This window comes from Micromys minutus (genome assembly GCF_963924665.1).
Source record: "Micromys minutus genome assembly, chromosome: 23".
NCBI lineage: Eukaryota > Metazoa > Chordata > Mammalia > Rodentia > Muridae > Micromys > Micromys minutus.
Genome location: NC_137958.1, coordinates 2,122,805 through 2,411,162, shown reverse-complemented (window position 1 = coordinate 2,411,162; position 288,358 = coordinate 2,122,805). Strand labels below are relative to the sequence as shown.

The window sequence follows — 288,358 nt, the reverse complement described above, 5'->3', positions numbered from 1 at the left end:
AATGGCTCAGCCGTTAAGAGCTCTTGTTGCTCCAGAACAAAGTGAAGAGACACACATCCAAGCAAAGCACCCATATACACACAGAAGAAAAAATTAAATGCTATTTAAAGCAAATTATAATACCTATCACGGTTACTCGCGTTTCTTAGTTCTCCTGCAACTTTCTGTTTACTCTTTTATCTTGGATATTTAAGTCATGTGATAATCCACAGGGTCAACTTTTTTTTTTAAGTAAATTTACTCCTAGACAACATCACACTTGAATGCTTCCATTTGGATGCAATCAAAGTACTGAAAACTCAACAACCTGAGATGAATTTACACTTCGAATACTGGGAAAGGGAGGTAGATACGATCCCCCTCCAGATGAATGCTGTCCGAGCTCATATTGGTGAAAGAAACGTGTGCCATTAGGTCGAATGCAACCGCCACTGCAGACGTGGGGTGTCAGCGCTACTCATCGAAGTGTAAATTCATCTCTGAAGACCCGGCAGAAGCAGTCTCCCCACTGACTCCGCAGCCTCGGTACTATTCTACACTCAGATGCTGTGGGTTCCGGGGAGCGGTCGGTCAGATGCGCTCCGCCAGGGTCGTCCATTCCGTAAGCACAGAGAGCTTAGGGGAGTCTCCCTTGTAGCCATGCGGACTTGGACAAAACAGATGACAAGTCAGGGCAAAACACGTACTACATAGACGTTAGCAATCACAGAAGCCCGGGCACCAGCGGTGAAGCCGCGGCCTGTAGATGCCCTGGGGCTTTGGGAATACCCGCTGTCCCTTTAAGCGTCCCCGCAAGCCGGAAGTGACCACACGGCGACACGATCCTAACTCCTCAGTGCCGCGCGGCTTCGAGCAGCGCTTACGTCCGCGGCTCCGAGGGTTTCCTGCTCTTGCTGCAGTTCTCCGCCGCCAGTCCCCTCGGCGCTGGCATTTCTGTCACTAAGTCCCAGAGACCCGGCATCCCCGCGCTCCTGGCTGGGCCAGGCCTGGTTCCGGGTCCCGCTGGCGCGCCCGGCCCGCTCTAGTGACGCACTTCCGGAGGCGACCGTGGTTTTCCTCTCGCCTCCGGCGTTGCATCCGGTGAGGCAGTGACGAAAGACGCTGTGGTGGGAGGACAGAGAGGTCCTGCAGCTCTGGGAGGGACAGCTCCACCACGGCTCGGCTTCTGGGGTTCTTTACAGTCTTGGGCGGAAATGGATAGAACACCAGGCCACAGAACCGGGTGCCTAACGCTCCAACCCTGTGGCCGCCTGTTTTCAGCGCTCCAGTGTCTTTGCACTACTCAGAGCCTCTGTCGCTTGGCGCAGGAACTTTCAGAAGTTGAAAGGATTTCCCAGAGTCGTCCCAACCACCCTTTCAAAACCAGCCTAAGAAAGGGCCACATGGTGTCACCCACCTTACGCTATCTCAGGTTTTCCTCTGGTTTCCTCCCGGAATTACTTCGTTTCACACATTGTTTCCTATTCTGCTCATAGATTGTGCCTTTTGGATCTAGAAGTTCAGACAGAAAGCCTTCACTTTCAATTTTTTCTTTATATCTCTGACTATGCTGTATGCCCACGACTGTACCTCACAATCTGGAGTCTGGTTAAGTAATACCTCTGTGTAAAGAATCATTTTACTTCTCACCTCTCCACAGGAATTTTCTGGTTTATTTATTTTGTAATAACATATTACACAGTTTAGAAAGCTAAACAGGAAACACAGCTTGGGCGATTTTGGTGTTTCTTGCTAAAAATTATGAGTATAAAGTTTCATGAGGGTAAAGAAAAGCTAATGAGTGCAGTGCTTTGTCTGAGCTGTGTCCACTTGCTTTGCTTTGTTCCCTTAAACTAGATGGAGAATTGGCACGCTGTCTTTGGGCAAGTCACTTTGCAAATGCCTTCATTAAAGGCATTACTGAATCATTAAAATTTGCTTTAAAACTCAAACTTTTCCCCCCCCCTTGGGTCATAGAAAGTAAGAAAGAGGAGTCTGCAGCTTAAGTAAAGGTTTACTTGGAAACCTTTAGGTGAGATCTGTGGCCATCTTGAATGTTCATGAGTTTATCTTTGGATGGCCAATGTAGTCTTAGTGAGGTGCCTTGATGCCTACCCAGAAATTTTCCTGTCAGTTTAAAATTGCTCTCTCTCATTGACAGTTTACACACCTGAGAACTGTGATAAGGGAAAATTTTTGAAAAATGTAGTTTAAGGATAGGCTATAGCCAGTCAGCTTTAGAGAAGTTTGAGAGTGTGAATCTGAGCCCTCCTACATGAAGTTGTGTGTACATTGGCAACACATTCATTTTTTCTCATGATTTTGCAGTTTATTAGCCCTCAGAAATTTAACGAAAGCAGAAGATCAGGTCACTACAGAATCTACTCCTTTTGTTCCTCAACATCACCAGCATTGGCTTTTGCAGGCCCCTGACTTCCATTCAGGTTTTGTGCTTCTTTTCCTGTTCTCTGGCAGTTTTTCTTGTAAGACCTAAATTGAGGCTTATCTGAGGCTCCCATGAATGAGACAAGAGATCAGGGATCGATGCAAAAGCAAGAGGTTTATTTGTCCAGTGCACTGGGGAGGCCTACATCCACAGGAGAGGTGACCCTGAAAGGCTGTTACAAGCTGTTTTTATACTCTTTAGGGGTACAGGTTACATCAGCAACATTGTGACTTAAATTCATTGGCTAAGCATTTGAATCTATTGGCTAGCAAGCATGTGACAGGGCCATGGGATCCGAGGACCAGGTGACTATGAGTCAGCACATTCTTCGGTTTTTCAAGAATGTTCCTGCTCCTTCAGAGGACTGGGTGGAGAATGGAACTTGGCCTATCCTTGACCTGAGGCGGTGGGAGTAAGTCTGGCGAAAACCCCTAGGGTCCTTCATTCTCTGCTCATAAAGTTCATTTTTGAAAGACTGTTTAAACTCACTCTTTATAATCCAAACAATTATAATATGCTGAAACCCTTGATCTTGGTACCACGAAAATGCTTCTACATCCAAATACAATGATGGTATCTGGTGTAGTTTTGTACGTTTTGACTAGCTCTTCCCAAATGCCTGCCTTTGGGACTGTTGCCTTCCCTGGTGAAGGACACAGATGTGACAGTTTGTTTCCTCTGAAGCACAGGGTTACACATAAAAGCTGCTTCTAGTTAAAAGCTGCTTCATGCTTAGTGGCAGCCATTGACTAGCTAGACATAAATCAAGCTTTCGATGATTTTAAGATCTATTTCAGGGCTGGAGAGATAGCTCAGTGGTTAAGAGCACTGACTACTCTTCCAGAGGTCCTGAGTTCAAATCCCTGAAACCACATGGAGGCTCACAACCATCTGTAATGGGATCTGATGCCCTCTTCTGGTCTGTCTGAGGACAGCTACAGTGTACTTATATATAATGAATGAATACATCTTTTTAAAAAAGGTTTATTTCATTTATATGTATATGAATGTTTTGCCTGCATGTGTACATTTATTTACATTGTGTGCATGCGGTACCTGCAGAAGTCATAAGATATCTGATGGCCTAGAACTAGAGGCACTGGTGGATGTTAGTTACCATGTGGGTGCAGAGAACTGAATCTGAGCACTATGCAAGGCTGATAAGTTACTCTTCTCTGCTGAGTCATCTTTGTAGTACAATGCCTGAACTGTAACAAAATTAACTTTAACATTAATTGAACTTGGGTCCTACTAATTTCAAATAAACACCAAAAATCAAAAAAACTTTAAAAACCAGCAACCTGATTTTTATGTAGCTTTTCTTTGGATGATCATTGTGAACTTCACCAGCAAAAAGAGAGGGAGAGAGGAAAAAACACAAACCTGTTATGTGGGACGGGCACAGTCAGTGACTCCAATCAAACTTGTAACAGGTTGTCATGGAAGCTGGTGGGTAAATAGCTTGTTAGCCCTGTGGAGAGTCTTCCTTCTCCAGGGCAAAGAAAGCACTGTGCTTCTTCCTTGGGTAGTCTTATTTGTGGATGGAGTTTCTCTTCTGTGAATCTGTTTTTATGGTATCAGCTTGTTGGGTCTTACTATGTGATCTTCAGCACAGTTCTTGTTTATGATCACCTTCAGTCTGGCTTTCTATTTCTTACATTTCCTCAAGAAATAAGAGAGATTTTCAAGGAGCTACATCTCTACTAAGTTGATTTTTTTTTTTTTTTTGGCTCAGAACCTTTTGGATTGCAGCTTCAGCAAGCTCTAACTTCTAAGCCAGTCTGAATTGGGGTAGAAGTCTTTAAACATCAATGATCCCCCCCCCCCCAATCTCCAAATATGTTTCTCAAGTTTCCAAGTTTTTACCACCTCCAGATTCCAGGTGAACTACAGTACATCCCTGATAAGCCACTCAACAGAGACTATATTAGGGGGAGTTGGGAGAGTTTTAATAGGTATGGGAGGGGAAAGGTCTGTTCCAGGAACACCCAGAGCACCTACTAAATTGGGTCTCACTGACTTTGCTTCAAGTGGACTTGTTTGGGCAACGGTGTCACAAGAGCTGTAATTATCTCAGTGGCCATTGTAGCTAGTCTTCTAGGCCTAGTTCTCAAGAGTGCAGAAAGCCTCGTCATCAATCATAGACTCTCTGGTCCTATGCCTAGAACTGTAGCTGCCTCTCATGCTCTTGTGGATCTGTCGTGCTCTGGCCCCTGCTGAGCAAGGCTCACTCCCCGGCTGCCCCTGTGAACTCATCAGCCAGAGAGCCTTTATCCTTCCCTGGTACTCAGTGTTCAATAAAGTCTTTGTTCTTAAACCTATCTTCTGGTGGTTGGAGTTTGCACCCAATGTTAGAAAGTTGTAAAAGACTTGTGTCCCTAATAGACAACCAAGTAAAGTTCGGAGGCTCATCAGGAAAAAAAAAAATCACTCGGATAGCTACTTTCACTTGACTGCCTTTGGTTTAGCAGTTAATTCATAACAACTGGCAGCTTTTTATCAGTTAGAGAATGACAGGTAGAGCCAAATAATAATAGATTTTTTTTGGGGGGGGCTGGAGAGATGGCTCAGAGGTTAAGAGCACTGACTGCTCTCCCAGAGGTCCTGAGTTCAATTCCCAGCAACCACATGGTGCCTCGCAACCATCTGTAATGGGATTTAATGCCCTTTTCTGGTGTGTCTGAAAACAGTGACAGTGTACTCATACATAAATAAATCTTTCAAAAAAAAAAAAAAAAAAAGGAAAGCAAGCAGTCTTTTTTTTTTTAAAAAAAGAGTAGATTTTTGTTTTATGGTTTGGTTTGGTCTGGTTTGGTTGCAGGTTATTGAGACTTAACTGTCTTAGCAAAACTAAGACTCACACATCTTTGGTTTTAGATGTCTTAATGTCTTGCCCACTAACTGGAGGTAACATGCTGTCAGAGCAGATGACCAAGAGCTCAAATACAGCAAGATGTGCCTTCCTCACATTGACAGACCTGCTGTTAGTCCTCTCCACCACCATCACCAGGAAAAGCTATGTAAAAGTCTCAAACGCAATCTCCAGCAGTTCAGACTGAAGCATGGGATGGAACTCAAGGCTTTACATCTCTAAGTGTGCAAAATAATAGTTTGTGTTACTAAGAATAGTCTTGGACTCCGCTTCAGGCCTTCAGATTCAGAATCTCTGGTGACAGACTCTTTATGGCTGACTAGGTTATGGGTCTTTAAGATAGAGGGACTGAGAGATTTTCAGTTTGTGGGGGAAAGAAGGATGTAATCATGTTTTGGCAAGACATCTCAGAGTACAAGTACAAGTGCTTGTTGCCAAGTCCTAAGACCTGAGTCTGATCCCTGGGACCTATACAGTAAGGGAGTACCTGAAAGTTGTGAGGGAGTACCTGGAAGTTGTAAGGGAGTACCTGAAAGTTGTCCTCTACCTCCAAGAAACACTATTGTGCAATCCACATGCACATACATTAATTAATGCATGAATAATTAACTATTGGATTAATTATTAATTGACGAATTGATTATTAGTTAAATGATAATTTTAATGAATTTATTTGCACAATATTTATGCATACATATACGTAACAATAATAAAGAAAAGGGGGTTGTGGATTTGAGAAGGCACACCTGAGGGCGCTGGAGAAAGGGGCATGAGAGGGAGGTTAAAGAAAGGAGAATAGTATATATATTTTACATATATAATGCACCACCACACTTGGCTATCTCCTGGCTCTCCTTAGTTGTCTTACTGCTCTGGCTAAGACTTTAGGTATGATATTGAACAGGCATAGAGAAAGCAGACAACCTTGTCTTATGCTTTATTTTAGTAGAATTGATTTAACTTTCTCTCTAGTTAGGTTTATGTTGGCTAAGTGCTTACTTTAAATTTCCTTTATTGTACTGAGGTTTGTCTTCTGTATCCCTCATCTCTCCAAGACTTTTATGATGAAGAGATGTTGTATGATGACAAAACCCCTTTTCTGCATCTAACAAAATGGTCATGTGGTTTTGTCTTTCAAACTGTTTATATAGTGGCATACCTTTATCAATTTATGTATGTTGAACCATCCCTGCTTCTCTAGGATGAGGCCAACTTAATTATGGTAGATGATCTTTTTGATGTTTTCTTGGATTCAGTTTATAAGTATTTTTATTGATTCTTTTGTATCTGTGCTTACAATATTGTTCTATATTTTTTATTGTTTGTGTGTGTGTGTGTGTAGTGCCCTCATAAAAAGAATTAGTTAATGTTCTTTCAGATTCTATTTTGTAGAATAATTTGAAGAGTATTGGTGTTAATTCTTCTATGAAAGTCTGGTAGAATTCTATGCTAAATACATCTGTCTCTGAGCTTGTTTGGTTGGGAGACTTAACGGCTTCTCTTTTACTGGGGTTATGAATATGTTTACATTAATTAATTAATCCATGAAACATACATAATAGGATAGTACCCACTCCTGCAAATTGTCCTCTCAGCTCTAGACAAACACTGTGGCATACATCGCTCAAGCACACACATACTCACATCCATTAATTAATTAACTAATTAATTAATTAATTAGACATCAAAGTTTTTAAAAGAAGGATGCAATCATTTATTTTGGGAAAAGATAATTTGCATTAAGCCTTTAAAAGAAATACAGGCTGGGCACCTTCTATGATTTCATTCCAGCATTTGGAAAACTGAGGAATTAGGATCTGGGATCCAAAGGCAACTTGGGCTACACAGTGAGACTGTCTTAAAACAGGGAAATAAGTGATTCACACAGGGTGAGACAGAGAAGTCAACTTAAAAAATTGATGAACCAAAGGAAAGAAGATGAAAGGACAGAATTTGGTAAAGGACTTAGATAATGAGAGTAGAAGCGATGAAATCAACTACTATGCCTGGACCTAGGGTTATTCTATGGCAAAGCTGAAGTGGGAATTTCTGGCTATGTCATGTGATGCAGACTCACATGGTATTTTGTTGAGGCAAGACCTGTGGAAGAACACGTGATGTTTGGAGAGAGTATTAAAAGGACTCAACGGACAGTGATGGCACACTTGCATTGCTAGCCTTGCAACACTTAGTTGGTCTCATGCCTTTGCTGATTTTCCCTTCATTGAGAGAAGCGCAGCATCCTGGCTGGTTCTGGTAGGTCTTGCTGACTGGTTTTGATTTGGTGGAGGCCTGAGAGTTTCTTCTGGATCATGGCATTGCTGCAGATTTGTGTTTGTTATCTTGACACTACTGAACCAGACTGTTGGTATCCTGACAATCAGAGATTTGAATCACCTAAAGAACAGCTTCTAAACAGGTCTATATCCCCCTGTCCTATTTACCATCCTTTCTACCCTTCCTTTGGATGGTGGTCTAGATGGGTAGTTGAGTGAGAACGCTTATTAAAAGTAGGTTTCAAAAAATTGAAGCCTACACAAGGTAACTTGCCTGGGGCCAAAGGTCAATCTCTAGTACCACAAAGAAGAATACAAACATGAATTTAGAAAAAAAGTTAGTATTATACATTGTGCATGACAGTGCTGTCTTATTGTAATAAAAATCTACTTCTGAAAGACAAACTTAGAAAAGGTATGTAACACCTCTAATCCCAACACAGAGGAAATCAAGACTAAAGGATGATGAGTTTAGAGACAGACTTGGCTCCATAGTGAAATCTTGACTTAACCCAACAAAACTACATATTTAAACCACAAATAGTAACTTTTATAAAGCTGGGCCGAGTGGCACTCACTTTTCACCCTGCCCACTCTGTAAGCTCAAGGTCAGTCTGGTCCACAGAGAGAGTTTCAAGACAGCCAGAGTTACATAGTGAAGCCCTGTCTCAAAAAGCAAAACGGGTATAAGACCAGGAGTGGAATAGCTGGGTTTTCAGGTAGTACTATGTCTAATTTTCTGTGGAATGGCCAGACTGATTTCCAGAGTGGTTGTACCATCTTACAATCCCACAAACAGTGGAGGAGTGTTCCTCTTTCTCCACATCCTCGCCAGCATCTGCTGTCATCTGAGTTTTTGATTTTAGCCATTCTAACTGGTATGAAGTGGAATCTCAGGGTTGTTTTGATTTGTGTTTCCCTGATGACTAGGGATGTTGAGCATTTCTTTGGGTGTTTCTCAGCCATTCGATATTCCTCAGTTGAGAATTTTTTGTTTAGCTCTGTACCTCATTTTTTAAAAGATTTTTATTTATTATATATAAGTACATTGTCACTGTCTTCATACCCACCAGAAGAGGGCATCAGATCTCATTACAGATGTTTGTGAGCCACCATGTGGTTGCTGGGTTTTGAACTCAGAACCTCTGGAAGAGTCATTGCTCTTACCCACTGAGCCATCTCTACAGCCCCCTTTATCCCATTTTTGATAGGATTATTTGATTCTCTAGAGTCTGACTTCTTGAGTTCTTTGTATATATTGGATACTAGCCCTCTATCAGATGTAGGATTGGTAAAGATCTTTTCCCAATCTGTTGGCTGCTGTTTTGTCTTCTTGACAGTGTCCTTAGGCTTACAGAAGCTTTGCAATTTCATGCAGTCCCATTTGTCAATTCTTGATGTTAAAGCATAAGCCATTGGTGTTCTATTCAGGAAAATTTCTTCCATGCCTTTGTGTTCTAAGCTCTTTCCCACTTTCTTTTCTAATAGTTTCAGTGTACCTGGATTTATGTAGAGGTCTTTGATCCACTTGCACTTGAACTTTGTATAAGGAGATAAGAAAAGATCTATTTGCATTCTTCTGCATGCTGAGTGCCAGTTGAACCAACACCACTTGTTGAAGATGCTGTCATTTTTCTATTGAATGTTTTTAGCTCCATAGGTGTATGGGTTCATTTCTGGGTCTTCAATTCTGTTCCATTGATCTGCCTGCCTATCTCCGGTATATTTACACAATGGAGTACTACTCAGCTATTAGAAATAATGACTTCATGAAATTCCTAGGCAAATGGATGGAACTAGAGACTATCATCCTGAGTGAGGTAACCCAGTCACAAAAGAACACACATGGTATGCACTCTCTGTTAAGTGGATACAGGCCCCAGAAAGCTCTGAACACCCAAGAAACAATTCACAGACATTATAAATCTCAAAAAGAAGGAAGGTCAAAATGGGGATGCCTCAGTCCTTATTAGAAGGGAGAACAAAACATGCAGGGAAGGAAATACAAGGTCAAATAGAGTAGCAGGGGTTGAAGAAAAAATATTCAGATCACCCAGGGATCCACCACATATGCAGCCACCAAATCTAAGCACTATTACTGATGCCAAAAAGTACTTACTGGCAGGAAGCAGATGAAGATGCTTCCTCAGGGGCTATGTTAGAGTCATATAGATCCATCTGAGCATGCTTGCAGCTAACCATCGGACTGAACTCAGGGACCCTAATAAAGGTGCTAAAGAAAGGACCTTAGGAGCTGAAAGGGGTTGCAACCTCATGGGAAGAACAACATTATCAACCAACCAAACCTTCCAAAACTACCATGAACACCAACCTTTGAGCACACATTGAGAGACCTATTGATCCAGTAGCATATGTAGCTGAAGATAGCAGTGTCTGGCATCAATGTGAGAAGAGGCCTTTGGTCCAGAGAGGGAACGTTTTCCCAATTTGGGGAATGGCAAGGCAATGGGGTGGAGAGGGTGATCAGGAGGGAGTGCACCTTCCTGAAGGCAAATGGAGGGGGAGGGGGGATGGGAGCAGAGCAGGGGAAAGGGATAAGATTTCAAATGTAAATACAGAGTATACAATAAAAAACAGGTAAACAAAATTAACTCATGAAATTATATTGTATAAAACTGGCTTGGATATCACCTGATGGCACTCTGTTCTGTGTGTGAGTCATGAATGCTCAGAGTGGATTGATTATATTACTTGAATGAAATATTCCTTTCAGCCCACCACTATGCACATGAATATTGCATGTGCTCTGCACAGTGGATGCACTAGTATATACTAGTAAAATACACTTTTAGACTTTGTTTTCATTTTTTAATTTGTGCATGTTTGTGTGAGTATGTACCACATGTGTGTACGTAGGTGTACCTGGAGACCACCTAGAGGGCACCGGCTCCTAGTACAGGAGCTGAAAGCTGTTGTGAGCCACCTGCTATGGTTGATAGGAGTTGAACTCATGTCCTCTGGAAGATCACACTGAACCATCTCTGCAGCCTGTAAGATAACTTTCTATACTCCTGAAAAAAATCAAGTGTTAAAATCCGACTCTATTAACTGAAAATGAAAGGACTTTATTTTACAATACAGTGTCTGTTTTACCTTCCAAACTAAAATAATTCTTTAGAATAGTTTTGGTCTTATTCATATGTGCACCCCCCTCCTCGCTGACCATGACAGAGCTGCATCTGTGATGAAGTTGTTCTCATACTGAAAGGGCAAAGTCCTGCCTCAGGGTCTCTGGCTATTTCAGAATTTTGTACGATAGATTGATATTAGATCAGTTTTGTATATAATTAGTCAGTTCTACAAAACCATACTCAAAGAAATAAAGTTGTGGTGGCAGCGAAGATGCAGAAACCACTAGAACGAAGGCAAGAAAGGCCAGACTAGTTTTCGGGACTCCACAAGGCATGTGAAGGCTGTGATGGCTGCCCTTTCTACAAAGCAAGATTTCAGGTGGCTGGTGTGCAAATCCCTTCCAAAGCCAGTGTCAGAATGTGATGCATAGAGTAAAGGTGTTTCTTCCTGTCTTAGGTTTGGTTTCCATTTTGCTGCTCTGGGATATTTCGCTCAGTTGACACTCATTCTGCACACTATGAAATGTTTCTCTAGGAGCCGAAGAGCACAGTCACTTCTTGCAAATCAATAACCTGGTCTGGCCAACCTCAGAATGAGTCATCACACTCCGAAATTCCACAGAGACGTTTGACCTTACTTTATTTTAGAAATAACACGCTTCCCCAGTGAGAAATCACACGTGCTCACATAGAGCTCTTTAATAGCACCTGTCTGCCTGAGGCTCATGCCCAAGGAACAGCTGGCCCTGAGTAGAAAAATAAATGAACTTATATGCACTGTCCTAGGGTCTTTATTGCTGCCATGACCAAAAAGGAAGTCAGGACAGGAAGCTGGAGGCAGCGCTGATACAGAGGTCATAGAGAGGTGCTGCTTACTGGCTTGCTCACCTGGCTTGCTCAAACTGCCTACTAGTAGAACCCAGGACCACCAGCCCAGGGATGGCACCACCTGCAATAGGCTGGCCCTCCCCCATTGATCGCTAATTGAGAAAATGCCCTATAGCTGGAGTTCACAGAGTCATTTCTTCAACTCAGGCTCCTTCCTGTCTGATGACTCTAGCTTGTGTCAAGTTGACATATAATACACCATAGGCTTCTGTATCTCTAGATCTCTTTTAGATCCTGGCCCCAAGTTACACTTTAAACAATTTAAACAGAGACTGGAGACTGCAAGTCTGGCTGCTTGGACAAATTCGAGGTTTACACAGCAAAAAAAAAAAAAAAAAAAAAATTGCAATATTTCTTAAGTATACATGTGTTGTTCTTTTTGAGTAGTTATTGGCCAGAGTTGTCTTGCTCCTCTGGCGGAATAACTCCTTTCTCAAGAAGGGAAATGGGGGTTCTATAGTAACCCGGGACTTAACATTTGTTGTGACCTTATGCTGCCCGCTTAAGCATGTCAGAGGCATGCTCTTTGGGGATAGACCTAATGATTGGCCAGTCCTGGTGAACAAACATGGCTTGTCTGTAACAGGCGACTTATCTTTGGGGAATTTTGGCGGTGGTGTTCCCTTAGCTAAATTCTACTTTGTGTGTGTGATTTAATGTCACATAAGCAAATTTATTAGAAAACCTTTTATAACGTCAATTCTTTTACTTGGAGTTTCTCCTACAACAATCTGACTACACTGAGGTTAGTCTCCTGACCTTTGGCCCTTTTCCTAGGTCCTGTGCACTTCCTTGTAAAGAACCTTACTAAACCAGTCTCTCAAGCATCCCTAAGCACACTATCTAATCTTCAGCATCACCAAGCCCCAGGGAATGTCCTTCTGCCTGTCCTGGCTAGAGAAAGAATCTACGTTCTGAGTTTAGACAAAATTCCCTGCTTGCTGCCTCACAGAAAATAACAACAAAAATGGAGAACAGGGATTGGTTTTTAAAATCTAATTTTCAGTATTGGCCAGAACTGGGGGACCAGAGAAATTGTCAATCTCTGCCTTGGCCAAAGACATTTTACAATTTATTTTTCAGACATGAAGCAGTCTGGAAATTCTGCAGATTTAGTTGTAATATACATTATCAGAATGGTGAGGGTAGCCTTTGCTGGAAGGCAGCTGCCTCTCTGGTGTTCCCACAGGAGGCTTTCCCTCCCCTTACTATACAAACTCCTGGAGTGATTCTCCTGCCTTGGACACTGTACATTGGGCCAGATGCTTGTTCTAGTATGTTCTGTCCCTGGCCTGTTTCCTGGTCCTATGTAAATTCCCACCTCCCCAAGCAGTGGTTGAGCTGAGTTCTGTCCCTTATCTACTAGGCAGGAAGCTTAGATAAAAATCAGCTTTAACTGCTTTAGATACCGTTCCAGCTCTGGTTTCCCATTTCCTCAACTTCTATTTCCTCAAACTCCCAAAACAGAATGTTCTAGAGTACTCCATGCAGAAACTGGTCCATCTCACTCTGCCCTGAACTGGGGCCAGAGGAGGTCTGGTTCACTGTCTCCCTGCCATGCTTCTAAGACCCACATCAGCCCCGATGTTTACTTTTGTTGATCATGCAGATTAGTTTCCTAGTCAAACTCTTGGCTGAGGTCTTGTCACTGTTCTGAAACAAAGCTTGGTCTGGTCAGACGGCAGAACACTTGTCAGATCCCCAGTCCCGAGGAGGGTGGGCTGCTTTTTCCCACAGGTTCTAAGAAAATCTACTACATGAACATGATAGCATGAATTTGAAAATCACCATCTTCATTTTCCACAAATGAACTGTTAATGCCCTTTTAAAATTGTTATTTAACCCCACCCTCAAAAGGAATGCATAGGTGTCATACTTAGGAGTAAATGTAGATCATATTCGTACGTGTGCACTCATTCTCTTCCTATGGGACTTATGTGGGCCCAGAAATTAAAACAGTAAAAAGGTTGTATAATAAAGATGAATGCTAGCAGTGTAATGACTGAGACTAATTTAAATACTAAACGATTATGACAGGTGTAGTTCGTAGAATTCGGCAGCTATGATTGTACCTCAGACTGTCAGCTGGACCACACCCACAGTTAACTACAGCCCAGGATCCTACGTTCGCCTGTGAGGGGTTTCTCTTGACTCAGTTATTGGAGTGGGAAGAGCCATGCTAAATCCAGATCTTGTGAGTGAGGACAATCTATCTTAAACCTTGCCTACACCTTCTGGTGGCTGTCTGTAGAGAAGAGATGGAAGAAGGACCCTTGGCTCTCTGCCTGCTCACCCTCACTCGGACGGGCAAGTCCGTTTCTTTCACTAGCCTTGGAGCCTCCTTTGGGATCTGGTGTATGCTGAAGACCAGCTGAGACATCCGGCCTTACAAATTGAACTAACTGGATTCTTGGTCAGGGGACAGCCATTGCTGGATTCACCAGACAGAAACCCCATGGATATTATATAGATACAGATTCATTCTGTCATTTCTGTTTCTCTAGAGGACCCTGAATAACGCAAGAGACAACCTTAAGTATTCTTCTTTTTTTCTTTTTTACATTAAAAAATGACATTGTTTTATTTTCACTATCAGGCATGGGTTGCATGTGTGGTAAGTGTGGTGGGCTCAGTGCAGGTGAGGATGGGGGAGGGGTGGAGGAGGTGATGACTTGGTGGCTGGAAGGGAATGGAGGTTAGACATGCTTCTGGGAAGTCCAGAGGAAGGACTCCTGGCATGCTATAGCTAAGCTACCGATAAGGTTGAGAAACTCGGGGGCTGGAGAGATGGCTCAGTGGTTAAGAGCAGTGATTGCTCGCAACCACGTGGTGGCTCACAACCATACATGAAGTAAATAAATAAATGTTAAAAAACAAACAAACAAAAGCCTGTAAAGGTTGAGAAACTCTTGAAAATCTAGCTGCCTGTCACCGTTGAGGATCAGCTTCTGCATCCTGTGGTAAAGGACACCCGGGTCCTTCTGGTCCTTTGTGAAGGCGGCCAGCTCCCTGTTCCTGGAAGAAAAGATCTCAGTTTTGGAGAGCTGACAGCTGTTTCCATCCTTCCCACTGTACTTTGGAAAACAGCAATCAGGGACTCGCTGCATCTCTGTCTCTGTAGGCATTTTTGCCAAGTTGAGGGGCGAGGCCCAGCTGCAACTGCAGCTGACGGTGTCTGGGACAGGAGAACTTAAGGGCACAGGTCACAGACTTTAGTGTCAAGATGCTAAAAGGCTGAAAGTGCAGCTCAGTGGAAGAGAGATGGGCCAGTAGGTGCCGCCTCTCTTCAGCACTGAAAACAAACAGGATGTGGCTTAGGCCAGATTCTGGACTCCCGGGAGCACTAGGGTAGCTCCCAGGAGCTTTGTCAAGTAGGAATTCCAGACAAGTGGGGAGACATGTATCTTGTCTCCCCTACTAGACTTAATTCTTGAGAGCAGGGTCCAACTCCTGTCTGCTGTGCGCCCTCTTTTCTCCTTCGTGCACAGAACTCAGCATTCTGCTCCTTTGTTTCATGGTGGTGTTCATCTGCTTGAGCACAGGAAAAGGGAAGACAGGGACATAAACTTGAATGTGTGTGTTAGAGACGTGGGCGTGTTTTACTCAGTTTCCTTCCGGCCCCGGCATAGTCCGAATGACAGCCTTTCTCTTTCATGCTTCCTTTGGCAGCGCTTGTTGTATTAAAATACTGTAAGACACTCAAGATGGACAGCAGCTAAGGGCTAACAGCAGAAGTGGCGTCCTTCGGTCTTCACATTGCGGAGCGCACACACACACACTCTTCCTTCACACTCCTGTGCACACATCCACCTTGTAGTTTATTCTACTAGTTAATTAAGACAAGGTCTCAAGTTCACAAGTGAGCCCCAAACTTTTGGTCTCTTGGGCTCAGAGTCTCCTGTCTCAGCTTTCCCGGTAGATGAGACAAGCTCAGAGCTCTGCACCGGGTTTTCCTCCAGCTTGTTATTTATGTATTGATTTTGATGGGGTTTTATTTCATAGTCCTGGATGATCTGGAACTCCCGTGCTGAGGCTGAAGGCAGGCATCACTGTGCCTGGCTTTCTTGAAGTTTTAAAGCAAGAAAACTGCACAGGATGCAAATATCAGGAACTCAAATGATTTCAGACTTCTCAGGAGAGTTTTGAAATTTGAAGACAAGCTATACTTTTTGTTTGTTTGTTTTTTTTCTAGAGAGTGTTTCACTAGTAGCCAGAGCCTGGCCTCAGGACTGAGGTCCTAAGCTGGGATTACAGTCTGTCCACCACACCTAGATCACATTATACCAATATCTAATTGAGACACGATTTTATACTGAAAACTAACCCGTAATTACAATTCTAACTGATAGATATACTACAACCTCTGACACCCCTACAACCAGTGCTGTCTAACCTGCCACACAGCAGGGGTCCTGGAATGATTACTCTGAGGTGCCCCACTGTTCCTTCTCTGGACGGACACAAAGAGTCCTCAGCATTAACAAACATTTGAAGTGCTCTAGGACCCTGCTGCTAAGCCTCCCCTTTGAAATTCAAGCGCACCAGGAGATAGGGTTTCAGGTCCTTTCAGAGCCTTGGCTGATCAGTAACCCTTCCAAACCTGTCTGTTTTAACCTCATATCATTAAAACTCCTCAAGAACTCTGTTGTGTAAAGAGAATTGTTCACACCTTGACAGACTTTTTGTTCCTTACAGTTTAGAAGCCAGCCACCATTAATTAGGTGGGAAAGCTGAAGTTAGGCCCCCCCCCTCCATTGGAGGATAGGTTCCATCCAAAGGGAGAAAGACTTAGGAGCCTCACAGGCAAGCACAGCTTGAGAATGGAGTTCTAGAACAGTGCAGAAGCGAGCAGTTTAAATGTGGGTGAACGATTAAAATGTGGGTATCCAAAAGCTGCAGCCTAATGGCAGGAGACCAGGCACCTGTCACACAGTTCTGGGGATGCCCCCAAAGGCAGTTCAACACCTCAGCTAAAATGACAGAATAACCATCAACCCTGGATTCTCACTGGACAAAATCACAACACACAGGTGTCTGTGGTTTTGCTCTAGCCTAAGGAACGTGAGGATTCGGATGACAACAAATTCTCTGGAGTTTTTACAGTTATAGACCAGAAAAGAGCTACAAATCAAGAAACTTTGGGAATGTATTGATAGCATATTACCAGGTATGAGGGTTACCAAACAGCAGAAAAACCTCCTTGGAGGTTTCAGAGAGCTGGTGATCCTGTGATAGGCGCCAAGGTTAGATCAACAAGTCAGGCAACAAGGTAGGTGCAAAGGTTAGACCAACAAGTGGCTACTGAGGAGCTAAGGACAGTCCAAGGTCTCACATGGCCATCATCACAGAATTTTTGATCAACTGACCAGCTTTGTGGAATCTTTAACACAAGCATGTCCCACAACCCTGAGCTCAAGGAGAAACGGGAATGTCATGTCTGACCGGATGGGCAAAGGGAGGCTCTCATAGGAAGGAAAACAACAGTCCATCTGAATAAAACTAAGTAAAGGCTATAGAAGCTTGTTCTTAGGGAGACAGAGATGAACACCGCAGTTAGCAACTAAAGTAGCTGAAATTCAAGAGCTATACTCTATCTAGGCAAAGGAGATGATCTCCAGTTTCTAGTAAATCTCTATTTAGTGTATCATTTCTCCAGTTCACTCTGCAGGACAGCAAGGTAAAACTGAGCCCTGTCCATCTTATTTGGCAAATTAGGACTTGAACTACAATTATGTAAAGCAGGCCAGGAAATTTTCAAGTAGTTTCATTAAAAAGTTCCCAGAGGATAAACAAAATAATAGGAGAAGAATAAGCTTGCAGGAGCAATAACTGAGTTAACCCTAAAGACCGAAGTTTAATCTGTTTCTTCGGGACAAAGGAAACGATCTGAGATGGTGGAGGCTTCTGCACAGCTGGTGCGGTAAGCCATGGACGGTGGTGAGGGTCTGGATCCTTCATAGTTTTACTGACCGACGGAAACAGTGACAAAACTGCGATCTCCCCCACGAGTACAATCTAGTTTCTGTTGCCAATATCAATACCCCCATGGACCAACTTCTAAAGAAAATGAGTTGATTTTGGCTCATGATTCTGGAGTTCCAAAGCATCTGGTGATGTCTTTCTTGCTGAGAAAATTATCACAAGGTCTCATATGGCAAAGGATGGGGAGTATATGCATATGTGAGCATATGTATGCATGTGTCTATGATGCGCCCCCTCCTTTTTAAATAAAGCTGTATGAATCCTATCATGGGGCCTTGCCTGAACCTAATCATGTTTCAAAGCAGATGCTTTTTAGAGAAGTGGGCTGTTTCTATGCCCTTTGTCCCCTAAAGGTTTACAGGTTAATGGGTTTTCACCAAGAGTGCTCTTGGGAATGGTTGAAGCTTCAGGAGCAAGGGTTGGTTTATCATCAGAGCCTTTCCTGGAGGAGGGTACTGGACCCCTGGGCCTGAGTCACCACCATACCTCCGTACTCAGGGGTGCTGTGAGGCCAATAGTTCATGTCCCCAGCTTTGACTATGGGACTACAGGCCCAAAGTAATAGAGACAAGTGGCCACGGCAGAAACTACCAGCCCAAGTACATGCTCCCATTTTTAAATTCTCTAGAGAGCTGCCACAGTAACATCAAATTCAATAGTAGTTCTATTGTCTGGGCCTTGACTCTGCCACTATCTGAGGAAATGTCCAAACCATATCTGGGCCATGGCACCATGTGTTCTTATGTGATTCCTGCATATTATCCCATTTCATCCATTTCATGGGTGAGTTAAATCTGGAAAGTTGCTTCTCCAAAAGTCGCCTGCCCAACACCACTCAGTGGCAGAGCCAGAGCTCAGACCAAGGCTTCCTGAAAGTTCACTTGTCATGGAACAAGGCTGACCCACACACTGAAAGAGTAGATAATCATACACAGCAAACTCAAAAACCAGTCTGAATTGTAGTCATTTGTGCTAGAGTTTTAGAAAGAGCCAAAGCTTTATATAAACCAAACAGATGTATTTCAGGTTGCTTATAATTGACACAAGTAAAAAAGCCCAGGTTCCAGTCTTTTCTCCTCCTCCCCCTTTTCAGGCATGGATGGTAGCCTGGCGTGGTAGCACGTGTCCGTAATTACATCAGGACTGCCAAGCCATTCTCGGCTACACAATGTTTGAGCTAGCCTGGGCTATGTAAAACCCTATCTGAAAACAAAGATTTGTGTATAGTCTCATGATCTAGAGGGAATCCCCCTGTACACCATGACCAAGGCAACTCTTATAAGGACATCATTTAATTGGGACTGGCTTACAGGTTTAGAGGGTCAGTCCATTCAAGGCAGGAACATGGCAGCATCTAGGCAGGCACGATGCAGAAGCTGAGAGTTCTCCATCTTCATCTGAAGGCTGCTAGCAGAAGACTGATTTCCAGGCAGCTAGGATGAGGGTCTTAAAGCCCACGCCCACAGTGACACACCCACTCCAACAAGGCCACACCTCCAAATAGTGCCATTTCCTGGGCCAAACATATTCAAACCATGACACCCCCCCCCCCCCAATAAAACCTACTGAGAATAGTAGCTATCTCTCAGTGAGGACAAATAAGCCAGCCATGGATACCAGGTACATTCATTAACATACAACCTAGTCGAAGCTTACCTATCACCAAAGTTTCAGTTGGGTGCTGGACATTTTTAATGTAGTACCCAAAGAACCCCTGTTATCTCAGAGCTCACATGTTTGGGGAACATGATTAATTATGGGGTGTCCAAAACAAATTGTTTCTTGCTTTTCACTTCTCTTTTCGAAGATCTACATCTTGTTTACTCTAGTGTCTACTGACCCAGAGCACTTCCTGTAGGTGAGAAAAGTATAGCAAGAACAGCATAGCCAAGGGGTTCCTGGGTAGAGAAGTCCTCCTATGCTTTGTTCGGTTATGTGTGACGTCCTAACAGTGAACCGTGATTAGGCTCACCAAACGCTCACTTTCTATCTTTGTCATTCTGCTAAGTCAATGATGGTTTACACCAATGTTTGATTTCAAAGTTCAAGTCCTTTCTATATTTTGAAATAAGAATGATATAAACTGGGCAGGGAATCGAACGTATATTGTTGTTTTAAGACAGGGTTTCTTTGTATAGCCCTGGCTGGCCTCAAACTTGCTCTGTAGAGCAGGCTGGCCTTGAACTCAGAGATTACCCTGCCTCTGCCTATCTCATTCTGAGATTAAAGGCATGCCATCATATCCAACTGCAAATTGGAGTTATAAACACTTGTGAGCTACTGTGTGGTGCTGAGGATGGAACCCATGACCTCCAGAAAAACAGCCAGTGCTCTAAACACTGAGCCATCTCTTGGGCCTCAAAATAGATTTCGACCAAAACCAATTAAGGAACATTCAAGCAGCAACAAGAGTACTAAGGAGGTTGGGAGAGAGTTCACCACGATCTCTAAGCACAGGTGACCAACCTCACAGCTGGTTTTGGCTCCAAACTACATGGACTTTGATATTGTGGGGCTTTTTTGGATCACTGCATTTTGAGACTTGTGAAGAAAGCTAGCCATTGGCTATCTGCTCATGACACTTTGTCAGTGGGCTTCCATGTTTGGGGACAGGTTCTAGAACTAAACAAGATAGGCAAAGTCGGTTTACTATTTGACTCATTGCACAAGGGACATTCTTTGAATTGTTACACTTATTGTGTGCATGTGTTCATGGGAGTGCCTGTAGTATCATGGAGTCCAAGGACGGCTTGTAGACGCTCTACCGTACGAACTCTGGGACTCAGGCTCGGCTCCTCAGTCCTGGTCACCTTGGTGGTTGATTTTCATACCACTGAACTTCATGAGAACAGAGTGAAACCTTTAGTTCCCTTTAGAGGGGAAGTAAGTTCTATGAACTGTGTTAATACACTCCTGAATTAAAAAGCATTTTGCACATGTGTGTGATATACACAAACTTCACAGCTGTAGAATTTTGTGAGGATATAAAGGTGAGGCATTTGTTCCTGGACTGTAGGAACCTGGTCAGTCCGTCTCCTGCTGGGTTCTCAGCACCTAATGCCTGGCACAGTAAACACCAAACATCCAACCAGTATTGTTAATGGACACTGATCCTACTCCACACAAAGTGCCTTCCTGTAAGATTATTGAAAATATCTTCCAAAGAAAGCAAGCAGTAATTCCAGACTAAATCAAAATTCGGGTTCGGTAGTCTTAATCCCTTCGGTGAGGAAACAGCAGATAGTCTTGGAATTTATGTAAAGCAGGACAGATAATCCTGCACATAGTCTGAGAAGCATTCAGTCTGGGAAAGCACTATATAAAATTACTGTTTAAATGGATGACTTCATGCATGTCTCAGAATTGCAACTCTGCCTGTGTTGTCATGTCCAAGTAGGTTTGGAGGCCAACCACATCAGGGTGTACACCTGACTACACACCAATGAGGGTGTACACCTGACTACACACCAATGGCCTACTTAAAAATGGGCAAATGATGTGTGATTGTGAAACCAAAGATTCTAGGATGAGTGTGCTTGCAAAGACAAAGCTTTGCACAGGCAGTTTATAAATGCCAGTCCAACCGAGCTTCTGTGGACTTCTTTTCAGTCATGTACTCTTTAAAGGACATGGAGGCTGCAGTGCAGAGGCAGCAACTATAGAACTGACAGGTACCCCCCCAAAAAAAATCATGTTTCTGTGTCCCCTGACATTGTTGACATGGTGCGGTTTCCTGGCACATGCCTGTAGTTCCAACCCTGAGGATGCAGAAGCAAGCAGGTATGAGTTTGGAGTGAGCCACGTTACAGACGGATGTCTAAAACAAACCAATGGACAGTAACTATTTACGGTGAACCCAGGAAGCAGGATCTTGGGCTCGGTGTTGTGTGACCTTCACGGTAAGCAATGAGGTAAAAATTCACATCTTTACCTTAAAGGTGAAGCAACTCACGCTCAGGGTGCTTACCGTGTGCTTCAATACGCGTCTTACCCTTCAGTGCACAAGCAAGCGCTTTGCTCAAGGTGGTCTTGTCTCAGCCTCCTGAGTAGCTGGGTTGATAGGCCTGCGCCCCGATGCCTAATTCATTGGCTGCTTTTCCAGTGACAGAATTCCTTACAGTTTCTTGCATTTATCATCATAACCAATGCTGCTAATACAGTGGGGTCAACACCATACATGTGGGCAGACTGTACAGAAGAAATCGTACTGTCGGAAAGGCAGCAATGCCTATGTCTAGACTTCCTTTAAACTCACACACTGCAGATGCGGGGCCAGCGCATCTCAGCAGGAACTCCCCATGCCTCTGCAGACCCTTCAGAAACCCAACATGATGGTTTTCCTACCTTGGGGATGACTAGAGCTAGCTAGATGACAGGCTCAGGGCCAAGGAAAGTAGCTTTAAGAGTCTACCATCACTAAAAATCTCTACAGAAAGCACACAGTCCAATAGGAACCCAGCATCCACAGGAGAAGTTGTAACACAAATACAGAATAGTTCAAACACTCAACATATAAAGTATTGAAAATTCTGCTTTGTTTTCTCAGGTTCCAACATGATTACCTGTCCACAGGCTTTTTATGAGGACTAAGTCTCAGCCTTGATGACTACTGTAGCATATAGATCTGGACATGTGCAACGGTGCCATAAAGAATGACCGTGAACAAGAGAAGTGTATCATTATCTTTATATACAAAAACAAAGGCCCAAAGTATGGTTCGTGGAAGTAGCTGCCATCAGGAGACCAGCTGATTCCACATGTGCTTTGGTGAGCACAGCCCGGGATTACTAACAGCACAGGAGAACTGACAGGGCTGCCTTCAAGACAGAACAAACTGCTCAGGAAAAACTAATTTAAGCCAATACATCTCAACAATAAATAAAAAAAATTTAAAGGTAGCCGCCCCCCATCCGACAATCTTGGGCATAACATGTACACCAGTTTTGAAAATAAAAATTTTCTCACAATAGTAGGAACAGATATTAGTACAGCAAGCCATGTAATGAAATTACTTTAATGCATTTTTTAAAAGAAAACCTTAAGAACCAAACATAAAGTTTTAAAGTTGGCACCTTCTACAACTGTACACATCCTAAAACAATCGTCTATACTTCCTTACAGAACATAATTCAAACTCTGTTGGCATTTCAATGTATTCCTAAGGAAACAGTAAAAGAGCATTCAGTACACCCCATCTGAAGCAAAGTTCATAATTCTGATTTATGGCTATGACAAGGCAATTAGCTTCTATTGAAAACTGCAACCAGTGATAAAACATATTTAACATTTGGTCTGATGGTCTTTAATATTGGTTAAAGGGATCTGATATTTGTTGCCAATAAAAGGTACTTTAATCCACTGTTAAAAAAAAAAAGAAAAAAGAAAAAGAAAAAAGAAAAAAAAATGCAGCTGTCCTTTTTCTCGAAATACATAAAACCCACACTATTTACACACTTAAAGGACTTCAGATTCATTTGCGTGAGCGTCTTCTTCATGGGGAACTGAGCACTGCAGAGATGCAGAGACCCCACGCCTGATGATCTGTAAACCACAAAAACACTAGAAGAAACATTCCTGTTTCTTGTCCTAATTTTGATCCGAAACACAAAACCAATTCTGAAATCAGTCACGATTTCAAGACCTAGGAGACCTTAGGGTTTTTAAATCTGTGAAAACCCCATCTCAGACTCTTCTCTGGTCAATACTGGTCCACTGCACAGACAGGCACACACACAGAATGGCCACACTGGACGAAAGAACTCAGTCTGAACACCACCAGCATCCTGGTGGCCTCACTCACCCTGAGGTACATGTGACCTGCAGCATCTGGGGTGGGTACAGGGGCCATTACAACGGATGGAGAAACACTTCAGCAAAGCAACCATTATTTGTCCATAGGAACAGTGAAAAACAATGATTTATATATGTATATATATATATATATATATATATAGATAGAGAAATAAAAAAATCACAAACCAAATATAAAACTAACACCATTCCATTTTTCCAAATTTGGTTTTGTACTTCCGCAGTGTCCTGGGTCAGCACATGCCAACATTGTCTGCATCGATATAAAGTCCTTGTACCCAGTTATGAAAACTGCTGTTTGGACCGTAAGTCACATATACTGGGATGATTAAGAAATCAATTTATTCAGTGACTCTCTGCAGTGCACGCACCAGCTTGGCAAGAGTTGAGGGATTAAGAATGAAACAGAAGCCATTTATTTTAAACTAGACAAAGGAGATTTCAAATGAAAACCTTAAAGAAGGGCAGGGGAGCTTAGTGGGAATATGAATCCTAGACATCACAAAAAACAAAGATAAAAAATAAAAACCAAACAGTTTGGTCAGAACGTAGGAACATAACTGCCTTGAGAAGTCTGAGAAGTTACCTAACCAGAGTGTGCACTGCCGTAGGTAGATTGCCACAGAAGCGTTCAACGAAACCTCAGCATCCACCTCCCAGGCCACGTGTTCCTGACCCATCACCTCTAGCTACAGGCAATTGTCTCCAGCTGCTGCTCCGCCTCGGCGGCCATGGCTGCGGCCTGCAACTGTTCCGTCTCGCTCTGGATGGCACTGGGGGTGACCTGCTTCCTTTCACTGTGCATATTGTTCTCATGCCTCTTCAGATCCGAGGCCTTGGCAAAGGCCTTGGTGCAGGAGCCACACACAAAAGGCTTTTCCCCTCTGTGTCTTCTCTCGTGGTCCTTGAGGTGAGACTTGTGTTTGAAGGCTTTGTCACACATGTGACAGGCAAATGGCCTTTCGTTGCTGTGAACCCTCTCGTGCTTCTTGAGGTCTGGGGCCCGGATAAATGACTTCCCGCACACCTCGCAGCTGTACGGTTTATACCCCGTGTGGATTTTCAGGTGTTCTTTCAGGTGGGCCTGGGTGGTGAAGCCTTTTGTACACATCTCACAGACAAACGGCCTGTCAGCCGTGTGCAGCTTCTCGTGCTTCCTCAACCTGCCCTCGTCGGAAAACGTCTTTCCGCACGCTTGGCAGGCGATCTGCTCCCGGTGGTGACCGTAAAGCAGATACTCAAACTTCATGTCGCTGGTTGCCGTGGTCCAACCTGGGGTCTGTTCGTCTTTTACTTCGCTCATCCCATCATTAAAGGTTAAGGCTTGAGGGGTCTGAGACCCCAGATCTTTGGACTCGGGGGTTTCCATGGATTCTACTTCCTGGCCGTAGCAGTTCACCTTCCGAACTTCCTCGCTCCCCAGCTCTTTCAAAATCGCTTCCTGAACCCTGAGCGTGGTCGTGGGAGACTTGCCGTCCTCCTGACTCGGAGGAGTGCCTTCTACTGTGTCATCAGAAGGGCTGTCATCCTGGTCCCCGATCTCTTCCACGTCATCGTCCTGGGCATCAGTGGTGTCTCCCATGGGGCGGTTTAACTTGAGGCAATACTTACTCTTTGACTGGCCGTTACTTTCATCCGGACTAGACACATCGCGCTTCTGAGAACACAGTTTATCCAAAAACCGGATACCAAGAATCTGGCCAGACGACATCATCAGGTTAACGTCCTCCTTTTTCACAGAGATCTTTGCTGTGTACATGTAGTTCAGCACCTCTTCAAATATGTCGGAGCGGAGGAAATCTATCTCTATGACGGAAGAGCTATCCACTTCCAGCTTCTTAAAAAGCTTTTTAAAGTAAGTGCTGCAGGCGGCGAGGACACACCGGTGAGCTCTGAACTTTACATCTTCAACCACGATGGCGATGTCACAGAACTCTCCTTCCAGGCGCTGTTCGTTCAGCGTTTTCAGAAACAGCGTTTTGTGATCATCGTCATTGTACTTTATGGTTTCAGACATACTGATGAAAAACTCCTGCAAAGGAAAATTTAAAGGGGTTTAGTGTGAACATAGTACACCCCACACAAAAATCCAGTCATAACGTGAACACCTGGAACCTAATAACGTTAGACAGTCAGTGTTAAAGATGGTCCCCAAATGGGTAAAAAAAGAACAACCCTAGACAAGGGGTTTCCATATGGCAATTTTGAATTACTTTTTGTTTACTAACAGTTCCCTAGTTATAAAAACAAGGGCAGCTTCTCACAAAACCCACACCAGGTAGTACTCTGTGTTTTAATCTCACTTAATCTCAAATAATCCTATGGAGTATGTGGTGTCCTCAATTTCTAGAAGAAGTCAGAAAGCTGCCCAACATCCTACTGTAAGACCCAGGAGTCAAATCCAGGATATGTCTAACAACTGAGTGTCAAGACAGATAAACAGTCCAAACAATGTAAACTCAGGCCCATGGTGGCCACCTGTGATTCGGAGGTGTCAAGGTGGCTGGCTCTACCAGCTAAATGGTGAACTCCAGGTTGAACTGAGAGGTCCTGTCTCAACGGCCCATGTAGGCGTCCATCAAGGAAGATCGATGTCCTGTCAGCCTCCGGGTCTCCACAGGAACAGCCACGTGTGCACACACACACACACACACACACACACACACACACACACACACACACCACAAACGCAGAAAGGAAAAATAGGTTCTTCAAGCCCTAACTATGGCACCCAACTGCATGTGTGGAGAACGCAGCAAAATAACACTGGAGCTGGAAACTGTTTCCTCGAGAGAAGACACAAACCACCACTGAAGAACTAGGGCATCAGGCGACAACAGTCTGCCTCAAAGTTCTCCACAGCACTTTGAGCCACTCCAAGAGGGGTACCGAGATTTAATCTGACCCCAAAAGGCATCTGGGAAGACAGTGAAGAGTGGCTTCATGCTCACAGGATGTCACTCTTCCAGCCAGCCAGTTAAAAGTCACACCAACAGATGTACAGGTTGAGTGTCCTTTCTCTGAAATGCTTGGGACTAGAAGTCTTTCAAGTTTTAGATTTCTTTTCCAGGTTTTGCAACACTTGCATATACATAATGAGATAAATTGGGTATGGTAGTCCAAGACTAAATATAAAACTAGCTGATATTTTATATATACCTTGCACACATAGCACGAAGATAATTTATATACTATTTAAAAAAAATGTTTTTTCCAGACAGGGTTTCTCTGTGTAGCTGTGGTTGTCCTAGAACTGGATCTGTAGAGCAGGCTGGCCTTGAACTCAGAGATCTTGCCTTTTGCCTGCCTCAAATAATATTCTTTTTGTTTGTTTTGTTTCTTTCCCAAATGGTACTTTAAACGATGCTTCATAGTATAGAATTTTCACTTATGGTTTCTTACTGCCCTTCAAAAAGTTTCAGATTTCAAACATTCTGGACTTAGGTTCAACCTGTACTCAATAAGGATAGGAGTGTTTTAAAAACTAAGTAATTTCAGAACCACCATGAAAGGCTTTCCATTGTGTGTTCAAGAGCTGATCTAAAAATAGTGCATTTTATGTTTTCTATATTTAAAAAACAACACTGCCGTATTTTTATTCAATAAAGTCTAAGTCTGAGGAAAACAGACGTTTCCTCATGGAAGCAGACTTGTAAATGTGTGACTAGAATGTGTGTGCACACACTGGGGACCAGGGACTTGCTTAATAAACCAAGTTAAGTGTGTTACCCCTCACTGATACCCTAGACCTGAGACACTTATTTTAAGTCAAATGCCAAATGCTATTCTAAGGTATACTTACCATGAACAATTTAGGCTATTTTCTTAATGCCTTAAACACCAAAATCTTCAGATCAGAGTAAGTCTGATCAGGGGCAAGCCAGATCTACAGGAAGAAAGAGACAGATTAAGATTTCCCCCTCTGTATTAAATTCTAAACAAGCATATACCAGAGTAAAAAAAGTCACAAAGCCCAGTTCTGCTTCTTGCACAAGAACGGTTTTCTGGGTAGTGTGAAGCTAGCAGTCACCAGGCGTGGGTCTACATACGGATTAGAGCAGGTATGTGGCAGGTGGTATATATTCTCTATAACATCAGCATGTGTTTCTTACCCACAGCACTTCCTGTTGGGTGCACAGTTTTCTACATTTTCCTTTAGGACCTATAAACGCATGTTTGTCTAAATGTGGGAAGGCTGCAGGAGCACACATATCCAACAACTAGAGAGCGGAGAAACAATAGGCACACCATTTTGTCTACTACACAGTTACAAACCTGTCTTCAAGACTGCTCTGGAGAAATCTTACATTTTCTCCCCTCTATCCCTGCATGCAGGTTCCAAGAATTTTCTTTCATTCTTAACTTCACCTAAAGAACTCCACATCCTGCAGTCCAGTAGGCTGCAGAACAAACATTCCCTCTACTGACCACCAATCCCACAAGTGCAGTAGAAGCAGGTGGCCATGCTACAATACACTTCTACACAGAGACTTTGCCAGAGACTCCACCAAGGGATCGCCGTCCTGAGAACTCCTAACAAGTTCATGCTACAAGAATCCCGGGGCCCTGGGTTAGCAGGCTTTCTCAAGTTCACTGTGAGGTCTGGTACAATGGTTTCTAAGGATGCTCCCTGCAGTCTTGATCTCAGCCCCCCCCCCCCCCCAGGGTTCTAGATGCATCCTGAGCCTGCAGTCAGCCTAAGGGAAGGCACTCCTTGTGGAACCTTCTTGGTGGCACTTCTGAGGTCACTAGCTGTGGAATCAAGGGGCATGGACTTGGTAGAAGAGTGGCCCTACGGTAGCCATGGTAACATATCGGCGTGCGCCTTTTCATTTATGGTGAGTGTGTATTCTTTTTCAAAGGAGGTCACGGGCCAATCAGCTCGGGTCCCCCCCCCCCCCCCCCGTAGAGATGTTCCCATTGCTAAGTTCAAATGAGTCAAACCGGAAGATAGCCATTGCCAGTATGTGTATAAGTAGGTGTGGGACATCACATAGCCCAACACTTACAATACCATAAACCAGCTCCTTCCTAGCAGCTTCCCAAATCGCGGGAGCTCTTAAGGCTCACCGAGCAGAGAGCTAGGCTTTCCCAAAGCAAACTTACATAAGCAGCCGCAGCCGCCTCCTTATTCCGGAGCAGCTGCGACAATGGCGGCCACACCACTTCCCTGTTGCCACCGCACAACTTGGGAGTGGGGAATCCGGGGCCCCGCGCAAGACCTGGGGCGCAGTCCGCGCGTGGGGAGCCCACACTCGCATTTCGCACCCCGTGAGCCGCCGGGTGCAGCGAGCCCTCAGCATTCTTTCCAGAACAAAAGCTCCCCTGAGCGGTGCCCGCCAGCGACAGGCCACTTTCCCTTCCACCAGTCGCCACTTCTCCCGGTCGCGGCGCGGGCGCGAGGCTCTTCCTAGGCCCGCAGCGGCCCCGGCGGCGCGAGGAGCTCGGGAGCGGGCATGCGGCCGGTTCCGCAGCCCCGCGCCGCGCCGCGCCCTGCTCCGCCCGCGAGCCCCGAGCTCGCGCCCCGCGCACTCCGCGGCCTGCGCGTCTGGTCCTCCCGCGCCCTCCCGCGGCCAGGGGCGGGGGCGGCGCGCGGCCGGCTCCCCGGAGCTCCGCGGACGCAGGCGGGGAGCGTGCGCGGGGGTCCCGTCTGCTCCGCGGGGCACGGCTAAGAGGGGCGGCGCCCCGCGGGCCGCGCTCGGGCCCGGCTCGGCCGTCCCCACCCCCACCGCGGTGCACTGCGGCGCGGAGAGCCGGGCGGCCATGAACTCGGCCGCGGAGCGCGCGCGCGGGCCTCCGCCTGGCCTCTCCCCACCCGCTCGCCGGCCTGCGCGGCCCCCGGGGCGCCCGGCCCCCACGCCCAACCGCGGCCCACGCCCGATCTCGCTCGCACCGCGCTGCGCCGCCACATCCTGCAGCTGGCTGCTGCCGAGCTCGGCGGGAACGCGCCTCCTCTCAGCCGCCCCGCCGCGCCCGCCGCCCGCTGCCCCCGCGTCCCCGCGCCCGCCCCGGCCCTTTCCGCTCCCGGCCCGCGCTTACCTGCAGCTTGGCACAGCTACAGAAGCTCACCGTGGGCTCCCGCGGTCGGCAGCGCGCAAAGCCAGGACGGGATGGACGCGGGGGCACGGTGGGTGGTAGTGTTTTGGATTTTTTTTTTTTTTTTTTTTTTTTTTTTAGTTTGGGGAGGGGGTGGGGTGGGGGGGTAATCGTGCACGTCCCTGGTGGTAGCAGCCCTCCTCCTGCACGAGCACAGAATATCCAGCCTGCCGAGAACACCCCCACCACCCCCCTCCCCGTGCATGCGCGGTGCGGGCTCCGGTGGGGAGAAGGCGCGCCGCCGCTTGCGCAGGCACGGAACCGGATCGGGCCTCTTAAGTGAGCGAGCCAGGAAAGGGTTAATCTGGGACCTTACGGGTCGACGCTTTCCCTGGGTCTACGGGGCCGCCCGCGGAGGGCTCTGGCCTGCGCACGCGCGCGCACGCGCGCGATAAGGGGCGCGCGGAGCCCGCGCGCGGGAGAAGTGATGGGCGGGATTAGGGCGGGGCTTCGGCCGCAGGGGAGCGAATGCTCGAGCTCAGTTCTCGAGCACCCGCCCCTCCTGGAGCTCCCGGCTCCAGAGCTCCCGCCGGCGCCCGGCGTCGGCACTGCATCGGGAACGCGGGAGCCTGCGCTCCCGTGCGTGTGCATGTGCGTGGGCCATTTCTGCCCCTGGGCGCGCATGATTTTGGCGCTGAGTTCGTCCTGGCTTTTGGGCAGGTGCCTCGGGCACCGTCTTCCACTGTACTCTCGCCAGGATACCCAAGCAGAATTCCTGGCACAAGACTTGGTTCGTGCCACTGAGGCATTGTTTATGTGGAGCGGGTATTTGCAAAACAAATGAAATGCCCTCTTTGATTTGGAGTGTAAGGACAAAATTCCAGTCACCCGGGACAAGCTGATTGACCCCAGAGCTCTGGATCTGCCAGACTAATTGGTGCCTTTGCGTTTGCCCAGGTGCATCCCTCTCTAGCCATCATGTTCCGGAAGTAGGTTGCACTTGATGCTCCCATGGAGAGATCTGATAGCATGGCAATGTCAGCACATCCATGTAAGTTACAGCTCCGCTGCTTTTGAAGTCCTCTGTGCGGCACTTCCTGAATCCTCTTTACCTGCCCTCAGGCCCACGACCTGGGAAGTCCCTTTAGCTCCCACATTTTCTGTTCGACCTGCAATACTGGCAGCTGGATTGAGCTATCGTGCTTCTAAGTGTCATTTCTGCTGCTTTGTCACACTTCTGAGTCTTGTGTTAAATCATTAGGCCTGAAATTAGGGCAGGCCCGTGGACTTATGGGAAGATGTAAAAGAATGCCTGTGCCAGGCACATAAACAAACATGAAGGAATACTATGATCACCTCTATTTTATAAAGAACATCCTATTCAGCCTCAGCTGTAATATTAACGAATACGGGTTTAATGTCTCCCAAGGTGTTTTAATACACAACTTCTTTATGTTCTATGTTTGAATGTTTGCCTGCATGGATGTGTGTGCAGCACATGTGTGCCTAGTGACAGTGGGGGTCAGAAGAGGTTGTCAGATCCCCCGAGACTGGAGCAGGATGACTCTTACTATATGAGTTCTTGGAACTAAACATGGGTCCCCTGAAAGAGCAGCACGTGCTATTAACTGCTGAGCGGCAGTGTTTGCTCCAACTTTTGTGTTTTGATGCACATTTGTGTTAGTAGGGTTTGGTGAAAGACTTGAGATAGAGCAAACCTGGTCTAGAGTCAGGCCTCCCTTTGAAAAGGATTTTACTTTGTGTGTGGGGGGGTGCATTTGAACATATGGGGACAGTGCATAAGAGCGTTTATGTTCCTGGAAGCCAGAGGCATTGGTCTCCCTGCAGCTGGAGTTCCAGACATTGTGAGCCACCTGACATGGGTAATGGTCCTCTGGAAGACAGCTGCTGGTCTCAGAGCATGGAAAAAAAAACCTGGTTCTGAGAACTGTGAGGCTGGACTGTAGGACATAACCCTGTGGTGTGTGGATGCTTTCATCAAGCTCCAGCTGTCCCTGTTAGCAGGCTCCTCTGAAACCTGGAAATAATTTCCCTTGCTTTTCTCTCTTCCACTTTCAAAGTTTCACCACGTGACCACATAGTGGAGCACTGAGCCACACTTCAGAGTTTCTGTCTTTTTCAGAGGACAGACCCAGAGATTTGAATTTTTGTCATTGGTCAAGGAATATTTCATTCAAGAAAGGGGAATTGTATGCTTACGTCAATACATCAATATCTCACGTGCTATATATTCCCTCTGAGAAGCAGGTTTTGAAGCTGAGTTTAGTTTCTCCTTCATTGCGGGCATTTGAACTATGTGGAGGAATGCTTCACCAGTCTGCTGGGTCTATATACAGCACAGTTACCTTGTGGTCTGGGACACTGTCCGATTGACCACTCACATTGTTTGGACTGTGATACTCTACAGGTTTTCCATGCTGAAAGTGGAATTCAAGATATATCTGTTATAAATGCTAAATTGCAGCACCAACTGAACTCTACCTACATCAAATTAATCTTCTGTGCCCCAAAATGTTTATTATTATTATTGTATGACAGATGTTTAGAAATAGGCCTATCTTATTAAAACCTTTAGGCCTATGATAGAAAACTTCTATTATGTAACTTACAGTACTTAATGAACTGCACATTTTATACTTGAAACTAGTACATCAGTGTGATATAAAGTTTAATATTTTGTCAAAAGTGTCATTCTGCCAAATATTGTTTAACTGATTTTAAAGGGCTGAATACATTAGCATATACTGCAGTGAGTAAACATTATCTTTATCTTCTGTAAATCAAAAAGCCATGCTGGTTTGCCAGCCATAAATACCCCAAATGTCAATATAATTAATAAGTAACTGAGATAAAAATCTTATTAACTGGCATTTGTAGTTGAGTGATGCTCCTCAACTTCATATACAACTGTGTCCTTTTCAACCTTGGGGCACATCGTTGTACCATTGACATTTGAGTTGTGTGTTTCGCATATATTCAGGTTCATATTACCCAAATAAAGTTATCACAGCTGGTACAACGGCCACTGTACTACCCATCAATGTCAAAGTATTTAGTTTCTTATCAACATGGTTCACAAAATTAGTGTATAAATGTTCAAATAAAGACATTGAAGAAGAGCAGCTTACTGTAAGGGGTGGCTCTGTGCCAGGTCTCTAGGTGCTGAACTAGAACCATGTGTCACTGCATATCAGCCAGTATTCCATTATGTGTGGCTCATAATTCAGTTTCCTTATTTCTGCAACCAGAAGAAAGATAGCCCTTCCTAGAAGGCTAATTAATTCAATAAATGAAAATACTTGCTTCTTGATATATGTAGGTTTGTTCTAGACCATGTTGCAGATGTTCTCATATATCCAAAAGATGCCCCACTGAAAGTTGTTGTCTTTATGCAGGTGAAGGCAGGCACCAGATAAAATGAGGCCTGTTGTTGGATGAGAAGTAAGGGTAGGTGGGAACCAAGTTTTAGAAAGAGAGGGAGGAGCCAGAGACGGGGAATGGGAGGAGAAAATGGAGAATGAGGATGATTACCTGGGCCCATGTCTTAATATGAATATTTTATAAGAGATGGATTTATACAGGATGATTTGTCTTCTCTAGATGGGCAAATTATATCATTTAGTTGGCTCAGAGTTTATGGTGTGGATGTTTTGTGAAGTGTAAAATTTACTGAGTAAATCTGAGATAAAGCCATTGATAAATTCTGAGTTTCTGGAGTTTTGAATTTGTCAGGCTGGTTGGAGTGTGGGCAGAGTTCATGGCTAGCAGAGAGGCAGTGGGAGAGATGCTAAGGAGGGCGCAGCGGCAACTGAGATAAATATACCATAGTTCTTCCTTTTTTAAAAGATAACTTCATTAAAAAAAAACAGAGATAAATATGCAGATTTTTAAAAAGTGTTTTGGCATAAAACTATATGAATATATTTTTGTCAGAAGGTTTGATAGTATGCATTGAAATCTTACTACTTACAATGAGCATAAAGTACATGTAAAACAAAATGTAACGTAACATGAAAATAGCCAAAGTTTTCTTGGTGTGTAAAGATTAAACATAATGATTTTTGTCTTAGTTAGGGTTTCTATTCCTGCACAAAATATCATGACCAAGAAGCAAGTTGGGGAGGAGAGGGTTTATTCAGCTTACACTTCCATATCGCTGTTCATCACCAGAGGAAGTCAGGACTGGAACTCAAGCAGGTCAGGAAGCAGGAGCTGATGCAGAGGCCATGGAGGGATGTCACTTACTGGCTTGCTTCTCCTGGCTTGCTCAGCCTGCTTTCTTATAGAACCCAGGTCTACCAGCCCAGGGATGGCACCACCCAAAATGGGCTGTACCCTCCCCCCTTAGATCTCGTGGAGGCATTTCCTCAACTGAGGTTCCTTTCTCTGTGATAACTCCAGCTTGTGTCAAGTTGACACAAAACCAGCCAGTACAATTTTTAAATACCAAAAATTGCCACAAGGCTATATTCTTAGCTCTTGAATTATTAATGATTTAGGTCTAGGTGTACCACACTCTGAGAGGGTGCTGTACACTTTTATTTTTTTCCCTAATAGTATCCCATTATCAGTGACTGCATATTATGTCTGTTCTTTTGTGACTGGGTTACCTCACTCAGGATGATATTCTCTAGATCCATCCATTTGCCTAGGAATTTCGTAAACTCATTGTTTCTAGTAGGTGAGTAGTACTTCATTGTGTAAATATACCAAAATTTTTGTATCCATTCATCTACTGAAGGACATCTGGGTTCTTTCCAGCTTCTGGCTATTATAAATAAGGCCGCTATGATATACCATAGTTCTATGTGACCTGCCGATGCTGGAACTAACACCAGCGAACAGTGTGACGAGGTGCCACGCTGGAACAGCTCGAAAACAGCTCAGGTCAGAGTACCTGGGGGCAGAATAGTGAGGTGACACACCGGAACCCGTCTTTTTAATATTTACCGAAACCCCCATTCATACCACAGGGACATGTGCTCCACTGTGTTCATGGTGGCCTTTAACTTGTAATAGCTAGAAGCTGGAAACAACCAAGATGTCCCTCGAGTGAAGAATGGATACAGAAAATGTGGTTCATTTACAGAATGGGATACTAGCCAGCTGTGAGGACATGATGAAACTAGAAAATGTCACTCTGATAGAGGTAACCCAGACCCAAAAGGACATGCATGGTATATATTCATTAATAAGTGCATATTAGCAAAAAAGTAAAAGAATACATAGGATACTACACAAACAATAATTTTTAATAAAATTTCATCCAATCAGTGGATGCAGTACATACATCTTCATCCTCAGAGGCTCTGCCAGAGCCATACTGATACAGATGTGGGTATTTGCAGCCAACCATTGGACTGAACACGGGGACCCAAACGAAGGAACTAGAGAAAGGACTGAAGGAGCTGAAAGGGTTTGCAACCCCATGGGAAGAACAAAATTATCAGCTAACCAAACCCACCACAGCTCCCAAGGACTAAAACACCAAACAGTTAGTTTGTATGGAGACCCATGGACCCAGGCGCATATGCAGCAGAGGTTAGCGTTGTCAGGCATCAGTGGGAGGAGAGGCCTTTGGTCCAGTGAAGGCTCATTTTCCCAGTGTAGGCCAAGGTGCTGAGGTGGAGAGGATGGTTGGGAGAGGGAGCACCTTCATGGAGGCAATCAGGGGGGAAGGGGATGTGATTGGGGGGAAAGGGGATAACATCTGAAATGTAAATACAGAGAATATCCAATAAAAAAATAAGAAAAATAAGACTTGCCTTAGTCATGATGTCTGTTCACAGCAGTAAAAACCTAAGACAATAACCTTGTGATTATTTTATAGGTATAAAGATAGAAACCTGCAGATGTGAAATCTAGGATTTGTGTCCTTAGCAGTAGAGCATCATCAGAAATAACCTCTGGTCCTCTAGTCTCTCAGGCTCTCTGGTTGGGTCTTTTGGAGAAATCCTGAAGCAAAGGCAAGTGTTGTTTCAGATACCTCATGTGTCTCATGTATGTAAAAATCTTCATTATACATGACAGAACTGAAGCTTAGATGAATTATACTGTGTACCCAATTTCATAACCCTGCTGGGTTAGCCAGCTATCCATTTTATTGGCAAAATACTTGAGGTAGCCCACATTAAAAAAAACAAAAAAACAACAAGTTGAAGGCTGGAGGGATGACTCAGTGGGTAGGAGCACTCTCTGTGCCAGCATAAGAAGCTGAGCTCAGACCCTAGGACCCACAGAACAATTCTGCTGTGGTCTCACACATACCTGTAACCCTGGCCTTAGGTGGGGCAGATGCAGGAGAATATCTGGGGCTTGTTTGCTGCTAACCTAGCTGGAAAATGTGAGCTCCAAGGTCAGAGAGACCCTGACTAGGACAAGGCAGAGAATGGTAGATTACACTCAAAACCCTCAATGGCTTGCACATACATGTACAGATCGAAGCACCACACACGCGAACACACATGCATGCTTGCACATATATGCACACTGTAAAAGAAGAAGAAAAGGTTTTGGGTTTCAGTCCATAGCTTACTGTCCTGGTTGATTTGCAGCATGTGAAGAGGCAGCAAAGTATTCTGGGAGTGTGTGTGTAGAGAAAGATACTCACCTCAGAACAGCAGGAAAGAAAAAAAGGGAGAGGAGCTTAGGTCCCAATATCTACTTCATTGGTATGCCCCCAGAGGCCTAGATTTCTTAGAAGAGGCCTATCTTAGTTACTGTTCTGCTGTTGTGAAGACATATCATGACCAGAGCAACTCTTATTTATTTATTTATTTTTAAAAAAGCCTTTAACTGGGGGCTTGCTTACAGTTTAAGAGAATTAGTTTATGCTCTTCATGATGGGAAGCTGACAGACATGAAACTCAAACAGTATCTGAGGCTTTACATCCTGATCCATGGGCTGTAGGAGGAGAGAATCTGGGCCTGGTCTGTGCTTCTAAAACTTTATGACACTTTCTCCAGCAACGCCTCACCTTCTAATCCTTCCCAAACAGTTCCACTAACTGGGGACCAAGCATTCAAACATATGAGACTATGGGGGAAGGCTGTTCTCATTCAAACTACCACAATGCCCCACTTCCTAAAGGATTCCACACACCCCCAAAGGCACCACAGGCTTCAAAGCATGGAAACTTGGGGGTTAATTATCCAAACCATAGTACCTACTGTGTGTGGCAGGCTAGGGATCTGAGCGCAGATCACCTTGCTCCAGCACCTCAACTACTGAGACAAACACTTGAGCTCAATGTGGAGTCCTGCACTTCTTCATTTTAGCCTCCGACTCAGGAACGGGACACACCCTCCGCGATCACTGTTTCCAGCACTTGAGTGGCCAGGGTAGTCAGTGTACTGATGTTGGAGGTTGCTGGGTCTTGTGGTGAACTTCTCTTCCCACTGGTTCCTCCACTTTGGCCTTTCCAGGGCAAGCTCTGCTTTAATCCAGTCACTTACTCCCCGGATGCATGGTGATTACACACGAGAGACTGGTGCACAGCCATGAATCAGACAGGCATAACCCTCATGCTCAGGTAGACTATCATTTAGGACTGGTGTCAACTAGGGAATTGGGATGGTAAAGAAGATGGTTTTTCACAGGAACATGGGGGTTTTGGAAAAAGATATAGCAAATTGATTTCATATCTGGTACTGAAACCACTCTGGAGACCGTAGGTCCTGGGAGGGAAGCTACGGGTGAGGTTTTACTAAATGGCTGTCAAACCAACTTTGAAATACTTATGTGTGCATCTATAGATTTGTGCTGCTGTCAGTCAGCCTTGGGTCAGAGGATCTTCTCTTTACGGTGCACAGTGGTTAATGCAGAGACCTCTAAGACATCAAAATACTACTAACAAGTGATTGTGAATACGGGCATCTATATCAATGCCCTGCTCCATGCATAGCTCAGGGAGCATCATGGGAGAACATGTACAAAGAGTCTAAGAGCCAGAGAATTGGGAGGAGGCCCCTAAGACTCCACCTCTGTATTGGCTGGTTTTGTATCAACTTGATACAAGTTGTAGTTATCACAGAGAAAGGAGACTCCCTTGAGGAAATGCCTCCATGAGATCCAGCTGTAAGGCATTTTCTCAATTAGTGATCAAGGGGGAGGGCCCTGCCCATTTCGGGTGGAGCCATCCCTGGGCTGGTAGACCTGGGTTATAAGAAAGCAGGCTGAGCAAGCCAGAGGAAGCAAGCCAGTAAGTAACATTCCTCTGTGTCCTCTGCATCAGTTCCTGCTTCCTGACCTGCTTGGGTTCCAGCCCTGACTTTCTTGTCTCCTCCCCCCAGCCCCCAACCCCCCACCCTCAACTTACTTCTTGGTCATGCTGTTTTGTGCAGGAATAGAAACTCTGAGACATCCACTAACATAGAGGCTATTAGCAGGTGATCCTGCTGATGGGCTTATTTTTGATGGAGAGATATGGCCATTGGCAGGTTGCTCATGATCTAAGAAGTGACCGGACATCTTGTACATATGAATAGCACTAGTAGTAAAGAAGACGTGATGTATGGAGGGATAGGAGCTGGGGGTGGGAGTGCTCAGGGAGAGTTTGAGCTGGGTAGTCAGGAGAGTGCACATATCAAATACACTGTGTACAGGAATTTTAAAGAAAAGATTAAAAGATGTAGAGGTTGGGAATGATATAAAGTAGCTTCTGTTCTGTCAGTGAGTGTTAAATGCGAGGTGGGGTCCCAGTGACATGACACCTTAGAGAAGAATTAATGGGAAGACGTTGGAAGTTGCATGTATAGTAGCCATGATTAATACATGACCTAACACACTGTAATTGTTTTCATCTTATGGATTGGTAGTGTTTATGTGCACCATGTGCATTCAGTGCTCACAGAGGCCTGTCGAGGTTGTCAGCCCCGGGAACTGGTTAACAGACAGCTGTGGGCCACCTTGTGGGTGCTGGCTACTGAAACTGGTCGCACTGCAAGAGGACTCAGTGCTCCACTGCTGAGCCATCTGTCCAGCCCCCAGAAACACTTTCAACATCTGTAGTTTCAAAGCAGTGTTTGTTGACCAACGTTCATTTTACATTTCTCGCAGGAAAAGGGCTTCCTCCCGTCTGTTGGATGGGGAGCAAATTGCACTGTTTGAAATGAATAGCAAGGTTCTGTCTTGCCCCTAACAAACTTCTGTTCTCCGGGACAAAATAAATAAATAAATAAATAAATAAATAAAAAATTCAGATGCCCCTCAGCACAAAAATTGAAAACATTTGACATGTACCTTATAGTTTCTTAGCAATATGTGGAAGCTGAAACTATTTAGAGATTTAAGCCAGAAATAATTCTTCTACTTTAATCATGTAGCAAGTGGGAAGCTTGTGTATCCTCTGCAGGCATAGAATCTACAGAGAGAGATCTGCGTTTTATACTTTGTATTTCAAATCCATGTAATTTACATATGAGATTCATACTGTTCATTTTCATTACTTATTTCATTACAGATGTAACTTTGAGAAGCCAGTTAGAAGAGAAAGAGAAACAACTATTTAGTTTTCTGCACAGCATCTTTATACTAAAGCATACATTCTCTGACCTGGTCCCATTAAGCCAACGTGTCTTTATTTCCACACTGAGACCACAGCAGGTAATCTCCATTCCAGCCTTGGTGACTCCACAAAGCACCTATTGATGGCTGGGTTGCCATTTGCACGAATGACAAAGCCTTTATGTCATGAAGCAGAAACATTTGCTTTAGCTAGTCTTTTCTCACCATGCAAATTGCCAAATGCTTCTAGGAAGAGACCTGTTGTTTTCACTTGGAACAACCCATTGAAGGATGCCTGTCAATCTTCTGCTGTCAACTTCAAAAACCTGGGCAGAAACCCTCTTACTTTTGCCACAAGTAAGTAAACCTTCCTGTGAAAGTCCTCATTTTTATTGTGAATGTGTTAAATGTGACCAAGACTCACAGAACAAGTTGAGACTAGACTAGACTAGACAGGTCTAGGAAGGACACTAGCCAAATGTTTTCAAAATCAGGCACAACAGCCACCAGGCAGAACCCAGCTCCAGATTATCACAGATGCTTTCTGCCTCCCCAGACTTCCCGTGGCTCCAGTGTTAGACTTGGAAGAGTAGTGACGCCTCAGTCAGATCACTGCAGACACACCATTTGCATTTTTTTGGCCATGTAATTAAGATGCATGTATGTATCACATAAATTCCCTCCATGAAAAGAGCATCACCAGATCTGACCAGAGCCTGTCCAGCGTGACCAGCAGTGAGTGGCTGTGCAGATTAACCCCTTCTGTCTCATGGGCACTGGAAGACAAATAGAGATACTGTGTTTGAAATGAAGGTCTCATTGTTAGAACAGACCATCTAAAATACCCCAAACCCATGATCCTGGCAGAGAACTAAGCCAGGTGAGGCAGCTTAGCTGTGTAGCCCTGGGTTACCCTACCTCTGCTTTTCCTTCCTTCTCTTTTACTGTGACCACATGTCATTTAACACACACCCACTTCATCTTCTGTCCTTCCTCATTTTAGCTGTCTTTCTCTAGAAGACTGTAGCACCCTAGATTTCTTCTGGCTCTTTAACCAGTTTCATTTGATAAAGATGCCTTTTTGTCTAATGCTGCTCTTTCTCTCAGACAATGAAAATCATGAGCCTCAAAATTTTATTAACCCAAGCTTGAACCTAGGTTACCTTTTCCAACTGTGTGACCTCAGGCATATTGAAAAATGTCTCCCAAGGAAAAAAGTAGATAAATTACAACTCCTGTAAGCTTTCAGTGGCAGGTTTCTGTCTCTGCAGTGTCAGGAATAGTGAAGGCCATTCAGATCCAAGTTCTGCTCCTTTGAACGGATCCATCCTCTGTATACATTTAACTACTTACTCATTTTGTGTTTGCATGGTTCTTCAGTTGTCACCAAGGGGGAGAGTAAGGGAAAGATACTCTAAACAAATTCAGTACCTGTTTTAGTTACTTCTTGGTAGCTGTGCTGAAACACCACCACCAAGGCTTATAAAAGAAAGCAATTATTTTGGGCTAACGGTCCCAGTTCATTCTCCCTTGGCAGCTGTCTTAGTTAGGGTTTACTGTTGTAAACAGACACCATGACCAAGGCAACTCTTATAAGGACAACATTTAATTGGGGCTGGCTTACAGGTTCAGAGGTTCAGTCCAGTATCATCAAGGTGGGAACATGGCAGCATCCAGACAGGCACAGTGCAGGAGGAGCTGAGACTTCTACGTCTTCATCTGAAGGCTGCTAGTGAAAGACTGACTTCCAGGCAGCTAGGGTAAGGGTCTTAAGCCCATGCCCACAGTGACACACCCACTACAACAAGGAGTGACCTACCTCCTAATAGTGCCACTCCCTAGTGAAGTACAGTAAAAGGCAGACAGGGCAGCTGGAGCAGCAGCTGAAAGTTTACATCTTGAGCTGCAATAGGAAGTGGAGAGAAAATTGGGAATATTACCTCCAAGGTCTAAAACCCTCCAGGCCCATCCCCAGTGATTCTCTTCCTCGAGCATGACCCTACCTCTGCAATCTAACCAGGCAGTGCCACCAACTAGGGACCGAAAATTCAAATGCCTGAGACATCTCATTCAAATCACTACATTGCCTAACATCCGGGTCACCACAATAACTTTAAACAGCACATGGAACAGTCTACTGGAGTAAAAATCTCAGCAGCCTATTCATGCAATATGGTATTCCCTCAGAAAATAGGGAATATATTTCAGTCAGCTCAGTGCTTCAAAACTCATGGGATGGGATGTGAAGGACTAAATGTATTAGTTAGTGCACTGGCTGGTTTTGTGTCACCTTGACACAACCTGGAGTTATCACAGAGAAAGGAAACTCCCTTGAGGAAATGCTTCCATGAGATCCAGCTGTAAAGCATTTTCTCAGTTTGTTATCAAGAGTAGAGGGCCCTTTGTGGGTAGTGCCATCCCTGTGCTGGTAGTCTTGGGTTTTATAAGAAAACAAGCTGAGCAAGCCAGGGGAAGAAAGTCAGTAAGTAACATCCCTCCATAGGCTCTGCATCAGCTCCTGCCTCTAGGTTCCTGTCCTGTGTGAGTTCCTGTCCTGACTTCCTTTGGTGATGAACAGCAATGTGGAAGTGTAAGCTGGATAAACCCTTTCCTCCCAACTTTCTTCTTGGTCATGATGTTTGTGCAGGAGTAGAAGCCTTGACTAGGACAAGTAGTGTTTCATCATTCGGGTTCTAAACACACAGCAGTTGAGTTCTTATTGCATGCCGGGTTCTCTAGATCCTGCTTAGTTTTTAGAGGGAACAATTGGAAGTGACCATGGTGATTTTGTATTTTCCTTTCTTCCCAGCTGATGAGAAAAGAGATACAGGACTTCAAATAAAAGACTAGCAATCAGGGCTGGAGAGATGGCTCAGTGCTTAAGAGCACTGACTGCTCTTCCAGAGGTCCTGAGTTCAATTTCCAGCAACCACATGGTGACTCACAACCATCTATTTTTGGAATCCAACATCCTCTTCTGGTGTATGTGAAGACAGTAACAGTGTACTCACACAAATAAGTAAGTAAGTAAGTAAGTAAGTAAATAAATAAATAAATAAATAAATAAATAAATAAATAAATAAAAGAATGCCCAATGGCTTGCCTTAAGAAATAAAAAAAGACTAGGAATCAATAGAATTTTAGTATCAGGAATACCAACACTGTTGAGCATTGGGTGGGGGAAATGATCCCTGTGGCTTAGGGTTATTGGGATTCCCTTCTCTGTCCGTGGCCTCAGCCCAGAAATGTGGGCACTCTTAGGAAGATGAGAAGAGAATGTTCCTGTTATGTAATCATGAGTGTCAAATCTGGAAGGTTTAGCTGGCCTTCCAGTTCCTGCTCCTCTTGTGTAGATGAAGACACTGAGGTCCAAGGAAGCAAGAGGGAGGTAGCCAAGATGGTATATTCAGCTAGAAGCAGAGGCCACTGGTCTGGCTAAGGGCAGAGAAGTCACATGGTAGTCCATCGCTGCCCATTGAGCAGGCTGTTAGGATGCAACTGTTCATCTTCTTAAACAAGACTTGAACCTTCCTCCAAACCCACAATAATTGCAGAGTCATAGAGATGCCTTCATGTACGAGTATTGGTTTTTTCCCCACAAAATTCAGATAAGTAGGTTTCTATATGTGATGGTTTGTATATGCTCTGCCCAGGGAGTAGCTTATTAGGAGGTATGACCTTTTTGGAGTAGGTGTGTCACTGTGGGTGTTGGCTTTATGATCCTCATCCTGACTGCCTGGAAGTCAGTATTCTGCTGGCAGCCTTCAGACCTCTCAGCTCCTCCTGCATCATGTCTGCTTGGATGCTGCCTTGTTCCTGCCTTGATGATAATGGACTGAACCTCTGAACCTGTAAGCCAACCCCAATTAAATGTTGTTCTTAAAAGAGTTGCTTTGGTCACAGTGTCTGTTCACAGTAGTAAAACCCTAACTCAGACACTATACCATTCAAGAAAAATATATTGTATTCTTCCTTCAAAGATGGCAATGATTCACTTAGTGGGAACCTTGGGCTGTAAGTTTATAGATGCATCCATCACTGCTATGGCGGGGGGTTCTTTTATTTTTTTTTTAATGTTGAATAAGAGTCTCAGACAATAAATTTCAATTATGAACCGAAAGAAAACAATCCCAAATATTAACAATAGGTATTTCTAGACTATGGCTGATATTTTCTCTTCAAAACACTTTTTCATATTTGTTAACCTTTATTAAATATGCACTTATTTATAAAAATATATCAGGAGTACAACTGTGTATGCATGTGAATATCTACCTACACACTCTCACATGAACATCTTAGAAAAACTATTGTCCTCTCAGGACTGACTAGTTGTCATATACACAGGGCAGCAGAAGTACTAAAGGATAGAAGTTGGGGGGGGGGAGGAGAATTTAGACAAAAATCTTGACATGTTTGACCTGGGATTCTAGGTGCTCAGAGCAACCATATACTTGCCACACAGGTGGAGAATAACCAAGTAACCCCTGGGCATTGTTTAGATGGAGAGATCCTACAGCAGTCTCCATGGCAGAAAACACCCTCAACTTGATCCCTTACCCCACTACACATGAACATTAAAGAATGCAGAATACTGGCCACCTGGAACAGCAGAGATCCAGGGATGCAGGCCTAGTGAGACTGCGCCGTGAGTGGCCAGAGCACAGAGAGGTCTGGGCCGAGCGCTCAAAAAGCGTGGACCCCTGATTGTTTCAGGGGAGCAGAAACCCTGGAATTGGGACTTGTTATCCGCCCAGAAAGCCATTGCATGCAGACCAAATGCTCAGGCCATTTGCCACTGGGAAGAGCTGAGATCCAGGGACACAGGTCTGGCGAGACTGCAATGTGAGTAGCCCAGGCGAAGAGAGGGCTAGGCCGAGCACAAGGTAGGTGTGGCCCTCTGGTTGGTCCAGGAGAGCAGGCACTCTGCCATATGGACTTGGTGTCTAACCGGAAGGCCCTTGTGTGGAAACCAAACGCTCAAGCCATTTGCCACCTAAAAGAGTGGGGATCCAGGGACACAGGCCAGGTACACAGGAGAGACAGGAACCAATCACTGACAACAAGACCACATATAATCACAGAAAACAAGATGGCAAGAGGAAAGCGAGAGAACTTACACAATGGAAACCAAGACAACCTGGCAACATCAGAACCCAGCTCTCCTATCACAGCAAGCAGCAGAATGCCAAACACTCCAGAGAAAGAAGACTCAGACCTCAAATCATACCTCAAGATGATGATGGAGATCTTTGAGAAGAGCATGAATAACTCACTTAAACAAGAGCGGGAGGAAAAACCATAAAGAAATAGAAGCTTATAAAGAAGAAATATGAAAAACACTCAAAGAAATCAAAGAACTAGAGGAAAACAGAACCAAAGAGATAAAGGAATTGAAGAAGGAATAGAAAACAAAAATGGAAACAACAAAGAAAATACTAAAAGAGGTAACCCTGGAGGTAGAAACCCTAAAAAAGAAATCAGGAGTCACAGATGCAAGCATCTCCAACAGACTACAAGAGATGGAAGAGAGAATTTCAGGGGCGGAAGACAACAATAAAAACATAGACGAAACAGTCAGAGAAGATGCAAAAGCCATAAAGTTCCTAACCCAAAATGTCCAGGAAATCCCACAATGAGAAGACCAAACCTAAGGATAATAGGAATAGAAGAGGGAGAAGAATATCAACTAAGAGGCACAGTAAATATCTTCAACAAAATCATAGAAGAAAACTTCCCTACCCTTAAGAATGAGATGACCATGAGCATAAAAGAAGCCTACAGAACTCCAAATAGAGTGGACCAGAAAAGAAATTCTTCCCGACACATAATAGTCAAAACGCCAAGTGTCCAAAGCAAAGACAGAATACTAAAAGCAGTAAGGGAAAAAGGTCATGTAACATATACAGGCAGACCAAACAGAATCATACACGATTTCTCAACAGAGACTGAAAGCTGGAAGATCCTGGACAGACATCATGCAGACTCTAAGAGAACACAAGTGTCAGCACAAGCTGCTATACCCAGCAAAACTCTCAATCACCATAGATGGAGAGACCAAGAAATTCCAGGACAAAACTAAATTTACACAATATCTGACCACAAATCCAGCACTACAACAAATTATAGGTGGAAAACCCAACACGAGGGAAACTACATCCTAGTTAAAACAAGAAAATAACTAAGCAAGAACACCAAAAGAAGAAAGAGACACAGGCACAATTCTACCTCCAAAAGCAAAAATAGCCCACTATTCCTTAATGGTTTGTTAACATAAATGGACTCAATTCCCCAATAAAAAGACATAGGCTATCAGACTGGATACATAAACAGAATCCAGCATTTTGCTGCATATGGGAAACTCATCTCAGAGACAAACACAGACACTATCTTACAGTAAAAGGTTGGGAAAAAACCTTCCAAGCAAACAGCCCCAAGAAAAAAGCTGGAGTGGCCATTCTAATATTGAATAAAGTAGATTTTCAACCAAAAGTTATCAAAAAAGATAAGGAAGGACACTTTTTACTCATTACAGGGAAAATTTATCAGGAGGAACTCTCAATCCTTAACATATATGCTCCAAATACAAGAGCACCCATATTCATAAAAGAAACCCTACTAAAGCTCAAAAAACACATTGCACCCCACACAATAATAGTGGGAGACCTCAACACCCCACTCTCATCGATGGACAGATCATGGAAGCAGAAACTTAACAAGGAATCAGTGAAACTAGCAGAGGTTATGAACCAATTGGAGTTAATAGACATCTACAGAACATTTTATCCTAAAACAAAAGAATACACGTTCTTCTCAGCACCTCATGGAACCTTCTCCAAAATTGAACATATAATCGGTCAAAAAACAATCCTCAATAGATATAAAAAGATTGAAATACTCCCATGCATCCTATCAGATCACCATGGACTAAGGATGGTCTTTAATAACAATAAAGACAACAAAAAGCTCATATACACATGGAAACTAAACAATGCTCTATTAAACCATAGCATGGTCAAAGAAGAAATAATGAAAGAAATTAAGGATTTTCTAGAATTTAATGAAAATGAAAACACAACATACCCAAACCTATGGGATGCAATGAAAGCAGTACTGAGAGGAAAACTCATAGCTCTGAGTGCTTCCAAAAAGAAACTGGAGAGAGCATACACTAGCAACTTGACAGCACAGTTGAAAGCTCTAGAACAAAAGGAAGCAGACACACCCAAGAGGAGTAAACGGCAAGAAATAATCAAACTCAGAGCAGAAATAGACCAAATAGAAACAAAAAGAACCATTCAAAGAATCAACAAAACCGAGAGCTTGTTCTTTGAGAAAATAAACAAGATTGATAAACCCTTAGCCAGACTAACTAGAGGGCAAAGGGAGAGTATCCAAATTAACAAAAGCAGAAAGGAAAGTGGAGACATAACAACTGAAACTGAGGAAATTCAAGAAATCATCAGATCCTACTATAAAAGCCTATACTCAACAAAGCTGGAAAATCTGGAAGAAATGAATGAATTCCTAGACAGATACCAGATACTGAAGTTAAACCAGGGCCAGGTAAACCATCTAAATAATCCCATAATACCTAAAGAAATAGAAGCAGTTATCAAAAGCCTCCCAATGAAAAAAAAAAGCCCAGGTCTAGATGGGTTCAGTGCAGAATTCTATCAGAAATTTATTGACGACCTAATACCAACAATACTCTCCAAACTATTCTACAAAATAGAGTCAGATGGAACACTACCTAATGCAGTTTTTGAGGCCACAATAAACCTCATTCCTAAACCACACAAGACCCTACAAGGAAAGTGAACTTCAGACCAATCTCACTTATGAACATTGATGCAAAAATACTCAACAAAATCCTTGCAAACCCAAACCAAGAACACATCAAAACGATCATTCATCAAGTAGGCTTCATCCCTGGGATGCAGAGATGATTTAATATATGGAAATCCATCAATGTAATCCACCATATAAACAAACTCAAAGGAAAAAAAAAAAACACATGGTCATCTCACTAGATGCTGAGAAAACATTTGACAAATTCAACACCCCTTCATGTTAAAAGTCTGGAAAGAACAGGATTCCAAAGCCCATACCTAAACATAATAAAAGCAATATACAACAAACCAATAGCCAACATCAAGCTTAACGGTGAGAAACTTGAAGCAATTCCACTAAAATCAGGGACTAGACAAGGCTGCCCACTCTACCCCTACCTATTCAAAATAGTACTGGAAATTCTGGCTGAAGCAATTAGACAGCAAAAGGAAATCAAAGGGATACAAATTGGAATGGACGAAGTAAAAATATCACTGTTTGCAGATGACATGATAGTGTACATAAGTAACCCCAAAAATTTCACAAGAGAACTTCTACAGCTAATAAACAAGTTCAGTAAAGTGGCTGGATATAAAATTAACTCAAACAAATCAGTAGTCTTCCTCTACTCAAAGGACAAACATGCAGAGAAAGAAATTAGGGAAAAGATACCCATCACAATAGTCACAAAAACTATGAAATACCTTGGTGTGACTCTAACTAAGCAAGTGAAGGACCTGTATGACAAGAACTTTAAAACTCTAAAGAAGGAAATTGAAGATCTCAGAAAATGGAAAGATCTCCCATGCTCATGGATTGGAAGGATCAACATTGTAAAAATGGCCATCTTACCAAAAGCAATTTATAGATTCAATGCAATCCCCACCAAAATTCCAACCTAATTCTTTATAGAGTTGGAAAGAGCAATGTGCAATTTCATCTGAAATAACAAAAAAATGTAGAATAGCGAAATCCATCCTCAACAAGAAAACATCTAAGGGAATCACTATCCCTGACCTCAAGCTATATTACAAGGCAATTGTGTTAAAAACTGCATGGTACTGGTACAGAGATAGGCACATGGATCAATGGAATAGAATAGAAGATCGAGAAATGAACCCTCACATATATGGTCACTTGATTTTTGACAAAGGAACTGTAAACATTCAATGGAAAAAGGACAGCCTATTCAACAAATGGTGTTGGTCCAACTGGCACTCAGCATGCAGCAGAATGAAAATAGACCCTTTCTTATCTCCTTGTACAAAGTTCAACTGCAAGTGGATCAAAGATGTCCACATTAAACCTGGTACACTGAAACTATTAGAAGAGAAAGTAGAGAAAAACTTAGAATACATAGGCACAGGGGAAAATTTCCTGAACAGGACTCCAATGTCTTGTGCTCTAAGGTCAAAAATTGACAAATGGGACTTAATGAGATTGCAAAGTTTCTGTAAGGTTAAGGACACTGTCAAGAAAACAAAATGGCAGCCAACAGATTGGGAAAAGATCTTTACCAACCCCACATCTGATAGAGGTCTAATATCCAAGGTATACAAACAACTCAAGAAGTTAGACACCAGAGAATCAAACAATCCTATTAAAAAATGGGGTAGAGATTTAAACAAAAAGTTCTCAATTGAGGAATATCGAATGACTGAGAAGCATCTAAGGAAGTAATTGACATCCTTAGTTATCAGGGAAATGCAAATCAAAACAACCCTGAGATTCCACCTCACACCAGTCAGAATGGCTAAGATCAAAAATTCTGATGACAGCAGATGCTGGCAAGGATGTGGAGAAAGAGGAACGCTTCTCCACTGTTGGTGGGGCTGTAAACTGATACAACCACTCTGGAAATCAGTCTGGCAGTTCCTCAGAAAATTGGACATAGCACTACCTCAAGATCCAGCTATTCCACTTCTGGGCATATACCCCAGAGACACTTTAATATACAACAAAGATATATGCACCACAATGTTCATAGCAGCTCTATTTATAGCAGCCAGAAAGCTCTGAACATCCCAGAAACAAGTCACAGACTATATAAAGCTCAAGAAAAACAAAGGCAAAAAAAAAAAAAAAAAAAAAAAAAAAAAAAAAGAAGAAAGAAAGAAAGAATGAAAGAAAAAAAAAGAAAAAAAGAAAGCCTCAGTCCTGCTTAGGGAAAAAAAAATGTATAGCACCCTCTCAGAGTATGGTACACCTGGACCTGAAATCATTAACAATTCAAGAGCTAAGATAATAGCCTTGTGGCAATTTTTGGTATTCACAGATCATTATGCTTAATCTATACCCAGCAAGAAACCTGTTTTTATGTTCTGTTCTGTCCTATATGTACTTCATGCTTATGGTAACTAGTGGCATTTCAATTCATGAATAAAAGAATTAAGTAGTGACAAAATTATTCATTTAATGTCCTGCCAAAATGCCTTTAAAAATCTGTAAATGTATCTCCTCTTTTTTTTAATAAAGTGGTAAGGAATAATAAAAAAATTAATAAAAAAAACAAATGCAGAATGCTGGGCTGGAGAGATGGCTCAGTGGTTAGAGCACTGACTGCTCTTCCAGAGGTCCTGAGTTCAAATCCCAGCAACCCCATGGTGGCCCACAACCACCTGTCCCATTGCAACTATTAAACATCTCATTTTCTTTTAATGCTACATAGCAACCACTGGCCTGAGACTAATTTCATATGAATCTAAAGACTTCAGGATTAAGGATGAGTGTGCTTGGGAAGCACTCAAGACCAGACATGGTGCTGAAGCTGAAGGAACTGAGGAGGGTTGCCAGAAAAAATACAGGCTGATGTTGTAAAACTTGATTTTCAGACAAACAATGAACAAACTCACATGATATATATATATATATATATATATATATATATATATATATATATATATATATATATATGTGTGTGTGTGTGTGTGTGTGTGTATATATATATACACATACACACACATACATATACATACACACACATATACATACAAATATACAACATATGTATATATACATATATACAACATATGTATATATACAAATATGTATATACACATATATGTATATATGCATATATACACATATACACACATATATACACATATACATGCATATGTATATATACACATACATATATGTATATATACATATGTATACATATATATGCTTTAAAAATAGATCATTGCTTATCAAAAATTAAAATTTAACTGAATATATTTATTTGTTCTATTTGATACCCATAAGACAATAAGATATTAGTGCAACTTAATCTTTTTCACTCTACTGATATTTCCGTTTTCAGGGTCATTCTTAGTAGATATGTAGACATTTTATACTCTTCCTAATGTAGATAATTTGGGAATCAGTAACTTTAGTACTGATTTTTCCACTTGTTAATATGTTACTGATTTACATTTGCTCCATGACTGCTCTTAATAATATGAAACTATAATGAAGTGTGAAGCACTTAAAATAGGTGCCCTCCACACAGAAGAATGATTCTCATAGTTCTTTTTCTTTTTCAGAGGGAGGCTGACAAGACTTCGAAGACTGGGATGGGGTAGTACACCATACCAAGTGACTGGCTTAGACAGAGGATATGTCTCAGTTCGCTCATCAGGATGAAAATGAGGAATCAGCCAGTCCACTGGTATTTCGAAAAGGCCATCAAGCCAAAGATGTAACAAAGACAGTGGAAACCAAAGGGGAAACATTCAAAATGGGACGGAAAGAATTAGCATCAGAAAGGACTCCGCAGGGTCTGGGAAAGCTTTGAAAAGTTCTCTAGCTAGGACACCTGTTACTAACTTCTCTCTTACCTGGGTGTTTCCCCAACCTCAGCACAAAGCCACAGAAGGAGCTGCATTTCTCAATGCTGATAGCTGAATTCAAGCCAGACACAAACTAGATGATTTGTCTCATTTTGGGTGCTTGAGCTCTAAACTCAAGGTGTCCTGAAGGCTCCCCATCCCCCATTAATTTATTCCTTAGTTTAGTTTACATCTCAATCACAGCCCCCTCTCCTCCTAGTGCTCCACCTCTAAAAGGGGGGCAGGTCCCTCCTGGGTACCAACCCACTGTGGCACCTCAAGTCACTGTAGGTGCATCCTCTCCCTCTGAGACCAGACAACACAGCCCAGTTACGGCAGGATCCACAGGCAGGCAGCAGAGTCAGGGTCACCCTGGTTCCAGCGGTTGGGGGACCCACATGTAGACCAAGCTGCACATCTACTTTGTAGGTTTGGGAATGAAAGGTTGGTAGGCTAGATCATGTCTTTGTATTTTTGGTTGGTGGTTCGGTCTCCAAAATCCCCCAAGGGTCTAGTTCTGGGTGCTTGAAGTCTGAACTCAAGGTATCCTTCTGAAGGCTTTAGAAACCTTTTCCTTGCACGCCTGAGTCCCGGTGTTCCAGACAGTCTGCACCATCCTACGTTGTGATGGTCGTTCTTGGTAGCCCACTTCCCCATATCTGAAATTGGATCATTTGAGGTCAGAAGCCCCACTATAAATCTGGGCCACACTTTCTTGAGGTCACCTTTATAAAGGACGAAGATGAAAGAGACTCCTGCTCTTTGCCTGCTTGTCCTTGATCTTGCTTGAGTCACTGTCATTAGAGCCTTCAGGATTCTGATATACACCGAAGACCAATTGAGACATCTAGCCTTGTGGACCAAAAAAATTAACGATTGGACGACTGGACTTTGCACTAGGAGACGGCCACCGTTGGACTAGCTGACCACAGCCTGTAAGCCACTCGAACCGTTCTCTGTTTCTCTAGAGAACCCCACTAGATCACACACCCTAACATATATTGCTACCACTCTGACCTCCGCCTCCATCTTCACCTGGCCTCTCGTTATCTGGACAAGTCATTAGATGTTGCCCTAATCAAGGATGGCCTCTGAACCAATCCTGTTTGCCAAGACCTTATAGCTCTAGATGAGAAGTTGAGAAGTTACCACTGTATGCTATTGTATTGAAATACTGTGACATACAAATATGGATATTCTGTCTTCCAATAGCTAATGTGTGGTGGGTTGTCCTCATGCTGCCTGTAATCTAATGCTAATTCAGGGCACCCAAGATTGGTGCCCCAGAGACAAGAGAGTCTGCATGTAGACACTAGCCAAGTGACTTTGCCCCCAGTTAACTGTGAGTGGTGAATAAGACGCCAACAGTCGGTAGCTGGGCAGAAGAGACACAGATGGAGCTTTAGGGTCCCTGGGCTTGGAGAGAGGAGAACGAAGAAGAAAGGAACATGCAGGAGAGGAGAAAGGAGAAGCCACCATGGGCTAGCTGATTGGAGTTAAGAGCAGCCCAGATGGAACATAGTAATACTAGCAGCATGGATGGAGGGTAGGCAGCTTCCCAGATATTGTGCTGTTTAGGGCTCATTGTAAATATTGAGGCTGTGTGTATTCGTTTTCTATCCAGGAACTCAGTAACAATAAGGTGGGGGAGAAATCCCATGTTGGGTTTTAAATATTTACTGCTACATAATGCCGAGGTAGGCCTGGACAATGCTGTATTGACCTGCTGTCTGCTTCAGCACCCGGCACAGGGAGCCGAGAAAACCCCCGACAGGCTGATTAACTTATACCTGCTTCTTCTTTACCCACTCAAGTCCCTCCAAGTTGATCGTTCCCTCCCCCCAGCTCTTCCAACCTCAATGTTCTTTGCTTCTGGTTCTATGAAGCATGGGAACTCCGAGATGTCAGAGCAGCCCACGGCGTCAGGTGCCAATGGACAGGATGAGAGGTAGATGGGGGTTAATGTTGAGAGCACCAGTGCATAGGTGTGTACTAGTTCATCATGACGCCCTTCCCGGCTTCACCCCACCTTCTTTACTCATATTCCTTAAAGCTTAGGCTCTGTGTAAAGCTACTGGCATTTAACACAGATTTTCAGCATACAACATTCTTAAGCACATCGCGCTGACCCACAAGTATGAGGATCTGGAAAGAGCCTGTTAGCTGGCCGAGCCATCTGGACAGGACTACTGTATTTAACAGGACCTTACAGGAGATGATAAACTCCTCTCAAAGTAGCATGCTTCATCCTCCCAGAGACAAGAGATCAAAAGCCCAGATGGTTCTTGGTGTGTAGCCAGACTCAGACCTTTGGAGGTGGAGGCAGGAGGATGGCAAGTTCCAGGCTGGCTTGTCTTCAGCAGCAAGACCACAGATTGAGACAAATAAGATAGCCCAGACTGTCTGATTCCCTGAGCAGGCAGGTATCTTAACTCTCCAGCTTGCTGCCAGCACAACCTATATCCCTGCTTCCCAAAGCATGCCTTCACCCTTGGCTGAACAGGAGCCTTTAACCCCAGGACTGGGAGGCAGAGGCAGGCTAATCTCTATGTGTTCCAACCTGGTAGAGCAAGGCCTCAACCTGTCTCAGAAGAGGGGTGGGAATCGTGGGGAGCAGGGCAGCAGACATGGAAAAATAAATTTCTCAAACCAACCATTAAAAGTTAGGAGGTTTAAAGGCCAAAAATGACAAAGTAATTGAAGGATTTTGAATTTGAAAGAAAAAGATCAAGTGAACATATTAAAAGAATCCTCAGAGTCTTGGAGAGAGAGAGAGAGAGAGAGAGAGAGAGAGAGAGAGAGAGAGAGAGAGAGAGGCATTAAGAAAAGCACCTCCAGGAGTAGCTGAAGAACATGGAATAGACACCTCAGTGTGTGTTTCTATTTGGTTACAGTTTGATGGTTTTGTTTCTTTGGAGCAGTATTTGATCTTGTTTTCTTATTTTAGGAAGATTCTGTTGTGTTGGGTTTTTGATTGTTTTTGAGAAAGAACTTCAATTTGGGCAAATAGGGAGGGGAAAAGGGTCTGCGAGGACTAGGAAACCAGAGAAAATGATCAAAATATATTCAAAGTTAAAAATTATTTTAAATAAAAACACTATAAAGCCACTATAAGGCATGTGCACACTACACCCTCATGTAGCATCTATGTATGTACATATCTATCATCTATATATTATTTATTAATCATCTATTGATCATCTATCAATGATCTAACAGCTATTTTCTATCCATCTATCTACTTTATTGATCATCTATCTATCCATATATCTATCTATTAATCATTTACTCATTAACTGCATATTAATTATACATGCCAGTCATCTATGATTTATCATCTATCAATCATCTATATAACCTAGTATCTATCTACCTTGCTATTTTCTTAAACATAAGAGGACTGACCCAAGTAGTCATGGGGACTGCTGGGTCTAAACTCTGCCGAGCAGGCTGGCAGGTCAGGGTCAGAGACCAGAGGTGCTGCAGTTTTCACAGTGAATGCAATCTTTGAGGCCGGACTTTTTCTCAAGAGACCTAAATCTTTTCTCCAAGGGTCTTCAGTTGCCTGGGGAAGAAACACCACACACGCTAGACGAAAACCATCTTTGCTTAATCCATAGGCTTAAAAAAAAAACCGCTGAAAAACACCTCCCAACATCATTTTGATGCATGTGTGCGTAAGACAACATAAAGTTAACATTGCAGGAAGGCCGTGCACCTTTTCCTGTGTTGTTTATTACAGTCAGTGTATCTTTCGTGGGCTGTGTATTGATTTGGAAAAATACCTTATCAAAGTCCATGAACAGTTCATTTGAATTGCTTATTGTTATTATTGAACTATAAATAAGCTTTATATTTCAAGTATAAAGCACTTATTATAAATACCCTTAAGTATCTGTTTTCATTCTGTACGCTTTTTATTCTCCTCACAGTTTTAATTTAGGCACAAACATTTTCCTGATATTTAATGTACTACTTCCTCCTTTACCTCTAATGTCTTATAACACAAATCACAGGCCACACTTACTTATTCTTGTTTTTTACTAAGAGTTTTTAGTCTTTATTTATTTACATTTAGAGTCATGACTATTTTGGAGTAAACTTTTGTGTATAGTATACAATTCTTGAGTTGTTCTATTATTGTTTCTTGAAAAGATTATTATTTCCCATCAAATTGTCAGGGTTTCCGTATCAGAAATCATTTGATCGCAATATTAAAGCTTTTTTTATGAGTGCTCAACTCTTCCATTCCTTTGTATGCTGACTTTTAAGCCACAAGATGGCAGTGTTTCATATCCAGGTCCCTAAAGGCCAACGGTGTGGCAGGGTCACTACCCCAAGGGGAGGGGAGCCAGGGATTCTGGGACAGGAGATTGGACAGGGTGACTTTCCTCATAGGCAAGGTAGGGGTGGGGGTGTAGGATAAAAGGGGTTGGGGGTGGGGTTCCAGCGTCAGGGAGTTCCAGAGTGCAGAAGTGTGGGGTTTAATTGCCTCAGAGTTTGTCCTATGTATGGATGGAGGCCTTTGGGTGTGGACTTGTGTTATGTAAGCGGTCGGACCCTAGCTAGGCATGTGTTGATCTTGCTTGTGTTGGTGGAATGGATGTGTAAGACCCCGAGATTTGCCACTACACAGCTTTGATCTAATTAATGGTCCCTCAGATGTGAGGAGGAAGCCACTTAGGGAAGTACAAAAAGCCAAACTGGTAACACAGCAGGACACCACCTGATCACCATAGAGAACAGGGGAGCCTTTAGGATGAGGAAGTGAATCCTCCAGTTCTGTTCTTTGTCAAGGCTGCTTTGTCTCTTCTGGTTCCTATCACACATGGGTGTTAGGGTCAGTTTGTCAGTTTCCATGGATAGGGAGCTAGCTACAATTTTGATAGGAAAACTATGCTAAGTCATGTGACCAATCCTACATTTTTCTGAACCTCAAATACAAGCAAGCCTTTCCATTTATTTATGCCTTCTTTAATTTATCTCAATGATATTTTATAGTTCTCAGTGAACAAGGTTTTTACTTGTCCTGCTAAATTCATATGTAAATTCTTAAAATATCTTTCATTATTTGCAATTATCTATGTATTTCTGTGTGGTGGCATCTCTTTACAGCAGTGGTTCTCAACCTGCCTAATGCCTGGTCCCTTTCTACAATCCCCATGTCGTGCTGAGCCTCCAACCATAACATTATTTAATTGCTACTTCATAACTGTAATTTTTCTCCTGTTATGGGTCATAATGCAAAGGTCTGATATGCAGGTCATCTGATATGTGGGGCCGTGATCCACATGTGGAGAAGCAGTGCTTTATAGCATTAGAACACTAACTAAGACACACGCCAAGACATGTGGCCAGTCCACATAAAACTCTCACTGTGAAGGCTTGCTGGCATATGTACTTCACATACAACACGAAGGCTTGTTATGTGTACTGGCCAGCTCGGTCCAGAAACAGGCAAACAAAAGAAAGAAAGAAAGAAACTAAAAAATTAGAATAATAAAAGGATTACAGATTGTGCAATTCCGTACTCAGAAAGCAAATCTACCAGGTATAAAAATATATTCATTTATACCTGCAGCAAACAATTAGAAAGTATGACCAGGACCTGTTGCATGCACATACTGAAGTAGCATATTATTTCTCACAAATATGTACGATTATCATGCACTTATCAGACAACCTAAATGTTTAAGAAAGTGGAAATGCTAATCACTCTGGTTTGATAATTGCACATTGTATACACGTAGCTAATTAACATACTGTGTCCCATAATATGCATAATTATTATTAATAAAATTTAAAATTATAAATTATTTTAAATTATTAATCAAAACTCTCAAATATGCATAAGGATAAATACACTAAACAAAGCAATGTTTATTGCAAACTCATTGTATCAAAATGTAACAGTGCAAGGCTTGCTGGGACAGCTGTAGTTGCAGTGGTTGCCACGTAGAACTTGGAGACCTGAATCTGGATCCTCAGTCCCTCTGTAAAAACTCAGGTATAGACTTGTACCTATGATCCAAGTAATGAGAGGCAGAGACAGGAGGCCCTCAGGGCTCACCACCAGCCAGTTCAGCCTATCAGTGAACTCCAAATTCACTGAGAAAACTTGTTTCAAGGAATAAGGCAGAAAGTGAAAGAGGAAGATAAGTAATGTCAACCTGTGACCTCCAGACATTTGTGCACACCTATACATGCATACAGGGGTGTAGGTACTGCCAGACATGCGTGCACACCTGTACACACACACACACACACACACACACACACACACACGAATGCAGTCACTGGCAGATGTGCACACATATCCATGTACGTGTCACACACAAACACGTATCAATCATAAACATTTTAGTGAATCCTAAGAATGAATGGGGGGGACATAACCTAATGTATTAAAGACTTTGTATAATGATTTTAAGGTATAGGATCTATATTAATGAATTAAAATATTCCAGGCAGCTGTCCAAAAATTAATTGATATATTCAATATACTTCAAACTTATAATTCCTGCAGGTTTCTTTGTTATAAAAGTTTGCAAGTTAGTTCTAAACTTTATTTGGAAGTGAGAAAATGCCAAGAATATTGAAGAAAATAAAAGGCCTTCACTGCTTGATAAGATTTATTATAATGCCAAAGAAATTAAGTCCACAAGCTAAAAGCACAGAGCAGAGAAGTCACGACCAGCCCACACCAAAATGGAAAACACACATGGCTAACTAGTGCAGGGACAATAGCCTGTCTATGACTCATGGAAAACACACATGGCTAACTAGTGCAGGAAGGATAGCCCGTCTAATCACATGTTTTGGGACAAACGGGAATCTAAATATACAGAATTAATCTTGACCCCAGACAAAATTCCAGTGTGTGGGGAGGGAGGCGTGGATCCACAGAGAAGCCATTGCCGTGGATGAGACTTCTGGAGATGGAGGTTCCGGTTCCTTTAAGGGCTTGTAGCCCCGCCCCCCCAGGTCAAGCAGGCTCTGGTGGATGACCTCACATGTGGGAGTATGGGGATGACACAAATGGGACTGGATGAGTTACTTTTCGTTGTTGTTGTTGTTTTTAGGAAGGACAGACACAAGTTAGAAAAGATAGGGAGGTGTGGAAAGATCCAGGAGGAGCTAGGAGAGAAAAATGTCTAACATACATTGCCTGATATTCTGAAGTGTGTGCATGTGTACATATGCATGAAAGTATATATATACACATACATGAATATACATATATGAATACATATGCAGTGGTTTGAACATGCTAGGCCCAGAGAGTAGCCTTGTTGAAATAGGTGTGGCCTTGTTGGAGTGGGTGTGATATTATTGGAGTAGGTGTGGCCTTGTTGGAGTGGGTGTGATATTATTGGAGTGGGCGTGACCTTGTTGGAGTGGATGTGGCCTTGCTGCAGAAAGTGTGTCACATTGTGGGTAAGCTTTGAGATTCTCCTCCTAGCTACCTAGGAGAGTCTGCTCCTGGCTTCCTTTGGGTGAAGATGTAGAAACTCTAAGCTCCTTCTTTAGTGCCATGCCTGCCTGGAAGATACCATGCTTCTTGTCTTGATGGTAATGGACTTAACCTCTGAACCTGTAAGCTAGTCCTAATTAAATGTTGTCCTTTATAAAAGTTGCCTTGGCCATGGTGTCTCTTCACAGCAATGGAAACCCTAACCAAGAAAAAAAAATGTATATATTTTAAAATTATATATAACTCTTAAATTATATATCCCTTAAGTCATATATACACATATATATCCCTTACCTTAAAACCAGGTGCTGCTCATGAGTCATTTGCAAGCTCTTTAGTAGGTCCTCAGGATATGGGAGATCTTAAAATTTGGGCCATCACCAAAACTACAATTTCTCTGTGGATATGACCAAGTAGTCTTATACAAAAATATCACTTAATATCTTTGTAGTTTTCAAGTTTGGGGAATTTGCCTTTAAGTTGTCAGATCTTACAACTGTTAAGAGTTAGGGGAAACTGGAGGTTAGGACATGAGTCTGTAAGGCTACCTCATGCAAGTTAAGGAAGTGTTTTGTTATATCAGAAGAAAGGAATGTTACTGTGTTCTTGAGAAATCCAATTAGCTCAGAAACAAATCATCCTCCAAAATGACAACCCATGCTCAAAAGGTCAGAAGGCCACCTCAGCAATCTTCCTCTGCTGACTCACTCATTCAATAATATCGACTCTCGCCTGGAGGGTACAGCCCAAAAGGAAAATATCATATTATGCGTGATTTTTATCTTTACTACATACATCAAACTCGAAAGAAAATCACATTAAAGCAAGGAAGAGAAAGGGCTTGAATGACCCTTCTAAACCCCTGGACATGGTACAATGTCTCCGGCTCATGTTAACAGCCTAGGCTGCTGCTTCCTAGCTGGAAGCAGAGGAGATGTCTCATCCTCTGCTTTCAAAGATTTCCCTGGCCCAGGCTGCAAAATTACAGTTGTCAATGACAGGAGAGATAGCAAGCTGTAGACCTGCTTCAGACTTAGTCAGGTGAAAACCATCCTCGTCTTCTCTTCCCCTGGACATCTACCCAAATCTTAAGAACACTGCTGGCACAGGGCATAGGGCAGGGGGAACAGATGCAGCTTATCGGATCTAAGTCCTGTATAAAGTTCTTTTAAATAATCATTTGTACATAGTTTAAAGGAGAGATTCAAAGGCCAGAAGTACATTATGGGGTCATTACCTCATTAATTTATTGCACCAGTAAGTCAAACACAACATGAGCTGGAGGCTGGTAAAAGGAAAATTTCGCACAGTATGGCAGAAGTACACAGAATGGAGTTGATGTCCTGAGACTTTGCAAGTGGTTTCTTTACAGCATAGCAAAGGATGAGGCTTGGATGTGAGTGGAGAGGGTCCACTGATCTGCAGAATAGAATTTCTCTAAAGATCGCAAGAGCACAAAAGGTACATGATTTGAAAGGAAATTAAGCAAACAGTTTAATTTTAACATCATTAAAGATAAAATATTTAGGAATAAGATTAACCAAGAAGATGGAAGTCGTGTGTTCTGGATAGCGACTGTCTTCAGTTGTGGACTCAGTGGTGAGCTCACAGGACTCCAGTGGGTAGTTCCAAACATACGGGTTACAAAATAGGAAGACATGAATGTGGGAAAGTGACACACATGCTTGGGAGGAGTGATAGATATGAGAGTGTGCAGGTAAGAATAGACACAATGTACCATAAGCATGTCTAACGTAGTCAATGAACAAAGGTAATCATTTAACAAGCGTTTTAAAATGGACATAAAAGGAAAATCGTTTTCTGTTAGTGGATTGGAAGAATCACTATTAGGAAATATCACACTGCCCAAAGCCATTTCATCCACGGCAACTCCTTATAAAAATTCAATTTCTTTGTAGCAATAAAATTTTTTTTTGCTATAAATCCCAAATGCATTGTTCTTTAATCACACAGGAATCCGAGGAGCCAAAACAACATTGAGAAGGAAGAACAAAGTGGATGCTATTATAATCTCCTAATTTCAAAATGTTTCAAGCCAGGTGTGGTGGAGCATGCCTTTAATCCCAGCAGTCAGGAGGCAGAGCCAGGTGGATCTGTCAGTTCAAGGCCAGCCTTGTCTACACAGTGAGTTTAAGGATAGCCAGGGCTATGTAGAACGACCTTACTTTAAACAACAAACAAACAGCTTATAAAGTTTAGATACTATGGTAGAGAGAGACAGACACAGACTAATGCAACAGAACATAAGCTTGCATGTAACTTCGTGTGTATAGTCAAGTGTTTTCCTGCAGATTCTGAGAGCATCTAGTAAAGAAATTAAAGTTTCTTCACCAAATGACATTTGGCCAATTAGATATCCATACTCAAAAGACCCAAGTGCAAAAACTAACTCAAATGAGTTAAAGCCACAAACATAATATTTCATATTATAAGACAAGTAGGGAAAAGTATTGAACTTTGCAACAATTTCTTAAATCTAATGTAAATAAAACCAGAGGCAATAAAAATAGACAAACTGGACACCATGTCCTAGTTCCAACATTCTGATTTTAACATGGACAAAGGACATAGAATATTCAACATTACTTGTAAATTTAGAAGTGCAAATCACATTTAGAATGAGATACCATGCCATTCCTATTAGTGTGGCTATTAGTTTTTTTAAAAGTACATGCAACAGAATATGTTGTGATGGTTGGAATGTAAAAGATGTGGCCATGATGGAGAACAATCTATAGTTCCTTAATGTACTCAAAATAGAATTTTAATAAAGTTTAACACATCTACGTCTGAGCATATGCCAAAAGAACTGAAACCAAGCTCTTAAAGACACGTACTCACATACACTGGCATTATTCATAGTAGTCAAACACAAGAACCAACCCAAGTGTTCCCAGAAGGATGAATGGGTGAGTCAGATATGCACATATATAAGGCAGTTGTAATTATTCAACTTTTCAAAGCGGAATACTGTGAAGGAAGGGAAATCTGATGCATGCTCACACATTACAGGCAAACCATGATACATTACCAGATGAAATGAGCCAGTCAGAAAAGGGCAAATGCTGTATGAATCTCTCCTTACTATGTAGCTAGAGTAGCGAAATTCTTAAAGATAGAAAGGAACATGGTGGTTTCAAGGGACAACATGAGGAAGATGTGGGCAGTTGGGGTACAGTGATGCAGAGCCCCGTTTTGGGCAATGAAAAAGCTGGAGCTAGATGGTGGTGTAGGCTGGAAAGAATGGGAGTATGTCCAATGTCACGAGTAACATATTTCTAAATGACTAAGGGGAATGAAAACTGAAGAGAACCTTACAAGGACAGTTTAGGATAATATAAGACAGCCAAGTTAGTCTGTATCTTTTATACCCAGGTCTTTTTCTAAGCTAGATGTTACAATTGCCTTACACAAGGTATGGTACAATCCTCACCTGTTCTTAGACGTGTAAAAGTGGCTAGCACAACAGGGTCTGTGTGTCTTTGCTCAGTGCTTGACTCCTGTGTAGGAGAGCAGTGGCAGCTGTCTTCCCAGATGCTCAGTAATGGAAGATACTGTAGCAACGGAGGAGAGAAGAGGTGCTTTTGTTTCCAGAGTGACTTCTAGGGAGGGCTTTGGGGCCTCTGCTGTATAGAATTAGATGTAAAATCTCTGAGCCATGGAAGCAATTCAGAAAACTGCCAGAAAAACTGAACCTTTAGTTTCTGCTTAATGTAAATATTCTGCGACAAAATACTTAAAACATGTCATATTATGTTTGTACATTTTGCTTATGTTTTTATTTTTCTATATGTGAATATGGGCTCTTGAAAAGAGTGACCTTTCCTGTTTAATCATTAAGAGCCATTGTGAATGAAGCAAATATTGATGAGTTAATGTGCAATTGTCACATGAATCAATAAACCATTTTTATTCCCAGCAGCACCTACCCCAGATCCTAAAAATGGTCAGTACAGTCACAAATAATTCCTCATGTGCATATGTGTCGAGTGAGAAAACTGATGTGCAACGGATCATAAGTTCACAATGGTTAAACAAGACTTTCCTGTGCTCCAAGGAATATATCGTTCTCTTCACTCAAGACACCACTGATTGTAGGATTTCACACAATCTATTCCAGCACACATCTCACCTGTGGAGATTTTAGGGACCTGGAAAGTGAGCAAGCCTCTTTGAAGCCATAGCATTTTCTCCTCATGCCTGTTCTGCATAGAAATCTCAGAACAAATAAAAATAATTCCAAATGGCATTATTTTATTTTTTTAAATAAAAAATTTAAATCAGCACACATATTACTGGATGCCCCGTGAGCCTTTTCTAGGAGCGTGTGTTTTAGTTGATTCTCTTTCCTTCTCACCCCTGGCAGTCTCCTACCTTTTGTCCCCTCCAGTCTTCTAGGCACTTTCATGTCATGCACCCCACGTGCTCCCGACCCCCTTCCTCAGCACCTCCTTCTACCAGCTCTTGGCTTCCTATCTTAATCAGTCAAATAGCAAAAATCCTCAGAATTATGGGAACGGTATTTGCTAACTAAAACATGTTTAAAATGTGTTTTAAGAACTAGTGGGCACATGCATACCTACAGTCTCGGCTATTCTGGAGGTTGATGCAGGGCAATCACTTGGGTCAAGAGTTCAAGACCAGCCTAGGAAACATAATGGCAGACATCCATCTCAAAAAGAAAATTAAAAAAGACTAGTGGGATGTTTCCAGTGCATTTTATTCTTTACTTAGGAAACAGAGGCATGGCTCCCTACCATCTTTGTCAAGTCATCTAAAGAGGCTTATAAAGGGCAAAAAACAGGCCATAGATCATAGAGCCTGTAACATTAAGTCGACATTTGTGGGTCTATCTTTCTTTTCTGTGTCTCCACCTCCACTCTATTTTATAGCTCACTAGCAAGTGAGCTTTATCTCCTGACTGCTTTCCATGGCTTCCGTTTTGTCCCCACTAGAAGATCTTGCTAAGCTTCCTTCCCTTTTTGTGTTGTGGAAATATGTGTAGAGAAGTTTTAATCCAGCAACATGGCTACTCTAGCAAGGGATCACATCCAAAGATACATAATCTGGCTGCAATACAGACATGTCCTTAGTACACACCTTTAATCTCTAACATGAAGGTTAGTTTGTAGAAGGAACAGCCACACTTGAAAGGAACATCTAATTGAGGGGCAAAATGACAAATCAGAGAAAGATTTGACAGAATGAGTCATAGATAGGATCCACCCAGCTCACACAGTGTGTGTGTGTGTGTGTGAATGTGTGTGTATGTGAGTTTGTGTGTGTGTGAATGTGTGTGTGAGTGTGTGTGTGAATGTGTGTGTGAGTATGAATGTGTGTGTATGTGAGTGTGTGTGAGAGGTATGCATGTGTGTGTGTGTATGTGTGTGTGTGAATGTGTGTGTGAATGTGTGTGTGAATGTGTGTAAATGTGTGTGTATGTGAGTTTGTGGATGTGTGTGTGTGTGTATGTGTGTGAATGTGTGTGTATGTGAGTGTGTGTGTATGTGTATAAATGTGTGTGTATGTGAGTTTGTGGATATGTGTGTGTGTATGTGTGTGAATGTGTGTGTATGTGAGTGTGTGTGTCTGTGTATGTGAGTGTGTGTGTGAGTGTGTGTGAATGTGTGTGTATGAATGTGTGTGTGTGTGTGAGTGTGTGTGAGTGTGTGTGTGAGTGTGAGATGTGCGTGACAGTTTTATACTGGGATAGTTTTACAGACACAGGTGAATGCAGAATGAGGAGCCAGAAGATTAGAACATATTGCCAACGTTAGTATGAGGCCAAGCAGAGCAATTCAGACAGGAGTGAAAAGACACCTGATTGAATGAGTCAGCTTAAAAGGATAGATTATTGAAGGCTAGACGCTTCCAGGCCTAGGTCAAGGGATAGTTAGACTAGAGAGGAAAGGCTCTGAGCTCAGCCCAAACTTTGTATTCACACAGCTTAGGCACAGCTCTCATCCCATCTCTTCATCTGAGGAAGTAAAAGTGACATTTACAAGTATGTATGTGCAATCTGATAAAGAAATAACACTGAAAAAAACTGTCTAAATATCACTGAGTTTGCAGGGATATCATCTCACCCCATTTCTAAGAACAAATGTTTGCCTTAGCTCTATGCCATTTGGATGACATTTATTTTTGCACAGAAAGAGTCTATCAACAGAGCAAACAGGTGGCCCACAGGATGGGAGAAAATCTTTCCCAACTATACTTCATATCAGGGTTCTAATATCCAGAGTTTGTGAAGAACTTCACAAATTAAACACAAAAAGAATCAAAATGTATCTAGGCTAAGGTTTTTACAGAAGGATAAAAGTATGCTATTTGAAAAGTTGTTAGAAGGGCCTGGCTTTAGTCAACAGGCAGCTAGGGGTATAGTATGTGTGGACTCTCATATCCATCCTTTGTGCTGTGGTGGTCAGGGTCACATCTGGGTACATTCTATACCACCAGCAGGCAGCCATTGTGTTAGGAGCGAATTATCTATTCTTTGATGGTCTCTAAACAGAGCTGTAGCAAACAGCAGAGAACTCGGACCCCAGAGGGCCCCCCCCACAGTATTTTCAAGGTATCTTTGGAAATGTTTCCTTCCTCCACAGCTGCGTATCCTCTCCTATTGTATCCCGTCTTGTGAATAGATACTGTGTTCAAGGGCAAACTGAACAAAATGTATAAAAGCACCTTTGTGCTTGTATAATTTGAGGGCAGGACTTGCATTGTCACAGTCTATTAAGGACAAGATGATAGGGTGAGGGAAAAACAAGGCTTTGGTACTTTACAATAATTGCACAGAGATAAAGCACTTCGATAGGAAGTGGGAAATGCCAACGGTGCCCGTCCACTTTAGTTCCGTTGCCTGTAATTTCAGTGACATCTGATGGAAGGTTGAACTTTCAAAAGCACCAAGGATTCTAGTCCTGTCACTGAAGGCTTTAAGTTGCAGATGGACCGAATGAAATGAATTTTTTCCTCCTGCCTAAAGAGTGACCTGCAAGATAGTTAATGGTTGGGCTCTTCTCTTTCTTACTTTAGGAATGCAGGACTATTCAGGTATTAACTTCTACTATGATAGTATTAGGATTATTAAAAAATTAAGTTCTACTTGATTGCAGAAAGGTTTGATTAAAATGCATTTATTTGTATTTTTAAATATATATTGGTATTTTCCCTGTACACATGCAGTGTACATGGAGGCCAGAGGAGGACGTCTGGGTGCTGGGAATGGAACCCGGGTCTTCCAGAAGAGCAACAGTCGCTCTTAACCTCTGAGCCATTTCTCCAGTTCCTATTTCTTTTCATTAAAAACAGACTTTGGTGTGTCCCAGACTGACCTTGTGTAGCCTTACTGCTGGAAACAAAACAAAACGATTTGGTGGATATTGAAGGTGATTAATGAAGGACTCTGATTGGATTCTTGTGAAAATTGGACAATTCAAGTAGACATGGAGTCCAAAAGCCAAGAGAAGAGCGTTTGGGGAGTCTGATGAAGGTTTGGTCTAGAGATGGATCCTTCTCACCCAAAAAGGCATCTCAAAGCCCCAACCCAACACCTCTGATGCCACCTTATTAGGAAACGGTTGCTATAGATAAGGAGGAAAGAGTTCACGATAGAGCACGTGAACCAGTAACTCAGTGCGAGAAGAGAACGGCACACAGATGAAGAGCTGAGAACGTCATGTGACAGGAGAAATTTGACTCAGCGCATCTTCAAGTGGAGGTACACCAGGGATCACCGGAGAACATACGAAGCAGGAAGTGAAGAAGCGACTCTCTACCACAGGTTTCAGAGGGGCGTGAACCTTATATATTTATTGTTTAAGCCGTTCGTGTTCCGAGGAAGCAGATGCACCGTCCCACTGTGTTCATGTCTCGGTTGACCCGTTTGTTCTTTAATTACTTCACATGGCAGCAGTTGCCCTGTGTAGATGATTTACAGTTGACCGACTCGTTCCCACTGTCCCTAGCTGAAAATGTGCCTAACTCACCAAGCCGACCGGATACCCTTGTCCAGCAACTGGGGCCTGCAGAGCACTGGTTGGTTCTGATCATGCTCATGGAACAGAATGGTTGCTATGGTTGCCTGCCTCACCTCGGCGTCATAATTATCAAACACAACAAAACAGAATGGACTGAAAATCACTAGGCTAGAAAAATTGCCAAAATTAAAAATTTCAAATATGTCTTCTACCAAATACATATTATTTTTGTGCCACCATGTTTTTAAAAAAAAATCAGTTAACTAATAAATTAAAGATTTTCACAGTAGAAACTGGGTGCAGATATCTCTCAGCAAGCAAAGATAGTAAATCTACTACCGCTAGTCCTAACGAGTATGTATGTATGTATGTATGTATGTATGTATGTATGTATGCATGCATGCATACGTGTAAATACTTGATTCTTTTTTGACACAGAGCCTTACTGCAGTCTTAGCTGGCGTGGGACTTGCTGTGTCAGCCAAGTTGCACTGGAACTCACCAAGATCATCTGCATCTACGTCTTCAGTGCCGGACGGATGGTGCGCGGCTCGGCAGCAGCCCGGGGAGATTTTCGTCTCAGGAGGCAGAGCAATCTGCGCATGATCCCCACAGAGGGATCTGCGATGTCTGCCGGAGATGGAGGTGGATGATAACCTTGAAAGACTTTAGAGTGAACAAATCTGAGAAGAAGAGAAACTGTATATCAGACATTGAAATAGGAAATGCAGGGCTGAAGGGGAATTTAAAAGGTACCCATTCTGTCTCTTAGCTATAAATGTAGACATCGATTCCTTTACAGGGCTATTACTCGCCCAGCGTCTCAGAACTCATGGTGGAGCCAGGCAAGTACCAAGGGGAAGAAAGCCTCTTGTGTACTGTGTCCCATACAAATGCTTTGTCTCCTCCATCTTACCCTTCAGCATAGCCCCCATTCACAGATAAGGAAGCTCAAGGTCCAGGAGGGGAAAACTGTCTATGAAGTCAGAGTGGACGAAAGTCAGTCAGGGCTTCAAAGCCTAGCACTTGGCATTTTACCACAAGCTTCTAACAATGTTAGCATTCTAACAATTTCTGCTCTAATTTTCTTTCCTATCGAACTCCTTGCCTTACAATGACTTACATAAAACATTAGATGGAAATGAGACGATATTTTGTAATGTAAATGTAAAAGCTGCTCGAAGGAAATTAGAATTAACGTTGTAATTGTGTATAGGCCTTACAGCCTTTTAACAGAATGTACTATTCAGATCACCTGAATAACACAAGAATATTCATGTATTCATGATAAATATTGAAATTAAGTTACCATCCCTATGGTCAAAACTACCATCACAGACATGGACAGTTTGCCTTTCAAAGTTTAGAGGAAGGAAAACAGAATGAAAGGTATTGTTTTGTATGTATGTTTAGAGTAGTTTTGATGATAAGATTATTCAGGCTTATCTCACTCGCTCATTGCGGGATTAACATCTAGAATGGAGTCAGGTTAAAGAGTTATACTTCAGTATACAAAGACCACACATTTTATACAGACCAAGAACTTAAACTTCTTACCAAATACGGTCACCTTAGTGTAAGAGGGTATCTCCTGAAGCAAGAAGCATCGTCTAAGGACAAATAAAAGTATTCTAACTTAGTCTGCATGGTAAATGTATGGATCGTGGTGCCAAGAGAAGGAGATCATCAAAACCGAAATTACAAATAGCTCAACTACAGGGCTAGATGAGCTCAACATTCAGAAGCGCACGCTCAGTCAGTGGACTCCACAGGGTAAAGCCCGAGGCTCTAGGTTGTTCTTGCAATCTCTCATAAGGACATTGCCACCTGTTTTTCATAAGCCACACTGTATTTGACAACCATGGTAGATACCCATAGGATGACACAGCTATCTCCGGAGACTAGTGAAGTAAGAACCTTCCTTAGGGCTCACAGTGATGTCGACAGCACAAAGATGTTCAGGAAGCAAAGTGCCTGAGAACCACTATCTTAAGACATTTAATTTTTTGAAAGAATTACATTATTTATCTGTTGCACGTGTGTGTTCACATGCTCACGCATGCACACGTGTAATCAAGCAATAGGGATCTTGAAGAGGTCAGGGAGAGCTTGTACAATCCAGTTCTCCCCGTCCAGCACATGGGTTCTGAAACTGAACTCAGGTTGTCAGGCTTGGCAACAATTACCTTTATGTGCTGAGCCAGGTCGCTTGCTCGGTGAACCTGCTTTAGAACAGAGCAGACCTGTTGTTTAGACAACAAACAGGTCCAGGGCTATTCAACAGGACTAGAATTATCCAGGTGTGTTATGTAGATTCCCAATTTTCTGCTTTCAACAAGATGAACCTAAGAAGAGTGAAACCAGCTTTGGTGGCTTCAATCCCTGACACAGTTCACTGGCCTGGGGCTGTGTCACAACACAGTATGTCTGCTGGGAGTGGATAGCAGGGATGCCATGGTTACCTTGCTGCTGGGTTCAGAGGAGTAAGAGGCTAGCCTCCCACTACCCCTTCCAGGCTGTGTCCTCTGTGACCTAGAATCTCCCACAAGACCCTAGTTATCAAACATGGACTTCTACCTTCAGACAGCACCAAACTGAAGGCTAAGTGTCTGAATGTTGGCCTTCGGAGGGTGGGAAGCTTTCAAGTTCCAAAGTACAGCACTGACATCTCATGCAATATGTAGAGAACCCTGGCTTTCACTCTTCAGAACATAAACTGTTGTGCCAGGAACACACAAAACCCCCGAAACCCAAAATACCACCAAGGAGCCCAATCTTACTAGGGTCTCTTCATCCAGGCTCCAGCTTGGACCACACTACCTCTCTGATGCAGCAGAATGGGAGGGGGTAGCAGTGAGCTCAGTTTCAGGTATTTATAGAAGCAAGAAAGGGGTATCTAGTCTGGCACACATTTGATTTTGGGGGAGGTGGGAGGCATTATGGCCTTTATTATAATTGTCTGGTGCTGGGAGCCAAACCTTAAACTTAACTTCTGTTTTCCTCCTGATTGGTGGTTGTTAGGAAGTGAAGTGTCAGGGGCAGGCTTATAACCTGGAGGTGCAGATTTGTTGGGGGGTAGCCTGGAAATTGGTGCTTGGTACTGGCCTGTTAGTTTACTCGAGTTCAACCTTAGGTCAGGTTCTCTAAGATGGAGTCTGAACCCAAAAGATTTGCTCTCTCAAAACTATTGCAGGCTATAGCACATATTCCAGAGGTTGTTAGAAAGTTAAAAAAATTAAATATAAGGAATATTTGCTGCCATTGATCTCGTCCTTGAGTATTTTTTAAAAGAAAAGTTATCCAAATGCCTCATGAGAGCGACTTAAGATGGGTTGCCTGGATGGTGCATGATGTGCTGTCCTGAAGTGATGGATAAAAATGTCAGAACATCTTATTTAAACACATAGTTACTTTCAGTTTCATAAAAATGTACTAGCTTTGTGTGGGTGGGCTTCCTAATTGCCCTTTGGATTCCATATATGTATTATCTGGCTAAATTTTCTTGTATCTAAGTCTCTAGTCTACTACTTGTTACTTTGGAAATTCAGAGTTCCCGTCACATCGTAGGAATATGAAATGAAGTGTGTAGCGACTTGACAGGCAGGTCATTAACTACAAACTGAGGTACAATAATAGCCCCAAAAAGTGACTATTTGTCTGAGGTCTGTGGCTGCTAGGAATTTGCAGTCAGCTCTAGATTGGAAAACGTTTTGCAATAATTTTGGATTTAGTTTTTAAAAGTCACAAAATGTATTAAATAATTTTAAAACTATTTCTCTCATACTGTCCACTAGGTGTATTACAAACAGGATATTTGCAGTCTTCAAGATAATCAGTTCCAAGTTGATGGTCTAAATGTGAATCTTTAAAACCTTCCTCTCTCTCTGTCCCTCTGATACAAACATTCTTTCTCTGACTCTTTCTGACATGCATACTCTCTCTGACACTCCCTTTCTTTCTCTGTGTGTGTGTGCATGTGTGCAAGTGCTCAAATCTGTACACTTGGTCACACTCATGCCACAGTGTGTGAATAGATATCAGAGTACATCTTTCAGGAGTCTCTTTTCTTTTCCAGCCCCCAGCCCCTCCACCCTGATGTCATCAGGTTTCCATGGAGCTCTTACCTGCTGAGCCTTCTCACCTTGACAAGGGAGTCTTGCTTCATGAATATGATCTTATCTCTAGAAAAGATACTCAAGAGTTGACTGTCCTTCTTTCCTTTAACTGATCACACACACACACACACACACACACATACACATACACAGGAGAGAAAGAGAGAAAGAGAGAGAGAGAGAGAGAGAGAGAGGGGGGGGGGGGAAGAAAGAAAATATGAAAATTATTCACAGGTCAGGAAATTGATGGAAACTGAATCTGCTTGTACCTTAACCTTGGATTTTCTAGATTCTAAAACTGTGAGAAATAAACTTCTATTGTTTATAAGCTACCAAGCCAGCAGTGTTGGGTTATGGGAGCTTGAATAGACTAAACTGTGACTATGTTAAGTTCATAAATATCTTTTTTTTGGCATAGTATTTTTTAATTATTTTATTGGATACTCTCTGTATTTACATTTAAAATGTTATCACCTTTCCCTTGCCCCCATAACTCTTCCCCCTCCACTTTCATGAAGGTGCTCCCTCTCCCAATTACCCTCTCCACCTCAGTGCCTTGGCATTCCCCAACACTGGGAAAACAGGCCTTTAGTGGATCAAAGGCATCTTCTCCCATTGATACCAGACAATGCCATCCTCTGCTACATATGCAACTGGAGCCATGGGTCTCTTCATGTGTGCTCATTGGTGTTTTAGTCCCTAGGAGCTCTGGAGGGTTTGGTTGGTTGATAATGTTATTCTTCCTATTGGGGTTGCAGACACTTTCACCCCCTTCAGTCCTTTGTCTAACTCCTCCATTGGGGTCGGAGTGCTCAGTGCGATAGTTAGCTACAAGCATCCTAAACTGTATCTGTGTGACTCAGGCAGAGCCTCTGAGGAGTCATCCATATTTGTTTCCTGCCAGTAAGCACTTCTTGGCATTACCAATAGTGCTAGGGTTTAGTGGCTGCATATGGGTGGATCCCCATGTGAGGAAGTCTCTGGATGATCTTCAATTCCTGCTCCTCTATTTGTTCCTGTATTTCTTCCTGTGAGTGTTTTTTTCTCTTTTCTAAGAAGGACTGAGGCATCCACATTCTGGCCTTCCTTCTTTTTGAGCTTCATATGGTCTGTGAATAGTTTCTTGGGCATTCAGAGCTTTTTGGGGCTAGTATCCACTTATCAGTGAGTGTATTCTTTTGTGACTGAGTTACCTTACACAGGATGATAGTTTTTAGTTCCATCCATTTGCCTAGGAACTTCATAAAGTCGTGGTTTTTAAACTGAGTAAGTAGTACTCCATTGTGTAAATGTACCACAATTTCTGTATCCATTCCTCAGTTGAAGAACATCTGGGATCTTTCCAGCTTCTGTCTATTATGAATAAGGCTGCTATGAACATGGTGGAGCGTGTGTTCTTGTTAGATGTTGGAACTTCTTTTGGGTATATGCCCAGGAGTGGAATAGCTGGGTCTTCAGGTAGTTCTATGTCCAATATTCTGAGGAAATGCCAGACTGATTTCCAAAGTGGTTGTACCAGCTTGCAATCCCACCAACAATGGAGGAGTGTGACTCTTTCTCAACATCCTCACCAGAATCTGCTGTCACCTGAGATTTTGATCTTAGCCATTCTGACTGGTGTGAGGTAGAATCTCAGGGTTGTTTTGATTTTCATTTCCCTGATGACTAGGGATGTTGAGCATTTCTTTAGGTTCTTCTCAGCTATTCAGTAATCCTCAGTTGAGAATTCTTTGTTTAGCTCTGTACCCCATTTTTAATAGGATTATTTGAGTCTCTGGAGTCTAACTTCTTGAGTTCTTTGTATATATTGGACATTAGCTATCAAATGTAGGATTGGTAAAGACCCTTTTCCAATCTGTTGGCTACTGTTTTGTCTTCTTGTCAGTGTCCTGAGCCTTACAGAAACTTTACAATTTCATGAGGTCCCATTTGTTGATTCTTTATCTTAGAACATAGGCCATTGGTGTTCTGTTCAGGAAATTTTCTTCTGTGCCTATGTGTGCCTAAGCTAAGTTTTCCATGTGCTAAGCTCTTCCCCACTTTTTCTTCTAATTGTTTCAGTGTACCTGGTTTTATGTGGAGGTCTTTGACATACTTGGACTTGAGGTTTGTACAGGTCAATAAGAATGGTTAGGTTTGTATTCTTCTGCAGACTGACTTCCAGTTGAACCAGCACCATTTGTTGAAAATGCTGTCTGTTTTTTTTCCACTGGATGGTTTTAGATCCTTTGTCAAAGATCAAGTAAACATAGGTGTGTAGGTTCATTTCTGGGTCTTTAATTCTATCCCATTGATCTACTTGCCTATCTCTGCACTAATGCCATGTGGGTTTTTTTTTTTTTAATCACAATTGATCAGTAATATAGCTTGAGGTTAGGGATAGTGATTCCCCTGGAAGTTCTTTTATTGTTGAGAATAGTTTTTGATACTCTGTTTTTTTTTTTTTTGTTATTCCAAATGAATTTGCAAATTGCTCTTTCTAACTCTATGAAGAATTGAATTGGAATTTTGATGGGGATTGCATTGAGTCTGTAGATTGCTTTTCGCAAGATGGTTATTTTTACAATGTTAATCCTTCCAATCCATGAGCATGGGAGATATTTTTTATCTTCTGAGGTCTTCAATTTTCTTCTTCAGAGATTTGAAATTCTTGTCATACAGATCTTTCACTTGTTTAGTTAGGGTCACACCAAGGTACTTCATATTGTTTGGACTATTGTGAAGGGTGTTTTTTCCCTAATTTCTTTCTTAGCATGTTTATGTTTTGAGTAGAGGAAAGCTACTGATTTGAGTTCCCTTTATATCCAGCCACTTTACTAAAGTTGTTTATCAACTGTAGGAGTTTTCTGATGGAATTTTTGAGGTCACTCAAGTGTACTATCATATCATCTGCAAATAGTGATATTTTGACTTCTTCCTTTTCAATTTCCATCCCTTTCACATTTTTTTTGTTGTCTAATTGCTCTGGCCAGGACTTCCAGTACTATATTGAATAGGTAGGGGGAGAGTTGGTAGCCTTGTCTAGTCCCTAATTTTAGTGGGATTGCTTCAAGTTTCTCTCCATTTAGTTTAATATTGGCTACTGGTTTGCTGGATATTGCTTTTACTATGTTTAGGTATAGGCCTTGGATTCCTGCTCTTTCCAAGACTTTTATCATGAAGGAGTGTTGAATTTTGTCAAATGCTTTCTCAGCATCTAGTGAGATAATCATGTGGTTTTGTTTCTTTGAGTTTGTTTATATAGTGGATTATGTTGATGGATTTCATTATATTGAACCATTCCTACATCCCTGGAATGAAGCCTGTTTGATCGTGATGAATGATTGTTTTGATGTATTCTTGGATTTGGTTTGCAAGTATTATATTGAGTATTTTTGCATCAATACTCATGAGGGAAATTGGTCTAAAGTTCTCTTTTTTTATAGTGTCTTTGTGGGGTATAGGTATGAGCGCAATTGTGGCTTCCAAGTTGGTAGTGTTCTGTCTGTTTCTATTTTGTGGAATAGTTTGGAGAGTACTGAAATTAGGTCTTCTGTGAAAGTCCAATAGAATTTTGCACTGAACCCAAATTTGGGTGGCTTTTGATGACTGCTTCTATTTCTTTATGAGTTATGGGTCTGTTTAGATGGTTTATCTGATCCTGATTTAACTTTGGTACCTGGTATCTGTGTAGAAAATTTTCCTTTTCCTCTAGATTTTCAAATTTTTTTGAATATAGCCTGTTGTAATAGGATCTGTTGATTTCTTGAATTTCCCCAGTTTCTGTTATAAGGTCCCCTCTTTCCTTTCTGATTTTGTTAATTTGGATATTCTTTCTGTTCCTGATACTTCGTCTGGCTAAGGATTTATTAATCTTGTTGATTTTCTCAAAGAACCAACTCCTGGTTTTGTTGATTCTTTGTATAGTTCTTTTTGTTTCTACTTGGTCAGTTTCGGCTTTGAGTTTGATTATTTCCTGCCGTCTACTCATCTTGGGTGTATTTGCTTCTTTTCGTTTTAGGGGTTTCACCTGTGCTGTCAAGCTTCTAGTGTATGCTCTCTCCAGTTTCTTTTTGGAGGCATTCAGAGCTATGTGTTTTCCTTTTAGTACTGCTTTCATTGCATCCCATAAGTTTGGGTATATTGTGCCTCCATTTTCATTAAATTCAAAAAAGTCTTAAATTTCTTTCTTAATTTCTTTCTTGACACAGTTATTATTGAGTAAAGCATTGTTCAGCTTCCATGTGTATGTCAGATTTTTGTTGATTTTGTTGTTATTGAAGACTAGTCTTAGTCCATGGTGATCTGATAGGATGCATGGGAGTTTCTTTTCTGGTCCAATCTATTTAGAGTTCTGTAGGCTTCTTGTATGTTCATGGTCATCTCTTTCTTTGGGTTAGGAAAGTTTTCTTTTATGATTTTGTTAAAGATATTTACTGGGCCTTTTAGTTGGGACTCTTTGCCCTGTTCTACACCTATTATTCTTAGGTTTGGTTTTCTCATTGTGTCCTGCATATCCTGGATGTTTTAGGTTAGGAGCTTTTTGAATTTTACATTTTCTATTACTGTTGTGTCCATGTTTTCTATGTTATCTTCTGCCCCTGAGATCCTCTCTTCCATCTCTTGTAGTCTGTTGGCGATGCTTGCGTCTATGACTCCTGATTTCTTTCCTAGGTTTTCTATCTCCAGGATTGTTTCCTTTTCTGATTTTTTAAATTGTTTCTATTTTCATTTTTCAATTCTTTCACTTGTTTGGTTATGTTTTCCTGTAACTCTTTGAGTGAATTTTTTTCCTCTTTAGGGGCTTCTACTTTTTTACGTGTGTTCTCCTGGTTCCCCTGCAATTGTTTAAGGGACTTATTCATGTGCTTCTTGAAGACATCCATCATGATCATGAAGTGTGATTTTAAGCCTTAATCTTATTTTTCTGGTGTGTTGGGAAATCCACTACTTGCTGTGGTGGGAGAGCTGGGTTCTGATGTTGACAGGTTGTCTTGGTTTTCATTGCTTGGGTTCTTGTACTTTCTTCTTGCCATCTTCTTATCTGTGATGTTAGGTGACCTTGCTGTTTCTGACTGGAGCTGGTCTCTCCTGTGGGTCTGTGGGCCCGTGGCCTCAGGAGGGAGATTGCTCCTGGGTGTTCAGCTCTCTGAGGGCAGGCAGTGAGCCCTCCTCATGTCAGTGGCCCAGCTCTGTCTCTGGGCCAGAACATGTCATTCCCAGTCAGCACCACACTACCTGGGCCCTGAGAGCTCCTGGTGGTCTCTCCCCAGATAGTCAGTGGGGAGGAAGTGGGGGTCACCTGTGGGCTCAGGTGGTAAGGCTGAGGCTCTTCTGGGTGCTCAGCCATCTGCGGGTGGGCAGGCCCTGAGTCCTGATGGTGGTCACCCAGCTCTGTCTCTAGGCTGGAACAGACCCTGGCGTAGTATCTGTGCTGACTCTCTGGGAATCTGCCATCATGTGCCCTATCATGCTCATCTTCCGTCTTCTCTCTTCTGATCGCCCTCCCTGTGACACCCCCCCCCAACTAAAAGAAAAAGAAGAAAGAGAAAAGAAAAACACTAGTCCATTTTGTGTTTACCTGCATACCGTGGAGCATGGTCCCATTGACCAGCCCCTAAAACTGAATCCCTTCTCTACCTGAATCCCTCCTGGAAGCCATCAATGGTGGCAAGCCATGCTCCAGAGTCCCTAATCAATTTCTAAAGTCTTTTCCTTGGTGGCTTCCTTTTTAAGGTGTTGCTTTGGAGTAGGGTCCAGGGCGGAGAGAGGGGTTGTCCCAGGAGCCTTCTATGTTCCTCTCTGAACTGAACATTGTGTCATTGGTATCACTGTGAAAGTAGCTTCCTTGTCCTTAACAATCAATAGGAGCACAGATCCTGAGCTTCTACAAGGTTCCTGGCAGCAGCATGGCCTCAGCATCAATGTGGATCCTGGACTATTGTGGTCTCTGGGAGAAATACTGACTATGGAGGCCTTTCTGGGAGGTCCAATTCAGTAAACATCCAATTGCTCAGAGCCAGGGGCAGGGTGCGGCTGGGCTAAGTCTGTGCAAGTTCCAGGCTGCTGTGACCCTACCTGGTAATGACCTGTCCTCCATCAGCCACAGCCTTGTCTCCCACTGGTTTCAGCTTTGGCGTCTGTAGCTCCACCTCTCTTCATGCCCAGGCACTGCCCCATTTCTCTGCAGTTCAGTGGAGCCTCTCAGCTCTCTCCCATGCCTCATGTTTTGCTACACCATAAAGAAACCAGTCGCAAAGTACCAGGACTTCTTTGCCCAAACAGCTTTACATACGATGTTCATCTCATGTGCCATTGGTCTGGTTCAAGGCTTCTGGTTTCTGACACACCATCAATACAGAGGCATCTTGGCCTTGATGGCCTGAGGCTTCACAAGGGCCTCTGCGCATGCGCTCACTGCCTTTGCATTGCTAGCCTGCATCTTCTTCAGGCCTTTCTTGTTGTGCTTCTTGGCAAAGCACATGTTCCTCAGGAACTTGGGGTCTACCTCCTTAAGAGATTTGTATCTTTGTGACCATGGTTTCTTGATGACATTTCTGTGCCATTTTTGGGCCTGGTTGTGTGTGGTGAGGTTCCTGTCTGCACAGTAACCCTTGGCTCCTGCAGTGCCTCAAGTCACAAGCTTTAACCACACTTTTTATTGATTAAAAATATCAAAGTGATCTTGAATAATGCTCATAATCACTGAAGCAGGGCTTCCAGCCAACCTCTCTCACTTAGAATGAAATAAAGGAGCAAATGGAGCGCCCAGGCTTTGCATTTAGAGGATGTGCTTGTTGGACAGTAGGCAGATACAGTTCCCTGTGTCATGACCCACATACATAGTTCCCACAGTCATGAAGCTTAGGTCTAATTGAACATCAGATAAAAACCTCACAGAGATGAGAGGAAACTTATGTTTTTAATTCCACAAGTTCTGGCTAGATTTCATGGGAGGAAAAGTCAGTTTGAACTCTCTGAGCCAGTTGTATGGTTGGATAATCTTTACACTGCATGGGAGCCTGCATCCTGCAACTGTTAATTGGGCTAAGTGTGGTAGAGTTTAGGAAGTTAGAAATGGGTAGAATATCATCTCCACAGCCAAGAACAGGAATGCTTTCCATAGAGAGACAATTCTATCATCTTAAAGGTATAGGTAAAGGTAACCTAAGATGCCGCACATCTGATACCAGTGGCATGCCAAAGGGAGCTTGGTGTGATGGATCGATACAAACACTTGGCACCGAGGCTTTGGTTAACCTTTGAAGAATGGGCCAAATTGAACCTGTGGTGGAAAATGGCATAGAGATTTCAGGCCATGAGGTTGTTACATGGCACCCAGTATTTAGAGATTAATAAGTCACTACATCATCAAATGCAGGCAAAGAATTGTGTCAAAGCCAAACTCTATGTAGATACATGGGTGTGGCACTGGGTCAGTGGGAACTCAGGTCAACCTGGGGATCCGCATGTTCACAGGGAGAAGGCCACAGCTTATTTCCCCATTTTCCAGCCTTTCTTGGTGAGGGTTTTCTTAATACAGCTAATCAAAACTGGGCAGCTAGCTTTGATTACAAAATTGCTTATGAGATACATTAAATACTTAACTTTACTGTTTGTCTCCTCTGAGTAGGATTCAAAGACTGTGGGAACAGAGATTCTCTTTGTTTAGGGTGGATTCACTGGAAAGTGGAGTAGAACTTGAAAATTAATGACCAATAATCTAAAATTAATTTAAAAATTATGAACACTTTAGTGGATGTATTGAGCAGTTCCTACATATAGTTGAAGAAGAAACATCATCTAAAAATCTGAAGTATAGTTATCAATATGAGTTGCTAAGGGATTTGAACACATCCACCGCCTTTCAAATCTTGAAAGAGGGCTCCATCATCGATCTATAAGCTCTACTGGTTGCTTACAGTGGAAGTTTCTCATCAGTGGAGATTCCCATCATCTGAAGAAATCTCCATTGAAAGTTCCCATGTTTGAGAGCCATGGGCATACATAGCAGGTGCTTAAAATTCGTACGCACAGAAGGAACAAGGCCAATCACTAACATTTGAAGAGATTTTTTTGAAAAGAGTCGCTTTTATTTGTGCCTATGTGCTCACGTGTGTCTTCGCGGGGGCATGTCGGAATGAGTGCAGACAGAGCTGGGGGCTAGATGAGGGCATGGGGTCCCTCGGAGCTGGAGTCACAGGCAGCTGTGAGCTGTTAACACACGTGCTGGGCACTGAATCCTGCCTCCGAGCTTTTAACCACTGACCCATCTCTCCAGGCCCTACCTGGAAATATCTCATTTCAAAATATTATTTATAGTTAGAATTATCTCATGCATTATACGAGTATCATCCTCATCTGAAAAAGGAACCGATTTATTTTATCTGAGCATACTCCATTTTTTACTCTCCTTTGCGGTGCAAAATGATGGCATACTGAGTGTATTATTAAGTAAGAAATGTTAGAAGGTGGTATAACGGAGCGTTGGCCGTCAGCAGATGTCATGGCGACCATGTGGAGGCACAGAGTGAGCAGTGGTTTGAACTGTTAACACATCTAGAGAGACCTGAGAAGGGAGTCCGAACTCGGTGAAGGATTGTCTAGATTTGTTACTTTGTGGGCATTTCTGAGAGGGAGTATCTTGAAGTGTAATAAGCAGTTGGAATGCTCAGACTCACTGTGAGCAGTACCATTCCCTGAGCGCGTGTGTGCGTGCGTGCGTGCGTGCGTGCGTGGGCGCGTGCGTGCGTGTGGACTGGGAGCTGAGCACCTGCTGCGGAACCTCAGTGCTTTCTGCTCTCCACAGTGTGGTGTGAGTGCCTGCTTCAACTTTCCGCCTCTTAACATTCTTGCAACAAAGGACTTAACCTCGAGTTCTGAGCCAACATTTCTCTCTAAGTGGCCTTTATCGGGGAACTCAACACGGTGTCAGGAAATAAAACCAAAACAAGCTGGATGGGCGGGGTCCACAGTCGGAGAGCTCACAGTGAAGAAGCTGGACTCTGTACGGACACAGCAAGCTGTGGAAACTGTGGTTTGCAAACTATTAAACCACATTTCAAAAGCCAGATGATAGGCCCACATCTTTGTTACAGCGATTATTGTATTGACTACAATAATCCTTTCAGATTTTAGTTCACAACCTCTCTGCCTCTGCTGATTTCTGTAAAAACAAACAAACAACAAAAACCCCGACTTCATAGAGGCAGCCAAGAGGATTTAAGACTTTAACAGAATAGGGCAGCCATCTGGGTTTTTAGGCTACCCACACAGGTATAAAGCCTGGTGCTTACAATTCATGCCTGCCTGTGCCATCAGGGTCGAGGGACACATCTGAAGTAGTGGACCCGGTTACCTTTTAAAAGTGGGCCAGTATGCGAAGCTACTGAAAGCAGCTACCTCGAAAGCCATGGGTGGCAATCTGGAAGCATAGGCTGGAATAAAGTCCTGACATGGTTGGAAGTGACACAGTACTCTCACAGTGAAAGCAAGGCAGCTAACTGTCCCTCCTCCTGGTCCCTAGGAGCCCCGTATTACTTGGCTGTGCAATATTGAAGAGCCAACCTTTGAAATCCAAGCATGTCACCCAAATCCAAAATAAATGCAAACCCGTCGACAGAACTGTGGAAAGCAGGGTCACACCCTCCCCAGAATATCAGAGCCTCTCGTAGCTTCAAATCCACGGAACTGTGAAGTGTGACACAAACCTGGCAACGTTTAAACTGAGAACAAATGTGATCTGTGTGAAGGCTGAACCTGGGTTAGCAAGAAGAGAGACCTGCCCAGGCAGGCTGTAAATCCAGTGTTACCGTTCCCTCCGAGTCCCAGATGGGATGCCACTACTGCTTGGATTCTTAACATATAGAAGCTCACAGATCCTTAAAGGTAGTATCTGCTAAGCATGTACTTCGGATGTAGTTAGGGCATGCATGCAAACTTCCTGTGTGTGAAACAGAATCAACAGATAAGTGTCCAAGTGTGTGTTCAAAATGGAGATGACAACGTTCGCTGTAACTGGACAAAACAACCAACTCTGAAAGCATCTTGAGGAGGCATTTTAACAGCCCCAGTCTCATCCCCAGATCAGCCAGATGAGCCTCTTCTTCAGCCTGAATGCGCTGGCCCTCCCCCCACCCGAGGGTGGGCGCACCAGTACAGAAACAAGTGCTTCCACTTTAATTCAATTGGCAAAGCCAGTGCTATTGCCTTTGAGTTCATTCCCGGTGGATTGTGCCAGTACGACAGGAGACTGTTCATGTTGTCACCAGAAAATAATTGCTGCGTGCATGCGAAAGCCTGCCTGGTATGCATGGTCAGAAACGGCATTTCTGGCACCAGACCTCACTCAAGTTTTGAAGAATAAACTTCATTATTATCATTTAATTTTTAAAAAATGAGGCAAGACGTGTTCTGTTTCAACATTTCATTTCCAAAGCGGGTGGGACGCTTAGCCTCTGTTAATCTTGTTTTTCTTCGGTGTTCCAGGTGAGCCCAGGCTTTTCACCACTCCATCTTCATAAAGGTGCCCCAAATCTCATCCAGCTGTTTGGGAACCTGGGCCACAGCTGGAATCAACCTCACAGGGAAGAGTCAGGAAGGCTCATGACGATGTCCAGATGGTGAAGTTAGAGAATAGTAATGCTGACGGCATACGTGGCGAGTGAGTTCTAACTACTGAGCTTCAGGCAAGGCTGCCACAGGGACAGGAATAGTGAGAGGCACACGTACATGCTGTAAGCTGTACGGAGAATCATTGTCTACAGAAAATTTCCCTCCACCCACATCATATTCTTTAACCTTGTACAGGTTGTATTTAGCTAACCAGACTACACATCACACCCTTATGTCTGAGTACAGAGTTTAAACTGCAGATACTAATGTTTTAAGGAACCAAAATTGTGTAAAGTTTCTCCAGTCACTAAGTGACCCAGCAAGACCCAATTACCAAATAGGAAAACCGCAGTGATACCAAGTATTAGCAGAGAGTAAGTCCTTAGCACCACACAGGACAATTGCACAGAATGCCAGGATTCCTGTGTTCACACAGAGCAGGAATATCCTTCTAATAGACAAGCTGGACAAAGGTCCTGCAACTTCATTGCAGGGCAAAGCCAGAAGAGTATGAACAGGGTATGAAAGCCACAAGAGTATGAGAAGTCTATGCAGGAGCCCCAGCCTCTGTAAGAATCTCCCAGTGAATGTGCAGTGTTGACTTGGGCACTGAAGAGGAAGACGGAGCCCTGAGCTACCCTTGGGCTAAGGCAGAGTTTATAGAGGGTGGGTGTTGTGCCCCGCACAATTCAAATCAGCCATGTTTAATTAGTTCTCCCAGCATAGGAAATTGCAGCTTGTGTAGGTCACGTGGAGAATTGGCCACATGTTGCCATTCTGACATGGTTCAAACTATTACTCTGTGGATGTTCTTAGCATGACAGGCTTGAAAGAAGATATTTAACTACTTTCTTGGCACCATGATGCTAATGGACAGTGCCAGCTATTCTTGTGGCAGTAAATGGAGCCTCAAATGGGATGTTAGAGGATGAACAACTAGGAGACTGCCCAGAGGAGGTTAACTTGATGTGGGCATTCCCCAAACATCCCAAGGATGGTGCTAGAGCCTGTGCCGAGAAGGAGCTATGGGCTGAGGGGTGATTCGTGGGAGGAGAAGCACTTAGAGGTTGGTGGCCATGACACATGGTCTTGGAAGAGATGTCAGCATTTTTCTTTTCCCACATCCCAGAGGGCCAAAGTCAGATAGATGTTCACTCTTTTTAATATATAGTGCTTGTCAAAAAGTCCTGCAGGAGTCATTCTGGGCACCACAGGCATTTCGCAGACCGTGTGGTAGCGTGACAGCTGGGTATTCGTCACACGTTTTTAAATAACATCCATTTATGTCGCCAGTCCTTAATTACTGAGTTCCCCGCTGACTGGGAAGCTCAGCTAGGTTTGTCTTCCTTTCTTCTCTCCCCAGTCTCCAATTTATCCTTTAGAAAAATGACCCAGCAGCTAGGCAAGCACAGCCCAAGCTTCCCCTTTCTGTTAGCATTTATTCACAATAAAACAATGGCTTTCATGACATTCTACATGTGTTTAATGTATTTTAGTCACAGTTAACCTCAAGACATTTCTTTTGTCCCTCTCTGATTCGTGTTCCCTCCTACCCTAATGGCTCTCTTTGACTTTGATGTTCTTTGTAAAGGAACATTTTGATTTTACATGTGTGAGAAGACATTTGTCTTTCTGGTCTGACTTGGCTGAAATGGTGCTCTCTACAGGTTTCATCCATTTTCTAGAAGAGGACTGCGGGGGCTATTCCTGGTTGTCAACTTGCCTACATCTGAAACGAACAATACAGAACTGGAGTCTGTGATCCATATCTTGAGGCTGAAAGACACAAGTTTCTGACTTGAATCTTGACACAGAGGTCTTGAGGCATAGTGCTCATAAGAAGCTTAGGCTCAGGCAGGTAGTCCATGCCTTTATTCCCAGGAGACTGAGGCAAGCAGATCTCTGAATTCAAGGTCAGCCTGGCACAAAGCAAGTCCTAGATCCAGGCATGGTGGCACACACCTTTAATCTGAGCCACAACTTCTGCTGAGACCTATGTAAGGGCATTAGAAGAAGGAAGACTCTTCTTCACCTGCTTGCACTTTACTTGCCAGCACATCTGTTGGAACCCACTTCTCCAGAGGAGCAGCTGAAACACCCAGCCTCCTGGGACTGAGAAACTACTAGATTCTCGGGCTCTCCATTCAGAGCTGCCCATTGTTGGGTTAGTTGGACCACAGACTGTCAGTCATTACAATAAATTCCCTTTATCTAAGAGGAATTCTATAAACTTATTCCATAAGTTCTGTAACTCTAGAGAACCCTGACTAATACAATGATATAATTTACCTCCTTTTTATGGCTAACAAATGTCTATATATGTATATATGTGTGTGTGTGTATATATATATATATATATATATATATATATATATATATAATGCATATTCTTCATCTTTTCATCTATGGTAGATTCCCACACTGATTCCATAAGTTGACCATTGTGGAGAATGCCACACAAAAAGTGGGTGCAGACTTTCATTACTTCAGGCATAAACTTGGTTGAATAATAGTGAATTTTAAAAACATTTATTTTTATTATTTTAAGTGTGCATTTGTGTACCCATATGCACATGAGGGCTTCCATCCTAAGACACCAAAGTCATTGAATCCCACTGGAATTGGAGTTGTCGGTGGGCTTGGGTACTCTGAACCTGGTTTGGGTTCCTGGAAGCAAACTTAGGTTTTACACAAAGAGCAGCGTGTGCTTTTAACCACTGGTCCAACTCTCTATCCCCATTGTCACTTCTGGCTGTGTTTCTGGGCTTCTCAATTTTAGCTCAATTCTGCCATCGATCCCCCATTTTCATGCTTGTCTCGATGATTTCTGTGCTGCTTTGATGTACGGCTTGGCTGGCTTGTTTCTACAGTTCTCACCGAACATGGACTTCACTCCCCTAAGGTTGATGGTCAGGGAGATGGAGGTATAACACTGGCTGAGCTCTGGTCCCTTGTTGCCTGAGGCTCCTGGACCCCAATGTTCCCACCTTCAATCCTTTGCCCACCAAACGCTGACATGTATGGGAGAAAAAAAAAATCCTCTCTTCCTCAGAGATGACCTTGGGAAATTATTCCTATACAAGCAGGGCAGGTTCCTTTCGGCACCTCAAATTCTGGATGTCTAAAGTCATCCAGACCTAAGGATAATTTTATCTGTGTCAATATCTGAGAGACTGTCTACATCAGCATCAGTGATGGGCAAGGCTGGCCATGGCCTAGATGTTCCCAAGTCGTTCGGGAGGCAGTGGAGAGGAGGGCATAATACACGGCCTGTTCATCAGGAATTATCTTTACTCTCACCACCAAGTTCTGTTACTTCAGGTCAAACACTGGAAAGAATGTAAAAGGTCACAAAGCTCATATCTGCAGATTACACATTATACTCGCTTCCTCACCTCCTGATTGGTTTAATAACAAGCTGATGGCAAAGGAGGAGAGAACTGGGGACTCCCAGCAGAGATAGAAACTTGGAGAAAGAGTCAGGGGTAGGAGAAGTTGCCAGCCCAGACACGATAAAGAAGCAGGTGCTGGGACTAGAGACTGAGATGTAATGAGCCATGTGGTAGAACTTAGAGCAGAATAAATTGATCAATAAGTTATAACAACTAATTGGGAATAAGAGTAAACTAGGCCTAAAGCTGTAGTTAGTACACGTGAGTCTCTGTGTCTTTATTCAGAGATGAGGTAGACACAGAAAGTCCAAAGTGTTCTAGCAGTTATCAGTCATTATAGACTTTACAGTACCAACAGCCTGTGTGCCACTTAGCACATCCTCTTCACCTGAAACATCCAGAATGAACTAGTCAGAGTAGCCAATCATTGTTGGTGACAGTGAACTTTTGGTTCATCTTAATTATTCTTTAAAAAATGTATTTATTTATTTTATGTATATGAGCATTCTGTCGCTGACACACCAGGAAGAGGGCATCAGATCCCATCATAGATGGTTGTGAGCCACCATGTTGTTACTGGGAATTGAACTCATGATCTCTGGAAAAGCAGTCAGTGCTCTGAACCACTGAGCCATCTCTCCAGTCCTCATCTTAATTCTTAGCCCCATTTTCCCAAAGATCTTTTTTTACTCCCCTCTATGTGTTATAACACAGCTCTTTTGTTTTTAAACATTGCTACAGACATGATATAATCTAAAAAGACAAACCTAGGGGAAGCTTATTGGTAAGAACTCTTTTCTATCTCCAAACTTTTTTGAAGAGTTTCGTGAGCCATGAACCAAAGATGGTAGTAATTCTACATTTTGGTTTTGTTTTAAGATCACTAGAGAGAAGATTTCCAATACCTCAACCTGGCTGAAGACATAGTCACTGTCAGCCATTTCTCCCTGTGTGCCCATTTCTTTAGTGTCCTAAATTTGAAGGAAGACAGGGTTCTCTGGAGGACCAGAACTGACGTAATGACTCCAGATACACAGAAAGGGCATTTACCAGAGTGGCTTACACGCTGTGGCTACACTAGTCAGCAGTGGCTATCTCTGACATGAAGTCCAAGAGTCCAGCAGTGGTTCAGTCCATGGCCTTCAGGCAACTTCAGAATCCTGAAGAAGTAGGCTCTAATGCCAGTGAAGGGATGGCCTTGCCACCCTAAGGGGCAGCAGGAAAAAGAGAAACTCTCCTTCCTCCATGTCCATTCCATAGGCTGCCAGCAGAAGGTGTGGCCCAGATTTCAGGTGGATCTCTCAACCTCAAAATACCTACTCAAGCAAGTGTACCCAGTAGCTTCAGTTTTAGTTAATGTCAGATGCAGTCAAGCTAACACTTTGGCCCTTCTGCAGGGGGGAGTGGTGTAAGTGGAAGTTGTAGGCACCAGTATTTGGTCTTTTGCACTGGCTCTTACCCTTGGAGCATTCCACATGCATACACACATACACACGTACAATTTTGCCTATCTTCACTCAGTGCCCATAGGTTACCCTTCTTAGTGACCAAGACCTATAAGCAGACTGCTCTTCCAAGAGCCCAAGGAGCTAGACCTACAAGTTGCTTCTTTGGGAGGTGGCCATTGTCTAAGAGCTGGCTCCCCACCCCATCACATCCTTTAGAATCTAGAGAACAGTAAATGTTTTTTGGAGGTCATAGACTATGTCACTTTTTCCCCACTACATGGTTTGGATTTCTCTTTTCTTGATGTTTGGTTGTGAGCCCACAGTGTAACAGCTGAGCCACCCCTGCAGTCCTGAATACCTCTTCTCAAATACCTGTAGGCTATGTAGACAATGCCATTAACATAGGGGTGGATTCAGGTGAAAGGGAGATCTTTTGTGTGTGTCTTGCCCTTACCTCCTCTGTGAGATGAGGCAGGTTCTTGGCACTTGCCTGGTCTCTGTTTGTGGACTACGGATCTGGAACCCTAACCCTTCACTTGGGAGAATGTAGAAAGTCTATTACAGCCACAGAGAATTGAGGTTGGGTCTCTTCATTAACATTTAGAGAGCCGTAGTTGGTTTCTCTTCAGTGGCTGTTTGAAGAACCACCACTGAAGGTCTAATGTGGGTGATTACAATAAACAGATAGAGAGCCCCTTTGGGATTTCATTATAGTGTTTTGAAAAATTATTGGTACCTCCTTGGAAAATCTTACCTTTTGTCACCCTGATTATTTGTGGAATCCTTTCAGGTGCCCTCCTATTGCTGGGAGGTAGTTTCTTCTAGGAGCCGTTCTTTCTGCCCCAGCTGCCGGGGAAGCTGTTGCTGATTGGCGGGAGCTGCTGATGCTCCTGCTGCTGATTGGCCGGTGTTGTTGATTGACAGGCGCTTCTGGGTGGGCTGATGCTGATTGATTGGCGGGTGCTGCAGTTGGGGTAGCTACTGCTGATTGCATTGCTGCGTCATCCTGGCCTCTTAGAGTTTTAGCAGTCACCGCCTTTGAACTCCGGGACTCCCAAGATGCAGGATGTCAACAGGCTTGTGTTTACACCATTCCATATCATCTGCAGAGCGCTCTAAAGCACTGTGGATGTGGCTGATTTGATTCCATTTTTAGAATAAAAATAAAATAGTAATCACAGCAGGTCAAGAAGGGTTGTCGCCCAGATCTCAGTGTAAGCCAGTAATTCCCAGTCTGAGCACCAGACCCTGATAACTTGTTAAAATGGCTCTTTGTTAGGAACAAAATCTAGGATTGTAACAACCCTCCCAGGTGCTTCTGATGCATGCTCAGGGTTGACACCACTTTATTCGGATGTTCTGTGCACTTAAAATAACAGTAAACCCTGGCTCTACCTGCAGACCGATTATTTTAGGCTCCCTGGATTGAAGATGCAGTTTCAGAATTATTGAAAACTTTTTAGGTGACGCTCATGCGAAGCTTGAATTCAGATGCGTCGCTGTGTATGTCTCTCTGTAGTCCGACTTTCTTCTGTCCCAGTGATTCTAAGCGGGAAGGCATCAAACAGGAGCCAAATCACACACAAGGGCTTCACAGAAGTTTGGAATACAGTCAATTGCTGACTGTCACACAAAATCTGTCAGTGCAAACATTAACCTCAATGTAGGACAAAAACCACACTTAATCCACAGATACGTGGATACCTGTTCAGAACGCAGCCCATCAACAGTGATGGGTCATGGGAACATGCAGAGTTAGGTTTATGAATTTAAAGCACATATTCCCAACAGGCTCCGGCTCTTCACGCCAAGCTCACTATTTCATGGAATTATCACCGTAGAGCACCATAAAAACCACTAACAGAGCTGTGCTGTTCTTTGCCGTGTTGGACATCTCCACAAACTGTTCCAAGTGACTGTGATCCTGGAAAAGATCCTGCTGCTACTGTTGTTGCATAATATACTGTTGTTATTGGTTTTTTATGTAAAAAATAATACAATTGGATTTTTTTTTATTAGAAACTTAGGCTATGTTGTCAACGTTAGGGAAACAGTATCCTGATTTTCTGTATTGAGTTGGCATTACAGAAATGAATAACCACTGTGGTCAAGAAAAAATAAACTTAATTTTCTTTCCATTAGCACAAGGGTTGCAGCCTATGCTAAACATGTAAGGTCTTATATATGTGGGTCTGGTCATAAAAATGAATGCAAAGTTCTCTGAATGTACAAGAAGAAAATCAAACACTATAATAAAAGTAATTCTATATTTCTCGCTTGTCCCTGTAAGAGATAAAAACTGACTTCCATACTGGGAGGGATCCCAGATGTGAACACTTGTATCACAGGGATTCTAGTGTACAATGGTGGTTTTACACAGTGGAGTGTCTCCATTCCCAGGCACATTTTCAAACTAAGTAAAGACTACAAGCTAGAACTGACATAAGTCAGCTTGAATGCTCATTACGGATTAACGCTATACTAGGAAATCAGACGGCCATCGATTTCATCATCAGACAGCCACTGACGTCATCATGCGGTCATTGTACTTTTAGCAAATAACTCTTCTCATAGGTTCTTGTCTGGTCCCCTGATGCCTCTGAGAGACTAAGCATTTGTATCACGACCCCTTTCCGGCCCTGGTTCTCTAGTCAGCACTAGGTGCGAAGGAGCACCTGAGTGACTCGTGTCCTGGGTGCAGGTATAAGGAGTGGACGCAACGGTGCCGACGTTGCATATTTATTCAGGCCAAGCTCGCTTAAACAGAAATAGAACAGCTTTGTGTCTAGGAAAGGAGCAGTTAAGCAGAACCCAGGGAGGCTTATCTTTCAATTATCTAGTGGTGATACTTAAATTTACTTTTAAGGCATACTAAATAGCACCTCTAAAAAGCAAACATAAAATCCTATGTTGCTAATGTGCCTTTAAGGAGCAGCCTATTCATTTGTAAAGACACAGCATCTAGTGTTGCTATAAATAACTTCATTATCTATAATAGAAACTCTTCTATCACCATTTTAATTAGAAGATGATTTTAAAAAAGGCATTTGTGACATTCAGTGATGGTAATAATGGCCTTGAAGTCCAGGAGAAAAGTTTCTCAAATTTCTTCTCATTTACATGTGCCCCGTGTTCCATTATTATCAGTCTCTATATAAAATTATTGACATTGTATCTTTAATTGCTTTTCTAAACGGTATGATCATGCCAGGGGGAGTTTGGAAGTCTGGGAGAACAGAGGAGAAAGCATTCAGACTGTGCTCTTCTGCCTTGCTCTCCCAGGTCTTCGCACAGACAAGCATCCACTAATTAGCACCACAATGTGCAAACATGTTCCGGTTATTCAGGATTATTTAACAACGTATATTAGGTTTAGCTTCCTCTCTCTGTTGGCGTTCTATGATTTTTGGTGTTTATATAATAGTCTATGACTGTAAATGTGACACAGATTTCTCTCTTTGCAGGACATCAGGGTGCTCACTTGCTTGTTCCTGCTAAAAGAAGTAGTCAGTCTTTCTCATACATCAGCTCCTGGCTACGTCTTTAAGGACGATTCCCAGGGGTGATGCGCTAGGTCTCAAGCTCTGGTGCTTGTGCCTACGCATCTGCACTCATGTGTGTATTTCTTTGTTGTTGTCTGGTGCTTGTGCTTACACATCTGCACTCACGTGTACATTTCTTTGTTGTTGTTTGTCCTTAAGAATAATTAAGGAGAATAAGTAGGTCTGAAATTCAGTCAACAGCTATTCTGGCTGTCGTTCAAATGTTTGGGAAATTTTAGAAATTCATATATCACTGCTCTTCCTTAAGGTTAAGGAAGTGCTCTCTCTCTCTCTCTCTCTCTCTCTCTCTTTCTCTCTCCCCCCCCCCCCATTCTTGCTCTTCTGCCTGCAGGTCTCCTAGCTACTGCTCCCATTAGATTTTAGTGGCTATCATAGGAATTGGAACTGTGATGGTTTGGATGAAAACGTCCCCCCAAGGTCTCAGGCATCTGAATGCTCGGTCCTTTGTGGTGCCACTGAGGGACTATCAGGAGGACGGATGTCATTGGAGACATGCTTTGAGAGTTTAAAGGCTTGCACTATTTCGAGTTTGCTCTCTGCTTTGCTCTTGCTGTTTACGGAGTGAGGGCTCTCAGCTAGCTGGTCCAGGCAACAGGTCTGCCTGTTGACATGCCTCCCCACCTTGATGATGATCAGCCCTTGCTCCTTTGGAACTGTAAGCCCCAAATAACTCTATAAATTGCTTTGATCATCAAAGTGTTCATCGTTATCAAAACATAATGCTTTGGTCTTTTATCAAAGCAATAAAAAAGTGATATAGGAGATCAAGAAAGTTTTGGAAACTGGAGAGTCTTCCTTCATCTTGTAAATTGGCAAGTTGAGAGAGAAGTAAAGGCAGGTACTTGTTCAAATATGACAAATCTAGTAAGCATTGCACATGCGACTCACCAACATTTGCCTCCTAATCCCAGGTCTTTTAATTGACCTCACATTTCTTCTCATCCAGGAAAAGACGGCTGACATCTTGAAATGTATTCACAGAGGTGAAACGATGATGAAGGTGGAAAGCCTCTCTCTCAGACTCACGGGTTTAAATACCTAGCCCCTGAAGTTGAGATCGGTTTGGAAGGTTGAGGAACCGTTTGGACATGGGGCCTAGTTGTCAGAGCCAGTGGGGCCAAGAGTGAGAGTTTTAGCGTGGCTCGGTTTCTAGGTTCCCCACTTCCTGGTCAGCTGCTAAAAGGAGGGAATTGTATGAGCCTTCCCTAACCCTCAGGAGGTGTCTGCTGCTTGCCCGCTTCATCATGGAGGGGCTGTATTCCTTAGAGTGGGAGTTATATCCCTTCCTCCCTTAAAGTGCCTCTGTCAGAAATTTGGGCAAATTATTGAGAAAAACTACTACCATTGACAGCATCATTAGGAACAGTCCTTAGCCTCTAGGTGACCTTTCTGATCACAGCTCTGCCTTCCCTCTTTTCAAAATGATCCTGATTTTGTGTTAATCGTTTTTAATGGTTTTTAACTATTGATAATCTTTTTAACACACACACCTTTCCCTCAGCAAGCACAGTTGAGGTGGTGAGGAGACTATTAGAAGCGTAAGGGGAGGCCACTTCCTGTGATCTTTTAGAGGACATAAATTGTGGAAATTATCGCACTTCCGGTCACTTCATAGCTGCGTGGATGGCCCTGCGTGGATGACCCTGCGTAGATAACCCTACATGGATGGCCCTGCGTGGATGACCCTGCGTGGATGACCCTACGTGGATGACCCTGCGTGGATGACCCTACGTGGATGACCCTGCGTAGATAACCCTACATGGATGGCCCTGCGTGGATGACCCTGCGTGGATGACCCTGCGTGGATGACCCTGCATGGATGACCCTGCGTGGATGACCCTACGTGGATGACCCTGCGTAGATAACCCTACATGGATGGCCCTGAGTGGATGGCCCTGCGTGGATGGCCCTGCGTGGATGACCCTGAGTGGATGGCCCTGGGTAGATGGCCCTGAGTGGATGGCCCTGAGTGGATGGCCCTGCGTGGATGGCCCTGAGTGGATGGCCCTGCGTGGATGGCCCTGCGTAGATGACCCTACGTGGATGACCCTGTGTAGATAACCCTACATGGATGGCCCTGCGTAAATGACCCTACATGGATGGCGCTGCGTGGAAGGCCCTGCGTGGATGACCCTGCGTAGATAACCCTACATGGATGGCCCTGTGTGGGTGGCCCTGCGTGGATGACCCTGCGTAGATGACCCTACGTGGATGGCCCTGTGTGGGTGGCCCTGCGTGGATGACCCTGCGTAGATGACCCTGCGTGAAAGGCCCTGCGTGGATGGCCCTGCGTGAAAGGCCCTGCGTGGATGGCCCTGCGTGGATGACCCTGCGTGGAAGGCCCTGCGTGGATGGCACTGCGTGGGTGGCGCTTCATGGATGAAGTGACGCCAATAAGCAGACATGCAAAGATTCTCCATCTGGCTAGGGATGGAGAATCTACAAGCAACACGGCACTCTTAATGGTGGATGAGGCCATGCCTTTTAAGGAGTGGCTCAGGGATAATAGAAACAGAGCTTGTCAGGGCTTTGCAGGAAGAGCTGTTTCTCCTCCAGCTGAGACATTTTTCTCTTCCAGAGCCCTTATCAGTCCCATAAACAATTTTATGCTCCAGAGAAAATCCAGGGAAAAAAGGTGTCTGAAACCTCATAAAGAAACGTTTGCCAATCCAGTCACATGTACAAATATCAAGCAGCACTCCAAAGGGAGGCACTGTGAGCAATGGGCCACTACCTCTGACTTATGACATCCGAAGAGATTCTACCAGAGAATCCACAGATAACCCAAAATTACCACCCTTGCATGTTTCATTTGCAGTATTGGTTCCAGGCATGATGTGCATCAGGGAAGCATTTAGGAGGCGGAGGAAAGACGATGGTAAGCTCAAGGCTGGACAGGCTATAGCAGATATGCTGTTTTGGGGGCATATAACAAAGAAAGCTGATGAGAAAGTTAGATTTAAAGTGAAATCTAGGGCTAAGTGAAGAGCCGAGGTTAGCTCCATTACTTAGGGCTGAGGTGAGTGTAGAGATCAGAGAGTGAGTGATACACTGTTGCACAGGTAACTAACACAGTTGGTAGGAGCTAGCCTGTGCAAAAGGAGCTAGCCTGTGCAAACCTCAGATCTGCTAGCCTGTACTACGGAATGTGAAAAGTCATGGTTAATCTTACCTATCTGTGAAACCTGTGAGCTCCCGTAATAACTGTCGGATATGCTCACTGGTCTTGTACGTCCTGGGAGCAACCAACTCCTTTCTGATTAAAGTCTTTTAACAGAATGAGTAAGACACCATACAAATGAGCTGGGTTGTTGTTGTTTGTTGTTTGTTTTTTATGTACTTCCATGCTAGGCTTATTTATAACTCTGACTTCTTGGCTTCAAATTACGTGCCCTATAGTGTTTGTTATGAGTTTGACAGAAAATGTCCCCTGATGGCTTGTGTTCAAGGCATAGTCTTCAATGCAGTGAATGCAGGTCAGGTTTTAGAAAGTGATTACGACTTTGCCCTAACTGATGGGTTAAACTGTTGATGGATTTATAATTCACTGGACTATTGCAGAGTGTAGAAACTGGGGGTTACTGAAGACCACGGGTGGCTGGAGGCATGCCTTTGAAGGGTCTAGCTTATCTTGAGCCTTTTTCTTCTCTTCATTTTCTGTCTCTCATGAGGTGACCAGAATCATCTGTCAAATACTGTCAAATACCCTGTTGACATCATATCCTCCTTTACCACTGTTTCAATGGTGCAGCCAGCTGAGACCAGAAACCAAAATCTTCATTTACACTGTTTATTTGAGGCCTGTTGTCCCAGTGATAAAAAGTGATGGATGTCCTCATATTTTGGTGGCATTAAAGGACATATGAGGCTCCTTTCTCAGTAATAACTCCAGCTGTGTCAAGTTGACACACAATACCAACCAGTACAGAAATAAAGAAATTAAGGATTTTCTAAAATTTAATGAAAATGAAAACACAACATACCCTAAACCTATGAGATGCAATGAAAGCAGCACTGAGAGGAAAACTCATAGCTGTGAGTGCTTCCAAAAAGAAACTGGAGAGATCATACACTAGCAACTTGATAGCACAGTTGAAAGCTCTAGAACAAAAGGAAGCAGATACACCCAAGAGGAGTAGATGGCAAGAAATAATCAGACTCAGAGCAGAAATAGATCAAATAGAAACAAAAAGAACCATTCAAAGAATCAACAAAATTGAGAGCTGGTTCTTTGAGAAAATAAACAAGATTGATAAACCCTTAGCCAGACTAACTAGAGGGCAAAGGGAGAGTATCCAAATTAACAAAATCAGAAAGGAAAGTGGAGACATTACAACTGAAACTGAGGAAATTCAAGAAATCATCAGATCCTACTACAAAAGCCTATACTCAACAAAGCTGGAAAATCTAGAGGAAATGAATGAATTCCTAGACAGATACCAGAAACTGAAGTTAAACCAGGACCAGGTAAACCATCTAAATAATCCCATAACACCTAAAGAAATAGAAGTAGTCATCAAAAGCCTCCCAACCAAAAAAAAGCCCAGGTCCAGATGGGTTCAGTGCAGAATTTAATTCAGATATTTATTGACAACCAAATACCAATACTCTTCAAACTATTTCACAAAATAGAATCACATGGAACACTACCTCATTTTTCGAGGCTACAATAACCCTAGTTCCTAAACCACACAAAGACCCTACAAGGAAAGAAAACTTCAGACCAATCTCACTTACGAACATTGATGAAAAAATATTCAACAAAATCCTTGCAAACCGAACCCAAGAACACATCAAAATGATCATTCACCATGATCAAGTAGGCTTCATCCCTGGGATGCAGGGATGGTTTAATATATGGAAATCCATCAATGTAATCCACCATATAAACAAACTCAAAGAAAAAAAACCACATGGTCATTTCCCCCACCATCTCTGCTTCCTCTGCCTTCATGGTCAGAACTGACCAATGGTCCATGACAGCAGTGAGACCCACATCCTTTTTGCAGGTACCTTGGAAAGTTCTTAGCTACAAGCTAACCTTGGCAGATCCTCAGGAGCTGTCTACCTTGATTTTTGAAGGCAGGGTCTCTCACTGGTTATTGATTATGCCCAATTGGCTGGCCAGTAAACTACAACAATCCTCCTGTCCCTGAAGGACCGGAGGAGCTTTCGTCAGCCTTACACTCACCTTCCTCGGGTCAAGGCTAGTCCAAGTTCCATTTTTCGCCCACAGGAACATTCTTGAGTAGAAAATTCTCAGAATGTAGCGACTGATGCTTGTTAGCCAATAGATTTAAAGGTCAATATGCTTAGAATAATAAAAAGTCAATGAGTTAGAACTGTAACTTTGCTGATGTAACCTGTACCCCTAAAAATATATAAACTGCTTGTAATAGCTACTCGGGGTCACCTTCTAGTTACTTACCTCGAGGAACTGATTGCGGGTCGAACGCAAAGCGCAGAAAAATAAACCTCTTACTTTTGCATCCATCTTGTCTCACTTGGGGTGGGTGGGGCATCTAAGCACCACTGGACAAGGGTCAGCGTCTTATGCCTCTACCTCCCCAGCACAGGATCCCAATCACACACAACCACACTGGACTTCATAAAGGACTTTTTATGTGTATCAGCATTTGCCTGCACGTCTACACAGCACGTGCACGCCTGGTGCCTGCAGAGGCCGCAGGGCTTTGAGGGTTCTTGGAACTAAGTTGCCATGTAGAAAGCGGTCTTAACCACGAGCCACCTCACCAGCCCTGGGTTTTTTTTTTTCTTTTCTTTCTCTCTCTTCATATCCGTCCTGGGGCTAGAATTCATTTCTCATATTTGTATGACAGCAACTTGCCCACTAAGTTATACATGTTGTCATTTTTAAATTCAGAGCTCACAGCAGATCATGACATAAAGACATCAATAAAGGCAGGCATTACTTTGGATCTTGGCTTTCATCTCCACCATGTGAGGAATGTGTCAGGAAAGAGCAGGTGGATGAGCTCATACAGGCCTTAGCATCACCATGTGATTTAGTCAGTTATGGAGCTGGTATCTGCAAGAGCAGTGCTTCCTGGCTAGACAGAAACTATTCAGAAACACAAAGCCCCCTTTCTCATAAGACTGAAAATGAGAGTCCATAATGCCCCTCTGAAGCTATTGTAGGTATCTGAATATTTATACAAATGTATTCTGCTATGATCCTCAGTCTATCAAAGGTCTGCATACCACAAAGTGAACCGGTGACCCTCTAGCCCTGTCTACAGCATTATTCCACATTTCAGCCAGATGAGGCCTTTGATGTGCGGCATGATGTGCATGTGAACTCTGGGTACCAAACCACATAAAACCGCAATCACTCCACACGAAAGATGAGAGCTTTTGATACACTTGCCATTTTTATTTCGCAATGCGGTGACATCATTCACAACGGGCTGTGATGCAGTTGACAGTGTAGTGGACAATATATCTTTCTGGAGGCTATTTATAACTAAACACTAAATATTTTAATTACAGTGGAAATTCTGTACAATTTAAGGCTTGGCTCTGAACTAGATTGTAAATATGGACCAGATTTGTAAATAAAACACCTTTCTTGTTCAAGTAAAGAAAAAAAATCAATGAAAAAAATACAAGGAAAAAGAAAAAGAACAGAAAGCAAAAGTAGCCAGACATGTATTCCCTGGAGTGAATTTTCATAATATTGCAAGCCAACAAAAAATACATATTTTCTTCCTGAACATGATAATTTACATACTGAGAGTTTGCTTAGGTAATTCTGGGAATCTTTCTGGATTGAAGGGAGACCAGAGCCAGTGAGGAGGGAGAAATTACATCAGTGTGCTAATAACCAATGCTACCTTATAACAAATTAGAAACGTAATGTAAGATTGTAAGCATTAAATATTTCTAGAGGGCCAGAGAGTCATTACTGCTGATGGGCAAGAATAACAAAACCAGATTAGACAAGGACAAGATTCAAGTTATTTACCAAATAAAGTTGGTTATTGGCACATCTAATCTGGGGTAAATTTGACACACTGGACGTAGACGGCTGATAGCATTGTAGGGCGATTACCATTTATTGTAAACAGAGAATTTGTCACCTATGAAATTGTAACTTTGTTGAGACTTTAATAATAAACTATGAAAGGCATGAGTTGTTGATGGGTTACATGAGACCACGGTTTACACTGTTGGTTATGAACGTGCAGGTAGAGTTGAAAACAGATATTCTGGTGAAAATTAAAAGTGTTGCTCCTGTGTGATCTTTATCGTTGCTTCATGCATTGTCAGTGTGGGGATGCTGATCGGATTGCTTTATTATGGGAAGATCTCTCTGCCAGGTCTTTCACTTAATGGTTCAGGTCAGCTCTTCTGGATCGGAATTTTCCGCAGACGGACAGATGTAAGTCAGTTGGGTTAGAAGAAGGAATTCCACATAGGCTCCGGTTTTCCTATGACTGGGTTCATGTGCAAGTTATTCCTGTGGGAAGAGAAAATATGTCATTACTTTCTCATTTGAAAATATCCGAGTAGTCACAAAAAGTACCTCAGAAGCTCCAGTGCTCATTTTGACAGGAAGCAGTCACACTACAGTCTAAAAATTACATTCCCCAATCCCACTGCAGGGGAAGGAGGGAACAATCTTTCTCTCATTCCCTTTTGTTTTCAAGAACTGTATTCATTCAAATCCAAGAGGGTTTAGCATTTATTTTCTTATTTTAAAGACATGTTACTCATTAATTTAAATGCTAAACCTGAGATGAATCTGGAAAATTCCCTTTCAATGTCTTATTTTAGAGGTATTTGAATAAGCTGCTACAACGGCATTAGTCAGCATTCACAGCCCACCCAAGGATGCGAATGGCCAACTGAGTCCTTGCATGGCAGGTAGGTGTATACCACAAGGCTGTGCAGAGAGGGTAGAGTTTGCTCACGATGCCGACCACACAGATTGTCAAGGCATGCACTTTCAGAAAGAAAACAGGACCACGGGTCTGCATTTTTGCTTCCCCAGCAACCCCCAGACAAAATAGTGCACGAGAGAGAAAGTCACTCATGAAATGCAGGAGATATAAGATATCCAAAAAAAAAAAAAAAAAAAAAAAAAAAAAAAAAAAAAAAGAAAGTTAGTGCTCAGTTCCTAACCAAACAGAACAGTCCAAGGTGTAGACATTTATCTTGGAAGGGTTAGTGCGCTTCCAAGGAACGATGCTGTATCAAAAGCACGAAGGGGCATAGCTAATTCCTCTACAAGTGGAAACACAAATCCAGCTCGTCACTGGAACCCGCTTTGGTTTTTATTAGGCTGCGAGGCAAGTGACGTCAACAAGGAGGAGGCGGTGCAGAGGAGGGAGCAGCAATAAGGCCGTGCAAGCAAGAAGCCTCCTTTCCCTTTTCCTCTCACTGGCGTGGGTGTGAACACACAGAAGCGTGCCCCTGAAGACGGAACCTCCAGATTGGAGGCAACCTGGTACCCACAAAACAGTTCTTGCCATCTCCTTGCTAGCCAGGCCTTACACGGACCAGTGAGAGGATGAAGGAGGGGTGGGTCAGGCGAAGGAGGGAGAGCCCCATGCCACATGCCACTGAGGCGAGCCTGGAGGACTCGTGTCACCTCTTACCTGTGCTCAGTCCTCTCCATCCTCTGGCGTGATTTCTGTCTCTTTATGGACTACTACTTTGGTCACTGACATGTCGGGGTGCTGCTCTTTGGCCTCTTTAATTGCCTGAGCCAGCGCCTATCCCCGGGAAATCACAGACGGGCAAAAACAAAAAGGAGGGGGAACATGCATGAGCAGTAGCAAGATGTGGACTCACAGCTAAATCCATCCCACCGTCAACACCGGCACAAGGGTTACGGGAGGGTTCAAAGGCAGATACCAGAAAGTTCTCTCGGAAACTTATTGTAGAGCACGCGCTGGATTGGGAAGATTAGAACTGGGGACCGAAAGGCCAACGTGGCCACGCTTACTGTGACAGAGTGTCTGCCGTCTCATACGCACTACCTGGTCATGGTCAATGTCGGCATCTCCCGTGATGACTATTCGCTTCTCAATCCTCGTTTCCGAAATGCCTCCTTTCACAGTCTGAAGGAAACACAAGAACTTTGTGAGGTATCTGCTGGGGTGACGGGGGAGAGCGTGGTGGTGTGAAGCTCAGTTGTCATTCTGTCATTATAGAACTAAAATAGTCTACCACAGACGTTTAACGTATTTACGTCAAAAAGTGAGGGCATGGTTGAGTTCTTTGGGTTTGGCAGGCCCAGTTTTTGTGGGATCCACTCTACACCTGCCCCTGGAGTGAGCCTGGAGGACATCAGGATGGAAGCTCACAGAAACTAACATAGTGTGAGAGACGTATGGTAAATACACATTTTAAAAGCTCGCTTTTAATAGAGCTATCTTGGCATCCGAGAGGCAACTAATGAATTTCTTGTGTATCCTGATCTGCCTCAGGCTCTGGTGAGTGATCCTTTCCCCCAGCAGTCAGGAATGCTGGTGGGTGTCTCCCCCACTTACTTTGGTGATGTGTGTGGTGGTGGTGGTACTAGTGGTTTCAGACGTGATCGTCTGGGCGCTCATTAGCACACCTGGCTCCAGATCTGCCCCAGGATCAACCTAAGCAGAGACAGGAACACACAGCACACAGGCAGGGTTACACTTCCCAGCCAGAGGACTGGTCCGTCCTTTAATGCACCACAGTGAGTGAACACAGCCCTCCCACGTAGGACTCAAATCAACCACAGATGGAAAATACTCAAGATCTATTAGCAAGCAGACTGAATGTGTCCAGAAACTTGTCAAATAGTGGCGGGTAACCACTACCAGCCTGGCGTTTATATTATGCAAGGCTGTGCGGGCCATTTAGAGGTCATTTAAGTGGTGTCGAGGATGTTCACAGGATACAAGGAAATGTTATATTATTCTACGCAAGAACTGTAGTAGCCACAGATGGAACACACTTCTTTGGAAGGGAGAATTACTTCCCACAATCCTTGCCCGGTTCAGATAAAAGGTGAGAGCTGCTAACAGTAAACTCTAGGCAAAACTCCAGGCAACAAGGGTTAACAATGAGACTTGAACAAATGTGAGCTGTGTGTAGCTGAGTGAACCCTCCTTCTGAGCTGTATACCCAGGGAATCTGAAGCCTTTGTTAAGCACTAGTACCTCCACCATCAAGGATGTGATTGGGATGCAGGATTCTCCACCCTCTCAGACTATACTGTGTGGTTATGTTTGAGTGCACAGACCGTCTTACCTCAGATGACTCGTACGTGATGGTTTTTGTTTCCGTGTGGACGACTGGCACCTCCTTGGTAGAGATCTCTAGCTTTGCTCCTCCTGGAGAAACACTGCCCACACTCACACTTTCTACCTTCACAGTGGATGACTGTATCGGCGGGAAGCAAGGGGAGAGGTTATGGAGGTGGCACACACTCTGAGCTTCCTGCTCTTCTTGGTACTTTTGTTCTTGACAAACGTGTTCATACTAAATGAGGGGATGACAGGGGGTTTGCAGCACAGAACAAATCTGCGTCGGCCTCTCCAAATTACAGGGTTGTTAATGCAGATTAGATTGTTCAAGGCAATGGAAACATTTGAAAGGAAATTAAAGAATGGTCTCTTCCTTCTGCCTAATCTCATGTGCAAACACTGATGCCCTTACACCTATAGGTGAGATCATAAATTAGAAACTGAGGACAATGAGGCAAGTATTACACCATTGGTTGCCACCCACCAACGTTTGGAGGATCTCAGTAAAAGAATAAAAAATAAGGTTCTGTAAGTTGGGGGAGAGCATTCTGATCTTCCTAGAAAAGTCAACAATACATCAGAAATAAACGTCAAGTTTTCTTTTTAAAATATGTTATTATTAGTGTGTGTATGTATGTGTATGTCTGTGTATGTGTATGCATATGCATGTGTATGTGTATATATGTGTGTGTATGTGTATATGCATGTGTTCGTATGTGTATATGTATGTGTATATATGTATGCGTATGTATATGTATGTATGTATGCATGTATGTCTGTGTATGTGTTCATGTATGTGTGTGTAGGTTAGAAGACAACTTTCAGAACATGGTTCTCTCCTTCCATTGTGAATCTCAGGGACCAGGGACTGAAGTGAGGCCATTAGGCTTGTATGACAAGCACTGCTAGCCACATCTTTGTGGCCCTCAAAATTTCCAATGTATAATCATTGGTCTCCCATGTTTTCTTCAGTCATAATTTCAATGACAGAAACCACAACTTGGAATTATACATCAATACTTATTAGTTTCTATGTGACCCAAAACCTGGAAACTAACATGGAGACCTCCAACTGCCATGCAGAGAGAAAGGAAAACCAAAGACCTGTGCATGACGAGGCATAAAATCAAATTTAGCTCTAAGTTAGCTCCGATCTGACTCTCAGGCATCACAGGAAGACCGTAACTCCCATTTACCTCAAAATGAGATTTTTGTTCTAGACCCTCCGCAGAGTGTTTAGCTGACACCTGCCCCTCCTCATGGGAGACAGTGGCTGGCGGCTCCTGCACAGGGGTAGATTTGTCAGCCTCTTCTCCTCTCTGTTCCTTAGCTGCTTCCGTCACAGAAGAGCCCTCCTTCCCTTTTCCACCATGACGATCTGTGGACACGGGCTCTGCGGCGTCCGTGTCATCCCTGGCTGTGTGAGACGCGTCCCCACTTGCATGCACACTCATCACGTGCCTCTCTCCCACCAGTGCTGTGTCCTGCACCGCCTTCTCCGTGCTGAGGGGCTGAGGGTGTGGGGTGGGTGCCACCTCTGCTTCAACAGACTCGGTCTTTGTTTCCAGCTTCTGTATGGGAAGAGTACAGGATCTGGGTGACCGTTCACAGAACAAAACAAACAAAATCCCCAAAGTTCCCAGGCCACGATGTTCACAGACGGCATCAAGAGCTCATACTCGCAAATGCTGACGGAAACAAAAATCTGCTTCATCCCACCAGCTTCGAGCTCTCTCTTTCTCTGACACACACACACACACACACACACACACACACACACACACACACACACACACAGTGTCCTGCATAGCTTCCTCAGTAGAGAAAGAATGGAAGCTTGCAGTTTATTCTTAGACCTAACCAACGAGACAAAATGTTTCTAAAAATAAGTGCTGTAAAAGTCTCCTAACATGGCGGCTTTTGGATACAGGAAGCACGTTTTGAAGTGGAGTGAAAGGCACATGATGCACACATGGAGCAGCCAAAGGACGACCACTGAGGACACCTTTGAGATGCAGAAAGGCAAGGCCACTTGCACGCAAAACACACTCTCTCTCTCTCTCTCTCTCTCTCTCTCTCTCTCTCTCACACACACACACACACACACTCACAAAGCAAAGCAAATGGACACACTCAGAAACACCAAGGATGTGAGCGAATGGCCACCTGCACCCAGCTCTGGGCTGTGGACGAAACCCCTCCTATGAACTCTGTGGGTTTCCTCGCAGACTCTAAAAGACTGAGGATCTCTGAGCCATCCATGAGCTTCTCCCCAGAAGACTGTTTAGTCTGCGTGAACAAAGAAATGACAGTCAAGCACAAGAGGAACAGCTCAGACACACATTTGCAACTTGTTAGACAGAACTGGAGGCAGAGGAAAGGAAGCAGGAAGGAGTCCAGGAACAGAGCTTGGAAACAGAAAAGAATGGGGCATAATGTAGCGAACTAGGCGACCAGAGCCCTCATGTTCTAAAGCAGAGAGTTATTAGGATTAGGGTGGCGCGATCTAAGCAGGTCCTTTCCCCTCACCATTGCAAGCCACAGAAGCGCCATCACATCTTGGGAATGGGCAGCTGGAAATAAAACGGTAAAGTGTTTTAATGCTGACTTAGGACTGCAATATTGATTTAATCGTGAAAAAAAAAAAAAAAAAAAAAAAAAAAAAGCTGGGCTGGGCTCGCTGCTCTCAACAGAAAGCCAAGCAGCAGGAGAAAGGAAAAGGTTCAGGGTGGAAGGGCTCCGTTTCAAAAACTGTCATGCTGGAATCTTAAGCGGTGACCGAATGAGAGCCACTGGTTACCACTACTTGGGACGCGGACGACTCGATGACGTAGTGAGCAGTAGCGACCGTGAAGGCCGGCTCCTGGGAGTACCGCCACTCCGACAGGCTCTTCCTGCGTGGGCCGAAGGGCCCCACCTTGAGGACCTCGCACTCCGGCACCAGCTTTGGAGCCTTCTGGGTGTCATCTTCCTCAGGGCTTTGCCGACGAGATTCGGCTTCCTTGATGGGCGCCAGGGATTCTGACAATCTCCGCTTTGGGGTCTGGACCTCGGATGCTCTTCGGGATTTCTCCTCAGTCAGGGCTTCCAGGACCTCGTATTCCACCAGCAGGGGACCCACCCTCGCAGCCTCGGAGGCCCCTTTCTCAGTCTTCTGCAGGCCTTCCAGCGTGGAGGGCTGCGGACTCCTCTCCCCGTCTCTGGCTTTCCCAGTCATGGTGACGATTCTTCCAGAGACAGTGTCGTAGGATTTCCCTAGCGTGTACACCTTCTCCTTGTCCTCTTCTTTAAGGTGCGTCTCTCTGGACAAGTCGTGGGAGTCGTGCATTTCAGTCATGTCGGGTTTTAGCAAGTCGGTTGGGATCTCGCCAGTTTTACTGCTCACGGTCACCACTTTGTAAGTCACAATCTTTTTCGAATCACCATCAACTACCTCAGTGGGTATTTTGTCTACAATAACCCAATCCTCTGTGCCCTATATTCGAGATATAAAAGCTAAATTAGAAAAGCCCATGGTATCTAGTTTCTAAAATAAGAGTTCTTCACACACACACACACACACACACACACACACACACACACACACACACACACGAGCGTAATCTAAACCGAGGCATGGGATAGGACTGAAGCAAAGGATGGCTGCTAAAGATTGTGGCTGCAGTCTCTGTTCACCTAAAAGCTACTAATTTGAACCCAGAATACGTTTTGTGGGGCAGTGTTTCAAGTTTCTTCAAGTAGTACTGCATTTTGGCAATATATTTTATAAGAAACCTATTTGACACTATGATCAGAATCTGGTTGCTTTTTAATCTTATGTTGGATGACATGACTGAGTGGTCTCATACATACATACATACATACATACATACATACATACATACATACACACGTGTGTAGAGAAGACACACGTCCTTGTTTGCTGTCAGCACATACTGGCATTTTCACAGGGAAGTTGCTGGGGCCCTCCAAGTGCCTGCAAACACCGTTTTCCCACATGCAAAGTCTTAGTTGGGGACATCAACTCGTGTCTATGTATGGCTTCAGTGCCCACTGAATGCAGCTGAATTCAAGGCATTGGACTGGAATGTCCCCTGACCGATGCTTTTATGGTCAGACTTAGAGGCTTGTATAGTGTTCCAGTTTAATTATAACTATGTTTCAATATCTCTAATTTGTCTCCCACCTTCTTTAGCTTTAGTTCCATCTAGGGAGAAGAAAGGCAAGAAGAAAGCTTGGCGTACAGGAAAGCTAACAGGGTAAGATGGACCGACAGCTAGGCAGCCCACCAGGTCAAAGGACGAGCGACCAGGTTAGAGCAGCTGAGCACTGTGTCTTATGCCTTAAACTTGGTGCTCTTTTGTATTTACAGTAGCCTGAGAGCTTGAATGGAGATACAAGTTTGTGTGAAGCAAAAATAATTCCAGGGTATCTACATGCTGCTGTTGGAGTAAAGGAAATGAACTGAGAGAAATAACCTCTAGGGTCGATGGGACAGTTTTCTGGTAAATGATTTGATGAGTAGTCACAGAATCAGCAGAGACTCTCTCCCATGTTTTCTCAGTCACACTTGGCTAGTAAGGAAACAAACACAAGTTCAGAGTTCAGAAGCATTACAGCAGTGGCCATGCAGAGGAGAAAACACAGCATGGGGGTTGCAATCATCACAGGCAGAAGCGAAGCTTCAACTTTTATCATGTAAAGTCATGATCGACACGCAACTGATCGCTAACATCCTCAGGAAATCCCCTTCCCAAAGTCTAAGCAAATTAACACACCCACCTTAGCTTCAAACACGAAAACTAATGATGTAAAAACTGGACACTGTGCTGACTCTGGAGAGTTAGCCTTTATGCAAATACCCCATGTTTGCCTTTTACCTGAGACTCAAGGAATGGCGAGCTTCCTTGCTGTAAAAATACAACTTTCTCAGAAATCTCCCTTTCTTCTTTGGTCTGTTTGAATAACGGGGTTGGGGAAGAGGAAGTAGACATTTTCCAAAAGGATGAGTTAGGAAGCGATGCTGTATCTCATACACTTTCTTATCATTCATGTCCTCCTTGAAGAATTAAGAATTTGAAAAATAATCTAGAATCATTTCAAGCCTTAATAATCCTATCCAGAGGGCAATGCTATTTTCTGAAATGGATGCTCACACAATGCAAACGATGTGATGTTGCATTTCTGCAGACACAGAACACACAGGACTGATGGGGAGGGTTTCTTAGCATTTCTGTGGGTCTCTCTTATTGCCATTATAGTGCTGAGAGGCAATGTGAAGAAAATATTTCTAAAAGTTAGGAAGAAATGCTCTCTTTGTTTCTCATAGTAGCTTCATATTCTTCCTCACCTACATGCTGCTTGGTAGTGAAAAAAATTCACACATGGCTGGCATGTTAACCACTTGTTCTGATTAGCTGTAACTGTCAACTTGACCGAACTGAGTCATTCGAGAAGGAAAAGGTCAGACTGGCCTGCAGCATGTCTGTGGGGGACAGTCTTGATCGTTAATTGTGTAGGTGACGTCACATCCTGGGCAGACAGTTCTGGGATGCATGAGAAAGATCTCTAAGTACTCGCCTGTCGGGGTGGGGTAGGGAATCATCAGGCAGCTTCCTCCAAGGACTCTGTTCCTAATCCCTGCTTGATTCTCACCCTGACTTCCTTCAGTGATAGACTGGGGACTGGATAAACCAAATAAGCCCCCTGTCCCTTAACTTGCTTCTAGACAGAATGTTCTTTTTAAATCACAGTACAGAAAGCAAACCAGAACACCATTCACTTGAACAAATGAAGTTATTTGTGGAAAGATGTCTTTGCCAGCCTCCAGGCAAACAAAAATTCAGACTTATCATATGGTGAATAAATGATTTTAAGGTTAATTTTAGAGGATCTGATGGAAACTTTAAATCAAATCATAGTTTTCTTTAATGTATAGAATCAAGAAACTACCTCATCCTTTGATTTAGGACCCAACTCTTGAGTTTTAGTGACTACTTTGTTACTTCCTTTAGCCGTAAACAGATCTAATTCACATAATCCCAACACCACCAGGCCAGTGTACAACTCACTCCATTCAGTAGAGATAGAAAGAATATTTAAAAAATTAACCTAAAACTAATCAAAGTTCCACATTTCTAGAAGAATGGGATTCTTTCAACAAACAACATCATCATAAACAACATGTTTTTATGAAACTAGAGTTTATCCCACATTCAGAACCACGTGTCACTAACAAAAACAGTGAACACAGTGGGATCCGTTTAGAATTAAATTCTCTACATGGTCTACCGCCCAACCTAAGCAGTACTAATGGAGTGACTGTTAGTTTGTCTTACAGGCGTTTAGTAAGGACTATGTTGCTGGCTTACCTATAGGATGTTGTAGGGGAACATTTAGAACATTCTTTACGACCTACTATATATAAACAATACTATTCTCAGGTGATCCTTTCTAAAGAGTGGTACCAATGTTCTTAGAAAAATAATTCCTCTCCTGTTGCAATTCTAGAGAAAGACATTGCAAAAGATAACATTTACTATTACTGCAATTATTAAATGCAGATTCAAAAACACGTCTCACTCACAGCCTCTTTTTTTTACAAACAGAAGTGAGGAGCAAGAAGAGAAGTTTAAAATTATAGGTGTTCTTCCAGACAAAAAGTTAGACCTCTAATTATAATCACTGAGATAAATGTTATTCCAAAGATAAAAAGCTAGGGGAAAAGTCTGGCACCTAAACAGTGGTTTTCAGGAAACCTCCTGACTTAAAAGTAACCAACAAAACCCCACTGTTAAAAATATGTCCCAGTTATTGGAAACGTCAACAAGTCACATTTAGAACTTTGTGTCAATAACAGAAACAGCTAACATTATAACCCAACCATTGCCTGTACTAATGAAATGATATGCTTCCAATGAATGTGAATTCTTTCCTTAGGTGCCGCCATTACAGCTAAGAATACAGTCTCGTGCACATGACAGCCCATTTTACTGAGTGGTTGACTATTAGTCTACAACTAATATTTAGATGCCAAGCCCAAAATTCACAACACTAATCTCTGGATTATTATGGTTTCCTACTAATAAACGTGAGAGAGCAGGTGAAGTTGAAAATGTTAAAACTGCAAATAACAGGAATGAACCAGTGTCTGTCTCAGCCAACACCACATTAGGCTCACTACACGCACTCCACGGAAAAGAGGGTAATACTGGTACTGCACAGGTATCAGCACTGCTCTGCACGTCAGTGCTCAGCTTTGCTATCACGCACACATCTCTTTCACACGAACCAGTGTTTGCTAGTGTTAGTGAGGATGTGATTTTATCCACTGTTCTGGTGGCACCTCTGCTCTTTCTCTGCAACTCCTTCATTCAGATGTTTGAAACTTGGGATCACCAGCAGTCAACGTCTGGCTTTGCATATAGTGAACACATGACATTCTGTGAATAATCATTATCAGTCACTGTAGAGTCATTATTTGTCCATAAGTATTATTATTAGTTCACTATGCAGTTAACTTCAGTATTTTCCTAATTGTTCAGAAATAACAGTTGGTATTCATTTTCTCACTGAAATTCACCAAAAGACAAAAACAAGTAGAAACCAATTAAGTTGGGTCATAAATTTGAATCCTAGTTCTGACACAAAATAGTACTATTTTATTTGTGATGCAAATTAAAAATTAAGTTAAATTAAACATTTCTACGTAGGCACAACTGGGCTTCTTTCTACACTGGATAAAACTAAATGGGCCATATTAAATAGTAGCAGAATATCAAGTAATCGATATTCTTTGAAAAATGGCCCCCATCCAAAATAAAACTTATGAGTCTGTAAACCAATATGCTTTGTACATGCCTAGCTGCAGGCTAAAATTGCTTTTCAGAAGGCCAGAAAGAAAAGCCAAGGTGTAAACAAAGTCACTGGAGTTGATTCAGACAATAGGAATGTTTCAATTGCTCTGAAGGCTGGCTATCTATAGGGCTCCCAGCTGGAGAAAGCCTGGAGTGTAGAGGTCCCTCTGACTGGCCCAGCTGTCTAAGGAAGCAAAGGGCTTGGGCCACGTGTCTACAGCTCTCATCTGAAAGATGAGGTCGGAGTCACCCTGGCTACCCAGCATGCATCATTCTCAAGCTCATTATACTCAGACAAGGGCCTCTACGGAATTCCTGCACTCTTTAGCAGAGAGAGTGAGAACAGCCACTCGGCCAGCTCTGAAGCCTGTTAGCTACAAAGGATGTTTCTATTTGGTTCTATTGAGACGGCCTTTCTGGGCTGTCTTCATTGTCAGCATGGACACAGAAGGCAAGGCTATCTAGGGAACACTCCGAGTGGCCAAAGCACCACCTCCTTCCATTAACTTAGCACCATTCCCCAAGATTCAGGAGGAAAAGGTTTCAATCATCCTTTGACTTTTAAAGTCTTTTTGTTTATTAACATCTCCTACTACCAAAATTATCATTTATAATGGCTATCAACTGCCAGTTCCTCCAGTATCAGCATGAAAAGGGGATGCTGGGCTTTGTTTTGCATATTTATAACTTAAGCCAGTGTCTAACATTTTCAGAGCCAGAACACTATATCCAAGAGATAACTGAAATAAAGTGTACATGGTCATGCTTCTGTGTTCACATGTGTATACACACGTGAGTGAGGCACACAAGTGTCACAGCATGTATAGGTTTTAGTTCTTGTCTTTTCCCATGTTTGAGGCAGGGTCTGCTGTTCACTGCTGCATAGGCCGACCCAGGTGGCTCTGGAGCTCCTGGGGACGCCGTGGTTTCTGGCTCTTTTTCTCAGCAGGGACGTTGGGACTATAGGAACACACTACAACACCTGGCTTTAGGGAACATTTTGGAGAATCTCACTCCTGTCAGGATCGCACAGCAAGTGCGTTATTAATAGAGGCGTTTCCTTTGGTCAGCGCCCTTCTGGACAACGCAAAGACGATGATTAAATCAACAAATGTGAAACTCTGTCTCCTGGTACTTAAGCAATTTGAATGGTACAACCAGTGTTTTATGGTACAGGGGACCTTCGATGACACTACTTTTATTTATTCTACCTAAAAAAATCCTTTTTCAAAGTAACTCAAGCGGGCATCCAGCTCTACCCTTTTCAGTTGCACTGGCTTTGTCGTGAATCCTGTGATAACCAGACACTGGCACTTTTGATAAACAGTGCTCAAAGGAGGATAAGAAGATGTCGAACAATAGATGTAATTTGATTCTTATTTTCTCTGCAAGGACTTAGCAATGCATATACATGACTGCTTAAAGGCTGTCTCTCACACAACAGCTGGGGTTTTAATTTTCTGTTGTATCACAGCTCCTTGGGCAAGTATCTCTCAGTGAAAGGATCTTGATAAGGAGGGCAATCGATACGTGCTCCAAAGTTGCAATTTCCAGAAACAATTTATTTTGAAAAAGAGACAGCAGGATGCTCTCTCCAGTGGATGACCTGTCACTACCCAAAGCAGAGTATGAGCCCTGGGGTGACATAGCTGTCCCCATTCTGTCTTTTAAAATCAGTTTTTCTTATGCAGGAAAGTTTTACTGAAAAAGGGGGCTTCTGTCACCTGCTTCTCTCACTTAAAAACAAAGTCACTGATTTAGAGTTAGTTAAAATGACCAGTTATGATTAAAATAAAAAACATTAAATTAAATAAAAGCCTATCATTATACGCCCGAGGGACATCTGTCCTGACGTGCTGTCGACTTCTGACCTCCCATTTAAACAGCAGACAGTCTCATTGGGCCTCGCTTTCCAGTTAACGAGGAAAAAGGCATGAGTGTTCATGGGACGTCTCAACGTAGGGGAAGAAGGTGTGCTTACAGAAAGCATCAGTAAAGTAGATTATAGCTTCTCCCAAGTGAGAACCCAGCCATGTGCTCTGGAGTCTCCCTGAACTGCCTGCTCAGTAGCTCCATCTGAGGCTGAGGCGACCTCCACGCTTTAGCCACCTGCTGTTTCCAGTCACCACACCCTTTTCCTAATCCCAGACCCCGTGGAGAAGCAAGAGCACCACAGAGAAGACAACCAGTCGGTAGTCCCAATACTGACCTCCTCAGGTACGAGTGGCTCAATCATGGGCGCATCCTCCTGCCTGGCCGCCAGACGCACGGGGGACGTTGAGAGCCTCTTCTCCCATTCGTTACTTAAGGCAGTTTCTGTAGAGGTTTCTAAGAAGGTTCTTTTCAGTTCACTAATATTGGTTTGGTGTTTCATCAGCTCATCTTGGGTTTTATCTAGCTCCTATATTCAGAGGAAGTCAGAGTCCAACAGTCAGATTTCCACAATGATTTTCTAACCACCCCCTCTTCTTTTTATAGTATACCAAACATATTAGTAGTCAAACGGAAATGGAATTTGGATCAGGGTTCAAGACACTACCATAAATGCTCTGGTGAAAATGTAATATTTCCAGGAAAAGAGAAAGAAAAAAATAATTTAGGTTCACACAAGCATAAAAATAAATTAAAAAAGCGAAAACAAAGAACCAAAACCAAGTTAAAGGTAAATTCTACAGAGTGTGGAGTGTGGTTTTACATGTAACCAGAGAGGATTAAAACAAATACACACGCAGGAAAGGGGCTAAGTCTGGGGAGAATAAGGAATCAGAGTAAGCCAAGAAGTCACCCGTCGCTGATAGCTGAGCACACGGTCATGCATCATGGTTCAAGTCCAAAGGATGCCACAGGAGGGAAATACCACACACAAGCATGCACCGGTATATACCAATACCAACCTCTAACATAAGATTACTATGTTTGACATACACATTTTCACCCTTTATTCGCTTAATCAGACTATTCTGAAAAAAGTGGAGAAGAGAGGGAAAGGTAAGGGACATGGTAGGCTTGGGGACAAACACCATTCTACACGCTGTCGGCATGGTAACCGAGAGGGAACATGCGGAAGATGCCTGAACACGGCAGACAAACAATGGTCTATCACACACTGGTTGGAGGGGGGTTGCTGTTTCTTTAATTGTCTACCTGTGCCTTGAGCTCTGCATCTTCCTCCTGGTCCGACTGCCAGCATCGGAAAAGAGTGGGAGATAAAGACTTACCAAGGGCTTCACTCTGAGGCTGAAGACCTGTGATCTATGCACAACACTGGCTGGTTGTGGGCACTACAGCTCCCTCACATTCAGGTGCACTGCTATCTTATACACCAAAAGTAACACTCACACACATCAAGGCTTCGCTAAGAACAAAGCTGTGTAGGTTCCTTTGCTGTTGTTTGAGAGGCACATGCCCGTGCTTTGGCAGGTTGTCCTTACTGAACATTAGCAAAGATTTTGGAGAGTGGAAGTTGGGGAGTCAGTTCAGTTCACAGTTCCTAAGAATAGCTATCATTATGGAATAGTGACAACCCACGTATACGCAGAGCCTTATAGGGATTATTCATCAGCTCTCTCAACTTCATAGACCACAGCTGAAAGAGCTCAATACAGTGTCCTACATTTCAAAGCCATGTGGAATCTTGCCTGCCTTGTACTTATGTACTTTGCTTCTTAGATAATTATTTACTTTTGTGTATTAGTGTATTTTTTGCTTGCGCGCATGTCTGTGGTGCCTGCCTGCAAAAGCTACTAGAGGGTGCTGGATCCTCTGGAACTGCAGTCACGGATGCTCATGTGCTGCCATACGGGTGCTGGGAGTCACACCCGAGTCCTGTGAAAGAGCAGCCAGCACCCTCAACCACTGTCCCGACTTCAGCTACGGAGCACTGGGATTGCAGGTGTGAGCCACCACACCCAGCTAAACACCGATACTTGAACAAGTTTTACAGGGGAAAATACTGATATCCATGAGAAGTAGGAACAAAATCAGTCATCACCAACAATACTATTGTATCTTTCTTTAAAACAAAACAGGTGATTTTATTCTTAATTAAAATATACCTATCAAAAATAACCCACAGCCAATTCATTCTTTTTCTTCCCTTTCCAGTTTTAAGGGCCTAGCGTTTTCTTGGTCTGGTATCTGGGCAAGCATGGTAAGGCTGCTTCTTACCACAGGGCTCTGACCCGAGTCTGCAGATGAGGTCATACTCAAGTGAAGCCCTCAGTCTCCATAGGGCTCAGCACTTTGTTTTTGTTGAGATGGAGTCTTTCTATATAGCCCAGGCTGGCCACATATTTTGTCTCCCGATTTTCAAGTGTTGGGATTACAGGTACGCACAGCCATTTCTTAACTGGTCTTAAAGGTCTTATCAGCCAGTGGGACCAAGGTGCTTTTTCTGTATAACTCTGTAGGATATATATGTATGTATGTATTATACGTATAGTAATGCTGGTCACACAAAGGGAAGGGAATGTGTTCACCACGGCAACAGGACGCCAACCCAGTACAGGTGACATGCTGGTTCTTAAATATGTGTTGGGTCCCAGCTCTTTATTTCATCTCTAGGTTCCAAAGTATACCAGACTACATAGAGATACTCACTTGCTTTAATGCCATGCAACAAATTTCAAAACTACTATAGAGATTTAAGGCATTATTGGTGAATTATTGTCCATTTCTGGTAGAGATCAAGTTTGGAAGGTATCTACTTAATGTACTAGTCTGTGGTTACTTAAAACTGCTTGTAATAGCTTGTGGATGTTTACAACTCTCTCTTACAACTCAAGATGTAGTTTCACTTGCCAGCGAGAATGACTAACCTGAACACTTAATTATGGCAACTGACAAGACTGTGTAAAGCAATCAGTGCTCTGCGGTAATCTTTTACTCTGCAACATCACGTAGAAGCTGTGTCATTTCTAAAGGAAGGAACCCCATCAAGTCCCACCAGAAAACCATATCTTTCTGAAGACCGTTTAGTTAAGTGATGCATGGAGAAAACATAGCATTTTTCTTCTCCAAAACTTCAGCTAGAAAGCATAGTTATTATTCAATCACACAAGAAAACAGCACACACAGCTTAACATGAACTTTGTCACCACGTGAAATAAATTCATCCTGCATTGTGAGATGTGAGTACCTTGATTTCATTACTATATAATATTTTTGCTGTATTTCAAACTATTTAGACGTGTTAGCCATACGTGTGTGTGAGGGTCTGTACATGAGTTCAGGAACCTGCAGAGGCCACAGCACCGGATGCTCCGGGACCAGCCTGCTGTGGGTGCTTGGGTTTGCTCCTAATTGCTGATCCATCTCTCCTATCCCAATTTTATGGTATTTTAATTGCTCCTAACAGGGCAGACTTTAAGAATGACGGATCACACACAGGAGGAATAACAAGATTTTATCTGAATGTAACTTTTACAAGTAGTGAAGCTGATGGTTTCCTCTCTTTAGGGAATTCCTTTCCCAAGTCTGGCTTGTGTGGTATCTAAGGGCTCAGAAATGTGTCAAGTCTTACTTTAGTGGCCACTGAGGATTTAAAAATACACCTGTACCCAGCCAATAAGCTAGTTCAATTATCCACGGGCCTCCTCCTTATCCATCATGGCTGCTAGTATACACAAACGGCCCTGTCTGAGACAGGAGAATCACTGTCCACCTCTCCTTCCTCCCCACCTGGTCCTCTTTTGTCTTTAAGGTAGTTAGTTAGATAACAGTTTCTCAAAATGTAATCCCAAGGCCACGAGTCCAGACATCTGGGAACTGGCTAGAACTATAAATCCTCTTCTTGCCTCAGCCCTCTAGAACCAGAAGCAGGAAGCAAGATCACTCCAATGGACGTCAGAGTTTGACAACCACTGGCTTAGGCAAGATCAAACTAACAAAAACTAAAAGTGAAATAAAACTAATTTGGTTTTAGCGAAAAGCCAGCATTTCTTTCCGGCATGAAAGTGGAAACAGAACACAAGCTCCGAGTGACCCTCAGCCTCGCCCCGTTTCCAGCCTCACCTCTGTGGCACTGGTCTCTCCATCGGCCGCGGTGTCTGTCCGCTCACTGTCAGTCTGTGGATCACAGAAGAAATCGGGTCCAAGGAGGAAGCAGGGACAGAAAACAAACCGGTCTGTTAGACAGAACACACTGGTGGGACCATTCACACTCTTTCTCTGGGGCAGTGGCATCCCACCTTCCCACGGGGTATGCGTAGGAGCAAAGCAAAGAAGAGGCAGAGCTTGGGGTCTTTGGCAGAGCCCCTCCGAGGTCAAGACCCGAGGCACACACAGTGGGCCGCCCTCACCTGTCTGCTTTCACAGTTCAGAACTTCAAATTGTTCTCCCCGCCCCCGACCTTTTCTACTGATGCCTCTAAAAGCTCTCCTAAGAGTACTTAACACAAAGCAAATGGAGGTTCACATATACATACTTTACTCTAGGAATGCCACATCAAACAAGCACGTGAGTTTAGATTTATGGCAGTAGCTACTGTAACGGTCACTGACTTTCAGCCCCTCATTTATTCTATTGGTTCATTTGCACCCACTACGACCACCAGGTTGTCTGCATTGCCAACTGATGATTGAAACATACACTGGTGATTCACGGGCATATATGTTACAGAGAAAACATAACTTAGTTTTCAAGTAGCATTGCTAATGGGCAGCAGCCCTGGTCGCTTTGCTCCACTCTCCAAGATAAAGAGGTACAGGTGGGTATGTATTAAATATCTCATTGCAAAAGTACCATTCAAATGATGCAAACAAGAGCAATGAGAGAGAGAGAGAGAGAGAGAGAGAGAGAGAGAGAGAGAGAGAGAGAGAGAGAGAGAGAGAGAGATATTAGAGACACATAAAACAAAGCACAGCATTGGCAGAACCAGGGTGAAGCCATTTCTGGGCTCACTTTTAAGGTCTATGCATTTTCATGTGTTTAAAGGGGTTTATGGTTTAAAACAGACACTACACCCCCTTAAGAAGATGAGCCGTCAAACACAAACTGTTTTTTTTTTTTTTTAAATCCTGGAATTTCAATATTAGTAAATTTCTCAGTCAGAGCCTGTGGCTGACATTTTGAATGTATCTGAAGCAGAGACTTCAGAGTCGTGCTCTAAATACAACTTTTACCTAAAAGGGGCCAGGACTGCTCTGTCTCTCACGACCCATCTCTGGCCAGTACAGCTTCTTGGCCCTATCTCAAACTCTGGTTTCACATGTTCCTAAAACAAAGGAATTGCATTGCACACTTGGCAGGTGTGCCTGGGAATGGAGACAAAATTTCAACAGATTTTTCATGGCCTGATCACTTCAGCTTAAAAAGTATGGCGGGGCAGGGTGTTTACTAACTATCTTTCAGGAGTAAGGCTGTGGGGATCCCAGGGTACCCACAACTGACAGCCAGGCAAGAATGGTTTCGGATCTTACAAGAGAAAGAATAAGTGGAAAACATGCCTCTTTCAAGAAAACAAGAATCACTATGTCTGAAATCGTAATTAGCCATGTCAGACACATCTAATGTTTCTGAGGAAATCCTCTTCCTACTTTAACGGGTTTTCTTTGTGAGCCACCATGTGGGTGCTGGGATTGAACTCAGGCCCTCTGGAAGAGCAGTCAGTGCTCTTAACCACTGAGCCTTAACTTAACGGGTTTTCTTATGATTTCAAATTTACTTCAGGAACTCTCCAATCTCTTAGCATGGGGTTCAGTCACAGGCAGGCGTGAGGAGTTGTCGGATTAAATATACTCAAATCCTCACTTTTCAAGCCTTGGACACACCGGTCATACTTCAGAGTTTGACTCATGTTTTTCTGAAATTGGAGCTAGAAACCGCTGTAGCCATATTGCATGAGGGGTGTCAAATGCTCTATGAAATTCCCACCATACAGAACTGAAAGTCGCCAAGGAGAAACTAAAATACAATATATTGTTAGTTGTTATTATCCTGATTTTCCTAGGTTGATGTTTCCAACACATCAGATGTTGGCCTCATCTAAACTCCCTCACAACCTGGGTTCAGGGCACACGCCCCTAGAGAAGCCTAAGAACCAAAAGTCCGAAGACAGTGACGAACGTGATCAGACCCTGTATTTAAAAACTCATCTAGAGACCCTGAGATTCCCTACTTCACAGTCCACTCTATTAACAAAAATAATTGTAACAGAATAACGAGGCTTTGACAGCAGCTGTTACTTACACCGTATATCACTAAAGATACATACGATGTCTATGATGACACAAAGGACAGAATATTATGAATTATCATAAAGTTATAAATCGGTTGGTGAATTATGTTTTTCTTTACACATCTGAATAAATCTCCCTTTTCTTTGCGCTATAAAGAACTACTCAGAAGCTCAGGTGTCATCACATCCTATGTCTCGGCTAACGAAGCTCATCTTAGTGTTTCATGGAAGCCATTTTGCTTTCCTGCCTCTTACTTGACCATTCTGAAAGCTAAGAGAAATACAGCTGGGCCAACTGCTTCATCATTAGAAATGACTGAGTGTTGGTATGCCGGGCTTTGCTTTGGAGAAAGGCAGTGATTAATTAACTCTCTACTACAGGAGGAACGTGGAAAAAGGATCACTGTCATTAGAGATTCTGCAAAACAAAGGTGGCAGAGATGAACTGCATTTTAAGGAGTCATCTGGTTTGGCTGTCAAAGCAGGTGAGGCCTTCAGAATAAAATAAGCCATGTAAGCAAATGGCATTTTAAGAAATGTGGTGAGAGTCACCACTGAACAGATTGCCAAATCCAGAATGTAGTGGCAGCCAAATCCAGAGTGTAGTGGCAGGAGCTCTCCAGGAGGCTGGAGACACAGGGAAGGCTGCTCTGGTCTCAGAGTTTGTAGTACCGAGGACAGGGGGTCTGAGAAGCTCCTACTCTGCATCCAGGAGCTTAAAACAGGGCTGCTGTGATTTGCTTTGCTGATGTAATGCAGACATGCCCAAGTTAACATTAGTTCTCATGCACCGACTCCAACAAGATGTAAACCCTGGATTAGGCACAAGATCTGTGTGGTCAGCACTAGAAAGGTTCAAACAGTAATTCAGAATTTAGAAAAAAGCTTAGGGCAGGAATCATCTTACGGCATTCACGTAAGCACAAGGATTTATTCCTCTGCTGAAAGAACAAAAACTAAATTTCCATGTTAGAAACCCATCAATGGTCTTTGTAGATAATATTGTACTCCCAGCGGCAGCCTGTTCTGCATGCTATTTGATAACGTTGCCGCTGTGAGGAAGTTATATTAAAAGCCTAAGGTTGAAAGTGGTTCCCAAAATCTGCTGCAGCAGAAACATGGTTTTCTATTTTTGCACACACACCCAGACCACGGAAAAGGACTTTTAAGCAGCAATCAACTGAAAAGCCTTGACTTCTTTAAAACATCAGTGAGACCGTTCACATTTTCCCTTTGCTGCTCAGAAACAGTCATGCTGCCACTAAATACAGGAACTAACACATTTTGGCAGCTCTAACAGGGGCAGGTCAGAGTATGACTTTTTAACTGATGATGGAACCACATAACTGCCTTCTCTCCTCCCACCCTCTCTCCCTCTCATGGCCTTGACTTGTGATTTTCTTCTTGTGAAAGGTGTGCCCGGCTGGTCTCCTGTCACATATGCGCTTATCTTGTGGGACTGGGCGGCTTGGGGACCAGGGAGTGGTGCAGGAGACTTGAAAGCCAGCGCCTTTGGGGGGCAGAGCCTATTATTGTCCGTCTGCTCTGATCGAAGTCCTTTAGGAGACGCTGTGCGGTCCCCAGGGCTGTAGAGCCAGGGGAAGGAGGGCAATCGAGGTGCTGGTGACTCACCTCCCGGCTGGGATGAGGGACAGGAGATGGACAGGCTCAAAATTCAGGCTTTTCTCCCTTTGGAAGAACACCTAGCCAAGGGCCAGAGACATCGAGCCAATGTCCTGACTGTCACATGACAACATGCACACATTTGGGTCTTATGCTGCCGTCAGACACATATGAAATTATGGCCAGCACAAGAGGAAAGAAACACCGAAGACATCTTGCCGAGTTTTTGTGGACACCACAGCACTACAACCATGGCGCATGTGGTTCTTTCAGGTCCGACTGATGACCTTACTGGTGAGTGATGTCACGTAGGTGCTATAAACTGTGGTGGGCATCCTTCTGCCTCAATGGTGGGAACTCGTATCTCACAGGACCATGAAAGCATCTTGGATTGTGGTGGGAGGAGAAACAGGGACAATCTGAGGATGCTTCTCAGACATGGTGACAGTTAGTGCCTGGTACAATGACTTGGTTAGCTGCTTTTGCATCTCATTTGGGTGCGAAGCTACTTATTTGTATTCTAGGAGATTTAATTCACGTGAGAGCTGAGCAGAATCTGTAACTAAGGCATGAACTCCCCACAGTGAGTGGGGATGCGAAACCGAATCCCGGCTTAGTCCTTAGCGCACGGAGAACTCATGTGTAGCAGAATGACCAGTCGGCACAGGCCGCGACATCCCACATAGCGTTGTGCCTAACCCTGGGCCTGGACTCCCCAACACACAAACCCTCAACACCGTGGCACACACAATAAATGAGGCTCTGAAAGTAGGACCACTATGGCAGCAGCCAGCTAAAACTGGTTCGGACTGAAGCACGGAACACGCAGGGAGTGTGTTCTATGCTGAGGTACACACCTCTTCCTCTGAACTGTCACTCGGGTCATTGTCTAGGGAGGCGCTCAAGGAGGCCGCCTTGGGCTCCAGGTAGCAGAGGCACAGAGCCAGAGGGAAGGAGAGAGTGAGGGCATATGGTACTGAGAAGGAGGCAGACAGCAGGAAGAAGAAGATGAAGAGGAAGCAGGGAAGGAGGGAGGGCGAGCGGATGGGCAGGAAGTGCTGCCAGCTCTGGGGCAGGAGGTTGGTTTCAGACAGGTTGGGGAAAGAGAGGTACCCGTCTTCGTCTAGGAGGGAGGGGAATGACTCTGGGAGCTGCAAGGAGAAGGAAAACAGCGTGGTTCCTTTGCCAGCCGGCTGCCTATAATTAAACGCCACATCCTGGTCCCCTAAGTAGGCCTTCCCCTGGGTGTCAGACTCCGAGGACTGCTCCTCTTTAGGTAGAGCAGAGCCTGAAGAGGCTCTTTCCTTCTCCTTACACCTCCTACGGAGCTCTGTGGGAGAGGGAGGGTCAAGATGGGCTGATGGGGGTGACAGGGGGCATGAGTCAGCGCCATGCCTCAGTGACTGATGTGAAAGAGACAGAGAAAGACAGGAAGCAGTAAACATGGGTGCAAAAGGACAAAAAGAAAAGTGCAATTAGTCAACTTTCTCATGGGCATCAACATAAAATCGTTAAACAAGAGCTTTAAAGTAGTCAGTTCTGCTTGGCAGCGACCCTGAGGACTATGGCTCTCCCAGTAGACCTTCTGTCATACAGAGGCTGAGATGTCAAAACTCAGAACAGAATTTGCTGTGAAGACCCCCCGCCCCCCTGCAGAAACATGCTTGAAGATTAAACAACTCTAATAAACAAAAACCAAGACTTTCAATAACATTCTCCTGATCTTCAGGTCACAGATCAGCCCATAGCTCAGCTGAAGAAACGAAAACAAAATACAATTTACAGTTTGACTGTACTCAAAATTTTTCCTTTCTTTGGTTAGCCAATTATACCCCAAATAGATGAGTTCCTAATCAGGAAGTTTCTGGCCCCACTCCTGTCTGAAAGCCCTTACCAATGGGATAAGGGTGTCAGCAGTGAGCACTTCAGGGTCTCTGGCTCCCCACAGAAAACTGAGGTGCCTCTGAATCGCCTATTTGTGGCTTCTTTATCTATGCTGCTAGGCAGAACCTCTGCTCTTATCAGTGGTTTAAGGAAGCTAACCAGCCAATAGCTTTCCGGTTTCCTTTGCTGTGGTTTCTATGTGTTTGGTTTCTGCCACATACGGTCTACAAATAACGGAACAATGACATTTCTTAGCCTTCCTATTTCTCTGAGCAGATAAAAGGTATGCTTGTAGCTGAGGTCTGACTCCTTCACACAGTGATAAAGCATGCATTTCCACTGGGGGGTTCCCCATGAGCTCCTGTCTTTATAAGTGTGGAGAATTCACTCATTTCCAGCAGTCTCAATGGCCAGAGCCTGAAAAAAAGAGTATCTAAACAGGATGGGGCAAAACGGTTATAGTCTGCTACATTCAAGACCAGGGCATGTGGAGCCAGAGATAGCTTTCTTCAGCTACCCTGCCTGTGTGCCTGTGTGCATGTGTGACCTAGCATCTTGAGGGCATAAAATTGCTCAGCCCATTGAGTAATAGCTATCCGATCCCAACTTAGAGAGATGTGATAAATATGGCAGCAGCACACGGGAAGAAAATGTACAAGTCAAATCATATCCGAGGCCCTGGGGAGGGAGACAATGGCCCAGAAAAAAAAGTTTATCTGGCTATATCAGTCCCTGAAATGTTTCTCTGACACTCACACTTGACATGAAACAGTGCGTTTTGAACAGGGATCTGCCTAAGGCCCATTCAGCTAAGAATAATGCAGAGGTTAGAGCAGCTACCTCTGCCTGTGTGCCTGTGTGTGTCACTGAAGGCGGCTCTCCCTAGGCAGGGAGACGCTGGACCGGGGGGCATCCACTACAGCAATGTGCCCTCCCCAGGCGGCCTGGGAAACAGCCTTTTAAACATTATTTCCAGCAGTAAATTTTCATTTCGGTTCACAATAAAGCATCCCCCATATAGCTATTTGAAGAGGGAAAAGAAAAAAAATTATGGTTTAATCTTCTGTGCCGTGTATTAAAAGGCTTTTGGGAATACAGCTTTGCAGCGGGTAAAGCCAGTCAGCACCGGATCTCAGAAGGCGCTGCTGTCTTTCAGGGACTGTCCTTCATTTCTGGGGACAGCGATGGTACAGAGCAAAGATGGGTGCTGTCTGTCCCTGCACGTAGGGATCACGGTTGATCTTCAGAAAACAGAATAAAGGGAGACAACCTGGACATACGTCGGAAGAAAACATTGAACCTTTTCTCTCTGTTGGCCATTATGTATCTATTCAGAGCCACCGAGGCTCATCTGTAGGCACTGGGCATCTCAGAGGACTCGGTATAAGCAAATGTAAGAACAGTCCGCGTTTACACTTCTGGTGGATTATCGCCTCTTCCCACTGCACCCCAGTTATAAGATCTGACTTTGGACAGCAGAAGTGACGCCAAGGTCCTGCCGGCTGTCACTTCTGACTCTGTGCTGACTTTTGTGCTTGGAAAACAAAGGATCCGTTCCTAACAGGAAAAGTGAATGATCCACGGGGTGATCTGAAATACCTTTATCTATACTGACAGTGTTACTTAGTTAGCTTAGGTTTTTGAGCCTTGGATTTTAAACTAAGGTGCCATGCATGCTAGGCCAGCTCTTCACCACTAGGACACGTCCTCGGAGCAGGATTTATCTGAAGAAGTGCAGCCGAGGAGGCTGCTGATCTTTATGGAACGAGGCCCCCCGAGGTCCTATGCACTTTTAAAAAAAGAATATTTGTATGTAAAAAAAAATCTCCAGGGAATCAAATGCACTCACATTTCAGGATAACTAGGAACTAAAAGAGAGATCATTTCCCATGCCTCTAAGTGCCTCCCCCTGTGTGTCCCTCTGTCTGTCTGTCTCTGCTCCTTCTCTGTGTACCCCCTCTCTGCATGTGTGCTCCTTCTCTCTGTGTACCCCCTCTCTGTGCCACTCTCGCTGTGTGCCTCTCTCTCTCTGACCCCTCTCCGTGCGCCCCTCCCTCTGTGTGCCCTTCCCTCTGTATGCTTCCCTCCCTCCGTGCGCCCCTCTCTCTGTGTGCCCAGTATGTTACAGGAAGCTCCAGTTTCCATTCTTGCTATGCCTGAGCCTCCCACAAATGTTAACTCTGAAACTGTGTTGCTAGCAAGCTGCTCTAATACTGAGACACTAGAAACCAATACGTAGGATGTCATTCGGGGGGAAGTGATGTCATGAAGGGCAGTGCGTGGAGATTCTATTATGTCAAACTGGCTTTTCACCTTCACTGCAACACGGGCTCGTCTCCCATTTCAACACATGGCCACGCCTTTGCATATCACATTATAGTTAGAGAACTGAGGAATGAAATATACTCAGGTTATGGTCACTCAGGGTACATGTCCTCAGAAAATGAAGATGTATTTCCCTAATGTCTAGGAAGGCATACCATACTTGGAGGGAAGAGTGAGGCCAGAAACATTCAATAGCTCTAGCAACAGTTGTAAACTGTGAGTCTAAGCAGAAAAAGGAATTGCACTACCCAGAGCATTTCAAAAGAGCAGAACAGCCGTTGAAAGTCTTGTAAGACATACCCCTTGTTAAAATTTTTCAAAAAGCTTTTAAAGAAACAACTTTTAGAGAAAATGCTGAAATGATAATAATGATAATAGTAATAATAATATAAAACCTGACGTGAACATGACCAGTGCTGGAGTCTGAATACTCCTCCACCTTAACAGACTCCTGGTTGACCATCTGAGAATGACTGAGTTGTTAGGAAGAGCTGGGGACAGCTCTGGAAGGCAGCCGAAAGCTGTACCTTTCCCTCGTGCCGGAGGGCTGTGACAGGCGTGGCTTCCTCGGCCTTCTTCCTTCTGTCCTCTTCCTCCACGCGCTCCTCTTCAGCCTTTTTCTCTGGAGTCACAGTGGTGATCAGGTTGGTCTGAGAGATGCCCTTTGTTGTAGAGTACTGGCCTGTACCCACCTCTGCAGCAGACACAGAATCCTTCATGTACATTTCATGATTTTCATTCACTGAGGCTAAAAGCAAATACAACCAGGGAAATAAAATCCCAAATAGTTAAGTCAGAAGACAGAACAACAATGCCACATGGTACTATTACCAACGTAAAATATCAGGCTGGTCTGAGTGAGGCAGGGAGAGCTGCAGGGACCTTCATCCTCCACCCAAGCACTGCATCTTTAGCATCACCTGGACCAGTGTTTTAAAATCATTTAAATGCCATGTCTTGAACCCTAGAATATGCTCAGCATTCCTGTGCTCTCTGGTGGGGTGGGGAGGACTTGAGGGAGAGGAGGCTGCTTTTACTCGCAAGAGCAATGGTTGGGCACCCATACCCGATTCACAGTGAGTTCAACAATTCACAGTAGTATTTACAGCAAATACTCTAATCACTTGACTTTGAGCATATCCTTGGACATGCCCTCCATCAAAGGAGGGATGGACTGCTTCTATTGTTTTCAGTGTTGAAGACCATCACTCTCACGATGTGAAAGCTCAAAGCACAGTGATAAGGTCTAATCATTTTGGCAGAGAGTGTAGAATGTTAATGTAAGGAAACGTTTTCATTTCCCCGGCCGTGAAGATGTGTAGGTCCATTCACTCTCAGACAAACACTGGCAGCAAGCAAAGCCCATGCAAAGACAGAGAGTGTGAGCGTGGGGTGCGGCTCAGCCCTTATCCAGCTGCTGTCTTAGTGAAGGACGCTCCCTCTAGTGAGTGCTTAATTCAGACCGATTTTAAATGTTGTTAGCCATTCTTTTAGAGCTTAAATATAAAAACGGACTGAAACTTAAAAGCACCGCTTTGCAAATACTCCACAGTTGATCACAGACAAAAATATGACCAGAATTCACATTTCTGGCACTTTAAAACACCAACCAAAACAATAAATAAATAAATAAATAAACAAATAAAAAGGATTCTAAATGAAATCCTTCACTAAGATAGTCTCTGGCTCTTTATGCTGATGAGAAGCTCATAGGAAACATGGTTTCTCAGCAGCCGTTCACGCCGTTAAATGCAGGCTGTTGTCTTGTCAGAAAGCAGATTAATGTTCCAACATGCAGGAACGGCACCTACTCCACCGCAGAGAACATACTAGAACAGCAGGCAGGGCAACAGAGGAGACGGCACATACTAACGTCATTGGGTAGAAAGTCCACTGATCTCACAACTGTCTTCTCTTTCCTCACAGTCATTCTCACACAAAGACCAAGAGGAAACAAGACGGACAATGTTCAGGGGAAAGGAAGGTGTGAGTCTACAAAGGTTCCTCAAATTCTGACTTAGAAGACACACAAATGGTTAGTGAAGAGTCTCTAAAGAGCAGGAAAAAGCTGTGGCGTCAACATGGAGATTTTCATGTCCTGATTCAACGGCGAACGGACCTGGGTCTGGGAACACTGAGGGGCACAGAATGGCAGCGTCCTCTCTCGCCATTCAGTTCTCAGAATACTGATGCTCAAGTCCCTTACGGAAATGCCACATCTTTCACATACACAATTTGTCTCCAGTGTTTAAGCCATCTCTACTGGTTTTAATACTCAGCACAATGTAAGTTAACGCAACGTACTGTTTAGAGAGAGACAAATTAATGCAGGCTGTGTCTGTTGGCTGTCTGTAGGTCTGTCTATCATGTCTTCTGATGCTAGGGACAGAGCTGAACCTAGTAGGGTCCTGGGCCTGCTTGGTAAGGGAAACCCCTATGCACCCTGAAGTCCATCATATTTTCAATCCTCAGTTTTGATCTACACTTGGTTGACTGCAGAGTCAGAAACTTCACACACGAAGGCCGACTGTAATTCATGTTGCGGCCAGCTCACAGAAGCCTCTAAGAATAATCACCCACATAACTACAGTGACAATTCTATTAACAACATGAAGATTGCTTTCCACACATCTGTCCTTCAAAACAAGCCCGGGAAAGGGTGAAGGTGGTCTAATGTCTTCTTTATATGATTAAACTGAAGGCCACAGAGCCCTGGCTCAAGGATGTATTTTCCTACATATCTACATAAATGTTCTTTCTGCATTAGTAGCAATATGTACAACACAGCTCACAGTACAGCATGGCTGCCTCTTAGTCCGGGTTCTAGGGAGTCCCTCGCCCACTGCTACCTTGGGATAAGAGGAATGAGGAGTGTTAAGACCCAACAAGGAACAGCAGAAACATACATGAGGAAAGTGTGTCTCTAGCAACCTAACTTCCCCTTTTATTCAGGTTTGCTTATTAACATGGTGCATACTTTTCAGAAATGCCCAATTCTTTAGCCATTCAGAGGATAAAAGGAGTCTTCCACGAGCCAGGCCGTGGCTATGTGCTGAGTTAGATCCGCCCACACCCCGGTCCTAAGCACCACGACTGCTAGTGTGCTGAGGCAAAAAGAGCCCTCTGTTGTGAAGCATCGCATGCCACACACAAAACCTGAAAACTCAGGATGAAGCTCTTCTCTTAGGTCAGCCGAGGAGGGGTCGCTGTCAGACTAGACAGCAAACAGGGTCATCAACTACAGCAATGTTTTCTCCCAGATACCATGGTTCTTAATTTCCCTAATTTTTTAGAAACAGATATGTATTTAACTTATAGTTTTCCTCTTGTTCATCCCTGAAGATCTTCCTGGAAGAGAACTGATTTGGGGAGGGCAAGCCCCACCTTGACAGTGAAGACATCCTCCCCCAGGTTCCTAGCTGAAGTACTCCTACGAGAACTCACAGGAAAACAGACTGACGAGATATATTTTGGAGACGATGGTTCAAACACCTGTCATTCAGCTGTTCAGGTTCACATCACGACATTCTGCAGTGTTAGGAAATGTCTGTTTACCTAAAACCCGTGGTAGTTTCCTACACCCTGCTGTGGAGCTACCAAGTTTCCCGAGGCCAGTCGGCAGTGCCTACCTCCGTCCAAGCTGCGAGACATGGTGTATCGTTTGCTGGACGAGCGTTCGAAGTAAGGCGCTGGGCGGTCAATCAGTGCGCTGGCTCTCCTCGTTTGCGCCTGGGTTCTGCCACTGTAGCGGAACTTGGAGCCCAAGGTCAGGAATTTCTTTGGAGGTGCTTCTGGCAGCAATAGTCTAAAGGTATTCAAGAAAATACCAGAAATGTGAACTTACCTTCAGATGGTATTTGAAACCCAGCAGTGGGCTTTCTGTGCTAACAGTTTAACGTGCAACTTACAGCTGAACGAATCTGAGTTGATAGGAGACATTATCAACACATACAGCATATTTGAACTGGGGATGCTATGCAGAAGTTAAAGAAAATGTGGGTTGGGCAGAATAGGGGGGTACAGCTTGGTGGTAGAATGCTTGTCTCATATGCCAAGGTCTGGGTTCCATCCCTACACATTTTTTTTTTTTTTTTTTTTTTTTTTTTTTTACAAATGTCTTTAACTCTTGCATTTAGGAGGTAAACGTGGAAGGGTAAGAAGTTTGAGGTCAACACACATACGTGCATACATGTACACACAGACATACATATACATATACACACACATGCATACATATACAGAGACATATACAGACATACATTCACGCATATGCACACATACACAAATGTATGCATAGACACACAGAGAGAAGGGGAAGGGGACAGACAGGATAATTCACAATTATGAAATATAACGATAAAGACACATGGTATAAAGAAAGGGCATGAACAGATAAAGATAAATCAAGGAAAATCCTTCACATTTGTCACATGTTCCTTTAGGATTTTACACAAGCTTTCAGTGTGTGACCTGGGGATTGGAGCACAGGTCTATGACCACAGGAGGATTGGGAGCCTCAGAACAGCTTGGATTACATAGTGAGACTGTCTCAATATGTGACATACTTGCTTCATAAGCATGAAAACCTGAGTTTGGATCCCCAGAGCCCACTGAGATCTGCTCAAGGTCGATCCTGTAGGACCAGCGTATCTATAGGGAGCCGGAGCTGAGCCAGGGGAGCTGGCCGGGCCGTGTGAGCAACGTGGAGCACCAGGAGCAACGGAGCCCGTCTTAAAACAGTAGGAGGTGAAGAGGGACTATCCAAGTTACACTCTGGCCTACATGTGTAAAGTGACATGCTTAGACCTACACATGCACACACATGTACGTACACACAATGAGAGAGGGAGGGAGGGTCAGAGAGAGGGAGGGAGGGTGGTGCAGTCATGCATGTAGATTTTTAAAAAGGGACATTCGGATAAGGAGGAGGAACAGTGATTCTGATCAGAGGAGCAGAAAGGCTCCATGATGTTTTTCTCTACAATGTTTTCCCTCTAGTAAAAGTGGCTCCAACAGTTCAAAACTTTGTTAAGAAGAAACCTAAATATTTGCTTCCTACCTGAAAAATGTATGATGCTCCACACACACTTTCCAGAGGCGCTTGGCAGCCCTGTGGTTCGGCAACTTGAACCCAATGGTGCTTTCAAATTGCTCAAACTAAAAATGAAAGCAAGACAAAACAGGAGAAGCTGAAATGATCGTTGGGTTATAAATATGAACCTTGCGAACACTGTGAAGACTCGGGTCCTAATTCTTTGTCACTTACTGGGTTGGAAGCTATGCCAGATTCACGCTAAGGAGTCATTCATTTTCTGTCAGCTTTAACCTTAGAAATGCTTGAAGTGTAGATAACTGTTTGGCACGCAGTGCCTATACAATTGTGTGTCTTATAAAAAATCTAAACTCAAATCAGGAGATGCATGGATTCCCTCCAGAGACCAGTTCATCCTGATCTCACCTTGAGCTTGAACTAAATTAACACCAAATTAATACAAATGTAGAAGTCATCCACTGCAGACAAAGAAATGACATCTTCCTGTACCTGATGGAGTCTATATCCTTTCTCCACAGCTGATGCCTTGCTATTTCTATGATGTTGCTGAGGTTTCGCATGTGCTCCACTGTGGCTACAATACTGAATGTTAATACATCTCTATATGATCATCACAATGGGCAGAGCACATTTTCATATTTCCTGCCTTGTTGACAATCTTCATAGATTCCCTGTCAGTCATTTCAAGATAAATATCTGCTCTGCTGTGTGATATTTTGATATTACAGATGCACCACCACCTGCTTTTGGTGTCTGCAGGCGCCATAATACATCAGGCCAGCAGAGGGCAACGACCTTATCATAAGGGCTTAATCCAAAGAGCACAGAACAACCGGAGCACTGATATTAACAGCAAAAGTTACTAATGTGGCAAAGCTCTAAGGTGAGGAATCAAACACCTGGCATGGGATATGATCACCGCTGACCTCTTTCTTGTCTCTCAGCTAACTGGGTAGGGAATTGGAAAACACATCAGAAGTTGCCTTCCCCAGTTTCGTGTTTGATTCAGTCATCCCTGTAGAGTGGTAAACTGCTGTAGATTTAGAAAAACCGCTGTTGTCTGAATATCCTAGTGAGAGCTGTGGCTGTTAACTTAGCTCCATCCTTTACCACTGCATCTAGCATCTAAGAGCAGAGCACTCAGGCCACGGGGTGTCAAGAATAGGCTCATTCTCCATGCGAGATGTGTCAATAAAATTAGGGATCGTTTGGGGTACTCATCTGAAACAGGCCCATGACTTAATGCTGAGAATATTCAGTATCATCTCTACTAGGTGCTCTGAAATATAAGATTCCTTGTCAACTTTCTTTACAGAGCACTGGGGCCGTTCCTCCTACCCATGTGCAGCAGGATCTGGTAGCCATGTTCTTTCTAACTCAGCTCCTCCTTCCAGCCTTTGGATGAACCCCCACTCTTCTCCCCGATTCTAGAGGCTCGTTAGTGGGAACAGAGACGCTTCCCACTCTGGTTTGTGTCAGCAGAGCTTGTGTGCCATGGGTAATTAACTCAAAGATGAGGATAAAGGGTAAACGTTTCTTCCCACCTGATCTGACACACCCCAAAGCCTTATTCACTCTCATCTGTCACAGCTGAGGAAGCAGGAGCCACCGTCTGTTGTTGCCCCTGAGGACACACCGCTCACTTACCCTCATGCACCCTGGCAGATGCTCCTAATGCCTCCGAACTCTTACATGGTCATTGAGTACTTTCCCCCATTCCCATTCTGCACAATCTCTGTGTAGCCACAAAACTGCCAGTGAATCACTTTACACAGAGACTCCTGCACGCCATGTGGAGCGTAGTCCCTTATTGTCTGTGGCTGTCTGCTCCTCGTCTGTCCTCTCTTGAACACAGAGGCCCACTGAGATGGTTTGAATATCCTTGAACCAGGGAGTGGCATTATTAGGAGGAGTGGCCTTGGTGTGTTGGACTAGGTGTGTCCCTGTGGGCATGGGCTTTAAGACCCTAATCTTAACTGCCTGGAAGTCACTATTTTGTTAGCAGCCTTCAGATGAAGGTGTAGAACTCTCAGTTCCTCCTGCACCATGCCTGTCTGGATGCTGCCATGTTCCCGCCTTGATGATAATGGACTGAACCTCTGATCCTGTAAACAAGTCCCAATGAAATGTTGTTCATGTAAGAGTTGTCTTGGTCATGGTGTCTGTTCACAGGATAAAGCCCTAACACACACACACACACACACACACACACACACACACACACACACACACAGTATTTATTAAAGCCTCCTTTTAGACCCCCTTTTTCCCCATTTAATGTATGCTATGCCTAAGGCCTTCAGTAAGTTGTATACAGCTGGTGACTCATTATTGTCTACCATGCGAGAACTAATCCTTAAACTCTTCCTTCACTTTGCCAAGTCTATCAACTGACTGAGTCATTTTTGTGTTTTTTTTAAAGACTTTTGTTTCATGATATCTCCTGACTTTATTTCTCCTGTGTGATTTGTAAAACTCAACATCAAAACAAAGGGCAAAGTGTTAATAATTCAGAGAATCCAAAGATCTGGGAGCAGATCTGTGTTAAAAGAATTTCAATATTATTTTCTGAAAAATTTTGCCAACTTTTCATGGGTAAGATCATCTTTGCCAATGCCACTCACGGGAACAGAAACTGCTGACACTTCTGGAAACTTCTCCCTTTATTTCCATCCCCATCCCATTCCAATGATTACAATCTGTCTGGAACCCTCTCACAAACCTGTTCCATCCAGTCTTCCTTCATGGCCTCTGGGTCAATTGGATCTTACCATTGTCTCACTGGTGGTTGGGATTTCATTATGAAATTTACAAGGCAAAGCCTTCCTCCTGGATGTTATGCCCTAAACTGTCCCTTAGCTCATGTCACCAACTCTCCCTTCTGACCTCCCCCAACACCGCCTGCTCACATCTGCAGAACACCATTTTGTGTGCAGCGGGTGCTACAGCTTTCTGCTCTCACTGTTTCTCTGATCCATAAAAGATAAACAGAAAATACCTTAAGCAAAAAGCAGGTAATGTGTGTCTGTTTCTCATGTTCAACCCTGTTCAGAAAGAAACTGCTGCTCAGTTTTCACTGAATTCACATGACTGTATGTGCATTAAGTGTTGATCATACAATCTTTAAAAATCTATTTTTCAAAATACCACAACTTCACATATAATCAGGTGGAGTGCTCACTTATTATGCCATTATAGATTATTATTATTATTTTAAATTCATATTATATTTGATCCTTGTATATTTTAATTTTTAAACTTTCTAAAGATTTATATATGAGTGTTTTGTCTGCAGGTATGTATTACACTGGAAGGTAGCATCTTATCCTCTGGAAATGGGGTTACAGATGTATGTAAGCCACCGTGTGGACCCTGGTAACAAAATCTATCCGGTCCTCTGCGAGAGTGGGTGCCCTTAGCCACAAAGCCATCTCTCCAGCCTTACATTTCATTTTGAAAAATGATTTTCCACCAAGAAACTTCAGTAGAGAGACAAAAGCTTGAGAGAGATCCCTGTATCATGCCAGAAACTGTTCAGATACACAAAAGGGCAGGGACTGGGTTTGGGAGCCTTTACTATGTTAGTCACACCTATTAGAAATTATAGGAAAATGTATGAATTTTCCCCTAAGTGGGGAAAACAGAAGGCATTTACCCCGCACCATGAACAGATCATCAAGGAAGATGTAAGTTCATTGTGGTGTAAAGAATATTAACAATTCGTATTCTTTTATTAGTTCTCTAACGAATAAAACGGATAAGTAACTGCATTCAGAGTCCACTCCTTACACGGTAGAGCATGTTATGTTGAAGTTACTGATGTGAGAGGCACCAGGTTAACAGGGGAAGAGAGATCTTCACCACAGTAGAAGCATGTCCATTCTACATTAAAATAGAATTTTAAAGGTCCTTTCAACCAATGTTCGTAGTTGGTTTTAAAAAACAAACAAACTAGAATGGCCTAATAAAGAAGAGAACATATTGCTATTTCCTGGAGAAACCTACAACCAATGCTCAGAGGCATTTAGACATAATTCCCCGTGTTCCACAGTGCTTGGAATTCACCAACACACGGTTTATATTTCTGCTTGCACTTGGGAATCTTCCTTCCAAGAGCCTGTGGAGATACCGATGTACTTACCTCTCCTGGTCGGATTTTAATGTAAAAGTTGTTCCGTTTATAAGAAATCTTTAAGACCTTGGGCCACGCAAATCTGTTTATCCGAAGCCGGTCACGGTATATCAACAGACCACTGGCACAGACTCCTAACATGATCTCTACTCCTTCAGAATCCTGGAAGAAGAAATAGTGGAGCAGGTTTTCACTCACTCCCATCTCTGCAGGCATGAGATTATTCAGGACTCCATGACAGAAGACAGAATTGACTAATTTAAATATGAAAAAATACCGCTGCAGTTTTTAAAGCACCACTACCACATACTAACATTTTAATGATGATATTCTTCATTGTGGAGAGCTGGAAAGTTAAACCAATCACCCGAGTGTATGAGACTTAAAGTACTAATACTGCATACAGAGTGTAAATACACACTCGTGCATACACACACACACAGACATGCACATACGCAAAAGCACGCACATACATCCTGAGGCTTGGAGTCACACAATGTCTGTCCCCTATGAATGTTATATCCACAGAAATCTGTAAAATGGACTCTGGTGGCTTGTGAAGACAACATCACAATGTATGTAAGGTGTGGCGTCCCACAGCTCTGGAAGCAGAGGACAAGAAGCTTCACAAGCAGGTCCAGCTCACCCAGGAAGTGACATGGGGACCTCTGCCGGGAGCTGGCATGGGCTGTTAGCTTGGTGTCACTGTGCAGCACCAGAGACGTGAAAAGGGAAAAAAAGAAAGAGCCAGAGATGGGCACCTCGTTTTCCTATGTGGCAGGAGTTTCTTCCTAAGATCCTTGTCACAAGCAAAAGGATGTTTCCACAGTGAGAAACTATTTACTTGGAAATATTACATTTTGAAAACATAGGATAGTTTAAAATCAGCCATTTTCCCTTGGACGCATACGACCCTATTTGGCAGCTACTGATTCCACAAAGTGAAATGACTTTAACTCTGCGTTTACATTATAATAAAATAAGGGAAAACCACACTGGTAGAGGCTTTAAAATGAAGGGCAACTTAAGAGCATGTAACCTGGGTCCCCAAAGTCACAGGTATTGATCCTTGAGAACCAGCCAGTCTGTCACTATGGTCACTCATTGGGGACAGCCTAGGAGCCAGGCCAACAGGAGGAGAGACTGCTTCAACCATGGCTCTCAGAGCCACATTCTTTGGATATAAACAGCTTTATGCCCTTGCCCAAAGATTTAAAAGGCTCTTTAAAACCATTTTTATTACTATCTATATTCTTATCACCTACCAACATCACTAAACATAAAGAAGAGTTAAGGGAGCCCTACCCTCCTGCTGTGGACTTACTCTGTGTAACTGTCCTTCAGTCACCTTCACCAGCACGCCTGCTGGCCAGTGGTGCTGACCTGAGCATCCCTTCCTCTCCCTTCCCCTGGAGACTCAGCCGTCTAGAACTGCACTGTCTTGGCTTCAGGAACTGGCCAGCACAGGGTCTGCCCAGCATGTTTCTTAAACGCAAAGGCGAACGGACAAACGAAACTATGAAGTCTGTAGCTCATTAACTGTAGGAGAGTAAAAAAGATATTTCTGAATCCAAATTCTGCCAAAGGCTACAGATTGAGCTAATCTCACGGATCTGTGACAATGAAGTTTTCACCCTCCTTCTTGGGGGCATCTCTCTGTGACTGCATTCTCGTGCCTACCATGGTGGCACCCACAGGATGAACAAACACCCCCCTCACATACACACACTTTATAATCTCACATCAAATAAATAAATTTAACAAAACCTAGTAAGATGTATATTAAGTTATAAATAAGCATACACAGATTTCCTAATAGAAAATATTATTTAGGATGTTTCCCAAACACAAGACCATTCCCAAATGCAGGCACTTCTTATGGGGTCCAAGATGCTGTTACAGAATGCTGAAGTGGATCTTAAGCTCAAAGACACTCATGCCATCCACATAAGAGAAGCATCTCATTGCTGACCGGAAATTAGCACTAATTTAATTTGTTCAATTTCCTTCTTGAAACGATGAAGTCTACAACCAAATCATTCATTATACTTAATATTCAGATAAAATCCTGCAACAGGCTGTATTCTACTTCCATAATTCATTCTTTTTAATTGGCATAATTTCAAATTGCATTATTTAATAAAAAGTGGCCATCTATTTCAGTTCAGTGGCTACAGCTATGTTAAGTGGTTTGATTTCCTGGTAGCAGTGATCCATCCAGGGCCGCGCGTCCCTAAAGGACGCACCAATCTTTATTTCTAGGTAGTGAATGGATCACAGTGCATGACGTAATGAAAAACTCGATCTGCATCCACCCAGATTATCTTGCCATGTTCATTTCTTCACCTTTTAGCCAACTGGAGAAAACATGAAAATTTAAAATAATGTTTCGCTGGATGTCCTTAGTTTTGTTTTGAAATTATTACCCAAATGTATACCTGGTATAACAGAAAAAACCAAAACACACACACGCACACACAGACACATGCACACACACACACACACACATGCACACACACACACACACACACACACACACACACACACACACACATGCACACACAAAGAGCCTGGCATGTAACATACTAGCATATGCCTGGCAGAAGCCCCGGCCATACTTGTCCTCAGGAATGTTCATGGTGATCCAAAGACATAACCAATCAAACCATCAAACCACACAGACATCACCCATCAAATCCAGATGCCTACCATTTTCCTGTCTAATCTCATGGTAGATATGCCTTATTTCCCAAAGGTCAACCCAAGACCTACCCGAGGACAGGATGTCTATACTGCCAGCCTAGTAGGCATGTGAATGGAATCATCCCCAGGTCTGTCTACACAGCCAGTGCAGTAGGCATGTGAATGTCATCATAGAGAGATGTCCCCAAGGACAGAGGAAAGTTTATTATCAACAGGACTTACAGAGCAGAGACCTCCTTCTTTTCGTTTATCATGGTTGTGAGATGTCTGCTTGACCTTGGCCACCTGGAACCTCTTTATCCCTAGGCTTCAGAATGGACTGAGAAAGACTTTGCTCCCTTAGAAGCTGTAATTACACATTTTGAGTTCCAGATTGTTTCTGAGGACATCTGTCAGAGGTCAAAGACCGATATTACCTTGTCAGCCTCAGGCAGATGGAACTACCAATGATTGTTAAGGACCGACCCTCTGAGAATGTTAACGGAGATTCTGTCTCTAGAGTGCCAATCAAGTTCACATATTTTGTCGATAGGAGCTTTTAAAAGTGCTTCATATATTTTCACAGCATGTTTTCTCACAGCTGTCTAGATAATGGTCTTGTAGTCATGTGTTCAGCCTGGCAATGCAGAGGGTAATTCTAGAAAAACCATCATACAAGGTCAGAACTGTTCTAGTGTCCTTTAACAATCAAAACACTCCTATGATTTAATTCCAACTTCTTCCTTCCCAGATGCACTACATCCATTACTAGTCAGGAAGGCAGCCCTTATGCTGAACTCCGGAACACCTACTGTTTAGCTGCTGTACTTTTAAAGAAATTTGATTTCAAAGCACTGGTTACATAGTCAGAGCAGTTAAACTTTAGAGACAGAATCCCTTCAATTTAACACAAACTCACTGAGTGCTTGGTGGGATTTCAAGATGGGGGTTAAAAACAGTACACAAAACATAACAGATGAATGCTTCGTTTGGACAGTCGGCCAGCAGACAGGCACAGGACTGTTCAGATAAGGAGGGTATGCTGATGACAGGTAGGAGACAGGGTAGTGAGGCACAAAGGTCACATGTCAGCAGAGAGAGAGCTATGTTTGTCTCAGGGAGGCAGACAGGCAAGCGCTCCTAGGCCAATAGTAGGTACTGTGGAATCAACAGGGAACAGAGACCTCCCCTATGCCTGGTTTCCATGAGGCTTAGCCATAGCAGTGATGCAGGCCTGAGCCACAAAGTGTGCCCACCTTTGTACCATACAAAGATGAACACTATCTGTTTTTAACACAGAATAAGGGTTTAAACGCACACAAGGTTGAAGTACAAAAGTATTCATTCCCACAAACTGAGCTTGTGGCCACAACACGAGCAGATGGGAGTTTGAAAGCGCCTACCTTTGCATGGTGTAAATCTACTCCGTACATGGAGAGCTTCTTGGCATTTTCTAGGAAGTGCATCTCGGCTTCGGCGGGCGTCATTCCCCTGGTCAGGAGGAAGTGAGTGTTACGTGTTTCTCCATCAATCGGAAGAGCGCCAGGCCTGCTCCTGCATACCCTCTGCCTCGGAGGGCTGAAAGACCCCCCACTTAGCTCCCTCCTATCCTGTAAGAAAGCCTCCCTCTGGAAACCAGTGCTTTCAGGCTTGAGCATCCCTAATTCAAAGTTTCAAAGCTGAACTGCTCTAAAGCCCAGAATCTTTTAAAGCACCTCTGTGAGGGTTGGGGTACTCTAGGACACGGTATAACGTCACCTGGGGGCCACACATGTCAGGTGCTTATGAAACATAACTGGGATGTCTTACTTAGATTCTCATCTCAAAAATATGTTACTATGTTATATGACTATCCTACTGTCTGAAAACATCCAAAATCTGAAACACCGCAGCTCCCAAGCCTGTGAGTAACCAATACTTGGTGAAAATGTGGGAAAATGAATCGTTCCTAATTCACAGATGAACGCCTGGATATTTTGAGAGGGAGTTACCTAGGCCACCACTTTAAGCACATGTAGGCTGTGCCTCTCCTTGGATCCCGACGCTCTCACCGTAAAGCCCACGGCGAGCGCACACCAGCCCTCCACACCAACCTGTGGCTCTTGTGTAGCTCCGTCACTTTATCTTCCAGTTCCTTCGTGTGGTTTGGCGCAAAGCGGAACTCACTAATGTAATCGTTCCCGCATTCATCGGGATCATAGTCCCCGAGCTCTGACTGCACCGTGTAGGAGCCCAGCAGGGCGAGAGTCACAAAGGAACAGGGTAGCCGTCCAGACACAATGTCATCTCGCAGCTGCAAGCAGAGGTAGTACCTTGCAGGGGCCAGAAGAACAAAGAGAAAGCCAGCGTTATCACGCAAAGAGGTTGGAGGACAGCGCACAGTATTCAGAAGTAATTTCTCCCTGGCCAGTGACCTCTGTAAGGACACATCTGTGGACTCTTCTAACGATGGCAACAGCAATCGGTCTCTGTGAGGACGAGCAAGTGAGCTATGCACTTAGAGAAAAGATGCATTTTCCTAGTATTTCGGAAACCAGTTGGGGTGAACTGTAATATAAAAAGGATGTTCTTATGTAAAACCACCAGACAGGTTTTATCCAGGCAGGGTTTATCCTGAAGTCTAGACAACAGGACTTCCAATACAACCAAGCCAACCTCAGATAACTCACAGCTGAGGGTCAGAAACTCTACTCTCAGTGGCTCCATTTCTAAGGACCAACGATTTATACTCTTTTATCTCTCACCAGTGTGATGTCTTCCTGGAATCTTGTCATTACAATTTTAAAAGAAGGAAATATAAAGGCCACTCTTTCCATACACGTCTGCCATGTCATAAAGCAACTGCATTAGTAGCTGACCTGTCTTCTGTTTATTTGAGATTCATAGATATAAAACATAAAATAATAAAAATATTAACCGATGGCCCTCCCCCATCGGTGTCATCAACAAGCTTGGATGGCTATAGGCATCTACCCTCCACACGAAGGGGAAGTCTGCAGGCCTGCAGGAAGAAAGTTTGGCCACAGATAGATGCAAAATCTATGTAATTCAGATATTAGAATTCTTACATATCCCACGGGTTCCAAGGATACTACACAGAAGGTAGGAACTGTGCATGAATTTACAAGTCCAAGCACATTTAAGGTCTATAAGCACAAAGCAGTCATAACTAAGTGCTCAATCCTGAGCAGACGTGTCTTTATAAAGACAAAGCACACATTTTCTCTAATTTGTTACAAATATAAAAAATATACCTAGAACTAACCACTATTTTCAAAGATTTTGATAAAATTATATTCTAATGCAGCAAGTGGAGGGACACTCATTTGAGAAATTTCTTTTCTTTGAAAAACCCTCCGATGAAGGTGTGAGGCTTACACAGAAAATCACGTGTACATGGGACTAAGTCATCTTGGTCACAGCCCGACCACCTCACACGTCGAGCGATGGGACTTTGAAATCTCAGTGCAAAAACATGGAGGCTGAGAATGGTGGTCCGGAATGTCCCTGTCCCGGCATCTGCCCCCTGAAACGCTAGTCCCAGACCACGTGATGGGCTGGGTGGGGCTTTGAGATTGGCAGATGGTTAGATTCCGAGGGAGGAGCTTCATAAATGCAGTTGCTGCCTTTTAAAAAATGCCATAGGAAGTCTCGTCAGGAAGGACACAGTGACAAGTTGGCAGTCTGCCACTAGGAAGCAGACCCTCACCAGAAAGGCTACATCAGCACCCTGGCCTTGAACTTGTAGGCTCCAGAACACACCAAGTAAATTTGTTTGTCAGCCCCGGTCTTTGGTGTTTCAGGACAGGAGCAAGAACAGATTAAGTTATATGGTATGGTTTTGTAAAGGCAACTCCTTTCGTTCTCTAAGCTCAACCACCAAATGGGAATATTTGTCAGTTAGATCCATTTTAGTATCTTCCCAGAAAACACAACTATCATTTCCCTTCTACATACATAAGAATGTGAACTCTTACACTGATTTGTGTGTTCTCACTCCTAATCTCTCCCTCCATTAGGCTATAAGGTTTTAGGTTAGTATCATACAGAGGACAAGGATATAAAGATATTTGTAATTTAATCTTAAAGCAGGATCTCTCCGTGTGGCTGCTCTATCAAGTATGGCTGAATCCCTTGCTGGGTGGATGGCTATCTCAAATCTGTATGTCTTCCCAAGAGGGCCTAACAGACAGCAATGACAGATGGTAATGTCGGCCTCTCACTGGGGACTCAACAGTGGGAACCCGTTTTTGTGCTCACTCAGTTGCCTTTGGTTTGCTATGTGAGGGACAGTGACTCTCAGGTTACCAGACGTATCAGGCTCTTTCTCAGAGCTCTCCCGACATCCCTCCTGTTTCCACAGCCAACTCTCAAATACCTGGTGATATCTTCTGATAGCTGGGCAGGGTCTGGTGGGTAAAACTTCACATTAAATGAAAAATGCCAAGCACCACCTGCAGGGACAGGACAGAAGTCAGAACAAATCCCCAGGGAATCGTCACCTATGCATGATCTTAATTCAAGGCTGAGTGCCTGGACTCAGTAACACCAGGCACTTTATGGCTACTGTTACCTGACTCCATAGATAGTTTCAAACCTTGTTTCCAATCAAGTCATTTACTGGCCCTTTCAGAAATCAAGAAAAATGACCCAATTTTCTCCTTTTTCTCATGATCAAAAATCACCTCTATTGATGGGGAGGGAAGCTCACCACAGGGTCGTCCCGCCCCAGATACCTGGAGTTGGTAGATTTACTGCTATGAATTTCTTGGTAGCACATATGCTAAGCAAGACAGAACCCTCATCTCCCAGGTCCTTTCTGCTTTCTTATTTCAGGCCAAATCCCATTACGATATATTTATTTTATGGTCTGTGGCAGTGAGTACTGCTTTCCATAAATCCGGATGCCTCGATGCGCCACCACCCAATCCTGTTCACGACTCGCCCGAGCCGTTTCCGCCTCGTGCCATGTTTCTCCCACGGTGTCTTTCAAGTCTTCTTCAGAAGCAAAGGTGTGAAGCAAATGCTGGCTTCTCCATCCCCTGACTGTGCATGTCCGCCCTTAAAGGGCTCCCTGGGTTCACGGGGTTTGGTGTCCTCGGAGTACCTGCGGCTGTGTTTCGGTGTGGCCTTTGAGATGTGACAGGATGAGAGAGCTCTAACTTCATGACTGGATCAACCCACTGACAGATTCATAACTCACTGGAGGTAGAGGAGGGACACTTGCAAAAGTCCTTCTCTCCCCACACCTCCCCCTTCCTGGAAGCAAATGAGCCATGTGACCACGGGACTGTGAGCTAAAACCAACCGTTTCTCCTTTAGGATGGCTCTCGTGGATTTCATTACACTAGAAGCTCTCGAGCACATGGAGCTCCACGCTTCCGTAACTGAGCCACTGCACCAACATAAACACGGAGCACAGACGCACTCAGTTTTTCCTTTGAAAATTCTTTTAGACATAAGCTTTTATTTCTCGTTTGTTTCTCCTGGCTTTAAGATACAGTGACTTATCAAATTCTGGGCATTCCTTCTCTGACGCCAACCTTGTTTCTTCTGTCAGTGAGTACACTAATGGCTCTCTAGCACGGCCTGAGGGTCTGCAAAGTTCCTCAAAGGCTTGTTGGCATCCACACTTCTGTGACCACTGAAGGGCAGTTACTTGCCCAGCCTACCACACACTGTCCTCTCCACCTCCTCTGCCCGAGAGGGAACTCCGTGTGCCCCACAAGCCATTCCCAGACACCCTGGACAAACGGACACTTCCATATATGATTCTTCCCTTCAGTCACCGGCAGAGATGGCAACGTTTGGCTGTCTTGTCTACATTTCTGTCATCACGTCACAACTCCACTTGGGACTTTCTTGTTTATTCTCTACCACAACCTGCCTCACGCTTAAGGTTCTACTTGCCGAAGAGTTAGCAGCACCCAGCCAGTTAGCACTGGGTACTTGATACCATTTTCAAGACATTCAAGACACAAATGAGAATTACACGCCATAAGTATCTGCCATTCAAATATATTTTTCTACCATTTGATAAGGTGTCTTTTTATTGATCTGAAACTAGTCTTATTTGTTTTTATGTTGCTATCGATTCGCGCTCAGTTGCTCAGTTCTTATTAAAACAGATCCTTCAATGTGAACCAGCAGTGAGGTGACTTCAAAAGACAGCTTTACACAAGCACGTTGGATTCAAACTAATGGATGACTCATGGGAAGACGACTGATTGCTCCTGCCAATTCTCGGACTTCAGGTAAGCCTCAACTCCAGTGACAACTCAGACTTGGAAACTGATCACTAAAGAATATAAGCAATGTTTCAATATAAAACCCTCATTCTACTTATTGATTTGCAAATGATAGTGCACCCAAATGTGTTCTGAGAAACCCGACTTTCTAAGCTCTATCCCAGAGGCTTTCATTCCTAAGTCTTGGAATATTGTGTTGAGCCTTTGGTTTAGGTAAGTGTCCTAATTTGGGAGGCATGTGTGCTGTCACTGTAAAGCCACTTTCTAAGCTTATGCTGCAATAAAAGTCATTCAGTGGATTTGCAAACAAGTGGGAATTTTAAGGAGACAGTGACATAATCTACATGCCAATCAGGGCCCCAAACAAAAGCCAGTGTACCAGAGATTACTGAGAAAGTGAAATTAGGAGAGAGGAGTAGAGGGAAAGGAGGGGGAGAGAGGAGGGGAGGGGAGGGAGGAGAGGGGAGAAAAGAGAGGGGAGGGGAGAGGGGAGGGGAGGGAGGACGGGAGGGGAGGGAAGAGAGGGGAGAGAGGAGAGGGGAGGAGAGAGGGGAGGGGAGAGAGAGGATGGAGAGAAGAAGGAGGAGGAAGAAGAGCAGAGGGAAGAGAAAGAGGAAGGGGAGAGAGAGAAGAGAGAGAAGGGAGTGACAGGCACATGGGGTGGGAGGAAGGGCTTATGCAAAAAGACTGACAGCCTCTGCTCCAAGGATGGCTGGTGGGAAAGAGGAAGTGATGTGATTTAAATGCCCTATGTACACTCTGAAGCATTTTTAAATTACAAACTTTTGATAAACAAAAAAACTGTCTTATATAAAGTTTCTCATTCTTCAATGCCAGATACTAAAATCCAGCCTTTCTTTTCTATCATAAGACACTGCATATCGCATTGTTACCATGTATCATAAATTACCTTACTCCATAACACACTATTTACATACAGTAGACTGTAGGATTTTTAAGTTCTAGGGTATGAAACACATGACCTGAAATACTTTCCTAAGAACAAACTGTCCAGTACCAGAGTTTACAAGAATCCATGACTTAAACGTTCCTCAGCTTGGTCTCCAGTCTCTAAAAAATCTCATTCTACCAATTTGGTAGGGACTTGTCAGTAAAGATAATTTTTTTTTTCTTTTTCTTTTTTTATAAACTTTATTTTAAAAAACAAAGATAAAAGAAAAAAATTTTAAACATTTTTGCATAAATGTATACAAATACATTTTTGTCAGTGCTTGGCTTTTAGTAAAGATAATTTTAAAAGGTATTAAATTTAAGAAATCTTTAGTAATACAAACAAGTGAAAAATGATGCCCCATTTTAATTTGCATCTAAACACTAGATTTAGCAACTTGCTGGATATTATTAGCTCCTTATATTTCAGCTTTAGCTATGCTATGGAATAGTCTTTATCAATTGAAAAACAGACACTTTTGGTTGATGATGACTTTCTGACTTCAGGATCGGTACTGAACCTGTGATCCTCCTGCCTCAGCCTCCTCAAAGCTGGGATTTACAAACCTGTGTCACTAGGCCCAGCAAAAATGTCCATCTCTTGTCTCGAGGGAGGAGGAAAGATGGTCAAGGACAAAACAAGGACAAAACAAGGACAAAAGGTTTGCTACCCCCTTTCAAGACCACCAAGTGGTTAATTTTACTGTGCCTCAGCACATTAGTGACCGGTTTAACATGAATTATTAAGTTTGAAACTTTAAATGCTTAAGTGGTAAATGCAGAAAAGGTTGACTAAATTGTATTTCACATCTGTGTACTGGTAAGGAGCAGGTTGCCTGCCAAAGTCATTTTAGTTTCTGAGCTGTGATAACAAGAGCTAGCCTTACTGGAGCCAGACCCATGTGTCAGACCAAATTTCACCTGGCGATGCATCTTTGAACCACTTCCTCTTCGTATGAGCCACTTGAGTGTGGCCACTAGTTCTTGAGACACCCTCCTAAACGCTGTTACCACGCCCCAGAAAGGAACTGAAAGGAACTTACTTCGAATCTGCTTTTTAATTTCCTTAGCAGGGTCCAACCAGTTCTAAAAAAGAAATTGAAAATATGAACTTGAATCAGAAAAAAAGGAGAAAATCTAAGCCAATGATTGGACACAGATAACCCTTAAGTGTACCAAGAGGAAACTGTCATGGGGAGGCCCTCTCCACTGTGGCTCTTCCCACAGATCTGGTGGCCTCCCAACAAGCCTTGTGAGAACGCAAATACAAAATAACACATTCATTTACAATTAGTGCCTGATAAAATTCTCCTGGGAAAAGCCAGCTGTTGAATAATGAACTTAGACATTGTCTGTCACTTCAACAGGATTATTCCTGACTTGTGTGCAATAAATTCAGAGCCCATGTGAACGGACTCCCATGCCTTGCGTTTAGCATCTGCACAATGGAAACAACTCCCTCCTGTGTCCTGCTTGGTTATGGGATAAATCTCTGAATTGCTGTGCTTAGTCAGGTGCAAGCATGTAGAAATATCATCCTAGACACAAAGCACCCACTCACACACTGCACAGGGACTCACACACTGCACAGGGACTCACACACTGCACAGGGACTCACACACTGCACAGGGACTCACACACTACACAGGGACTCACACACTGGACAGGTACCAGTCAGCACATCCACAATTTCTTCACAGAATTGGTGGGTGTAAATATGTTTTCTACATAAGGAGCTAAGTATGTGGCTATTGTGGGCTCAAGAAAGTGACTGGACCATGTTATGGGGAAAGTCCCCTGATCAAATGCCTCCCTAGCACTAAACCTAAAAGATGAAAATTGGCACTGACCTACTGTTTTAAAATATTCAAGGATATTGGAAGTTGTCAAGATTCTCTTCATAAAGAAAAAGAGAGATTAGTCCCATTTAGGGACCCAAAGATGCATGAGCCTGTTTCTTTGGTTTCAGGCCACTTCTGCACTGTAATCCATAACCAGTCTTAAGGGTTCAAAGCTTTGATCTCTCACCTTCTGATTCTCGGCGTCTCGATACGTGAGGCCAAAGTAGTCTTTTTCTAGCAGGTTCAGATGTTCGCACACTTTGTCAAACAGCACTTGTCCTCTGGAGCGCTTCTGTACAAGTGGGAACAGAGGCAAGTCAACACACTCAGCTCTCCCAAGAGACAAAAACAAACGGCAAAGCGTAGAAAGCAGGACTGTTGAAACCGGTTGGTGAGCATCAGACATAGTGGCCCATGTCTGTAACCCCAGATCATAGCAGATGGAGTCAGGGTGATCCACAGACCTCTCTGGTCACTCTGACTTCCAGGTTCCCTGAGAGACGCTCATAGCTCATTACGGAGTGAACAGGATGTCCCTAGATTATCTCAGCCTCTGAGTGGACTTGTGAGGAGCTGTATGAAGTAGAGCTGGAGCAGGGAGACCGGATTAACTGTGGGTACCACCTTTACGTGGGCAGGGGTTCTAAAGTATGACCACACGGAGAAAGGAACAGGAGTTCGGCTTATTACTCTCTGCTTTCAGTGCTCGGGAACAACAGAACCATCACCGTTCGAAGTTCCCACAGCGCACACTCCAAGGCTGAGGTTGGAGGCTTGAAGCACGAGAAACTGACAGGAGTTATCAGGAGCACTCAGCGGATGGCTATTTACCCCACCGGATTAACCTTTCTCCTCTCAGAGACTCACGCCACAGCTAAGCCACGATGCCACGCTCTGTCACAGTAACCTGTAGCCTCAATCTGGGAACCAAAGTGAACCTCTTCTTCCTTCTAAGTTGTCCTTGTCACACCAAGAGACAAATAACTGGTATTCTTTGTATTGGAAAATGAGGGGCAAAGTGATAAAGACAGCTGAGGTTGACTTCTGAAACCCAGAGTCATGCATACATACATCCACACATGACACATATACACAAACATCCATGGACACACACACACACACACACACACACACAGAGAGAGAGAGAGAGAGAGAGAGAGAGAGAGAGAGAGAGATTCTCATCCTATAAAAGCTACCTCTACAACAACAAAATCAAAATGTCACTGGTGTCACCAAGGAAGGACAGGTGACTAGTGGCTGAGTCCTAAGTGGAAGTAGCCGGAGAAAGCCTGTGATGCTCAATGTGTATCTGAGAGTGAAGAGAGCACACAGAACGTGCACAGCCGTGTTCAGAATTTCCAGACTCAACAGCTCCCTGAGTCTTAAGCCTGAGACTGGGAAAAACTAGCTGTGTCTTATTACTTCAAATTCCCTTCCAATCTTTACTCAACTTTTTCTAGGCAATTTTCCTTCAAGCTGTGTTCATTTCTGTAGTTTCGTCATGATGCCCAGTCTTGTGTGACAGTAGAATTTCCATCCCTCCTTTGAGAGGAACTAAGGCGAACATGACAACACAAAGGTACTAGCACAGTAAGTTTAGAGATCACAGCTAGGTCACGTAGGTATGCTGTGCAGACGGATGTGCTGCACTTTGGATGCTCAAGCCATCATCTGGTGTGTGTGTGTGTGGGGGGGGTGTGTTAATCAACCGGGGAAATAGCCATCAGCTGAATTACTGTGATAACTCCCATCAAGTTCCATCCATTGCTTCAAAGGCCTTTAAATTCAGCCACAGAGTGTGCAATGGAACTGCCAACAATTAAGCTAAATTATTTTCCTATTCGGTGGTACCGATATTTTATATGCAATATGCTAAGCATATTTATCTTTGAGATTTTATGTATTAACAGTGAGATAAAAGAAAACTGATAAACTGTGTCCATGACAAAATAATGGCCACGAGAAGCCCTGTGAGTGGAGCGCGTGACTCTGCATCAGTAATTACCCTGAAAGTTAATTACTCAGTCCTGGGAAGGCAAAGTGGACATTAGCAAACTACAAAAGCAACCGTGTGTTCCACCAAGCAAGAAAATCACGACTTGTTAGCAAAACTAAAACACATGGCGCAGAAAATGTGGGAAGGTGGTTTAAATCTTTTATTTGTAAGTTATCCTATAGCATTTCTCAATTGTGACCGAAACACTGCAAAGTTTGTATGTTAACATGGGTTCTTCACCCGGGTGAGCACTTGAGATGTCTAGTGTTCTCCCTTTGACCTAACAGGGACAAAGGTGGCCTAGGACTTCCCCATTTCCTATTTGTTAGAAATGGTTTATGTTAATGACTCCTAGCTCCCTCTGCAGGGGTCTACGTCTTTTCTTGTTGAGGACTTTGAACATATTTTGTTCATAGCGGTCCCTCCCTCACAGTGATGGTCTCTTGTTTTTTGGCCCTAAGAGTCTTTAAGCCAGTTGGTGAACATCTATTACATGCCCATCTGTGACACAGCCGACTACTAAGTATCCATCTATCTCCTACATGTCTGTCTACTGCACGTGCATCTAGTAGTACATGTCCATCTACTTACTACATGTGTATGTACTACACATCCATCTACTTACATGTGTATGTACTACACGTCCATCTACTTACTATATGTGTATGTACTACACATCCATCTACTTACTACATGTGTATGTACTACACGTCCATCTACTTACTACATGTGAATCTACAATATTGACTGGAAACAATGACTTTCCTACTTCTAAGTATCAGATATTCAGTGGTTCTAGAATGTTCATTCTCTCTCCATTTCCTGATGGTGTGGGGCCGTGGCAAGTGTGAGGGCACAGGGCTATGGTGGGTGTGAAGCTACAAACTCACCTCCTATGGCTAATAAACTAATACCTGGATTTAAAAGGATTCTCCTTGTCCCATGGGTCTCTGGCACCCCTGACATCTGGCAACAAAGAAACTGCTTATGGTGAGAGAAAGGACCTGACTTCAAACTTGTTTTCCACATTGGGACTGCTCTACTCCTAAATCTCTTCCTGATCAAGTCTCGATTTTTCTAACTCAGATTTTGTTTTTCTATCAGATTACTCAGCTTATTAACTATTTCTGCTTAATGACATCTGTATGTACCTATGCATCAGTTACTCCTCTGCTGCTTTGAGAAAATACCATGATCAAAAGCAACTCAGAGAAAAAAATATTTTGGCTTATAGTTGGGCTTTGGCATTCTTAATGGCTGGAGAAGCAGTGCCCCAGGAGCAGGAAACTGAGACCACATCTTGTCTGTACACAGAAAACAGAAAAAAACTAGAGGTGAGGTGAGGCTTTATGTTCTCAAAGCCCACCCCCAGTGGTATTTTTCCTCCAAGAATTCACATCCTAAAGTTTCCATAACACCCCTAAAACACCTCTAGGGGGACCAAGTATTCAAGTACCAACTCTCAGGAGCATTACCCCTTTGAAGCACAACTTGTAAATAAACACACAGCTAAAGCTCAACAGATGGGAATTTCTAGAGAATTTATATTTACATGTGACAGTTCTCAAAGACATGCTTGCTTATCATTAAATGATTAAATATAGGTGCCTTGTCATTAGACTGGGCTATGTGATTGCTTTATGTCAACTCAATGAGATTTAGAATCAGTTTGGAGATGTGGAGATTCCGTGAGGAGAGAGGACACGCCCTGAACACGGGCAGCATCATTTCATGCCCTAGTTGTCTGGGCTGGATTAAATGGGGGACAGGTGGAATCCAGCACTAGTATTTATTCTGCTTGTTGACCACAGACATGGTGTGACAGTCCCCCTACACTCTCACCACCATGTTGTCTTCGTCTCAAACTGTGAGCCAAAATATACATACACACATATACATACATATATGTACATGTATATATAAGCATGCATATGTATATATATGTGTGTACACACATATATGTACACACATGTGCATGTATATGTTTATGTATATACATGCATATATGTTCGAATGTATATATTTATATGTATCTATGTACATATATGTGTGTATGTGTGTATATATTTTTAACTCATTTTAAATTAGTGGGTCAGTTACCTAACCAGGTAAGACTAAGTTTTAAGCTTGTTGTCCCTTGAGAGTTAAGTCATCTGTGACTTACTCAAGGAGTTCCTTGCTCACATGCAGCATTTTCTTGATATCTTCTGTGGAAGAAGTTGTTTTCGTCCTAGAGAAGCATCTCCGTGTTCATACCTTACTCCCAGGACAATTGATTAAAAAGGTTAAAGATTCCCAGGTAATTCTCGTAGATACCGATGAAAGGCACATGGTAAGCTAAATTAGGTTCCTGATTTTAAAATTCTGCAACACGAGAATCCTAAAGCAATCTTAATTTCCATGAGAAAATACTTACGTTTTTCAAATTCACCGTAGACCTACTCTGACTCCTTTCAAGCCTCCTGTATCAATGCTCCGTGTTACAAGAAAATGACTTACTGCCTCACCTGCATTAATGCTTAAAATCTGACAGCATCCCTTCCCAACAATGTTCTCAGGAAAAAAAAGTTCTCAAGAAATGACAGATGAACTAGTCAGAAGCTTCAATGAAAGGTACAAATAACCGTCTAAAACTGACGGAACCCCACGGAATACTAACTTGCATTTGAAGCTATTCTTGACATGTGTACCTGAAAGTTACAAATGTCTTACACATTTTCTGAGTTCTGGAATTAAAGAGACAGTTTCCTGTCCTGATCTAAAATGCACACTGTTTGTGCCTGGGTTCTGGGGATGAAGCCCAGGCGGCCTGCATGCTTGGTAACCAGTATTGAACCAGTGAGCTCCGTGACCAGCACACAGCTCTCGGCGAAGTGCCTGCTGCTCACGGGTGGCTGGACTGACTGACAGAACAACCGCCTCCCAACTGAAGAAAGAAGAGCAAAGGTCGAGGCTGCTCCACTCGGGTGCCTCCTCAGTCACGGTGACTCGTCCACCCTGCAGCCGCTGGAAATCATTTTTTAGTTTGTGTTTAGGTGAAGAATCCAAAAGGAGAAACACAAAGTTTCATGAAGTCTCATCCTAAGGATGGGAGGGACATGTGTGAGGGAGGCTCTTCCAAAAAGGCTGAACCTGAAACCAGAGAAGTTTGCCATGTCAACACCATCTTTTGCTTTAGGAACCAGGCTGCAGCTAAGCATCCGAGCAGCTTGATCAGGGCAGAAATGAGAGGAGCATGAGGCTGACCAGTACCACCTAATTCCCAATGATGTGACTGGGTGCTGCATCAGATGTGCATGTCTTCAGGGTGTGTGTTTACAGTCCTGCATGCACACACACAGAAAATGGAACCCCAACACTGACGACAGTGACAACAGCAATGACAATGAAGACAACAACAACAATGACAGCAACAATGACAACAACAGTGAGAACAATGACAATGACAACAACAATGTCAACAATGAAACAACAACATAAAGGATAACAACAAAACTGACAACAGTGACAATGACAAGAGTGAGAACAATAATGATGAATAACGAAGATGACAATGACGAAGATGACAACAATGATGAAGGCAATGAGAATGACAACAACGACAATGGCAACAACAACAATGCCAACAACAATAACAATGACAACAACAACAATGCCAACAACAATGACAATGCCAACAACGACAATGCCAACAACTACAATGCCAACAACTACAATGCCAACAACAATGCCAACAACAACAATGCCAACGACAATGACAATGCCAACAACAATGACAATGAAGCCGACAATAACAATGACAGCAGTAATGACAATGTCAACAACAGTGACAATGATGACAATGACAATGACAACACAATGTGACTGACAACAATGACAAAAACAATGACAACAGCAACAATGATGATAACAACAATTACAACAATGACAATAACAGAAATGACAACAACTATATCCAAATTAAAAACAAACAACAAACAAACAAGACACACGTACAACAACTTAGCCACAAGCTACTTGTTAACATAAAACATCTAGGGCAAAAACATGGAGGATGTTCAGGGAGGGATGGTGCAGTTTCCACAGCTTCTCATCTGCTCTGAATGCAGGCGCCTCTGCAGCACACGGTGCCACTCACTTTCCACAGAAGTCTTCCTTACACAGACCACTGGGGCTCCTGGGAAGTTACCCTTTTGGGTGACTGCAGTACCCATTTTGTGTTTGCCTTTCTGCTGAGGAGGGGAGAGCTCACTTTCTCTGTGCCAGAGAAGCCTGCTGGCTGGATCCCAAGGAAGAATTCCTGTTCACACTATGCAGGATTATCTTGAGGCAAAATGCTACCTTTAAAAAATGTCTCCCCCAGTGCTTCCTTTCCTAATTGCATTTTCTCACTGGATGCCTGAGTATTTTCCTCATCTCTAAGGATCATTTGAAACTTCATTTCTAAGAGATTGCATTACTATTCCCCTTGGGCCCAGGAGCTCATGAAGAACTCGATAAAGCCCATGTGCGAGGGCTGCAGCCTGGGCCACCAGCTCAGCCCTGTTCACCGTCCTGCCCTGGGCCTTCCTTGTCTCTACCAAGCTCTCCACAAAAGCAGTCTAGCGGTTTGTGTTCCGGGAGTGGGTTTGTTTTTCAGCTTACAATCGACTGCAGTCAAAGCTAGGGACAAACAGAGCTGGTGTCTGGACAACCGAATCCACAAGGAGCCAGAGCCCTGGGATGCATGACGAGACACCAGCTGTCCTCGACACATCCACAGCTCTTTACACTTTCTGTCTCCCTGCCACAACCATTCCCACGGGGGCAGGGCATAATGGCAGCTACCAGCACATACACCAGGTCCATGTGGGCGCAGGTTGCACACGCATGGAAGACTGCCATGTGAGGCAGGGACTAAATGTATGGAGAACACGTGTGTCCACTTCTAGCCTCCCTCTTTAATTTTATAGGCAACCGGCTACCCCAGCTCCCCAGACCATAGCCCTTTCAAACAGGAAGCTGTCAATTAGTCAATAATAATCTTCTATACTCTTGCTGTGTGAAGTTGGATGATGACCACCTAGAGCATTCTGTAAAAAGATGCGAAATGGTGTCCTGGTCCTGAGACGGTCTTAGGCAAAACAGTTACTATGACTTACTTACATGTCTAAACTGACACACGTTAGAGTTTGCCTTGCAGCACGGAAACCTTTAGGATGGGCATTTCAAGTTTATTTTTATGTTTCATTGCAGTGTATCAGACAGTCCCAGTTCAGAATGGGTTAGGAGAGAGGTTAGCCAATTTCTCTGAGTTTTACTGTCTCAATCATAAGATGAAACTGTGACCAGCACTCCCCTGTAGGATATGGCATGAAGCACACGGAAAGGCACTGCCCAGATTGTGAAAAGCAGTAAGGAAAAAGTACAGCTGTCTCCTGAGGGGCTCTGCCAGAGCCTGACAAACACAGAGGCAGATGCTCACAGCCAACCAGTGACTGAGAATGGGGTCCCCAGTGAAGGAGTTAGAGAACGGACTGAAGGAGCTGAAGGGGTTTGCAACCCCATAAGAACAACAATACCAACTAAGCAGGTGCCCCTCCCCCCAGCTCCCAAGGACTAAACCACCATCCAAATAATACATATGGAGTAGCCTGGCTCCAGCTGCATATGTAGCAGAAGACAGTCTTATCCGGCATCAGTGGGAGGAGAGGCCCTTGGTCCTCTCTAGATTTGATGCCCCAGTGTAGGGAAATGTCAGGGCAGGGAGGTGGGAGAGGGTGGGGGATGGGTTGGGGAGCACCCTGATAGAAGCAGAGGCATAGGGGATGGGATAGGAGGTTTCTGGAGGGGAAACCAGGGAAGGGGATAACATTTAAAATGTAAATAAAGAAAATATCCAACAAAAGAAAAAAAAAGTACCACTAATCATTCTTAGGTCCCTTAAATAAGATCAAGGCAGTTTTTAACCCTGGAAATCACAGAAAATGAAGTACTCCTCTTAGAGGCCCATTTCTTCTGTATACTGCTTTCCGGACTCACACAGTCATACTCAGTACCGAGGTAAAATGATTAAATGTTCTCTGTGGAAAAACATCCCTACCATCCGTGACATGGGTATGCGCCACACAATGAATGGTTCTGAATATGCATTGGGGAGACTGGCACATTTGGTTATCTTCTGGGCCAAGGCATAAGATGGGCATATATTGTCATGGATACCGCATGCCGCACCGTCAAAGCAGGCATGAGTGATAGGCAGACATTAGCATCCCCCCACTGTCTTCTACAACATTCGAGGCACAGACACTTCCGGCACATACATCATCCAAGTCTCCTCTTGCAATTCAGCCCCGGGACCTTTTAATTTTTGAAAAGTCGTCTCTTTCTTTCATCTGTAATTGGGTTCTGCCCTCATTTGTTGCAGCAATTGGAGCCCATGTTTGAAATCAGACTTTTGTGTTTGGAGCTGAGCACGGTGGCAGATAATAGCTCTTGGGCGGAGCTTCTTCTTGGCCAGCAACAACACTTGGCTTCGTTTTCACAAAGACTTTCACAGCACACAGACGCTGAGCCGACTGCTAGACAATATTTCCTGTTGTTAATCTGCTATGGATTCAGGTCACTATGCCAATGTGTGCGAAACGAATGCAGGAGGGGCAGCCTAAGAGCGAGGAATTGTGAGAGATGCAACTTAAATCAAGCCTAAGGCCCCTATCAGCTCTTTCTTAATAATAAGCTTTGAGAATTTTTGTCTTTAACAGGACATGGTTTTCTGATATCCCAAACCAACCGACAGACAGACAAAACCCACACATATGTATGTCCACACCGAAATTCCTAATTCGGCAGTTTACTTGGTCAAATAAAGAGCCCCGGGGAATGGATCCGTCGAGAAGGGAGCAAGACTTCTAGCGTGCGGTCAGTGTAGAGCTGACACGCTGCCGCCTTTTAACCCTGTATGACACCGACACCAACACTGCTCTACAGATGCAGGAAGTCAATTTCTATCTCTGATTTCCATCAAGTCTTCTGCGCTATTCCCCGAGCAAGGCTGAGAGTAACCTCAGAAGAATGTCCGGGTCACAAGTATCGTCATAGCATTTACCAGGGGACAGAGAGTAAGGGCTGCAATAAATTGAATTGGAAGGATGAGGCCGGACAGACGGAAGTGATGTGTGTCTCAGACCCCTCTTCATTTTATTTCCACACATATTGAAAGTGAAAGGCATCATTATGGTGAGTTCTATTGTTGTTGTTATTATTATTATTATTTAATCTCATCCCAAGGTAACAAGAGACCTTACTTAATCACACCCCCTTGCTTAGAAAGTCATGGATGATGATTGAAGATTTTGAAATTTTTATATAATTTTACTGTATAATTAAAAGATCTCTTCTTCCATACCTAAATACAGAGACATCAGAACAGGAACACATGGGTGTTCATTTGGAGTGTTAATAGCATGTTCTACTACATGTATGTATCTTGTCTACTGTGCAGGTCTCACACCAAGATCGATGTTTGTCCAGTAGTTACATATTTAAAGGGCTTAAGCTTAATAATTTTATATGAAACTCTTATTTGCATATCTGAGTCTAATGTTTGCTTTGAGGTTATGTTGAACAGTAAAGACAAGCATGTTACTTCATCTTTAATGCCCTGTGAGTGCTTTGGAGTTTACATGGGATGGAATTATTAAAACTGTACGCTATGAACTGTAGTTTGAGTGTCTTGAGCCTCCTGTGGTCTCCCTACAATGGCATCAATTCAAGCCCAAGGTGGATTTAAATTAAGGCTCAGGGATTTGTATGGCTCATGTCCTTGCATGAGAAGGGTGACAAGCCCTGGTAATGTCTTCTTTCAAGTCCTCAACTCTCAGGAGAAGACATCAAATCATCTGAGAGGTAAGTGACAGTTCTGACACTGTTGAGTCACTGAAACTACATGAATCTGTCTCACCAGCTTCAACTAGGAGGATGTCAGCCTAATGTCACTGGGCTGCTAGAAGGCCATGGTGGTTTTATGTACCGTGACCTTCAAGGGGACAGCAGGGAAGTCAAGCTGGGAGCCCAGGACATCTCTTGTGATGTTCCTACTGTTCCTACCAACTTGAACTTTGGTGAGGGGATGTGGATGGGAAGTTCTGTCTCCGATCCATACAACTCTATCTGGTTTTATGCACAATAAAATTCCTCTTTAATAAAATGTGTGTGTGTGTGTGTGTGTGTGTGTGTGTGTGTGTGTGAAAGAAAGAAAGAGACAGAGAGACAGGAAAAGAGACAGAGAGAAAGACAGACAGGTAGATAGGTAAGTAGAAAGATGACAGAGAGACAGACAGACAGACAGAGATATCCTTAAATACTCCAAGAAGTCAAATCTGAGCTATTTCTCTTGTAGAAAGCATACAAGAAGTTTATGATGGAGGGCTGACCAACACCACTTGCTGAATGGAAAGGAAGGTCTGTGTGGCTGTAGTCTTAAGCTGACAGGTAGTTAATTCTCAGCTGCTTTTACCAGTAGCTATTGACAGTCAGTCCTAGGGCATGCCTTGGGGGCTGCGGCTCGTCTCCAATAATGTCCACGGCATAACTGTGCTTCTCTGAGCAACTGAGACGATCATAGTTTAGACGCTGAGGGGCACCTTTCTCATCGGAGCCTTCCAGAGAGAGGATCGGCTGCGAGCTAATCTCACATCCAGCTTTATATTCATTTTATCTGCATTTTGTGTCCTATCTATTTAACATCCTCTCATTATACTTTGTGAACTAGTGTGAAAAGAGACATTAACAGCCCTCCGAGAGTGAGACAAAGCCCGAGTTCAATGGCGTCTTTGAAACTGACCATAGTTCTAGCGGTGGGGTGAGGTTTGCTTAGCTCCTCTTGCTGTCAAGACAAATTCCTATGGCTGCACTCTTTAGGAAGGCTCTGTAAGCCACGGCTTTCGGGGCAGGATTCTATATAGAGGGAGGACTGGAGATGTGACCGCGTTTTGCCTGGGGTAATTATCTTAAACATTCATGCGCTCTCTGGGCTCAGGCTAATGGCATTTCCCCAAAGAATGAGGCGCCTCTGTGGTGACTGCATTTGCTGTCACCATGGCATTCCATACGAAATAGCAAGTCTCTGTATGCCTTTCTGCTTCCCAAACATCAGGACAAGAACAGTTTGTGTAGCTGTACATCTGTTCTCTATCACTCATTCCTCTGAGGGGAATGGGGAGGCAGGGGCCTTGTTAACCAGTAAATGAGGCTCCAAGAAAGAGTTTCCTTCACCCTACCAAGGAATTTCAAATATACCAGTGAGGCACAGCTGTCTGTCACACTGAAATGCTACACCCCCGTCCAACAAAGACACCATGCATACTGGGAAGAATTCCACACCCGGCCAGATAGAGCAGTTCATAAATTAACAGCTACCCAAGCTGGTTAGGCTCAAGTCCCTCATCTATAGAGTTCTCCCCGTCCTGAATAATAGAAGGTCACAGGCAACACCAATGAAATAGGTCAGTCTTGCAAGAGAAGCAACACCTGGACCATAAATTACATTCATCTTGAAGCACGTGGTCCCTTAGTCCTTATCTGACAACTTTACTTTCAGAGATGTTATGTGTTTCAAGAAAGGTTCCCGCAACAGGAAGTCTGTGACCTCTGGTAGGAAAACCTGTAAGAAGCTAATAATGCAAAAGCTGGCAATCCAACTCTCCGGAGTGGAAAGAGAAGATGATCTTTTGCTTTTCTGAAGAGAGGGAGTGAGACCAGATGTCTGTACAGGGACCAGAGCGGAAAGAATACCAAAAGAGCGGCGAGGGACTGAGGGAGACATAAAGAAGAGACAGGGCACTGGTTTTGGTTTCCCAGTGGTAAACATGGGGTTACACTTACAGAGAATTGCTCCTTTTCTAATGTGAAGTGTGTTGAGAACTGCCTGAGTCACGTCATTTCCTGCCTCACGGTGTAATAGCGCAACCCTGAGAGAACTCAACAAAGCACAACACCAGCAGCGCCACTAATGCCCAGGGCGGCCGTTCAGAGACTCTCTGGACCAGCCATGGCTCCAAGCTGTGCAGAGCCGGAGTTCTCATCAGTTGGCAGAAGCGAGACAGTGATAAGCGAAAGGCCACACAGATCCACACTGAGGAAATAACGGACTTGGCAATGGACCCAAGGGAAGCAGGCCGGGACTTCAAAGCAGACAGCCTTCCATTACTTGTCCACAAATGGCGCCTTGTCCCCCTTCCTGCACCTAACAGAGAAACACCTTCAGTGGGAATCCTGAAGACAAAACAGAAATGCTTTCCTATACATGCTTCATGAAAACTGTTTGAAGGAACCTAATTTGACCAGGGCCACCCACAGTAATCTCTCTAGGGAACACACATGGGTGGTTCCGAGGCTAAGGTCCGGTTTCCCAATTGGTACATAATCAACCAATCAATGCTAGAAACAGGCGGGACTTCTGGGTCCCTGGAGGCAGGCTAAGAGACTCAGGGGAGGAAGGGAGACTTTTGACATGTTTCAGAGGGAGAAAAGGTGACAAGCCATATGAGATCTCGGGCAGAGCAGCCATAGGCCACTTGCTCAGGCAGGAGATTGGAAACAGAACTAAGCTGAGGGCAGATTTAGATTTAGGCTGTTGAGCTGGGACTAAAGGTAACCGAGTAAGTAAAGCTGAGGGAAGATTAAGAGGACCTGAACTGAGAGTACTGGGAAGGGCAGGCTAGCCATGGGAGATTGGAAGTAGCTGGCAATTGTGTGTGTGTGTTTCATTTGCAGACCCTAGGGAACCTGGGCGGGGCTGATAGCATGGTCTGCCCTGAGCTTAAATCGGGGTAGCAAAAATTACAAGCTACACCTAAAAGGAGAAATGGGTTCGGTATGCGGGGGTGGGGGCGACCTAGTTGAGTTGACTAGTTGGATAAGTAGGGAGGTACCGGTGAAGTCCTCCCCACTCCCCACTTTGAATGTAGTATTCTTTAGACAGAGCTGGTAATTAATGACCTTTTTTTCCCTTCACTCACACACGTCTGAATTAATGTAGAGTATTACAGTCCCCAGGGCATGCCAGTCTGACATCTCTCCCAATGCCAAAGAAAACATTGCAGGTGCAGGAAATCGGTACTTTCTTAGTTGACATCACTTATGTCAAGTTCAAGCTGCTGCCCTGGAAACATTCTTCCCGCATCCCATGCCTGTGAGTTCAGAGTTGGTGCTGTCTGAGTGGTTTGCATGCATCTCCCACAAGTTCCAGTGATGGAAGCTTACTTCATAAACTCATGTGCTAATGGTCTGGGGCGGGGACTGTCTAGAGGCAGCTGGGATCGGCTGAGAGGAGGAAGAGCGGTAGGCGCTGGAAGGCCTGCTCGGTCTGATGCCCGCCCTCGGGGTTTAAATCCCGAGATTGCCGTTGGCAGACGTCAGCTGTGTACCTCAGCATCCTGGCCTCCTGGCCTCCAGGCCACAAGTTAAATGTGCTCCTATTTTTAACCTGGTCACGGATGATCACAGTGACACAAAGCAGAATCACACAGAGGTTATTGTGTCCTGCGGTCTCCTGACTACCCCACCTGCATGAACCCAAGCAATTCAGTTTTTTGACTTTTAAGGCAGGTCTTTGAAATATACTTTCACCTCTACACTGGATGACTTTGCCTTGGCTGGCATCTCAGCACCACTTGACAAGTTTATTGCAAGAGAACTAGCCACTCTCCAGAATTCTAGCCTCTTACAATTAACGTTTCACAGAGAAAAACACATAGACCGGTCAACAAACTTCATTATATAATGCATGAAACCCTGCTGTGGCCAGAAGAATTCTACATGGCCCTAGTCTTCCTGCCTCTCTGGTGTATAAGCCCTCATAATCCTTAAGACTACCAATAGAACAAATCCCATTGTGATTAAGTGTGATTTAAGGCCCATGTTTGTGCTTTCTGCATTAAATAGCAAAGCGGTGTTCCAATGACACAGACGAACCCTTCCACCACACAGATGGCCTCAATCCTTATGGTCCTCCCGTCTACTCCTCCGCCTCTTCCCTCACACTAATGATGCAAACGCACACAGTGCCTGCTCCTAACAGCATGTTTTCTGCCTAAGGGATGGAACGCTGAGTAGTGTGATGTAAATATTACGTGTGCAATATGGCTTCAGTAAACTGGAGCGAGAGAAGAAAGGGAAGGAGAGGTGTAACTATACCACAATATCAAGACCCAATAAAAAACATGTGAATGCTTCTCGCCTCAATCCTGACTCAGAAACCACAGCTCGGACTGCCAGCACTTTTTGATAATTAATTCCTCCCTGCCAGGAGTAGCTGGAGATCCATTTATCATGTTCAACAACCTGAACCACTTTGGCGGTGTCCTCACTCCCGAGGAAGTATTTATAACTAGCCAAGGGCTGTCAGCCCTCTATCAAAATCTAAACCTAAAGAGACACAGAAGAATCCAGTCCTCAAAGAGCTGAATTCCAGGCAGGAAAGTTCCCAGAGACCAAAGGACCTGTCTCAACACAAAACAGAGAGCAACAGCCTGGTTTCCATCTCTTTCCTGTACCCAGGGGCTTCTGCTGAGTTTCTTGTTACTTTAAGAAAACCCCGCTTAATACAGAACTCCTCGGCTTTGAAAGGCAGGTTGAGGATGACACACGTTTTCAAAGATACTTGAAATCAAACTGAACACTGAGGAAGCCTGCTGCCATGCAGGGTTACTAGGTAAGATACCACATAATACAACATCTTGAGGCTCTGTGGAGAATGTCCTGTGCCACCTTCAGAGGCACTCATGAGTAGGAAAAGCAGGGGGACCCCTCATGTGGTCCTTTCTCTTGCATTGGCCATCCTATGCCATCTAAGAGTTCATTACCAAATGTGAATTGGAGTTTCCCGCTCACCGTAAACCGTGAGTCAGCACACAGGGAGGCAAGCACTGCCAGCTGGGATGGAACGTGTGTAGTCAGGCACACAGCCCATCCAGGCTTGCTCAGCCCCTCCTGGCATATGACACGGGGTACCCTGGTTGCAGTGGGGTTACCAGGGCCATGTGAGCAAAAGCAGGGTAACTGTTTCTTGGGTCGACTGCTCCAACCTCCACTGTCTGGTCAGAGGGCACAACTTCCTGTGTTTTCATAAAATTACTGAGCATTTCTAAAAGTGCCAAATGGATGGTTAGCTGAGCCCAAAAGACCTGATGCTCGTTAGTTCCTGGTTTAGAAAATACTGGAAATGGAGTCACATGAAACTTCTTTTCTCAAAAGGTAAAGCACACTGTCCAGTGTCTGACATACTAGAGTGAAAGTGGTTTTTAGGACAGTATGAGGGAGGTGCCTCCACTAGATACACAGAGTATTTTATATTTATACTTACTCTTCTTTCCAGACAAACATGCTTTATGCTGTACAGGATGAGCATGTCACTAAACTGGGGAAGGATTTGAACTTGCAAAGCGCTGCAGACCGTTCCCTGGCATCTGGAGAGCATTCACTCTATTTCTTACAACGACCCCGAGCCTATGTTTTACAGATGGAAGAACTGAAGGGTACCGTACAATAGGCCACCGAGGTGACTAGTGACACAGCTTTCTGAAGGCCGGCGCACTTGAGCTCAGCACTCGCCTCTACAGAGTGGGCAGGAAGAGCAGCTCAGACTAACCACACCCTCCTCTGCAAAAGCTAAACCCTGCCACTGTTAAGGTATTTATACGAGTGAGCTTCAAGAGAATATTTTTCAAGCCTGGGTATGTGCAACTCTTTTAGATAAAATGCAAACTTATGCCCATTTCCTACCAGTGAATGAGATGAGAGAAGATGTGATTTTCACATTCTGTCTTAACTCCAGATGCCTTCAGGAGTGTATATGAGACAGACACAGCAAACTCCTCTCAATAAGCCTTTAAGGAAACACGAGTCTGTTAAGTCGATTTCACAATTCTGGATGGCTCTGTCTGCTGGAGAAACCAGCTGCTGTCAGCATGTCTGACACGGAAACCAGAAAAGATGGCTAGATGGTGACTGGGCAGGCAGGCAGCTAGACTGTTTTGCAAACATGAGGTCCTGAATCTGAGTATTTAGGATTCGCTTAAGAAACTGCACCTGGTGGTCACAGCTATAATCCCAGAAACCGGGAAAGGAGAGAGAGGTGGATTCCTGGAAGCTCACAGGTCAAGTGGCCTGGTGTATCTGAAGAATTGCCAGGTCAGTGAAACTCTTCTCCAACAAAAAGACTGACCCTTGAAGTGCCCTCTGGATTTTCAGGTGCCTTGTAAATACCCTTCCTCAACAGGAACCCCCTGACACATTCCAAACAAACCTATAAAACAACAAAAATCTCTGGCAAGGATAGGTAATCTTTTCTTATGTAGGAGTAGCTGTGGCCTCAAATCCAAAGGATTGTTGGCTTGATAGTAAATACACCTTAGGCTGAAGAGGGGTCAAACCAACCACTGCTAGAATTTACTTAATTGCCAGTAAATACTAACTAGAGAATATGCATTGTGACCATTAACCAACCAGGAGGGAAATCTATGAAGTCTCGCCAGGTAACATTAAACAGGGCTTTCCCTCTATTTCCTCTTCATGTTTTGCATCTCCAATTAATTACTCAGTTGAGAGCCAACAATACTGGACTAACTGATGTTGCCATGGCAAATCTTTCCTTTGTGTCTGTTGTCATCACGAACAAGGTCACAGGAGTAGTTCAGCCACGAGACACTCATAAATCCATTCTAATATTTCTCTAGCTTTTGAAAATGTCTCCAGACCAATAGCTCCATTTTTCCTTTTGTGATAAAAGCTAAAAGAGCGAGTTACCCGTCTCAACCTGCCAGTCAGATGCTGGACTCCAGTACAGGTGAGTGAGCCAAATTGGGAAACTAATTACTGCCAATGCGTACCCTGCACCACAGCAGAATTATCCAGAGTGTAACACACCGGAGCTGGGTAAAGTGCTTTGTGAATATTTCACTATCCCTGTGACAAGTCCTCCAACGGATACCTACCTGGGTCTCCCCTGTATAATTTGCTGAATTTACATGCACGCACACACTGAACCAAATAAAAATAAAAATTTAGAGACTCAACTGTGGAGCATGTCCTCCTGTGTTTCTAAGAACGAAACTGTGGCGAAGGAGATCACAGGTGCTATTTGTACGGTGTGTGATTTGGGGACAAGGGTAAAGTCATTCTCGGAGTCCGACTGAAATAGTGGAGGAGCATGAGACTGAGGGGGTAAGCGGCAGCACTGCCACGTGCCTCCAGCGGTGCAAAGAGAGCCTCAGCTCCTAGCTAATGCTGGCAGGCGGACTTCCCACGTGTCCTGAAGGGCCAAGCATGTGCCATGAAAGGCCAGGCATTGACTTAAACACTCAGCTGACACCAGTGACAAACCTGTCTTTCATGAGGAAATGCTGAGATTATGAAAAGAACTGGCGATAGATTGGGAAAACTGAAAAGGAAATCACTGCGGCTTGATGGACAATGCCAAGTGAGAAGTACACAGTCTGCCTGATGTGCTTCCACACAAAGACAAGGGCTGAGCAGAGTCTAGAACCTTGCTCCGCGCAAGGGCTGGAGGACTTTACACACGTTATCTCTCCACCCACCTTCCTCTTCTCAGTGAAAATAAAAGCCAGTGTTTCCCAGTTCTGCCTATCCCATTCCATCCTCAGAGCGTGCTCCATGGTCGAGCTGGCCATCATTTTCAGAAATAATCTTTAAGAAATACTGGGAGACTGTCCTGTGACATTACACTCTTCAAAGGGCTCTGTTCAGATTCTCGGCTCTTCTGCTCCAGGTAAGTCTAAAGGACTCTACAGCCAGCCCCCAGCGGTTTAAGAGAAAGGACTTGCTATGAGGCCTGTTACATCTCCCAGCCACAGGACGGGGATAACAAGGACACACTAAAAGGCAGGAACAATTTTAGGAGCCTCTCTTCCTTTTCTCAAACTATATTTATGATACTAAAAAAAAAGAAAAAGAAAAAAAAAGAAAAAGATGACCAGTTTTCAAGTCATGTGCTTAGAGAATGTAAACAGATTAAGTGACCAAAAATCCGTGTCTTCTTTTGTGTGTTATGCAGGTGTTTCTGTGTATGCACGTGTGCTAACAGGCGTGCTTGCACGTGGAGGCCAGAAGTTGATGCCAAATGCCTCCCTTAATCGCTTACCACCTTATTTTATGAGACCAGGTCTCTCTGAACCAGAGGCTCGCAGAAGGACCTAGACTGCCTGGCTAGCGAGCCCGTGAGGCCCTCCCAACTTTACATCCCCTTCCACACTGATATCCACACCACACCCAGCTTTTTACACGACTTCTGGGTGACTGTACTCAGGCTCTGATGCTTGTGTGGCCAATGATTTACAAATGGAACCATGACCTTGCCCCCCCCAATCTGTTTCTTCTTGAGAGACCACTGTTCACCACATGGAAAATCCTCCCTCTTTTCCTTTCAAGTAGAGTTTCCAAAGTCCAAGCTGAAGGCAAATCCTAATCTTTGGTTGATACCTTTCCTGGTGTAGCCTTTGCATCCTTTTGGTGAGGGGTTGTCGAACCTCTGGGTCAGAGGAGTGGCACGTAGATCCCTGTTCCTCTCTGCCCTCCAGACTGTGTTTCCTCAGGCACGATAGTAACTTCTCTGAGGCAGTTTCCCAGCCGAGAAACAATGGAAGGGCCATAGTTACAGTCAGTGCTTCTTGTAGATTAAATGGTTTGCCTCTACGGTGAAGACAAACTCAATTTTAAGCTTGAAGTATCCACTCAACGGCTGTGTAGTGACTGAAACAAAGTGTGCTCTAAGAAACACGTCCTGTTGGTAAAATGAGCATGGCTGACATCGCCAGGCAAGTAGAAAAGTGCACTGGCTCACACTTAAGACACGATGCATCACTGGGTCTGAGAACAGACACTGGAGCTTAGGTGTGGACATGCTGCTGAAGGGCTCTGGGACAGCCGATGGCAGCAGCTGCACCTGTCCCACTGTCACGGGGCCCATGAAGCTCCATGGACGAGGCTCTGGTGCCCATGCAGACAGGGTGCAGCCCACCATGCTGGAGAGACTTTCCTGACTAAAGCAGTGAGTGATGCTGGGGCTCAGGCAAGGAAGGGCCTGGATTCAACCTGGAGCCGAGGAACGGGGACTGCAGCTAGCCATGGCCACGGGGGAGCAGTGAGTTCTGTGCAGAAAGATGGGTGGTGAGAGGCAGCAGAGGCATTCTCTGCTTTGCTCTTCTGTGAGATGTGCCATGGGAACCAGGATGGCTTTCACATGAAGCTGGAGCCAAGAGTGAGCAGCCCTCCTCTGCACCCGGGGCTCCAAGCAACCACACGTGGCTATGTCGGCATCTCACCGGAACTGAGGTGATTGTGTCACTGCCGATAAGGATTTCTCTCTGGGGACATATGACGGCCCTCAGCCACAAGGATGGTAAAGACACTAAAAGACATGAGTTCTGAGCTAGTAAGCTCGACAGAAAACACAAAGGAAGACGTGAACTCTTGTATCTTCAGTAAAGACGTCGTGCACATGACGGGGGGGGGGGGGGGGGCGCGGCGGGCATGGTGCTGTGGGCATCGAAGAACAAGTTTGTTGTCATGGAACCAAAATAAGCAAACAGTGGCTCAGTAACATAATGTTAGAGAATCAACACTTGGAAATGAGGGCTAACTAGGCAGGTCAGTTAGAAAAGGGCGTGTTGCAAAAGCCCAAAGACTGGAGTTTGATCCCCCAGAGTTGATATAAAAAGACTGGGAACAGTGCTGAGACAGGAGGATCTTGGCTTACACCAACACATACTTATACATGTACAATCAAATTCCCATATACACACAGGCACACATACATATTAATACAATTTGGTAGCTGGAGTAAACACTGAAAGAATTCCTTAGTAAGTTTTCTTTCGTAGTATTTAATGTACTGCCCAACACCCAGTGCCTCAGCAGTCCTTGGAAATATTTAATATATACCCATCACCTAATGACTTAAGCTCAAGCTCTGAAGTGTGCTGGGCTTTCCGTACATAGCCTACAACATGACAGACCGTTTTACAGTTCCTATGTCTCTAAATATATGCCCACCATTTTAATATCTAATATTCTTTAGAGGACTTAATAGGCCATGACCACACTCACAATGGACTATTAAGGGTTATTACTTTTAAAAAATGAATACTGGAATAGGTTTAACTCTTTAAGTAAGGAAGTCTGTCATCATGAAGCTTTAATGAAGACAATCCTCAACGCGCCCTGGGGACGATCTCACAGCATCTCTCTCAGACAGGAACCATCCTGTGTGCAATGCTCCCATGGCCGCACCAAGAGCTATCTGAATGAAGGATAAAAGTGAACCAATGTCCTCCCATCCCCCAGGGGCTGGGAGTAGGTCATTATTCGAGCAGGAAATTGCTGTGGCCGGATGGGGCCCTTAGGTTAGAGCATGAGACAGACGTGAGGCGTGATAAGCCTTTCCACTGAGAAGAACGTATTACAGGAGAAGAGGGAATCTGTAGTCACACAAAATGAAATTCTGATTTATAGAGTTTTCTTGAAAAAAACAATATTGGTGCAGGCTGTGAAAACGTCATGTTTCACATTTTCTATTCATCTGTTTCTGGTAATTCAAGAAAGGTAATAAGTGTTTGAGTCAACTTGCTGAATTAGGGTGATTCTGTCATTCTGTCTGGGGATTGAAATGGTCAAAAAACTTTTTTTTCACATAACCCATGAAAATAGAGGTTTAGATATGGAATAATTTCTTCTAGCCAAATCTTGCTAGGTAAAGAGCATGAGATAAGACAATCAAATAGCCAGAGTCAGACCACGGGCGACTTCCGAAACCCTCTTTCTGATCACAATTAGAGGACCAAGCACACTTAACTTCATTTTCTAGCAAACTCCCCAACCTCAGCTGGCCTCCGAGCATCTCCATGTGGTTACAACTCAAATGTTCCTACTCAAATGTGGGCAGGCCCACCATGGAGGAACCTTATAAAGTCTCTAAAAGGGGCTAAGGCTTTTATGATGTTACTAAACCTTTCAGAAGCTGTATTTGATTTGTTCCCCTCTGGATTCAATTATTTCTCCAGTGTGGCTGGCTGAAAGGCATGTTTCCTGGGATATGAATCTAGAATAGATATACCTGGGCTCCAGTCTCACTGCCGTCCTCAAGATGATTAACAAGCTGGGTAAACTGGAAATTCAAATGGGGAAAGGAAGCCAGCAGAACCTTTTAAGTAACCCTTGCAACAGAGACCTTCCTAAACCACCTTTTCAATAATTTTCTGGGTATGTCCCATCTATTGCCCAGGAGCTGTTTATGTCTCAGGATAGCTATGAATGTAGTACAACCCACTTGCACACTACAGCATCCTGCCAAAGTGTCAGAAGCCTGGACATCCTTGCCAATCCACTTGCACCTTAGTGGAATGCAAGGCAAACTACACTATGTAATATGTCAAATATTTTAGCCAAGCACCAGATAACTAGATTATAAAACACAGAATCCAAATTGAGATGAGATCTAAGTTATTTTTCTAAAATCAAGGTCATTAGAAATAAGATGGTCCACAAGTAGGATATATCAAATGTCTTATTGGATGGTCAATGGGGGATGTTACATATTCATCAGCAAGAGGCTGGGCTGGCTACGTGACACAGAAGAGTCAGGATAGCAAACAGTGAGCCGAGAACTGTGCCCTGTGCTTTACGGCATGGGACATTTCTCTTTCAAATGTCAACAAACTGGAATGGGAAGCCATGTATGTTCTCCAGGAGTCAAGAATACGAGGAAAATTATGCTCATAATTTTGTGGGCATATATAAACTCTGGAGGCATATTCCACAAACACATATCATGTGAAGTTGCCTACATGACCTTTTTTATACTGCAACTAGTCAAGCAAAATACCTGAAAGACAGAAAACCACTGCACAAAATGATGTAAGTCAACAGTTGTAAGGACGTCTATAGAACTTGCAAACATGAGCATCAAGACATGGGCTTGCTCTGAACATGAGAGTTCAGACATAGTATCAGAGATATGCTTCCTATACGTCCCTTTCCTGGGTTTCTAGTTCTCTTCCCACCGTAGAACTTAACAAGGGAAAAAGCAACCTTAAGGCTTCAAAAGAAAAGAGGAAGTGTGTGTGTGTGTGTGTGTGTGTGTGTGTGTGTGTGTGTGTGTGTAGATGGGGCCTTCTGTGGTTGACACAAAGGCCTCAGGATTAAGGCCTTTCTCATTTTGCTGAGTTGATGGCAGCATTAGGTTAGCTATGGAGAAAAACATAATTTTATCAAGATAAAACAATGCCTTATTAACTGTACGGAGGACTTGCTTCTGTCTTTTGTTCTAAATTTCCCACAACTACACATCTTGGGGCAGCTGCCAGGAAGGCAATGCTGCTTCTCCCGCTGAGGATTGTGGGCCTATCATTCCACCCCAAGGAGGGAGGGTTGGAACCTGTCTGAGGAAATGTGGTCTCTCTAAATTTGTCTAGAGTTCCCCCCAAGCTTTTCTCAGTGAAGGGCAGAGCATGAATAGCCTAATGCAAGCCGAACATTTAAAAATTCTCCAAAGACAGACTTCCTATACCTATGACCTTAAGTTTGCTTTCTGCAAACCTTTCCACATTCTGAGAACCTTTCAATGGGACTTCTCTAAGTCCTTGAGAATAAGTCACGCAGTCCCTCTGAGGGCTCAGTGCTTGCAAATGTTCCAGTCCATCATGAGAAGGGCTTCTGATCACCCTCTTCTAAAGTCCTCTGATAAAAAAGCTCCTATTGGATTTCGTTTCTCTTATTATCATTATAAAACAGTTCCCAGAGAACTGCTTCCTCGGAACAGGCTACAGCAAACACGGAGGGGACAGTCAAGCCGTGTCTCTCTGAACCCAGATGCTGCTTCCCTTTCTGACTCCACCAAGCAGCAAGGAATGAACCTTATGAACATGGCCACATACTCTCTCTCTTATTCCCAGACAGAGGTTGGCAGAGAACACGCTCTCATACCTGCTATCAAAATTGCAACTATTCTGCAAAGGAAGCCATCATTTGGACAAAGCGGCCGCCTACGGAGCAGGAAAAGATTTGGGTACCCACTATGCATTGCACCAGCCCAACAACCTGTATATGACTAACTTCTATGTATATCAGTATGTGACAAAGTAACTTTACTTAATGTGAGGATCTAACTTTCGATGTTCCTGCAGTCTGAAATAACTTAGCGATCCATCTTTTTTTTTTTTTTTAATCTTCATCAAGATGATACTGTGAAATGAATTTAAATGTTCTGTTACAAAAAAATGCATTACACTAAATATAACCAGAGCGATAAATGGGTTGTAACCCGAAGGGAAAGGGATGGAAGCTGGCGAGAGGGCTCTGTGGTGGTGAGCAGTTCTTTCAGAGGACCAGAGCCCAGTTTCCAGTACCCATTTCTAGGGCTCACAAGTACCCAGAGTTCCCCAGCCCCAGTTCCACAGGATCTGACACAATCCTCTGGTCTCTGCAGGTACTGCGTTCATGTGCCCTTACACCCACACTGACCAATACAAGTATTCTTAATTTTAAAAATAAAATAAATGTTTTGAAAAAGAGAGACACCTAGGGGATAGGGCAGATGGATGCGAAATGAGAGAACCCACACACAACAAAGAAGGCTATCACATTTTACACGTTGGGGGAGCGGGAGGGAAGCTCAAAGTCTACCACATTTGTCTTTTTTAAAAAAGAAATTACTCAGAAAGAAAAGAACATGGTCATTTTAAGTTATCCAACTACTACTCTCCAAAGAATTGACACAGGGTGTCTGGGCCCTAAGCGATGCCAATAGGAAAGGTAAAGCTGAGTGAAGTGTTCATAGGCAGAGGATTAGAGCAAAGTGTACTTTAACGTGGAAAGGCCAGGAGAGCCCATCTGGTCCTGGGTTTAGAAACACTATTACATTGTACTTTTCATGACAACGTTTTGGGACATTGCAAACTGGAAGTGATCTAATCTCCCATTATAGATGAATAATTCTGTCTTTTGAGTCCAGATGAGTATATCTGCAGGGTTCTGGGAAATGTCACCTTGCACGTTTTGTAGCAGTTTCTCACGTTTAAATGCACACTTACATCTACGTCACAGCCATACTCTGATCCGTCCAGAAGGGTGACTTTGCACTGCATGCTTTTCGGCCTTTTGACGATCTTCAGCGGGGAGCGGGAGAGTTTGCTGCTGGACGACTTCTGAGAGAGCTTATCGTCCTCCAACTGCTGATACTCGAGCTGTTTCGCAGCTGCAGCAGCGAAGTCCCGGTCTCTGTCGCTGACCTGTGAACAGTGAACACGTTTTTTACACCAGACCGGAAATGGACCGCTCAGTGTGCAGCTTCAGAGAAACAGCTGCGTTCCCGCCTCCCCGAGGACGTGGGCTGTCTCCACCGTGAAGCTAGAAGTCAGAGAGAACATTCCCAAAGCTCAGTCACACTTATAGAACCCCTTTGGGCCCTTTGCTCAGCTGACCCAAGATTAAACAGAGAAGAGAATTTGCCAGTTCTACAAAGACCTCACCAAATGAGGGAGGAAACCCAGGAAGGCTCAATCACATCTGGATTTCCTTTTACACTCTGTTTTCAGAATTCATCAGATGCTCCTACATTCCCTGGCCTGTTGAAACTACTCCCACACACTTACAAGATATCTAAAAACGTTAGGGCTTACAGGGCTGCAAGTGTTAATCTTGTCGGTAATTTTCCAACTGCTGCTATGTTTGATCTACTCTGAATCGGCTCAGTCAAGTCAGCAGTGTTAAAACTCAACCCAAAGTCATCCTAGGCCCATCTCTTTTCCGGGTAATGAGGTGCTGTGTGCGGCGCTCATCTGTTTCCGGGGCTCTATTCTGTTCTAGGCCAGCCTCACAACCGCAGAGAAGCGAACGCCCCTTCTCCAGTCAGCTCCCCAGATGTGTCTGCATCCCTGTTTTATCCAGTCGTGATAATGGCAGCGTGCACACCTGATGCATGGTCGAGTGCTCTGCAGTGGTTCCCTGCCCCATGTCGTAATAACGTGTCAGAACACGTTCCGGAGTGTCTATGAACAGGCTAATTACGTGTCCACTCACTAAACATTTTCTAAACTTATGAAACGGCTCCAGACTGCTAAGATTTGTTTTTAGTTGGGTAACAGTGGTGATGATCCCAAGTGTTCACAGGCGAAGTGGGTACCCACCAGTGACCTCCATCTCATGAGGGTGTAAATACCCGTCCATGCCACATATAAGGAGCAGCAATGACTCTAGCCTTGCCAAAACGGCCTTTTAAATGAGGTGGCAGTGTTCAGGTCAAACCAATAGCTGGGAAAATTAACTTTGCCCCAGGCTTTTTTGAAAAATGAAAACAGCCAGAGGGACAGTCAGGGCTTCCAGCTTGCTGTCCGCCTGTCCTTAAGCCCAGATCTAGGCAAAAATCTCCAGTCAGGAGTTGAGCTGAACATAACTGTTTTGATCAAAGGTGGATGGATGAGTGGATGGATGGCTGAGGAATGCCACTCACTGGAAGCCTTCAACAGCACCACTGTCATCCCCCTGGTGAGATGGCAAAAGCAGGTGACCTTCATAGTTGCCTTAGGGCTGACACCAAGTGGCACAGCTCAGCCAGGTTCCCTGATTGGCCTTCCCCAGAGATGCTCCAAGCTCACCTCCCTCTTCACTGGGGTGCTGTGTGCAGCAGCTTCAGGGAACTGCTCTAGTGATGGCTGTTCCTCGCTGGTTCCGCTGGCAGGCTCTGGTCCAGGCTGTGCCCCTGCTTGCCCCTGAGGCCTGGGTGCCTCCTGGGCCTCAGCCTCCTGGTCTGGCTTGGATTCTGAGTCTGATCCCGATTCGGTTGTCATGGTTGATTGTTCTGCAAGCAGAAAACAAGGCAAGGGCTGGTCACTGGGTGCAATTATCTTCCAGAAGAACCAACATGAAAGGGATGAAGAGGAAGCAGAGCCCAGCACTGTCCCACACCATCCACCATAACAGCTCTGTGCAGAGGCACTGTGAGGTCGCCTGGGAGGACGGAGCAAGACATTTTCTTAACTAGTGAGTGGTGGGGAAGGGTGGACCACCCAGGGCTGGAGGTCCCATAAGAAAGCAGGCTGTGCAAGTCATGAGAGCAAGCCTCTGGGTCAGGGTGCTGTCCTGACTTCCTTCAGTGATGAAGTATGACGTGGAAGTGTAAAGCCGAATAAACCTTTTCCTCCCCAACTCGCTTTTAGTCACAGTGTTCCCTCACAGCAATAGGAACCCTGACACAAACACACTAAGAACTAGTCTGCAATGCTCAACAGTGCCTCTTCATAATAGATTGTGGCCACAAAAAATAAAATTAAATAATCACACTGATGAAGAGTGAGTGTCTGCTGACTATGTGTATTTTTCTAATGATCTGTAAGGTAAGATATTCCACTGGCTTCTCAACTCTACACCAAGGACTCTTCGACCCCTGAATCTGTGGATGCTTTAAGAAACAACAAATGTCTTTCCTACTTGTTTTCAGCTAATTTTGCTGTTTCCTATTGGATTAAAATATACAAATATACATGGCCCTTTACCCCTGCAGCATCTGTCCCTGCCTGTGTTCCCTGCATCATTCCTCCTCGGTGGCATGGCGGGGGGGGGGGGTGCCTGTATTTCCCTCTCCCTCTGTCCCATGCCTTTCCTGGGTTCCCAATACTTCCTGTAGACACTGGAAAATAACCGTATCATATCTCATGTTGCTATATCCTAACAGAACATCTTGGGGCAAAAAACTACCATCTTCTAACAGAGGGCTAAGGCCACGCTAGAATTCTGTGCCTTGGTTTCCACATGTGCCAGACAAGAAGGCTAAGCGTCCTCAAACATTTTCCTCAGTCACTTCTGTCCCTTGCTTGCAGATATCCCTAATGTCTTAAATCGCATTCTTGCTGTTTGCGGTAAGAAAGACGCTGCGACAAGCGCACCCAAAATTCTGCGTAATTTATACTTGTACAGAAAGTACTCTAAAGACAATGTATCTTTTATCATCTCTTTCCACAATTCTAGTTCCCCTTGTAAAAAAGAAAATATTCTAAGCAAAGGGCTAGTGTAATTCCTTAAGAAAATGACTGATGTTTTGGTATGATATGGAATTGCGTAATTTTGTGACTCGTAATTGCATAGCACGCCCATCGTTAGTAATTTATCTTAGTAAAGGGGCACATCCAACACCAATATTGCTTTATGTATGCTCTTCCCATAGGGTTCCTTCTCTCAGTCACTAGCTATTCCTTTTGTTGGAAAAACAAAAGACATATCAACTTGGCGTGTATGGAGCTACCCTAAGCAACGTAAATATCAAACCCAGGATAAGACTGTTGGCCAACGTCTCCCCAACCCCACCTGTTACACTTTAAAGCCTTTTAAACACATCTTGAAAGCAAATATTACCTTTCTTTGGTCTGCTTATCCTGAAAGTTAGTTTGAGTACCAAGAAAGTGTGTGCACGTGTGCGTGTGTGTGTGGGGGGGGTTAACAAAGTGGAATTCAGACTCCATGTGGATTTCCGGCTTGGGGAGGTGAGAGATGATTTTAGTAGTCAATTCATTTGACTGTTGACACTGAGGTTTTACAGCTATGACAACATTGCATGCCTCCTTCTAGTCCCAAAGACTGCAGCAGGTAAGGTAAAATCCATTTCCTTCCACAGGTCTCAACCACCATTTCTCCCCTAGCTATAGTACGTGATGATAGGATGGAGTCTGAACACCAAGACAACTGAAAATAGGTATTAGACACCGCTGGGCCAGGAACCTATGGCTAGTTAAGTCATAGGCTATAAGGAGACTCTATATTACCATTCTGTTTAACAGGCGTAGTAAGAAACAGACTCCTAATAACTTATCCTCACCCCCAGAAATTCGTGCATCTTCAAACTCATCAATGAGACTTTTTTTTTTTTTTTTTTTTTTTTTTTTTTTTTACAAGTAGATGATGATGAACACTTTAATCCACAACTGGTCAAGGGGACACAAAAATCAGACTTCAGAATGCTCTGCCCGATTTCCCCTCACTTGGCCCACTGAGGAAGAAGAGGCAGAAAGCTGCTAAGAGCCAGAAGTGCTGAGCAAACGCAAGAGACTTCTCTAGACACGATGGGGAAGCTGCGCATGTGATGTTACAGCCGTGAGGACAGCGCACACAGAACCCGTGCAAACTCAAGCCACACAGACAAAACCTGTGTGGAGTCAGGAGGACGGCACCAAGTCATGCTGCAGGAAAAGGAAACTGAATGGCTCCTGGCAGGTTGGCCATGCTCCGGGGGGGATGCTCCCCCACAAGTATACAGTAGCAAACGACACAGTGTTGGGTGTGTAGGAAAGGGGATCTCTGGGGAACCCCTAAGGGCGACTGGATACACTGTGCTGAGTTCTCAAAGAATAAAGAAACTTTAAAACAGAATTCAATGCCTAGGTCTTATTTATACAAGCCAGGGCTTGTACCCTGACTGGAAAATGACAACAAATCACATGGTCTCCTTAGACACAAGAGGACAGAGGAGAGCTTCCCCTGCTTCTAATTATTCCGAGGCACTACTGTGCCTTCCTTGTGTGCATCAGCACACACGCCTGTAGCCAGTCTACTATATAAAAGGCAGATCCTGCGCCCCCTTCAGCTACCAGCATGTTCCTATCTTTCCTGCTCCCTCTTTTCTGTGCCACCGCCCCATACTAGATGGTGACTGCACTCCGGCAGGCCTACTCCTCATCTGAATCCTTGGCAGCCCTGACTGAGTAAGATGCCCTTCTTCTTGGGGTGTTCTTCTACCCCCCGAAGCATGTTGGTTTTGGGGTTCAGGACACACCATTCACTCTCTTCCTGCCAGTTCCTCTTCTAAGCGGGGAGCTGCTCCTCCAGCCTAGTCTTATGTTCCTGGAAGACAGTGGTTACCTGTTCCCATCTCCAGCTCAGCTCTCTGCTCTGTGCTGGGAGCTGCCATCAAGCCACCCACTGCCAACATTCAGGAAGCCTTTCCTGACCTGTCTACCAAAGCAGCTTCTCCCCATCCCCCTCTCCCTTGCCTTGGATATGGAAATGTTGTTTTCTTCAAGTCAGAATTTCAGAAACCTGTTATTTCCCTTATCTAATAAAAAATGGTTCTATTTCTGGAATCCAGCTGGAACTGGCTCCTTGCCACTACCTGAACCCCATTAGTTTTCTACTAAGTCCATTTTTAAAAACCTGCAATTGATCTTCCCAGACCCATTGCTGTTTGACTGATTAGTCTTCATGAAACATAAACCCATCAACAACTCACCATGGAAAGCTTCTAATCATTTCCCAGTACACGCAAGTGAAACCTACATTCCTAGCTGCTATGGCCTTAACATCGGTGCCCAAGACCTAACTCCCTGCCTGGCAGCCACTGCTTACCCCGTCCTACGCAAAGGGCCTCTCTTTAAGTGCCTGAATCATTTCAGTCTTCTGTGTCAAGGCTTCGTGTTTCCTCACTCTTCAGGAGGGAAGAGTATAGACAGAGGATCCCTCTTTGGCCACACAGCTATTCTGTGTCTTAAGAGTTTCCTTTCTAATGCTCTCCAATTTTGTAGTGATTCTCTACTCTCTAGAAATTCTATCTATATATCACAGTGTGAGAGTTGAGTGCACTTCTGCCCCTTGTCCTTAGCACTAAGATACAAGCAAGAATATATTACTGCACTAATTACTAGCAAACCTAATGTCTTCTATCCATACATATACATAAAGGTAAAACTGCTTAATCTTTGGGGAAAGCAATCAAGGGTTTATACAAATTTTTGTTTTATGGTTAAGAGAAGTCACTTCAGTTTCTGAAGAACCTGGGAAGAAAAGAATTATATAAAAAATAAAAATTACAAACACACACACACACACACACACACACATACACACACACACGTCTGTCTGTCCATCTAGAAAATCTGAGAAAAGAACAGCGTTTCCACTATGGAGTGAGGCTATATCCAGCAGCCATTGGGAGGCCACTGGTCTCTGCGCTACAATGCTTTCACAAGTAGGATGAAAACATTCCCAAAGAATCAAAGGGAAGGTTCAGCTATTTCACAGAATCCCTATAAACCACAAACAAAACACCAGTTGCTAAGTCACAAGTATATAAAACCATAAATGACTACAAGAAAGGTGTATTATAAATAAAGTTCTATTTTCCTACACCAAGATGATTCTTTTTTTGTTGTTTTTTAATTGAACAGCTTTATTTTAAAAAACAAAGATAAATGTACAGATTTTAAAAGCATTTTTGCATAAAACCATATAAATACATTTTGTCAGTACTTGTTTTTTTTTAAAGGTTTGATAGCATGCCTTAAAATCTTACTAGTTACAGTGAACATAAAGTACATGTAAAACAAAATGTAAGTTGGAAATAGTCAAAGTTTCCTTGGTGTATAAAGATTAAGCATATGATTTTTCATTTTTTGGCCTTTGTTTTTCTTGAACTTCATATAGTCTATAAGTTGTTTCTGGGGTGTTCAGAGCTTTCTGGGGTTAGTATCCAATTATCAGTGACTGCATATTATGTCTGTTCTTTTGTGACTGTGTTACCTCACTCAGAATGATATTCTCTAGATGCATCCATTTTCTTAGGAATTTCATAAAGCCGTTGTTTCTGATAGCTGAGTAGTACTCCATTGTGTAAATATACCACAATTTTTGTATCCATTCATCTACTTAAGGACATCTGCGTTCTTTCCAGCTTCTGGCTATTATAAATAGGGCCTCTATGAATTGTGGTGCATGTGTCTTTGTTGTATGTTGGAGCGTCTCTGGGGTATATGCCCAGAAGTGGAATAACTGGGTATTCAGGTAGTACTATGTCCAATTTTCTGAGGAATCACCAGACTGATATCAAGAGTGGTTGTACCAGTTTACAACCCCACCAACAGTGGAGAAGTGTTCCTCTTTCTCTGCATCCATGCCAGCATCTGCTGTCATCTGAGTTTTTGATCTTAGCCAATCTGACTGGTGTGAGGTGGAATCTCAGGGTTGTTTTGATTTGCATTTCCCTGATGGCTAAGGATGTAGAGCACTTTCTTAGATGATTCTCAGCCATTCACTATTCCTCAATTGAGAACTTTTTGTTTAGCTCTGTACCCTATTTTTTTAATAGGATTGTTTGATTCTCTGGTGTCTAGCTTCTTGAGTTCTTTGTATACCTTGGATATTAGGCCTCTATCAGATGTGGTGTTGATAAAGATCTTTTCCCACTCTGTTGGCTGCTGTTTTATTTTCATGATAGTGTCTTTAGCCTTACAGAAACTCTGCAATCTCATTAAGTCCCATTTGTCGATACTTGACTATAGAGTAAGGCCAGTTATGTAAAGTTTTCTCCTCTCATCCCAAGGCTTCACTTGTTCCATCAACATTGTGGCAGTTGTGAGGAGCAATAAGACCAAAAGGTTCAACTGAAGTCTGTCACCCTTCAGGTCAAAAGCAGACCAAACATCATGGCGTTTGCAAGTTACTCCTCAAAATGCACAGAAGCCACATGCTCATCACCTATCTCCACAGATGTCAACCATATAGAGTTGACACATTGCTTACTGCTAACAGCAGGGAAAAATCCTGACACACCCATGTGCACAAGGACACACTCCTACAAATGCAAGTGTGCGTGTGCGCGCACACACATACACACATATACACAATATGAATCATATACATCAATATCTCAACTTTAATAGCATTGACTGACATATAAAGATCATGTAGGAAGCAGAAAGTTGAAGTTCTTATGAAGCTCTCTAAAGTTATAACTATGGCTGCTGCAAGCTTGTGGAAGAAGAATGCTAACTTCTACCTACACGGAGATAATTTTACAGCCAGGTTAGAGCTGCAAGGCGGTGTTGTAAGCTGATTAGTTAACAAGAGCAAATAAGTAAGTGAATAAAGCACTTCTCTACTTCACAAACAAGAACTCTGCGTGGTAAAGTCAGAGGCCAACCAATCTCTGCATCAGGCTAGGAATCAGCCTAGGGAGGGGACGTGCTACAAATCTGTGGAAGTGGAAAGGTTTCCAGGACAAACAGTACACATGTCAGAGAAAAACACACTCACCTTCAGTCCCCAACAAAATTGCTAATCTTGAACTTTAAATGTCATTAAAGTCAAAGCATACTTCAGAAAGATCAATGGGGGATAAAAATGTCATGGAGGCGCTGTGACAGGGGATGGGCGTGGTGATAGAGCAGGAGGATGCTAAGCGGTCAGGAGTCCTCGGCAGTATCTGGACCAACCCACGACATGGGACCTCAACAGATTTGGGTTTTACTTTCTGTTCTAAAACTCCAAAATTCTCCATTTACCAAGAGCCACTGCGTTGGGGACAGCCTGAGGCCAAAGAAAGTTTTTTTATGTAAGGGAGGTCAGATGATACCAGCTGACCCTTTAGAGTATGTCCAAGGCACATACTTCCCAGGACAAGCAATTATTAACATCCCCGCTGCTAAGAAGGGCAGCCTCATTCCACTGCCCAGGTTGGCTGAAGCCTCCTTAACTATTTGAGCCTATTAAGTTTCATTCAGCTTATTGAAATACTACACAGACAATGGGGGCAAACTGGAAGACATACTTGCACTTAACAGATTAGAAAACTGGCTCTTATTCTGTATTGCTTGTTAGCTTTTCAAATGAAAAGCTTTTAGATCTATGGGTGAGCAGAAACAGATCCAATATGCATGCATATTTCAAAACTACAATAACTATGTGAGCATGAGAGACAACTGGTCTACCATTTATATTTTTACATCCAACCGATGCCAGATATTAAAGCATAACATTACCTATCTCTAAAGTACTCTGAGTCTTCCCTGTTTGTTTCCACAAGTCTAGCAAATACACTTTAATAAAATAGACTTTTTTTCTGAAAGGGTGATTAGAGCCACAGGGGACCTTTAATAAGAGTTCAGGAACCCTACTAAAGAAAGAGAGAGGTTCCTGGTGGGTAGAATTTTCTGGAATCAAGTCAAAAGAGAGAAGTAGCCAGTCATATTTTGTTTTATGATCTTTGCATCTATATATTCTATCTGGCACTGAGGTGTTCAAGCTATGGACTACTGGACCTCAGAAATCTAGGAGGGGAGGCTGAGCATACTACTGTATAGCTACTTAAAGGCCAATACATATGGTCACAGTGACCAATACACCTGCTCTAAGGCAGAGGAGAATCAGTCAAGGCTATAAATACTGCTCTCATCCCTGCTTCATGTATGAATGCATTATTTCCATGAACTCTCCCAGAGCAGCTGTTCCAACACCTCAGGACATGGGATAAAGCCGTATGAGTTCCCTGTTCTGATAGAGCCCGCCTTCTATTTGAAGGAGAAAAAGAAAACGCGTTTAGAGTGAATGTTTTTGAATTGACTGATTAAAGTGGACTCTGGCTACTTTTAGTTCTGCTGTTAGAGATGGCTTTATCCAGGGGGAAGGGCATTGAGGCAACACTCAGATATCAAGGAGAATCCTCTTTGTGGTGACATGTGGGGTTAAGACAATGTTAACTGGGCTCAGGCCTTATACAGTAAATGAACTTGCTGTGGTCCAGTCAGAAAACAAGTGCAGAGTAGCTGGAATGAGGAGGGTATGGGAAAGAGGGAGCGGCAGAGAAGATGGAACAGAGGTCAGGTCCAGCTGGGTTCTTTCATAAGCATCAAGAAGCATTTGAAGTGGGTAAAGAGAGTCTTTAGGACACTCTCATGGGTCTCTTTGGCTTCTTGAAAGGATGAGTATTAGCAAAAAAAGAACCAGATACCAGGCAACAGCAGCAATCAAAGGGATGAGAAATGCCACCCAGGCTAGGGAGCACAGGAGGAGTCACAGGCAGCCGCATGTGCCTAAGGCCAGTCCACATTCTCACTATAGCTTTGTGGGGTGGGGATAGGAGGGGTAGGAAGTGGGGGTCAATGCCATGAACCAAATTTCTGGGCAAAAACAACATCTTACAAATGTTAGGTCTCATAAAGAAAAGCGTCTCCAGGGTAAAAATGCAGACAGTGAGGCGGGGCAGGTGTCACTGGGTGAAGGTCAGAGCATTTCTGCAACAGTGGCTCCTCCATTTTTTCGACTTGGGAAATCAGTAGCCAACCCCACGAGTAATAACTGATAGTTCTCAAGCTGGGCAGAAAAAAGCGAGGGCTGCTCTCATCCATAACAACTGTGTCTCTGTGGCTTTGATAGCTCCAACACAAGTAAAGGACTCACTTGCAGGTTCCATCTGGAAGTCACTAGAAGATAAACTGTACCTGTATTGCTCTAATGCTCACTTGGTCTGTCAGAGTCCTAGTCTCCACAGAACTCAAAGTCCTCACATCCAGCCCAGGGCATGATTGTTTTACAATTCATTTGTTTCTCATTCTAACACAGTGTTCAGTAGACAATGGAAATACTAAAGCAGTTGTTCCTGGGATTAGAAAGTGGTAAAAAAAAATTGTATTTTTAGATGTTAACAAGAATACTTGTGTTCGGTTTCCTGATAGATAGCTATGATTATGGCAAATCATTAGCATTCCCTAGCCTGAAAATGGAGATCAGAATTGACAATGATTTTATTTCCCTTACCGAAAGACAACTAGTCAACAGCCTTCTGGACATTTTATGAAGAATCCACTAAATCAAAATAGAAATTTCAGAGCATGATGAAATATACAACAGCAAACTCTTCATAGCGAATTAAATCCTGGAAAGAGTCTACGGATAAACTAGGGACAGCAACTGTCAAAAACTGCCATTATGCCCTTAATGCATACAGTACAGCTTACACACTGGGGCGTTCACCTTTCAACACGTCTTTAAACAAAAACCTGCCTCTGAGGCAAAGGCAGCCTCTTGGTTCCTTAACAGGAAGACTAAAGACACTGGCTCTCCAGGAGCTGCCTCTTCTAATGTTTCTGCTGCTTACCAGTAAGTTGTGCCCATGAAAGAAAGGTCAGCTGGTCACAGGGGACATGTCTGCTCTTCGAAGCTTATGTGGCAGCTGTGGAACACATTTCTTTCCAATAGAGCTAGGTCTGTGTACCATTCACACAGGTCACAGGACAGTGCTTAAATGGCATGTACTATGAGGCTTGTCCACAGAGAAAGTTAAATCTCTGCCCCCAACAGCATAGCTGTATGTCTGTCTGTCTGTCTTGTCCGTCTGTCTGTCTGTCTGTCTGTCTGTCTGTCTGTCTGTCTATCTATCTATCTATCTATCTATCTATCTATCTATCTATCATGTATCTATCTATCAATCATCCACCCAACCATCCAGCTCAATGTTGTTAACTCATGAAGTCTTCACTTGACCCATTTTTATTACAGAACTGGACAAGTTCCCTAACTTACTAGACCACATGCTCATCTGTAAGTCTATCCATTCATCAGGCTGCCTGATCCTCAACAACTCAAGCACTAGGAAATCAAACCTTTGTTAAAATCATATTTTGCTTTAAAGCTTATTTTCTCTAGTATTCAATTATCTTTAAGTCCAGATGTGAAACCACAAACCCTACCACCTTCCTTCATGAGAAAAGGTCTGAAGGTAAACCTTTAGGATTCTACCACAGAGTGTCCTTTAAAAAACATATGATCATAGTTGCTTCTAAAGAAAATAGGAATGGCAGCACCTACTTCCAGATCCTCACCAGTCCTGAACTGCACTGCGGTAGGCCTAAGCTTCTAAGTTGAGAAGGTTAAATTTTTCTCAGTTACAAGAGTGAGAATTAGCAGGCAAAGAGGTCAGAGGTCACCTGTGTCCAACCCCACTACTCAGAATTCCCAGGCATTCCCTTTAGGAAGCAGGAGATAGAGAGAGCCCATTTATTTCCCTGTACTCTTGCCCAATTCTATCTGGAAGAACTTATTGGCAAAAAGATAAGTTTGGCACCTTAATTCAGGAGCATATTTCTCTCTTATTCAGCATCTGACTTTGCATCTGTGAGAAATATGGTGTACAGCCCAGAGAAGAAATAAATTACAACAGGCTCTGTAAAGTCATCAGCCCCAACCCCAGTCTCCCAACCCAACAACAAGAGCTCTTCTTCCAGGAGGCTTCAGATTCCATACAGTCACGAGGTTTAAGGATGGGGAGAAGCTTAAGACTAAGAAGGCCCATTTAGCCACCTAGGGAGGGAGGCAGTATCACTATTCAAGGACCTGTGGCCATGATACTGGTGAGCAGATGCTGCCTCATCCCATGGTGCTAAGGACAACAGGACAAAGATGGCTGCTTCCACTAACCCGTGAGTCTAGCTCCCTTCTGTCCAAGACAGCTTTTCCAGCAAGGAGAACCTGAAGGATGTATAAAGAGCATCTGCTTCCCTCCTCTCACAAACACAACAGCACTGTCGGAGCCCTGTTAATTCAAACAACAGGCAAAGCAAGCAGCTAGCCTGCCTGCTTTCTGAGGCCCTTTGCAAGTCCCAGGGCTTTGATCTCTGCAGTTAGCTCCTGACAGTAAGCTTCATGCACACCCCCAAAACCGCTCTCAGTAAGGACACATGGTAATAATTAGAAACACAAGAGACAAAGAAAGCAAAGCAAAGCAAAGGGTGGCTCAGGAACTCAGAGCACCAGGCAAGCAGGGTATGAATATCATCTCTAGGCGGTAAGTCCTGATGTTCTGTGTATCATGCACAACATTAGGTCGAATCAATAAATACAAAAAAGCTATTCCTGCTCTGAAGAGCTAAATGTGTATAAAATCCTAAAAATCTATCTCTGTTTCTATTTCATTCTGATTAAAATCATGCATGGTGGTCGTCATTAGGCAGTCAAAAGAACTTTGAATGTGGTGCCTCCGTTACCATAAACAGCACCTACGTGACTAAAGATTTGGAAAACCGGATCCAGGTCAGGCTGACCGCAAGCCCTTGGCTGTCCTGTGGTCTACTGAGCTCAGCCATACTGAATACAGATTATCAGTGCTCAGCTCCTTCCCACACAATATGCTCCTCTGCCTGGGTTACTCTGCAGCCTTAACATTTCCAGGTCACTTACTGTATCCCAAAACCAAATGAATAGAATTTAGTCTCTCTGGACGTTCTACAGTGTGGCGCCTCTTATGCCTAATAATTAACTCACAACTGCATCTAGCCTGGCTCGTACAGAGAGAGGAAATGGAGAACTCTTCTGACATGTAAGACTGCTCTACACTCCGAAGGTCAAACAGACAATTGAGGTCTTCAACCTTCAAGATGAGTCTAAGGCCAACTGTTTAATTATTCTGATTTTATTGTAATGCACCATCTCATCCCTGCTGGCCAGACTGGATGGAGCTGATACCGTCCTTATAAAGCTCTATCTGGGATACAGATGAGGTGCTTGCACGTGGCACCTCGCCAAGTTCTCTGGAGGCTCACATGAGACTCCCTTGTCCAGGGCTGTTTGTGTCAGGTCTCCACCACTGAGCGTGCTCCCAATTTGCACCTGAAATAGGTGGTCAGGAACACTTTCAGAAAGGAGCCCAGCACCTATCTTCTGCCTGCCTAGAGGGAACTCAGTTTGTAAACCAGTGACTTGTGATTAAAGCTGCCTGGTGTTATCCAAATTATAGGGGCTGGTTGACTCACATAATATACTGAATAAAACGACTGAGCAGCTACAAGGTGTGATATTTTGTTCTTTAATGGGCAACTAAGCCAATAAATAGCTCTTTCAATTTTCAAGTCTATGTATCTCCAGATCAATGAGAACTCATAATCTCTAGCCAAAATATACATTTGAGGGAAAACTGAAAGGCTAGCCTGCAGCTCATCTCTAAAACTCTTATGGGTTCTTTAGTTCTTTGTTAAATTTCTTATCACAGCAAAATGTGATACCTCCATGTGCTGATAGTGTTTAATCACTGTGTTTTTCACCATGAAATCAGTTTAAATCCTTCAGCCTATTTGAAATGTTAACATGAAGCAAGTTTGTCTAGCAAAACCTGTATGTCCAGCACATGAGACTCTGCACTGACTCTTCCAACCACCCCACCTTCCTCAGGGTCTGCACACAGTAGGGAAGCAGTGCCCTGACCCTTCCACCCACCCCACCATCCTGAGGGTCTGCACACAACAGGGAAGAAGTGCTTGCTTTTTACAGTCTCCAGTGCAGAAGAAACTGAAAAGGAAGGAAAGCTGGAACTGGAAAGACAGTATTACTGGTTCTGAGGACTTCAACATGGGGGTCTTCAGTCATCAGAGAGAAGTGCTGAAGAGGATCACACTGTTTTTTCCCATTATTTTTGAAAAAAAAATGTAAAAGTTATTTTGTAAAAAAAATAATGTGGAAGTTAGTATGTAAAAAGTATATTTGAAAAATATCTGAATGTATTTAAAACATCTGAAAACAATATTTGAAAAACTAATGTTCAAAATATTTTGAAATAAAACAAAAAATGCAAATAATTTTTCAGGTTTTCTGTAAAATAATACTTTGATAATCTAAAGTTTCCCCTGAAAGCCACATCTTACATTTTATATTCTGCAAATGCTGGTGGAAAAAAATCCCACTGTTGTGAAAGGTTGAAATGTTACAAGTCCAACACCTAATCACAAACTATCCTGAACTTACTCTAGCCTATTCAACAGGTATTTATGGCCGGTCTGAGCCTGACTAACATCCTTGTGACTGTCACATGAAACCTTTGGGATGTATTAGTTTGACAGATGACCAGCTTCCAAGAGCTCCCAAACTGAGGATGTCATCAGATGTCTCCCAAGCTCCCACCAGTGTCTTTGAAAGGGTTTTGGTTTAAGACTTTATCTTCTACTATCAAAACTTGTTAAAACACAGGAACATAAATTTTGGGGGGAAGTTAAATCACTGTTCAAAGGCCATGGTCACCTATATTTGGCTCCAGAATAAACTATTTCTTGTCCCTTTCAAGATGGGGGCTGTGTTTTTGGCATTACACCATCAAAAACAAATTAGTAAAATATTAGATATGAATGATAGTCAAAATTATATTTATCACTTTATGTGAATACAGTACACATGCATGTTGTGATCTGTATATGTTTATGTATATGTGCATGAAGGAGAGACAGAGGGAAAGAGTGACAGACACACAGACAGGCAGACAGACTCTGTGTTTACCCAGAGGTTGTCTTGGGATGACTTCCTCAACTATGTCACCATCTTTGTTCCTAAGACAGGGTCTCTCACTGAACCTGTACTGAACTCAGCTGGGCTGGTTGGGCAGTGAGCCTCTGGGATCCACCCATGTCTGCCCTGGGGCACCAGCATATGCTATCATGTGGGCTTTTATAAGTAGGCATGTCCCCAGTCCCTCCACGTTTCTCCAACAAACTTAGCTAGTAATGTATTCTACGACTAAGTTACTTTGCATGGAGGTGATTATAATTTTAATTTGGAAAATTCTGAAGTGAATCCTATTTATCCATCTTTGTTAACAAACTGAGTGGCAGCAAACAAGAATGGAACAAAGCAGAGGCGGATAGAGGCTTGCATGGTCATGTTCTGCACATCGGCTCAGGGGCATCCCAGCCCTGTTAGAACTTTAGATTCTTCAGGCCTAAGTATAGGTGCGTAAAAGCTCTGAGTGAAGAACTCTTATGTCTCCACTGCTGTCTCAAATGAAATCTTCCCAAGTCCCTCCACCACAGCCTGCAGGCCTCCAGGATCTTAAAACAACAAACACTCAAAGCATCAAAACACTCACAATCCCCACAACTTCATCTCCTTGTGCTACAGGTGGGCCTTCAGCATATCCTGTGGCGTGCCCTGAAGAGGAGCTATCTTCACTATCTTACCACTTTCCCCAGGGTTTACTGCACCTTTACCACAGCCCTCCGTGCATCGACGTTTGAATACCTCTTCCTAGACTTACTCAACTGGCGATTTCCTCCAGTAATTACCGCAATTCTGAACCCGAGGCCTCCATGTTTAACCTCTGATGGTCTCCACAGTGGGACAATGTGGAGGCTTTCTTGGTGGAGACTATTCTCTGGAACCCAACCTTTGCCCTTTCTTTCTTCTCTTCCTGAAGACCCTGGGCAAACAGCTCCTCTTGGTCGTGCCATGACGGGATGTGTTGTGACATGGACCAACACAGCTAAGTGACCACAGATGGAAACCTAAGCCATGGACCAACACAAGCCTTTGCCTGGGCATCGAGGGAAGCTGTCACGGTTTCATTACACTAATGGTAAAACCGAGAGTTGGGGAACTGTTGTCCCTCTGTGGATGACAGTACACTCAGTCCTTGACCACAACCCTCATTTTAGGGGACAGCATCATGGAATGAGACCAGAGCCACCTACTCCTGAAATACTGTGGAGGTAGAGACATTCCTCAACTGGATGGATCCTTCCAGGTCTTTAAACACAGGGCCAAAGGATGGAATGAAGGCCCCTATGTCCGGCCTTAAGAACTGCCTGACTCACGTCCCCAAGGCCCGTATGAGTGTATGGCTCCCAAATGCAGGGAACCTTCATGCAGTTTGCATGACGGGACTGAGAAAACCAGACTCACAGCAGAGCCTTATCTAGTCAGCATTAAACATACCCGCACAGTATTAAATGGTCCCAACGCATGGAGACCATGAATGCTCTAGACAGAGACAAGAGAGGAACACTTCATTCCGTGCACAGAAACAAGGTAGTGTCTTTATGACTCCTAAACCCACTTTAAAGAATGAATCACCTGTCCCAAACCCTGACCCCTGGGGGTCACTGTTTGTCTGAGGGCTAAAGACAGTGTATTAGCCAAGAAACAAAAAGCCCAGAGCAACCACAGAAGCATACGAGTACTCAACACAGATAACATGTGGTTTTAAGCAATTTGGGATGAGCCCTGTCTTTCCCACAGATTAACAATAAAAAACAAAGACAAACACTGAAATGCCAAAGATACCCCTCATTGGTCACTTGCAGATTTATGCCGGTCACCCTTCTACAGTGGCCATACTTAACAGACTGTGCTCAAAGTTTAACTCTGTCTCTTGATGGCTCTGTGAGTTTACATTATGCTAGCTCTCTAAAAATCAAATTATATTGGCTATAAAACACAGACAAAATACGTCTTAAATTTATAAGAGTGTTCAGAGTGGTATCCAATATGGGGATATCCACAGGAAGACCCAGCGAATGGCTGTCACTTTTACATTACAAGAATGTCTCCTGTGGCCATCTCCTGGCTAGAAATCATGCTAGTTTAATGAGAAAAAGATCGACATCTTGTTAAACTCAAATAAGGAGTGGGCTCAGGTTCTTTAAAATTAATGAAATAGTGCGTGCTTTCCAGCACTCTTGAGGCTGTAAGGATCACGTGTGCCAGCACAATCTTGGTTAATGTGATTAAATTATGAGACAGGTTGAGCTCTAGGTAGAGATCTGTCAGGACAGTAACAGCAGCATCCATCAGTCTGGGCACCTGTAATCTCAGTGTCCTGGCCAGATGGCACCCCTGGAAGACTGGGCTTGGGACATAATAATCTTACCCCAAGAGCATCTCAGAGGGGACAAAAGGGTGAACAGCTCAGTGAAGGTGGCCTGGGTGCAGGAACCCCGATTAGCTGGGAACACATGGAAGTAAACTTAGAGTAACTAACTTAATTTCCTGGTACCTGGAAATCACATTTATAAATGGGGCTATCAGTCATATTCACAAACTCAAACAAGAATCACCCGTTTTTGAGGATACAGGGACAACATAAATTCTTTAAAGAATTGATAGGCCCTATTATTCAGGTACCAGATATTTACTTATTATTTATGTATAATGTTCTAAACCCAATGCATACAGAAATCAAATCGATAATCTCACAGTTAAATAAGATAAAGCAAGCTAAAGTTCCATTTTTCCCAATTTTTAAAATTACCCGTCTGAAATATCATACAATGCATTTTAATCCTATCCGCCTATAACTCTTCCCAGATCCCTAACCTTGTTCCTTTTTAAAAAGAGATAATGCACAACTCCAATTTGTATGGCCTATGTGCTCCTGGGTGGGGCACCCTCTGGATGTGTTTCCTCTACCAAGAGTCGCAGCGTCAGGGGCGGCGGCTCACGAATCCCTTTCCACTCTGTTAAAGTCACATTTTAAACTTTTAAGTTCCTATCCATTAAGAAAGTAATAAGTACTTCATTCATGTCAGCACAGAAGCCTAATTACACGGCTGGGGAAGTGGGGAAAATGAGCATTTCTCCCAGCAGGTCCTGTGTATTAAATTACAACCCTTGTTGGCAACGGAGATGACACCAACCCTCACGCGGTTATTACTTCAGTATGGAACACTTCTGATTCCCAGCCCCATCTTAACCGAAACAGAACTCCCAAACATCTGGCGATACCGCGCACGGTGGTGTAAGGCTCACCCCCACCCCCCCCCCCCCCCGTCTGTGCTGACGCCCATAGCAAACGGTGTGACATGTTCTTATACCGGCTGGGAGCTGCGAAGCTCATTACACAAGCAGCGGAAGCGTAGGCTCCTTCCCAGGACATTCTTCATGTTTTCTCCCCATCTACACATCTGCACAAATACTGCTTTTAGAGCCAAAGTGATTGTCCCTTCATTAGGCAAGAAGCCTGAAGACCTGGACTTATTTGCATGGTATATTACTAACAAATCCATTTGACATCTTATCAAAAGGCCTGAAAACTAGTAAAAACTGAAACAATATAGTTATAAATGAATTTACTATGAAAACTTACAAGACTTGGCCATGCAGTACCCTAGAGATATTGTCACTCTGCTGTGGTCCCTGGACTTGAGTTTTATTTTTAAAAAAAGACAGAATATCTCTCCTGATGTCCGGAATAACCTTGTGCAATGTTCATTTCGGGGCTACCTTAAGTTGCCATGTCCTGGGCAAGCCAATGCTTCCCCCGCACAGTCTGAAGCTATGAAAGATAAGCAGGTGCTCCCTGGCTCCCAGACCTCTGGAGCCAACACTTTCAATAATTGGCCATCAATCTATTGTCACCAGCCATAAGTAGAGTGATTCCGCAAGTGTCCAAGGCCAGCAAATGCCGGATAGGACACGTTATTTTTATTCTACATGGACTTTGGCTCCCTGGTGCCCAAGGCAAACAGCTGTCATTTGCTTCAGGCCTTTTGCTAACACTTTCTGAAATTCCTAAGGGGCTTCCCACACTATAATTAGACCTGCCAGCTGCAGCCATGGACACCGCGGAGAGGTCTCTGCTTTACATCGTCCGCTACAAACAACCTCTGCTGCTGGAACCACACTGCTCGGGATTCGGCTTGGCTAGAAAATGTGAATTCCTTAGCCATTTGCTGCGAATGAGTCTGTTCAACACCAAGGTCTGCTTTGAGGTGAACTCTGGGTCAGCCTCGTGGGAGAGGAACATAAGAAATGGAAGGGAAATGCAATAGCAGCAGCTTCTGACATGAACACTGGAGACGGCGCCGGGGCTGTGCGGGTTACAGCCGTCCTTTGGGGATCCGAGTAATTCCCCTTCCCAGACATCAGTAGCAGAACGGAAATGACATGGCAAGAATGAACTAGGAGAGGCCGAAACCTCACCCTGCTTCCAAATCTTTCTGGGTCACAGTGCCAGAGCAAGAGGAAGAAGCAAGTCTTTCAGATAACATGTAAGGAAAGTAAAACACAGCTCAGCCACTCAGCACTACGGTCAGTCAGCCTGAGTGCCCTAGGAAAGAATTGTTCCAGGAAGATCCACCCTATTCCTCCTGAGCCAGAGGTCCCTGTGCAACTACAGAAAGCGGCCTGGGCTTCAGTTCTATCTTCCACCTCAGAAGGCCACTGTTGCCCTGACCATGAAATCTGCTACAACTGGGGTGGGGGTGGGGTGCAGCTCATTTGTGTTGGTTCAATCCCCAACACCAACAATATAAAACAAAAACAAAACCCTGACAGTAAACCAGACACCCAATAGCCAATAACCAATACAGAGTTTAGGCAGTAAGGTACCGTTACATGATCCCAAGTTCTGGGTGCTGCCGATGTCTGTGGCCCGAGGCTCCTGCTGAAGCCACCATCCAGGGAAGAGTGCTTCTGAAACCTGCCAAGTTTGTCTGGCACAGCTGTGTTCTTCCTAGGCAGGAGAGGCCTGTCCACTACTGGGAACTCACTGAGCTGGAAGGTTCTTAAGCCCCAAGACACAAGACAAAATCATGGCTCCCTTTACTTACTTTCTGGGAAATGTTAAATCTTGACAAAGAGGTGAGGGTATTTTTGTTAACCTTCTGTGACTATATCAAATGCCCAAACGGATCATCTACAAGGAGAAATGTTAATTTTGGCTTGGCTTTGAAGGTTCCCATCTATATTGGGTAGAGCAGCTTTGAAGGCTCTACTGAGAGCCCAGGACGTCACGGCAGAAATGAGTAGGGGACAAAACTTCTCAGGAGACTGAACCCAAGAGAGGGGCTGGTGTCCCACTGTTCTTTGGGTTCACATCTACATGAAGACCTCAAATGACCTGGGACCTCTAAAGCAGTGGTTCTCACCATCCCTACTGTGATCCTGATGCTGCGGTGACTCCCAACCATAAATCTGTTTCTTTGCTATTTCTCAACTGTAATTTGGCCTCAGTCATGAATTGTAATGTAAATATCGGACCAATGTCCTCAAGTTTCCACCCCTTCCCCGCAGCACCAGGCTGGGTACCAAGCCTTGACAGCAGACCTCTGGGGGCACGCAGGTTACAGGAAGGATGTACTGGGGCCTCTTATTTCTACCTTCTGCTTGCCCGTGAGAAGAGGACGCCACATGGTATCAGGGAGAAAGGCACACGTGCACCATTCTTGGCTGTTGCTAAGAGATTGTTCTCCTAAACTAATATTTATTCTTTCCAACACTAAAAGATCTTCAAAATCATCTGCAAGGGAACGGTGAGAAATATTCCTAGTCTCCTCTGTAGTACAAACTAGAACATCACCATCGACTCTCCGGCATTCACACGGCAATGGCTGGGCGCTATGATCCCAAATGCTGTCCCTTAGGAATGGAGACACACACGTTCGTTTTGGGATTGGGCCAAGGCAAAACAGCAACGTAGAGAAACTGTTCTGAAGTTAGCAAAAATAGATACGTTTACCCTGGTGCACATTTCTCTTATCAGAGATGACCAACATTATACACTAGTAGAATATGCTAGTTATACACAAAGTATGCTGAAAGAGACAATTAAAATTAGGGCAAAGGAAGTCCCCAGAATGCCAGCTCATTATGTTATGCTAACTCCAAACAGTTTTATAAAATGGTTGCCAGGACCTAAATTGCACCTTTATAGGAAGCTTAAAATCAGTCTAGGAAAATGTTTCATGCTCCTGTGCACAAGCTTCAAGTCTTAGGTAACAGAGCACAACACAGTTTCTCATCGTTTATATATGCAGTAAATGTTTGTTTTCCTGTACACAGGCACACACAGGGGAGGGTGGAGACTCTTGATGCCCTTCCATATTAATCAGAAATTGTGTTTGTCAGATCCTATGAGTCTAACAAAAACCCAGCAGAACAATTTGGAACAAGAAATAATTTAGTTTGGCTCGCACTGTCACATATTTCAGTGCCTGGACCCACAGTAAGGCAGACATCATAGAAGTGGGATGACGTGGCAGAGCAGAGCATCATGGGAATGCACACGTCATGCTAAACATGAACAGTAACCACACACAACCATGAAAGGCACACCTTGTGAATCTACGCCCCTCCCCGACAGGAAGATCCTGCTTCCTAAAGTTCCTACAGCCTGACAAAATAGTGTCCCCAGCTAAAGACCAAGCATTCAACACACAAGTCCGCTGGGGACATTACATACTGCAAACATACGGAGTTTATTAAGGCCACAACAGCAGTATCAGCAGAAATTTCTCTTAAACAATAGGTCTCAGGCCTTTAGCACCAGGATTATTTTTGTTTCTAAGGATAAGCTGTTCACCTTTTCTCTTGAATGATAATTTAAAGCTTCTGTTTGCTGTGAGGACCTGTGTCCTCTGTGGTTATGCTGGTGTAAAGTAGACTTGTCTGATCAAAGCATGAGTGCCAAACCTGTCGACGGAAATGTCTGAGTGACTAAGGGAAGGGAAGTATACACACCACGAACGCCACAGACCAAGGGTGACTGACGTCTGAGGGGGAACAGAGCCACATGACCCTAGACTCAGAACAGGATACAATCCAAAACGTACAGTTCTTTATTTCTGGACAGTTCCCATTTCACATTGTTTGGCTCACCATTGCCAGCGGATAAGGAACTTCAGAAAGTGCAGCCTGGGTTAAGGAAGGACTATTTAATGACAGCGGGAAGTGAAGTGGCTCTTGTTGGTCAGTAAACAAGTTGTTCTTCAAAGGCTTCCCACTGAAGTCATATCCAGGACAGATGTGGACAGTGTTTAGTAGAATCTTGCAGACATGTGTGAATGGACTCCTTAGGCCCTGTGGGAGAAGCCAGCCCCATGCCATGATAAAACAGAGCATTTGTCTATTCCGCCCATTCCCGTCACCACGTGATTCAAGCAATTCCTGGAACATATGAGGTGCTCAGTCTACCTCGACTGAAATTCTGAAAGTCTGGTTAAAGTAAGTGGTTGGACGGTTTCCACAAAAAATTGAAGCACTTTTAAAGAGATGAGGGAGGGAGGGTGCAAGGGAGTCTGGGGTCACTGTCAACTCAAGGGCTTGACTGGAAATAGCCTGCATATGTACTTAAAAGTAGCCATGAAACTTGGATGGAAAAACCCCATCTTGCTCTACTACATCCCAGTTTCATATCATACATAAAACAATCGAGGTTATTTCTAGAAATTTACTGGTCATATGTAAGCATATATGTGTGTACAACACACATTCATTCCGAAGCAGATAAAGGAGAGGGGGAGGAGGAGTTTGGGGAGTAAGAAGAGAAGCAGAGAAGAGGGAGGAGAAAGAACTGAAGGAGGAGAAACTGGAGGAGAAGGAAGAGGGAGGAGGAACTGGAGGAGGAGAGAGAAAGAAAAGTTAGAGGGACAGAAAGAAGGGACTAAAGGAGGAAGAGCAGACAAAAGGAGTGGTAGGAGGAGGATCAAGAGAACCCAGCACACAGAGCTCCTCGCTATGTTCTTCCGTTGAATATCCCTTCTTCCCATATTGATCAGTTCTTTCCTTAAGAACCACATACTGGGCTTCAGGATTTCTGTCCTCCTACAATGGGCTGGCCATCTTCTCAGTGTGCCTCTCCCTCATCCCCTTTCTCATGGAGCACTCTATGGACTTAATGCAAGGTTGGGTGAAGGAATCCCTGTTAGCTAAGGCTTCCACCAACTTCCCATAATTTACAGGGAGGCCACAGCCTCCCACATGTGGTTCTTGTTTAATGATATGCCATCTGTCCTTGAGGCTCACCTGGAATGTCCCAGACATTTATTTACTCAGGGATCTCCTTTAAGTATTCCTTAACTCTACCCAGAATCTCAACAATGGTTCCTAGTCCTTTCCTTGGCTTTACCCCACCCCCATGATACTCAGCAGATCTCATATGCTGTATATATTTTCTATTTCTTTTCTGTGCCCCACCTCAGTAATATAGACAAGATTCTTTTAATTTACTTTGTTTGGTGGCTATTCAGTTCCTAAAATCCAGAACTCAGGAACTATAGGCTGAACACTCATAATCTGTACACCCCAAATCTAAAATGTCCTAATACCCAAAGCCAACACACACTGCAAGTGGAAGATCATTTAGCACAAATCAAATGCCAGACCACATCAAATGTGCTAACAATATCCTATAGCATCACCCTCAGGATATGCATTAGATTCAAGCAAAGCAAAAGAGAACTGAATTTTACATTCGAATGGCCTCACTGCCAACGTATCTCATTAGATATGAACATCCCAAAGTCTGAAAGAAGTCTAAGACACGAAACCCTTCTGGTCCCACATAGGAACCATGCACACAAGGGCTGTGCGATCTGTATTTGTTACACAAGCAGATAAACAAAGAGCACACACTGAATGTCGTTCCCCATCAATTCCTCTATCACATGGCTGGAATGGCCTGAGTTATCACTTGGACCAGCTTGTCTGCCTTTGTGCCACCAGCCTCAGGAGCTGGGCATCTGGGGTTCCCCAGTCATTCACCTCTCAGGAACAGGAAGGAACACAGCCTTTCGCTGAACAGGCATTTGCAAAGAAGGGGTTACTAAAATACAAACTGTGGTCTTCCCCTTCCATAATACATACCTTCATTTTAATAAGAATAAGCAGAACCCCATTTAAAAGTGGATAACATGAGCAAGCAATCTGTGTGTCAAGCGACTTCCCTCAGTGGATTGTTATGCTAAATTGTAGGTTTGGTAAAAGAGAAAAATTACAGGGAAAACTTCTCACATTAAGCTTTATGGAGGGGAAAACAGCACAGAACAACAGAAAACCCCCAACAGTTGTTTTTGGTAAAGCCATGGATTGTGTTTCTAGAAAAACAAAAACCATAAGAATCTGTCCCCCTTTTTCCAGCAATGTGTTTGGCCCTTTTTATGAGAACCTGGCAGAAAGGCATCGGGGATGGAAACACTCAGGTCTGATTGTCAGATGAGGGGACATCTGTCAGAACCCAACTGTCCCCGTGTCAGAGCTATTTGAGCCAGCCCTCGTTAAAGCTGCTTTCCAGCATGCCTCACTGTTTCCTCCCTTTCCCTTCACAAAATCTTCAAGGAAGGGCTGCTTGGTTATCTGCTACCACAAGCAGCACCAGACACCCACAACCCAAGTGCCAACTGTGTTTGTAGAAAAGAAGTTGGTTCCCTGCAAGTGTTCCCCATGCCTTTTGCAGAGGAGGTAAAGACATAAACTGCGTCCCCCATACAGAGGTGCCCCTGCCCCCAGCAGCTACAGAGCCATGTGTCAGCCAGGGCAGGCAGACGGGGGCTTGCCCTACTTTCAAGGCAATCACCAGAGCTTCCAGCGCCCTCCCTGCATCAGAAGGAGCTGCAAGCTCGGTAATCAGTGATGTGTCGCCTCCCCTTGCCCTTATTCCACAGACTTGCTCCATTTTCAGGGCAATCACACAAATGCAGACTGGCACCGGAAACACCACACGCATCCCGGTTAGCACAGTGCAAGCCTAAGAGGTCGGTGTGGTTCTCGGTCCTAGAACAGTTTTCTTTCTAAGGCAAAGTCCAGAGCTTTGTCCATGGTGTAGTGTTAAACTTCCCAATTCCACTGCTGGGCCCAGGGCACCGACTAACTACACAAATTAACCTGCAATTTCTACTTTTGAAGATGCCACATTAAGACTCAGCCCCAAAAGAGATACACCTCCAATCAAGGAGAAGATAACCAAGGCCGAATAAACTAGGTCACTGGATTTCCTTCTGAATTCAGTAAGTTAGACGTGTGTCTCAGAATTAATCTACAAGAGCGATCACACTGCCTGCCTCACATCACGAGGAAGAAACCAGGAACGAGGTGATGGTAACTAAATGCTTTCTTTAGATAATGCCATAGTTCCATAGTTTGTTTTCAGTATGAGTTTTGTTGTTAAGCATGTTAATAATCAAGCAAAGAACAATATTTCAAGCCGACATTTCCTTAGTCATTACACAGATCAACACTTCTGAGAAACAACACTCTAACTGGTGCTCTGGCAGTGTGAATAAGGATGTCCCTTAAAGGCTCATGTGCTTGAATACTTGGTCCCCAGATGGTGGAACTGTTTGGGAAGGATTGGGAGGTGTGGTCTTAGAGAAAGTGAGTCATTGTAAGGTGGGCTGTGAGGTTTCAAAACATGCAAATCTCATTCTTTCTCTGTGTCTTGTCTGTAAATCAGGATGTGGTGATCTATGAGCTCTCTTCAGTCCACCATCATGGACCCCAAGCCTCTGAAATCATAAACCAAATAACAGACTTTCTTTAAAAGTTGCCTTAGCCAAGGTATTTTATCATATTAAGATCAAAGTAACTAAGATGCCTATAACTTGGTAACACAGATAAAATGGTACCCAATTAACGCCAGCTTTCCCTTCTGAATACTATCATCCTGGCACCATGAATATATAATATAAATTTATATATTATATAAAATGTTTATGAGGTAGAGAATATATAATATTACAGACAGATGACACAAGATTTAAAAAAAAGCCCCTAAGATTTTAAACTCTGGGTAATTCAACTCCTGCTGACTAGACTATTCAGCTACCAAAACAAATGCAGGACAGGGAGCTTCTCCTCACAAGGCTGGTGGTGCTCAGGACTATATTCTTCTTGAACTTTGTTATATGACTTGTGATTGGAAGTCCTCGGTAAGATAACCCCAAAAGGCCTCTCAGCTTTCACAAAAATAAAACTCTAAATATAAGTGTTTAGCTTGTTAGAACTAAATAAATACATTTTGAAAGAAAATATTTTCCAAAACGGGGCTTCAGTCATCGTAGGCAAGAAGAAACAAAACAAAGCAGAAAGCTACACACTCCAAAAGCTGTGTGTCACTCAAATCTTAAAATTAAAATGTCGTAGGAAATTACCAACATTACCAGAAATGGCTGTGATCAAAGCTAAATAAAGTAAAACTAAATACAACATTTCTAGAATCCTTCAGATTTTTAACAGCTACTCATTCAGAAACAGCAGCTCCAACTCCTTTTTTGTTATTCAAACCAAAATGATTTCAATAAGTGGCTAATAAAAAATGAACCAGGCAGTGATTGATTTTCTTTTAATTACTTCATCTAAATTATTGACTACTAGATATATTCTTCATCAAGGTACACTCACCTTGGAGCACAAAAACAGCACATTGCCTAGAATTTGCTGTCATATTTCTTGGGGGGGAAAATGAGTGTTAACTGGTGCCAGTTGGAAGGATCTTGGCTGAGTCTATATTGAGCTAACATATAGTTCATCCAATTAGTCTCATGATTTAACACTAATAGGAAGAGCTTCTTAGAACTATGTGTATGTGTGTGTGTGTGTTTGTGTGTGTGTGCATGTGTAGTATTTACATGATAGTAAATACCATCATGACAGTGAACATGACTAGCTAAAAACTGCAACTATCAAAGTAGAAATGTTTGAATTTTAAAATGACCACAGAAGTTGTTGGCCACGCTGAGGGGACACTTTCTCACAATGAAAAAAAAATCTAATCAAGGAAAAACTAATTGGTGCCAAAAAATAGCTTTGAAATCGGATGATCTCAATTTTGAAATCTGCATTTGCTATATGTCTGTTGTTGGATAACTCATTTAACTCCTTAAAGTTCAGTTTCGCGTTGTGAAACCCAGGTGAATAACATTTAACATACTACTGAGAGGTTAGAGATACCATGATCCCGTTAGAATGGAAATGCAACGGAGGCACACATATTTGCTTTTGGCTTACTGCTGTATGCAATAATTTCTGGCACATTATGGGTGTTTAAGAAGTGTTTGAGTGAATTGGTGAATAGTATAAAATTATCATCCCAGGGTGTCAGAGAGATGCACACAGGTCAATGCAGCTGCCTCTGACTAGGCCTGCAGACCTGAGTCCAATCTCTGCCACCATAGAAGAGAACAGACTTCTCCATGTTGTCCTCTGATTGCCATACTCACATGTTAGTATGTGAGAATACAACACACACACACACACACACACACACACACACAGAGAGAGAGAGAGAGAGAGAGAGAGAGAGAGAGAGAGAGAGAGAGAGAGAATATATCTAGTTAAAACATTTAAAAGACCATGACACATGACACCTGGCACCCCAAGTATCGCAGGATTAAAACATTCATATGGCATCAGGATTTTGGCAATTAGTCTCAACAGTAACATAATAATAATCAGGTTGCTGGAGGACAGCTTAGCACATTAAGAGGACACACAGCTCTTCAAGAGGACTTGAGGTTGGTTGGGTCCCAGTGACTACATCCCAAAGTTCACAACTGTCTGGAACTCTAGTTCCAGGGCTCTGATACCTTCTCACTTTCATGGGTGTGTGTATGAATTGCACACACACACACACACACACACACACACACACACACACACAGCACACCCACTATTAAACAAACACACATATGAACAAAACTTCAAAAATGATCTTAATTAGAATATATATCTTCCTATTAAAATTCATAGCCAGGATGTAACCAAACACTATAAGCAGCGAACCCCATGGGGTTATTACAAGTAAGAGTGTTATCTTTGTCCAACAAAATGATCTCTCTTTAAAATGCCAGATACATTTCAGTTGAATTATAACATAGTTCGCCTATAAATTGGGATCCAGATGGAAGTAAACATTTGTCATTTCCACACCTAGAGGCTTCTGTTTTTCCTCTCTTCTTACACAGAGTCTGAAGTACACAGGTGCAGTCAACAGATGCTATGCTGTAACATGTCACATGGCAGGCACCTGGACATTAGGTTTTTGTTTTGTTTTATTACTAGTGCCTACATATAATGAGCCAGAATGGGGTGAGGCATCAGAGTTCCTTTTAGATACCATCCTAATGATTATCAGGAACTCTAAAACAATGAAAAGAATCAGAGAAACAGATGCAAAACAATAGATAAGTTTTCATTCTTTACTTCAAGAACCAAACACCAACTTATTTTACTATTTGAAAAATAAAGATAACAAGGATCAAACCAACATCAGCAACATCGAATGCTTTAACCAGCAGAGATATAGAACAGGAGTGACTCAGATGGAAAAACGGGCTTACATTTATTTAACGTGGGTTGGTGGTGGTGAGTATGTGCTACAGCGTCCTGTGGAGGTCATAGGACAACTTGTAAGAGGTGGCCAAACTCAGGACATCATCAGTCCCCATGATGATCTTTCCCAAGGGCAGCCTGTGTCCTGGCATTACTATGTCCCACGTGTAGACTTCATAGAGTGGCAACACCACACTGTGGGACATCAGAGGCATTTCAAAAGACACTGCAGCAAACTGTATCCATGAGTAAAGGCTTTGAAAGTGCTAAGTCTTTATTCCCCTGTTTTCTCAAATCTTCCCGTGACTCTGAACCACCACACAAACAAACAGCCTTACCTCAACATTCAGAGTTTCTTTTATAACACCAAGCTTCACCCTGATTATCAAATGCATAGTTATTATGCACATATATATGTATATAAATATAATTACTGTTATCAGTAATGTATGACTTAAAACCTATATAGATTTTCAATATCTTTTTAGCACTCAGAAGGAAGAGAAAGATTTCAGACAGAGCAGACCTCCTATATTTTCAGTTGCCAGAGAATATCTCAGTTGAAGTCTCTTTGGTGCTCAAACTCTCCACCATGATTACCACAGAGGCCTTGCTATGCTTGCTCTATTCTGAAGGATGCCTGGGGCATGTTTATCCCTCACAAGCCCTGTGACGATGTTGCAGTTCTGAACACTTCAGTTTTACCCTCCTCCCAAAAGGACAGTCCTATCAGGAAGTTCAAGTCACAGAAAGCCATGAGCTATTACACACTCAATGGAGACCCTAAGGCTTCTGTCAGCAAACTTACTTTGGCCCAGGCTTGAGAAAAAATCCTGATCACTTACTTCAAAGTCCAGTAACTTCCAGTAGACTCATAATTGTGCATCATTCTAAACTCAGTGAGGCCAGTTTCAGGAGAAGTGTGAGCACCTATGAGCACCCTTGGGTGTTCTCCTCACCGTCTTCTGTGGCTCAACGCTGGTGTCGCTCACAGGGAAGTCTCACATGCCTCCAGTTAGTAGAGAATATATCTAGGTTGCTATTTTTACCAGCCTCTTCTCTTCACGAGGCGGCTGCATGAAAACCCCTGTGCTAACCCTCACTTAAGAACAACTCACAGAACAACTCCGTCAGAACAGCTGACACCAAGAACAACGGAATCCAACATTCCATTTCACTAGCATGTAGAGAGATCCAGGATCTAAAGGGAAATTCTGGATTTGTGCCCTTTTGAGTCTAGATGTGATGTGAGATTTAAAGAAACATTTAAGTTTCTGGAAATAAAAATAAGGTAGTGAAGTTATTCTTCTGGATGAGAATTTCTTCAAAATTTAATTTAAAATCATTTGGCCAGAAAGAAAACATGTATACATGTCTTTAGACTTCAGGACTGTGCCCTAACAGAGGAGAGAATGGAAATGTATTCCCTTCTCCTTAATCAGAACTCCCATCCAATCAAACTCCTGTTTCCCATGAAGAACTTAACTGAAAAACTCAGTAGTGAGAACAGACTGCATTTTGATTTTCCTGGCACTGGGTATAGAGGTGAAAGTTAGCTACACAGTTTGTTTTTCAAATTATAAGACAACTGGGATATTCACTGGTCAGAAAAGCTGTTTTTCTGGGACTGTGATAAAACTGTAAGACCAGGAAACGGGCAGGCCAGATGAGACAGCAGAGAAAGTGCTGGCTCAGCACGGAGATTTCCAAGTCCTGATTAACTGACACTGATAAGCATGGGCAATCTCCGTGCTGTGTGGGCAAAGTCCTCTCACGCCCCAGGGAGCTTCTGGGGGCGCTGTGGGCAGGGTCTCCTCTCTGGGAAGAACCATATTGAGATCCTATTTACAATTCACAGTTGTTTTCAACGAAGCCATTATCTTTCAATGAAAATGTCAAGGACTGAGGAAGAACATGCAGCTGGTCTTACATCAACCCTCTCGGCTGAGCCTGTCCCTGGTAAACGCAGCCCCTCATCTACACAGGAGGCACAAACTCTCAGCAATGCCACTCAGCTTCTCTTCAGACTCCTTAAAACCAAGCCAAACCCAGTGAATCAAAATGGAATCTCATTCCCAGTATCACTGTACCTCTCTGGTCTTCACTTTGGGTTTCCTGAAGTTTCCATTTCCTGTTGTGAGCACTGATGTTGCCACAGCTGGAATTTCTCTCACTGAGCTACCACAGCCTGGTGTCCAACCCAAGAAAGGTTTAAACATGAAGAGAAGACAGATGTGTATACAGCCTGCACAGTGCCACCTCCCTTTCCTTTGTCACCATCAGCAAGCTGGAAAGAGGGACTCACACTGGACCACGCACTCACAGGACCATCTGAATCCCTGCAAACTGAGCCGACCCCACCTGGAATCGAGTTTCCCATGCCTTCCTTCCTGTCCCCTCTTCTGCTGTTCCTCCATCAGGTTCACCCCGCTCTACCCCTGGTGAGCCTGCTCTCTGAGACTGGAGTCACTTTCCTATTTCAAAGGCTTTGATTTCAAGCTTTAGCTGAACCTCTTGGGCTTTCAAACTGGCAAGACTGCTAAATCTCTTCACAGACACTCCAGGACCTTCAAGAGAACTCTGGGTTCTCTCCCACCTCCCGCCCCGTTAAGTCCCCTGACGAATGCATCCCTCCTCACCATGGCAATGAACATTAGAGTTATCCTTCTAAACAAGCAGGAGTCTTCATGTCTGTCTCTCTCCTTTCACTACCCTTAGCCTTCCTCGAGGCCTAGTCCAGTCCTGACTAGGGGCAGAGCACTTGCATACACCCTTCTCTCAGGATTGAAACTTGGTGGTGATGAGTTTGCCTGTATAGAAAAAGAATGTGAAGGATGTGTTCATGGGTTTACTAAATGCTCAACAACACTATCAAACATGGTCTCAAAAAAAAAACATTAACATGGCCCCTCTAGTAACCTAAAGCATGCTTTTTCTAAAGACAATATAAAATTGTTTAAATGGCCATTTTGTATTGGTACTTGAATAACCAAACAAACAAAACATTGAAAAGCCTTATAGTATGAAGTTTCTGCATAAATGAATGTTTGAATGAATGTGAATGTTTGTTTTAGATTATGTTGGTGATTTTTATTACATATTTTTCTATCTGTGATATATGCATCAGCTAGAGTGTGTGCTCTTGGGCATGTGCACTTGCGTTTGTATGTCTGTGTGCACATGTGTGCAATGTCTATGCATGTGTGTATACCTGTGGAAGCCAGAGGTCAACATATGGGGTCTTTCTCAGTCACTTTCCATCTTGTTCTTTTAGGCAGAGTCTCTCTCACAGAGTCTGGATGGCAGAAAGTGGTCAGACTGGACCACCAGCACTGGGCTTACAGTTGTAAGTCAGCACATCTGGTTCTTGTTCGGTTAATAGAGATCTGAATTCTAGTCCTCATGCTTGAAGAGGAAGGTATTTTAATAGCCATGTTACTTCCTCAGCCCCTGGTGAATCAATCTCTCTCTCTCTCTCTCTCTCTCTCTCTCTCTCTCTCTCTCTGTGTGTGTGTGTGTGTGTGTGTGTGTGTGTGTGTGTGTGTGGTACCAACTTAGGAGGAACCTGCATTGGAATGGCTGGCTTATTTTGTGCGGCTGTTTCTTTAGGTTGAAAGACACTTGAACTTGTGATCTGGAGACCAGATAATTCTAACGTTGGTCCAGATTCCTCTTGAAGGACGGAAAAAAACCCACTCAGATAAGGAGCCTAGGGAGCTATTTCTGATCAGACCGGTAATACAGGCACTTGACCACTCTAAAGCGACCAAATAAGACATTTTACAATTCTAGCCAGAAGAGGCCCCAGGCAAGAAAAACACCAAACTGAAATCCAACTCCTAAACTGGAGTCTGCAGGAATAACAGGTGTAGTGGAAAGCCAATACAATTACATTTCTCCCCCACAGAATGTTTTACTGAAAATTGAGTGTGTAAGGTTTAATTTACTACTCTATGTATAGATTTTATTCTTGACTGCAGGGCCTTTCAAGGTTCTTCTCCTTAGGGTAAGGGCATTCATAGAGGTGGTCTCCAGTTTGGAAATGTGATGTGGCCTGGAAAAAGGGAATGAGGAAAAGAGGCTGATGCCCAAAGAGGGACAACAGCTCACACGTGGGATGGCACAGCAGCAGGTGAGGGCCAGACTCATGCTCAGAAAAAGCTCAGCTCCCATGGGCAGATTGCTACAGCTCCAAAGGCTGTCTGTCTGTCCAAAGGCTGTCTGTCTGTCCGGCTCACACTAGTATGCGCATCTTCTCCAGATAAGAATAAAAGAGAAAACACTGGCCACAGGGTACCTGCCCCCTTCACTCCCGGCACTAGAACCACCAAGTATAACATCTACAATGAAAAGTTCTGACCCCATTGAGTTAGATATATATGAGCTTTGTAAGACTGGAGAATATCTTAAAAACAGCTCAGGGTAAGGACCTAGCTTAGGGCTTCAAACCCTCAAGGCAAACACTTTATCATCGAGCCACACATTGTCTAAAAATTTGATCAAATGATTCTATCTACTCAAACAAGTATCTCATTGCCAGGGTCAAGGAAAATTAACTCCAGCTGCAGACATAGTTAAGAGCATATACTCTCAATTTCTATTTAATCCTTCCTGACCATCTGGCTTTAGAATTATCATTCCTATTTAATAGATTTAAAAAATCAAACCTTTGTTCTACTTGTTTTAAACTTAAATTTTACAGAACTTCCCAGGGCAAGTGGTAGACCAGTAGGCCATCCATAATGAAACCCAGACATTCTGCTCGATATTTGACTCTCTCTTAAACATCACTATTAGTAATTTACTTTCTGTTTATAGTGCACCATGTCACCAGAGTAAATTCTCACCCAACAACAGCCAGAAAGCCGGAGAGTCATCAAGTCAAGAGTCCCTCAGGCAGTATCACTGAACATGTGTCTCAGACTCAGTTCTATCAGAGATCACCAGAGACTCTAAAGATAATGGCGCCTAGACCCAACTCCAGTCACACTGAAGGCAAATCGATGAATTGCCCCTAGAATTTCCTTCATTACCCCTCCCCCAGATAATTCTGTCACATTTGAAATCCATGGTGTTTCACTCTTTGCAAAACTGTATTGTCATTGACAGAAATTCTATATTCTCCTGGATGACTATCTTTTGGATTCTGGGAATTTTACACAGGGCATCACAAAATTTATATTTGAGTCATCCTTGGATCAAAATTCCTAATGTTTGCCTCTACGGAACAAAGTAGAAAAATAAAAAATAATACATAGTCCCAAAGTGCTAAGGTATGTACAGTACTACTCCCGACTCTCACCTAGAGACCCAGTTAGCACTTCAGGCAAAACCCACACCACAGCAGAACTGGGCAACCTTATGAGCTGATGATCAACACTCCCATCAGTATTTCTCTGTCTCATAGCCTATCCAACATTCATCAAGACAGCTGTCCCCGAGGGTTTCTGCTACCTACACCTCAAGAATTTTGGTGTCTTACATTGAACAAGTAAGTCCATTCCATTTCCCAAGCCGTATACTGAGTCCAGGTATCAGGCTGTCGTGTCCTCCACGGGCCCACGTGAGAAAGCCTGCACCACTCATGGAAGGTGCTAGAACGCTTAGGAAGTTGGGGTTAGTGAACAGAAGTTAGGTCAGCAGAGACATGGCTTCAAGGAATCACACTCTTTCCCACTTCCAGTCTCCCCGGGGTGAACAGCTTGCCTCCAGCACACATTCCCACCTTGCCACAGGGCCCAAGCAACTTTGGACTGGAGCCAAGTCATGAGTTAAAAGAAACTTTTCCTGTTTATATGCTAGTCAGCCAGGTTTCCTTCAACAATGATGGGGAGGTGACTATCAAAAGGATTAGGGTTGGGGGATCAATTCTCTCATTTAATTGTCCCAAACCCTGTATACCTGTGATGTAAGTACCTCTAGGTAAAAACAACGTCAAAGCAGACAACTCAAGTGTGCCTTTGAATGTGTATCTCCCTAGCAAGGCTTACCAGAGCCCTATAGCACCATTGCTATTAGCACCCCCTTAAGATCTTAATTAACAGTGTGTAAACTGAAGACCTTGTATTTATGAATCACAGAGCCCATCTCTCTGCAGAACTTGTATGAGATCTGTGCACCGAGGCTTACTACCTCTGTTATTACTGAGGGCAAAGGAAGAAAGGACTCAGACGTCAGACAGAAACAACAAAGAGCCATAGGGAAGTTAAGTCTGTCCACACACACACACACACACACACACACACACACACACACACACACACACACACACACCATAAACTACCCCCAGATGTGAATGAACTGACTGTGAAGTCTAGTTTAGCACAAGCTTCTAGTCTGCTGGCCCTTGAGTGTGCCAGGAGGTGCAGGGCTGGGGGCAGGACACTGAACATGGCAGAACTCGATATTAAAGTGAGTAAGCTGAGATTGGCCCTCTACAAAGAAAACATTAAAACTGAAGAAATTTGGAAATGGATAGTGATGTCTGGCTGTTTTCATTCATTAAAGCAAAGAGGTATAGGTATTTATCCTTAGAAAACTTAACTGTGCTTACTGTGTGTGTCAGGGAAAGCCTTTGGTGTGGCACAGAAAGAAGCAGAGCGAGGCAGGGCCAGATGACATGGCTTCCAACACACATTGTCATTAAGGTGATGATCTTACCAACACGGTGCAACACCGAGAAAAAATGTCATTAAAGAAAAGAATGTGAATAAAAACTTAGTCAGTTCCCTTCCTAGTGGCTTGACAAAATGTCCATGACTTTACCGTCCAAGGTGTGAGGGTGTACATGTATACGTGGAAAAGCTTCTCCAAAAATTCTGCTACACAAACAGAAGGGCTGTTCAGCCACATTGAAGGTAGATGTCTGTTGACATACGCTACGAATTCACTCCCGTAGATGACTCCACACGCACGGAAGTAACATTACTGATATCTGTTTATACACTCGTGGTGTACCATAGTGTCTAGACATATACACAGACACAGATGCTCTGTGTCTGTGTGGTAACATCTCTCTCCCCTTAAGTCAGGGAAATGTTATCAATGAGTAAAGAGACTAAGAAGGAAAAGCAATTGGCCAACATTGTATAATTATTAAAAAAACACAATGAAGGTGAGCTCACACCAGGTATGACTGATTTTTAGACACACTGTAATAATGCATTTGGGAAGATGATTGTCAAGGATTTATCTTTTTGTTTTTAGTGCTGTCTACATTTTAAAGTGAGTGCTTATGTTTAGGGATGAAGATGTTTTCGTTGGAAGGATAAATAAGAAGGAAGATTTTTCTCATCTTCTGTCTATGTCATTTCTGTCTCTAATGACCCAGAAGTAATATTTAATCTCCAACCACACACACATATGTTTCTAGATCCTCGGTCTTGTGGTTCATTCTACATGGATCACTGGATGAAGTCTTCCTCCCTACACTCTCAATGGCTCCTCCCTAAGAGCAAATCCAAAGCCTTCCACAATCACTCATCTCTCACTACTACTTCCTGGTACGAAGGGTAAATCTCACTAATGTTAGACTCCTCACTTCTGAAATGTCTTCACAATACCCACTCTTAAAGCCACCAGGGTCCACCAGGCTCAAAACAGTCAGAATCAGGAAATGAGGGGATCAGTCTTCCTGCAAGATGGCATATCTAAGAAGGGTGGTTACTCCCCACACACAAAGATACAAACGTAAACCCTCAACAACATAAGCTGTTAAAAATGTGCAGGCTATGGCTGGAGAGAGGGTTCTGTATTTAAAGCACTGATAACTCTTCCAGAGGACCTGGGTTCAATTCTCAGCATCTACACGGCTGCTCACAACCATCCTGTTCCAGGGGCTCCCACACCCTCTCTGGCTTCCTTGGGTACCAGGTACACATAGGGTATGCAGACATGTATGCAGACCAAACGCCATGCACTTAAGATAAATGAATGCAGACTTTTTAAAACGATGCGGCCTAGGATTCAGATCTGTAATGGTCACCACAGGCCCATTCTTTAAGCACTGGCCCCTAGGCTGAGGCGTGATTGGAGCCTTGAAGAGTAGAGTCTAACTTGAGTGGGGGGGGGGGCGTCCTTTGGAAGGTGACATTAGGATATGTTCTCTTTTCTTTCCTTTTACTTCCTACAGCCATGAGGCGCTTACACCATCCTGTAGGTTCAAAGGCCAAAAGTCAGAGACTGAATCCTCTAAAACCAGGGGTGAAAATAAAAAATTGCTCTTTTTAAGCTGACTGCCTTGGGTATTTGTTACAGACAGAACCCTGCCATAGGTCCTAAGGATGGCAAACCATATTCATGTAGATTGTGATATCAGGTATGAGACAGCATTAAGTTACACAGCCCTCCTCCAACAGGGCTATGACTTATGTATTGTTTTAAAAAAAAACATAATTTTAAATTTCAACTGGTTTAAAGAACTCTGGGACTTCTGTAAGTCCTCAGTGCAAAACGAAATCATCTAGGTACTTATAAATTACTATACACTCAGATTCTACAGCTCATGACGACATTCACCACTGCTAAGCTTTCTGCATGCTACCACCCGTGTGGTGTGTCACCAGAGTGCGGGTGCATGCGTGCTCAGTGCATTCTTCAGAACATCTGTAAAAAGCAGCTGGTATCCAGTCTCCCATTTTTAACTCGGGGACCTAACCTGTGAGTCAGAGAGTAAGCCTTCTCTCTGCCCCACAACAGAGACTGTAAAATAAAACCCAATGCCTTGAGACTTTATGTGGGAGAAACTGGGGCTTTATGTGATGAGATTTGGGGCTTGAGTTAGAGGAACATACTACTTCAGAATACAAATAATGTATATGTGTGTGTATAGAAATAATGTATATGTACTTCTTGTATATATACATTATACACATACATATTGTATATACACAGAAGTAATGTGTGTATATCTTCTATCACACACACACACACACACACACACACACACACACAGAGTTTTCCTCCTTTTGCATCACAGGCAGGACCAGTTCCATGTCCCAACACTGAGACACTTCACCCTTTGCCCTGCTTCCATCTGCCCCTCCCTTCGGCGTGAGCACCCCCACAAGACACTGGTTCTCTCTGACACCTGTGAGAGGTGGTGGGAAAGAAAAGAGAACACTCATGGCCTCCCATTGAAGGCACCATCCCCCACTGTGCTTACTACCTTGCAGCGTGTTGTTCTCTGATACAGCAGACCTGCCGGAACCCGTGGAGTTTAAGCTACAACCAGGGAACAACGTGGGTCTGCAGAGGACCTTTCTATTAAAATTATCAGCTGCATGTATGACCAGGCACTTCAGTTTTGCACATGGTAGTGACGCCTCCCAAACATTTCTTAAGTAATATGTCAAAATTATTCCTTATTCAGCTGCATAAACACCTACTGAGCCAGAACTGTGTGGTGCAGGGATAGAACCCGGGGAGAATAAATCTCAGCCCATGCCATGCACTGATGATTAGAGGGAAAACAACAGCCACAGAAGAAAAGTTAAACAATGCATCTGTCATCTAGGCTTAACACAATGCTACCTCCCTCTGTGTGTGTGTGTGTGTGTGTGTGTGTGTGTGTGTGTGCGTGTGCATGTGCATGTGTGCATATGCTTATGTGAATGCACATATATGTGTGGTTTGTAAGAAAGTCTGTAAGAACAACGTATCAAAATGTCAGCGATCTTAAAATTAAGTTGTCAGCCTTTCTTCCACACTGCAAATTACAAAAGAATTAGGGGTTTGGAGCTAATAGAAGCTTCCAGTCCTGCAGGGTGCAATTTAGCCAATCATCGAAAGGTCTAAAACCACAGTTCCAGAGACAGTTCACCAGTGATCTGCAGGTCTAGCACCTAATTTAGGCTTCTCTACCTCCGCTGTCCTCAAGCCTTCTTCTCTCTGCTTCAGAGGAGCCCTGGAACAGCCGAACTATTTAGTAGGAACCACCCCGACTTCCTGCACCTCATCACGGTGAAAGCATGGCAATCACCTTGGCAAAGACCCATAGAGAAGACAGCTGCCACTCATGCCTGGCCCCTCCCCTTGCCTGCTGAGATCACACTAGGCTCATCATCAAAGCAGCGAATGTCTCTGAGATACATCATGTGGAACATAGGGGAGACTCTGAACCTCAGCATCCCCTCATTGCCTGTTAGACACCGTCTCCACAGCAGAATTCTACGAGGGCTAAAATGTCAGATTATAAAATATTATCAGCAAATAAGGAAGCGTTATAATGGAAACTAACTACCCGCCAATCGTGGCAGATAGCTCCTACAGCTGTGAGATCTCTAGCTTTTCTACTTTCCCCCAGTTGCCAACAGCCAGCACATCTCGTAAAAGCACACAACAGCACTGCCAACTAGGAAAGTATAAAAGACACTAGATATTTTAAAGACGGGACGAATAATCTAACCCGCAAACTTTAAGTCCAGCATTGCAACGGTACAACAGTGGGGACACAGTGAGTGACTGGCTGAATCAACTGAAAAGGCGGACTTGCTGGTTCTTTAATTTTTAAATGACCCTTTAAAGAAATCCCACAGTACTCTATGGGACAGGAATATTCAGTGATTTTTACAACTTCACATCCATACGATACCTTGAGCTGTTCAGCTTGAAAGCCTCATTAAAGGCATCTGTAGGCTTGATGGGACCCCAGAGGTTCTGCCTGCCCCACCCTGGTTTCCTTTGACCTATAGTGATGTCACAGCCCCAGCCCAGGAATGATGTCACTGCTCCAGGCCCTGCTTCTGGGGACATGATCCTGTGTACCTGGGACAAAGGCAATGGCAGCAGAGCCCTCAAGGGCCCTGAGTATCTGATGAATTCCCAACAGATTAGCTACCAGTGAGCCTTCTGAAAGAAAGGGGGCTGAAGAGAAACCTGATTCATGCGTCTCAGTGGGGAGTCTAAATTCTATCCTCAAGCTGACACTCAAAGGGAACAACTGGGAACAACTGGGAAGGGTACTTGGAAAAGACTCTGAAGACATAATTATTAAAGATGGCCAGCGTACTCCACTTAAGACAATTCTCTTCATTACACTTGAACTCTCCAGAAGAAAATATTTCTCAGGTTCACCTTGGACTTTCACTGCCATGTAAATCAGAGATTCACACTTAACAATTGTAGAACTTTAGCGGGGCTAACTTAAAAAAGATGGCTGCACATTCTACAGGAGAAGAAAGCACCGCTAAGCCAGAAAGGGCAGCAGCCACAGCTCCCTGGGGTCACGGGTTTACCCTTAGTTTTGCCATTGGGATTTAAAAAAACACGGTTTTCTCATAATTTATTTATGTTTATTTTGTGTACACTGATGTTCTGTCTGCATGCAGGTCTTTGTGAAGATGTTGGTCGCCATAACTACAGTCACAGTCAGTGTGAACTGTAGTGTGGGTGCTGGGAATTGAACCAGGGTCTTCTGGAAGAGCAGTTAGTGCTTTTAAGCACTGAGTCATCTCTTTCAACCCCACCACCTGATTTTTAAAAAGCAACACACACACACACACACACACACACACACACACACACACACACACACATCAGACCCAGAGAAATACACTCGAATCTTGTTATTTCTGCAGAAATCAAAGTTGGCCTCGGTCCAAGGACCCAACCGGAGCTGGCAAATGCGCTCTCTAATCTAAACCATATTTATGCCTAAGGAAATTATTAAAAATTAAATGTAAATATGTCATTGGGACACTGGCCTTGGACCTTTAGCTCTACAACTCTTAGCCTAAAAGTGTTTACAAACTACAGCGGCCACTCTTCTGGTTTCTGATAAATCTCTCAGAACACATGCTCTGTTTTTGCAAGAACTTGCTGTGTCCGTGCAGTGGCTTGTGCTTCTAATTATCTGGCTTTTCTAAAGCATTGGAAAATCATAGTGTAAATAATTCAATACTCAGCATTCAGCTTAGTGCATCAGTGTTTTGGAGATTAACAAAGGAGGCATGCGTCTTCAATTTAGAAATTATTTCCTCTCACAATAACTCTTACTGCAATCAAAGGTTTAAAAGTTGACGCCACACACAGTGACCATGCAATTCAAAGACAACAATAACACGCTTGCTGAGTCAAGATGAGCGTCAGATCAGGGGTTCACTCCTTCGAAGCCCCACTACACTCTAATGGTGCTACATTCACGGCCTCCAGATACTCATGAGGTTTCATAAGTTTAGTTTCGTGGATGTTTTAAATGGCATCGTAAGATGCAAAAAGAAAATTCTGTTTAGCACCGGATATAATGACTCCTTTACTTGGTAAGTTGTACTACCAAGAGTAACTCCAGAACATTGGACCGCCCCACGGATCCCGAAACGGGCCCCTGAAAACCACAGCCAAGGATGTCTGCAAAAGCAATTCCATAAAGTAATGTAAAAAAGCTGAAACGCCAACTTAAACACGTAATGGAAGCATTGCGTTCTTAGCAGGATTGCCTGGCTCTCTCAGGACTGCCCAGCCTCCTTGCTTAATTAATACCACATGTTTCCTTTATCACTGGATTTGTTCTGTAGCACTCTTCCCAACTTGAACCCTGGTCTGCAAACGACCCCCAAGAAAAACTTCAAATCAGTACATCTAAAAGGAGAAAGAAAGGGCAAGACTGCTCCCACCAGAAGGACCACAGTCACAATCTGAGAGGTAACCACACCCACCGCATTGCAGAAGCTGTGAACTTGGCACCGGGTGCAAGGGGAAGGGGGAAGGGGAAGAAGTAGGGCGCGATTAGAGAGGGACCCGAAAAAGCAAGCCCCACTGGTGCAGGAGCCTAGGCTCACCACCCGCAACTAGCAGGGACCCGAGTCCTGCGACCCCCAGCCTCCCCGCCCCCACACCCCCGGCTACCCGCAGTCCCGCGGGCGCCAGGTGAGCCGCGCCCCGCCCGGTGCCCGGGTCTGCAGGCCGGGGCGCGTTCCCGCCCGGCGCAGGGAGCCAGCCCCAGGGGCGCGCGGCCGGCAGGTGCCCAGGCCCGGAGCAACCTGGCCGGCCCGCCGCCGGCCGGGAGACCGTGGCCACTCGGGGAAGGAGGCAAGTTACGTAAAAGCGGCCGGCCCCGCCACGGAGCCGGGATGCTCCGAGCCCCGCCGCTCCCGCTCAGGCACAGACGCAGCGGCAGCCGCAGCCTCGGGGCGCACGGCCCCTCCCGCGCACAGCCCCCGGCCTGGCGCCGCAGTGTCGCCCCGAGCCCTGCGCGCTCTGAACATGGCGCCCCGACTTGGGGCTCCGCGCCTAAGGCTGGAGAGGGGCGCAGGGCCCGGCAGCCCCGGGGCCGGAGCTCGGAGGGAGGCCCCCAGGGCGGAGGCCGAGCCCAGCGGACGCAGCGCACCGGGGTCCCGGAGCCCCGCGCGCTTTGGAAGCGAAGACCCCTCCGGAGCCCCTCGGCCGCCAAGGGCAGAAAAGTTACCTGGGGGAGACGTGAAGGCCGGGCGCGCCGCGGCGTGGGGACCCGGCTGGCGCTGGCGTCCTGCTCGGCGGTGCGCAGGAGACTCCGCGCGGGAGGAAGCCGCAGCTCAGGGCTCCCCCGCCCCCCTTTGCAGGAGGCACGGAGGCCCCGCGGAGCTGCGGCGGGGCCCACGCCCAGACACCGAGCGAGGGGGGCCAACCTCGTCTCAGCTTCCCTCCCGCGCGGGGGAGGGGGCCGCCGCAGTTCTTCAGGACACCTAGGTTGAGCAGTCCTCTAGATCCTAGCTCTGGGGACCGCGACCGGGTCAGCTGCCAACAGCAGTAGCCTTTGGATTTATACTTGGAATATTGCAGAGCCTCTGGGTCCCCTCTTCTCCCTTTACAGATCCCCGCGGAGAGAGTGGAGGGAGGCTTTTTTTAACCTTCCGGTGAGATCTCTATTGGTTTGGGGACTGCAGTATATCCCCCCCCCCCCCACCCCCAACCTCCTGTTTTGAAATTGGAAGTGTTTTAAACAGAGAAGACCTGAGTTAATTAGGATGACAACTAGGCTTTTTATCTGTCAGCAGCTTCCTCCTTCCTGCTTAAAGCTTAAGCTGAAATGGAGAGACAGACAGACAGACAGACATTCTGACTTGCTGGTGAATGCTTAGTCTCTGGTCATTTCACACTCTCAGGGCCTCAAGCCACTTGGCCATATTTCTTTAAGACTCTTAAGGCCTTTCTCAAATCACCTAGTCACGGGCCTGAAGTTAAAACTCATCAGGGAAGGAAAGGTTCGCAAACGATAGAATTTACTGATGGATGGCACAGATAGACTAAAATAAACGTCTCCAGCAGAGAGGACTGGCGGCTTGCTCTGTGAGCAAGCCTGGGTATTTAGAATAGTGACTGTCACTAGGCGAGGGAGGGGACTTTGATACCTCACGTGGAAGAGAAGGTTAGGAAATCATGTTACTAGCCTGCTATAGAGTTCAGGGTCTGTGTTTTGTAGATGTGCAGCTCTGGGAACTAAAATTTTGAGTGGGGTAGTCTGACTTAAGTCATGCTTGGGGGGAAAAATTTATGGCACTGCATAGACCATAAAGTAGATAGGCAGATTCCAGGCTGCAGAGAGGAGGAGCCTGTGGCCCGGATCCAAGAGCCAGAGGTAAAAAGGACCTAGCGTTCTTTACAAGTAACATATAAGAGTTCAAATATCTAACATGCCTGAGGACCACCTATGTGAGTTTTGAGACGTGTGTACATGTCATCTTTGCACAGCAGCGAAGGCCCCTTTGAAAGTGGACGAGAACAAACCGCATCGCTTACAACAAACACAGACTCAAAAATGTCATTTGAGACCCAGATGGCTCCGAGCTCTCATTCATTTTCATGCAATGTTTTTGTGATTTTTTTTTTTAAAGTTGAATTCAGACTGTTCTCTCCATGACTCACGAATCCTTGTGGATAAATCAGTGGTGGCATGTGCATAACTCCTCTCCAGGGAGGGGAAAACAGTACAATACTAAGTATTCTGTTTGAAAACAGGGGTACCTAGCGAACTATCCTAACAGCCTGCAAGTTCAAGGACTGCTGTAAGAGCTCAGTTGGCAGAGAACTTGCCTAGGATACAGGAAACCCCAGTGCATGCTGGATCCCTAATCTCAGCACTTAGCTAGGTAGAGGCAGGACGATCAGAAGTTGAAGTCTTCCTTGGCTACACAGCAAATTTTAGGCTAGCTTGTCTCACATGCCACATCCCATCCCCCACCCCCACTCCGCATACACAAACCCAAAGCACTGGAGTAAAACCTGCATCCTCACCTAGTGGAAATGTGCAGCTGGGAAGCAGTTGTTCTAATTGCCTCTGAGCACAACTAAGACTATCAGCTATTTCTTTTGTGTATCTAACACAGATATGGGAAAGGAAAATCTAGACAGGCAACTCACAAAGAGAGCACTGCTCCCTCAGTAATGTCCTTGTGCTCAACTGAACAGTTTCCTCCTGCCTAACTACTATCTCCAGGAGCCCTGGGTAGTGCCTCACTGGGGACTTTGCAAGTCAGAACCCATATTTTTGCGAAATGAATGGATAGATATTGAATATTGGCCTACGCTGCCTCTTTACCTTGAGGTTTCAGACTCCTTATGTAGGAAACAGCAGGGTATTTTCAGAATTTCTCAAGCTTCCATATTCGAGGATTCTATAAAGTTCAACAGACCATGGACTGAGGAGCTAGCTGCTCAGGGCTTGCCTTGGAAGCGTGAGGGCCCGAGTTTGATCACTCAAAACCCACACAAGAGCCTCAGTCCCAGTACCGTATTCTTGCAATATCAGCACTTTGAAGGAGCAACAGCTAGAACAACGGGTGACTTCCAGGCCTATCAAAGACTCTACCTCAAAAGAACAGGTAGATAGTGTATATAGGGAACAACACTGGAAGTTGATCTCTGTCCTCCGTAAACACAGACACATGCAATTATCTACCTACAAATGACATCACATCTTAATACCGAACAAGTAAAAGGAATATATTAATAGCCCATCTAACACTCATTGAGACATAAAATATCCAACTCTTCTATATAGAAAGGCGAGGGAGAGATAGTAGAAAATAAAAGTTAGAGTAAAGTGATTCTATCAACCACAGCTGGGTCAGTCCGAGCTGGATTTGCCTGAATTCTTCACCAAGCCCTTCACTATTGCAGATAAAGCAGCTCAGACGTCACTTTTCTAATGCAGAAGCTCCTGCATTTCCCAAGTTACGGAAAATCGGTTTTGTGGTGTATTTCTAACAGATGTGTGTATATATATATATATATATATATATATATATATATATATATATATATATATATATATATATATATATATAAATAAATAAAACAATGCTGCCAGGTAAAAGCCTTTCACACAACCCAGTGTTAGTGGACTTTTTATAGGGGGGATTCAGGTTTGTATAGTCAGCATTCCATGTAGACAAGTCTACAAAATGCAAGGAAAGATTGTCTCTGCAGCTTAGGTCTCGGGTCCTGTTCTGCTCTCCTACACACTATATACTTGCTCTATAACATTTATATTGTTTCTATGTGTCCCATAATTGCTTTACTGCACATGCTATGTGTCACTGAAGGCCAACAACCTGGCAGAATCCAATCCACGGTGTGACCTTAGCAATGCAGCTTATCTCGGATACAAAATGAAGAGGCAGGATTTCCCAGGAAGCTCCATCCATATGCAAGCAGCAGCGTAAGGCTGGTTCTTTGGTGGGCACAGCCCCGCCACCACCAGAACAACAGTGATTGCTCCACTTCATAACCAAGGCAGGGCAAACAGAACTGTCAGGTTGCCTTGGCAGCAACGTTTGTCAGCTTCATGAACAAGAAACCAGAAGACATGGTGGGAACCTGACTGTTGACCCTATCTGAAGATGTTCCAAACGTGCAGCGGAAGGAAGACTGGAGTTGGCGCAAACCCGGGACATGCTGCTTCATTAGACAAACACTCCATTTGTTCTCTTCGTTCGTTCAATTTAAGCTCCAGGCTTAGTAACATGTCAATGGCCTTGGATGGAACCAGCCGAGGCCTGCCTTACGTTCAGAAGAATACCAGGCACCCAAATCGCATATCAAATCCTTAAAAATCAGGACACAGGTCTGTAGTCACAGCATTCCGGAAAGCCGTAAACAAGAAATACGAGGATGAATGCATAATTCAGAAGCAACAAGCATCTCTTTCTGAAATAAGAATCCACTCAGGAGTTCTTAGTGTCTAGATGCTCAGAATGGTGCTAAGCTTATAGCTCATTAAGGCTTCCAGATGCTGGTTCCATCGTGGGCGTGTGTATTGATCAGTTTAGAGGATGAATAGATGCATGATTCTAAAATCACCAACAGCTACAAATGCAACACAAAGTGTACCAAAAAAAGTTCGAGTTTGCAAAGGAGCAAGTTTTGACATGCTAATGCACCATTGAGGGAAAGGGTTCTGTTCAGTAGGATTCCTTACTTGTCTCCTGTCCTCTATACTTACAGAAGCTAAAAGTCACTACACCTGTGTTTCACTTTATTTAAAAAAAAAAAAAACCTTATAATTTCGTTTCTCTAAATGTTAGAACTAGGTTTCCATGCTTTTAAATAGAGTAACTTCTAAGAATACATTTGTAAGAGTTATGGTTCTTTGTAGAGCTGAAACAGTCATAATTTTTATTCTTCTCTTAAATAAAAATAAGAATCCATTGTGAATGTTTTCTATTTGGGAGTCTAGCATATAATATAAAGAAAGAATGACGCTGCAAAATCTAAGAGACGGGAGTTGGAAATGCGCAATTTCATTTGATTTCCAGATAAAATAAATATACACAGAATGTTTTGCTCTTGGCAATTCTCTATTTGAGGTAAAAATATTAAAAATGGAAGATGCTAATGTGTAATATTACTGAATTCAATTTCCAAACAGATGACTTGCATTAAGCTGTTTTGATGTTTGAGATTTTTAATCATTTTCTACCCTCACTACGAAGACACAGTAATAAATCCGGCAAGCCTCCCTGACTCTCATAAAGTTGTCAATGCTCCTAATTACCAATTATATTTCTTTCCATGGCTATGAACAAATAGCGAAGGAGTGAGGAGAGGCATCCTGAAGCTGGCTTGTCAGCTATCTTTAGGTTTATATTGCCCTCTTTAGGCAAGCCTGTGACGGTGGCTCAAAAGAGACAGTCAGCTTTGGGTCTGACTTGGTTCCTGGTGTCCAGGACTTTCTCCCTTCCCTGCTCACTCACTGCCTGTTCTTGTCCAGTACGGGCCCACCCTGAAAATGTGATTTCATTATAGTGCACAGCTTCTAGAATGCTCTCAGAATCACTGAAAATGATATACAGGAAGTCTGTGTCACTTGAAATCAATATTCAGGACATTTCAAAACAACCATAGCTGTTGTCTCTGCCCTTATTAAGATGTGTATCAGGGATATATCCAAATATTTCAGACTTGTCTACAGATGGTAGAGATTAGGAAGAATATCAGAGTTTTTTCAAATTAGATTGTGCACAAAAACTTTCTGAGTTGTTTCTGTCTTGGGAACAAACATAAACACAGCAGTTGTGTCTAATGCCAATATGCATTATGACTAATAATGAATAGTCTGGGTGGGCACCCAGAATATGCAAATAAGAAGACGTTGGGTAACAGTTTTCTAAGTGATTATAACTTAATCTTGATAGCCACTGATCTAGGTGACCAGGCAAATATCCATGGTGGTCCCCATGGGTGACAGATGTTTCCCAGAAACATAAAAGCACAAAGTGTAAGAACTTTGCATATTCATACACACTCACACACATGTGTGCACATACAGAGACACACATCTCTCTCACACACATACACAAACACACACACACACACACACACACACACACACACACCGATCTGGACTGGAACGGCCTCATTAAGACTCAGAGGTGAGTTGTGACACCACACAGTCACTTCTCATTTTCCAGGAGAGCTATTGCTTGGACCCTGTCCTTGGATGCACCAGCCTGCAAAGCAGTTCATTAGCAGTAAGTACAGCAATAAATAACAGTGAGAGACTGTTCTGTTCCTAGCCCCAGCAATAACTGCATTACAGGGCCATTTATTGAAGATTGCAATAATGGTCCATCCCTCAGGTTAATTCCCCAGCACACAAAACATCTTTACAGAATTACCAAAGGGTGCCACATTGAGATGAGCAATCAAGGACTCATTTCTGGCAATTTGGAATAAATCTGGAATTTGACTAATTGAGAGCCAAGAGATAGACTTACCTAGATTAGTACATGTTGGGTTAATGTACCCAATGAGGCATTTCTCATGCTAACTAGTGACCACATTAGGTAAACTGATGAGAGGTCACAATTTTCTGTCCAAAAGCACAGAACACAGAATTTTCATGAAACAACGCTTTTAGATGAACATGCTGTTGATTTTTCTTTATGAACCCTGTATTTGTACATCAGTTTAAAGAAGGCCATGCAAAGAATTAGGACTTGGCTCAGTAAGTGAGGATGAATCATGGTTGCAGTGTGATCAGGGCTGACTGGAAAGCATTGCATCCCATGTCTGTGCCATTCGAGGAGACACCAACAGCTACCTGTTACTGTTCCAAGGATTCCTCTGTCTACAGGGTATTTGGGTTAGAACATCCATAAAATGCTGTCCAATAAAGAGATGAAATTACACTTCAAGAGTCTGTCACCCAGGAAAAGGGAAGGGTTGCCTGTCGTTGCATACCATTTGCAGCAGCAACTTAGATTCTGAGTTACCAAAGACTGTAGTACACATTACTTGGTGAAAACCCTGGAAGCTTTGCCTATTATGGATTGAGATACATTTGACACTGTGCTGATGCTTTTCTCTAGGAGTCTAAAGACAGCCCTTACCTCCTCTCCCCTGAGAAGGACCTCTCAGACCGTTCAGTCAATCTGATTTGCTCAACTAACTGTCACTCAGAAGACCTGTTTTAAATCTCTGAGCCAGGCTTTACCAACTTAACTTAGGTGACTGGGTGTGATACTGTTTGAAGTCAAGATATAAATACTCAGAATAGAAAACCCAAACTGTCTTTTTTTAATCGAATCTCTCAGAGGCATTACAATGTTGGCTCCTAAATTTTATGATTGTTAAAATTCAAGAAGCATACACACACACACACACACACACACACACACACACACACACACACACACATTCTCATGAATGCCATTTGATAGGCAGATAATGTTCAGATCTATAGGCTTCAGATTTTGACTTTTCTCACTATCATCAGCCCTCAGAATATCCTTACATTTTCTGTTTAATTAGAATAGAGTGGTGCTTTTGAGCTGTGAATCCACAGTAGAATCCTATGGAAAAAACCTCCTATAGCTGCTGAAGTTAGTTATCGTGGCTGGAGAGTGACAAATGTGCTTTATAGAAACATTCTTCATGTGTGGTACACGCTTGAAATATAGTACGAAAGTTTCAACTAAGAGAAGGTTAAAACAATGTAGACATGTCATGAGACTAATCTTACCCATCAACACTACTGGGCTTAGATTGACCATGGAAACACACCTTTGTCTATGACTCTAAAGATGTTTTCAAAAAGGCTTGACTGGAGAGAGAAGACCCACTCAGTGAGTGCCACCAACCCATGAGCTGGGCTCCCAGACTGTAGAGAAATCACAGAACATAGCAGAGAATTCTCTCTGCTCCATCACTGCAGATACAGTGTATCCACCTGTGCCCTGCTCCCACTACCACGCCTTCCCCACCATAATCAACTGTACCTTCAAGAAACCAAAGTGACCTGTCTTCCCTGAGCTGCTTTTGTTCGGTGCTTTGTCAGTGTATTGGTAAAGGGAACCGACTAGGTCTCACCATGTAGTTCTGCTGGTCTTTTGTGCTTTGAGTTTTTGGTAACAGCGAAGAAATGCTCACTACTACAGGTATTCAATGTGTTTGTTTACTGAATGGAGGGAAGGAGGGAGGAATGAATAGATGGATGGATGGATGAATGAATGAGACAGGATTATAAACTATGGGACTTTATGAGAGCTGTGACTATAGGAATGGAAAGGACATAGTTGTGGAGGTGTGATGCCCAGGACAGAGATGAGACACCGAAGATTTGGAAGGGAGAAACTAAATACAATGGTAACAGTTGATGTACAATAAAAGTGTGTGCAGAGCTATGTGGGACAAGTAGGAAGTGTCTATTTAGCTGAGATACATAAAATATATGCTGAAACCAATGCCAGTATTAAGCCCAATATATGCTACTGTCCCTGTGAATATAACTGTGGTAAAATTTAATTTGCATATTAGACATAGTAAAAGATGGATAATAATAAAGTTAAAGTATAAGGATACAATGAAATAAAAGTGCGTTCACCTCTCTTTTGAGATAGCTTACTATCTTCTACCCACCCTTTTCCTATTAACTTGGGGAAACCTAAGCCTTACAAGTGAAGCTGAGGGTAAACAGGGCTACCATACACTGCTTCCAGCCAATCATTCTAAGTACCCCATCCTCAATCTAAAGACAAGCCAGTTTCTACCTGCAGGGTCCTTCACTGTGCACCCAGAGATGAGCAGATCTGATATGCTGAATTTGTAGAGGCCCTGTGCACAAGCCACTGGGCCATTTTGTGACATCTGGGGCATCTGACAAGCACTTGTCTCCTCAGAGCCAACGACAGCATGGCAGGACGGAGGGGACCGTCTTTGCTTGTGTGCACAGACCGTGGAGATGACCACTGCAGAGGAAAATATCACATCATCTGAGGCAGAAGTGTCCGGGCTAATATTAGTTTTCATATCAATGGTTGCCATGGTGATACCTAGAAAGATTTAGTGATGGTCAAGCAGTTCATGGTTTTAAAAGAGGCTGCTGGAGTAAAAGAAATTTTGACCCACTTTCTGTCCTCAGATCACTCACCTCACGGCTCCTGTAAAACAGATCACCTTTTAATTGTTCTTTGTCTTCCCAGAAAGACCCAGGGTCAAGCCTGTTATTTGAAGCTTGAAGGCTCTCTTCCCATGTAGTTTTGAATTAAGTTTCAACTTGGTGGTTCTGAGCATTCTTCCAAACACTACCAGGCCATCTGTGTCCTGATCCCCAGTCTTTTCTTCTAAGTGTTTCTTCACTCCAGTTTTAGGGTCTCGCCGTCCTTCTAGCAGGGCATTCATATGTAGTGACCTTTATTACTTACAGCCTGCATGCCTCAAACATGTTGGAAGACAGATATCTTAACTGCTCAATCTCCACAGATAGACCACCAACTCCGAAGGGCTCTCTCACACCACCCTTTGATTTCCAGTGTTAATAAGCATAGTACATGGATGATAAAAGAGGAATGCCCTCAAAGCAGGTGCCATATAGGTTAAGCGGCAAGAAGAAGAGTCACTAATCCTGGGTCATGCAGGTTTGAAACTCAGTGTTGTCTGCCTAGCTTGTCCCCTTGACACACTCTAGAGGCTTTTGGAAAGATGGACTCTCGGTTGAGAATATGCCTCCATAAGATCTGGCTGTAGGCAAGCCTGTAGGACATTTTTTAAAATAAGCAATTGGTGTGGTAGGGCGGGCCCAAACCAGTGTGGGTAGAGTCACTTCTGGGCCAGTGGTCCTGGGTTCTATAAGAAAGCAAGCTAAGCCACAGGCAGCAAGCTAGTGAGTAGTAGTACTCATCCAGGGCCTCTGCATGAACTCTGCCTCCACACTCCTGGCCTGACTTCTCTCCATGATACACCTGGAAATGTAAGACGAAACAAACCCTTTCCTTCCTAATTTGATTTTGTTTCTGATGTTTTATCAAAGCAAGAGGAACCCCGATCAATCAATATAGATGTCTTCCTATGACTTCATTCTCCCCAATCCTCTCAGCATATCCAGTACCAAATCCTCCAGACTTTTTGGATGCTCTGGGTCTGTCCATCTCCAGACCTAAGATGCACTGCCCTCTCCTCTGGTCCGCTGCCCAGTTTCCCATCACATGAACGAGTTCTCTGGTTACAAAGGAGAGGCTCTCACCCAGGCCCACAGCCTCCATGTGGTAAGCACATTCTCCAATGCGGCATGACTTCTTCCTTCACTCCAGTCAGCACAACCACTTATCCATCTGCTTTTTCAATGTCATGTAGGTCACACCTCCTGGAGTATGGTCCCTCTGCTTTCCCAAGACTACCACTGCCCTTGTGCATTTGGGGACCATTTGATGGATTAGGGTCTTGGGACACTTCTGTTCATGTCTCCAACCTGTACACTGCCTGATGTGTGTCAGGTGCACACTGGATGCTGTTGCGAGACACTGATGGGTTCCCATCATTGAAAGCAGTGCAGTACATACGGTCGGGGGTCGGTCTGCAGAGCTGCTGGCCAGGGGCTCTTCACATGTGCTACATACATGGGGAAAAGGGAACCCGCAGACAGAAATCAACAGGCTTGGTAGATTTTGCTCACATAACTGAGGCACACAGCAGAAACTCAAAGATCCAAATATTTTCCCCTTTTCATTTGAAAACATGGATGGGACACTTGTTCTAGGGACAGGACAGGACAGGACAGGGCAGAACAGGAGAGAACAAGATAGGAAAGGACAGGACAGGCTGCTGATGGTGCTTCAGAAATGCAAACCTTGCCCTTCGTTTTAGCTGTATTGGGCAGTGTTGAAACACAGCTTATAAAACTCAGAATAACTATTCTTTGCCCTGGACTCTGAAGTCAGGTACTGGTCTGCAATCCACACTGAGACCCAGTGACTAATTGTGATTGGAAAGCCCAAGGATGAAAATAAAGAGACTCTGCTATGATGTTCTTGATGGGTTGAAGAAGCCCAGCACAGACAAGTCTCTCTGTCTGCCTATGGAGTTTGGGGAAGTCTGAGCAGGACTCTTGAAGTCTCCAGACTCACCAGCTCTTCTCCTTGTCCCTGTGTTAATCTTAGTTGGCCTACAAAGCCTAGGTTTCTTTTACCTGTGTTCTTGTTGTTCACATTATTGACTAGACCTGCTTCAAGATCATGGGGAGGGTTAACTAAAACAGCCCACTAGATTCTAAATGCCACATGGTGCTGTACCCAGCTCATATCAGCACCCTTGAGCCACTTCCCTCTGTGGGACAGAGGTCTGGCGTTCCTGTTTGACCGCCATGGACACAGAGTACAAGATGTTGAACATGAAGCTCTTGTAGAGCCCTGTCTTTGACAGTGTGAAGGGGGAGAGCTCTCAACCTTCCTGAGTTCTGCTCCACCATCTCCACTTCACAGGAGAAAAATGCTGAGAAGATACAGTCAGCTGCTGGAGAGGCAGCTTCACTGCTGTGGACACTGACTTGGTTACTTGTATTTGCTTGAGCAAGAGAGGCAAATGCAGGAAATGCCTCTGTCCAGGGACACTGGGGCTGCCAGGGCTGCCGTGGAACCAGCATGTGAGAACAGCTTGTGCTTTCCTGATGCCTTTCTCCAGCCTTGCAAACTTGTGTAGTTTAGGTTAGCCCAGAATTTACTTTGTATTCCAGGCTGTCCCCAAATTTGTGATTCTCCTGCCTCAGCTTGCCAAGTGCTTGGTGCACCACCATAACTGGCAGTTAAAACCATGTTTATACTATATATTTATTTGAGAATATTTCTAGATACTACACACTAAAATTATACCAAATAAACATTCTTTTGAAGATGGATCTTCTTTCTTTCTTCCTTCCTTCCTTCCTTCCTTCCTTCCTTCCTTCCTTTCTTTCTTTTTTCTTTCTTCCTTTTATTTTTGAGGGACACAACACGATTTGCACCAGGATAAAGAAATAAAAAGTTAAACATGGTCAAAGCTCGTTGTCTTCATCAAAAGAAGAACACAAAATAAGAACAACCATCAAAACAAACTAATAAAAACCAAAAACAGAACAAACCCACCTTTATATTCTAAAGAGCTTTGCTGTATAATAAGAAATTCTTATAATAGTTTGATGAGCTACTCACAGACAAAACTTAAAAGTTAGTGTCCAAAAAGCTTTTGAGTAACATAACTATCTCCCCTCAAAATAACCTCCGTATTTCTAGGCACATAGTAGGTGACAGGTACTCTGTGAGCACTGTACATCCTGTGGTTTAAACATCAGATAACACCTAACCACATCTTCTTAACTCAAAAATGACAAGTTAATAAATTAGTTTGAGGTTACAACTAGGGAAATAAATTTACTGGCATAGGCAAATTTCCCTCTCCATGACTGCCTGGCCTCACTGAAATTGTGAGACAAAAGAAACTTCTGGTTCCTGATGGTGTTTCAGTCTATCTGTCAGCCCGTCAGTCTGGCAGGCAGGTAGTCATCTGAATGTGAAGTGACCACCCCTCACCCCCCCTACTTGTTTAAACACATAGTCCCCAGCTGGTACTAGGAGAGGTTACAGAATCTTGTTGGTCAAGGCTATCTGATAGAATAGGCCTCTAGGGTGGGTCTTTGCAGTTAACATCTTCTCCTGCCTCCCATCAGGCAGTCTCCTTCCTAGTCAATACCATGTGAGAGACTACCACAAGCTCATGGGCTTCTTCCAGACCCTGTGCCCTCCCTATCGTTATTGATTTTACCATCTGAAATGATGGGACAAAAGAAATCTCTCGTCCCTCGGGTGCTTCTGTGAGATATTTGGTCACAGTGAGAAAGGGGAGATGATAACACCAAGTTTGAATTTCCTGTCCCCATACTCATGGATCCCAGATTAAAAGCACTCAAAAGAAGAGAAGCCTCTGCTCCATGCCTGCATAGACTTTTCCCTCTCACTATTCCTACACTATGTGAACAGTGACCATTTACACAAGGATTACATTGAATTGGTATTAAGTGGGCTAGCTATGGCTTAAAACATATGGCACATGTGTGTTGGTTGAGTGAAAATTCCATGCCATTTGATAGATGAAGCTTTATTTCATGTCATCATGATGCCCATGAAGCAGCCTTGGAACCATGGATACCAGAGGGACACATGCACTTAAATATCGCCCTCCTCTTCATGGAGGCAGCATCCCTTTGAATGAAGACAACTTGCTTTTGTTTGTTTGTTTTCTAAAACCCTTTTATTCTTTGCTGAGTAGGCTTCACTGGGATATCACACAGCCTCACTGTGGAAGATGTGCAGAGACCTGTGAGTCTGTGAGGAGAGCCTTGAAAATGTACAGTATTCCCTATCACGCAGACCACGAGTAAAAGAGCCTTCCAAATGGGAGGCAGAAATGAACCCAGTAGGGACTTGGGGAAGCACTTGTATCCCAGCACCATCAGGCTTCTGTGGAGAGATTGAGCACACCATATTTTTAATGGTATGTCTGTGCTGGTTTGTTACATAGTAGATACATAGTAGTTACACAGCAAACATCAAGTTCTGTGATTGATAGCAAGAGTAATGATTAATAATAGTGAGATTAGGCCTCACTAACCTTAGTGAGTGTTAGCACTCCTTTAGGATACCTTCCAGGCTCTGCCCCACAGTTGCCTGGCAACAGCCAGGTATGCCTAGCTCACTATAAAAAGGGCTGCTTGGGAATCAAGGTCATTGAGCCTATCCAGTTGTGCTTATGCTACAGTGGTAAGCACACTATGGTGGTTTGAATGAGAATGGACCCACGGGCTCATATATCTGAATGCTTGGTCCCTAGCTGGTGGAACTATTTGGGAAGGATTAGGAGGTATGGTCTTGTTGGAGGAGGTGTGCCACTGGGGGGTGGGCTTTGCAGTTTTCAAAAAGCCATGCCAGATCCAACCTTACTCTCTGCCTCCAACTTGGAGATGAGGGTGTAAGCTCTCAGCTATACTGCTCCAGCACTGTGCCTGCCTGTCGGTTGCCATGTCCCTGCCAGGAGAGTCATGGACTCACACTGCCAAACTGTATCTAAACCCCTAATAAATGTTTTCTTTTATAAATTGCCTTGGTCATAGTGATTCTTCACATCTATAGAGAACTAAGGCACAAATATATGTTAGTGTTGTTATTAATATCTATGTGAGCACATTAAATTTTGCAGTCATTATATGTAGGAGGTCATAACAGAGCATTTTTCTTTGACATTGGTAGGGTAATTTAATTTAATTTAATTGGACTACATTAAATACTAGGCAGATTTATTTGTTTAAGATTAAGAGTAATTTCTTAGTTCATATTATCATGTCTGAGATTAATGAAGATCATCAAACCATTCCTGCATAAGTCCTGGGAAAGAAATCATCTGGTGTGTGCTCTTCAGAACATGAATAAACATCTTTACTTTCCTATGGAAAACTTTGTCATTTTTAGAACGCATGGCCACAGTTTTATAACATTTTACAACAAAGTTGCAGGCCAAGACAATAGAGAAAATGTTTTCATCGATCATTAACCTTGATCTTATTATAAGAAAATCCCCTCATCAAGAACATTCATGCTATGCAAAGAGAGATGTGCAGACTACAGAGAGCCTCCTCTGAGCATAGCAGCTCCCTGACACCCGTGGAATGGGATGGGTGGGCTCAACTCACAACAGCCATCAGGTAGAACAGGGAAGGTAGGAACCCTACCTCAGAGAGAAGGACAGTCGATTTGGTGTGACTGACATAGGCAGTTTTTCCATACTCGAGGCATGTCGAAGATTTAAAGGACCTTTGTCCAGTTATATCAACCACTAAAATAGCTTTTAAAGAGAAGATGTCATCAGAGTTACAGATGATCAGGCTGTGAACTAACTTGTGGACATGACAGCTTATGAAGCCATGGCCATTTGGTATAAGGAAACTTTCTTTCAGCTGGTATCCCCCACATAGGATTCTCTTTTGATTCCCTGAGGATGCCTACACAGGCTTGACAAACATCTTGAAGGTTTGATGGCTGTCTCAGATTTTTTGTATAGGATCTGAGTTCTGCTGTCTCTTGTTTTCTTACTTCCTACTTTTTTGAGATTGGGCATCACTGTGTAGCCCTTACTAACCTGGTACTCAGTGTGTATGTAGCTCAAACTAAGGGAGTCCTCCTGCCTATGTATGCCAAACCAAATAAAACACTGTCAATCTCTTGCATAAGCACCAATAAGACCACAAAAATTTTCTTGTCTATCAATCTGTCTATCTATATATCATCTATTTATCTCTCTCTATCATTGATCTACATATCATCTATTTACTATCTATCAATCATCTAACAATCATCTATCTACCTACCTACCTATCTATCTATCTATCTATCTATCTATCTATCATCTATTTACTATGTATCAATCATCTATCTAACAATCATCTATCTATCTATCACTGATCTATCATCTATTTACTAGCTATCATCTATTTATCTATCTATCATTGTTCTAACTATCATCTATTTACTATCTATTAATCATCTATCTATCTAGCTATCTATGTGTCTATCTATGTATCTATCTATCTGTCATTGATCTAACTATCATCTATTTACTATCTATCAATCATCTATCTATCTATCTATTCATCCACCTATCCGTTAATCCATATATCATGTCTCTATATTTCCCTTTACTCATCTGGCATCAACATTACCATCTTAGTTTTCTAACTTAACAGTTTGACGTATGCGCTCTTCACCCAATGCATCCATTGCTTAGTAATTTCATGTGGACTTTTTTTTCATCTTTTTGCTTAATCGTTTGCCCAAATATGGGTGCCACGCTGATATTGAAGTACATGCATTTCCACTGATCTTGTCCAAAATGAACTTTCCTAATAAAACCTGTTTCTACCAGTTAGCTCTATTTGAATTCTTTTGCTGGAGTGGAATTTTTTATAGTTCTGAGTTACAAAAATACTCAGAGTAATTAAGGTATGTTTCTATAGAAAGATGATATAAAAATGGAATCAGCAGAAGAACTGATTAAAGTGAAACCTAATATCATATGGGTTCCCTTGACTGAGGGCATGACAACAGACTGAAGAGGGATGGGTGGAGGACAGCCCTGCTCGAGACTCACTTGGCTCAAGAGTGAAGAGCTTGGGGGTTTCGCTTTCAAGTTAATTTCAAAGAACCTCCCACCCCCACCTCGTACAGATGCTACCTAAACAATTTTGGCAGTACTTTGAGACTTGATAGTTGTTTTCACTTTTCAAATTTAATTCACTTTGCAGGAAGAGGCAACTGACTATTGAACTCAGTCAAAGCCTCAGGTGAAGAACAGGGTTCATCCAAGTAGGGGCATTATGCTTACAGACACTAAGAGTAATGAACTCAGCAGGCACACTGCCATACCCTCTGTACCTTTCCAAATATCTGCATTTTTACATACATCTACTAGAAGGAAAACATTTGCACAGTTATTGAGAGCAAATTAGATGGCAGGCATTTGAGGCAAGATTGGAATAGCTACACTGTACACATTAAAGGTAAACTGCCAAGACCTTATGTTGGGGGAAGAACCTGGAAAACAAGAGAGTTACTATTTCTGAGAGTAACTCTTGAGCCAAATCCTTCACAAGAGATTTAAGCAGCTGAAAGGGGAGTAATAGAGCATGTGAGATACACTATGAAACATAGTTTTACTATGTGTCCTCAGATGACTACAAACTTGTAACAGTCATCTTGCCCCAGTCTCCCAAATTCTAGGAGAATTCCAGGAGAAGCCTGCTGTCCCAGGCTCCCTGATAATGAATTTTAGTGTCTATGTAGAATATAAAGTTGCAATTAAATTTTTAAGGTTTTTAAGTTTTCTGAGCATCAGTAAGTAAAAAAAAAAGTTTTTAAAAAAGCACTTTAAAAAAACTTTTCTAAAAATGACAAAGTGAGGGGCTGATTGAAAGGACCCCGAAGAGTTTCTCTTGGTGAGAGTCAGTTTATCCATGGAAAACTGTGAAGTTTGATAGCATGCGATCAAACTTCAGGAATACAGGGGTATCCATGAGTTGATGTTGCTGTAAGTGGTTGAGTAAATTAAAGAATGGGAAGGGCTGTTTTTGCTACAGAAGATTTAGTTTAAAATCTGTAGGGGGAATGGTTTTAGCAGAAATATCATCAGAAGGCCATTGTAGTGGTTTGTATATGCTTCAGTCCAGGGAGTGGCACTATTAGAGCATGTGGCTCTGTTGGAGTAGGTGTGGCCTTGCTGGAGTAGGTGTGTCACTGTGGATGTGGGTTTTAAGACCCTCATCTTAGCTTCCTGGAAGCCAGTATTCTGCTAGCAGCCTTCAGATGAACACGTAGAACTCTCAGCTCCTCCTGTACCATGCCTGCCTGGATGCTGCCATGTTCCTGTCTTGATGATAATGGACTGAACCTCTGAACCCGTAAGCCAGCTCCAATTAAATGTTGTCCCTATAAGACTTGCATCAGTCATGGTGTCTGGTCACAGCAGTAAAACCCTAAGACAACCAGGCTAGTAAATGCTTCCATGAAGATCTATCAATCTTAACACTGGGGCTCATCCGCTTACACTGTTTCCTTTCAAAGTGTCTCCTCCATTCAGACATTTCTCAATTGCAAGGGAAGCATGTTGGCAGTACAGCAAAGACGACCTTCATCCATCACCCAATCCAGGTGATAGAAAGTTTAACACTCTGAGACATCAGATGCGTTGATCCTGTGGATCCTGGATGAGATGCATGTGGATGCATGAGTCTCTGTGGACTTCCCCCAAACACAGAGGACCTTAAGCTGTGGTTCAGCATCACAGGGCAGATTCACATCAGAGGACATGCTATAAAATGACCTAGTGGGTTAGGATCCAACTTGCCAAGGTTGAAAAGAACAAGGAGAGATTGAGAACTGCCACCAAGTAAGGGGAACAGGAGATCTCATATACAAGGTGGGATCCCAGTGAACATCAAAAGGACAACAGAAGGGAAAAATGTGAATTGTGGATTAAATCTGTTTTTAGTTGCTACTATTGTACCACTGTAAATTTTTTAGTTTTGATTATCATGTTCACAAAATAATGTTCACACCAGGGTGGATGGCATGAGTTTTAAATTTACATAAACAGAAAAATATGCCTGGCACGTCACTGGAGCCCAATCAAAGTTAAACATGCCAATGGCTGTGACACAGACATGTGGACCCAGTATGCAACTGATATCAACATAGATCTTCTCTGCAGCCCCTGACATAACCCATCTCTCCACTGACAGACAGCTGACTCACAGTGATCGCCCAGCTGGTTCTATTCAAACACTACCCACCATGTGACGGATGCTGTATTAAAGGAGCCAATGCTCAGAGATAAGAGAGACCTGGTCTCTAAGGCTGTGTTCCGTTGTTATCATAAAGTGCCAGAAACTGGGTAATTTAGAAAGGGAAGAATTATTATGGCTTACGTAGTTCTAGATGTGTGGAAGTCTAGAAGCATAGTAAAAGCAGCTTATGACAAGTAATAATTATAATAATGACCATAGTGATAATGATAGTTATAGGCACAGAGACTGAAAGAACAAAGCAGTGCTCCCTGCTTCATGACAACATACTTCTGTGGTAATCTATGTAGTCCTGACAGAAGAAACTTGCTTCCAGAAGATGGGAATTAATACCCCTTAACAACCTAATGACCTCTTGAACCCATTCCCTCTCAATAACATTACACAGAGAATCAGATTTCAAAATGAGTTTGTTAAGTGAGAGACACAGCAATGAGCCTCCGTGCTGGAGGGAAGGCTGTGCTGTAGGCAAGCCCTCATAGCTATGCTGAAGCTCGTCAGAGACAGGGACTTGGACAGCAGAAAGGGGTTCTAGGCAGAAATTCCCAGGGTCTCTGAGCTGTCCAGTAATGTAGAAAAATCAGTAAAAGAGAGTGCAGGGATATTTGAACAGAAACAGGAGGCCCAGGTGATTGACAAGGGCGTACATCAGGGTCAGACTCTGAGTGGCACCTGTTAGGTAGCGAGTTGTCTACAAGGCACCACTGAATTCACATCTCAGAGGTACCATCTGCGTGCATTTAGGAGAAACAACATGTAAATTTATGGCAGAGACACCAAAGGGACATTTTGCTATTATTTAAGCTACAGGTAATGTCTATCTTCATATTTAAAAGCACTTATGAAAATCAGCGATAGCAGGGACAGGGGGAAGCAGGATGTGGTCGCGCTGCAGTGTGAGCACACACCCCTTTATAACCTGTGGTAACGTTGCAGTGTGAGCACACAGCCCTTTATAACCTGTGGTAGTGCTGCAGTGTGAGGACACACTTATGTCCCTTTGTTTCCACCTGTATTTTCGAACTCACTGTCTGGCTCTCTAGCCACCTTCCTTGGATGTCAGGCCCTTTGCACAGTGTTGATCGTATTAACTTCTGACTCTGGACAGAGGGGTCTGCATTGAGCCTGCCAGGTTTCCAGATCAGGCTCTGGCTTACTTTATCCATGAAGGGGAAGAGAGTAGACTATGAAATGTGTTTGTTAGAAGAACGGAAAGAGAACCAGAAAAGCCAATAAAATCTATGGGGTACATATTAAATCTAAGTTACTCCTGTATATTTAACTCACACTTTCAATAAATAATGAAATATTTATCTGCGGCTCACAGGTGACCAGGGCTAGGTAAAAGTTATTAAGCCTAGAAGCACAGAAAACATAACCAAGAGGCAACATGAAAAAAAAAAATAACTTGGCTAAAGATGATTTCCTCAGGAACAGCAGTAGTTGCTGGTTAGGGAGAAAAAGATCAAGAAATAGCCAGGTCATCTAAGAAACTAGATGAAGAGATTTTTACAGGATTTAGAATAGAAGCGGCCACATTTGAAAAATTTTGAGTGAGTTGGGGGTAAGTCAATGGAGTGAGTGGTTAAAGGGCCTGAGGCTCCAGACCTGGTGAAACAGACCCATGACCCAGGCGTTCAGGAGACTGGCAGAGGCCAAAGGATTACAAAATTGAGGATATCTTGTCTATTGTGTAGTTCAAATTGAAATCAAACCTCAAGGCTTGCCCTTGGTGTCATATTTCCTCTGGCAAGGCCACACCTCCTAAACCTACACAAACAGGAAAAGAAGGAAGCCACTCACAAATTATAAAGAATGGAGAAAAAGTCAACTTTTCAGCTTACTTTCCAAAGAAATGAAGCTGCTTACCTCTTTCCCCATTCTCTTCAGTCCAGCTCCCTGCTGCCCCAGCGACCACGGGGTCTCCTTTGTCACAGGGACCACCAGTGGGGAGGACCTTGGACATCAGAATTTACCCCAAAAGACAACTACATTCCTCCTAATCAAGAACTGGCAACAAGCAGCCACGTGAGAACTCTTTACCGTTTACACTAGAGTGTGTTCACCTGCGAGCACCCAGATTGTTCAGAGAACCATGACTAGGCTTGCCCAGTCTTATCTCAACGTTGCTTAGCTTTTCCTCCTTTTTCAAGTGCTCGGAATATAATTTAGGATGTGCCCGTGCTGAACAAGTGCTTGTCTCATTTTCCGAGGCTATGTTTCCTCTCTGGAGAACAGCTTCATGGAGGCCTCCCCTCTACCCTCCGTTTTCCAAACGTCCTCTTCACACTGGACAGTACAGAGGTAAGTCAGCCCCTGCTCCATCTGTGTGGTGTCTCAGAAAGTGACCTCCAGTGGGCAGAAAGGGGACCTGTGCCAGATTCGAGAAAATTCTTTCTTTAATTATCTGAATTATTTTCATCACTAATTAGCAAACCTCCATACCTCAGGAAAACGCCTCCTTTTTCCTTTCTTTGTACAAATTTGAAAGACAATAGGGTGATTCAGAGACTTGGAGGGTAGATGGGTAACATCTTCTTCAACTATGGTTGTTTTCATACCACAATTGTTTTATTTGTGCTTGTCTTTGAAAATGAAATGAAGAGGAAGGGAAGAACAGAAAGAAGAGCGGAAGAAAGGAAGAAAGGGGAAGAAGACAGGAAGAGAGGAAGGAAGGAAGAAAGAGAGGAAGGGAGGAAGGAAGGAAGGGAGGAAGGAAGAGAGGAAGGAAGAAAGGGAAGAGGAAGAAAGGAAGAGAGAAAGGAAGGAAGAGAGAAAGGGAAGAAGAAAGGAAGGAAGGGAGGAAGGAAGGAAGGAAGAGAGGAAGGAAGGAAGAGAGGAAGAGGGAAGCAGAAAAGGAAGAAATTCTGAACTTTGTTTCATTATAGCAAAATGTCAGTTATCCACAAACATATGAGATAACGGAGAATATTGGATTGATACTTTTTAATCTCTCTGGTTTTTGTATTTTAGAAGTAACCATTTGTAGTATATTTTGTGATGTTTATATGTAAGTATATATCACTAATAATCATCATTATTCTGTAATTCAGAAGTTATTTTTAAAAGCTAGTGTTTTATTCACATAAATAACAATTGAAGTCCCCCCCGTGTGTGTGTGTGTGTGTGTGTGTGTGTGTGTGTGTTCATTTTATTATATTAAGTTATAAGGCAATTAGCAAAATGCTTCTTTCCGCCTAAACATATTGTTAAGGTAACATTCTGTAGAGGAAATAGAATGCAAACAAAAGTTTTTGGAGGTAAAAACATATGCTCAATATCTTTTTAAAATATCCTCCTGTGCTTATGAAGTATGTGATGGTATATGACCCACTGCTATGACATTTAAAAGATAGAAAAACTAAGGTGTGTGGGCTATAAAGAGTAAGATATATATGCCTTGTCTGAAATTGCATGCTGTAGGACTATTTAAAGATAAAGTCCTTAGATGTGAATTTGTAAATGTGTAAGGAGTATATAGTCTCAGTAGAGTGGTGCTAAGCCTCCAGTCACAGCAGGAAAGACAAGGGGAAAGCAACCCCTCCAAAGCCACCCACAATCTTCCCTCTCATCTGCACTGTGACTCCTACCGACTCCCTGGGATGCTTTAGCAAAAGGGTAGAAAAAAAAAAAAAAAAAGCAAAGGCTCTGTGGATGTTCCAGAACATGTTCTAGAGCTGCAAATGTATAGCATGGCTCTAGCCTTCCGCAGGGGACACCTGTCTTTGCCCAGGGCCCCATAGGGCACACACAAGTCCTGGTTAGGTGCAAAACACCCTTGAGTGGCACTGATTAAGTATCAACAAAAGGAGAGGCAGCAGTTGCAAGTTCACCAAGGCATCTCCCTAGCAGCTTGGTGTTCAAAACATCCACAGGCTCTCTAATGGAAGAAGCCTGGTAAATATTTTGTTTTTAGACGTCATAGTTTTAGACCGCTTGATTTTCCAAATGAGAGAGTTGTTCTGTATACATTGTGCTGGCCCTTTTTGCGTCACTTTAAAAGCTTTGGTATGACACTGGTGTGCTTCAGGACTCTTGTAAGAACCTGAGGTGGAAGCCACACATTGCAATGTCCACCTGTCTGTCATTTGGGAGGCTGACACAGGTGTGAGGTGAGTGTGGGGCCAGCCAAAGCTCAAGCAAAATAAAACACAGATAAAATATACAACAACCACCACAACAAAAGAAACTCAGATTGAACACCTATTAAAGAAAGCCCAAAATATATGGTACTAAAACCCCCGCAGAAGTTGGTTAGAGATATAGCTCAGTGAGCAGAGTACTTGCCTAGCATGCAGGAAGCCCTGGGTTCAATGCCCAGAGCTGCATGACCTGGTATAGTAGTTCATATGTGTAATCCCAGCATGCAGACGTGGAACGAGGAAGATAAAACTCGGTCTCGGAGTGTATCTGGGCCCAAGCTGGGATAGATGAGACCTTCAAACAAAATCCAATAAAGCACTGCAGAGCCAAAGAACCAGTAGAGTGTGATTTGGTGCTGCTTATAGGGTCTCCTGAGCCAGACTTCCTTAAGTCCAAGGTTACAAAATGTATCTTGATAATAGACCACAGATAGACACACAACTACATGCTTCAACAGGACTACATTGTGTTGTGGAAGAATGTGCACACACACACACACACACACACACACACACACACACACACATATATATATATATATATATATATATATATATATATATATATATATATATATAGTCAGGTCTTTCTGGTATGGGCTGTCTACAGAAGTAAGTGAGTGAGACAGTGACAGTGTCCATGCTCTGGCAAACAGTTTCCATGCAGCCATTTGCAGCCTGAGGAGGTGTGGGCTGATGAGTTTGTTGTCAGTAAGTGTCGGTACACATCCTATAGAGTTAATCAAGTGCTTAGTACCAATCGCTCACCTTTTAATTTGGAATTACTCTTACTGCTGTGTGCATGACAAAACCAGTAATTATGAACCTGCAGGGCTCACGAACAATTAGATTAAAGTGTGGCTGAGGCACAATATGCAAAGTCTTCTCCCTAATTGGAGGTACCCCTTGGGGACACTTGAGGGACAAGAGTGAAGTAAAGACGAACATGTACCGTCTTGGCTTCCTTGGTGACAAATGGCTTTATAAAAGATTTTTAACACCTTAATTTCTCTTCCCAGAGGTGCAGCATCTCTCTGTATTTCTCAGAGCAGGCCGTTTTCTGTGGTCAGACTCAGTGTCACTAAGTGGGGGATACATATGTGACATGTCTAATTCCAATTCACACTAAATTTCTCTGACAATGATTAAGTTATATTTAGTTTATATTAAGTTTCTATGTAACTTATATAATTACATAGAAAATTTCAACTTACTGCACCTTATACATGAATTTTAGGTTAGTATACAAAATACTTAGTTTCATTCTGGTTTTTCCATACATGTATGTCATACACATATGACATGGACTATTTGGGACTGGGGTAAGAAAGAGAAGAGATAGGAAGAAGTCATAGGGGAGAGAAAGAGAAAAGAGAAAAAAGTAAGAACGCAGTAGAGTGAAGCTCGCCTCTGCAAACACCCGAGTTTTGTCATCTAAGTTAAAGAGGTTGTAATCAATGCTATTTTCATTGTTAACCATAAATAATGCGAGTTTTCCAAAGTACACAGCTGAGGATCTAGAAATGGAACTTCATATTATTTATTATGATTGTTCTTTAAAAAATTCCAATAGTGCCTTATGGGATAGCCCAGGGTAACCTTCCATTCACTGTGCAGCTGCAGTTACCATAAATGATCTAGTTCTCAGCTTCAGTCTTCCGAGTTCTGGGAGTTACAAGCATGTTCCACCGCTTCTGTGTGATTGTGTGTGTGTGATAATGTGTGTACATGTGTGCATATGTGTAAATAAACATGCATGTGAACATACACAAACACGTGAGCATACACATGCATGCCGATGTTTGGGCAATCCACATCCGTGTACAGGTTAGAGAAGAACGTGTGGAGTCAGTAGTCTCAGTCTACCATGTGGGTCCTTAGAAATGGATCTCAGGCTTTCAGTCTTGGTGACAGCCACCTTAGCCCACTGATCTCCAGGCATGATAATTCTTGCATGTAGGGACAACATAGGAAGCTGTCAGGAGTTCTGAAGGTACAAGTTGCTTCGCACATCTGCACTAGGCAGCAGACAGCTGTGCTTTGACTGTTAAAGGCATGTCAGTGCCCACTCTGAGCTCACCGATCAGTGGTCATTTCTTAATTTTGTCTGTCTGGTTCCTTTTGTCACCATCTCCACACCCTTTAAATCCAAAAGCAGAACTAAGAATTACCAAGTAAGAGTATGTATGCTTAGACCTCACCTCGCTTCTCCCATAGCTAAGAAGGTGTGTTCTGTACACAGGCTTTATAACACCTCTTGGCTGTTCAGCGGTATTTCTCGGTTCCTAGAATCTGGCATTTGGAATAAAAGAATCATCAGTTTTCTAGATAGTGAAGGTATTTCTGTTCAGTGGTTCAAGACAGTTATAAATTGTATAGGCTTAGAATGAGTGGATTAGGCACATGAAAAATGCTTTTAAATCCCTAAAACCCAGCCTGCCTGCTTCTAGACTGCAGCCCTTTCTTATGCTGGGAACTTTAGTGACTCAGGTTTTATGCCCACTGCTGTTGCCTGGCAACATGATGTGGCCAGAGGTGTCAGAGGTCAGGGAGCATATCGATGTCATGGAAAGTATCTCTGTCAGAATTTCCCATCAAACCTTGGAATCTCTGCAGCAAAATAGGTTTCATTGTACTAAATGCCTGTATTTTTTTTTTCTTATCAAATGCCAAGTTTTTAGAGACATTTTTTCCTTTCTGAATATGGTCCATTACACATGGGGACTTAGGGTTATGTGCACGGCTTGGGGACAGGCCTCTCTATTACAGCAGCTGCTTTGAAGGCTAGAGGGAACAACGCCTGGTGTTATGAAGCTGTGCTATATGAAAAGTGACTGTGGACATTTTTGAGAATATTCCAAGCATCAGAAACATTCACCCCCTCACTGGAAAGCACTGGTTAGCCTCACATTAAATTTTATTTTGAAGTGTAGCTTTCTGCTCATTAGAGAAAGTAATTAAAGTGACCTAGAGCTTTTCTTGTCTTTATTTCAAAATAGGAAAAGTTTTGTACATGATTTAAATATCATTCCCAGATCAATTTTTCCATCAGTTTTGTACTAAGCCCCGGAGGACACATTGCTTGAAGTAGTAAATGAGGTTTTGGGAGGATGCAGTGTAAGGGATTTTCCAGGCTGGATAACATACTAGATGCCAGTGACAAGTCATTCTAAAGAATGATCACAAACCCTGGACCAAATGCTTAGCGTTTCCAAATTAACCTCAATCCAAACAGGACAGCTTGAGCTAAAAATCACATTCCGCATTGGTTTGAGAGAGATCTCTGATGGTTAGTCCCCCTCTCTAGGTGAAGCAACAGTTACCAGCCACTTAAAAATGTACTTTTTAACTTTTTCATTGAAAAATACCTGTGCCCTTTCTCCTTCCTCAAAGGCTCTGGAAATGCTGACCCTTAAGTTCCAGATAAGTTAGTTCTAAACTAAGAACCTACATTGAGGAATTCTTACCAATTTTAAATAATTCCTGTTTGTGGGAAAGTATATTCATGAATATAATTACCTAAAGGGATCTCTCTGTTTTCCTCAAATTTCACCATGTTACTCTTGTAAAGAGGTAAAGACACCACGATGCCAGCTGTTGACTTACTTTTACTGTCAGTTCCTGTAGTGTGGGACATGGGACTTCTCTAGTGTACAGGCCTGCCTTGAAGATTAGTTAACACGTGACAATCAGATGTCATGTAGTATGTGAAAAGTAATAGCAATTCTCTAAGAAGTAACAGAAGTAGGAGCCACACCAGAGAAGAACAGGGAGACCTCATTCTGTGATGGCAAAACATGCTTGTGATTACAGGGTCACCTCTAAGGAAGGACAGGAAAACGCAAGCCGGGACCTCCTTGCATTAAGTCCCAAGGTGGCATTTGAGATTCTGACACATACTACATCTGAGAATGCCATGTGTACAGTTCAAATTTATGATGTAGTTGTGCTTAAAATGACAAAAGACATCGTCAAAGCCCTGAGTTACAGCCCAGGGAAGAAAGGCTCATTTCCCTATGTCATTCTAGCTTGGAAAGAGGTTTTTTATTTTTGGTTTTGTTTTTTAATCCCACAAAAAGAATGGATTCATAAAAAGGTATCAGAGGTACTTCATAGTTATGCATGCGAAGGAAAATAAGATGGATTGCAAATGTAGGAATGCTTAAAATATCACACACCATGATCGCCAGAGAGAGAGAGAGAGAGAGAGAGAGAGAGAGTTGCAAGAGAGGGGTTGGGTTCTTACGCACTCCCTGCTCTGTGACCCTCAGGATAAGGCATGTAAAAAGAGGGGAACTGTATCACGAGTCCTTTGTGAAATAGAAAGATTACAGCTTTCACCAGGAGAAGTTCCTGAGGAGAGTTTCTGCTGCTTCTCTCTGGTCACCAGTCACTTCTAGTCCCAGTCACTGCTGACACCCACTATGTGAATGATCAAAGGGTCCACACACAGGAGACCCAGGCAAAGGCGCTCTCCTGAAATAGCTCAGTTGGGTTTAAAAGCAGCCACTTCCTTTGGTTGTTGGGGAATTAACAACCATGCATCAGTGAAATTGGGTTACCAGTTGTTTTTACAATTACTTACAAAGTAAACTTAAATTCCATTGCACTATTCTGTTTAATTCTTGGCACAGAATGAAATGAATCACAGCTTATGAGCTGCAGGGATGAAGCCCGAGTAGAAAACACTCTTGTCTTTGGAGAGAGTTCAAACTTCTCTTAACTACTTCCTAGACTGTACGTTGCCATCACAACTAAAAAACTGTTTCCAGACTGTTCAAACATGTTTTGCCAGAGCAGAGAATTCCTAACAAATGGGTCAGACTGCTGTGTACAGACAGGACAAAAAGCCCAGGTAAGGTGACATTGTACGAAGTCCCATGACCTCTCATCCCCAAATTTCCTACTAAAACTGACAAGCACAGTTTTCAAAGGAGAGGATTCGGTACCGAAGTCACAAGCGAGCAAACATTTTAAGAGTATTATGCAGTAAGAATAATTTCCATGTTTCCCTTGTAGAATCCATGTGTTAATTGTCTTAACGGCTTATCATATTCAGACTCTAATTACAATGATAATTCCTAACCACCATCACTCTGCAGAGGTATACATTCGTGTGAGCAACAGAGAGAACATTTACCTCCAAATCCTAAGAGAGACTTTGAGCACAGGTAGAGGCAGATGAGCGAAGGCATGCTGCAGTGCAGCCGCTCAGCGACACAGTGGCATCCACACGCAGCAGCTCCACTCCTCCAGGAATAATCCCAGGGAAGCAGGGAGAGCTCGAGGCGGTAAAGGCAGTGTTTTACCGTGCCTTCTAAATTCTCCTCCGGAAGGCAACCTCAAAGATCAAGCCAGAAGCCGCTAGTAACAGTCTAGCACTTTGGGATGTCCTTGGATTCTGCTCCTACCTCTTCCCCAGGTTCCCAGTCTAGCGGCGCTGCATGACTTTGCAGTGTTCTTCAGAACGCTGTGGAAGGAGATTCTAGCAGAGACACGGGAGCCCTGAGGCATCTAGGTTTCCCTGTGAGCCTGGCTTCTAGGCAGCAACCGCTATCAGCTTTGCAGTTTTCTTGGCTATAATTTAAAAATTGTTTCATTCCCCAATTGCCATATTAATTCAAGCATCAAAAAAATCTACAGACAGGCTCTTAAGGCCACAGAGCATTTCAGCAAACCTTGCCCTGTGTTTTTAGTGTTTCTTACTTTCAATTTGCTTCCTTACTGATTTTCCAAGTAGGTCTGACTGTCTATAACTTGCTTTAGTTCTAAAATATAATGCTAGAAAAATGCGCTAGTAACACCAAATCAACGAACTCTCTTCACTAAGCAGATGGGGCAAATATCCAGTAGAACAGTCCACTGATGGGTGGTTCCTGTGGGAAAGCCTCACCCAGCAGGAGAGAAGGAAGCGTTTTTAATCTAGGATGCTCTACAGACAAACGCAAAGTACCTAATTGCAAACACTAACTTATTTTCAAGTCAACCCGATGAACATGATATTATCATTCCAGCTGATGGAGATGAAGAAAAATATTTCCACGCATTCAAGCGATATAGCCCAACATATTCCAACAAACCAGCAAGAAAAAGCACAACTCTGGGGCAATGGACGTGTCATGCCTGGAAGGAGATAAGCCAGTGTGTGACAAGAGGTCTTCACCATTGTTCATTGGAGAAAAATAAAATTCCAGCTGCAACGGGGGCAACTGCATCAAATAGTATAAATTGAATTTTTTTTTACATACAACAAATAACAAACACCAAGGAACTGTAAGAATTCCAAGTCTTGGGAGAAATAGAGACCCACACTCTAATGATGTTCCAATTAAGGAAGCAAGACAAACCTGGACATTTAAATACCCTGTGGTCCAGCAACTCTACTTGATTCAAAACAGCTTCTTAGATGGTGTATCAGGAACCACCATTCTAATCGGCAATGCTAAAACAGCTCACTCCTCAATAGCACAATTCTCAAAATACAGTCCAAACGACGGGCTGTAAATATCCATACATGGTATTATTAAACATAAGAGCAAACACGCTTTCTACATATACAACAATATGGGTAAATAATTTTTACACCAGATCATAATCGTAACATGTCTGTTTTTTAAAAGTTTAAAACAGTTTAAATTTAAAGTTCAATTTTCAGAATAGCCATGAATATCATTAGAGTAAAAATAAAATATAGGTTAGAGAAATGTGGACCTAAGGATTCTATTTGGTAGAAACAGAGAATGGATGGGAAGCTGGCCAAAGGTTAGGAAAGGTTGTCGTCAATATCCCTAGGTTTTGGGAAGTGTTTCCATTGCTTGTCATAGTATTTAAACTGCCTAATTAACAATGAATGAAAACATAAAGAAGAAATGCTGATAAGAGTATTGCATTGACCAAAAGTCAAGTGTACCTTAATTCTGTATATCTCACGTCCTAAAAAGATAAATAAGTAAAAACCTGCAGACATCACACAGAAAGGCTGACAGAGCTCAAGTTTCATTCTATAGGCTCTGAGCCTTGGGTTCTCCCTACAGCAGGGACCAGACTCCCTTTCCCAACACAACAAGGGTAGCACACACCGTTCCATCCTCTTCTGAGTTCATGTCCGTGAGGCATGGTTTGAACTGAAGGAAAGTCTAAGCAGATCCTTCTGGTCATAGATAAACTAGGCTAGACCAGTACCCTTGGGCCATCTCACACCAACAACACTCAGTGGGACATTGCTGCCACAAGGTCTCAGTTTCTTCAGGATGGGAGGACTAGATATGTTGATAAAACATATTTAGTCACATATAAATCAGCAGAGGTAGATATGATTTCATTAGATGCTCTAGACCTACAGAGCATGAATTATTGTCAACTGAAAGATGAGGTGATTGAAAGCAAAGGGGGCTAAGAAATTTCCCCAAAGTCAAACAGTTCTGATGAAAGGCAGACATGATTTCATTCCATCTTTCCTCCTGCTCTATTGTTCACGCCCTTAACATCTCATATATAGATGTGCAATTCACACATATGTATACACTACACGTGTGTCGATATGTACATATACACTCATATGTACAGATACACACATGGGCTCATGCAAGCACTAATACTGCATATAAGTAAACATATGCACAAGTATAGACTCCTGAGTATAAATGCATATGTGTGCTGATTCAGAGACACATATATGTAAAGACACATAAAGTAGTTATCATATCACAGTGAAAAAAAAACCTGACCTGCTTAAAGGAGGAAAGGCTTGCTTGTTTATCTCTGTGTACAAGTGTGTATGTGTGTGTGCATGTGTCTGTTTGTGTGTGTTCTTGTGTGTATGTATGTGTGCACACATGTGTGCATTTACATATGTTTGTGTTCATGCACTTGAATATGGAGTGGTCAGAGGACATCTACTGGGAGCCAGCTCTCTCCTTCCATCATGTGGGCTTCAGGAACCTTGGTGTCAATTGCTTTACTATCTCGCCAAACCTGGAAAGATTTCCTTTGTCTCATGCTTTGATAGATTTGCATCTACAGTCCTTGGCTCCATTGATTCTGGCCCATGTTAAGGCGGAAGACCACAGAGATGGGAGCAGGTGGTGGAGGAAGAAGCTCACCTTTTAATGGAAGGGAAGAAAAGAGTGAGAAAGGGCCTGGGGTCTGGGTATGTCCTTCCAGGCATGCTTCTAGGGATCTACTTCCTGCAGGCAGAGGTTCTACCTCTTAAAGTTTCTAGTCTTCTCAAACAGTGACATGTTCTTCATACATTATTCTGTGGGTAATATACATTCATACACACATATAGACATACAATCCTACAACTGTGTGGAGAACACATCCATACATATGAGTACAGTCACACAGCTATATCTACATACATACTGCACCTCTTAATACAGAAAAAACAGACAAGTGGGTATGTGTGACTATGAGTATGTGTTTTCTACACCTGCTTGTGTAGGAACACATCACTCTATATTGTGTAGACATATGTGCTTATATACACACTGATACACACATATATACAGGTGTATGTATTTTCATACATGCACATTCAGACACATATATAGAAACATTTAGATGATGGGAACAGAAAAATAGCTTGGAAGTTAAGAGAACGTGCTGCTTTCAGAGGACTGGAGTTTGGTTCCCAGCCCCCACTTTGGGTGGCTTATAACTTCCTATAACTTCAGATCTAGTGCTTCTGATATCTTCTTGTTTCCATAGGCAACTGCACGCACACATCCACACATATCCTGTGGTAGATTGTATGTGCTTGGCCCAGGAAGTGGCACTATTAGGAGGTGTGGTCTTGTTGGAGTAAGTGTGACCTTGGTAGAGAAAGTGTGTCATGTGGGGGTGGGCTTTGAGACCCTCCTAGCTGCTTGGAAGACAGTCTTCTCTGGTTTGCCTTTAGAATAATCTGTAGAACTTTCAGCTCCTCCATCACCACACCTGCCTATGTGCTGCCATGCTTTCTGCCATGGTGATAACAGGCTGGACCTCTGAATCTCTAAGCCCACCTCAATTAAATATTGTCCTTTGTAAGAGTTATGTTGGTTACTGAGTCTCTTCACAGCAATGGAAACCCTAACTCAGTCAGATACATACACACGCACATGAAGAATTTAAAAAAAATTGTATATACATTCATGAACAAGCATGAAGGTCAATATACTTTCATAAGTACTGGCAGTATTTGTACATGTGTATGTATGTATAACTGAATACACCTATAGCTATATAAAGAGACATATATGGATGCACATATATACACATAAACATGCACTAGCACACAGATATGTTCATACACACACAGGTATAGATAACACACATGCATGCTTGAGAGGTGATCTGGTGCTGATCTCTTTTTCCTACTCCATCTTCCTCCAGCACAAGTTTCTCAGCACTTGACTTGGAAAAAGCTGAATGAGTGTAATCCCACGGAGCCTGTAGCCCCCGAGCTTCCATCTGGGTCTCCTGCACACATCTGCAGCATGCAGACCTCCGTATGGCCTGTACCTCCATGTCAGGGGTCACAAGTGCCTATGGCTGTATGTGGTGTCTAATTCTCTGGAGAATAAAGGCCAAACCCATAAGTGGCTATACAAGATAAATTTAGAAGACGCTAAGTAACCAATTTTTGAAATCATGTGTTTGTACTTCAGGTAAAAGTTATGAAATATTATTTATATACATTTTAGTAACAAAGTTTTTTATATTTATGTATGGAAGATAGAGGTTAGATTAAAGCCAAGATGAATAAGTAGCATTTTTTATCATGAAAATAATAAAAAACACTAGTAATTATAACTACTAACAAATTATAAGTATATTTATATGTAAGCATATAAATTATAATTTATTTTTATTATTATAAACTAATTATGACACCTTTAGGAGCTAGAGCCTAGAGTAAGTTGGTCTTAGGAGACACAGCCACCAGGAGGTAATGGGTCCCAAGCTGCCCTCCTGCTCACTTTCCTGAGAAAAGAGAGTTTCCTCCATGTTGCACGTCCACGTGATGCCCAATTCCCCAGGCCTAAAGGCCACGGCCAACCAGCTGCGAACTGAACCACTGAAGCCAGCAGTGAGGCACACCCCTTCAGCTGACCGTCTCTCACGTTCTGCCACAGGCTGAAAAGCCACGGAGGAGAACGGGCAAGCGAGAAACAGAAGGGTGGCTATGATGCCCTTTCGACATCTGCTCGGAGGTGACTAGTGAGATGGGCTGAGAGGCAGAAACAGTGCAGAAACGCCAGTGCCCAAAGGGAGCCCCTCAAATGGGCAGTATCCTCAGAAGTAAGAAATCTACATGTAGTTAGTACAGGAAGAAAAAGGTTAGACAACACACATGTGCATCAACACATGTGTGCACAGACATATCCGTGCATGCACACATGCACAAACACACATGCATATACACACATGCATACACACATGCATACATATACACACATGCATACACACATGCATACATAGATATACACACATGCATACATACATATACACACATGCATACATACATATACACACATGCACAAACACACATGCATATACACACACGCATACACACATGCATACATATACACACATGCATACACACATGCATACATACATATACACACATGCATACATACATATACACACATGCATACATACATATACACACATGCATACATACATATACACACATGCATACACACATGCACGCACACTATAGTTTGCTTTGTCACAATCTGTCAAATATCATGTAAGTCTCTGAATAGAAATTTAACTTCTTAAAGATGAAGATGCTGCATTCCCAGTCCGACTTTCAAGTAAAATGCAGGAAAGGAAAAAGAAAATACAAGTGACATTTTATCTCATGCTAGAAATTTTGATTTTCTGATGATTTTATAGAAAATCCCTGGAGATTTCAATTTAAAAAGCAAAAAGTTTTTTTTTTTTTTTTTTTTTTTTTTTTTTTTCTCAAACTGATTCTCAGGGCTAAGGACCCCATGGTCTCTCGGTGGCTTTTCTCACATGACAACAATCAGCAAATGGGTCAAGGACTATAATCTGATAGTGCTGGGGGTGGCTGGGGGCTGCTGGGGGGTGGCTGGGGTGCTGGGGGGTGGCTGGGGAGTACTGGGGGGTGGCTGGGGGATGCTGGGGGTGGCTGGGGGATGCTGGGGCTGCTGGGGGTGGCTGGGGGCGGCTGCCAGAGGGAGAGGCACAAATTGCTGCCTGGACCACACAGTTGTCCATCTCCAATGAGGAAGAAGGTAGACGAAGGATCCTGGTGGAAGATTCCAAACTTGGCAGCAGCCCCAAGGCTTGTTAGAAAGCTACGATTTAAATAAATCCTGCCACAGAGAGTTAAACTACATCTGGAGTCTACAATTTAATTTCTCTCAGCATTCAACAGATGTTTACTTACTGAATTTTAAGTAGAAGACGTTTAAGGATAGTTTAATGTTTTCTAAATACTGTAGGTGAAACTCAGTATTTTTTATGCGGCTCAAATGATTTGCTTGCTGGAACAACAGTCTTAACAAAGTGCAAGGCAGTGAGCTACCAAGCCCTCGGTTCCGAGTTAAAGGAGCTGAGCCTCTGAGGGTTGGGTGCTGCTCTGTACAAACTGTCTGAGCTGCAAACAGGACCTGAGCAGCAATCTTCACCTTAAATGTTTAAAATGTCCTAAAACTGTATGTGCCTCCCTCATAGAATGTAAAACCACACACCATAAGCGTATAAACATGAAGTAGGACTGTCTCCAGACACCCAAGGCGCACCACAAGACTCAGCAACACCCATCACAAAGCTAGGGTGGCAGAGAAGCAGCTTGCCATGCCTACCAGCCACTGCGACATCTTGGCAGGGAGCCACCCAACAGCCAGGAAGCTGGCAGGTACCCTGAGGGAATTCAAGGGTCCCAGTGATGAGACAGCCCTGTTGGACTGTGTAGGGAAAGCTGCGGAACACAGATAGGAAAAACTTAGAAAGCTTCTAGAATTCTCGAGCTGCAGACAGATGGAGATCCCGGCAAGTAATCATTATCCAGTGTTTCTCGCGCACTAGTCTAACTCCCCGGTAAGGCCACCGAGACCTATATGCCACAAAATCAGTGCAGAACACCGTGACCGTCCCTGCCACCATATGTTAGCCCCTGCTAAACCAAACCCAGCAGAGGTCCTGCTGAGTCGCTGTAGGATTTCTCCATCAACTTAATAACATCTTTTTATTGAGAGGGATTTGGGAGACAGGCAATCAGCTTCTCACTGTGAAAATGAAGCCTGGAGACAGAGTGACAGAGCGCAGCTGATTTTGCACAGGTCCACCTGACTGGGGCCCTCCTCCCACCCGTTCACACACTGCCATTCTCTGAGGTCACATGTAAATCTCTGGCTAGCCACATAGTTTTGAACCAACAGCCTTTGTTCCATTTCTGAATAGGATATGGGGTAGCTGACCACAAGCAGCGATGTTTGCCACCAGAAAACTCGGCAGAAGCAACTCTTCATTTCTTCTTTTCCTCATCCCCTTTCCCCAGATATATCTGTCCACAATATGAAGCCAACCATTGCTGTGGTGATTCCCGCCATGGCCGTCACTGGCCACAGGCATCTTAAAAGAGGAGAGTCAGGCCGTCATCTGCCAGACAGCAAACATCTTTGAAACATGTGCACCGGGAACTTTTACAGATATGGATGTGAAAACACAATTCTCACCAGTTTACCCAGCATGTTTCTGCTTTTGATCAAAATCTTTTATGCACAAACTTTCTAATCTCTAGTGCCATTGGAAATCAATGCACAGAAAAACTGGCCAGTAACCCAACTGTATTTCATATGTACACACCACAGGAGTATTTGTGGATCAGTTAGACAGATCCAAGATTCTTGGAGTCCATTTGGAACAAAGGGTCAGTTTTTCAAATGAAATAATTACATTCTCACAATCCTACATGCTCACTGGATCTGACACGTTTTACTATTTTGTTAGCAAATGATCAAATTCCTTATTAGCTTTTGTTTAAATGTGTGAGTCCTAATAACAGCTTTACAAAATTATTTGACTCTCTGAGCCTTCTTTTCTTCATCTTCAAAGAGGAATGGGTAGGCCATCCAGAGCTGTGAGGGTTAAAATGCATCAACAAAAAATAATTTCAAAATTCTTCCTAAAAATAACTGAGATACTAAATAAAAAGATGAAGATATCGTGACAGGTGGTCATCAGTAAGTGGAAAATTCTTACCAGATCAATTAATAAATATATGAAAACAACTTAGGCCCATCCCTGGTGAGACTTCCCAATGTAGCGAGTTATTCCATTTGATTCTGAGTGAGAATCGGCAGGAAATTAAAACCACATGCAAAGCACTTCAAAAAGAAGACAGACTGGAATGAAGACCAACAGCGCTTAGCACGAGCACAGAACTGAGGCTCCTACTATATCCGTCAATGGTTGCCTCGTTTCCAGGAGTGAGCGATGTCCCCAAAATTAATATAATGATCATTTTATCCCTCCAGTGTTTATCTGATACTTCCCCCCCAAAAAAGGAGGAATGGAAAACTGAAATCTAAAACAAAACCGGAAGCAAACACACCTAGTGTTACCTTCCCTTCTATGGAGCTTCCTGTTTGCTCGACGGGAGGTTTGCTTCTAAGCAGACGTTGAAGTCTGGCTGGGGAAAATCTGTTGCCTGTGTGTAAAATCTACTTGCTACATGCCTCATCTATGGCATGTTGGATTCTGTGCATTTATATGTATGTAAATTTACATGCTCGTGTGTGTACACTTGTGTGTTCATCCATATGGAAGCCAGAAGTTGACACTAGGTGTTTTTCTCCAACCAATTGCTTTTGAGACAGAGCCTCTCACTGACCCTGAAGCCTTCCAGTTCAGCTACTCTGGTTGGCCAGTGAGCTCCAGCATCCCACCTCTGCGTCCCCAGGGATGACAAGTATACACAGCCACACTCAGATTTTTACTTTTACATAGGTTCTGGGGATTAAACATCTGTTCATGCATGTATAATAAGCACGCCATTGAATAAGCAATGTCTAACCTCATATGCATATTTTCAAAGGCATTTATTTGTTGAGGCTGCACTAGACAGGGAAATGCAGGCTCACTCATGTTATGAGCAAGTAAGTAGTCTAAAAGAGTTTAAAGAACAAATGGATTGTATTATATTGTGACTGTGTGCGGAGTTATTTGAAATAAATAGGATTCATGTGTGGTAATTTAAGCTCTTCCTGAAGATAATTGTTTGGCAGCTTGCTTATTCAGTCTGCTTCATGAAGCCTGAAAACACTGCGAGTTTGTAGGCAGGTGTTGAAAATCCAGACTCTGACTTTGAATCCTTAGTGTCCCGGATAATCAGAGCTATCAGGTTTCAATCTGTTCGGAAAACTTACAGTTTATTAGCCAAGTACATGTGTAACTAGGTAGCAAGTCTTTAGTATTCTAAAGCAGCCTGAGAAATTGGACGAAGTTGTGTGTTTTGGTTTATAAAATTATAAAATTCCATAACATAGATGTGAATTGCATCGTGAACACAAAAATTCAATGAAGTCACCATCTCTGCCAGTTATCTATTTGTAAGGGTTATAACCTTGCAGCTGTGGGGAACTAGAAGTCTCCAGGGTGAGAAAGCAAGCTGTGGAGGCTTGTCTGGCAGAAGGCTGGGAGAAGATAATCTTGGGGGAGGGCTCGTGCCAGTGTGGACCAGACCAGAAGCAGACAAGAAACCTTGTCCTCTTCCTGCTTCTGCTCCTGAACCAGCATTGACAAGAGTTTCCAAACGGCATAAAAAGAACCAACAAAGGTTAATTGTTTAAAAATTACATTTACTTCTTTTTATGTGTTTGGGATGTGTGTGTATATGTATGTATGTATGTATTTGTGTGTGGTGTGTTTGTGTGTGGTGTGTGTGTGTGTGTGTATGTATGTATGTATGTATTTGTGTGTGGTGTGTTTGTGTGTGGTGTGTGTGTGTGTGTGTATGTATGTATGTATGTATTTGTCTGTGGTGTGTTTGTGTGGTGTGTGTGTGTGTGTGGTGTGTGTGTGCACGCTCATGTGTGCACATGTGTATGTGTAGGTGCGTTAGTCCAGGGGCATTCATGTGCAATGAAAATGCCTGCAGAAGCCAGAAGGTTTGGAATCTTCTGGAACTGGAGTTACAAACAATGGTTGTGAGCTATTGTGTGGGTGGGGGAAACTGAACCCAGGTCCTCTCTTAGAACAGCAAATGCTCTTAACTGCTGAGCCACCTCTCTAGCCAAAATTCTAGGGGTGGCACCTCTTTCCTAATGTGACCTGCTATAAGCCTTTAATGGAATGACATCATTCTGTGTGATGCAAAAGTGAAAACTAAGGCGAGAATACAGATACATCCGTCACGGTGCTGCCCACTCGATGAATGTAAGCCTGTCAGAAGGAAGCTTATGTCCCTCAGGCAACACTGAACCTCCACTTAACAGGACCACAGCTTAGCTCACACAAAAGTCCACTACAGGAATGCCCTGGAAACCTGCATCAGTACCATGGACAAGGAAGGCAATACTGAATGGAATCGTTAGGTCCCATTGCTCAATCGCCGAGGTAGGAAATGCAAATGAAAATAACAATTCTCTCATCTGCAGGACTTTCAGGGACTCACATAACTACCTGAAAGTGTGTGCAGTAAACTTGGAGAACAGCCATGGGGTAGGCTGTGAGAATATTAAGGTCCACCACACCCAATTATTCCAATATTAGAATTGATATCCTCAATATGCAAAGAGGCTTAATGAATAAAGATATTTCTTAAAATGTTCGACTTTTGCCAACTACAAATAAGGAAGATTAGCTTTTTTTTTCTTAAAGACTTATTTATATATTCTGACACACCAAAAGAGGGCATCAGATCTCATTACAGATGGTGGCTGGGATTTGACTGCTCTGGAAGAGCAGTCAGTGCTCTTAGTTGCTGAGCCATCGCTCCAGCCTCAGAAGACTAGTTTTTAAAACTAATACCTTCAACATTTAAATATGAAATATATATATATATATATATATATATATATATATATATATCCTATATAGGTATTATAAAATTGAATGTGTATATGCATATTGAGTCACAGAGTAGGAATACAATATTGGGTTTATTTCTGTATCAGCAAATACCTACTACACGGTGTTTCTCCTGCATGCTTCAGCTGGGAGAAATAAGACAAAAAAGGAAAGAAACAGAGGGAAAGGACTGGCCCAACCTAGGATCCATCTCAAGGGGAGGCTCAAAAACCTCCCACTATTGCTGATGCTGTGGTGTGTTTACAGATGAAGCCTAGCACAACTGTCCTCTGAGAGACCCAACAAATAGCTGACTGAGACAGATGCAGATACTTACACCCAACCAATGGACTGAAGTCAGGGACCCTTGTGGTTGTATCAGGGAAAGGTTAGAAGAAGCTGAGGAGGAGAACAACCTCATAGGAAGACCAACAGTCTCAACTAACCTGGACCCCTGAGATCTCTCAGACATTGAGTCACCACCCAGGTAGCCTACACTGGCTGATAGAGGCCCCCAAACACATATACAACAGAGGATTGCCAGGTTTGGCCTCAGTGGGGGAAGATAACCTAACCTTTGAGAGACTTGAGGCCCCAGGGAGCAGGGAGGCCTGGCAGTGGGGAAAACATCCTCTTATAGACACGGGAGAGGAATAGGAAGAGGAACTGTGGCAAGGCCAACTGGGAGGGGGCAATGACTGGACTATAAAAAAATAAAAGTAATTAAAAAGAGACACAAGGAAGTCACACACATGTCCCAAGGTGACAGAGCATGGGTTGTGAGTAAACTCCAGAGTCTGTGTCTCTGAGAGCTAAAGATCATCTCTCTGTCATGACTAACCAACATTCCTGTTTCTTTGTGTTTGGTAAACTACAGGAAAAAATACCCATCTAAGTAAATCTCGAGGCATCAAAGATAGGATTCATTCATTAGTATAATTTTAATTTTGGAAGGAAGTAATACGTGTTGCCAACTGTCCTGAGATTTATTTCTAGGAACCTAAGTATTTACGACATCTTAGTTTAATAAAAAAAGAAATGGTTGTAGTGCATATGGATAAATGTTTGTTATTTGAGAGATGGATCTGTGCTATACTGTTACATAGCAGGATGTAGACACACTGTGTTCCCATAAATGTGTAAGTGATTTCCGGGGACACCGGAAGTTAACAGATAAAGTCATCAAAGTACAGTAACAGTCAAACAAAAAGACACATTCTCCTCTTTCCATCGAGAACAACTCAAGTTAATTTTATGATGTCACCTCCTTACACAGTGTACTCTTAGAAACACTAATGGTTACAGGAAACCAGGAAAGCATTCAGCAGAACATAGCTGACTTTCTTTCCCTGTCAGCTTCCCATGCCAAAAAGTATTAGTGAAATTACTTAAGCTTCTTCTAAATATGCTGAAGTGTGGCAATTGCAGGGAGTTACTTCCCAACTCAAAGTGCCCACGATCAAACTACCAAAGCACATCACCCCGTTTATCATTTTCATCATGACTGTGACACGTGAGAAGGTATGCGCTCCATTACGTACAGTTAATTATGCTTGTGTGACCATGTCTGTGACATTGCTACCACTCAACCTTGTGAGGGATGAAGTGGAGAATGGAGCAGCCTTGCCTGATGTGTTTGCCCTAGACAGGTACCTCACACCTGAGCCTCAGGGATCCTTTTGCCAGAATTTTCTTCCTGATCTAAAAAAAAAAAAAAAAAAAAAAAAAAAAAGACACAGGCATATGACTCTTCAGAATTCTGTCCCGATGAGGATTGAGATTGCTGTACTAATGGGGACTTTGACAGGACAGTGACTCTGACAACTCAGGGACAGCAACCAGAGTCTCAGATGTGTTAGTGTGAGCTAGCACAAACAGAAATGCTTTCTTTGATTCGCTCAGCTATTGTTTTTCTAGAACTTTTCCCTCTCGTTGCCATTCGAGGGGTAAAGAGAGACTTATGTTCCTTAGAAAGTAATTGGAAGTAAAAGGAGTTAATGTGAGTAAATGTGAGTTAACACAAGCAGCCCTCAATTTACTTTCTACCAAAAAGGAAGGACGGAGAAAATGAAGACTGAGACGAGGGGCTATAAGCCCTTTATCCTTTCCCAGATGCCTCTGACATTATCCATTCTCTCCCCTGTTCCCTTCCTCTTGGGCTTCCAAACCTTGAGCGAGATGATCATTACAGCACAGGGGTTTCCCATACCCAGGTTGGCGTCTGAGGAAAAAATCTCCTGTAAGCATATGTTTGATTTCAAGGTACCATTGACTCTTCAGAATGAAGACTGAACTAAAATCACCAAGAAGGACGTAAAGCAGGTCCTGGGAAAGGTGGCTCTGTTACAGAGTGCCTGCTGAGTACACACAAGGCTTTGGGTTTGAGCTCCAGCACTAAACAAACCCAGGCAAACACAAGCACCCCAGCTCGTTACCATGCACAGATGAGAGCAGCTGAGATAAAATACACTGACTGTACCATGTGCTGTGAGGAGACAGCACCGGGGCCTGGAGAACATGAACTAGAAGACGTACTCTGGAAGCTCAGCAGGTCCTTATGAGATTCTTACCATATGATCCTGCACTCCTAGACATGGCCCCAGCGATGTAGCCCTTACCTTCACAAACACACACACACACACACACACACACACACACACACACACACCAAATCAACCCCAAAAAATCCCCAAACCCTGGACATTATTGATCATGGCAAGGATTTATATTTGCCTGCAGCTGGAATTAGCCTTTAACAAGGGAGTGGGCAAACACTGGGGTATGTGTGCTATGTGCGTGTAATGAAGCCATAGGTGATTCACATAGGGATCAACTTCATCGAGCAAAGAAGCCAAACGAAGTCATACATAGCTTCATGCAAATGGCATTGTTCCTATAATCTACAGAAAATGTAAGACCGATGTGATGGAGACAAGGTCAGTGGCTGCAAAGGAACAGTATGTGGTTAGTGATGAGGTTGCTTTATATTCTTGGTTACAGAACTCTACTGTGCCAAAACTCTGTACATAAGATGAAATGTTCTGTATGAGCATTTGCAAAATATAAAACAAAAATGGAAACATGTTTAGGAACAGAGACAAAAACAAGTTTTGAATCAACTAAATATCCAAAATGGATGCACCGTATATTTATTCATTCACCCATCCATTTATCTATTCATTCATCTTCAATCTTTCATATTTTCTCTGTCCTTTCGATTAAAAATATTAATGGGCCCATATAGTCATAACGTCTTATTTTTTCAAGTTTATGAGGTCTCTTTGGGCTGTTAAAATACCATAAATGGGGGAACTGATAAACCATAGAAGTTTATTTCTCATGGACTCAGACTGAAAATTCCAAGACAATGAAAGCACTAGATTTGGTGTCTGGTGAGGACCCACTTTCTCGTTCATGGATGTGGTCTCTTATCTGCACCTCATGTTGTGGAGGGAGACAGTGGCCTCCTTTGGCCCCCTTTTCGAGGATGTCCACATTGGCCATCGTGAGGCCCTCGCTTTCAGATGCAATCTTCTCACCTCTCCCGAGTCCCTCTACCTGGCACTGCTGCCAAGGAAGCTGGGATCCATCCATGAGCACGGAGGAGTTTGGGGGCAGACAGACCATTCTGACTAAAGACGAGAAACAACACAGCCTAGCAACACGGATGTGACTCAGGTGTGTCGTTTTCTTTCATAAAAATTTACACGGCTGCTTCTCTACTTGGAGCCCTAAGTAACAGATAAAAGTGTAATGTCAAGAGGAAGAGAAAAAATGAAGTAAACACTCCAATTATTTTAATCCATCATTTTTTTTGTTCTAAAAGCAAGAACACCACATTAAAGATACATAATGTAATCCTTTATAACAATCCCACATTCCAGAAAGATGGGGAAACTGCCAAGCCAATGCTAAGCCAATGCCAAGCCAATCATTGTCCGAGGAAGGTCTTCAGTGTGTCTGCTGTAAAAGAATATTAAGCTAAGTAAGGGTTTTATTTATGCAAAACACTTTAGATAATGGAAAATTTCCTCAGTGTCTCATCTTTGAAAACAGAACGACAATGACCCAATCAGCAATAGTTCAGCTAAAATACATCCTTATTAGAAAAATCATTCCATTTTAGTGGGGATTTTTTCTTTTGTTTTTAAAATAAGAACGTCCATCAGAGTACCAGTCTTCCACGTTATCAAAATTAAAAGTCACAGTTTATTAAACAAATAAATTTTGTTTCAAAAATTAGTATAAAAATTAAGTACAATGAATCTCAATACAAAACGCAGTAAGTATGCAAACTCTAGTGCAGAGTTGCAAAATTAAAGGATTGGGAAATAAATATAACATCATAAGTCACACCAGAGAGACATGGGGACTGCCTCATCCACAGAAGTGTCATCGAGCACAGCCTTGCATCACTACAGGGAGCTGGAGACTTCTGGGAATGGGCTGTGCTATCTCTGTCTACTTCCAAATCAATTGCCATTAAAAAACACTCAGCCTCTCGGCCATATCTCTTGGCATTTTCCCATAAGTTTGTATGTGATACACAAACCTGGCCCCCATGTAAGGACCAAACAAACCAATGCTGCTACACCTGAGAATTACCCAGGCCCTTCAGAAAAAGAAGCACCAGGGCCCAGACTCAGGGGATAGAGACTTAATCACGGACAGACTTCAGTCACAATGTGGACAAAGGAACAGAGTAGCCGACAAGCCATTGGTCTTTTCCTTGCCTAGTTGACTGTTTTGTTGACAGACTTCTTAACTGCACACAACAAAGCTAGGATACTGAACTCTAATTCCATGTGACTCAGTATGAATAGGTATATAGAAAAAGACTCTTGTAGGACCTGAAATAAAATACACGAAAAGGTATAACCACACACACACACACACACACACACACACACAAACACACACACACACACACACACACACACACACACACACACACACACACACAGGAGCCCTAATGTGATTTAGCAGTGAATACTAAGGCTGAGCAATTAATCAAATCAGAAAACCACATCCATATAGCCCTTACTTCTTCTAGAATTAAATAATCAAGAAGCAGTACTGGGTGATATGAGATCATCAGGACAAAACTGTCATAACAGGGAAGATCTACGAATTAACGAGAAAATTACCTTCCTTATAAGAATTAGTTCAAATCTTGTTAGACGATTGTGAAGCACTACCTTACAACACCTAAGTGTGTAGAATCAAAGGATTCACACCAGGAGCCTTACTTGCCACTAAACCCAATGCTAAAATACAACTGTAGTTCAAAATGCTGGGTAATGTCTCTGGGTACACAGCCATAACTTACTCAGTATGGAGGGCAGCCGAGTTGTTGAATGCCCAATACCTTCTGTTGGGAGGAATTCTCTTTCCAAAGGCTCCCTGGAGCTGTAGTAGGAACTTGAAGAGTGCAACCAATGTAGGGAAAGGCTTAACTTCATCCCCTCTTTAGAGATGTATACACAGCCTAGCAGGGGCCAGGGCTTCTCACTGAAAGCTTCTCCATTGATTCTGACAACCCAACTCCTAATCAGCTTTCCACTTCCACCGGTCTCTAGCCATCAGCATGCTGAGGCTCTTCCTCTTCCTGTCTGAGAGCCACCAGAAAGTTAACTCCTGGACTTCATCTGTTAGGAATCCCCTCTAGTTAGAAGAATCTGTTACTCGTGTGGTATCTGTGCTGCCCACTTTCACAACACTCCCCAGGGCCCCAAACTGTGCTTTTCCTATTAGGACAAGCTTGGTGCATAGCCTACAAGCAACAGAAACTATCAGCATTTATAGAACGGGTTCCCACTTCATAGTTCCTGGACAAGTGTTTATTTTCCTTAACTCTGTATCAAAATGTTTTCTTAGTCAGACTGACCATGAGGGACAGGAATGGCCCAAGGGAAGGTTGTAAATCTGATACATAGACATTTTCTCCCTTCTTTATTCCCTAAACCACGATATATACCAAACTCTCGGGCACTGTGTGACATGTATGTGACTAGGTAAGAAAATGTAGATTAAAAAAAACTTTCTCTTGTAATGTCTTGCACTGAAATAGAATACATGAACAACTATGGCATATTTTCTTAAATAAAATTTCTCTCTTTAGTCTGTATTTTAGTGGGCAGCCATGTGAGCCAGCTCTTTGTGTGGCTTTTCAAGCTCACACATCACTTCCATCATAAGAAGATGCTTTTAAACCTACAAGATAATGTGCATGAGATAGAAGCCAATGGTATTTTATCTGAAGGGTTGGAAAAGCTGCAGGGTTGGGTATCTAAAGGCTTTCTAGAACATACCGATTGCCATTGGATATTTAGGAAATGTATATTACCCACTGGTAAACATGATATACTTTCTAATATGTGGTTCTTTTTTTCCCTCTTTCTCTCTGAAAAAGTTTGTAGTTCTTTTTAAATCTTAAAGCTACCATAATCCTAAAGAAATTTAGAAATCACTACTCTTAGTGTCTTTTTTGACAGTTATTCCTTCCCTCCCTTTCCCCTTCCTCCCTCCCTCCCTCCTTCCCTCTCTCCCTCCCTCCCTCCTTTCCCCTTCCTACTTTCTTTCTTCCTCTCTCTCTCTCTTTCTTCCTTTCTCACTCTTTTCATTCCTTCTTTCTTTTCTTTTCTTTCAAGAAAGACAAGGTCTCACTATCCTAGACTTCGCTATACAAAGTAGGCTGGCCTTGAACTCACAGAGATCCATCTGTCTCTGCCTCTCAAGTGCTGGAACTAAAGGTGTGCACCACTGTGGCTGGTTGACAGCTATTTTCCTTTTTATTAGTATGTTTTTAACTGAATGATAATGACATTATGTTGTTCTTCCCTTTCCCTCCTCTAACCTCTCCATGTGCTCCTACTCTCCAGTTGATAGCATTTTTTCCTTTGATGAATATCGTTACACATATATGTATATGTGCACAAATATATAAATGTAACCTGTGAAGTCTATTTGGCTCTATATTTCTGTGTAGACAATACTGTCTGAGAGCTTTATGAGATGACTCACTAGTGGGAGGAGACACCAAGGTAATCTCCATCATCTGGATAGTTCAAAAGTAGAACTCTGTTCTGATTGGCCTAGACAGCCACAGCCCTCATCTTAGACACTGTGTTCATGACAACTCAGAAAAGTAAGCATTTAATTGGGGGTTGGCTTGAAGTTTCACAGCATTAGTCCATGATCATCATGAAGGAAAACAGACAGGTATAGTGCTGGAGCAGGAGCTGGGAGCTTTATATCCTGATCTACCAGCAGCAAGGGGAAGAGAGGAGGGGGAGGGAAGGGAGAGGAGAAGAGGAGAGGGGAGGGGAGGGAAGGGGAGGGGAGGAGAAGAGGAGAGGGGAGGGGAGGGAAGGGGAAGGGGAGGAGAAGAGGAGAGGGGAGGGGAGGGAAGGGGAAGGGGAGGAGAAGAGGAGAGGGCAGGGTAGGGAAAGGGATTAGAGGGGGAAGGGGAGGAGGAGAGGGAGAGGGAAAGAGGGAGATGGAGAGAGGGAGAGGGAGGGGTGGAGGGGAAGAGGGAGAGGGAGAGGGAGAGACTAGGTCTAACCTGAATTTTTGAATTCTCAAAGCCCATCTCCCTTAACACAGACACACCTAATCCTTGTAATACTTTGTTAACTGTGGACCAAGCACATAGATATAATCCTATGGCTGTTTGAGATTTTCTTTTAAGCCGTCCCATTTCTTGAGGCCAGAATAAAGCTTGTGACCTCTTAGAATCTCAGGTTGAGAAAGTTACAGAGAACACAGAAAGCAAGCCATCCAGTTCTCCCGAGCTGTAAGATATTCACAGGTATCTGTTAAGTACACGAAGGTACTTTTTGCCATCTTCTACCTCTGTAGTCTGCATTTCAGTTGGCATGGGAGAGACCCGTGGTACATTTCTAACAAATCCTAGGTAATGCTGATGTACGCCTCACAGAGCGCTGTCTGAGGAACACCGAGCCAATCTCGTCTCCTACAACACCAGTCAGCAGATGGGATGCGTTCTTCTCAAGGTAGCAGCCAAATATGAGACCGGGGGTCTAATCACATTCTGATCTGGGACATCAGACATTAAAATGTGTCTCAACCGGAGACGATCAAACTTGATCATGCCAACTTCACAGGGGTCCACTGAGAGCGTGTGGAGAGAGGAATCCCTAACCCATGGAAGAGTCTGTGAGAAGCCACGCCCTCCTCCCTTCTCTTGCTCCACTTCGTAAAGATGAATTGTTTGTGGTTATTTTATTGCCATAGCTAAAGTGTTCTTTCCAAAATGAAAGCATCATGCCATCCTTCCGATAATGCAATGAGAAAACTCTTTTATAGGCCACTTGCATACCGCTTCAATAATTAAGTAATTTTCCATAAGCCTCCTGAATGCATTTAAAAAAATGACTTTTCAAAAATATATTTCCCAGCATTTCTCAGTTTCTCTTCCCAAGCCCTTGACACCATTAAGCAGGACCATAAAGTGCTCAACAAGCTCGGGTTTAGACCAAATTCCTTCACATCTCATGGCGCCATTCCTCATGGCCGGTTGCTAAGGCTCTAGTCCGTTTGTTCACCGCTCACCTGTAAGATCCGTTCGAGCCCCATTAGCTTTTGTAGCCGATGCTTCACTGACCAGTCTCATGACCTCAGAACTTTCCACGTCCCCACACTCACACTCGTGTCCTTGTAGTCGGACTAGGACCAGGTCCTCCCTCTGGCTTGTCCGTCCCTGCCTGTTCCTTTAACTGTCAGGTCTCAGGCTCCCCGACAGAGGGCGCTCTGGAGCCGGGGGCTGCTCAGTTCCTGAGCAAGCCTTCTCTCTAGGAGCTGTCTTCATTTCCCGTGGTGTCTGTTTTCTATTATTTTAGGAAACTACTCAATATTCTGCCATTCGTTAAATATTGACTTCCACATTCAACATGGACACCGGATTAAAATCCATTTTTCTTATATTTTGTTTCAATAGTAATGACCAAAAAAAAAAAAAAAAAAAAAAAAAAAAAAATCAGTTTTCTACATGTGTTCAGAGTTTGGGAAAGTCATGGAAATCCTACATATAGGTCAGCCTCATTCTGAAGGAAAGACAAAAGATGGGTAGAAGATGTCACAGAACTGAGGAGAGGTGGCCTTGCTCTGTCTTTCTATCCCCTTCCCCAAGCTAAGTGGGACTTCATTTCCCTGCTCTGGATGCTGGGTACCCTAGACCAGAGAAGACACACATCCTTGTTAGCAGCAGTGCACCACTGGTACCAGACATGGGGGCCTGGAATCTCCTGGATTGTCAAACCCCTTCATGAAGTTATGGTGTCCAAAGAACTATCTAGGTGGACTAGTAAAGGCACCTTTCCATTTCCAACTACATCCCAACGTGAAGCTGGGTTTTCCTACTACGTACTTAAAGCAATGTATTGTAGGGCTTGGTAGGTGAGAGTGCTTGTTACACAAGCAAGAAGACCTGAGTTCAGATTCTGGGAACCATGGAAAAAGTCATGAGTGTGCTTGTAATCCCAGACCTGGGGGAGGAGCAGCAATGGGAGGCAGTGGTGGGGGCAGCGATGGGGGCAGCAATGGGGGCAGCGATGGGGGCAGTGATGGGAGGGGGTAGTGATGGGGCAGTGATGGGGCAGTGGTGGGGGCAGTGGTGGGGCAGTGGTGGGGGCAGCGATGGGGCAGTGATGGGGCAGTGATGGGGCAGCAATGGGGGCAGCGATGGGGGCAGCGATGGGGGCAGCGATGGGAGGGGGCAGTGATGGGGGCAGTGGTGGGGCAGTGATGGGGCAGTGATGGGGCAGTGGTGGGGCAGTGATGGGGCAGCAATGGGGGCAGTGATGGGGGCAGTGATGGGGGCAGTGATGGGAGGGGGCAGTGATGGGGGCAGTGGTGGGGCAGTGATGGGGCAGTGATGGGGCAGTGGTGGGGCAGTGATGGGGCAGTGATGGGGCAGTGGTGGGGCAGTGATGGGGCAGTGATGGGGCAGTGATGGGGCAGTGATGGGGCAGTGGTGGGGGCAGCGATGGGAGGCAGTGATGGGGCAGCGATGGGGCAGCGATGGGGCAGTGATGGGGCAGTGATGGGGCAGTGATGGGGGCAGTGGTGGGGGCAGTGATGGGGCAGTGATGGGGGCAGCAATGGGGGCAGCGATGGGGGCAGCAATGGGGCAGCGATGGGGGCAGCGATGGGAGGCAGTGATGGGGCAGTGATGGGGCAGTGATGGGGCAGTGATGGGGCAGCGATGGGAGGCAGTGATGGGCAGTGGTGGGGGCAGTGGTGGGGGCAGTGGTGGGGGCAGTGATGGGGGCAGCGATGGGAGGCAGTGATGGGGCAGTGGTGGGGGCAGTGGTGGGGGCAGTGGTGGGGCAGTGGTGGGGGCAGCGATGGGAGGCAGTGATGGGGCAGCGATGGGGCAGTGATGGGGGCAGTGATGGGGCAGTGGTGGGGGCAGCGATGGGGCAGCGATGGGGCAGTGGTGGGGCAGTGATGGGGCAGTTGTGGGAGGCAGTGATGGGGCAGTGATGGGGGCAGTGATGGGGGCAGTGATGGGGGCAGTGATGGGGGCAGCGATGGGGCAGTGGTGGGGGCAGCGATGGGGGCAGTGGTGGGGGCAGTGATGGGGGCAGCGATGGGGGCAGCGATGGGGCAGTGGAGGGAGGAGGGAGTGATGGGAATAGTTGGGGCAGCACTAGGGAGGGGCAGTGGTGGGAGAAACACTGTGGCCTGCTGACCGACAGCTTAACTCCAGATTCAATAGGAAACCAGATGAAAAAGATGGCTCAGCAGTTCAAAGCACACATTTCTCTTGCAGGGACCCCAGCTTCAGCTTCCAGTATTCACATCAGGAAGCTCACAACCACCTACACACCCCATCCAAATGACCAGACACCCTTCTCTGGCCCCCTGGAGCACCATACACACCCCCTACTTTAAAGCACGTTAGAGTCATACATAAGACTCTATACTTATATCAGCAAAGAGTCACATCTGCCTGTGGTCCTATGATACCAAGCCACCCAAGGACACCCTGGGGACACCAGCATTGAAACCATCTCAGTTTGCACTCTGCAGTGCAAAATCATCTAGTGACTTATTTCTCAGAAGGTCATTAAATGACTATTTGCCCATCTTTTTGGAAGTCACTGACTGTCTAAGCTACTTTTCTACTGCTATGAAGACACATCTCCTCCAAAACACCCTGCCTTTTAACCCTCACCAAGCAGCTCCACTAACCAAAGACCAAGTATTCAAATGTATGAGCCACTGGGGACCATTCTTGCTCAAACTTCCACACTGAGCAAGCCATACAGAAACCTCTGTGAGAGGAAAATGGAAAGGAGTCGAATCTATTTTCAAAATTGAAGAAATTACCATGCCAACTGCAGGATAATTCCATTTGGTTACTAAGTAAACAAATCTGAATCATAAAACCGTATATAACATAGGCGCTTTCCAAATATAATTTAATGACATTGTTAAAATTCTAATTAAATTGTCCATCAAACACAATTCCCAGTTTACCGCCACCACAAAGCAAACCAGATGGTAACTATAAGCCAACTGGCTGAGCCACTTCTGAGCTCTTTAATTTTAACATGTCTTCCTTGTTCTATCACCAGAAAATTGCATCTGAATCTATTTACCCCAGTCAGAGGTAACAATTACAACCTAAACCTGAAACGAGACACAAAAGTGATGAAATTATTGCTTTTAAAAAGCTCTATAAACTAAGAGCTTGTGAAGAAACTAAAGACGCCCATACACACACACACACACACACACACACACACACACACACAAAGTATAAGCAGAAATGCTTTTAAAAACAGAATGCCTTTAAAGCCACAGTCTCCTAGATGTTCATAGCCAGGAACACACCTTATGAAATAGCAATGTCTTTTGTTTTACCGGTTTGTAAAGAAGAACAGTCAGTAAGTTAATATTGATTGTCCCTTTGAAAATCCATAGGATTTTTCTTAACCTGAAATATACACTAGGTGGCACTCGCGGCACAAGATTTGGATCAATTAAAACCAGGCAAAGTAAAAGGATCTCAACCGATCCTTAAACTCTATAGTTCTACTACTACACACACACACACACACACACACACACACACATGCGCGCGTGCGCGCACGAGTGCAGAGACAGAGAGAGGGAGAGAGAGAGGAGATTATCTTTCTAATCGCTGGAAGAATTAGAACTAATATTTCCACCACATTTATTATGGAGAGACAGTTCTTGCAAAGCTGTTGTCTGCAAAGCCCACTCTAGATTTTGTGATTTGGGGACCATGCACTGAGGAGTACACAGAAAAGAGTTTTTCAAATACTCCAAAAAAAAAAAAAAAAAAAAAAAAACCACCCCAGCTTAACAAGGCTAACTCTCTCATACATATAAGACAAGTTGTGCTCAGAAAATTCATGACATTCTTGTTGTATCTATGCTGCTGGGGTCAGAGGGACACTTTCCCAGATTACACTCATAACTCTCTGCTTTTTGTATGTGGAAAACTAGGAGGCCAGCATTCAGACCTTCTGAGTATGTATGAGGAAGGGGAGTCTGCTGAAGGGACAAAGTGCAGGCTTAATTACAGGTAAGCAAGGCTAGAATTTAAAAATGGACTCTGACAATGGTCCTGAGCCTGAGGCAGGCTCCAGATAGAAGGAGAGATAAAACTCCAGATAGGCAGCCACTCCAGGACTTGGCCCTGCAGGGCAGATAGGAGCAGGCCTCTAAGGCGGTTAAGCTGGCTTCTTGAGCTATCTCAGACTGCCTCCCAACCTGCCGATCCTGCTGAGAAAGCAAAGTTCAGAACGGCAGCGTTGGACTTGCTCCGTCACCAGGGCTTCTGCTGACACCCGCTGGACCACAGGCAGTAAAATGTTGTTGAGTCATTATTCCCCCTCTGTAGATTTCTAAAAAATCTCCAGACAGGCAAGATGTTCTGCTGACAGCTGATATGTGCCAGGGTAATCTTTGAACGCGTGTGAGTCACACAGTTCACATGAATTCTTCTCAGAAGTCCAAGAAACAGGCTGGATCGGGCACAGATAAGCAGAAATGCTGTTCCGTGTGAGCAGATTCTGTTCTTGTGATGGGCGATCAAACCCTGTTTGTCTCACACTTTGCAGATGTAAAGTGAATTTTTCCTTTTGTGAACTGTTGCTACGTCAAAGAATCCAAGTGTTAATGCTGCTACTATAAATGATTTATAAAAGCACATTGACAGGAATAAACAAGAATAGCGCTTTGGAGTGTTTTGTCTTTGCTAACAGAGATGGCTCTTTTCACTCTGCGGTCTGTATGGGGGGTGCACAAGTCAGTGCTCATGCATGGTGGTTGGAAAAGAACATCCAGTGCCCTGACTTGCCAGTCTCTACCTTACTCTCTTGAAATCGGTATGTCCACTGAACTGGGAGCTTGCTGTTTTCACCTAGGCTGACTGACCAGCAAGCCCTGAGCATCCTCCAGCTCTCCAGGCCCAAACTCAGTGCTGAAGGTGGAAGCAAGTGTGCCCAAAGCAGTTTTGAAAGTGAGGCTTACTAGCCGGAGGTGGTGGCACAGGCCTTTAAATCCTAGTGAGTTTGAGGGCAGCCAGGTCTATAGAGTGAGTTCTAGAACAACCAGGGCTACATAGAGAAAAGAAAGATAGAAAGAGAGAGAGAGAGAGAGAGAGAGAGAGAGAGAGAGAGAGAGAGGGAGGGAGGGAGGGAGGGAGGGAGGGAGGGAGGGAGGGAGACATAGAGACATAGAGAGAAAGCAGCTGTCCCTGGGGATCTGAGTTCAGGTCCTCCCATTTGTGCAGACAAGGCTCACTGAACCAGTCAACATAGTTGATTTCTAACAAACAAACAAACTCCTATGAACAACCTGAAGCTTTGAACTCTGACGTTATTCACAGGCTAACATTAAGATGAAATGAATTGGATACATTATTTAAAGTGGTCCTTTTCAATAGCCTTAAAAACTTGAGAGGCTTTCATGTAAAACTGGCCATTAACATATGTATGTCTTCACAAGAGCTCTCAAATGGATGGCAAGACAATTTGACCTATGATGCAATGGAATTGTCCAATTAGGTTTTTAAATGGAGTTGGTGGAGGGGGTGTAGCTAGCCACACGTGCTGGTACAGAAAGCCCATACAGAAAGTCCCTTATCACAGGACTCTGTCCACATACCCTGACAGCATCGAAGCTGGTGTCACTAGCAGAATCCTTGCAAAGAAAGTTACAGGCGATCTGGGTCCGATAGAAAGAAGGTGAAGCTGAGTCAGTACAGATAATAAAAAGTTACAGTTCCCTAGTGGCTTCCTGTCTTTATCCCTTGAGCAAAGGCTTTGGAGAAGGGAAAGGAAGCAATGGATGCTTTTTAAATATAGGGTCGTAGAAATGATAGGAAAATGACTGATAAATAAAGCTACACATAGACTAAAATGGATTTTAAAGTCCTGTGGCTAATAAGCCCATTCCCTCTCTATCTGTGAAGAACTTGATGAATCAATTGTTTCTCGTTTTGCTGATGTTCATTATTGGGCCTGAGTACAATTTCTTTCTAAGCAAAGTAATGTTTAATGAGTCCTTATCATGTTGGCTGCCTCATAAACACCATTTAGGACTTTGCCTTTGTACTCCAGGATGCTGGCCTTTGGTTCCTTTCAAGGAAACCTTTGAAAGAGACACATAATATCCCATTCATCAGCACCATTGTTATCTAAGCAATAATTAAAGATGCAGGCAGAGAAAATAAAGGAACAATATAACCACTGAGAACAGGAGAGGGTCCTCAGGTAGGAGAACAAAGGCAGCTTCTTCCAGAATGTTGCAGCTTCGAGTCACAGGCCCAGGGACACAGGGTGAGTCTGGGGTCCTGTGTAAGACTAGACCTGTGTGCAGAGACTGAAGATGGGCAGGGAAGGTGTCTGTGGATATAAGAACCTCGTCCATCTATAGGACTCAAACCTGAAGAAAAGTGATGGCGCTGACACCATCCTTATCCCCCTGTCCCGCACCTCTCCTTTATCATGCAGATGTGCACCAGGACAGACACTATAAAAGCCGAAGGACGGTGTTTTAGGAAGGAAACAGTGAAAGCTAACATTTCCTGGAGAAGCCTAAATGAAGACTCCGGAGGCTTAGCTCAGATAACATTTCAATCTCAAGGTGTCTGGCCGCACATACATACTAACACAACACGGGCACACATACACACATACATATCCATGTGAGTGTGTACATGCGTGCAGACCACTCTGCGTGGCCCCCATTCTCATCTTTACCCTTCCAGCATGACTAGTACATCTATTCTCTGTGTATAATAATATTAACATTATTCTTCAATTTTCCTTATACTATGGTCACGTGTTCAATACTGGCCTGCTTGACCTGTTGTTTAAAATCTCCTTAACTCCCTGGTAATTGACTTAATTTTTAATGAATTTCTAAACTTGAAATAATCAACAGATGTTTATAGAAGGGGCAAAACCCCATTTGTTTATTTGTTTGTTTTGTCGGGTAGTGGTGTATGTGTGTATGTGTGTGTGTGTGTGTGTATGTGTGTGTGTATGCGCATGTTGGGATTGAATGCATTGCCTTTCATATTAGGCAAGTGTTCTTTCTATCAGTGAGTTGTATCTTTAGCCCAGAGTTTTAATATTTAGAAAGTTAAAAACTATTAGTTACTGCTCTTAGCACTAGAATGCTTAATTAAATCTTTTTTTCTGTGTATGTTTATGTGTGCATTACTGTGTGCATATATGTAGATATAGATGTGTGAGTGTTGTGTTGCTAAGGACAGAACGCAAAGGCTCACACACACAAAGCAAGCACTCTACCACTGAGCTATTGTCCCAGGTCCTAATTAAACCTCAAGGGCTCTCTGAGAATCATATCTTCTCACTCAGAGAAAACTCCGTTTTACTGAAAACCTCTTCTGTTAAAACTGAAATCGCCTAATTGTTTCATTTCTTACTCCCCATGCCCCAAATCCATAGGCATTTCCCACCTTTAATGTCACAAAAAGTCATGTGCACCAGGATATAGTTCCCAAGTCTCCTAGAAAAGGATTCTTCAGTTGCTGGAAGTGCTACTAGCAAGTAGGCCCCTTGGAAGCTGCCCTGCCAAAGATAGACAGTTCTAGTTCACACCCCTCCACGGGCACCAACCTTGGAAACCACTAGTCAACGTGGACATAGAAATTCCCAGGGTTTCCTCAGTTAGAAATGGCTGGAGTTCAACCCAGTTCCCCACCAGACTAAGACTGGAGCAAACTGAAGCTCGGCTCTCCCTCTGCTGTACTCTGTGATGTTTCCAGCCACACTGGCTAATAGGCTCAATGTCCTCCATGTCCCCTTGAGGACACTCATGAGACAGCTGTGACAGTCTCCTAGATAGCAGGTGTCGGGCACACAAAAGTCACTCAAGATTGTGGCTCGGCTCTGAACTGTAGAAACCAACATGGGGTGAGGAAGGTAAATCCCTCCCTTCACATTATGAACAAAGCTGGGCAAGAAAGACACAGACCTGGTGCTGTAAGTGTCTGGGAAGAGCAGGGGACAGGAGGAAGAATATGGTCAAACATGCATGTAGTTCTCAGAGAAGTCCTCTGAATCAAGGCCAGCAGTTTCCTGAAGCTGTGGGTCTCAAGTGGGAGCCTAAAGAAACGTCTTTCTCTGGTCTGTTGCCATTTCAGAAATCTGTAAATCTAACAGTCAATTCATTAGAAAGAAACATCTAAAAAGAAAAGAAAAGGGGAAAAAAAAGAATCAGAAGGAGCCTTAATCTAGAGGTGGGAAAGGGAAGGTTATTAGCTTTCTGGCAGGAACTAGCTATAACCAACAGCAGCAGGTATTAGGTAAAGAGAGACAGGAAACAGCGAGTGCAGAAAACTGCAGACATGTGAGGTAATATAGGATGGCGAAGGCCAGACAGATGAGTAGGTAGGTAAGGCTGGCCACGCAGAGATTAACAGCAACCCAGTAGAGATGAACCGGGTGGGCAAATGAGATTGGAGAAAGTGTGTGTGTGTGTGTGTGTGTGTGTGTCTGTGTGTCTGTGGGTATGTGTGTGTATCTGTCTTTTCTAAAATCTGAAATTTTTTCACTCTGACATACAGAACCCATGTCTTTTCCAAAGAGAACATATTTCTAAGCTTTTCACCTTCTCACAACTACCAAAATTATTCAGGAAAAGAAAGCAGCACTAACCATTTGACATCTTCATATAAAAACATGGATGTGGTGACATCTTCCACTCAACATGGAAATTCTCACTGCAGATTGTTTTTCTCAGAAAGTCTTGTTTTATGCCGAAAAAAGAATCCTACACTTTTATTCCAGACCTCCACTGAACAATTGACACAAAAAGGCAAAACGTGTCCCAGTAATAACATGTTATTCTGACTAAAATTAAAAAAAGCAGAGATGACAATCTTTTCACCGCAGTGTTTACTTTCTCATTTGCCCATTTTTCGAGATTTTTCTCTGCCACTTACTTGATGACAACAATGGCTGACACCTGGGGGAGAGTGTTGAGGTGACACTTGCATGATATAAACCTTGGAGCTTACCTCAGAGTCAGTCTCTCTACCTACAGATTATCTATGAATAAAATTGCACAGATAATCAACACAAAATCATGTCATATAAAGTATTGAAGAAACTCTTCATGACCTGAATTATTGGCTGTACTATGAACTTGGGCAATAGGGCAGATACCAATTCTGATGACAGGAGACAATCTCTGGTACTTTGCTGGCCCTGATACCTGATATCATCTCTCTCTCTCTCTCTCTCTCTCTCTCTCTCTCTCTCTCTCTCTCTCTCTCTCTCTCTCTCTCTCTCTCTCTCTCTCCTTGTCCCTTCATTCCTCGCCCACAACATTCTAAGCTAAGGATACAAGTCAGCATTGGCAGTGTTGCTTGGTGGTAACTACCATTCTAACTCAAAAGCTCAGATGGTGAGCTGATCTCCACTGAAGCATGAGGACCATAGCTAAAGCCTCAAACCTATGTCAAAAGGCAGACAGGGAGCTAGAGAGACAGCTCAGGGAGCTAGAGAGACAGCTCAGGGAGCTAGAGAGACAGCTCAGAGGTTAAGTGCACTAATACACTGGCTGCTATTCCAAAGGAATAGCAAAGGTTCAACTCCCAGCGCTCACATGATGGCTTATAACCATTTCTTTACTCTAGTGTAGGGGCTAAGATGTCCTCTTCTGGTTTCTGAGGCCACTAGGCATGCATGTGATGGTAGACATACATTCAGACAAAACACTCATATACTTAAAATAGATATATTAAATTGATGATGATGATGTTGTTGATGATTATGATGATGATGATGATAATGATGATGATAGAACCAGATAGGTGATAAAGTACTTGCCACCCAAGCATGAGGACCTTGGTTGAATCCCCAGAAGCCATGTAAAAAGGCAGCCTGGGCAGTGCTCACTTGTAATACACTGCCATGAAGCCAGAGACAAGAGGGCTTCTGGGAATTGGGATCATGAGCAAGCCTAACGTACGTGGTGAGCACTTGACCACCTAGGGACCCTTTCTCAAAAGACAACATAGAAGACATCTGAAGCATAATGCATGAGGTTGAGCCTTGCTCCTACATACACAGGCATGCGCTATTGTGCACATAACACACATATACACGCATGCACAAAAACATATTCTCACACATACACATATATGCACTCACACATGCACATATACACAAATATACACATATGCGCATACATGTATGCATACACATATGCACACATATACACATGCATACACAAACACCATACACTCACATTCACTAAAAGTACACATATGTTCACACACACCTTTTTAAAAAAATTAGCATTCAGTTTGTTAGTGACACTCCCCACCCCAGGTTCTACCTTTCTGGGTTCCCGCAGTACTCTACTAGAGAAACATTACCGAATGCAGCATGTGACTGCTGGCTGTTTGAAGTGGGAGTATTATGGCCTGGCCATGACTCTGGAGGAGTCAAATGAAAAATGTACTGATGGTAAGAGGAAGACAATAGGGTTGGCGACTGAGACCACAAACCCAGAGTTGGTGACCAAGAGTGGGTGCTCTGGACACCACTTCCCCCGCCACCCACCCTGGCTGGGCTCGTCTCATTCTTGTTCTCACTGAGGGAGGTTCTTAAAGGAACATGAGGGGCAATCGACCAAGATAACATTCCACTTATCATGTCTCACTGATTTCAAGAAGGGCCTTATTATCCTGCCTAATAAAGCAGAAAATTAGCCATTAGAGGAGGGCCCGTGATTAGATTAGAAGTCTTAACACTTGATGACAGAGAGTCAAAAATCCAAATGGGATTTGTAGGTGAAAGATTTTACTGGGTCCCAGAGAAAGATTAGATTCTGGTTGCTTTTTGCTCCTAGCCTGTGTGTAGTTGTGCCAAAATATGAATCTACAGTCAGATAGATGCAGAGATGTCTGTTTATCTAGAGACACCCTAGGCAACATTGCCTTCTAACACGCTTTAAAACCTCGCCTGTGATCCATGGTCTGCCGCAGAGACATGGCCACTTTTGTCCATCAAAGATTTTTAGCCAAATGCTTAACACAAGTCAGAATGAAATGCGCATGACCTAATGTCCAGTAGGATGTACCGGGAGTCTCTCCTGTTGGTGCTGAGGGTCAAGACGACTCTGAGGCTGGTTAACAGAAAGTGTGTAAGCTGTGCCCCTCACACTGAGACCAACTGTTCTGATTATAAACGGGTTCCTCGGTGTGTTTCTTCATGCTCTTCAGCAAGCTGATCTCTGTTCCTCTATCTGTTCTCCTGAAGGTAAAATGATACCAGTTCCTATAACCAGGCTGGATGATCATGAGACTGAAATCGAGTCTAGAACCTGTGTTGGGAGCAGGCAGGAAAGTGGAGGTGACTGGACTCGTGGCCCTGCGACAAATCCATCACCCCTTCACCGCTGAACAGTGCAACCTGTTCTCTGTGCCTGGTGGAGGAATAAATAAGAAACCCAGAAAACCTCAAAATCAAAAGATTTCCTAGTAGAAGGACAGGAAGAGGGGGCAAGGAGGAGTCATGTGCATTGTAACAAAGCCCAGGAGAAAGTACAGGAAGACCAGCAGGGCCAATCCTCCGCAATGTTAGAATCCGGGATCTCTGAGGATTTCCTGAGCATCACACAGCCCCAGAAAGCACTCGGCCCCAGACAGATGGAGAATTCAGAGACTGCTCTTGATCAGCTCAAAGGAAGTAGGATCTGGCTACCGACTGTCGCTGGAAGGTGATGTCTGTCAGCTGATTACCACTGCCCATGAGGAAAAGGGAGATGGGGAGGCATGCAGGGTGAACCTCAAAAGATTTCTGGATGTCGAACTTAATAATCATCACATAACATAAGAGGCAAATAGCTGATTGGGTGGTAATTGAGTCAAATCAGCTCCTAGAAGCTCAACAGATTAAACCCAACAACAGACACTCCTAAGGATATTCATGGGAAACTAAATCATCATCTAAGATAAAGATTCCCACATTATGGATTCCAGAATAGAAAGTCTCACAAATGCCAAAACCCGCGCTAACCTTCAGACAATTTTAGAGATTTCAAACGTAGCAGATTGCTGCTCTAAATGCCTTTGCTCCCAGCAAGTGTCACCCTGCACCTCGCTTGGCTCAGGCTGTGACCAGGCAGTTGGAAGTACATTGGGAGGGAGACTCAGGAGTGAGGATCTGGGAATTAAGACAATGAGCATCCGATGGCACCAGTCTTAGTTAGATTAGTCTTGCAATTAGCTATTCTACATCTTTTAATTAAAGTGGAAAAGACACCAGCATAGTCTTTCCTCCAATACCATTCCAACCAAAGGGTTCCTCTGTAACACTAGGAAAATGTGTTTAAAATATACATTTATGCCTATAGACATACATTTACATAAATTAAATATACATATTTCCCCCATTTCTCTGTCTTTGCCACATATGTAGGACAGCAGTGGGGTTGGGCCTCACTCCTCCCCAGGTTCAGAAGGACGGAGTTACATCCATATTCAATGGTTTTCCTACTTTGGAGTTTATATTTCATCTCCAGTTCGGGCAGTTGAGACAAACTGACAAACTCAGGTGAATATCATGTTTATTATAAACACACCAAAAGCTGTCGTTCCCGGGATGGCACAGTCCATCCCGGAACCATCAGACAGAAGTGGTTGAACTTACATCTACCACAAATATATTTTAAAGATGTGAGGCTTGTGACTTAGAGACATGTCTCACCAAAAGTCTTAGAAAACAGCTGAACAACACCTTGGAAGAGAGGAAGCCTCTCAAAACACAACAAAACACAACATAAGCTCAAGAGAAAGAAGGCAGAAAAGAAACCACCAAAAACATCTCAACCTCGTCTTTGCTCAGCGTGACTGGCTGGTTTCTGTGTCTTAGAGCTTGGGACTTTCCTCTGCACTTTCTCCACTTCAGGAGGCTGACCTCTGACCCCAGTCACGTGGGCTCCACACGCACAGCCAGCAAATGCTAAAGATAACTTATTGTCAAAGAATCACTTGAGACATTATTTTTCCACCGAGAGAGAAATCAAGTGCTTAAATATTAACTCCAGGACTCACCATTTACCCGCATCCCAGCAACCAAGGCAGCGTTTGTCCGGATGGGCCATCCATGTTCCATGTTCCCGGAGGCGGTGAGACAGGAAGATGAAAAAAATAGAGAGAACAGGGTTAGAAATAGCTCAAGGACTGTTCTTACACCCCCTTAGGGAGCAGAAAAACTTCCACCCCTCTCTAGGACCCCTCCACAACCGACATCTCGAGTTGAGAAGAAAGTGTCTATAAAAACAAGGTAGATAATTTAGGGGCTACACAGAGGGGTCATTTATTAAGTTTTTAATTTAATAAGTGCAGATAGCAGAGTGAAAGGTTTGCTTGAATGTGCAATAGATGTTTCCAAAAAGGAAATAGGGAAGAATTGAGTGAACAGAAAGAGACTTAAAATGATTAATGCAAGGCTGGGCTAGAGGAGGGGAAGGGCTGCCTACTTAGCTGACTTAGACCTCATCCACAGCCTAACCAGAAATGCAGTGAGACCTATCTGAAGACACTGTAATCACACCTCTCAAAGAATATAAATTATAGGGGGCTGAAGAAATGGCTCAGTGGCTAAGAGCACCAACTGCTCTTCCAGAGGTCCTGAGTTCAATTCCCAGCAACCACATTGTGGCTCACAACCACCTACAATGGGATCTGATGCCCTCTTCTGGTGTGTCTACATATAACAAATAAATATTTTTTAAAAAGAATATAAATTATATGTAAGTTTATACATGCCACAGGCTAGGCCATGGAGTAGATTTAAATCCTTCAAACACAAGAGTAAGGAAATAAAATATTATTATTATCTCTTGATCATGATAAGAACACTTACTAACATGTATCTTATAGGAATCCAGACACCCCCCCTCCCGTAAACATGACATTAACTCTAGAAGCATAGACTTTAACTGGTTTTAATCAGAAAAACCACAATCACTGCTTTATCAGAACGGAGATTTCCAGGCCCATGACATCACATAGACGTCATCCCGTGGAAGAAACTCCCTAGCGCACATCTTCGTGACAGACAGGTTTTCTGCCACAGGGTCAGGGATTCTGCTAATTTTAGGAGCTTTGAACCTCCTGGACTTCTGTCTTACAGGACTATATAGACTTGCTCCTTAACCACTGCTGCTAACTTAAAGACAGAAAGATTTGTCTGTTTTGCTGTTTGGTTGGTTGGTTTTTGCTGTTTATGGCAGCACCTCGAGCTGCCGTTTCTTGAAGGCTCCACTACTAAGAGCCCGTTTCTTTTGAGGACAATTAGGCGAATGTAAACAACCCAGGGATTCAGACTCAGGCTCCTCGCCCCTCTGTGGGTCCTGTGAGCAGAGATCTCATGCCACCCCTGAAGTTAGGGCCATTCGAAGTTATCAGTTTCTGGGGACACAGCTCTAGATGGAATTCCAGATTCAAAATTCCCTGTCTTCAAAAGCCCTGGGCTTAGCTGACACCGGAAGTTTCTTCTGCCTATGCCAAAGGGAGCCCAGGCTGAGAAGGGAAGCTGGGAACGAAGGGCTGTCCTCAGCACAGTGTCCCCGCCTGGTCCTGTCATCAGGCCAGGGCTTAATGTCAATGTGGTGTGAGCACTTTCCACAGACAAAGAAAAGCTGGGCAGGTGACAGTAGTAAAATCGTTCCCCTCAGCCTTAGTGAGGTCTCCCACAGCACAGGGTCTTGAAGAGCAGCGTCATCCACAGCAGTCCAACGTGGGAATCGGCGCAGTGTCTGTCCATGTGCTGGCAGAACACTGTACGCTACTCACTCTGGAAAGGAGGGGGATTCCGAAACCGTAACTACACTCCAGGATGTGAAATAAAGCAGACTCAAAAGGTGAACATGACGGTGCCTTCCTTGGAAGTCACACTTAGCGTGATAAGAATGGTGGGAGGGAGAGGTGTTTGAGAAAGAGTGTTTTAGTTTTGCAAGATGAAGAGTCTAGGATGCTGGCCGGCTAAGCCCCACGAATGCACATAGCTTCTAACTGCACCCTTACACGTGGCTGTCAGTGAAGCTGTGGCTACCACACAGAGGCCCCACCTTCACCGTAAAGTGTAAAGAGATGTTATTTGTAATAGGACCCATAGCAGCTTAGTTTTAATTAAAAAAAAAAAACCCTCAGCTTTTCTCCCGGCAGATGGTAGGGAGGGGAGCTATGTGGTGTGTGCTGGAAGAAATCATGTGACAGAAAAGTCTACGAAGAGCACAGTTGGGTCTGCTGTGAGCCTTCAGCGCAGGACTCAGAGACAGGGAGCCACTGGGCTTTGGCTGTGGCCTCAGGGGCATTGTGGCCTCAGGGTCATCGTAGCCCTCCCTAAACCTTTAATGCTTTGCAAATTGGCATGGAGCACAAAAGCTTCTGCACACAGTTTGTGTGCTTTTAAAATTCAGTCAGAACTTTGACTTGTGGGGAACATTTTGGTTTGTAATCCTCTGTCCTTTATTCATAATTGAACACTGAATTATTTTTCTCTCCTCATAGAACTCAGACTTTACTGGACAGGCCCAAGAAGTCACACAAAAGGTACAGTTGACCCTCTCTCTTACATTGAGTATTTTTATTTGGAAGAGGAGTCTTGGCGTGGTAGTGCACTCTGGGAGGCTGAGGCAGGAGGATATTGAGTTCAAGGCCAGGCTGGACTACAGAATAAAATCAGATAAGTCTTGAGATAAAACAAAACACAACAACAACAACAACACCAGGCAAAAAACAAAGACCCGAGCCAGGAAGGAAAACCCAACAGAAAGCATCTGAGCTGATAATTGCTACAAAGAGATAAACTCAAACTCGGTTGGAACCAGGGCCTCTCTCTCTCTAGCAGACTGATCTAGAGAAGCTAACTTCCCCAGGGAAAGGACTCGGGGTGACGAGTGTGGGCTCAGGGGTCCTGTTACAGACCAGATGACCTTGAGCAAGCCGCTGCCCACTTCTCCCTTCCGTGAGTGGAAAAGGAGAGAAATAGATTCTGAGTTTTTCATGGAAATGAGGCCAAAGAAGACCTCCAAGGAACACAGGTGTCAGAACTGCACCCTGGCCTTTGGACTTGTCCTCAGCCCCTCCACAGTTCCGTCCCCACCGAGGAGGGAAGTCCATGTGGGAAGTCCATGTGGAACAGACGCTGCTACGGTTTCCGCTTGGCTTGAGTGTATTCCAGTGGCCTCGGCGTTGAAGCTACAGGCCTATGGTGAGGGTTTAAGGCAGAAAATCTACTGAGGCTCCAGTGTTTACAAGTTTTGTGGGACTAGGGTAGGGTTTAGGACTCGTGGGCACTCCCATGCCTGAATCCTAGTAGCTTTGGAAGAGAAGGGTGAGCAGAAAACATATCACACAGCATGGTCCCGTCTTCTTCTAGCCTGTGCTACTGCAGGACAAGGCGCTAAGGATTCTGGGTTGGAGATGCGTAAGGTCTTGTTAAGATTTCAGTTCTCGGAGAGGCAGCGTAGAGAGTGAGAACAGAACTTGCTGCAAGCGCGAGAACCGGAGTTCAATCCCCAACACCCAGAGGCTGTCTAGGTCTTGATCTGTCGTGATGAGAGACCTTGTCTCAAAAAACAGGGTAGATTGCTCCTGTGTGTGCAACAGCACCCGAGGTTGATGTCTGGCCTCCACCCCGCGCCCCAGATATAGGTCTTTGCAGGTGCGCTGTGGGCTAAATATGTTTTAAAATGTTATCTAGTTTCTGGTAGTTTATCATAGTACCTGTGGGAAACAAAAAAGTAATGCATTGTCTTTTTATCAGAGTTAAATAAGAGAAAACTTAATTTTAAAATTTGTAAAGAAGCCACTCGACATAATTTCCGATTCCTCCGGGACCAGCACTTCTTGAAATCGAAACCCGCGCTTGAGCTTGTAGGTGACACTCAAAATCACATCCTGCTTTATCAAGTGTGCCGCTTTTAAGTAGGCAAGAGAGAGTGTGAAGCGAAGCACTGACCACTCTGAGTGGACACAAGTCCTTTAGAATTAGGAATAAAACCTCAGCAGGACCCTGGGGTCTGAGTGTGGGCTACCCCTAAAGGCTGTGAGTGCTTAACACTTTGGCCTTGTTTTATTTTGGGACCCATACCTCTTCTTCTTTCTTCTTTCTTTCTTTCTTTCTTTCTTTCTTTCTTTCTTTCTTTCTTTCTTTCTTTCTTTCTTCTTCTTCTTCTTCTTCTTCTTCTTCTTCTTCTTCTTCTTCTTCTTCTTCTTCTTCTTCTTCTTCTTCTTCTTCCTCCTCCTCCTCCTCCTCCTCCTCTTGTAATTTAGTCACAACATTTCTTAATTGTCTTTCCTCTCTTTAAACCATCCCATAAGCCCTTCCCCCACTCCCCTTTAAATCTGTGACATCTTTATCCTATTTAAAATTTTACTGTTATTGCACACAAATACATATCTATCCCTAATTCTACCTGTTCAGTCTGTGCACTGTTATCCAATTGATGTTTTGATGACTGGCCATTTGATACTTGCTGATCACTTATTAATCAAAGTCTATGGGTCTAAGGTAGTGGTGCTTAAGATAGGGCCAAGTGTCTTGGGTACCCCTAAAATGCAGAAGGGAAGCCATGAGGTCAGAATGATTTTTCTACTCAAACTTAGACATTATTTCCCTTTTGTTCTCTCATTTGGATTGTGGCAGTTTATATAAGGTCTGTGCTGTTCTAACTTCATTTTTAAGAAAGAATTATTTATTTCATGTATGTAAGCATATTGTCCTCAGACATACCCGAAGAGGGCATCAGACCCCATTACAGATAGTTGTGGGCCACCATGTAGATGCTGGCAATTGAACTCAGGACCTCTGGAAGAGCAGTCAGTCCTCTTAAAGAGCTGGCCATTTTTCCAGCCCCTTAGCTTCATTTTTAATACAGAAATAGATGTAAAACTCCCTACAGTCAAGATTTACAATGCCTCTCTTTTAATATTTTTAAAGGTTGTATTTATGTGCACCCGTGTTCTGGATGCACGCATATCTGTGCATCACAGGTATTCTTGCAGTCCAGAGACCAGAAGAAGGGGTTTACTCCCCCAAGACTGAAGTTACAGATGGTTGTGAGCCACAGTGTAGGTTCTGAGAGTCAAACCTGTGTCCTCTGGAAGAACAGCCAGTGCTCTTAACAACAGAGTGGTCTCTCCAGCCTTTAAAATACCACTCTTTACTCAGATTTATTTTTATTATGGAAAACATACCCTTGAAAACTATTTGTGTGAAGATGGAATGAATTTATTATCGGCAGTTTGCAATTCAATGGAAAGGAATGTTATTCATGCTCTCTCTAAGTAGTCTCTAGTGTAGTTAACACATGCAGCAGGCATAAAAATGTTCTTTGTAACCTTTGTACTTCTTCTTCATAAAACACACACACACACACACACATACATACACACACATACACACATACACACATACATACACACACATGCACAGACATACATACACACACATACACACATACATACACAGATACACACACACATGCACACACACATACACACATACACACATACACACACATACATACACACACATACACACACATACACACATACATACACACACATACACACACATACATACACACACATACACACACATACATACACACATACACACACATGCACACACACATACACACACACATACACACATACACACACATACACACATACACACATACACACATACACACACATACACACACATACACACACACATACACACACACACACACACACACACACACACACACACGAGTTACCAGTTGTTGGCTTACTGTAACAGTCAAACAGTCACTTACATCAAGGGCTTGGAAAAGAGCAAGGCTGGATGGACAGGAGAACTGACACTGCTCTTTTAACACCACCTCTAGCACACCTGTGAGCAATGTGTCTGGAGGAGCCCTCCTTCTCTCTCTGAGTACTTCCTGTGCTCCTGAACAGCCAGAACCAAGGTCAAGGCTCCTGCTTGGGGAATCTTGCACAGAGCTGAAGGAAAGCCAGCACTTCTGCACAAGATGGGCTTTCTCCAGGTTCACATCCCTCTGTGTCTACCTCCTGGTTCTTTCCCTCGTCTCCCCTGTGAGATTCATCTATTCTCAAGGTCCTCATGTTGAAGAAATCCATTCAGCTTCAGCTCCAATAAGCATCGGGGCACACACTGGTGGCACAGTGACGGCCAAATGCCTGACTTGGAACTGCAGTGTCGGAAGAATAAAAATAGCTCTTTTAATATTCTGTCTGTGGGAATAAATCACACCTGAAACTGTGATTATGATTTTCATAACAAATTGAGGGTTGTGTGTTAGCAGAGAGAAATGGCTGGCCGTGGCAGGGTCAGCAGTGTGTGAAGATGGAATACTTACTTAGCCGGGGACAACTAATCGTGACAAAGTATTTCACTGACTGACGTTGTCCAGAGATGCCTGCTGGAAACTCAAGTAACAGAAAGGATGGGATACAGTCTAAGCAGAGAGACCGAGAAGTGGTCAGAGCCAGGTTCCATTCCCCACAGAGGCCTCTGTGATCCAGGCTTGGTTCTTAGGGTGGGGCACTTGAGAAGTAATGAAGTCTGTGTAAGGCAGGCCTAGAAGAGGCATTTGGCTCAGGCCCCTCAAAGGGGGTCAGACCCCCACACTGCACTCACACTTTCTCGCTTCTAGACTGAGTACCCAGTACTTTCTACTGCCACACACTCTGGCCACAATGTCCCACCTTGCCATAGGTCGAAAAGCAATGGGTCTATTCAATCATGGTCAGAACTTTTCAAAATTTTGGACTCAAATGAAGTCCTTTTCTCTGTGTAAGTTTATTACCTCGGGTGTTTTGCTATAGCATTGGAAGCTGACAGGGCAGAATTCCTTTGTTAGAAAATATGCCTAATTGGTTTTTGATGTTATTATAACAATTTAATTACTTTCTTCAAGTTATAGGTATAATTTGGTATTTTCATAAAAGCCCCTCTGGCGGTTTACTGTGGTTTACACTGTGGTAATTTGTCTTTACCTACTAGGTCTCCCCATAACATGATGAACAGCATTTTCATTCACCATATAGTCTCATATTTGTGTCACTACCTTGATAATGAAATATGGTTAATGAATATCAAATTAAAGCAACCTGCACTTGCTTTCAGTCTCAAGGTATTTCACATTTTATACAGAGTAGAAGAATTCTGTACTCATCAATCCTTTCTGTAATTCAGATTGTCTTCTATGTATTGTTTAGGCCAGTATAACTAAGACAATGGTGGTTTTATTTAATAAAAGGAGAGGTTATCAATTTTGTGTACACTGGTCTGAGCATGGTGCAGTGTGTCTGAGCCTTGGTGGACTGTTACTAGGCAGCAGAGGAAGCATTAAGGAGGGGGTACTGTGAAGCTGTTCTCAACAGGGTCCTACCTTAGGCTGGCCACGCGGACACACATTTAACTTCCTACCCCAAGGTCTCACAACTGATCCTAATAGTTTCTGCTAGCTCAAGACCTAACCATAAATATATATATATATATATATATATATATATATATATATATATATATTAATATTAATATAACATTTCTTCTTTAGGCAAAGAATTCAAAATTGTGGACCACAACAATACTTTTGGGAAAACAAGTCATCTCTCTCTGTACATGGGGATTCCTGTGTTCAGAAATTAGCTCCCTGCCTCTTATCACCCTATGCTTTTCACCCAAAAGGCTAAAGAAGCCAGAGGCCAAAACCAGGCGACATTTTCATGTTCTTGGAAGCAAAATGTGCAACCTCCATTATGATGAAGTACTGTTGGGTCATGGTTTTTCTTCTGCTTTGAGGAATACTCAAGAAAGGGATGTTATTTTAGGGGTAATGTCAAGGTTTAACAGAGACAATGAGCTAGAGATGAGAATGACTATGTCAGCAACATTTCCAGCCTGGGTCAAAGGGTACACAGCCACTTTCTCCCCAACACGAATGTGGTGCGTGGGAAAATAAAAGCCTTCTAAACATTTCAAAGTCAGTGACCTTGTCTTCCCCAGTCTCTGATGCTGCTTGCTTATATCACTTGCAAATGGATACTTTACTAGGTCAGTGCCAAAACAACCAAATTCCTGAATCCAATGTGTATCTTTGAAAACAGAGACAAGTCAGCACAGTTAGGCACTGTATCATGAATCGCCAAAAAGCAACCTCATGGGCACAAACTCAGCTCACCTCTACAATAAGACCATCCAATCAGCAAGACAATATATGTGTTTCTTGTATAAATAACTAAGAAGAGGCACGTGTCTGTCACTGACAGAATACTCAAATACAAAGATTCTTTGTTTAGTGTTAAGGTTTCAATCAAAGTGATTGCTTGATAAGGGTGGGCCCAGGGGGACAATAAAAGCAGGAATGTTTAAAACAGAGCTGGTCAGCTCAGCCACTAAATCATCTTGAATAATCCAAAGCTGTCTATGGGCTTCAATTTCAACTCTAAAGGAGCATGCAAAACCAAGGTGTGTTCTATGTAAAACAAAAAAAGCAACCAGCCTCACAATATCTGGCTTGTGGTTATTAAGAAAAATTTTGGAGGTGGGGGTTGGAACTTGGTTAATATTTAGGGAAGGAAATGTTTAATTGACTCATTAGCTTCCCAAGAGCATGTGATGTGGTCTACGGTCTACTGAATGCTTGCTACACTTGCTGACCTTACCCCGCCCCCAAGATGTAGCCTAGCGGTCTAATGGTGGAAGGGGAGATGTCCTCCTGCCTGCTACACTCACTGACCTCACCCCGCCCCTGAGCGGTCTAATGGCGGATGCGGGTATGTCCTCCATTTCATATCTTTCCTTACACTGTCAAATCTGCTTCTTAGTCTTGATAAAATTATACTTTCTGTGAAAGTAATAATTTTATAGGTCAGAGACTTTCCCCAGATCAGCTGTATTCCAGGCATCAAGGTAAGCAGTGTACACAGAGACCTGGTCTTTAAGCCCAACTGTCCCTGAAAGTATTATGTAAGGGGATCACAGCAGGATCCCAGCAGGACCAAGGGACCTTTCATCTTCCACTAGGGGAACTGTTGGATGTAACAACCACTCCTCTTGGCCAGCTCACACAGTTTCAGGGATGTGCTAGCCTTTGGCCCTTTATTTGTCCCTTTTAATTTATGCCAGATAATTCCTTCTGCTGTACTTTGAAAGAAAAATATTATCCCACGTCTCTCTGAATTCCTTCAAACCCAGGAAGTGCTCAAAGGAGAGGTATTTACAGGAGATCCTCAGATAACACAGCAAGCAATGAAGTAATAACATAAGCAGCCATCAGCTAGGTCTATGTGACAACTACCCGAGAACTCAGTCCCTAATGATGGTTGTATATCGCTGCTGCTCAAAGAATTGAGTAGAATTCACATAGCAAAGACGCGTATGTGAGAAGTGATGCTGTCCTCCCCTTACGTCCAAACTGTCAACAGCACAGGACTGTACAAGACAGTCCAGCTCAAGCCCCGGCAGGGCTGGGAAACCATTCTCCCATCCAAGGCAGCGCTTGAGGACTACCTGAAAGCTTAAGCAGCTCATGACTCCACCATAAAGAAGCACCAGCTATCATCCGGGGAAACTGGGCAATGTTGAGCCTGCAATCTGGAAAGCCGTGTTTGGGCTTATCTTTCCTGACACACCTCGTGATCCTCTAACTGTGTGCCACGGAGACCAAAGCTGTGCTTAAACACTGCTCAGGGGAGCCTGCAGCGGGGAACGCTCACACACTGAAGTAGAAGAGATTAAACAAGACATCAGGACACTTTTCACTTAGAGCGGAGCTGTGGTAAATGTGTCACCTTGCACACTTGGTGATGTCACTCACTGTACCATTACCTAATCTGTTCCAATCTCTGAACCCCCCCCCCCTTTTTAAAGGAAGCGAGGAGCTAAAAATAGCACAAATTATTCATCCTTTATAAATACAATGTGGAAGACGTGCTGGCATGATAATATTCCCCAAGGCTCACACATTTTTCTGAAAGGAAAGCAGCCCACTCGTCTGACCATTTAAAAATAGCATCTGGGCCCCACAAGAAGGCTCAGCAGGTACAGGGGCTTGTCACCAAGACTGAGGATTTGAACCTGAGACTCAGGACCCACATTGTGGAAGGAAAGAATGAACTCCTGCAAGTTGTCCTCTGAGCCACAAAAGTACCAAGGAACATGGACGCCCCACCCCCACAATACACACAACATAAGTAAGTAAATGTTAAAAATGTATTTTCAGGCTTAATATCCCAAGATTTAAGCATCACAGAAAAGGCAGAGCACAGAAAGAAGCTGGAAGAATGGAGGCGTAGCGTGGCTCTAGGCCGCTGTGGGACATGCACAGTGAGAAGCCTCTGGCTCGGCCCTCTTTGAACTCTGGTTCGCCAGGGCCGTCCACTGCTTCCCTACAAGGCCAGCTTCCCCAGCTGTTCTTCATGGAATCATCTGTGGCTCCCCAGACGGCCTGGTGAACTCTGAAACGTCCTGATTCTCACATGGCATTAGACCTTCACAAGGACCACTGCACCTCATGGTGTCACAGAAAACAGTGGCCCCGCGCCCTCCACCACATCCAGATGACATAGAAGCCAGAACAGAGCCTCCCAGCAACCCCAATGCCGATGACTTGCAAACCATGTGAACTTACTGGTATCCACCGATGCCTTTGGCCCTTTCATGTTGGGTGTTATTTTGGTGACCAGAATAGGAGCATATTAAAGAGACAAGATGCATTTAACACAGGGACGTTTCAACTTTCAATATTTATATTTTGAATTCCTAAACCATGTTGGGAGGATTTGACTCTGATTAGAATTACATCATTGCAGTAGAAAGAGTCCCACAAATACAGGTCTGTTACTCCTTAAACTTTTGTAACCTGGTTACATCAGTATTATACACACACACACACACACACACACACACACATATATAGTGGATAAGGACATGATATGTATACGTATCATATGGACATGTAATTATATGGATATATGTGTGTGTTTTCAAAAACAAGACTAGCACCAACCATTCCAAAAGAATGGAAGTACAGAGGTTTTATCTAATTATTTGAAAATAATCAGAGAGTATAAATTCAGGGTAGTGCAGAGCTAACCCTTGAGCTTTATCACCCCCTCCAAATCAAATGATTAGAAATACAGAATGAGCGAACCAATGAAACAGAGGGGTAGTCACGTGCTTCTGAGGTGCAGAAAAGTTTGCACCAGGAGCATCAGATGTGTCTACCAGGGCTCAGGTTTATCTCTGGATATGGCCGAAAGTAAGCAGACAGAGACACCACCAAAGCGTAAAACAGAAATATTGAAAGCTGGAAGTCAATTTGTTAAAACAAATCATGAACTAAATATCAGTGGCGCGTCTCACACGGAAAAGAAAGCGGCACTTGCATGAAAACTTAGTGTGCACTTAGTGAGCGCCTAGTGGACACTGGTGCTTCCCACAGCAGCTCTGCAGTTAGGTATCACCAAAGCAACTTACAGAGTTACAGAAGAAAGTGCAGCCAGAGGCCTCAGGAAATGTGGCCGGGACAGACGGTAAGCACCTGTCTTTGGGTACAGCGGCAGTTAGCGTGTACTTGGTGTGTGATGCATGTGCTAATACATTCATGTTGCTCATTTTAATATTGCATCACCATCCACATGCAGGTAAACATATTGCCACATGCAGGTAAACATAACTCGTGATTGTCCCACTTGACGCTGAAGCCAACTCGTATGGAGGCAGTGGGAACGAGAACTTGAATTTTGATCCTTTTTCCAGGGCAGCATGGTCTCCTGAGAGGCTGGGCAGGTTCAGGAGCTCTAGTCAGCTGTGCTGAGCTGGGGTGCTGAGCCCCCATGCCTCAAGCGAGATGCCTTGAAATCATTGCCAGTTTAGGATGTTTCTAACCTGCAATGGCCTGTCAGTATATAAGCTCATCATAAACCTCCGAGTGCTTACCTGTTTCCAAAGAAACAACTTAGGTGGAGCAAAAATGTACTTTATTCTGTGGGAGCCTTTGCATCAGACCTCCAGTTTATTAACATAATCGCAGCCCAACCTGACACCCATTCTCACTATCTAACTGCAGAATTAGGCGTCAACATAGAGAAAATGAACATTTTTCTTTCTTTTTGTTGTTCTGGGATTTGTTTGTTTGCTTTTAATTTGAAGGTGGTGATGTGTCATGGGTTCGGGCTGCACTTGAGCTCAGAGCCAATCTCATAAACGTTTCCCGTTGTAGCTTTATGAAGGGTTGTGAAGAGAGCTGTATGCTGTACTGCTGAACGAGCATTAAATTAGCAATCAAACTGCTGGGATGTCTCTCTTCATCACCGATAAAGCACATCCACAAATAAGATGTCATTTGGTTTTTGTGTCCCCTGTGAGATGTGGGGAATTCAGCTTTTGCCATTTGCCATTTGTTGAGTCCAGGAGAGGCTCGGTACCCTTCCAGAGGACTTTCTGGTGTGAGCCACATGCGTGTTGCCAAATATCTACACAGTGGGCAGACAGTGTCATTCTGATTTTACTGCAGATATGCCCACTGTACAAATAGCACACGTCCAGGGCAGAAGAGCTGCTGCAGCTGCTTGAGACACTCACAGACACACAGTTGCTCTGGTTCGAGGACAGGCTTGAGGACATAACTCTAACAGTATAATGATGTCACTAATGCCACAGCATTTAAAGCCTCAACACTGGACTACGCCAATCACCACCATGAGCAATGGGCTGTTGTCTTAATCACTGTTCTGTTGTTGACAACTACCTCCTAATCCACAAGCAGGGGGGAGGGGAGGGGAGAGAGAAGAAAAGAGTGGAGAAGAAAGGGGAGAAGGGTAAGGAGAGGAGAGGAAAGAGAGGGAGGGAGAAAGGGAGATGAGGAAGGGGAGAGAGGGAGACGGGGGGGGGGGGGGGGGGGGGGGGCTGGGTGCACCTAGCATGGGCTTTTGAAACCTCAAAGCCCACCCCCACTGACTTCTTCCAACAAGGCTACACCTCCTAATCCTTCTAAAACTTTAAACAATGCTACTCTTTGGTGACTGTCCGTTCAGATATATGAGCCTATGGGGGCCATTCTCATCCAAACCACCACCACTCTAAAGAATTTGATGGCTGTAGAGCTCTGTGCTCAAGGGTGAAGGTCCGTATATCTAAGACGGTGTGCAAGCATTTTTGCTGCCAGAATATTTAAACCAGCAATGTTTCTATAACAATTTTTCCTGCTTGACTTCGGACATTTAATTTGCACATGAGAAATGGCTTCATCTTTTTACTCTTAAAAAAAAAGGGGGTATACAATCACAAGAAACCCCTCATTTCTAAAACCTGAAATAAAGAATTTCATCTAAGATCTGAGGCATTTCAACATCCATATATGCCAGCAAATACATGCATGATGCTACTTTGTAAATCACAGGGATCAGATGAAGAGCTTGCAAAGAATGATTGAATATGAGACAAGCCATTTGTCCCCACGTTAAGAGTCTTCTCCCGGATTTCTGGGCGCAGCCCACACTTTGTGGCGTCGTGCCCAGCGTTCCCCATTTTTCTTTCAGCTCAATCACTATTGTCTTGGCTGCCCGTAACTGGTCTGCTTTTGAAAGCGCTGTGGCGCTCACATGGCCAGCCTCTCATTTATACAATGAAGAGCTTCTTCCTGCTTCTGAAAGATTAAACTATCTGTGCAATTAGACAAACGAGGTAGAGGATAGTTTTTGAAGTTTCTAAATAATGGCTCCTGCCTATCAGAAACTGCTCAGGGGCTGGCTCCTTCTTCCTTCTGACTCAACTTGGGTAGGACACTTCCCTTTCGTCTTTTGTCACCACCTCTCCTAATATTCTCTGAATTACTCCAGGAGAGCTTATGAGGAACCCTTATGCTGGGCACCGCTTGGTGCAAACAGATTGAAGATCATAAAGTAGAACCTCAGCTCTCCATCGATAAGGTGCAGCAAGGGATGAAAGCATTGGAAGTGGTGGAGCCAAGGAGGGACGGGGGAAGGCCTTCCTTGCAGATGTGAAACTTTATAGGGGTGGCGGTGCTTAAATGGACAGATGGAATGAAGGAGACAGGACAGGCACGGGGACGGCACAGAAACATACACAGCACGTGTAGGCATAGCTGAGAGTTGTTATGGACTGGCCTATGGGGACAGTATGGACTGTTAACTATAGGGTACAGAGACAAAGCTAAGAAGTAGGAGGAGTTTTGAAGTAGGGAGTAATGTAGTCAAAACCACACTGCCTAAGAGCCTTGATGCAACCTAAAATAATATCGTCATAGTCTCAGCAGGAAGAATAGTCGATAGAGGCTGACGGCTTTGTCGCAGGAAGGACTGGAGCAGCTGGCCTGGCCACAGCACTGACACCTCTGTGGTGTGTTTACTGGGGAGCGAGCGGTGCATGGAAAGAAAGCTGTGAAAGATGAAGACCAGACTTGGTCTGGGGTGACTTAGGACTCCGAGGTTTTGGAGTGGTTTTAGAGAGGATGAGCCTTGTCCTACTATGGAAGCCGGTGACCTGTTTCTGGGGAGCTAACAGGAAGGACAAGCCCAGGACTAGATGCTGCACTGTGCACGTGTGTTCCTGAGTTCTCCAAAAGCCCCTTTGTACACTCATTACAGAAGGGGACTATGAGGTCTTAGAGACAAAGAGTGAGCTCATGGAGGGAGTGAGGATTCCAGATTCTGGATCACTCTCTTTTTAACAGATTTAGGCTTACTGACCTAACACCTCAGACATACAGGAAAGAGTCTCTCTGTGTCTCTCTGTCTCTGTCTCTCTGTGTCCGTCTCTCTCTCTCCCTCTCTGTCTTTCCCTGATTCTCAGTGTGAAAGACTGGTAAGCATTCCTTTGCCTGAATTCTACTTGACTAAAATGCCTGGGGTGGTTTCTAGTCACGCTCAGTACCATTTGCCTGGCTCACAACTGCATCTCACTGAGCTAGCTGCTCCCTCCCTCATGACACAGCATCCTAAGATGGGCTTCCTTCAACTCCATTCTTTCCACGGGACCCTGTCCCTTTCGTAGGCCATGACACACTTAGCTTCTCAGAACACATTCTGGACAAACATCTGGCTTTCTTTTTATGAAACACCATCAAAGCACTAAAATTCTCTATATAAAATGTTCATGTGCTACTCGACCAGCCTTAAGCCAAAACAAATGCTTTTCTTTCCCGTGGCCACTAGTTTGACCTGGTGAGATGACAAGTCATAAACTCTGCCTCTTCACTAGCTATATATTTTTTTTTTCTATCTTAATTGTGAAGATTGTGTAAAGTGCCTTTCAAAATCTGTAGTCTCATTATCTAGGAGCTTTTCAATGAAGTCATGTTTTCATCCATGTGGTTGTCTGTATTTAAACTGACAGATCATGACTGGATGTATCTGCAGCGCAGAGCACGATGCCAGTGCCCGCTTACAATAAGCAATTACACAGGCAGAGTAATTGACAGTCAACACCTCACAGTCTGTGCTGGGAGCACTTACACTCTGTGCTGGGAGCACTCGAACTCTGTGCTGGGAGCACTCACACTCTGTGCTGGGAGCACTCACACTCTGTGCTGGGAGCACTCACACTCTGTGCTGGGAGCACTCACATTCTGTGCTGGGAGCACTCACAGTTGCTGTCACTACTGTGAGACATGCAGCAGCTCACTTTACCTGCAGCCATCCTCCTGTGTCACAGAACTCCAAAAGGTGAGTCCCCGATAGAGCCGTATCTCTGTGCCTGTCAACCGACCCTCCTCCCTAACTACTCCATAGGATTGATCAATACTTCTTCCATATTTGGTGAGGTCATGAGGTATTTGCGGAAGTCCCATCCCTCCAGTGGCGGTTCTCACTACCCGGCTAAGTCACCCCTGAGTCAGAAAATCCTCCATTCTCATTCGTCCAGTCTCACACTTCTCTTCCAAGTGTCTCGGATAGCTCTAGAGCTGCAAATTAATCCTTACAGACAGACTTGTGGGGGAATTATTATTCTCCTTGTAGATGAGGAAGGGGCTGTCTGGACCGAACTGTGACTCATCCCACTCCCTGGTTCTTTTTCTCTTTTCCTTTTTGTACTGAATCATTCATAGCCCACCTGCCCTCACTTCAAAAAAAAAAAATCCTTCACATATCACACCCTGTTTTTGTGGTTGATCTTTTTTCAGAATATTCTTTTTGTATTTTCAGAAAAAGAATGTGTGCCATCATGTAGCGTATCACAGAGTGAATTGTTTCGGGCTGGGGTAATGTGAAGAACCTATGGCTTCGTTTTGAAGACACAGGGGCATGGGATTTTTGCATTTGGTTATTTTTCTATCCTGTGGCCTAACACTGTAACAGAGACAATTTATAAAAGAAAACCATCTAATTGGGATAACTGTTTCCAATGGTTAGAGTTCCTGATGGCAGGAGGAGTAGCTGAGCTCACATCTTAATCTGCAAGTAGATTGGGGGAGAGGGGGCCTCACTGGGAATGTCTCAGTTCTCTGAAACCTCAAAGCCCCGCCTCCAGTGACCAACCTCCCCCATCAGGCCACACCTCCTAATCCTTCCCAAACAGTTGTACCAACTGGGTCGGAGCATTCAAAACATGTGAGCCTGTGGGATCCATTCTCATTCAAACCACCATAGTTGGCACCTAATTTTCCCAGAGAGCTGACTAGGCCACAGAGCCCAAAGATGGAATTGACATTTGGGCCACCTTTAACACAGGCTGGTATGCTTCTTCTTTGTCTATATAGTAAGGGACTTTCTCTTCCTTAAGACACGAACCACAAGACCCCAGGATCTTCCTGCTGTCTCCCCTATTGTTGTTACCCACAGATAAAAGCTGTTAACATTTTTGCCTGCCTATATAACAACATCAAGATCCTGTTTCCTTTGTGGATCCAAAGAGTGTAAGCCTTTTTTCTTTTAAGATTTATTTATTTCATGTATATGAGTACAACTGTCACTGTCTTCAGACACACCAGAAAAGACCATCAGATCCCATTACAGATGGTTGTGAGCCACCATGTGGTTGCTGGGAATTGAACTCAGGACCTCCGGAAGAGCAGTTAATGCTCTTAACCACTGAGCCATCTCTCCATCCCCAAGAGTGTAAGCTTAATGTGTTTATTTTCCAAACAGGGATGAAATACACCTACAAGTAGTTAGATACCCATTTTTAGAAGCATTCAACCAGGAACCATTGTAGACTTTAAGCAGCTACAGCATCTGTCCCCCCATATTATGTAAATGCCTATGTGCCTTCTCATTTGAATCAATTTCACCAATACCAGAGTTTTAAAAATATGTAACTAGATAGTGCAAAGTGGTCCTCAAAAATATCTGTATCAATAGTTTAAAGTGATTTCAATAATGATTAAGTCTGGCGTTCACTCTAGAAATTATTACGCATCTTCCCAGTCGGTGTTGCATTAAGAGCATTGGGTTGTCCTGTGTTGGTTAGACACCTGCTTGTGTGTGACAGTGCCCTCTTTTAACAGCTTGTGTCCCAGGAAAAGGGACAGTGCCGCTCTCTGGACGGAGAAGGCAAGACTTAAGTATAGCATCTCTGCTTTTCAGCATGAAGAAAGCAACTCAGAAATGCCCATGGACAACAACGTAAGGTAGAGACCTAGACCTCAGTATCGATTCAGAACCAGTCTGAGCTGAAATCTTCCCTGTTCCCAGTCTTATTCATTCAGCTCCCAACCTTCCCTACTCTCCTAAGCAGTTTCCAGCCTCCCCTATGCAAACCTTAACCTATCCTTCACTAACTGTCACAAAGAACAGCAGGGTAGGGGCCCCACACCGACCTGCTCTACTAGATTATAGAGTCGGTTTGTATTCAAGTGGAATTTAGATCTAAATCGCAATCAGATCAGGGATTTACGGTCCTTTCTACTCTCATTCGTTTTGTGGATTCCAGTCCTCTTCCGGCCCAGTCTTAATCCAATGCACTTCAGAGAGAATTATGTGGGAGTCTGGTAAGGGTGAGGCAGGGTGTATATTAAACACCAAGTTGGCTTAGGAGAGAGCTCACAGCTAGATCCGACCGGTCCTCTGGGTTGGGTTGACCTTAATTCCCTTGGGAACCCTTGGCACTGGACTCTCTCGATTCAGCTACACGTGGGGTCGTGGATGCCCCGTGCCCTTGCGTGCCTTTTGGGGGTCGCCCTTTGCTCGCAGGGAGAGTTCACCGCGGGGACCCACGCTTTCTTGGAAGAGGCTCGAGGGGAGTGAAGACCCTGTAGTCTTCCCTTCGGCAGAAGGAAAAGCAAAAACTGCCAGCAGCGGCTCCAGTCAAATGCACCGCATGGCTGCAGCTCTTAAAGGCGCAGGGGCGGTCACCAAGCGGTACAGATCTGGTCTCAACTTCGCCTACGATTATGGTATCTCAGAAGCAGACTCAGCCCCTAAGACTGGTGCTTCTGCTCACAGATCCGGGCTCCAGGAGTCCCTGGCCAACCCAGTGTAGCTCTGCCCTGACTCCCCCCTGCGGCGCAGCGCATTAGGTGCTCGCCCCGCGTGTCCCTGGCTTTCCTGCTTCTGAGTAGGGCGCGCCGGAGGGAGTCCTGAGCCTTGAACTTCTGCTTTCCTAGAGACGCGACGCCCTCCCAGGAGCCCAGTCAACCTCCCTCTTACCCCCCAGCCGAGGTCCTGACAGTTCGATCTCCTGAAGATGAAATGCCCGGCAAGGGACGCTCCCCTGCATTTTGGAGAAAAAAAAAAAAAAAAAAAAAAAAACCAGCCCAATTCGCCTCGTGAACGCCTGGATTCCTCCCTCATCACGCAGTCTCCAATCAGAAGATTTTCATCCCCGGATAGGCTTTAGTGGAGGGGGACCAGAGTTCGAGAGCGAGAGGGGCCTGGAGCCCCGCGTTGCTGAGATGCCCAACAACTGGCTAGAGTATTTCATCGCAGTTGGCTGAAAAAGGGCGGCGGACACACATATGGGTGCACGAGAACACACACACACACACACACACACACACACACACACACACACACACGAAAACAAGCATACCCTCTCATTCTCTGTTCAGTGCCCTCCGTGTTAAAAGTGGGGCTCTTTCACTAACCACCCACACTGGGATGAAGCGCTGAGGTGGAGAGGAAGGTTTTGGCCCTGAGCTCCAAGGCTGGTACCCTCTTAGGAGCCTTCCCAATTCAATCCAAGATGGGCAAGATCTAAGTTCCAAGATTCCCTCTTTGGGCGAAGGATTTGGGCATCAGGGAGGAGGGAACACGGAGGGCACTGGAAACCTCGCAGAGAACTAGCCAGGCTCACAACCAGGCAGCGGGGGCCAGGGAGTCCGACCCCCAAGCGCCCCAACTCCTGCAAGGGTAGAGAGCAAAGTGACAGCAGCCACCACTGCGCGCGTTGGCACTGACTCGGAATCTCCGAATCCGCTGGCTAGAGGCAGCCAGTGCTGAGGGGTGGAGGCGAGAGGGAGGAGGAGTTGCAGGAGCAGAGAGGGATGACGTCCTCCAGAGCCTCTGGCTCCTAGGGACAGAGATTCGCGAGCCCTCCGGGTCCAGCGCACTAGGTCGGGGGAAGGCGATCTCTGGGGAGCCGCGCCCCATTGTCGCTGCAGCTCCAACGCGGCGAACTGTGGGCCGAGTCCGGCTAGAGTGCAAGCCCGCAGGCTACCCTCAAAACACCTTTCTGCCGGTTTCTCGACACTTAGCGTTCGCTTTGTAGAACCTACGCATTCCAGAAGGGCGCTAGCAGGTAGCCTTCAGCCCGGCCATCCTCGCCTCTTCCGGACTTCTCAGGGATCGACCTCAGCCAAGGGCAGGCGCCCTGGCCACTGCCCACAAGGTAAACCAGCGTACTTCACTGGCCCCTTCTACAAGGAAGGAGGGGAGACTTTGGTGGAAAGGCACTCACCTGGATAGCAGAAGCCTTGCTCTCGATTCCCTTCCGAACCTGTTCCCAGCCCCCAGTCACAACCTTCCTCGGAGAAAACAAAGTAGCGCAAGGGCACAGAGACCGAGCGCGGCTCCTAGTCCCTGCACAGCGGCTGTTCCCTTTGGCTTTTCCCGGGTCTGAGCTCGGACTCAGCGGCGGGAAAGGGCTCCCGTTGGCTGCAAGGGGTTGCCAGACCCGGGCTCCTGCAGCGGTGGCGGCGGCGCCTCCAACTTGGCCACCTGCAGCGCGCGTCGGGCGCCTGTGACCACCGGTGCCGCTCAGCCTCAGCTGACCCGCCCTCCGGGTGCGCTAGTTGGCTGCGCCCTGCTCCTGGGCGGAGCCTATGGCAGGCTCCGCCCTACTTCGGCCTCTGAACGGGAGCGCTCCAAAGTCTTAATGCCCTGCTTCCTCTGGTTTCCTAGCCAGCAAGCTTTGCAAGCAAGGAGGGATCTTCCTACACATACCCAGACGCAAAAGTGCACACACAATTCTGTTTGTAAAGGCTAGAAGAAGGAAAGGGTTTGTGAGTGATGCACCTTCGTGGATTCAAGTGTTCTCTGACGGTGGCACTGCAGTTTTGCAATCTTTGGAAAGACTTAAAATCATTGCAGCAAGGAGTCAAGGGATGGAGGCCAGAAACTGGCCTGGGGATGCCTTGGGAATGTTTCACCCCCAAACAGTATAGTGCTGCTGTTCTTCCTCCTGGGAGTCCCAGCTCTAACCTCCTTATGTGACCTAAAGGTAGATTATGTCAGCTTCCTGCTTTTAAGATCCTGTCTGGTTTACAGGGTCCAGGCCATGCAAACCATGCCCATGCGTTTACACCGACTGTATTTATATGACTCCTTAGGCCTTTGCGAGTTAACAGTGGGCATATTATCTGCGGGTTTTCGCTTTATC

The 288,358-nt window shown here is 43.8% G+C and overlaps 2 protein-coding genes across 5 annotated transcripts; both read right to left on the bottom strand.

Moving 5' to 3' along the window:
* Positions 1-22,244: 22,244 nt before the first annotated feature.
* On the bottom strand, positions 22,245-29,480 carry ZBTB14 (zinc finger and BTB domain containing 14). Of its 2 annotated transcripts, none has more exons than XM_080936263.1 (3): positions 29,386-29,480; positions 27,149-27,232; positions 22,245-25,378 (listed from the first exon to the last, which is right to left on the bottom strand). In XM_080936263.1, exons 2-3 carry the CDS (start codon positions 27,149-27,151, stop codon positions 24,032-24,034), a joined length of 1,350 nt encoding a protein of 449 aa, XP_080792389.1. In that variant the 5' UTR covers positions 27,152-27,232; positions 29,386-29,480; the 3' UTR covers positions 22,245-24,031. The 2 variants fall into 2 exon arrangements, with proteins under 2 accessions (XP_080792389.1, XP_080792390.1); XM_080936264.1 differs by lacking the exon at positions 29,386-29,480 and adding an exon at positions 28,453-28,844.
* Positions 29,481-97,761: 68,281 nt separating this feature from the next.
* EPB41L3 (erythrocyte membrane protein band 4.1 like 3) lies at positions 97,762-208,217 on the bottom strand (the record flags this gene model as incomplete). 3 transcript variants are annotated; one of them, XM_080936171.1, is made up of 22 exons in its annotated part: positions 97,762-97,879; positions 98,147-98,227; positions 98,660-98,758; positions 99,399-99,530; positions 100,591-100,965; positions 101,561-101,683; positions 109,460-109,651; positions 110,395-110,430; positions 113,263-113,316; positions 117,907-118,452; positions 121,786-122,006; positions 124,888-125,063; positions 126,318-126,415; positions 130,453-130,605; positions 134,529-134,616; positions 135,219-135,437; positions 137,504-137,579; positions 141,368-141,410; positions 142,353-142,457; positions 166,247-166,444; positions 167,810-168,012; positions 208,168-208,217. In XM_080936171.1, 21 exons carry the CDS (start codon positions 167,999-168,001, stop codon positions 97,769-97,771), a joined length of 3,318 nt encoding a protein of 1,105 aa, XP_080792297.1. In that variant the 3' UTR covers positions 97,762-97,768. The 3 variants fall into 3 exon arrangements, with proteins under 3 accessions (XP_080792297.1, XP_080792299.1, XP_080792298.1); XM_080936173.1 differs by lacking the exons at positions 101,561-101,683; positions 117,907-118,452; positions 167,810-168,012; positions 208,168-208,217 and having other exon boundaries at positions 121,786-121,952; positions 166,247-166,300; XM_080936172.1 differs by lacking the exons at positions 110,395-110,430; positions 117,907-118,452; positions 167,810-168,012; positions 208,168-208,217 and having other exon boundaries at positions 121,786-121,952; positions 166,247-166,300.
* Between the last annotated feature and the right edge of the window lie 80,141 nt (positions 208,218-288,358).